This window comes from Carassius auratus, chromosome 25 (assembly GCF_003368295.1).
Source record: "Carassius auratus strain Wakin chromosome 25, ASM336829v1, whole genome shotgun sequence".
NCBI lineage: Eukaryota > Metazoa > Chordata > Actinopteri > Cypriniformes > Cyprinidae > Carassius > Carassius auratus.
Window position 1 is genome coordinate 9,155,341 of NC_039267.1, and position 213,462 is coordinate 9,368,802.

The window sequence follows — 213,462 nt, forward strand, 5'->3', positions numbered from 1 at the left end:
TGATGGAAAGACCTTCAGTGGCAACTGTGACTACATCCTCACTAAGGTCTGTTAGTACAGCAGATGATCGAGATGTTTTCTGTCAGGGCTAGATAAATGAAAGCCTTCACTTATATGTTTATTCACATGGTTTATATTACAATCAGAAAACTGTGGGTATTATAAATGTTCTTACCATCATTTTTTCGTTCTTTTAAAAAAAAATAAAGCACTCTAATGACAGTGACATTGCAGTTGTGGGAAATCTGGCAAAGTGTGATCCGGGCCCGAAAAGACACATGTCTAAATTTCAAATCACCCTTGTCATCTCAGGGACCACTGTAAGCACTGGGTTTGAATAATTTTATTCTTTTATAAATTTTATTAATAATAATACGCATGCTGGCTGCTACTACTACTACTACTAACTATGATAATTTATATTAATAGTAGTATCTTTTTGTTGATGTTTTACTCATTAAACAGATTACTTTTTCCTCTGGAGGATCTGTGACAGTGAATTAAAATCAGTCCACACATGCCTCCTTTCACAACAGGTTTGTTGTCAAATATAAGTAATTTACTTTTTTTTATAATTACTAAAAAATATTGAATTTCCTTTTTCAATAATTGTATTGTCCCAGGTCCTGTGAGCATCTTCCAGCCCCTCGTCCTCTTTCATCATTGCTGATATGAATAGTCTTCGTCTGGAGATCCAGTTGGCTCCAGTCATGCAGTTGTATATTGTAGCCAGCACTGAAGAGAAAGGAAAGATGAGTGGTGAGTTAAAAAAAAAATCTTGGAAAAGAAAGACTGCAGACTTTAAATGTTTGGAATATACATATATTTATTTGTAGAATATAGATATTCATTGTTAAAGTTAATTGTTATGGACTCAAATTCAGACAATTTTATGGGTATCAATTGAATCACTTTTTACCTTGTTTCTCTCAGGTCTGTGTGGGAACTATAACGACATCCAATCAGATGACTTTAAAACAACATCAGGCATCATAGAGGGCACACCAAACATCCTTTGTCAACTTTTGGAAACAAAATTGCCAAAGATCTTGAAATCACATTTGACAACCCCTGCAGCTTGAATATAGAAACAGGTGCTTAACATGCTCACAATATCCTTGTTGCAGTTGATCATTTTATTATTCTTGACAGCAGAAGAAAATTATTGCTGCACTAAACAAAGTAAGCAAGCAAATCTTCTCTGATGTTTTTCCTCATAGAGCAACTTGCCAAAAGACTGGTGTTCCCGTCTCACAAACCCAAATGGCAGCTTTGCTGCATGTCACTCAGAAATATGTCCTGAGATCTACTACCAAGTAAGTCTTTCTGCAGAAAACACTCAACTGAGCATGCAATCAGAATGAACAAATCCTTTTTTTTTTTTCTTTTTTTTTTTCCATGGTTCACGATGGCATAAAGCACTTTTGTCTAAATTATTCCATAAAGAACTGTTAACATCTGAAGAAACTTTCTGTTTCACAAAAGGTACTTTGTCATGAAAGGTAAGAAAGAGATTGTTCTTTAATGACCCTTTGACTAAATGGTTCTTTGTGGAACCAGTAATGGTTCTTTTATGGCATTGCTGTGAAGAAAACTTTTTAATCACCTTTATTTTTGAGATTGTATTGTATTGCATTATTGCATTATTTATTATAAAATAGTTATCAGTGCAAATCTTTTTTTATTATTTTTTTTTTTCATGTGTCCTGAAATCTTTAATAAAAGGTTAAGTTCACACTGTCAGTGTCTGAGATTGACAAACGTAATTACCTAAACTGGACACACACTAGAGGGTTTTAATCCTGATTTTAAGACAGATTTGCACCCCCGAATGATCAGGGTGTGTGGCCTGCTCAGGCGATTGAACTAAATATTGAGAATGAAAAGTCAATGAATATTGCAGAACAAATCACTTATTCAGAGACATTTTGCTCAAAGCACCAGCAATCTCTACAACGCTAACTATGTATTGACCTATATAAAAGGTATAAAGTAAATAGTCCTAAACTAAATATGTTTAACTTAAATATTTACATTAACAAAACCAAATAAAAAACTTTAATTTTTGTGACCGCGCTAAGTTCAAGAAAACTGAGAGGACTGAAAGCCCACCATATGTTTTCTTTATTTTACAAAATCACAATGTTTTGTTTCTATTGTGATTGTACACATATAAAAGTGACTCCTTTACATTTCCAAACATTGTGTTTTTTTGTTGTTGTTTTTTTATCTGGGTAGTTGATAAAAGCTGTAATTTACTGAAAATTGCTTAGGACAGTCACACCATAGGACAATTTTGAGATTTGGCTCAAAAAAAAAAAAAAAAAAAACACCACAGCTTTATAAAAACATGTCCATGTAAGACAGGGAAATCAAACTCGAGTTTTGTTCCAACCCTGCTTCAACACACATACCATATAGCTTTCAAATAAGCCTGACAGACTTAAATAATTGAATTAGGTGTGTTTAATCATGGTTGAATCTAAACTACAGTATGCAGGGCTCCAGCCCTCCAGGAATTGAATTTGACACCCCTGATGTAACAAATGGACTTAGGCAGAGGATATTCAGGATTTATTGAAACAGGGAAGAATAAACTGTGGGAGAGTAGCAGGTGGATGGAGGATGAGAGAACTTGCATCCCCTTAACACTGTAAATGGCTCCTTCTTCCAATATTAAAGGGAGAGGGGGTTCTTCTGTCCAGCCAGGCTCTGTGGAGACAAAAGGATGAAAAGGTTTTAGGAGTGAGATATGGAAGGTAGGGTGAATCTTGTATTTAGGTGGAAGTTGGAGTCTGTAAGTGACTGGGTTGACAGGTAGACAGCCAGACCTTCTGTCCCAGTTGATAGGTAGGAGTAGGCGTTTGGTGAAGGTCAGCTGCCATCTTCTGCCTGCGCACTGCCCATTGGAGGTGATGGTGAGCCTCGTCCCAGAATCTCTCGCTCTCCTGAAACCAGTAGTTGACCCCTGGAACATTGGAGGGGTCTCCTGACCAAGGGAAGAGAGGGGTCTGGTAACTGAGCACACACTGGAATGGAGTAAGACCTGTGGAAGGTTGGCGGAGAGAGTTTTGGGCGTACTCAGCTACTGGAACTCTCCTGGTGGCCATGGCAAAAGATCCGGAGGAAGTGACCTACTTCCTGTATCTTCCATTCTGTCTGACCATTGGATTGTGGATGATAACCTGAGGAGAGACTTACAGTCACACCTAGGAGTGAAAGGATTTCCAGACCCGGGATATGAATTGTGGTCCACAGTCCGAAACGATGTCCTCGGGGAGTCCAAATTGATGGAAGACCCAATTGAATAGAAGCTCTGTTTTTAGGGCAGTGGGAAGACCATGTAAGGGGATGAGCTGACAGAATTTAGAGAACCTATCCACAATGACTAGAATACAGGTATTACCACCTGAGGGAGGTAGATCTGTGATGAAGTATACTCCTAGGTGTGACCAGGGATGGTTTAGAATGGGTAATGGGTGGATCTTGCCAGCAGGAAGATGTCAGGGATTTTGAAGATGGCACATCCGGTACAACCCCGGACAAATCTTCTTACTTCTCCAGCCATATTGGGCCACCAGAAGCAATCTTTTAGCAGCGAGAGAGTTGCGTCAGCCCCTGGGTGGCCAGTGCCTAGGGAGGAATGAATGAGCAGAGTACGTTGTGCCGAGGGCCATATCTGATTCTGGGGGGGACAGCCCAGCAGAGCAGGAGGAGGGACTTCGGAGGCAACTAGCGAAGAAGTCCATTGAATAGGACTGGCTATGATTTGGGTCGGGATTATAGTCTCTGGTCGGTCTGTACCTTCTTCAGCTGCGTGAACTCGGGAAAGGGCATCAGCTTTCGTGTTGTGATGGCCGGGTATATAGGAGATTGTGAAATGGAATCTCGTGAATAATAAGGCCCATCAAGCTTGGTGAGGGTTAAGATGCTTTGCATCTCGGAGGTTGTGATAAAACGAGAACCACCACTCGCTTGGGGACGTTGTGAATGTCCGTAAAAGATGTTAAATGATGGCTCAGCCCGCAATAGCACTTATGTGCAAGTGCAATTTATTTACAGTGCCAAAAAATATACACAGTCCAACGGTGAAAAATATATATAGGTGAACAAAGTACCAAAGAAACAATAAACAGAAAAATAAAGAGGGAATAATCCAAATGAAAAAAGTCAATATACAGGTAAGTATCCACAATATACAGGCGTTACAAAAAGATCGCTTGAGGCACCACAGTTGCTCTCTCGTTCCGACTTGGTAAACAAGTGATAAGTTTTATTCTGGCCTGCCCTTATATAGGACAGACTCCACCCCCTTCAAATGGGACTTTTCAAACAGGTAATAACAGATGGTAAAAACCCCACTACTTCAGGCATTTCTACTTTTACACAATTAATTAATACTAAACACAAACTCAAAACACATAAACCAACAAATAAAACATTAAACACAAAAATACTACATTCAACTATTTAATTTATATACACGCAAAAAACAAGGTACCCCCTACTAATATAAAACAATGGTTTGGCTGGTTTCCGGTGCGCTGCGGCAGCGCGGCGCCGTCAGTGACGTCATAAGTGATCGCCGCTCTATCGCTCTGTTTGGCAGCGTCTCACACCGGAACACCGACCATCGCATGCCCAATTCAACATCACAAACACCGATTAGACAAGACGACATCAAACAACGTGCAGTGTGAGTGTGTGAAATGTCCGGGGTTATGAATATTGACGGATGTGGAGGGGAAGATGAAATAATGTCCAACACATATGTGCCATCGGGAGTGCGTGTGCACCCGCGCTGCCGACGGCGGAACACCAGGAGGGAAATGAGCGTGAGTTATTACAAAGGTAAGTATTTCTGCTTAAGTGTAGGTGTGTGCGTGTGTGTGCCAGTGTTGCCCAGCAGTGACAATTAGGTCAGCTTTGTCACATTACCTTCCCCCTCTCCAAGCGACGCACTGACTGGGAACCGGGACAGGTAGTCGGCGACCACATTTTGTTTGCCAGGTCGATGTCGTATCTTGAAGTTGTACGGTTGCAAGGACAGGTACCATCTTGTAACTCTGGCATTATGGTCTTTCATTGACTGGATCCAGGTCAATGCTCTGTGGTCAGTTTCCAGATCGAATTCTCGTCCAAGGAGGTAGTACTGTAAGCTGTCAAGGGCCCACTTGATGGCAAGACATTCCTTCTCTATCGTAGAGTATCGGGTTTCCCTGGGCAACAGCTTGCGACTAAGGTAAACAACTGGCTTTTCTTCTCCTGAACTTCCTTGTGCCAACACTGCACCAATTCCTGTAGCTGAAGCATCCACTTGTACAAGGAACCGTTTTGAGAAATTTGGACTCTGTAGGACTGGGCTGGAACACATCTTTTCTTTCAGAGTGTTAAATGCTGTCTCACAATCCTCAGACCAAGGAACTGGATTGCTCACTGACTTACTCAGTAAGTCCGTCAAGGGTACTGCAATTGAGGCAAAGTTTGGCACAAATCTTCTGTACCAGCCCACTAACCCTAGGAAAGACCTCACCTCCTTCTTTGTTCTGGGTCTTGGGCTCCGCCGAATTGCCTCCACCTTGTCCACCTGTGGTCGCAGCTGGCCATTGCCTAGGTGGTATCCAAGGTATCCAGCTTCTTGACGCGCCCACTCACATTTATTTACATTCAGTGTCAACCCAGCTGCTTGTATCTTCTCCAAGGTTTGTCGCACATGCTGAAGATGCTCAGGCCAGGAGTTACTGTGGATCACCACATCGTCCAAATAAGCAGCAGACCATTCCTCGCAGCCCTGGAGGACTCGATCCATTAACCTCTGGAATGTGGCAGGTGCCCCATGCAGGCCAAACGGAAGGACAGTAAACTGGTATAACCCCAGTGGGGTCCGGAACGCTGTATATGGTCTGGAGGCTGGATCGAGGGGCACCTGCCAGTAGCCCTTGCACAGATCCAAGGTGGTGATAAACTGAGCCTGTCCAATTTTCTCCAACAAATCATCCACTCGTGGCATTGGGTAGGCATCAAACTTTGATTGCGCATTCAGCCTGCGAAAGTCGATGCAGACACGCAGTGTCCCATCCTTCTTTGGTACGATGACCATGGGACTACTCCATTCACTCACCGAGGGCTCTATTACTCCTAGTTCCTTCATCATCTTGATCTCTTCCTTTAGAGGTTCCACCAACCTTTCAGGAACACGGTAAGGCCGCTGTCTTGAGGGTGCTGGGTCTGTCAGGTGTATGGTGTGTTGACACATTTCAGTCCGACCAGGTCTCTGGCGGAACAAAGCAGGAAATTGGTTCACCAGCTGCTTTAGCTCTTCCTTTTTCACGTCATCTAGGTGATCCAAGCTCACCACTGACGTCTGTCTCGGAGCTTCTGCCTCTGAACCTTCATCCTCCACATCCTCCACCTTCCGTACAAGAAGTGACGTCTCGGTTGCCTTACCAGTCGACTCTCTCCACTCCTTCAGCAGGTTTATGTGGTAAGTTTGTTTAGCTTTCCCTTTGTCAGGGTGGTGGATCTCATAGGTCACTGGCCCCATCTTGCGGACCACGGTATATGGCCCTTGCCACTTGGCCAACAGCTTATTCGATGATGTTGGCAATAGGAGTAGAACTTTCTGCCCCGGCTGGAACTGTCGAAGTCTTGCATGCTGGTCATACCATCGTTTTTGAGCTTTTTGTGCCTCTTGCAGGTTCTCTTTGGCCAGTTCCCTGTACCGCTCAAGTCGATCTCTCATCTCTAGAACATACTGCACTATGCCCTTCTCCTCCGTTCTGGATGCAGGGTCTTCCCACCCTCTTCTCAGTAGGTCCAATGGTCCCTGCACTTGCCATCCATAGAGCAGTTCGAATGGTGAGAACCCAGTTGAGGCTTGAGGTACTTCTCTGTAGGCAAAAAGCACAAAAGGCAGCCACTTCTCCCAATCCCGTCCTGTGTCGGCAACAAACTTACGTAACATGTTCTTAAGGGTTTGATTAAAACGCTCCACCAGACCATCTGTCTGAGGGTGGTATGGGGTCGTCTTGATGGCGTTGATACCCAGCTGCTGGTATAGTTGCCCCATTAACCGTGAGGTGAAGTTAGTTCCCTGGTCTGTTAGGATCTCCTCTGGAATGCCTACTCTGGAGAACATTTGGACGAGGGCATGGATGATTTTCGGCGTTGTGATGGATCGGAGTGGAAACGCTTCTGGATATCTTGTAGCATAGTCGCTGACCACCAGGATGTACCGATGTCCTGCACTACTTCGTTCAACTGGGCCTACGATGTCCATGGCGATGCGTCTGAAAGGAGAAGAGATCACAGGGAGAGGATGCAGGGGTGCTTTGCCCCGCTGGGAAACAACACTGGTCTTTTGACAGATGGCACATGTATTGCAATATGTCTGAACATCTGTGTATAGTGTAGGCCAGTGGAACCGTGAACTAATGCGTGCATATGTTTTCTGCTGTCCTAGGTGGCCAGCCCAGGGAACAGTGTGTGCTAAATGTAAGACAATATGGCGGCAACATGTTGGAACAACTAAACGTGTCACATCATTTGTCTGCAAATACAACACTCCATTTAACACAACATATTTTTCATTGCACAGATTAGCTGCATTTTCACACCCTGCCTTCTCAAAGAGTGATTTTAAAGACTCATCATCCCTTTGTAATTTCGCAATGTCCTCCGGAATCCTCCAGCCACTAACCTGAAGACCATCCACAGAGGTTTTAGAAACTGGGGTGCCCATGTACTTCTCTAGACGCCGCTGTCGGCGTGACTTCCTAGGGCCCTTTGTGCCGCCCTGCAACAGACTACTGTCCAAGTCCGGCAGTGGCTGCAGACCTGCCTTGGCTTGTGCCCGGGTGACAACAGGACATGACACTTCAACAGTGGCAGAGGGAGTAACAGTTTCAGAGTCTTTGGTGGTTTGTAACAGATCATTTAGTACTGGCAAGTCTTGACCCAAAATCATATCAGCTGGCAAGTTATCAACTATGGCAACATTTAACAAGTACAATTGATCATACACCTCAACAACAACTTCAGCTCTAGGGTACTGCTTTACATCTCCATGTACACATTGAACAGCGGTAGTGCTCACATAATTTACATTTGGCACAAAACATGGTTTTAACAGAGAGAGAGTGCTACCAGTGTCCAAAAGAGCTTGCAACGAATGTCCATTTACTGTCACCTTACACCTATTTTGACTCTCCTCTACAGAGTCTCTAGCATTGTCTTCCTCTCTGGGAACATAACAAAATCCAGTCAATTTTGCTTTTCGCACAGGACACACTGATGCTTTGTGTCCAGGCTGTTGGCAATAAAAACAAATTAGTCCCTTGCCCACAGATGATTTTTGTCCTTGTGCATGGTCTATACGATCAGCGTGACTTTTCTCAGCTTCAGCCCCAGAACGATCAGAAACAGAACGTACAGTACCTCTTGGTGGTTGAGTGCGCAGGCCTCCCCTGTGAGCATTCATGTACTGTTGAGCCAGCTTTGCTGCCGCCAGGCCTGTCATCGGCTCATGCTCCCGTACCCATGTGCGAGTATCATACGGAAGTACACGAAGAAGCTGCTCCAGGATAATAGCCTCACCAATCTCCTCTTTAGTATGCTCCTCAGGCCGTATCCATCGTCGATACAGATTCCTCAAGCGATGGTAAGTTTCTGTTGGTGACTCTCCCGCTGGAACAGAGGACACTCGGAAGCGCTGGCGGTAAGTTTCTGGTGAGATGTTAAATTTCTCCAGCAGTGCCTCCCTTAGATCAGCATACACTTCTGCCTTCATCCTCATCCATCGCTAAGTATGCCTCCAGTGCCTGCCCTGTCAGCAAGGGGACAAGTCGAAAGCTCCACTCCTGCTCAGGCCACCCCCAGGTCCTGGCCAACCGCTCGAACCGCCGAAGATAGTTTTCAATGTCTTCCCCCTGCTGGAAGGCTGGCATTTTTGGTTCAGACCGCTGCATTGGCTGACTTGGTGCTGGGACATTTGTGGAGTCTAGGACATGTGCTTGCCTGTCTCGTGTAGGTCCTCTCTGTGCTGCCGGAGTTGGTAGGTCCATCCGCAGACTATCTATGTCATACGAGGTCTCTGCAGGCCGTGCTGACTGTACGATGGACTCTCGTAGACCACGGAGCTCTCGCAGATATCTCTCTTCCCTCTCCTCTTGTGCATCCAGGAATTTGCGCATCAGAGACATCATTCCTTCACCAGACATTTCACCAGCTGTGAAGGGCTTGGTCTGTGGTGAACTGGACTTTGCTGATGCTTCAGGAAGCCTTGTAGCTGCCTCTTCATCCTCTGTAGATTCCATTGAATCCCAGGTAACATCCTTTCCAGCCACCACCTTCCCCTGGGACCGCAAACCCGTCCTGGGTTTTTCACCTTTTGGCGCTGTCTTGCGGGTTGCCATCCCACCGCTGCCACCATATGTGATAAAACGAGAACCACCACTCGCTTGGGGACGTTGTGAATGTCCGTAAAAGATGTTAAATGATGGCTCAGCCCGCAATAGCACTTATGTGCAAGTGCAATTTATTTACAGTGCCAAAAAATATACACAGTCCAACGGTGAAAAATATATATAGGTGAACAAAGTACCAAAGAAACAATAAACAGAAAAATAAAGAGGGAATAATCCAAATGAAAAAAGTCAATATACAGGTAAGTATCCACAATATACAGGCGTTACAAAAAGATCGCTTGAGGCACCACAGTTGCTCTCTCGTTCCGACTTGGTAAACAAGTGATAAGTTTTATTCTGGCCTGCCCTTATATAGGACAGACTCCACCCCCTTCAAATGGGACTTTTCAAACAGGTAATAACAGATGGTAAAAACCCCACTACTTCAGGCATTTCTACTTTTACACAATTAATTAATACTAAACACAAACTCAAAACACATAAACCAACAAATAAAACATTAAACACAAAAATACTACATTCAACTATTTAATTTATATACACGCAAAAAACAAGGTACCCCCTACTAATATAAAACAATGGTTTGGCTGGTTTCCGGTGCGCTGCGGCAGCGCGGCGCCGTCAGTGACGTCATAAGTGATCGCCGCTCTATCGCTCTGTTTGGCAGCGTCTCACACCGGAACACCGACCATCGCATGCCCAATTCAACATCACAAACACCGATTAGACAAGACGACATCAAACAACGTGCAGTGTGAGTGTGTGAAATGTCCGGGGTTATGAATATTGACGGATGTGGAGGGGAAGATGAAATAATGTCCAACACATATGTGCCATCGGGAGTGCGTGTGCACCCGCGCTGCCGTCGGCGGAACACCAGGAGGGAAATGAGCGTGAGTTATTACAAAGGTAAGTATTTCTGCTTAAGTGTAGGTGTGTGCGTGTGTGTGCCAGTGTTGCCCAGCAGTGACAATTAGGTCAGCTTTGTCACAGAGGTATAGTAAGTTCTTGTGGTCAGTAAACACTGTAAAGGGATGGACACCTCCCTTGAGCCAGTGTCTCCATTCCTCCAAAGCTAAAATGATCGCTAGTAGCTCCCGGTTTGTAATATCATAGTTCTTCTCTGCCGAGCTGAGCTTTTGGAAGAAAAAGGCGCATGGATGGATTCGGGGAGGATTCCCCTGCCACTGGGAAAGTACTGCTCCCACTCCAGTGATCGAGGCGTCCACCTCCACCTCGAAAGGGAGGTCTGGGTAAGGATAAGCGAGAACAAGGGCTCTGGTGAAGGCTTGTTTGAGTGTTGTAAAGGCTTCGGTGGAGACTGGGGTCCAAGACAGAGTTTTAGGTTTCTTTTTGAGAAGGTCAGTGATGGCACTGGTGATCAAACTGTAACTCTTAATGAAACGATGATAAAAGTTGGCAAAACCTAAGAAGAGTTGGAGTTTTTTTATTGTTGATGGGAGTGGCCAGGAGTTTATGGCTTCGATCTTCCTCTCGTCCATGTGGATACCTGAGCTATCGATGACATACCCCAGGAAAGGAACTGACGGTTGATGGAAGGTGCATTTTTCGGCCTTGAGCAATAGATGGAATTTTCGTAACCTGGTTAGGACTGCTTTAACATGCTGGCGGTGTTCGGCCAGGCTCCGGGAGTAGATGAGGATATCATAGATGTAAACTACGACAAAGTGGTTGATATACTCCTGGAGCACTTCATTCATAAAATCATGGAAGACTGAGGGGGCGTTGACTAGGCCATATGTCATCACCCTATACTCATAGTGGCCAGTAGGGGTAACAAATGCAGTCTTCCATTTGTCTCTCTCTCGGATGCGGATGAGATTATATGCACTTCGGAGATCCAATTTGGGGAAGATTGCTGCTCCTCGGAGTTGTTCAAGGGCTGCTGGGACGAGGGGAAGAGGATACCGGAATTTAACTGATTTGATTAAGAGCTCGGTAATCAATACAAGGCCATAAGCCTCCATCTTTTTTAGCCACAAAGAAAAAACTGGAAGTGGCAGGGGATGTAGAGGGAATCATATAACCTTGATTTAGAGCCTCTACAATGTACTCCTCCATGGACTTCCGTTCCGGGAGAGAGAGTGGGTAAATCTTTCCACGAGGCACTGGCGCACCTGGAACCAAATCTATGGCGCAATCCCAAGGGCAGTGAGTAGGAAGTTGTGAGGCTTTGCGTGGGCAGAAGACGTAACTGAATTCTTGGTAATCGGAGGGTATTACTACTGAACATTTATCAACAGGACTTTCAATGGATGTGGAATTAATGGGTAGGTTTTCTGAGGGTTTCACTTGTGGTGATGGTCTGCGAGTGAAGCAGGATGGAAAGCACTGGTCACCCCAACAGATGATTTCGCCTGTTGACCATGAGATTATGGGATTATGTTGAACCAGTCATGGGCAACCAAGTATAATGTCTGCCGTTGATACCTCTGGCACTAGAAGGTTGATGAGTTAGACATGTAGTAAGCCAACGGATATTTGTAATGGACCCACACTGCACCGTATATGCCGGTGGTTAAGGGGTTTCCCGGTGATAGTGATCACTTTGTAGGTGGATTCAGTTGAGGTGGGGGATACCTTAACTGGCTGAGGGTGGTAACTGAAAGTGTGACGATGTCAGCAGTAAGTTGTACAGTGGTGGTGAGTGGATTCATCTTAATAGGGAATAGTTTGATGTAACTCACTGCAGGAAGTGGTGGAAAGAGGGGTCAGGCCAGGATGTGGTGAGCCACTGAACCACAGTAGAGACAGAGTCCCTGGATCAGCCGCCTCTGCCACTTAGTTGGAGAGAGTCGATGGCTATCGATTTGCATAGGATTCTGGGGTTCAGTCCGGCAGTACCGTGTGGTTGGTCGGGCTGGTGAGCATTCTTGGAGGCATGAGTGAAGACGATTAGAGCATCGGGTAGCAAGCTGAATGAATCTTTCCAAACCACATGAATCATCATATGCACAAATATTTAATCAGCCAATCACATGGCAGTAGCTCGATGTATTTAGAAATGTACACATGGTCAAGACAAGCTTGTGAACCAAGCATCAGAACAGGGAAGAAATGTGATTTAAGTGAATGTGGCATGGTTATTGGTGCCAGACCAGCTATTCTGAGTATTTCAGAAACTCCTGGTCTGCTGGGATATTCGTGTACAACCATTTCTAGGGTTTGCCGAGAATGGTTAGAAAAAGAGAAAATATCCAGTGAGGGGCAGTTCTTAGTGGGGAAAAATGCCTTGTTAAATTCAGAGCTCAAATAAGAATCGCCAGACTGATTTGAATTGATCGAAAGACAACAGTAACTCAAATTGTTACAACCGAGATTTGAAGAAGAGCATCTCTAGAGCAAAACACGTCAAAACTTCAAGCATATGGGCTACAGCAGCAGAAAACCATACCAGTGCCACTCCTGTCATATAAAAACAAAACATCTACAATTTGCACAGGCTCACCAAAATTTGAATATAGTAGACTATATAGTAGACTGGAAAAAGGAAGTCTGGTCTGATGAATCTCGCTTTCTGCTTTAACATTTGGATGGTCAGAATTTGGTGTAAACTACATGAACGCATGGATCCATCCTGCTTTGTATCAATGGTTCAGACCCCTTAGTAGCAACTGAGCATCATTTAAATGCCTCAGCCTACCTGAGTATTGTTGCTAACATTGTCCATCCCTTTATGACCACAATTTACCCATCACATGATGACTACCTTCAGAAAGATAATGCACCACAGAGCTCAAATCATCTCAAACTAGTTTCTTGATAACGACAGTTAGTTCACTATACTCAAATGGCCTCCAGAGTCCCCAGATCTCAGTCCAATTGAGCACCTCGCATTATTGATGTGTATCTGAAAAATTGTAGTTACGGCATGATTTTATTGTATCAATATAGACCAATATAGAATATAGTTTAAATAGCATCTTGTTAAATCAATGTTATAAAGAATTAAGGCAGTTCTGAAGGCAAGAGGACCTCCAATCTGTTACTATCAAGGTGTTTCTATTAAAGTGGCCAGTAAGTGTATAGCTGTGAGTCTCGAAATGTCAATTTCATAAAGAAACAATTTCATGATAGAAGCTCAAATAGTCTCTGTATGAATGTGTAACTAAAGTAAAGCCTATATTCTATATGCGACTACTATTTGATATTATAAAACTTAATTAAAAGATGACAAATGTTATACAGCACAGTTGAGAATTTTGATTTGCGCAGAGAATTTTGATTTGCGCATAGACAACTGATATGAGGAGTACAGGTAGAGGACAGTGACTAGATCTAGAACTTCAGCTGATCCAGTCAGATCCTGATGGACAAAATCAAGTCCTTCCCTACATTTTCCTTGTTTGAATAGCCACTTCACTCAGACTTCCATCTGTTTTTCTCTGCAGTGGTGTGTCTACGATACCTGCAAATGTGCAGATATTAAGAAGTGTATGTGTGCAGCCGTGTCCAACTATGCTCATGCCTGTGCTGCCAGAGGAATCATTCTCCAGGGCTGGATGGATTCTGAACCCTGTGGTGAGAACTTTATAAAGTACACATACTAACAAATAGTTATACTGTATATGCACTCTGTTACAAATCTACTTCTGTCTATCTCTGGCTACACAGACATGATTTCGGAGTGTTCAGGGAACATGAAGTACTCCTACGGCGTGACCAGCTGTGGCAGCAACTGCCGCTCTCTCAGTGAAAAAGACAACACCTGCCAAGGGTCCTTCACACCTGTAGATGGTTGCACCTGTTCTGAGGGAACCTACCTCAATGAAGGCGGAAGCTGTGTACATGCTGATCAGTGTCCTTGTTACTATGGAAACCAGGTCATAGAACCATCAGCAGTGTTCTACAAAGATGGTGCTAAATGGTATAAAGTGCAGTTTACCACATGGGTAGTTGATACATAATGTATCCATTACCTTTTTTCTGAATCATTTTTTACATTTTTTTGTTTTCAATAGCCCTTCACTGCCAAATGGCAAATCATTTAACAATATAGACATGCATTGTTAACTATTAATGGTAGATTTAGCAATTATTTCCACTGTTTGCTCAAATTACAGCACCTGTGATCTTGGCAAACTGCACTGCTCCAGTCAAGAAGGTGATCTGCAATTAGCTCTTCTGCAATAATACCATTTAAATTCAAACTTGAATCACCGCTGGTATGATGTGTGCAAATTTTCTCCACCTCATCCATATGCCTTTTGGGTTTTTAGACTGTGTGGCTCCAATGACATTCTTCAAATGCTCAAATCATGGAGAAAAAGGAACGGAGTGTCAGAGGACATGTGAGAAGCAAGACCCAAACAACTGTGTGAGTTGGAAGAATGGAATACTTAAATAACTGAATTAATGAAAATATCTGTTACAGCATTTTTATGTATTTCATGAAATCCTGTTTGCTTACTCAATTTCAAATGTAGCATTTTCATGCCGGCTCTGAATGGCACACAAACCTGATATACAGTGTAGACGACATGCATAAGAAATCTTGTGATACTGTAGAAGTTTGCAGGAAAATAATAGCTTACCGATTTTGTCTTGGCAATAGGTGAGCATGGGGTGTATATCAGGGTGTATGTGTCCAGATGACCTTCTGGCTGATGGAAAAGGTGGGTGTGTGAAGAGAGACAAATGTCCATGTACCCATAATGGAGTCCTCTATTCACCTGGAGAGCAAGTTCAACAGGACTGTAACACCTGGTGAGCTAATCACAGTTGTTTAAAACCATGTTATCACAGTGCAAGGCTTGTATTAAAATTCTCCACAACAAGTCTAAAAGTTAGACACACTTGAGGCACATGTCTACAAGTATAGATGTGTATTTCCAATAATCTTATCTGGTTACATTTACAGTTATATTTGGTAATACTGAACATAGCAAGGATTTTCATGACAGGCCCATGGAGTGGTTACCTTCAGCAACAAGTAAAACATTTAAGGGTAGTGTTTTATTTTGTGAATTTATATTTCAGCACATGCACAAATGGGATGTGGACTTGTACTAAAAAGGCGTGCTATGGCACCTGTACCATCTATGGTGAAGGTCATTTCAGGACTTTTGATGGCAGAAGGTATTCCTTCCACGGAGACTGTGAACACACCATAGCCCAGGTATGTTTGACTGTCCTAACGGGAAAAGAAAAAAAAAGTCAATAATCACTAATATGTCTACAAATACACCAAACCCTTCAATAAAATAGGCTATAATATGAAATAATAATAATATGAAAAACATCAGATTTATATAAGTGTATTTAGAGGTTAAATATCTGGGGCATTATAACCTTGAATATCTCTGATGTGTGTAACCCCTTTAGGATTATTGTGACACAAACCCCAGTCCCTCCTTCCGTCTGGTTACAGAGAACATCCCTTGTGCAACCACCAGCTCCATTTGCTCCAAGTCCATCAATCTGTTCTTTGGGGTGAGGTTTTTTCATAGCTCAGAGTCAGAACAGCTTCATTAGTAAAGCATCCTAAAATGTGCAATATACAACATATGTTATAAGCCACTAACCTTTCATATCCCACAGAAATACGAGATGATTTTATCTGAGGAGGAAGATGTGAAAGTAATTGAAAGCATTGGCACGGAGTACAGATATCAAATCAGTTCTGCAGGCATATATGTTGTCATAGAGGTTGAAGGGCTTTTGAACTTAATCTGGGATAAAAAAACAAGTGTGATGATCCAACTCAATAACAAATTAAAGGTATTCATTACCTAAAGATACATGCATAAACAAATACTTTGTATCCTTTGTTCAACTACTCATCTAAATGTCCACTTGATCTCTATGGCAGGGCAAGGTGTGTGGACTGTGTGGAAACTTTGATGGTAATGCAAACAATGACTTTATGAAGCACAATGGAGAAGTTGTGACAGATCCAGACGATTTTGGGAATAGCTGGAAGGTGAAGCCCAGCTGCCCTGATGTAACAAACGTGATGCATCCTTGTGACGCAAATCCACATCGACGTGCCTGGGCTATCAAACAATGCAGAATCATCACAAGCGATGTCTTTGCAGACTGCCATTCGCTTGTAAGTAACATTAACATTTAACTTTTTTCCCCACAAATTCAGAACAAAAATATCAATCATCACTGAAATGAAATGAATGTGTGTTTAGAACTTTACAATTTAATGTATTATATCTAGTGCAGTTATCATGGTAACCCTTACAGTTCTGTGTCTGATTTTCTTCTCTCTAGGTGGATTCTGGCCCATACTATGATGCCTGTGAAAGGGACACCTGTGCATGTGACAGTGGGGGTGACTGTGATTGTCTCTGTACTGCAGTGGCAGCTTACGCTGCTGAATGCCGTAAAAGAGGAGCTTGTGTGACATGGCGAAAACCAAACTTTTGCCGTAAGTCCTAATATTTCTATTGTTTATTTCGCCTATAAATTTAAACCAATTAACTTGGGTCAGGAATGCACAGTTCACAATCACGTCTTGTCATCCACAATAAAAAAAAATATTTATTTTTTCACAATTGGGCATCTTTGACCCCTTCTAAAAAATGGCTGACTCTTTGGTTTTGCTAAGGTTAATTTCATAGCTGGCACTGTATCTAAATTCACAAATAAGTAATGATTTAATAATTTTGACAAATGTACACATTTTTTATTGAAAAAGAAAAAAGAAACGTAAGTGATATTTTACTTTTTTTTTATTTTTTTAAAACATGTTCTCTAATGACAAATTTAACTCCTTGGCAAGAGGGTCAAAATTGTTGGTCATTAAGAACCACTATAATTATGGATAATTAAATAATTATTAAATTATTTATAGTTATTTATAACATAGTTTTTAATTCATGATGGAATGAAATGTGTCTGGAACAAGGAAACAACAAAACCTATACATAGAACTACATGAATACAAGTAAATAAATATTAATTTAACAAAAAGAAAAAAAGTGCCCATAGCTGAAATAACTGTCAAATGTAACCTTTCAACTGACTCAAGTGATTGTCCTTGCAGCTTTATTTTGTGACTACTACAACAAACCTCCAGAAGAATGTGAGTGGCACTATAAACCCTGTGGATCCACCTGCATGAAAACATGCAAAAACCCATCAGGAACTTGCTCTGATCAAATTCCTCCCCTTGAGGGTAAGAAAAAAGATTTTTAGCAAAAAACTACTAAATACTTTAGAAACAAAAGAAACAAAAGTTTTTAATACCAGTAACACATTTCTTCAGTCTAATCTGACTATTTTATTTATACTTTTAGGATGTTTTCCTCAGTGCCCTTCAGAGAGGCCATATCTCAGGGAGGAGACTATGAAGTGTGTCACAGAGGAAGAATGTAAAGACTGTGTCTATAATGGGAAGGTAATTCCACGTGGATCAGAAATTTACAGTACCACAGATGGAAATGGTGTATGTTTCATTGCTCTGTGTGATTACAATGGGGAAATAAAAAGAATTATTACTGATTCCTGTGGAACTACAGCTTCAACACCTTTCACTTTCACAACTACACCTGAAACTACTATAACACCCACAATCACATTCACTCCTACTACACCAACTACTGGAACATCAACACTTACAACTGTTACAACTACACCTACAACAACAGAAACACCACCTACAATTAGTACAACTACTGCTACAACAACAACTCCCACATCAACACCTACATCAACAGAAACATCCATGACAACTGTTACAATAACACCTACATCAACAGGAACACCAACTTCTATTAGTACAACTACAGCTACAACAACGACTCCCACATCAACTCCTACGTCAACAGAAACATCCCTTACAACTGTTACAATAACACCTACATCAACAGGAACACCATCCACAATCACAGCCACTACTACGCCAACTACTGGAACATCGACACCTACGTCAACAGAAACATCACCTACATCAACAGAAACACCATCTACAATTAGTACAACTACTGCTACAACAACTCCCACATCAACACCAACGTCAACAGAAACGTCACCTTCAACTGTTACAATTACACCTACATCAACAGAAACACCATCTACAATTAGTACAACTAGTGCTACAACAACAACTCCCACATCAACATCTAGGTCAACAGAAACATCACCTTCAACTGTTACAATTACACCTACATCAACAGAAACACCATCTACAATAAGTACAACTACTGCTACAACAACGACTCCCACATCAACACCTTCGTCAACAGAAACATCCTCTACAACTGTTACAATAACACCTATATCAACAGAAACACCATCCACAATCACATCCACTACTACGCCAACTACTGGAACATCGACACCTACGTCAACAGAAACATCACCTACATCAACAGAAACACCATCTACAATTAGTACAACTACTGCTACAACAACTCCCACATCAACACCTACGTCAACAACTACCATCTGTCCTCTTACATGCGCATGGTCAGATTGGTTTGATGGCAACACACCCAGTACAGAGCCAGAAGGATTCGAAACTGAACCCATAGATGAATTGTGGAAATTAAATAAGATTACATGTCGGAGCCCTGAAGAAGTCAAATGCAGGGCAGTAAATTATCCCCAAAAGTCCCTGCAAGATTTGGGACAAACAGTTTATTGCAATACATCATTTGGACTGTCATGTTCAAATGAAGACAATGCAAATAGCTTTCCACCACTTTGTTATAATTATGAAATACGTGTAAAATGTTGCAAGCCAGTTGACTATTGTACTACTCCTACAACGTCTCCAAGTACACCAACATCCACTACATCAACAACTACTGTAACATCAACACCTACAACGATTACAATAACACCTACATCAACAGGAACACCATCCACAATCACATCCACTACTACACCAACTACTGGAACATTGACACCTACGTCAACAGTAACACCACCTACAATTAGTACAACTACTGCTACAACAACAATTCCCACATCAACACCTACATCAACAGAAACATCTCTGACAACTGTTACAATTACACCTACATCAACAGAAACACCAACTTCTATTAGTACAACTACAGCTACAACAACGACTCCCACATCAACTCCTACGTCAACAGAAACATCCCTTACAACTGTTACAATAACACCTACATCAACAGGAACACCATCCACAATCACAGCCACTACTACGCCAACTACTGGAACATCGACACCTACGTCAACAGAAACATCACCTACATCAACAGAAACACCATCTACAATTAGTACAACTACTGCTACAACAACTCCCACATCAACACCAACGTCAACAGAAACGTCACCTTCAACTGTTACAATTACACCTACATCAACAGAAACACCATCTACAATTAGTACAACTAGTGCTACAACAACAACTCCCACATCAACATCTAGGTCAACAGAAACATCACCTTCAACTGTTACAATTACACCTACATCAACAGAAACACCATCTACAATAAGTACAACTACTGCTACAACAACGACTCCCACATCAACACCTTCGTCAACAGAAACATCCTCTACAACTGTTACAATAACACCTATATCAACAGAAACACCATCCACAATCACATCCACTACTACGCCAACTACTGGAACATCGACACCTACGTCAACAGAAACATCACCTACATCAACAGAAACACCATCTACAATTAGTACAACAACTCCCACATCAACACCTACGTCAACAACTACCATCTGTCCTCTTACATGCGCATGGTCAGATTGGTTTGATGGCAACACACCCAGTACAGAGCCAGAAGGATTCGAAACTGAACCCATAGATGAATTGTGGAAATTAAATAAGATTACATGTCGGAGCCCTGAAGAAGTCAAATGCAGGGCAGTAAATTATCCCCAAAAGTCCCTGCAAGATTTGGGACAAACAGTTTATTGCAATACATCATTTGGACTGTCATGTTCAAATGAAGACAATGCAAATAGCTTTCCACCACTTTGTTATAATTATGAAATACGTGTAAAATGTTGCAAGCCAGTTGACTATTGTACTACTCCTACAACGTCTCCAAGTACACCAACATCCACTACATCAACAACTACTGTAACATCAACACCTACAACGGTTACAATAACACCTACATCAACAGGAACACCATCCACAATCACATCCACTACTACACCAACTACTGGAACATTGACACCTACGTCAACAGTAACACCACCTACAATTAGTACAACTACTGCTACAACAACAATTCCCACATCAACACCTACATCAACAGAAACATCTCTGACAACTGTTACAATTACACCTACATCAACAGAAACACCAACTTCTATTAGTACAACTACAGCTACAACAACGACTCCCACATCAACTCCTACGTCAACAGAAACATCCCTTACAACTGTTACAATAACACCTACATCAACAGGAACACCATCCACAATCACAGCCACTACTACGCCAACTACTGGAACATCGACACCTACGTCAACAGAAACATCACCTACATCAACAGAAACACCATCTACAATTAGTACAACTACTGCTACAACAACTCCCACATCAACACCAACGTCAACAGAAACGTCACCTTCAACTGTTACAATTACACCTACATCAACAGAAACACCATCTACAATTAGTACAACTAGTGCTACAACAACAACTCCCACATCAACATCTAGGTCAACAGAAACATCACCTTCAACTGTTACAATTACACCTACATCAACAGAAACACCATCTACAATAAGTACAACTACTGCTACAACAACGACTCCCACATCAACACCTTCGTCAACAGAAACATCCTCTACAACTGTTACAATAACACCTATATCAACAGAAACACCATCCACAATCACATCCACTACTACGCCAACTACTGGAACATCGACACCTACGTCAACAGAAACATCACCTACATCAACAGAAACACCATCTACAATTAGTACAACAACTCCCACATCAACACCTACGTCAACAACTACCATCTGTCCTCTTACATGCGCATGGTCAGATTGGTTTGATGGCAACACACCCAGTACAGAGCCAGAAGGATTCGAAACTGAACCCATAGATGAATTGTGGAAATTAAATAAGATTACATGTCGGAGCCCTGAAGAAGTCAAATGCAGGGCAGTAAATTATCCCCAAAAGTCCCTGCAAGATTTGGGACAAACAGTTTATTGCAATACATCATTTGGACTGTCATGTTCAAATGAAGACAATGCAAATAGCTTTCCACCACTTTGTTATAATTATGAAATACGTGTAAAATGTTGCAAGCCAGTTGACTATTGTACTACTCCTACAACGTCTCCAAGTACACCAACATCCACTACATCAACAACTACTGTAACATCAACACCTACAACGGTTACAATAACACCTACATCAACAGGAACACCATCCACAATCACATCCACTACTACACCAACTACTGGAACATTGACACCTACGTCAACAGTAACACCACCTACAATTAGTACAACTACTGCTACAACAACAATTCCCACATCAACACCTACATCAACAGAAACATCTCTGACAACTGTTACAATTACACCTACATCAACAGAAACACCAACTTCTATTAGTACAACTACAGCTACAACAACGACTCCCACATCAACTCCTACGTCAACAGAAACATCCCTTACAACTGTTACAATAACACCTACATCAACAGGAACACCATCCACAATCACAGCCACTACTACGCCAACTACTGGAACATCGACACCTACGTCAACAGAAACATCACCTACATCAACAGAAACACCATCTACAATTAGTACAACTACTGCTACAACAACTCCCACATCAACACCAACGTCAACAGAAACGTCACCTTCAACTGTTACAATTACACCTACATCAACAGAAACACCATCTACAATTAGTACAACTAGTGCTACAACAACAACTCCCACATCAACATCTAGGTCAACAGAAACATCACCTTCAACTGTTACAATTACACCTACATCAACAGAAACACCATCTACAATAAGTACAACTACTGCTACAACAACGACTCCCACATCAACACCTTCGTCAACAGAAACATCCTCTACAACTGTTACAATAACACCTATATCAACAGAAACACCATCCACAATCACATCCACTACTACGCCAACTACTGGAACATCGACACCTACGTCAACAGAAACATCACCTACATCAACAGAAACACCATCTACAATTAGTACAACTACTGCTACAACAGCTCCCACATCAACACCTACGTCAACAACTACCATCTGTCCTCTTACATGCGCATGGTCAGTTTGGTTTGATGGCAACACACCCAGTACAGAGCCAGAAGGATTCGAAACTGAACCCATAGATGAATTGTGGAAATTAAATAAGATTACATGTCGGAGCCCTGAAGAAGTCAAATGCAGGGCAGTAAATTATCCCCAAAAGTCCCTGCAAGATTTGGGACAAACAGTTTATTGCAATACATCATTTGGACTGTCATGTTCAAATGAAGACAATGCAAATAGCTTTCCACCACTTTGTTATAATTATGAAATACGTGTAAAATGTTGCAAGCCAGTTGACTATTGTACTACTCCTACAACGTCTCCAAGTACACCAACATCCACTACATCAACAACTACTGTAACATCAACACCTACAACGGTTACAATAACACCTACATCAACAGGAACACCATCCACAATCACATCCACTACTACACCAACTACTGGAACATTGACACCTACGTCAACAGTAACACCACCTACAATTAGTACAACTACTGCTACAACAACAATTCCCACACCAACACCTACATCAACAGAAACATCTCTGACAACTGTTACAATAACACCTACATCAACAGGAACACCATCCACAATCACATCCACTACTACACCAACTACTGGATCATCGACACCTACGTCAACAGAAACATCCCTTACAACTGTTACAATAACACCTACATCAACAGGAACACCATCCACAATCACATCCACTACTACATCAACTACTGGAACATCGACACCTACGTCAACAGAAACATCACCTACATCAACGGTAACACCACCTACAATTAGTACAACTACTGCTACAACAACAACTCCCACATCAACACCTACGTCAACAGAAACGTCACCTTCAACTGTTACAATTACACCTACACCTACATCAACAGAAACACCATCTACAATTAGCACAACTACAGCTACAACAACGACTCCCACATCAACACCTACGTCAACAGAAACATCCCTTACAACTGTTACATTAACACCTACATCAACAGGAACACTATCCACAATCACAGCCACTACTACGCCAACTACTGGAACATCGACACCTACGTCAACAGAAACATCACCTACATCAACAGAAACACCATCTACAATTAGTACAACTACTGCTACAACAACTCCCACATCAACACCAACGTCAACAGAAACGTCACCTTCAACTGTTACAATTACACCTACATCAACAGAAACACCATCTACAATTAGTACAACTACTGTTACAACAACTGCCACATCAACACCTACGTCAACAGAAACATCACCTTCAACTGTTACAATTACACGTACATCATCAGAAACACCATCTACAATTAGTACAACTACTGCTACAACAATAACTCCCACATCAACACCTACATCAACAGAAACATCTCTGACAACTGTTACAATGACACCTACATCAACAGGAACACCATCCACAATCACATCCACTACTACACCAACTACTGGAACATCGACACTTACATCAACAGAAACACCACCTACAATTAGTACAACTACTGCTACAACAACAATTCCCACATCAACACCATCGTCAACAGAAACGTCACCTTCAACTGTTACAATAACACCTACATCAACAGAAACATATTCTACAATTAGTACAACTACTGCTACAACAACTCCCACATCAACACCTACATCAACAGAAACATCCATGACAACTGTTACAATAGCACCTACATCAACAGGAACACCATCCACAATCTCATACACTACTACACCAACTACTGGATCATCGACACCTACGTCAACAGAATCATCACCTACATCAACAGTAACACCACCTACAATTAGTACAACTACTGTAACAAAAACAACTCCCACATCAACACCAACGTCAACAGAAACATCCCCGAAAACTGTAACAATAACACCTACATCAACAGAAACATCCTCCACACTCACATCCATTACTACACCAACTACTCGAACATCGACATCTACTTCAACAGAGACATCACCTTCAACTGTTACAACACCTACATCAACATACACAACCAATACTATCACACCATCTACTGTAACAATGACACCTTCGTCATCAGAAAAATCATCTACAACTAGTACAACTACTGGAACAACAACACACACATCAACAAAGACATCTACAAGAACCTTCACTAATACAACAAAGATGTCTGTGGTTACAGGAGTTATAACAACTCCCAATACCAACAGAAATAAGACATCACCCCAGTGTAAATGCCCATATTTAACGGCAGAATACTCACCAGGTGAGAGAGCTTTTTTTTTTTTAATCCGTGTACCTGTGTACATTATCTTGACCCTACATTACATTCAAGTTGCATTCATGTAAAAAATCTCTCCTATATTTACCTCCTTTGCACATCCTTTTATTGTAATTGTAGGGTCAATAATCTACAATAAAACAGATCAAGCAGGTTGGTGCTTCACTGCCAAATGCAACTCTTCCTGTGGTATAGATATAGTCTCTCAGCCATGCAAATTACCAAGAGACTGCAAAGAATTCAACAGAAAGGTAATTTAATAATTAGCTGTACATTTATGCTGTAACACGTGTGCAGTTTCCACATAAATTCTGCATGATTTTTCAAAATGAAGAATACAAAAATAGCTTCTAATGGTTATATGATATAATAATATATAATAATAAAAATAACACTAAATTAATTATGTATTGTATAACTACTAGATGCCTAGAGTATTAATTGTTGAGGGGGGAAAGATCTCTGAAACTAATGAATGCAATTCATTTTTTGATTAATCTGTTTATCAATCCAATTGTGCCATACAGCATATGGAATCCTGGATTGAAAACTGCAAAAACAACACATGCAAAAATGGCAGTGTCACATCAACACCTCTACAATGTGGCATATCTGATAATGTCATACCTAAATGTAGCAACGGAATTAAAGCTAAGAAGGTGCCTTATAACGATGGATGCTGTTCTAAGTATGAGTGTGAATGTGAGTGTAATTCATGTTCATGGACATTCCATTAATATGAAATATTTATATTTAAGTAAATTTCAATAATATTAAAAAGAAAACAACTGTCCTTGCCAGTACCTTATATTTACTTTAGATGTAAATTGTTTTTGCAGGTAAATGTAGTGGCTGGGGTGACCCACATTACCAAACTTTTGATGGAACTTACTATGCTTTCCAAGGAAACTGCACTTACGTTTTGTTCCAAGAAATCATCCCAAGATACAATATCAGTGTCCATGTTAAAAACTATTATTGTGATGTTAAAAATAATCTTGCTTGCCCTGAGTATGTGGTTGTGAACTACAAATCCTATAAAATAAAGCTGACAAGCAACACTAAAGAGGTCCAGGTAAGTCTTAGGACTACATCAAAAACATTTATTGGCTTCTAAAAAACAAGCAAAATTCAAATTAATTGTATACAAAAGTACTTCAAATTTCATATCAAATCACTCAACTTTGCAAAACAACACATCGTACTCTAGAGCATAATTGTCATAACACAGAAAGGCATTGTTTCCCTCAGGTCTACGTTAATGATGAAGTAAAACAACTAACTTATATGAATAATGATTTCTTCATCACCACCTCTGGCATGGCAGTAATTGTGAACATCACTGAAATCAAAGTTGACATTACTGTGAATCATCAAGGCTTTGAGATCAATCTCCCATTCTCCTACTTCCATGGTAATACGGAGGGACAGTGCGGTAAGTACAGATAAGAAAACTACATAGTACAATACTGTATAGTTTCATTTTAAATTTAACAGTCCAAAAAAAAAAAAAGGAAAAACAAGATTTATCTCTACCTAAACTTTACCTAAATGTTAATATAAAATGTTCTTGAATTGTCCCATTTCTTGCTCACTTAATTCGATGAACTATAATTAAAACTACATTTGTTTTAGGGTTTTGTGACAACAACCGTACAAATGACTGCAGACGTCCCGATGGACAAACTGATCCATCATGTGTGAACATGGCACAGCTTTGGATGGTCCCCCCAGGATGCAAAATACCTCCAACTCCAACTCCATCTCCACCTACACATTCAACTCCATCTCCACCTCCCTGCAATCCGACCATTTGTGATCTCATCAAGAGCGAGTAAGGAAATGAAAAAATTTTTAATCACTTCTGTTTGTAGCACTGATTATTACAAAGTGTTTCCCTTTTAAAGGTAAATGCAAGTAAACTGTCGCCATTTACTTACCCTCAAGTTGTTCCAAATGTGTTTGACTTTTTTATTCAGTGCAAAAATATAATAAACAAAGTAATGCAGGTTTGAAAGAATATCATAGTAAAAGATGTCAGAATTTTCATTTTTGGCTGTACTGTCTCTTTAAGATGCCTAAAATCAAAGTATATGTTTCTCCACAGTATGTTTATAAAATGCCGTGAGGTCATTCCTTATGAAGGTTATTATGAGGCATGCAAATATGATGTGTGCCACATGGGAAACAGCTCTATTGGTTGTACCAGTCTGGAGGCATACGCTCTGCTATGTGGCAAACAGGGTATCTGTGTGGAGTGGAGAACATCAAATGAACTCACCAAAAAGTGTGGTAAGCAAAATGAACATTACCTTTTGAGTGTTTTCGGGTGTTTTTAAAATATGTTGTACGTAAGATTACCCTGAAATGTAATTTTAATTGATTTCTATAACAGAATACAAGTGCCCCAGTCACAAAGTCTATAAGGGATGTGGTCCTAAAGTTGAAAAAACCTGCAGTACAAGGTAAGCTCACATCCCATAGCTACACAACAACAGTCCTTAGTAAGTGTTGCAACTGTAATACTTCATTATCTGATGTGCTTACTCAACTAGGTACAATGATATGTTTGTGGAGAAAGACTGTCAAAACAATAACTGTCTTCAAACATTCACGGAAGGCTGTTACTGTCCTGATGACAAATATCGAGTTAGTTCAACGATAGATGCCTGTACATCTTATTGTGGTAAGACATGCTGCTTTATTTACTTACTATTGTTCTTTATTTTCTCTGTTAAATGCACATTCACGTCTTATTTCCACTGATTTCTTTTTCATTCCCTCCATGTAGATTGCATCGGCCCTGATGGATTACCTAGACAGGTATGTATAGGCAAAACAAGATATAAAAAAAAAAGAAAATCAGATTCAAAACATTTCAATTACAATCTGCTATCACATAACAAATTCCTAACTATCATCTGCTTGTTTTACCTCCTGCAGCCTGGGGATACATGGACCATGGACTGTCATGAGTACACATGCTCCAATGAGACCTTTGGTATTAAAACTGTGCCTGTCGGGTGTCCGGCTGAAAAGTCCTGTGGACCAGAACAAAAGAAAATAATTGAAAACTGCTGCCTAACCTGCGGTGAGTCAAGACTAATTTGCTTGAAAATTACAAGCAAGATAATGAATCTGAAGCATATAAATGATTCACAGTTACTGCCACTATTGAACTATCCCTACATAAATGCATTCAAAAATTATTTATAAGAATCCCCATTTCTCAACCCATTCAGTGTGTGATCTCGAGCTGTGTCTTCAGAAGAAGTGTCCTGTGGGATATACGTTGGCAGCAAATAAATCTGAAGACAGTTGCTGTCCACCCTGTGGTAAGTCTCACATATCCTTCTGTAGATTTAAAAGTTAAACAATTAGCTGTCCTACAAAAAATAAATAAGTAAATAAATATTGTAAGTCATTCCTATCAGGCAGTACATTTTGAGTCCATGTTGAAATCCAATGTATTTATATAAAAATGAAATCTGTAGAAAATATGGAATATGAAATGTCTATTTTTAACATGGCAAAGATAGCAAGTGTAATTATTCAAAAGGCTAACTGATATGATTTCTATCTTTACACATTGTAAGTTTTATATTTTATCAGGATATGTGACAGACTAACTGCATTACACAGATGACACTTTTTCTTTAAATTGACTAAAGTAGCGTAAATTATTATTGAACTGGTTTTATGGCTCATAAAACTGATTTTTATGATTTTCAGTGCCCAAAGATGTATGTGTGTACAATAACACTGAGTACCAGGTAAGCTGCTGGGTTCATTTGTTTATACTATTAAAGTTAATTTGGGAAAATCCTGATGTTTAAAAGGGAACAAAAGATAAAACTGTTAAATAGTGTTAGTATTTGACACTTTTCTGATTAGATAATCTCTGTTTTCTTCTAGCCTGGAGTTCAAATCCCCACAGATCCCTGCATCGAATGTAACTGTCTAATGGATAAAGACCCAAAAACCCAACTACATGTCGTCACGTGCGCTTCTATCGCCTGTGAACCTTGCCCTGATGTAATAATTACTATTTATTCTTGTGAACCATTACATCAACTCATTCATACAACTCAATTCATAAACATCTAAAGTATTTAAACATCAAAATTATAAAATTGTTTTTTGTACTCCAAGGGATTTGTGCCTGTCCAAGAAGAAGGAGAATGCTGTCAAACATGCCAGCAAAATAGCTGTTTTTATACGGCGCCAGACAACACCACACATATTCTCAAGGTGCATGTTCTCAAACTTTTCTTCACACATTCAGTTCACCTTATCTGTTCAGCTATATCTTTTACTTATTTGTATTTTTTTGTAGACTGGAGACACGTACAACTACAAGTGTGAGACTGTGATCTGTCAACAAATGAATGACACATTCATGATAGAGAAGACCATAGCAACCTGTCCAGAGTTCAATCCAGATGAGTGTGTGCCTGTGAGTTTAACATCTTTAGCTCAAGTTCCAAATATGACGCACTTGTTCTGTTTGTTTCCGTCTTCCCACACTAAAATGTATATGCATGTAGGTTTTTTTTTTCTTTTTCCATCTGTAGTGTTTAAATAATTCAGCTTAAAAGGTTGTGTAACTTCTTTCAACATTTACACATCCTCGTGTTGTTCCAAACCTGCATGAATATTTAATCTGTTGCCTTTTTACAGACAAAACCATTTGAATAATATTTTGCTTTATCATAATTACACAGGTTTTGAACAACAGACATTTTGAGTGAACTATCCCTTTAATTTTTAATCTGATGTTTAAACAAAGCCCTATTTGTCTTTACAGGGAACACTGACACTTGATGCAGATGAATGTTGCAATACTTGTAAGAAATTGTTTCCTTGTTCAATAATTCCTGTTCAAAAAATTTTTTCTAAAAATATATATATATTTATATTATCTCCTATTACCTCTAATATCTCAGGTGAGCTCAGGAACTGTGTTCGTGTGAAGAACACCACAGATGTTACTTTAAATGACTGCAAGTCCATCCATCCCATAGAAGTGACTTCCTGCAGTGGCCACTGTGACACAGAATCAATGTGAGAGCACCCTGACATGATTTCTTGTGAAATATACTTCATACTTACATATACTCATATTGAATGATTGTTCATTCCAGCTGTAAACAGGGCTATATTACAACTTTAACACAGAATTGTATATAAGAAATGGTTTTTGTGCTTAACTGACTGGTGTTTTTCTTGGAAATCCACATAGGTATTCAATGGGAGCCAACATCATGATGCACAGCTGTTCTTGCTGTCGGGAGATGAAAACCAGCGTTAAAAAAGTGCAGCTGAAGTGTTCTGATGACCGTGTGATCGATCATGACTACATCTACATAGAGAGCTGCAAATGCACTCCAATAGCATGTGAAAACCAGAAGACTAGTGGATAAAAGATCCCATTCAGTGTGTATGCTATACTGCTACAATTCCAACTAAATTGCTAAATACTATGCATATATTGGTGAATGATGGGACCATTCAGCTTTCTGTTCTATAACTATTATCTCTCAGGGCATTTTCAGGGCATTTTGAACATTTTGTTTCTTCTTTAGCAATGAAAAATTTAATTCTTTACATTTCATCCTTCTGAAATAAGTGATGACTATAATAAAGCAAAAAAAAAGCACAAAAAAACAGCATAATTGACTTTTTTTTCTTTCTCCCAAAATGATTTTTCCCAGGAAATAGAAAACTGGCATCAGCATGCATTAGCTAAGATTAACTTAGTCACCTTTATTTATAACAAAAAAATATATATATATTGTGTCAAAGCAACTGAACAACATTAATTAGGAAAACAGTGTGTCAATAATGCAAAATGACAGTTCATCATTGAATTCAGTGATGTAATCATTTCAGTTTAGTTTAAATAGTATCTGTGCAATCATTTGCAATCAAGTAAACGCTATCGCTGTAAATTAAGTGTCCCCAACTAAGCAAACCATAGGTGAAAGCGACAAGGAACCAAAACTCCATCGGTGACAGAGTGGAGAAAAAAACCTTGGGAGAAACCAGGCTCAGTTTGAGACAAGGTCTTTATAGGGGATCTGTATCTGGGGCTCTAGAGAGATACAACCACGATCAGATGATAAGAGCAGGCCATTTGTAACTCTGAGGAGAGCAGTCTCAGTCCTATGATATGGTCTAAATCCTGACTGGAAATCCTCACAGATACCATTTAACTCTAAGAAGGAATATTATTGTGAGGATACTATCTTTTCTAGTATCTTGGACAGAAAAGGGAGATTCAAGCTCGGTCTATAATTAACTAACCCAATTCCAAGTTGGGACACTGTACAAATTGTGAATAAAAACAGAATGCAATGATGTGTAAGTTTCAAATTTCAAAATTTTATTCAGAGTACAATATAGATGACATATCAAATGTTTAAACTGATTTTTTTTTAAATCATTTTAAGGGAAAATAAGTTGATTTTAAATTTTATGGCATCAACATCTCAAAAAACACATCCCCTATTTTTTTTTTTATAAAAGTCTGCAAACGTCTGGGGACTAAGGAGACATGTTGCTCAAGTTTAGGAATAGGAATGTTGTGCCATTCTTGTCTAATACAGGCTTCTAGTTGCTCAACTGTATTAGGTCTTCTTTGTCGCATCTTCCTCTTTATGATACGCCAAATGTTTTCTATGGGGGAAAGATCTGGACTGCAGGCTGGCCATTTCAGTACCTGGATCCTTCTTCTACGCAGCCATGATGTTGTAATTTATGCAGAATGTGGTCTGGCATTGTCATGTTGGAAAATGCAAAGTCTTCCCTGAAAGAGATGACATCTGGATGGGAGCACATGTTGTTCTAGAACTTGGATATACAGCATTGATGGTACCTTTCCAGATGTAAGCTGCCCATGCCACACGCACTCATGCAACCCCATACCATCAGAGATACAGGCTTCTGAACGGAGCACTGATAACAACTTGGGTTGTCCTTGTCCTCTTTAGTCCAGAGGACATGGTGTCCTAGCCTGACTACGTCAGACTTCCTACTTCCGCTCAATTTCATTTCGCTTCTGTACTCAGTCTGATACAGCGTCAGAGCTTTCTGTTTGCCACCGGTCTGGAAACAGCCGGGCCAATCAACGAACAGAGGGCGGGCTGAGAGCCGTGACGTAGATGCTAAGCGCTGAGTTTTACATTGTAGGTTAGAGAAATCGAAAACCGAAACGACCGCGGAAATGGGAAACGAGACACGGGATGCAATTCGCTCTGTTATGGAGAACATTCAACTCTTTTTCAAACTGCAAAAGTCGTTTACAGCCATGTTCACTCTGGTATTTAGCTCGCATCATCATGTGTTAACAACAGGTTTACAGTGGAAGTTCAATCATAGATTTGAGTTCGATGCATGATGTCTGTGCTTCGATGCGGCTGTACAGGCGCATAACATACGTCATAACTAAACTTATCTGATTGGCTACGGGTAACCAATGATTTTAAACTTCAGACAAGTGCCCCCTAGCGAGAGAGAAAACACTTCTCTATTATGCCATTCCAGACTCTGTCTACGAAGCAAAGCGAAGTATTCCCAGGCTAATGGTGTCCCAGTTTTCCAAAAAAACTTCAAATTTGTATTTGTCTGACCAAAGAACAGTTTTCCGGCCTTGACCCTTAAACACAGAGATTGTTCCAGATTGTCTGAATCTTTGGATGATAGTTCAACATGTGATATGTTATCTATATTCTATTGTGAATACAATATATGTTTATGACATTTGTAAATTATTCCATTCCTTTTTTACTAACAGTTTGTACGGTGTCCCAACTTTTTGAAAAATCAGGTTTGTAGTTCTTTGGGGTCAACTTGTGTTTTTTTGGTGAGAGGCTTAATAACAATCAGTTTGAAGGTTTTGGGGAGGTATCCTAATGACAATGATAAATTAATAATAGTCAGAGAAGGATCTATGACTTCTGGAAGCACCTCTTTTAGGAGCTTAGATGGAATAGGGTCTAACATAAATGTTGTTGGTTTAGATGATTTAACAAGTTCTTCCTCTCCTGTAGTAGAGAATGAGTGGAACTGTTCCTCAGGGGAACTATAGTGCACTGTCTGATGTGATACTGTAGCTGACGGCTGAAATGAACAATTTTATCTTTAATAGTATCGATGTTAGAAGTAAAGTAGTTCATAAAATCATTACTGCTGTGATGTTGGGAAATTGTGTGCAAAAAGTAATTTTGACTATGCTTGGTTTTACTTGAGGTGAAGTTAAAGATTTCCTTCTTTTTATCATTTTAGTATTGCGTACTAAAAATTGTAATCTTCATCAGCAGTAGTGTCATCCTCTGCAGTACTTACATCTCACCATAAGAGAACACTGTCATCTACCTAATAAAGGGTCATTTTTGCACGTTCTGTTGACTCAATTATCCACACATTTTGAGTGTAGATTATTACAGAAAACTTGATTTTGATTAAGCAGTTAAATATTTGTGAATAATAATGACATTCTATGAAATGTGTGGTTTGTAATGCTACTTTCATGTCCAATAGCCAGTAATAAGGTAAATGATTTCCAAGTAAATCCATTTAAACTAAGCATTTCTGAAGCATTCTGATTTCTGAAATGAAAACCAGGGACAGTATGTCTTTGTGTTTTGTTTTATTTTATTTTATTGTTGTGGGTTACATACATTAATATCATAATTGGCAGTGGGATTTTGTTTTGTTTTTGTTAGTTTTTTTTTTTTACACGAAAAATCACACTGAAAAATAGTAACTATTGCAAAATGTCTGTGGTGTAAAAAAGTCCACTCCTTGGTAAGAACATCACCAAACATGATTTATAATTAATTTAACACACAAGGCTCATTTAAACACGTTTTGGAAATTTGTAGCATTTCATTTAAAAACGATGTCATCCCTACCAAAACATGAAGTGTATTTAAATTCTCGTCACTGATAGTATTTGCACTCAATCATTTTGTGTATTCAGCCACTATACTACAGCTATAACAACAATTATAAAAAAAAATGGACAAAATAAAATGTACCTGTTAAGTTATAACTGAAGCTGAAATGTGTGTGCTTGATGCGTGAAAACAAACTTCATTAGTTCTTGCACATCATAGGCACTTTGAGTTTCGGTTTACCATATTTAATATGCATGAGATAAAATACAAATGCACAAATGTATACAAAATGAAAGATTACTTCTTAAGTTGAAATAAAATTGCAAGGATTAAAAAGTACTGTTTTTTTCTTCTGAAATCTAATCAAGTAAAAGTGAAAGTTATCAGTTTACATTTTGCATGAACGAAGTACAAATACACCAAAAATAATACTTAATTACAATAATCCAGTAAAATTAATCCAGTATTTTACACCCCTGCAAATAACAAACATTTCAAAACAGTAGGCTGATATTATAACAAATGTATGGCTTTACAAAAACACATTAAAATAAAAAATAAAAATATGATCAAATATGCTAAATAAAACAACAAATGATCTTTTTTCTCCATAATCAGGGTTAATATTTTGCATTTTAGGCTCGTATAAACTACAAACTATGTGCTTTGTGCAAATGTAATTGTGCATGTGTAATAGATTAGTTTATTATTTTTATATCATTCATATCAGAGACTTCAGAGTTGTGATGGCAAAGTTTCAGGAATGTTTAATAGACCTATTGTGTGCAAAACAATCGCGCTATCAACATGTTTTGTTATACACTGCACACAAACAGTATTACTTTGTTTTAATATGATAACTGATGATAATAGAGCTCTGCTCTTGTACAAGATTTCCATGGCTACAGTAGCGGCTTGCGACCAAGTAATAAGATGGAAGCGTCCTCTGCTGGTGAAAATAATCACATTCATATGATAGCCATTAGCTTGTATTCGCAGGTTGTTTTGAATGTGCTGTAAATGGGGACATTTCCGAGGACAACTCTAGTCGGGGACAGGACAACAGAAACCAGAACTGTCCCCGGAAAATCCTTAAATTGTATATTACTTAATTAAATACTGGATTTTTTTCCTGGTAATATTTTTTTTAAATCTAGGCTATATACTAACATCAGAACTGTAATGTTTTGGTTCACTATTTAATACATAAAAACAGAACTTTCTTGACATTATGTAAGACTTACTTCAAAATCTCCATCTCTGGAGGCTTCTTCTAATAGCCTACTTGAAGAAGACTTGGTTTGTCCCAGAGGTCATACACTTTCCATCTTGAGGAGGTGAAGAATTCAGAAATGGAGAATCATAAAATGTGGTTGATTTCAACATCTATGTATTAATTGAGAATATAATGTAGCTCTTTGTAAATATTCATGTTTTGAACAAAGTAGAGCTAATCTGCTTGTATCCATATCTGGGACATTCAGACACCATCCATCCTCTAGAGCTATTGTGAGCGATCTGTGAGCACTTTCTCTTTTATAGTGTCTTTGAGGCAATGTAGTCTGATCAGAAGTTGAAACCATGCTTACACACTATTACTATCTATCAGTCTAATCAACACAATGTTCTGGGTGTTTGAGAATAAACAGGATTTACAGAAACCCTGAAGGGAAAAAAAACTTTCAGTTACGCACACCTATCACAGATATCATCTATAACTAAACAAGGATGTGAGTTCTGACAAAACCGTGACGAAGAAGATACACACTACGAAGTGACGCACTAAGCCAGAATTTACACTCTAAATGTGTACTTTGGTGGTATGGACAATGAGTCATTTTACCCAAACAATGAAAATTGTCTAATAAGTTTATGCCCCCTTTCCGAAACTGCTAAATTTTAATAATTTCACCAAAATAAGAGATATCATACAAAATGCATGTTATTGTTTATTTAGTACTGACCTGAATAAGATATTTCAAACAAAATATGTTTACATAAAAAGGAATCTATCTATCTATCTATCTATCTATCTATCTATCTATCTATCTATCTATCTATCTATATAGTAGCCTTTCTGTTTTACTTAACCTGTAAATCTCATATATTCTTAAAAATATCTTCCTTTGTGTTAACAGCTAACACACACAAATATATATATAACAAATATAACAAATATATATGTCTTCTGGGAAACATGTAACTATCTTCTGTATCCTCCGATGGGTAGTACTTAATGAAAAAAAAATGTATGCATTTCCATTCTGCTGTATATGCAATGCATACATACGTGTGTGTATGTACACGCACACACACAAATACATGTTCAGCTCAACCTGCTTGTCATTACGAAATTCATTACAATTCAGGATCTTCAGAACGCAACAGCGAACAAAGATTATCAAACAATTGTTTAAACATCTTTCTTAAATAAATGATTGAATTTCTATAACACATTTTTAAGGTTTTCATTTCCTGAAGGAAGTACTGTTCTTCTCGGAAGTGCAGAAAACATTTTTTTCACTATTGAGTCACTATTGACACATTCATAATTTCAGTCAGGTTTTGTATCATACATGAATTTTGTCTACTTCATGGCTTAAATAATAATTTTAAAAACCTTTTGCTTGAACATACAGTATAGGTGGGTCTACAATGTCTTTCAAATGTAATTTTAAATAGGCAAAGGTAAATAGATATATGCATTCAGTGAGTGTCAATATTTAACCCCCTTACATCTTAAAGTATAAGTAACACGCTGACAGAGAATCAAGAAGGCAGTGGAAAGGAAAGGTTTAAATATTTAAATGTCTCCGCTGGAGGCGATGACAAACAGAGATCATATCCTCAGTCAATCCTAATGGGTTTCAGAGAATTAGGTTTGTCAAACAGACCAAGACAAAGGTTTTAGTATACACACCTCTGCTGTGTTAGTGGATCAAATAATGATCCTATAAATGTTTGGGTTTAAGTTTATAAAAGTTTTTGTATATCTTATATTTTGAAGTGATTAAAGTCAGCAATTTGTGCACCACGTCAAATTTTAACATCAAAGATAACAACAACAAGAAAAGCTGGAAAAAATGTTTTCCCTGTTCACACTTCTAAGAACGCATTTATACAAATTTTATAAAGAAGAATAACATTTCGAGCGAGTGAGGTGATGTGAAACAGGAAGATTTCTCACGCTTAGACCATCCAAGACAACAACAACAATAATCCACAATAATCCAAACAACTCCAGTCCATCAATTTACATCCTGTAGATCAAAAAGCAGTGTGTTTGTAAAAATACATTTTTAACTTCAAAGTATCAACATTCTGCTTATTATAGGTGGTGTTCATTAACACACCCTTCTCCTTTTCTAAACCTATATATATATATATATATATATATATATATATATATATATATATATATATATATATATATATATATATATATATTATGGCAAGCCGTTCAGGAAATGATTATATTTATAATATGAAGTCTGAATATGTAGAATGAAAGTCTGAATATATGGAATGAAAGTCTGAATATATAGAATGAAAGTCTGAATATATAGAATGAAAGTCTGAATATATGGAATGACAGTCTGAATATATGGAATGCAAGTCTGAATATATGGAATGAAAGTCTGAATATATGGAATGAAAGTCTGAATATATTGAATGAAAGTCTGAATATATAGAATGAAAGTCTGAATATATAGAATGAAAGTCTGAATATATGGAATGAAAGTCTGAATATATGGAATGAATGTCTGAATATATGGAATGAAAGTCTGAATATATGGAATGAATGTCTGAATATATGGAATGAAAGTCTGAATATATGGAATGAAAGTCTGAATATATGGAATGAAAGTCTGAATATATAGAATGAAAGTCTGAATATATAGAATGAAAGTCTGAATATATAGAATGAAAGTCTGAATATATTGAATGAAAGTCTGAATATATGGAATGAAAGTCTGAATATATGGAATGAAAGTCTGAATATATGGAATGAAAGTTTGAATATATATAGAATGAAAGTCTGAACATATAGAATGAAAGTCTAAATATGGAATGAAAGTCTGAATATATGGAATGAAAGTCTGAATATATGGAATGAATGTCTGAATATATGGAATGAAAGTCTGAATATATAGAATGAAAGTCTGAATATATGGAATGAAAGTTTGAATATATATAGAATGAAAGTCTGAATATATAGAATGAAAGTCTAAATATGGAATGAAAGTCTGAATATATTGAATGAAAGTCTGAATATATGGAATGAAAGTCTGAATATATGGAATGAATGTCTGAATATATGGAATGAAAGTCTGAATATATAGAATGAAAGTCTGAATATATAGAATGAAAGTCTGAATATATTTCAGAATGTGTGTACGGGCCAAAATACTGCCAACCGTACTCAACATCGTTCTACAGATGAAGAAATTTATTCGCTATTTCACCGCGTAAGAGTGAATGCGGTGAACTTCACAGCCCAGGAAGTTCCTGCTTATCAAGCAAATATTACAGAAAGAAACATGCCTTCTACCTCACAGGGACCACCCACAGCTAACTACAATCTTCGCCCCTGAAATAGCGAATACATTTCTTCATCAGTAGAACGATGCTGAGTACGGTTGCCAGTATTTTGGCCTGTACACGCATTCGCCAGGGTGTTAATTAGATGATTGTTACTTAAAATTGCTACTACTAAATTTCGTGCGAACTTGCTCATTGCAAGTCCGAATATATATTGAATATTGAATATATATATATATATATATTCAGACTTTCATTCCATATATTCAGACTTTCATTTTATATATATTCAGACATTCATTCTATATGTATTCAGACTTTCAGATTTTCATTCTATATATTCAGACTTTCATTCCATATATATTCAGAAATTAATTTTATATATTCAGACTTTCATTCTATATATATTCAGACTTTCATTCAATATATATTCAGACATTCGTTTTAGATATTCAGACTTTAATTCTATATATTCAGACTTCATATTATAAGTACAATTATTTCCTGAACGGCTTGCCATAATATGTGTGTATGTATATATATATATATATATACAATATATACAATACAAGCAATGTTTTATAGGGGAACCTTCTGGAAGCGGGATTGGGCTAGTTTTGAGAAGCAACTGGGCAGGATTTGTTGTGAAAACCTGGCAACCCTGATCTGAACGCACATGCTGGAGATATACTTCTAATTACAGGAGCATCTTTACTGATGAGAGGTGCATGAAAATCGCATTAGATTTTTTGCACAGCCCTAGTATATATTGAAACTGTATATATTTGCTTAGCGGTTTTGGAAAATGACTAAGTTCCACTTTATGTCGTCTTTTTTTTTCTTTTTTTAAGTGCAGTTTGATGACAACATGGCATGTTGTTTACTTGATGTGCTTACGCGCCGATTGCTAAGTTAACAACACAGAGATATCTGAAGCAGTTTAACTCACCGCATGCGGTTCCAACACACGATCGTGACCCTTTTTTGTTGGGACTACATTATCCTTAAGAAATAAACGATTTGCAAATCTGGCGTCAAACTGGGCTTTGTTTGTAAAACAAGCATCTTCGAAATGCAGGGAACAAACACAAACACTTGCACAACTCCGTTGATGCTCTGTAAAAATAAACTCCATCCACTGGTCCTTTACTGCTGTTTTTTTTTTTTTTTGGTAATCTGTGTAGGGTTGCCTTGCCCTGGCAACCAAAAACACACTTCTTTTGTGACATTTCGGTCTCTCGCTCTGATCAGTGAATGTCTCTGCTTGCAGTGCTCTGCTATACGGGAGAGCGCGCTCTTCCGGGAGAAGTGCCCTTAGGACCCATATAAGGAAATTCCGCTCCATCTAACGTAACACAGACCCATACTCGAAAAATACTTTCCGAAACCTGTGACAAACCGGAAGAGGTTTTTTTGGAACAAAAATACTCCTTCAAACGTACAACTTAATTTTTGAAACTTTGTCCATGTTTATCATGGGAATCCAACTCTTTAACAGTGTAAAAGACTCAGTATGCATTAAATAGCATTTCACCCCCCCCCCCCCCCCCCCCCCAAACGAAAGTTGATACAACATTAAAGCCATTTGGTTTTAATTATATATTCATATATCCAATACTCCTATATTTATGATCAGCAGCCTGGAAAATGACCTGCACATTGCCATTAAAGTAAAATGTAAAATGACTCAACCTAAGAATAGGAGCTTGATAAAATCCTAATTTTAGATGAAAATTTCAGATGGCACTTAGAGGCTTTTGCATCTGAACTCTTCATATATATATTTTTAATAAATTTATTTATTTATTTATTTGATATACATTCATATTATAAACATTTAATATGTTGCTTGTAAAAAAAATTTTTTTCCAGCAGATAACTTTGTAACATCTCTCAAATTATTTAAATGTAAATGCAAAAAAAAAAAGAAAAAAAATCATCGTAGACATTTAGGGTGTGGATTTTACAGCGTGTCATGTAGTTTTTCTATGAATTGGTTTTAGGATTCAAGTTAAAATCAAATCAACCATCACATCCTTGTTTACCTTGAGATTATAACAGAGATAAACACTATGTTTTTTTTGGCCACCAATATTTGCATAAACTGTGTTTAATCTTCAAGCACATCTAGAATAAATGAAATAATTGCATGCCATAATAATGCATAAGCTTGGGATCCACCTTCAAAACACAGATTAGATGGTCCCAAAGCAAACTAAGACCTAGTACAGTATAAAAGAGCAAGCTTTGAGAGGTAGCTCACATTAGCTCTTGAAGATGGTCATCTCCGTGGGGACTGTGAGGATGTCCCAGATGTGGATGCTGAGATGGGTCATACTACTGGTTGGGCTGCAGTCACTGCAAGCAGGTTAGAAAAAAAAAAAAAAAAGGTTACTGCAAAAAAAAATAAAAACATAAAAAAACGCTCACAATATCAGCTACACAATTTGACTGTATCTCTTTTTCTATGTTTAAAGACTTTATGAAGGATTATGGAGAAATTGACGTTACTATGGACGTTATGTGGCCAACAACAACAGGTGAATATGTCATTGTGTTTATGGAATATACTTTATAGTTTCTTTGTGAATCAGTGTGATTAGGTCTCACGAAGTAACAGATTATTAATAGAAGTCAAGTAGAACTTTTAAATGGATCTAACATTAAACAGCCAAATCACTACAATGTAACAAATTAATATTTTTAAATTGGATTTACAAAGAGTATTATAGAATTATTGTAAGCTATCTGTAAATATGCACTTTCTCTCCATTTTAAAGTATGTGCAAAAATATCATCTTTTTCTGTTCTCAGCATTCTCCATGACAAAAGTACCGGTAACTACAGGTATAACATTTTTTCTTCTTCTTTTTTTAATGTTACAGTATCTGAAACCAATTTTGAAACAAAACAATTACACTTTAGGAGACTTAAAGGTGAAGGGTGTAAGGTTTTTTTTTTTTTTTTTTTTTTGAGACAACATAAAAAAGAATTCAAAACCCCCAAAAAGTATAAGCACTATGGTTTTGTGGTAGAATCGAAACATTGATTAGTATGTATGAGCAACATTAGCAAAACCAGATGATGTGTGTTTGAGGTGCAGAAATTATGTTCTTTACCTTCAGTTTCATATTTTTGCTCAAAGAAAGTATTTAGCACTTATCACATGTATAAACGTTCTTTCTTGGTTTAGTTGAACCGAATCCTGATCATCAGTCCACGGTCTGCAGCACATGGGGAAATTTCCACTTCAAGACCTTTGATGGTCAATTCTTTCAAGTGGCAGACACGTGCAACTATGTTCTGACAGTGATGTGTGACATCCCCATTTCTGATTTTAACATCCAAATGCAAAGAGAGACTGTGAATGGTTCAATCACTTTCAACACAGTCACAATAGAGCTGGAGGGGACAATCATCAAAATCACTAATGGCGACATCACCATGGGGAACGAAAAGTGAGTTTCTACACTACAACACTACAGCAAAACCACAATCCTTAAAAACAATAATCTTATTAATATTAGCATTTCATTATTAATATCTTAGCTAATTCATTTTTTCAACCAAATTTATTTTAGGTGTTTAAAAACATATTTACTGTACAACAAAACAAACAAGAACATTTTCTTTTTTCAATAATGTTGTCATTTAAAAAAAAAAAAAATTTATATAATAATTATCCATCAGGGTGTCTGTTCCGATCAATATGCATGGAATTCAAATCGAGGGAAGTTCAACAAGTCTCAAGATCTCGAACAAACATGGAGTGACTGTCTTCTGGGAAGAAGACAACTATCTAACGGTATGATTCTTTATCTCTCAGCTTGATCTCAGTCTTGGTCATAATTGACTGTATCAGTGCTGCACATTAAAAAAACAATCATCTAATATACCTAAATAACTAACAGTGAACAAACAGGTTTTGCAAATGAGCCTTTTCCTTTTTTTGATTCTTTGTTTGTATTGTCAGTTAAACAGACAGACAGACAGACAGAAAGATAGATAGATAGATAGATAGATAGATAGATAGATAGATAGATAGATAGATAGATAGATAGATAGATAGATAGATAGATCTAAAAATAAAGGTGAAAAGTAACTTAGATTAAAAAAAAGAGTTTTTGAAAAGAGACTATCTCTCCTCTGACATTATTTTATTATATAATGTTCCCCAGATTGAACTTCCTGAGAAGTACCAAGGTCTGACCTGCGGACTCTGTGGAAACTTTAATGGCAACAAGCATGACGATATCAGTGTTAGCGGTAAACATAATGTTTTTAACTCATTAGTGATTAGATTTAAGTTTTAAATACAGTAAGTTTTGTTACCGCAGACAGTTTAATGTTTAATGTGTTTATCTGACTCCTCCTCAGGTCCGGCCAAATGGAAGGTTTCCACACCTATGACTGAAACCTGTGAGGAAGTTACACTTCCACCCAGGGATCAGTGTGACCAGGTAAAATATGGGACAAAATCTATTTGTGGGTGCGCTTTTGAATTGCAAATTAAATTGTTTAACCTCTGACTGAAACATTGGTTTTAACGAAACAATCCTTCAAACAAATTATCAAATTTTTTATTATTTTTTTTCCCACTCTAGACAAGCGTTTGCCAGCAGTATCTCAGCAGTCCTGGGTTTGCTGACTGTTACAATGTGATGGACATGAGTTCATTTGAAAAAGTCTGTGAAGACGATCTGTGTCAGTGTTATGGAAATTACGACTGTCTCTGCAACACACTCACAGAGATTTCACGACAATGCACTCATGCTGGAGGAAAACCAGGAACATGGAGGACAGAACAGCTCTGTCGTGAGTATCAGTAATGATGGCAAGAAAAAATTAACTAACTTTTTCTAACTCCCTTGACATTGCAATATGCTGTACAGTTCTACAGTTTTTTTTAAGAATCACTACGCAGCTCTTGCCATACGTTCACCCATAAACTAAATGAAAATATAAAAACAACAATCACTTTCTATTTTAAAAGGACCACTGAGAAGAAAATACAATGCAACAGTATTGATACATTTGTGACATGCAATGTCTTGTTCTGTGGAGCAGCAAAGACGTGTCCTCTGAACTTGCAATACATGGAGTGTGGGAGTCCGTGCAAGAACACCTGCTCAGATCCGACCGCAAGTCTACTGTGTAAAGAACACTGTGTGGATGGCTGTTTCTGCCCTATTGGTAATTTTTACACAATATCCAAAGACAATTGCTTGTATATTTAAATGTGTTCAATTAAAGTCATTTTTTCTAAATTAAATGCTATCATCTTTTTGTAAAGGCACCGTGGAAGACAACATTGGTCAGAGCGGCTGTGTTAATGTGAACCAGTGCCCTTGTGAGCATAACGGCGCAGTATATCAATCAGGAGAGTCTTACAAACAAGCTTGCAAAAAATGGTAACTTTTTACAGATTTTGAAATCACATTTACATGAGCCTTCCCCATTCTAATACTGCTTCTGTACTGTGTCAGTGTGTGCGCCGCTGGACACTGGACTTGTACATACCTGGAATGTCCCGGAATCTGCTCTGTTGTTGGAGGGTCTCACGTCACCACTTATGATGGAAAGACCTTCACCTTCAGTGGCAACTGTGACTACATCCTCACTAAGGTCTGTTAGTACAGAAGATGATGTCAGAAATAAAAGCCTTCATTTATGTGTTTATTCACATGGTTTATATTACATTCAGAAAACTGTGCGAATTATAAAGGTTCTTATAATATTGTTTTCTTTTTCTTTCTTTTAAAAAAAAATTAAAGCACTCTAATGACAGTGACATTGCGGTTGTGGGAAATCTGGCAAAGTGTGATCCGGCCCGAAAAGACACATGTCTAAATTCAATCACCCTTGTCATCTCAGGGACCACTGTAAGCACTGGTTTTGAATAATTGTATTCTTTTATAATTTTTTACTACTAATAATAATAATACATATACTGGCTGCTACTACTGCTACTACTACTATGATAATCATATTAATAGTAATGTCATATTGTTGATGTTTTACTCATTAAACAGATTACCTTTTCCTCTGGAGGATCTGTGACAGTGAATAAAATCAGTCCACACATGCTTCCTTTCACCATAGGTTTGTTGTCAATGTTTTTATCATTACTAAAAAGAACATTGAATTTCCTTCTTTAATGATTTTATTGTCCCAGGTCCAGTGAGCATTTTCCAGCCCTCTTCCTCTTTCATCATTGCTGATATGAAGAGTCTTCGTCTGGAGATTCAGTTAGCTCCAGTCATGCAGTTGTATATTGTCGCCAGCACTGAAGAGAAAGGGAAGATGAGTGGTGAGTAAAAAAATAAAACAAAATAAAACCTTTTTGGAAAAGAAAGACATAATTGTTATGAATTCAGACAATTTTGGTGTTATGGGTATCAACTGAACCACTTTTTACCTTGTTTCTCTCAGGTCTGTGTGGGAACTATAACGACATCCAATCAGATGACTTTAAAACAACATCGGGCATCATAGAGGGCACACCAACATCCTTTGTCAACTTTTGGAAACAAAATTGCCAAGATCTTGAAATCACATTTGACAACCCCTGCAGCTTGAATATAGAAACAGGTGCTTAACATGCTCACAATTTGATCATTCTTGACATAGCAGAAGAAAATTATTGATGCGCTAAACAAAGTAAGCAAGCAAATCTTCTCTGATGTTATTCCTCATAGAGCAACTTGCAAAAGACTGGTGTTCCCGTCTCACAAACCCAAATGGCAGCTTTGCTGCATGTCACTCAGAAATATGTCCTGAGATGTACTACCAAGTAAGTCTTTCTGCAGAAACAGAATGAACAATTACTATTTTTTATTTTACTTTTTTTGACATGCACTCTTAAAAATAAAGGGGCTTCACAATGCCATAAAATAACATTTTTGTCTAAATCATTCCATAAAGAAGTGTTAACATCAGAAGAACCTTTCTGTTTCACAAAAGGTATTTTGACGTGAAAGGTAAGAAAGAGATTGTTCTTTAATGACCCTTTGACTAAATGGTTCTTTGTGGAACCAATAATATTTCTTTTATGGCATCGCTGTGAAGAAAACTTTTTAAGCACCTTTATTTTTAAGATTGTATTGTATTGCATTATTTATTATAAATTAGTTATCAGTGCAATTTTTTTTTTCATGTGTCCATGTAATCTTTAATCAAAGGTTGAGTTCACACTGTCAGTATCTGAGAATGATACCCACATTTACTTAAACTGACCACACGCTGATTTTAAAACTGATTTTAAGCCAGATTTGCACCACCTGAATGATCAGGCGATTGAACCAAATATTGAGAATGAAAAACATTAATTTTACTGATCAAGTCAATGAATATTGCAGTACAAATCAGGTATTCAGTGACATTTAGCTCAAAACACCAGCAGGTTGTTAGGTTATAATACAGGTTGTTATTGTTTTGGTGAATGTCTGTTTTTGAGGTCATAGAAAGTGTGCCCTCCCTATGAAAACAAAATTCCCCAAATTGAGAATTTTCTGCCAACGGCCCTGGGCCAGATTTGAGGCTGGTCGCAAATTATTATTATTATTTTTTTTTATATACTCTATTGTGTGGTGTCATAATGATTATTTAACTGCTCCCAATTGGGACGGAACATCCCTAAACTCAAATCGTGAATATAAAACATGTTAGATATTTACGACTCTTTAACAGGCTGGCTCTGACGTGATACCCACGATAGCCAATGAGAGCAAGCAAGTGTCACCTACAACACAGATTCTTTTGCATTTGTTTTCAATCTCTACTCATGTTTGATCTCAACAGTCACTGTGAAATCATTTCTACAATCATTAAGTGTGTGGCCTAGGTCTGGTAAATTGTCTAGTGTGAGCGTTCAGAGTATTATAGGCTAAAAATCAGTTGAAAATATCTTCATGTCTGGGGTCTCTCATGGTTTAAAAAATTTGTTAAGATTTGAAAATCGTCTATTGTGTGGTCAGCTTTACATTCAACAGACACTTTATTAGGTACACCTATTCAACTGGTTGTTAACAGTAGCTCAATGCATTTAGGAATGTACAAATGGTCAAGACAAGCTTACGAACTAAGCATCAGAATAGGGAAGAAATGTAATTTAAGTAAACGTGGCATGGTTATGGTGCCAGACCAGCAATTCTGAGTATTTCAGACTGTTGGTCTGCTGGGATTTTCATGTACAATAATTTCTAGGGTTTACAGAGAATGGTTAGAAAAGTTCTTTGGGGGGGGGATCCTTGTTAAATTCAGAGCTCATAGAAGATTGGCCAGACTGATTTGAATTGATCAAAAGACAACAGTAACTCAAATAACCACTTGTTACAACCAAGATTTGCAGAAGAGCATCTCTAAAGCAAAACTTGAAGCAGATGGGCTACAGCAGCAGAAAACCATTCTTCTGCAACAGTTGGATGGTCAGAATTAGGTGTAAACTACATGAATGCATGGATACAACCTGCTTTGTATCAATGGTTCAGGCCCCTTAGTAGCAACTGAGCATCATTTAAATGCCACAGCTTACCTGAGTACTGTTGCTAACATTGTCCATCCCTTTATGACAACAATAGAACTAGAACTTCATATGATCCAATCAGTTCGCAATGGACAAAATCAAGTCCTTCCCTACATTTGACCTTGTTTGAATAGCCACTTCACTCAAGACTTCAATCTGTTTTTCTCTGCAGTGGTGTGTCTATGATACCTGCAAATGTGCAGATATTAAGAAGTGTATGTGTGCGGCCGTGTCCAACTATGCCCATGCCTGTGCTGCCAGAGGAATCATTCTCCAGGGCTGGATGGATTCTGAACCCTGTGGTGAGAACTTTATAAAGTACACATACTAACAAATAGTTATACTATATGTGCACTCTGTTACAAATCTGCTTCTATCTATCTCTGGCTACACAGACATGATATCGGAGTGTTCAGGGAACATGAAGTACTCCTACGGCATGACCAGCTGTGGCAGCACCTGCCGCTCTCTAAGTGAACAAGACAACACCTGCCAAGGGTCCTTCACTCCTGTAGATGGTTGCACCTGTTCTGAGGGAACCTACCTCAATGAAGACGGAAGCTGTGTACATGCTGATCAGTGTCCTTGTTACTATGGCAACCAGGTCATAGCGCCATCAGCAGTGTTCTACAAAGATGGTGCTAAATGGTATAAAGTGCAGTTTAACAAATGGGTAGTTGATGCATAATGAATCCATTAACTTTTTTCTTTTTCTTGTTTTCAATAGCCCTTCACTGCCAAATGGCAAAGAATTTAACAATATTGACATGAATTGAATGATTAATGGTAGATTTAGTAATTATTTCCACTGTTTGCTCAAATTACAGCACCTGTGACCTTGGAAAACTGCACTGCTCCAGTCAAGAAGGTGATCTGCAATTAGATCTTCTGTAATACTACCATTTAAATTCAAACTTGAATCACCGCTGGTATGATGCGTGTTAATTTTCTCCACCTCATCCATATGCCTTTTGGGTTTTTAGACTGTGTGGCTCCAATGACATTCTTCAAATGCTCAAATCATGGAGAAAAAGGAACGGAGTGTCAGAGAACATGTGAGAAGCAAGACCCAAACAATTGTGTGAGTTAGAAGAATGGAATACATGAATAACTGAATTAATGAAAAGATCTGTTACAGCATTTTTATGCATTTCATGAAATCCTGTTTGCTTACTCATTTTCAAATTTAGCATTTTCATGCTGGCACTGAATGGCACACAAACCTGATATACAGTGTAGATAACATGCATTAGAAATCTTGTATTACTGTAGAAGTTTGCAGGAAAATAATAGCTTACCGATTTTGTCTTGGCAATAGGTGAGCATGGGGTGTATATCAGGGTGTATGTGTCCAGATGACCTTCTGGCTGATGGAAAAGGTGGGTGTGTGAACAGGGACGAATGTCCATGTACCCATAATGGAGTCCTCTATTCACCTGGAGAGCAAGTTCAACAGGACTGTAACACCTGGTGAGCTAATCACAGTTGTTATAAACCATGTTATCACAGTGCAATCCTTGTACTATCATTTTACATCTCCACTACAAGTCAGAAAAGTATACGCACTTGAGGCACATGTCTACAAGTATAGATGTGTATTTCCAATAATCTTATCTGGTTAAATGTTCAGTTATATTTGGTAATACTGAACATAGCAAGGTTTTTCATGACAGTTTAGGCCCATGGAGTGGTAACCTTCAGAAACAAGTAAAATATTTGAGGGTAGTGTTTTATTTTGTAATATATATTTCAGCACATGCACAAATGGGATGTGGACTTGTACTAAAAAGGCATGCTACGGCACCTGTACCATCTATGGTGAAGGTCATTTCAAGACTTTTGATGGCAGAAGGTATTCCTTCCACGGAGACTGTGAACACACCATAGCCCAGGTATGTTTGACTGTCCCAATGGGAAAGAAAAAGAAAAAAAAGAAGAAAAAAGAAGAAAAAAAGTCAATATACAAATATCTGACACATACCTGTCACTAATATGTTTACAAATGCACCAAACCCTTCAATAAAATAGGCTTAAAATAAAATAATATGAAAAACATCAGATTTATATAAGTGTATTTAGGGGTTAAATATCTGGGGCATTATAATCTGGAATATTTCTGATGTGTGTAACGCCTTTAGGATTATTGTGACACGAACCCCAGTCCCTCCTTCCGTCTGGTTACAGAGAACATCCCTTGCGCAACCACCAGCTCCATTTGCTCCAAGTCCATCAATCTGTTCTTTGGGGTGAGGTTTTTTCATAGCTCAGAGTCAGAACAGCTTCATTAGTAAAGCATCCTAAAATGTGCAATATACAACATATGTTATAAGCCACTAACCTTTCATATCCCACAGAAATACGAGATGATTTTATCGGAGGAGGAAGATGTGAAAGTAATTGAAAGCATTGGCACGGAGTACAGATATCAAATCAGTTCTGCAGGCATATATGTTGTCATAGAGGTCGAAGGGCTTTTGAACTTAATCTGGGATAAAAAAACAAGTGTGATGATCCAACTCAATAATGAATTAAAGGTATGCATTACTTAAAGATACATGCATGAACAAGGACTTTGTATCTTTTGTTCAACTACTCATCTAAACATCTACATGATCTCTATGGCAGAGCAAGGTGTGTGGACTGTGTGGAAACTTTGATGGTAATGCAAACAATGACTTTATGAAGCACAATGGAGAAGTTGTGACAGATCCAGACGATTTTGGGAATAGCTGGAAGGTGAAGCCCAGCTGCCCTGATGTAACAAATGTGATGCATCCTTGTGACGCAAATCCACATCGACGTGCCTGGGCTATCAAACAATGCAGAATTATCACAAGCTCTGTCTTTGAAGACTGCCATTCACTTGTAAGTAACATTAACATTAACAAGCTTTTTTCCCCACAAATTCAGAACAAAAATATGATTTTCTTATCTCTAGGTGGATTCTGGCCCATACTATGATGCCTGTGAAAGGGACACCTGTGCATGTGACAGTGGGGGTGACTGTGATTGTCTCTGTACTGCAGTGGCAGCTTACGCTGCTGAATGCCGTAAAAGAGGAGCTTGTGTGACATGGCGAAGACCAAACTTTTGCCGTAAGTCCAAATATTTCTATTGTTTATTTGGCCTAGAAAATTGCAACTATAAATGTTTTTCTTTGTTTTGTTTTTTCACAACTGGGAATCTTTGACCCTCAAAAAAATGGCAGACTCTTTGGTTTTACTAAGGCTCATTTCATAGCTGGCACTGTATCTAAATTCAGGGCTGCAGTGGCTCAATGGTTCATGTAGGTTGTCTACAAACCGGAAGGTTGGTGGTTCTATCCCCGGCTCCACCTGACCAAGTGTCGAGGTGTCCTTGAGCAAGACACCTAACCCCAGCTGCTCCCGATGAGCTGGATGGCGCCTTGAATGGCAGACACCGCAGTCGGTGTGTGAATGTGTGTGTGAATGGGGGAATGTGAGGCAAATTGTAAAGCGCTTTGGATGGCCATGTGTTCTGTTGAAAGCGCTATATAAATGCAGTCCATTTATAAGTAATAATTTAATAATTTTGACAAATATACAGATCTTTTTTTATTGAGAAAATAGAAATGTAAGTTATATTTACTTTTTTCAACATATCTTATACAGTATTTCATATAGGATATGTTCTTTGATGACAAATTTAACTCCTTGGCAACCAAGTACTTCAAGAAGGTCAAAATTGTTGGTTATTATGAACCAATGTGCTCATAGGATTCCACATTTTCAAACAATAAATATGGATAATTATTACATTATTTAAAGTTATTTATATCATAGTTTTTAATTCATGATGGATTTAGAAAAAAGAATTGTATCTGGAACAAGGAAATAACAAAATTTATACATAGAACTACATACATACAAGTAAATAAATATTAATTTAACAAAAAGAAGAAAAGTGCCCATAGCTGAAATAACTGTCAAATGTAACCATTGAAATGTAACCAAGTGATTGTCCTTGCAGCTTTATTCTGTGATTACTACAACAAACCTCCAGAAGAATGTGAGTGGCACTATAAACCCTGTGGATCCACCTGCATGAAAACCTGCAAAAACCCATCAGGAACTTGCTCTGATCAAATTCCTCCCCTTGAGGGTAAGAAAAAAGAATTTTAGCATAACCCTACTAAATACTTTAGAAACAAAAGAAATAAAAAAAAATCAATATCAGTTTTCAGTCTAATCTGACTATTTTATTTATACTTTTAGGATGTTTTCCTCAGTGCCCTTCAGAGAGGCCATATCTCAGGGAGGAGACTATGAAGTGTGTCACAGAGGAAGAATGTAAAGACTGTGTCTATAATGGGAAGGTATTTCCACGTGGATCAGAAATTTACAAAACTACAGATGGAAATGGTGTATGTTTCATTGCTCTGTGTGATTACAATGGGGAAATAAAAAGAATTATTACTGAATCCTGTGGAACTACAACTTCAACACCTTTCACTTTCACAACTACACCTGAAACTACTATAACACCCACAATCACATTCACTCCTACCACAACAACTACTGGGACATCGACACCTACGTCAATAGAAACATCACCTACAACTGTTACAATACCAACTACATCAACAGAAACACCATCCACAATCACATTCACTACTACACCAACTACTGGAACATCAACACCTACAACTGTTACAATTACACCAACATTAACAGAAACACCATCTACAGTTAGTACAACTACTGCTACAACAACAACTCCTACATCAACACCTACATCAACAGAAACATCCCCGACAACTGTTACAATAACACCTACATCAAGAGGAACACCATCCACAATCACATCCACTACTACACCAACTACTGGATCATCGACACCTACGTCAACAGAAAAATCAACTATATCAACAGTAACACCATCTACAATTAGCACAACTACTGCTACAACAACAACAACTCCCATCTGTACTCCTAAATGCACATGGTCAGATTGGACTGACGGCAACACACCCAGTACAGAGCCAGAAGGATTCGAAACTGAACCCATAGATGCATTGTGGAAATCAAAAAAGATCACCTGTCAGAGCCCTGAAGAAATTGAATGCAGGGCAGTAAATTATCCCCAAAAGTCCCTGCAAGATTTGGGACAAACAGTTTATTGTAATACATCATTTGGACTGTCATGCTCAAATGAAGACAATGCAAATAGCATTCCATCACTTTGTTATAATTATGAAATACGTGTAAAATGTTGTAAACCAGAAGACTACTGTACTCCTTCTACAACGTCTCCAAGTACACTAACATCAACACCTACAACTGTTACAATTACACCTACATCAACAGAAACACCATCTACAGTTAGTACAACTACTTCTACAACAACAACTCCCACATCAACAGAAACATCCCCGACAACTGTTACAATTACACCTACACCTACATCAACAGAAACACCATCCACAATTAGTACAACTACTGCTACAACAACAACTCCGACATCACCAGAAACATCCCCGACAACTGTTACAATTACACCTATATCAACAGAAACACCATCTACAATTAGTACAACTACTGCTACAACAACAACTCCCACATCAACACCTACATCAACAGAAACATCCCCCACAACTGTTACAATAACACCTACATCAACAGAAACACCATCCACAATCACATCCACTACTACACCAACTACTGGATCATCGACACCTACGTCAACAGAAACATCAACTATATCAACAGTAACACCATCTACAATTAGCACAACTACTGCTACAACAACAACAACTCCCATCTGTACTCCTAAATGCACATGGTCAGATTGGACTGACGGCAACACACCCAGTACAGAGCCAGAAGGATTCGAAACTGAACCCATAGATGCATTGTGGAAATCAAAAAAGATCGCCTGTCAGAGTCCTGAAGAAATTGAATGCAGGGCAGTAAATTATCCCCAAAAGTCCCTGCAAGATTTGGGACAAACAGTTTATTGTAATACATCATTTGGACTGTCATGTTCAAATGAAGACAATGCAAATAGCATTCCACCACTTTGTTATAATTATGAAATACGTGTAAAATGTTGTAAACCAGAAGACTATTGTACTCCTTCTACAACATCTCCAAGTACAATAACATCAACTACCTCAACAACTGCTGTTACTTCAACACCTACAACTGTTACAATTACACCTACATCAACAGAAACACCATCTACAATTAGTACAACGACTGTTACAACAACAACTCCTACATCAACACCTACATCAACAGAAACATCCCCGACAACTGTTACAATTACACCTACATCAACAGAAACACCATCCACAATCACATTCACTACTACACCAACTACTGGAACATCAACACCTACAACTGTTACAATTACACCAACATTAACAGAAACACCATCTACAGTTAGTACAACTACTGCTACAACAACAACTCCTACATCAACACCTACATCAACAGAAACATCCCCGACAACTGTTACAATAACACCTACATCAAGAGGAACACCATCCACAATCACATCCACTACTACACCAACTACTGGATCATCGACACCTACGTCAACAGAAACATCAACTATATCAACAGTAACACCATCTACAATTAGCACAACTACTGCTACAACAACAACAACTCCCATCTGTACTCCTAAATGCACATGGTCAGATTGGACTGACGGCAACACACCCAGTACAGAGCCAGAAGGATTCGAAACTGAACCCATAGATGCATTGTGGAAATCAAAAAAGATCACCTGTCAGAGCCCTGAAGAAATTGAATGCAGGGCAGTAAATTATCCCCAAAAGTCCCTGCAAGATTTGGGACAAACAGTTTATTGTAATACATCATTTGGACTGTCATGCTCAAATGAAGACAATGCAAATAGCATTCCACCACTTTGTTATAATTATGAAATACGTGTAAAATGTTGTAAACCAGAAGACTACTGTACTCCTTCTACAACGTCTCCAAGTACACTAACATCAACACCTACAACTGTTACAATTACACCTACATCAACAGAAACACCATCTACAGTTAGTACAACTACTTCTACAACAACAACTCCCACATCAACAGAAACATCCCCGACAACTGTTACAATTACACCTACACCTACATCAACAGAAACACCATCCACAATTAGTACAACTACTGCTACAACAACAACTCCGACATCACCAGAAACATCCCCGACAACTGTTACAATTACACCTACATCAACAGAAACACCATCTACAATTAGTACAACTACTGCTACAACAACAACTCCCACATCAACACCTACATCAACAGAAACATCCCCCACAACTGTTACAATAACACCTACATCAACAGGAACACCATCCACAATCACATTCACTACTACACCAACTACTGGATCATCGACACCTACGTCAACAGAAACATCAACTATATCAACAGTAACACCATCTACAATTAGCACAACTACTGCTACAACAACAACAACTCCCATCTGTACTCCTAAATGCACATGGTCAGATTGGACTGACGGCAACACACCCAGTACAGAGCCAGAAGGATTCGAAACTGAACCCATAGATGCATTGTGGAAATCAAAAAAGATCGCCTGTCAGAGTCCTGAAGAAATTGAATGCAGGGCAGTAAATTATCCCCAAAAGTCCCTGCAAGATTTGGGACAAACAGTTTATTGTAATACATCATTTGGACTGTCATGTTCAAATGAAGACAATGCAAATAGCATTCCACCACTTTGTTATAATTATGAAATACGTGTAAAATGTTGTAAACCAGAAGACTATTGTACTCCTTCTACAACATCTCCAAGTACAATAACATCAACTACCTCAACAACTGCTGTTACTTCAACACCTACAACTGTTACAATTACACCTACATCAACAGAAACACCATCTACAATTAGTACAACGACTGTTACAACAACAACTCCTACATCAACACCTACATCAACAGAAACATCCCCGACAACTGTTACAATTACACCTACAACAACAGAAACACCATCCACAATCACATTCACTACTACACCAACTACTGGAACATCAACACCTACAACTGTTACAATTACACCAACATTAACAGAAACACCATCTACAGTTAGTACGACTACTGCTACAACAACAACTCCTACATCAACACCTACATCAACAGAAACATCCCCGACAACTGTTACAATAACACCTACATCAAGAGGAACACCATCCACAATCACATCCACTACTACACCAACTACTGGATCATCGACACCTACGTCAACAGAAACATCAACTATATCAACAGTAACACCATCTACAATTAGCACAACTACTGCTACAACAACAACAACTCCCATCTGTACTCCTAAATGCACATGGTCAGATTGGACTGACGGCAACACACCCAGTACAGAGCCAGAAGGATTCGAAACTGAACCCATAGATGCATTGTGGAAATCAAAAAAGATCACCTGTCAGAGCCCTGAAGAAATTGAATGCAGGGCAGTAAATTATCCCCAAAAGTCCCTGCAAGATTTGGGACAAACAGTTTATTGTAATACATCATATGGACTGTCATGCTCAAATGAAGACAATGCAAATAGCATTCCACCACTTTGTTATAATTATGAAATGCGTGTAAAATGTTGTAAACCAGAAGACTACTGTACTCCTTCTACAACGTCTCCAAGTACACTAACATCAACACCTACAACTGTTACAATTACACCTACATCAACAGAAACACCATCTACAGTTAGTACAACTACTTCTACAACAACAACTCCCACATCAACAGAAACATCCCCGACAACTGTTACAATTACACCTACACCTACATCAACAGAAACACCATCCACAATTAGTACAACTACTGCTACAACAACAACTCCGACATCACCAGAAACATCCCCGACAACTGTTACAATTACACCTACATCAACAGAAACACCATCTACAATTAGTACAACTACTGCTACAACAACAACTCCCACATCAACACCTACATCAACAGAAACATCCCCCACAACTGTTACAATAACACCTACATCAACAGGAACACCGTCCACAATCACATTCACTACTACACCAACTACTGGATCATCGACACCTACGTCAACAGAAACATCAACTATATCAACAGTAACACCATCTACAATTAGCACAACTACTGCTAGAACAACAACAACTCCCATCTGTACTCCTAAATGCACATGGTCAGATTGGACTGACGGCAACACACCCAGTACAGAGCCAGAAGGATTCGAAACTGAACCCATAGATGCATTGTGGAAATCAAAAAAGATCGCCTGTCAGAGTCCTGAAGAAATTGAATGCAGGGCAGTAAATTATCCCCAAAAGTCCCTGCAAGATTTGGGACAAACAGTTTATTGTAATACATCATTTGGACTGTCATGTTCAAATGAAGACAATGCAAATAGCATTCCACCACTTTGTTATAATTATGAAATACGTGTAAAATGTTGTAAACCAGAAGACTATTGTACTCCTTCTACAACATCTCCAAGTACAATAACATCAACTACCTCAACAACTGCTGTTACTTCAACACCTACAACTGTTACAATTACACCTACATCAACAGAAACACCATCTACAATTAGTACAACGACTGTTACAACAACAACTCCTACATCAACACCTACATCAACAGAAACATCCCCGACAACTGTTACAATTACACCTATATCAACAGAAACACCATCCACAATCACATTCACTACTACACCAACTACTGGAACATCAACACCTACAACTGTTACAATTACACCAACATTAACAGAAACACCATCTACAGTTAGTACGACTACTGCTACAACAACAACTCCTACATCAACACCTACATCAACAGAAACATCCCCGACAACTGTTACAATAACACCTACATCAAGAGGAACACCATCCACAATCACATCCACTACTACACCAACTACTGGATCATCGACACCTACGTCAACAGAAACATCAACTATATCAACAGTAACACCATCTACAATTAGCACAACTACTGCTACAACAACAACAACTCCCATCTGTACTCCTAAATGCACATGGTCAGATTGGACTGACGGCAACACACCCAGTACAGAGCCAGAAGGATTCGAAACTGAACCCATAGATGCATTGTGGAAATCAAAAAAGATCACCTGTCAGAGCCCTGAAGAAATTGAATGCAGGGCAGTAAATTATCCCCAAAAGTCCCTGCAAGATTTGGGACAAACAGTTTATTGTAATACATCATTTGGACTGTCATGCTCAAATGAAGACAATGCAAATAGCATTCCACCACTTTGTTATAATTATGAAATACGTGTAAAATGTTGTAAACCAGAAGACTACTGTACTCCTTCTACAACGTCTCCAAGTACACTAACATCAACACCTACAACTGTTACAATTACACCTACATCAACAGAAACACCATCTACAGTTAGTACAACTACTTCTACAACAACAACTCCCACATCAACAGAAACATCCCCGACAACTGTTACAATTACACCTACACCTACATCAACAGAAACACCATCCACAATTAGTACAACTACTGCTACAACAACAACTCCGACATCACCAGAAACATCCCCGACAACTGTTACAATTACACCTACATCAACAGAAACACCATCTACAATTAGTACAACTACTGCTACAACAACAACTCCCACATCAACACCTACATCAACAGAAACATCCCCCACAACTGTTACAATAACACCTACATCAACAGGAACACCATCCACAATCACATCCACTACTACACCAACTACTGGATCATCGACACCTACGTCAACAGAAACATCAACTATATCAACAGTAACACCATCTACAATTAGCACAACTACTGCTACAACAACAACAACTCCCATCTGTACTCCTAAATGCACATGGTCAGATTGGACTGACGGCAACACACCCAGTACAGAGCCAGAAGGATTCGAAACTGAACCCATAGATGCATTGTGGAAATCAAAAAAGATCGCCTGTCAGAGTCCTGAAGAAATTGAATGCAGGGCAGTAAATTATCCCCAAAAGTCCCTGCAAGATTTGGGACAAACAGTTTATTGTAATACATCATTTGGACTGTCATGTTCAAATGAAGACAATGCAAATAGCATTCCACCACTTTGTTATAATTATGAAATACGTGTAAAATGTTGTAAACCAGAAGACTATTGTACTCCTTCTACAACATCTCCAAGTACAATAACATCAACTACCTCAACAACTGCTGTTACTTCAACACCTACAACTGTTACAATTACACCTACATCAACAGAAACACCATCTACAATTAGTACAACGACTGTTACAACAACAACTCCTACATCAACACCTACATCAACAGAAACATCCCCGACAACTGTTACAATTACACCTACATCAACAGAAACACCATCCACAATTAGTACAACTACTGCTACAACAACAACTCCCACATCAACAGAAACATCCCCAAAAACTGTTACAATAACACCTACATCAACAGGAACACCATCCACAATTAGTACAACTACTGCTACAACAACAACTCCCACATCAACACATACTTCAACAGAAACATCCCCGACAACTGTTACAATTACACCTACATCAACAGAAACACCATCCACAATTAGTACAACTACTGCTACAACAACAACTCCGACATCACCAGAAACATCCCCGACAACTGTTACAATTACACCTACATCAACAGAAACACCCTCTACAATTAGTACAACTACTGCTACAACAACAACTCCCACATCAACACCTACATCAACAGAAACATCCCCCACAACTGTTACAATAACACCTACATCAACAGGAACACCATCCACAATCACATCCACTACTACACCAACTACTGGATCATCGACATCTACGTCAACAGAAACATCAACTATATCAACAGTAACACCATCTACAATTAGCACAACTACTGCTACAACAACAACAACTCCCATCTGTACTCCTAAATGCACATGGTCAGATTGGACTGACGGCAACACACCCAGTACAGAGCCAGAAGGATTCGAAACTGAACCCATAGATGCACTGTGGAATTCAAAAAAGATCGCCTGTCAGAGCCCTGAAGAAATTGAATGCAGGGCAGTAAATTATCCCCAAAAGTCCCTGCAAGATTTGGGACAAACAGTTTATTGTAATACATCATTTGGACTGTCATGCTCAAATGAAGACAATGCAAATAGCATTCCACCACTTTGTTATAATTATGAAATACGTGTAAAATGTTGTAAACCAGAAGACTATTGTACTCCTTCTACAACGTCTCCAAGTACACTAACATCAACTACCTCAACAACTATTGAAACATCAACACCTACAACTGTTACAATTACACCTACATCAACAGAAACACCATCTACAGTTAGTACAACTACTTCTACAACAACAACTCCCACATCAACAGAAACATCCCCGACAACTGTTACAATAACACCTACATCAACAGGAACACCATCCACAATTAGTACAACTACTGCTACAACAACAACTCCCACATCAACGCATACATCAACAGAAACATCCCCAACAACTGTTACAATTACACCCACATCAACAGAAACACCATCTACAATTAGTAAAACTACTGCTACAACAACAACTCCCACATCAACACCTACATCAACAGAAACATCAGAGACAACTGTTACAATAACACCTACATCAACAGAAACACCATCTACAATTAGTACAACTACTGCTTCAACAACAACTCCCACATCAACACCTACATCAACAGAAACATCCCCGACAACTGTTACAATAACACCTACCTCAACAGGAACACCATCCACAATCACATCCACTATTACACCAACTACTGGAACATCGGCACCTACATCAATAGAAACATTACCTACATCAACAATAACACCATCTACAATTAGCACAACTACTGCTACAACAACAACAACTCCCGTCTGTACTCCTAAATGCATATGGTCAGATTGGACTGACGGCAACACACCCAGTACAGAGCCAGAAGGATTCGAAACTGAACCCATAGATGCATTGTGGAATTCAAAAAAGATTGCCTGTCAGAGCCCTGAAGAAATTGAATGCAGGGCAGTAAATTATCCCCAAAAGTCCCTGCAAGATTTGGGACAGACAGTTTATTGTAATACATCATTTGGACTGTCATGTTCAAATGAAGACAATGCAAATAGCATTCCACCACTTTGTTATAATTATGAAATACGTGTAAAATGTTGTAGACCAGAAGACTATTGTACTCCTACAACATCCCCAATTACACTAACATCAACTACCTCAACAACTACTGTAACATCAACACCTACAACTGTTACAATTACACCTACATCAACAGAAACACCATCTACAATCAGTACAACTACTGCTACAACAACAACTCCCACATCGACACCTACATCAACAGAAACACCATCTACAATTAGTACAACTACTGCTACAACTACAAATCCCACATCAACACCTACATCAACAGGAACACCATCCACAATCACATCCACTATTACACCAACTATTGGAACATCTGCACCTACGTCAACAGAAACATCACCTTCATCAACAATAACACCATCTACAATTAGTACAACTACTGCTACAACAACATCTCCCACATCAACAGAAACATCAGAGACAACTGTTACAATAACACCTACATCCACAGGAACACCATCCACAATAACATCCACTACTACACCAACTACTGGAACATCGACACCTACGTCAACAGAAACATCAACTATATCAACAGTAACACCATCTACAATTAGCTCAACTACTGCTACAACAAAAACAACTCCCATCTGTACTCCTAAATGCACATGGTCAGATTGGACTGACGGCAACACACCCAGTACAGAGCCAGAAGGATTCGAAACTGAACCCATAGATGCATTGTGGAATTCAAAAAAGATTGCCTGTCAGAGCCCTGAAGAAATTGAATGCAGGGCAGTAAATTATCCCCAAAAGTCCCTGCAAGATTTGGGACAAACAGTTTATTGTAATACATCATTTGGACTGTCATGTTCAAATGAAGACAATGCAAATAGCATTCCACCACTTTGTTATAATTATGAAATACGTGTAAAATGTTGTAGACCAGAAGACTATTGTACTCCTACAACATCCCCAAGTACACTAACATCAACTACCTCAACAACTACTGTAACATCAACACCTACAACTGTTACAATTACACCTACATCAACAGAAACACCATCTACAATTAGTACAACTACTGCTACAACAACAACTCCCACATCAACACCTACATCAACAGAAACACCATCTACAATTAGTACAACTACTGCTACAACTACAACTCCCACATCAACACCTACATCAACAGAAACACCCTCCACAATCACATCCACTACTACAACTATTGGAACTTCGACACCTACTTCAACAGAGACGTTACCTACAACTGTTACAACACCTACATCAACATACACAACCAATACTATCACACCATCTACTGTAACAATGACACCTACATCATCAGAAACATCATCTACAATTAGTACAACTACTGCTACAACAACATCTCCCACATCAACAGAAACATCAGAGACAACTGTTACAATAACACCTACATCCACAGGAACACCATCCACAATAACATCCACTACTACACCATCTACTGGAACATCGACACCTACGTCAACAGAAACATCAACTATATCAACAGTAACACCATCTACAATTAGCTCAACTACTGCTACAACAAAAACAACTCCCATCTGTACTCCTAAATGCACATGGTCAGATTGGACTGACGGCAACACACCCAGTACAGAGGCAGAAGGATTCGAAACTGAACCCATAGATGCATTGTGGAAGTCAAAAAAGATTATCTGTCAGAGCCCTGAAGAAATTGAATGCAGGGCAGTAAATTATCCCCAAAAGTCCCTGCAAGATTTGGGACAAACAGTTTATTGTAATACATCATTTGGACTGTCATGTTCAAACGAAGACAATGCAAATAGCATTCCACCACTTTGTTATAATTATGAAATACGTGTAAAATGTTGTAAACCAGAAGACTATTGCACTCCTACAACATCTCCAAGTACACTAACATCAACAACCTCAACAACTACTGTAACATCAACACCTACAACTGTTACAATTACACCTACATCAACAGAAACACCATCTACAATTAGTACAACTACCGCTACAACAACAACTCCCACATCAACAGAAACACCATCTACAATTAGTACAACTACTGCTACAACAACAACTCCAACATCAACACATACATCAACAGAAACATCCCCTACAACTGTTACAATAACACCTACATCAACAGGAACACCATCCACAATCACATCCACTTCTACACCAATTACTGGAACATTGACACCTACATCAACAGAAACACCATCTACAATTAGTACAACTACTGCTACAACAACAACTCCCACATCAACACCTACATCAACAGAAACATCCCCAACAACTGTTACAATAACACCTACATCAACAGGAACACCATCTACAATCACATCAACTTCTACACCAATTACTGGAACATTGACACCTACATCAACAGAAACACCATCTACAATTAGTACAACTACTGCTATAACAACAACTCCCACATCAACACCTACATCAACAGAAACACCCTCCACAATCACATCCACTACTACAACTATTGGAACTTCGACACCTACTTCAACAGAGACGTTACCTACAACTGTTACAACACCTACATCAACATACACAACCAATACTATCACACCATCTACTGTAACAATGACACCTACATCATCAGAAACATCATCTACAACTAGTACAACTACTGGCACAACAACACCCACATCAACAAAGACATCTACAAGAATCTTTACTACTACAACAGGGATACATGTGGTTACAGGAGTTACTCCCAATACCACCAGAAATAACACAGTACACCAGTGTCAATGCCCATATTTAACAGCAGTATACTCACCAGGTGAGAGTCACTTTAACAATAATTTCCCAAACCTTACAGTTTTCCAACTTTACAGTTTTTTAAATCATTGTACATGTATACATTTCCTTGACCCTACATTACATTCAAGTTGCATTCATGATAAAAATCTCTCTTGTTGTTTACCTCCTTTGCACATCCTTTTATTGTAATTGTAGGGTCAATAATCTACAATAAAACAGATCAAGCAGGTTGGTGCTTCACTGCCAAATGCAACTCCTCCTGTGGTATAGATATAGTTTCTCAGCCATGCAAATTACCAAGAGACTGCAAAGAATTCAACAGAAAGGTAATTTAATAATTAGCTGTACACTTATGCTGTAATGTTTTAAAAAATATTCTGCATGATTTTTTAAAATAAAAAATACAAAAATAGCTTTTAATGGTTATTTGATATAATGTGTAGTTAAATAACACTACATTCATTATGTATTGTATAACTACTAGATGTCTAGAGTATTAATTGTTAAGGGAAAAAAAGATATTTGAAACGAATGAATTTAATTCATTTCTTGATTGTTCTGCTTATCAATCCAATTGTGCCATACAGCATTTGGAATCCTGGATTGAAAACTGCAAAAACAACACATGCAAAAACGGCAGTGTCACATCAACACCTCTACAATGTGGCATATCTGATAATGTCATACCTAAATGTAGCAATGGAATTAAAGCTAAGAAGGTGCCCTACAACAATGGCTGCTGTTCTAAGTATGAGTGTGAATGTGAGTGTAATTCATGTTCATGGACATTCCATTAATATGAAATATTCATATTTAAGTAAATTTCAATAATATTAAAACGACAACAACTGTCCTTGCCAGTACCTTATATTTACTTTTTTTGTAAATTGTTTTTGCAGGTAAATGTAGTGGCTGGGGTGACCCACATTACCAAACTTTTGATGGAACCTACTATGCTTTCCAAGGAAACTGCACTTACGTTTTGTTCCAAGAAATCATCCCAAAATACAATATCAGTGTCCATGTTAAAAACTATTATTGTGATGTTAAAAATAATCTTGCTTGCCCTGAGTATGTGGTTGTAAACTACAAATCCTATAAAATAAAGCTGACAAGCAACACTAAAGAGGTCCAGGTAAGTAATAGGACTAAAGCAAAAACATTTATAGATTTCTGAAAAACAAGCAAAATTCTAATTAATTGTATACAAAAGTACTTCAAATTTCATTTCAAATCACGCAACTTTGCAAAACAACACATCGTACTTTAGAGCATAATTGTCATAACACAGAAAGACATTGTTTCCCTCAGGTCTACGTTAATGATGAATTAAAGCAACTAACTTATATGAATAATGACTTCTTCATCATCACCTCTGGCATGGCAGTAATTGTGAACATCACTGAAATCAAAGTTGACATTACTGTGAATCATCAAGGCTTTGAGATCAATCTCCCATTCTCATACTTCCATGGTAATACAGAGGGACAGTGCGGTGAGTACATATTGGAGAATATCCGTGAGAGTACTGTTTCATTTTACATTTACCAGTGAAAAAAAAAACTACCTCTACCTGATTGTTAATATAAAATTTACTTTGAATTGTCCATTTCTTGCTCACTTAATTCAGATGAACTACTGTATAATTAAACTACATTTTTTAGGGGTTTGTGACAACAACCGTACAAATGACTGCAGACGTCCCGATGGACAAATTGATCAATCATGTGTGAACATGGCAGAGCTTTGGATGGTCCCCCCAGGATGCAAAATACCTCCAACTCAATCTCCACCTACACATCCAACTCCATCTACATGCAATCCGACCATTTGTGATCTCATCAAGAGCGAGTAAGGAAAATAAAAATATGTTAATCACTTATGTTTGTAGCACTGATTATTACAAAGCGTTTTTCCCTTTTAAAGGTAAATGCAAGTAAACTGTCACCATTTACTTACCCTCAAGTTGTTCCAAATGTGTTTGACTTTCTTTATTTGGTACAAAAATAGAATAAACAAAGTCATACAGGTTTGAAAGAACATCATGGTGAAATTTTTGGCTGTACTGTCTATTTAGGATGCCTGAAATCAAAAGTCAGATTGAGTATATGTTTCTCCACAGTATGTTCATGGAATGCCATGGGGTCGTTCCTTATGAAAGTTATTATGAAGCATGCAAATATGATGTGTGCCACATGGGAAACAGCTCTATTGGTTGTACCAGTCTGGAGGCATACGCTCTGCTATGTGGCAAACAGGGTATCTGTGTGGAGTGGAGAACATCAAATGAACTCACCAAAAAGTGTGGTAAGCAAAATGAACATTACCTTTTGAGTGTTTTGGGGTGTTTTTAAAATACAGTATGTTGTACTCAAGAGGACCCTGATATGTAATTGTTATTGACTTCTTTAACAGAATACAAGTGCCCCAGTCACAAAGTCTATAAGGGATGTGGTCCTAAAGTTGAAAAAACCTGCAGTACAAGGTAAGCTTACATCTCATATCTACAAAACAACAGTCCTTAGTAAGTGTTGCAGCTAAAATACTTCATTATCTGATGTGCTTACTCAACTAGGTACAACGATATGTTTGTGGAGAAAGACTGTCAAAACAATAACTGTCATCAAACATTTACGGAAGGCTGTTACTGTCCTGATGACAAATATCGAGTTAGTTCAACGATAGATGCCTGTACATCTTATTGTGGTAAGACATGTTGCTTTATTTACTTACCATTCTTCCTTATTTTCTCTGTTAAATGCACACGTCTTATTTCCACTGATTTCTTTTTCATTCCCTCCATGTAGATTGCATTGGCCCTGATGGATTACCTAGACAGGTATGTATAGGCAAAAAAAATAGAAAAGATATTTAGTGTGATTCAAAATATTTCAATTAGCATCTGCTATTTACAATCATCACAAATTCCTAACCATCATCTACTTGTTTTTCTTCCTGCAGCCTGGGGATACATGGACCATGGACTGTCATGAGTACACATGCTCCAATGAGACCTTTGGTATTAAAACTGTGCCTGTCGGGTGTCCGGCTGAAAAGTCCTGTGGACCAGAACAAAAGAAAATAATTGAAAACTGCTGCCTAACCTGCGGTGAGTCAAGACTAAACTTGCTTGAACATTACAAGCAAAATAATGAATCTGAAGCAAATAAATGATTCACAGTTACTGCCACTATTGAACTATACCTACATAAATGCATTCAAAAATTATTTATAAGAATCCCCATTTCTCAACCCATTCAGTGTGTGATGTCGAGCTGTGTCTTCAGAAGAAGTGTGCTGTGGGATATACGTTGGCAGCAAATAAATCTGAAGACAGTTGCTGTCCACCCTGTGGTAAGTCTCACATATTATTCTGTAGATTTAATTGATAAACAATTAGCTGTCCTACAAAAAATAATAATAATATATATATATATATATATATATATATATATATATATATATATATATATATATTGTAAGTCCTATTCCTATCAGGCAGTACCTATTGAGTCCATGTTGAAATCTAATGTATTTATATAAAAATGAAATCTGAAGAAAATCTGGAATATGAAATTGTCTAATTTTTTACATGGCAAAGATAGCAAGTGTAATTATTCAAAAGGCTAACTGATATGATTTCTATCTTTACACATTGTAAGTTTTATATTTTATCAAGATATGTGACAGACATAAAAAATGAACTGCATTACACAAATTACACCTTTTCTTTAAATTGACTAAAGTAGCATAAATTATTATTGAACTGGCTTTATGGCTCATAAAACTGATTTTTATGATTTTCAGTGCCCAAAGATGTATGTGTGTACAATAACACTGAGTACCAGGTAAGCTACTGGGTTCATTTGTTTAAACTAATAAAGTTAATTTGGGCAAATCCTGATATTTAAAAGGGAACACAAGATAAAACTCTTAAATAGTGTTAGTATTTGACAATTTTCTGATTGGATAATCTATTTTTGCTTCTAGCCTGGAGTTCAAATCCCCACAGATCCCTGCATCGAATGTAACTGTCTAATGGATAAAGATCCAAATACCCAACTACATGTCGTCACGTGCGCTTCTATCGCCTGTGAACCTTGCCCTGATGTAATAATTACTATTTATTCTTGTGAACCATTACATCAATTCATTCATACAACTCAATTTATAAACATCTAAAGTATTTAAACATCAAAATTATAAAATTGTTGTTTTTTTTTGTACTCCAAGGGATTTGTGCCTGTCCAAGAAGAAGGAGAATGCTGTCAAACATGCCAGCAAAATAGCTGTTTTTATACGGCGCCAGACAACACCACACATATTCTCAAGGTGCATGTTCTCAAACTTTTCTTCACACATTCAGTTCACATTATCTGTTCAGCTATATATTTTACTTATTTGTATTTTTTTGTAGACTGGAGACACGTACAACTACAAGTGTGAGACTGTGATCTGTCAACAAATGAATGACACATTCATGATAGAGAAGACCATAGCAACCTGTCCAGAGTTCAATCCAGATGAGTGTGTGCCTGTGAGTTTAACATCTTTAGCTCAAGTTCCAAACATGACGCACTTGTTCTGTTTGTTTCTGTCTTCCCACACTAAAAGGTATATGCATGTAGGTTTTTTTTTCTTCTTCCATCTGTAGTGCCTAAATAATTCCACTTATAAGGTGGTGTAAGTTCTGTCAACATTTACTCATCCTCGTGTTGTTCCAAACCTGCATGAATATTTCATCTGTGGAACACAAAAGAAGATATTTCGATGTTGTTTTGAACCCTGTTGCCTTTTTACAGACAAAACCATTTGAATAATATTTTGCTTTATCATAATTACACAGGTTTTGAACAACAGACATTTTGAGTGAACTATCCCTTTAATTATGAATATGATATTTAAACAAAGCCCTATTTGTCTTTACAGGGAACACTGACACTTGATGCAGATGAATGTTGCAATACTTGTAAGAAATTGTTTCCTTGTTCAAAACTTCTTTATGGTCCTGCTTTTTATAAACTTGTCCCAGTATTTACAATTTTTAAAAATATATATATTTATATTATCTCCTATTACCTCTAATATCTCAGGTGAGCTCAGGAACTGTGTTCGTGTGAAGAACACCACAGATGTTACTTTAAATGACTGCAAGTCCATCCATCCCATAGAAGTGACTTCCTGCAGTGGCCACTGTGACACAGAATCAATGTGAGAGCACCCCGACATGATTTCTTGTGAAATATACTTCATACTTACATATACTCATATTGAATGATTGTTCATTCCAGCTGTAAACAGGGCTATATTACAACTTTAACACAGAATTGTATATAAGAAATTGTTTTTGTGCTTAACTGACTGGTGTTTTTCTTGGAAATCCACATAGGTATTCAATGGGAGCCAACATCATGATGCACAGCTGTTCTTGCTGTCGGGAGATGAAAACCAGCGTTAAAAAAGTGCAGCTGAAGTGTTCTGATGACCGTGTGATCGATCATGACTACGTCTACATAGAGAGCTGCAAATGCACTCCAATAGCATGTGAAAACCAGAAGACTAGTGGATAAAAGATCCCATTCAGTGTGTATGCTATACTGCTACAATTCCAGATAAATTGCTAAATACTATGCATATATTGGTGAATGATGGGACCATTCAGCTTTCTGTTCTATAACTATTATCTCTCAGGGCATTTTCAGGGTATTTTGTTTCTTCTTTAGCAATGCAAAATAAAATGATTTTCTTCTTGTGAAATGAGTGCTGACTATAATAAAGCAAAATAAATGGCAAAAAAAAAACAGTATAATGGACTTTTTTTTCTTTCTCCCAAAATGATTTTTCAAAGGAAATAGAAACTGACACCAGCACGCATTAGCTAAGATTACACATTACTTTGACGCCATCTTGGTTAATATTTTTTCCTACATAGGCTTATATGTTTATTTTTTGTTTTTTTTAATGTTTCATGTAATTTCAATTAAACTTCAAAGTTTATGAACAAACATAAAGAATGCACAATTGTTTATGAATTAAAATTAAAGGGATAGTTCATCCAAAATTGAAAATTATGTCATTAATGATTCACCCTCATGTCGTTCCAAACCAGTAAGACCTCCGTTTATCTTCGGAACACAGTTTAAGATATTTTAGATTTAGTCCGAGAGCTCTCAGTCCCTCCATTGAAGCTGTGTGTACGGTATACTGTCCATGTCCAGAAAGGTAAGAAAAACATCATGAAAGTAGTCCATGTGACATCAGAGGGTCAGTTAAAAATTTTTGAAGCATCGAAAATACATTTTGGTCCAAAAATAGCAAAAACTACGACTTTATTCAGCATTGTCTTCTCTTCCGGGTCTGTTGTGAGCGTGTTCAAGTGTAGGGATATTCGGTTCGCGAACGAATCATTTGATTTAACCAGTTCTTCTTGTTCCAGTTCACCAAATCGAACTGAATCGTTTGAAACGGTTTGTGTCTCCAATAAGCATTAATCCACAAATATTTATGATTTTTTAACTGTTTCATTTTGTTCAGTGTATAGAGGACTGATATATCATTTTGGCTTTCCGTTACTTTTTTTTTTTTTTTTTTTTGAAATCGCTCTTGTGATTTCAGAAATTATTTTAGAATTTTAGTTGGATATACTGTGACTGATTTCTAGATATTTTTATTTATTCATTCATTTATTTATTTATGTTATGGGGGCCAATTCTGACTGTGAACAAGACAAGTGTGACAATTTATTCTTTACTAATCATGCAATTTAAAAAAAAAAATGTTTTCACATGGCAAGTGCCACAAAAGTAAAGTAAATATTAATAGTAATAATAATCAGTCATATTACACTTTTGTCAAATGAATATTTGGGTTCTTCCAGATGCTGTTTTTTACAAGTGAGATCTTCCAGGAACCACTTTAATGCTAACAGATCTTACAATAACCCTTTTTTTTTTTTAAATGAGTACCTCCAGGAACCTCCAGAGCACTTTGAGGTCTCAATGTAATGAAAGAGTGACTCCAGAACATCAGAAACAAAGTGATTCGAGGATCCCATGGTTCCTCCAGGAACCGTATTAAGAGGTTCATACATTTTTAAGTTCCTAAAATATATAAAAGGATATCTGGGGCACCCTTTAGTTTGTACAGTGCAATAATTAGAAATAGCTAAATCCTTTTCTCAAATATTGCCAAATTGAAAGAGAGATACAAAGACAGAGAGAGATGGAAGTTGTGTGTAAGCGAGATTTTATGCTCTCGTTGCTGGAAAATATAATGTAGTGATTCAGTATTTAATCTGATATTAATATCATGGGACAGCATTGACCATTTTCTTTGCTCCTTGAGCTGTGAGCTGCACATTCTTCAATATGTGTGTTTGTCAGTAAGCAGCCTATTAATATAGAACAGGGAGGCTCTAAAGACACAAGCACACCAGTATAGGCGTATTAATTGTAGGAGCTGGATGACGTATGATGACGTGTAAGTAGCAGTATAGTAGCGGTGTGCCAATTCTTAAGGGAATATTTCACCCCTGGGGAATGGGGTATAAAATAGAACTGAGATTGGGCCCAAGTAAAGATCATGTTACATATATTATGTAAATTCCCTACCATAAATATATATAAAACTTCATTTTTAATAAGTAATATGCATTTCTAAGGACTTCATTTAGACAGCTGTAAAAGTGATTTTCTTAATATTTAGAATTTCTTTTTTTTTTTTTTTTTGCACCCTCAGATTCCAGATTTGAAATAGTTGTATCACAGCCAAATATTGTCCTGTCCTAACAAGCCACACATCAATGGAAAGCTTATTTATTTTATTTATATTTGGTTTTGTGGTCCATGGTCATGTATTATGGTAAATGCATATCAAATTCTTTTTCAGATATGTAATGCCAACACACACCAATTATTTTGACCAAAAAGCATAGTCTGTCATTTAAGGGACTTTTTGAATAATTTAATATTGCTATTAACGTACTTTAACACGATGTCAAATTCAACCTTCAGTACGAGGACTCTGATACTTCGCAAACAGTGAGAATAGAAAAGACAAAGTTTACACATTTAAATACTTACCATATGTTTGCTGTTGCATCCAGAAAGATCTACAGTCATAAAAGGTTTCAAAGAATTAACCCCTCAAACATGTCAAACTGGGCGAGATGAAGCTCTGAGTACACAACTCTGCTGAAAGGCTATTGAATCAAGTACTGCTCCTATTTGCCTTTGGATTATGTCATTGTATTGATTTAAGATGCAAGGGTTAGTTGACGGAACATGTTAAATCTAATTAATCACATTTTAACCTATGAAGTAAACAAAATGAATCAAAAAGAAACTAAACATGAAGGTGGTACTTCAAGCTTGAAAAATGTTTATCATGGAAGCACAGAACACCTGTTTTTGTCAAAGAGCACTGAATGATACTCAGTGTTCTATTGCTTGTCTGCCATTTTGATTTTTTCCATGCAACCTGCTGTGTTTTACTAACTTTTTGGTGAACTGAGACAAAACTTGGTACAGATAATCTAAATTGTGCATCAAACATAGACGAGAAGAATTGGCACAGTGCCACCTAGAAGTTACATGTACAAAAATACAAATGTATAATATTGTTGTGAGCCTGGGCTCTTTAGATTCTTTAGAATCATGGAGAGTCAATGAATTTGAAAATGTTTCTAGGCAATACTTCGGCATTTTGACATATTTGTCAAAGTAATTGACATTTGTAACAATGCCTTGATAATACTACATTAATTAAAAGTTGGTTAAAAGCTATAATTATAAACAACAATTATATGATGTTATAAGTAACTGAAGTTACAGATTTTAATCCTGCTAGATTAAAATAATTACCAGGGATGCTATATTTACCACATTAATACATTTATGGAGTTTGCGCATCTATTTTTTTTTAGTAATACATTCTCATTCTTTTTTTTTATAAACACCAAAATATAAACGTCTCATTAAACATGATTAACTGACATTTTAATTGAGAAAAATAGTAATGTCCAGTAGTGCTAAAACATTTTCAAAGACAATTTGACAATTACAAAAATGATATTGCTAAATGAAATATCCTTCACGTTGTGAATGAGTCAAGAACCACATCCTTGTACATCCCTGTAATTTAAACAAGAGAAAAATGAATCATTGTGTGAACGTACATCGTTCTCATCATTTAAATACAGCTTATTTAATATCACTAGCGAAGACATTAAATATTTGTTTGTATCAAGTGTCTACCAAGCCCAAGGCCAAATTCAAGCAATGGGTCCACCCTCTGGTTTGTATCAAGTATCTATCAAGCCCAAGGCCAAGCAAGGGGTCCACCCTCTGATTACAAACCACATTCCTCCAAAGCAAACTAATGGCTGTTATAAAAGGACAAGTGCTGAAAGACAGCTCACATTAGCTCTCAAGGATGGATGTTGTCTCCATGGGGACTGTGAGGATGTCCCAGGTGTGGATGCAGAGATGGGTCGTCTTGCTGATGGGTCTGCAGTTAGTACAAGCAGGTAAGCAGAATAAAATAAGTTAAATAAGTTAAAAAAAAAAAAAATCAAATCCTTAAAATGCCTTTCAAAATATCATTTAAAAACCTCTTTCTATCTTTAAGGCTTCATGGAGGATTATGGGGATTTTATGAAGGATCCAACAGACTTTACAACCTGGCCGCCAACATCAACAACAGGTGAATATTTAATTGTAGTTATGGATTATATGAGTATGTACTGACCAAGAACCATCAGATCCGTCAGAAGAAGTAAACCTAAACCTTTTGTATAAGTAATTTCAAATATATTTAATCAAAGTATTCCAGTTTAAATTTGTCATCCATCAAAAATAATATATAGACTGATAACAGTAAAGTTAAAACTCTACATTTTTGATTAAAATTTATATTTTATATCAAAAACTTGAATATGATAAAACATTTATATTAACCAACTTACAAGATTTGACATTTGACAACTGTAACACTAATAATGGAATAGAAAACTGAACTCATAATTTCAGTCTTTAATATATGTAACATTCTTTCAGTCAAAGTTTCTAATATTGAATAGAGTAAAAGTTTAAGTGGTATGCGCATTATAATTGCAAAACATAATTTAGGCCAAAAAAATTTTTTTCAGAAATATTTGTAAATATTAGATTTATAAGACATTTTGAGGTGCACTATTTTTTCAGTGGGTAAATATGACTTTTGTAACACTGTCACACTATATCCATCTACCTTATAACATTTTTATTTGGATAGTTTTCTCTTTTTTTTCAAACAAATGTGTTTCATTAAAAATGAAAACTGTTTTTCTTTTTGTCTGTTATATTTAGTGTTCCCAATGACGACTGTGATGGTAACAAAAGGTATTAAGCAGTTCTTACAATTCGGAGAACTAACTTGTGTAGTTTTGTTCACTGAAAGTACTTATCACAGATTAGAGATTTAAAAACTGTCTCTCTTGGTTTAGTTGAACCAAATCCTGATCATCAATCCACGATCTGCAGCACATGGGGAAATTTCCACTTCAAGACCTTTGATGGTCAATTCTTTCAAGTGCCAGACACGTGCAACTATGTTCTGACAGTGATGTGTGACACTGCCACATCTGATTTTAACATCCAAATGCAAAGAGAGACTGTGAATGGTTCGATCACTTTCAACACAGTCACAATAAAACTGCAGGGAACAGTCATCAAAATCACTAATGGCGACATCACCATGGATGATAATGTGTGAGTTGATTTTTATTTCATTTTTACCTGATTTATTCTAGCGTCAGTCTTCTTTACACTGTCAATTAAAATGTAAATTAATTTAGAAGCAACATAATATTAGTGCTTCTAAAATGTAAAATGGTGAAAATAGTACTTAAAATGATACTACAATTATAAACATTTTGCCTAGAATCTTAAAGATGAGCGTTTTTCAATTATATGACTGCATCTTAAAAATGCAAAAATGTTTGGTTAAAATTCGTAACACTTTCTTTTACAGGGTGTCGATTCCAATCAGTCAGAATGGAATTAAAATTGAAGGAACCCCAACAAGTATTAAAGTTTCCAAATATGGAATGACTGTCTTCTGGGAAGAAGACAACTCTATATTGGTATGATTTAATCAAATCGTCATGTTTAACTGTGGTTATTGTAATACTTGTAATGAATATGTGATACTACAAGCCAAATAAGAGTTCAAACTGATTTGATTAAATCTGATGATAGCAGTAAAAAAACAAAACAAAGCGAACCAAATAAAGTGCAGGAGAATTCCAGCACAGGTTCTTGTTTAGTATGTGCCATGATTAATCCATAACCCTATAATGAAATCAGACACACCCTTTAAGCAATCATATTTGTTTGCACACAATAACTAAGACTAGGAAAACTAAACATCAAACAGGATATCAGTTCTACTAATCACAAAGCAAATATGAATTGTCTAAATAAGCCATAGTGAACCAACAGGTTTTGCAGATGTTTCTGACAGCTCAGTGTTGATTTTAAGTGTGTTTGCATGCTCATATATTTTAGAAATAAATAAACATTTGGACAGACTCGCTTTTGAGAAAATAAATTGTATAAACAGTATCTTGTTATATGATGCTTCCTAGATTGAACTTGCAGAGAAGTACCAAGGTCAGACCTGTGGACTCTGTGGAAACTACAACGGCAACAAGAATGACGATATCCCTAAAAGCGGTAAACCTGATGTTTCAATTAAATGACATAATAAACTTTTGCTTTAGATCTTCTTTTGAATGCCAGACAAAATATCAAATAAATAAATCCTTCTCAGGCCTAGACACCTGGAAGGTTTCCACACCAACTGAATCCTGCGAGGACGTTACACTTCCTCCTGGGGATCAGTGCGACCAGGTATGTGACAAAGTTTTCGGAGCAATATATTTTACAATTAAAAAAAGTTGACAATTTCACTGAACTAAATTGACTGTTTTCTATTTATTCAACTGATTCACTCATTTGCCAATTAAATTCTTATTTAAATTTTTTATATAGCACATAAGTGTTTGCCAGCAGTATCTCAGCAGTCCAGGGTTTGCCGACTGTCAAAATGTGATGGACATGAGTTCATTTGAAAAAGCTTGTGTAGACGACCTGTGTCAGTGTTACGGAAATTACGACTGTCTCTGCCACACGCTCACAGAGATTTCACGACAATGCACTCATGCTGGAGGAAAACCAGGAACATGGAGGACAGAACAGCTCTGTCGTGAGTTTCATTTCTGGAAAACAATTTTTAAAAATCACTAGGAATAATATGATAATACCACCACAACACCTACAGCTCACTAGAACTTAATATTAGAACTTGCAGACTCTATGGGTATGATTCAAGTAAATATATAAATAACATTAAGCGAGTGAATTATGAATAATAATTCATTCATTTTTAAGGATCTGAAACAAGTTTTCAATATTACTGTAGTATAAAAGTTGTGATATAGTCGGATGTGTTTGATATACTAATTGTGTTATTCTGTGGAGCAGCAAAGACGTGTCCTCTGAACTTGCAATACATGGAGTGTGGGAGTCCGTGCAAGAACACCTGCTCAGATCCGACCGCAAGTCTACTGTGTAAAGAACACTGTGTGGATGGCTGTTTTTGCCCTGAAGGTAATTTCACACCATATCAAGAGTCAAACACTTGCATATTTAAAACTGTTATTTTAAAGCCACTTTTTCCTCTTAATAAATGGTATCATGATTCTTTTTGTAAAGGCACCGTGGAAGATGACATTGGTCAGAATGGCTGTGTTCCTGTGAACGAGTGCCCTTGTGATCATAACGGTGCACTATATCAGTCAGGAGAGTCTTACACACAAGCTTGCAAAAAATGGTAACAATTTTATAATTGAAATATTTTAAATTCCCTTTTAATACCACTTACATATTTCCCCATTCTAATACTGCTTCTGTACTGTGTCAGTGTGTGCGTCGCTGGACACTGGACTTGTACATACCTGGAATGTCCCGGAATCTGTTCTGTTGTTGGAGGGTCTCACGTCACCACTTATGATGGAAAGACCTTCACCTTCAGTGGCAACTGTGACTACATCCTCACTAAGGTCTGTTAGTACAGCAGATGATCCAGATGTTTTCTGTCAGGGCTAGATACATTAAAGCCTCCACTTACACATTTATTCATATGGTTTATATAACAACTTCATATATAAAAACTTCTGACATTATAAAGTTTTCCATTCTCCTGTATGTAATACACACTATATAACTTTGAGGTTCTTACAATCATTTCTTTCATTCCAGCACTCTAATGACAGTGATATTGCTGTTGTGGGAAACCTGGCCAAGTGTGATCCGGCCCGAACAGACACATGTCTAAATTCAGTTACCCTTGTAATTTCGGGGACCACTGTAAGGACTGAGTTCATATTTTTAATTTTTCTATTGTCTATGATCAGAATGATACACTTGCTTTCAGCATAGTGCAGAATACATAAAGCATTCTTCAGCACTATTTTTCTTACAAAATCCTGCAAGATGCAATTACAAAACATATTTTGTTTTAACAGATTAGTTTTGCCTCCAATGGTGTTGTGACACTGGATGGAAACAGTCCATATAAGCTTCCTGCCACCACAGGTGGGTTGACACCCTATTAAGTATATTACCATAACAATTGGCACCGATGACTAGATGTCCTGTTTTACCCACCTATTTAATTGTCCCAGGTCCTGTGAGCATCTTTCAGCCCACTTCCTCTTTCATCATTGCTGATATGAGGAGTCTTCGTCTAGAGATTCAGTTAGCTCCAGTCATGCAGTTGTATATTGTAGCCAGCACTGAAGAGAAAGGAAAGATGAGTGGTGAGTTTTGTCCATAAATAAATTTATTGACACACACACACACACACACACACACACACACACACAGATATATATATATTGCTAGGGAAGGAAGAAAGAGTAAAAATGTAAGATTTATAAAACTGTTACAGTATAATGATTTAAAATGTAAATGTATGACCCTTCAAAAATGCATTAGTGTATAGTGAATTAATTAAAGGCATTGTATTTTTAATTTTACACCTTTCTTCTTTCAGGTCTATGTGGAAACTATAATGATGTCCAATCAGATGATTTCAAAACAGAGTCTGGTATCATAGAGGGCACACCAATAACGTTTGTCAACTTTTGGAAGAAAAACCCATATGGTTGTCCAGATATTGAAAACACATTTGACAACCCCTGTAGCTTGAGTGTGGACACAGGTACACAATATTACAAACATTTAAAGAAATTCATAAATAAATATATAAAAGTCATTAATATATGTGATTATTCAACTTGCAAACATTACAGAACTCTCTTTACTCTTTCCATTCAGAAAAACCTGCTAAAGACTGGTGTTCCCGTCTTACAAACAGCAGCGGAGTCTTTTCTGCATGTCATTCAGAAATATGTCCTGAGATTTTCTACCAAGTGTGTATTTATGCACTGAACACTCGTCTATTTTGAAATTAACAATATATATCTATGAATTACATATAATTGAATATGGGTTTCATCCTATGCAGTGGTGTGTCTATGACACCTGCAAATGTGCAGATATTAGGAAGTGTATGTGTGCGGCTGTGTCCAACTATGCCCACGCCTGTGCTGCCAGAGGAATCATTCTCCAGGGATGGATGGATTCTGAACCCTGTGGTGAGAATACTTGCTTGTAGAGTTCAACAGAATTCATGCATTTGAATCACATTCCGCAGAATTTGAAAATAATGAAACAATGAGTCATAATACAAATGTATTTATCCGTGCACAGTATCTGAGTGTTCAGAAAACATGAAGCACTCCTACGGTGTGTCCAGCTGTGGCAACACCTGCCGCTCTCTCAATGAACCAAACAACACCTGCCCAGGGTCCTTCACCCCAGTAGACGGCTGCGTCTGTTCTGAGGGAACCTACCTTAATGAAGTTGGCAGTTGTGTGCCTGCCCACCAGTGTCCTTGTTACGAAGGCAACCAGGTCATAGAACCATCGGCAACATCCAACATAGATGGTGTTGTATGGTATGAATTCTTCATCCTATAAACAATGCATTCTTGTTAGACTACCAATTGATAACTCTTGTCTTGACAACCATCAGTAACTCCTGATTTGTCATATTATAGCACCTGTACGCTTGGAAAATTGCACTGCTCCAGTAAGGAAGGTAAGTTGGAATTTAATTCTGAAATAGCGCTTGTAAAATTCAAACTTGAGTCATCAGTGTTGAAGATTCCCACTTTTCATACATTTGACTGTTTTTAGACTGTGTGGCTCCAATGGTCTACTTCAAATGCTCAAATTATGAACCTGGAACAAAAGGGACAGAGTGTCAGAGGACCTGTCAGAACCAAGACCTAAGCAACTGCGTGAGTTTGGATGAGGAAAAGACAAAAACATTACTTAGCAATTAGCAGTTTCCAGTTTTCCAGTAGTAATTGTTTTTGTTGCCACAAAATAATTTTGTAAAAGCATAGCTAGGCTTACCAATGCTGGTCCTTCTTGGTTTGTTTTGTCTGTAGGTGAGTACTGGGTGTGTATCAGGGTGTATGTGTCCAGATCACCTTCTGGCTGATGGAAAAGGTGGGTGTGTGGAGAGGACAAACTGCACCTGTGTCCACAACGGACTCAGCTATTCACCTGGAGAGCAAGTTCAAGAGGACTGTAACACCTGGTGAGCTAGCACTGATAGAAGTAAAAAAATAAATTACAGCTACCATCACAACATATGCAACTTTTTCTCCATCCCCCAAAAAATAAGTAATTTTAAAAACATTGCAAGATTCCTACTCTGCAGTCTCACTGAGAAACATACAACATTAAAGGGTTAATCTGTGAATTGTTGTCTATATTTCAGCACATGCACAAATGGTATGTGGACATGTACAGATAATGAGTGTTATGGCACCTGTACTATCTATGGTGAAGGTCATTTCATGACTTTCGATGGCAAGAAATATTCTTTCCCTGGAGACTGTGAACACATCTTGGCCCATGTATGTTTTTCTTTGAATTATTTGGCTTCTTACCTAGTAAAAAAATAAATAAAATCTGGTCTGATACACAGTTCATGTGCAACCCCTTTAGGATAATTGCAATAATGAACAGAGTCCATATTCTCTACGCCTGGTCACAGAGAACATCCCCTGTGGCACCAGTGGCACCATTTGCTCCAAATCCATTAGTCTTTCCTTTGGGGTGAGTTTATTTCATAGTGCGAAATCAGCTTGAGCATACTTTAAACATATGTTAAAATCTGGAATATGATAATATATTTATGCAGACATTGTTTGCTTAAAGATAATTGCATGTCACTAACTATTTAAATCCTGCAGAGATACAAGATGATTTTATCAGAGGAGAATGGGATCAAAGTTGTTGAAAGCAATGGCACTGATTACCTGTATCAAATCCATACTGCTGGAATATACAATGTCATAGAGGTCAAAGGTCTTTTGAACTTAATCTGGGACAATAAAACGAGTCTGATGCTCCAACTCCATCCTAAATTTAAGGTAAGCATTACCTCTAAATGCACAAATCACAAAACCATCCTCTACACCTTTGTGTTCATCCATTTACCTTAATACCCACATGATCTCTGTGGCAGGGCAAGGTGTGTGGACTGTGTGGAAACTTTGACGGTAATGCGAACAATGACTTTGTGAAGCATGATGGAGAAGAGGTCACTGACGCAGTGGCATTTGGAAACAGCTGGAAGGTAAATCCCAGCTGTCCAGAAGTGAGCAACTTGATGAATCCATGTGAAAAAAATCCACATCGGCGTGCCTGGGCTATCAAACAATGCAGCATCATCACAAGCCCTGTTTTTACAGACTGCCATTCACGTGTAAGTAAAAAATTATAATTCTTGTGCATTTTGAAAATTCTTGGTCTTCTGAAATTTATATTTAAATGATTTCTTGTCTCTAGGTGGATTCTGGTCCGTACTATGATGCCTGCGTAAGAGACACCTGTGCATGTGACAGTGGGGGTGACTGTGATTGTTTCTGTACTGCAGTGGCAGCTTATGCTGCTCAATGTCGTAAAAAAGGAGCTTGTGTGGCATGGCGGAGCCCAAGCATATGTCGTAAGTCCAAGTATTGTAATAAAATTGTGTTCAATGCAGTCAGAATTCCCCATATGCAGATCTATATGAAATGTGGAACTCAGAATACAGATTTATGCAGAAAAAGTGTATTTTGTCATTATCCTCTATTATTTGACCTCTTATAAACATTGTCATACTGCTGACTGAAGTAATTGTTCTTGCAGCTTTATTCTGTGATTACTACAACAGTCCTCCAGATGAATGTGAATGGCATTATAGAACCTGTGGATCCACCTGCATGAAAACTTGCAGTAACCCGTCGGGAAATTGTTCTAATCAAATTCCTCTTCTAGAAGGTATGAAATAATCTTTTAATCATTTACAGGGTAAATATAGTCCAAACAACAGAGAACATTATGATGAGTGAATTGTTAATATATTAATAATGTTTCTTTAGATTCAACAAAACACTGAGTTAATTGAAATTTATTTTTTGTTTATTCCTTCTTGCCATTTATTATTATCTTAGGTTGTTTTCCTCGGTGCCCCTTAGAAAGGCCTTTTCTGAGGGAAGACACAAGGAAATGTGTTACGGAGGCAGAATGTCTTTCTCTGTGTACCTATGATGGGAAAGTATACACTACTGGACAAGTGGTGTACGATACCTCAGATGGGAATGGCACATGTTTTACAGCTGTGTGTGATTTTAATGGCATGATAATAAGAAATATTTACCCATGTGTGACAATAACCACGCCATTCACTTTCACATCTCCACCACAAACCACTAAAACAACAATTATAATAACAGTTACAAAGTCAGTTACAGGAGTTTCTACTACTGCTGTTACTCCTCCTACTCCATCTACAGAAACACAACCTCCCACAGGAACCAAAACACCCTCCACAGCTGCTACAACTGCTGGTACACCAACACCAACATCACCCAGAGTTTCTACTACTGCTGTTACTTCGCCAACACCATCTACAGAAACAAAAACCCCCAAAGCAACAGAAACACCATACACAGCTACCACAACTGCTGGTACACCAAAACCAACATCACCAGAAATTTCTACTACTGCTGTTACTGCTGGAACAACACTCACAGAAACACCACCTCCGACACGAACAGAAACGCCATCAACAGCAACAACAACCGCTGGTCGACCAACACCTACATCACCAGGAGTTTCTACTACTGCTGTTACTGTTCCAACACCATCTACAGAAACACAACCTCCAACAGGAACCAAAACACCATCCACAGTTGCTACAACTTCTGGCACACCAACATCAACCAGAGTTTCCACTACTGCTGAAACAGCACGCACAGAAACACCCCCTCCGCCACGAACAGAAACGCCATCAACATCAACAACAACCACTGGTCGACCAACACCTACATCACCAGGAGTTTCTACTACTGCTGTTACTGCTCCAACACCATCTACAGAAACACAACCTCCATCAGGAACCAAAACACCATCCACAGTTGCTACAACTGCTGGCACACCAACACCAACATCACAAATAATTTCTACTACTGCTGTTACTACTAAAACACCACTGACCGAAACGCCACCTCCGAAAAGAACAGAATCATCATCAACTACAACTGTTGGTCCAACGACACCTACATCACCAGGAGTTTCTACTACTGCTGAAACAGCACGCACAGAAACACCACCTCCGACACGAACAGAAACGCCATCAACATCAACAACAACCTCTGGTCGAACAACACCTACATCACCAAGAGTTTCTACTACTGCTGTTACTGCTCCAACACCATCTACAGAAACACAACCTTCAACAGGAACCAAAACACCATCCACAGCTACCACAAGTGCTGGTACACCAAAACCAACATCACCGGAAATTTCGACTACTGCTGTTACTGCTGGAACAACACTCACAGAAACACCACCTCCGACACGAACAGAAACACCATCAACAGCAACTACAACCGCTGGACGACCAACACCTACATCACCAGGAGTTTCTACTACTGCTGTTACTGCTCCAACACCATCTACAGAAACACAACCTCCAACAGGAACCAAAACACCCTCCACAGCTGCTACAACTGCTGGTACACCAACATCACCCAGAGTTTCTACTACTGCTGTTACTTCGCCAACACCATCTACAGAAACAAAAACCCCCAAAGCAACAGAAACACCATCCACAGCTACCACAACTGCTGGTACACCAAAACCAACATCACCAGAAATTTCTACTACTGCTGTTACTGCACCAACACCATCTACAGAAACAAAACCTCCAACAGGAACCAAAACACCATCCACAGTTGCTACAACTTCTGGCACACCAACATCAACCAGAGTTTCTACCACTGCTGAAACAGCACGCACAGAAACACCACCTCCGACACGAACAGAAACGCCATCAACATCAACAACAACCTCTGGTCGAACAACACCTACATCAACAAGAGTTTCTACTACTGCTGTTACTGCTCCAACACCATCTACAGAAACACAACCTTCAACAGGAACCAAAACACCATCCACAGCTACCACAAGTGCTGGTACACCAAAACCAACATCACCGGAAATTTCGACTACTGCTGTTACTGCTGGAACAACACTCACAGAAACACCACCTCCGACACGAACAGAAACACCATCAACAGCAACTACAACCGCTGGACGACCAACACCTACATCACCAGGAGTTTCTACTACTGCTGTTACTGCTCCAACACCATCTACAGAAACACAACCTCCAACAGGAACCAAAACACCATCCACAGTTGTTACAACTGCTGGCACACCAACATCAACCAGAGTTTCTACTACTGCTGAAACAGCACGCACAGAAACACCACCTCCAACACGAACAGAAACACCATCAACAGCAACAAGAACCACTGTTCGACCAACTCCTACATCACCAGGAGTTTCTACTACTGCTGTTATTACTCAAACGCCATCTACAGAAACACAACCTCCCATAGAAACCAAAACACCATCCACAGTTGCTACAACTGTTGGTACACCAACACCACAAATATTTTCTACTACTGCTGTTACTACTAAAACACCACTGACTGAAACTCCAACACCGAAAAGAACAGAATCGCCATCAACAGCAACTACAACTGTTGGTCCGCCGACACCTACATCACCAGGAGTTTCTACTACTGCGATTACTGCTTCTACTCCTTCTACAGAAACAAAATCTTCCAAAGGAACAGAAACACCATCCACAGCTACCACAACTGCTGGTACACAAACACCAACTCCAAAACGAACAGAAATGCCATCAACATCAACAACAACCTCTGGTCGAACAACACCTACATCACCAGGAGTTTCTACTACTGCTGTTACTGCTCCAACACCATCTACAGAGACACAACCTCCCACAGGAACCAAAACACCATTCACAGCTACCACAACTGCTGGTACACCAAAACCAACACCACCAGAAATTTCTACTACTGCTGTTACTGCTGGAACAACACTCACAGAAACACCACCTCCAACACGAACAGGAATGCCATCAACAGCAACAGCAACCACTGGTCGACCAACTCCTACATCACAAGGAGTTTCTACTACTGCTGTTACTACTCAAACGCCATCTACAGAAACACAACCTCCCATAGGAACCAAAACACCATCCACAGCTGCTACAACTGTTGGTACACCAACACCGACATCACAAATATTTTCTACTACTTCTGTTACTACTAAAACACCACTGACCGAAACTCCAACACCGAAAAGAACAGAATCGCCATCAACAGCAACTACAACTGTTGGTCCAGCGACACCTACATCACCAGGAGTTTCTACTACTGCTGTTACTGCTTCTACTCCTTCTACAGAAACAAAATCTACCAAAGGAACAGAAACACCATCCACAGCTACCACAACTGCTGGTACACCAAAACCAACATCACCAGAAATTTCTACTACTGCTGTTACTGCTGGAACAAAACTTACAGAATCACCAACTCCAAAACTAACAGAAATGCCATCAACATCAACAACAACCTCTGGTCGAACAACACCTACATCACCAGGAGTTTCTACTACTGCTGTTACTACTGAAAAACCAATCACAGAAACACCACCTACGACACAAACAGAACCATCAACGACAACAACAACTGCTGGTCCACAAACACCTACATCACCAGGAGTTGCTACTACTGCTGTTACTGCTCCTACTCCATCTACAGAAGTACCACCTCCAACAGGAACTGAAACACCTTCAACAGCAACTACAACTGCTGGTACACCAACACCAACATCACAAGAAATTTCTACTACTGCTGTTACTACTGAAACACCAATCACAGAAACATCCCCTCCGACACAAACAGAACCATCAACAACAACAACAACTGCTGGTCCACCAACACCTACATCACCAGGAGTTTCTACTACTGCTGTTACTGGTCCTACTCCATCTACAGAAGCACCACATCCCACAGGAACCGAAACTCCATCAACAGCAACTACAACTGCTGGTACACCAACACCAACATCACAAGAAATTTCTACTACTGCTGTTACTACTGAAACACCAGTCACAGAAACACCACCTCCGACACAAACAGAACCATCAACGACAACAACAACTGCTGGTCCACCAACACCTACATCACCAGAAGTTTCTACTACTGCTGTTACTGCTCCTACTCTATCTACAGAAGCACCACCTCCAACAGGAACTGAAACACCATCAACAGCAACTACAACTGCTGGTACACCAACACCAACATCACCAGAAATTTCTACTACAGCTGTTACTACTGAATCACCAATCACAGAAACACCACCTCTGACGCAAACAGAACCATCAACGACAACAACAACTGCTGGTCCACCAACACCTACATCACCAGGAGTTTCTACTACTGCTGTTACTGCTCCTACTCCATCTACAGAAGCACCACCTCCCACAGGAACTGAAACACCATCAACAGCAACTACAACTCTTGGAACACCAACATCACCAGAAATGTCTACTACTGCTGTTACTACAAAAACACCAATCACAGAAACACCCCCTCCGACACAAACAGCACCATCTACGACAACAACAACAGCTGGTCCACCAACACCTACATCACCAGGAGTTTCTACTAAGGCTGTTACTGCTCCTACTCCATCTTCAGAAGCACCACCTCCCACAGGAACTGAAACGCCATCAACAGCAACTACAACTGCTGGTACACCAACACCAACATCACAAGAAATTTCTACTACTGCTGTTACTACTGAAACACCAATCACAGAAACACCACCTCTGACACAAACAGAACCATCAACGACAACAACAACTGCTGGTCCACCAACACCTACATCACCAGGAGTTTCTACTACTGCTGTTACTGCTCCTACTCCATCTACAGAAGCACCACCTCCCACAGGAACTGAAACACCATCAACAGCAACTACAACTCTTGGAACACCAACATCACCAGAAATGTCTACTACTGCTGTTACTACAAAAACACCAATCACAGAAACACCCCCTCCGACACAAACAGCACCATCTACGACAACAACAACAGCTGGTCCACCAACACCTACATCACCAGGAGTTTCTACTAAGGCTGTTACTGCTCCTACTCCATCTTCAGAAGCACCACCTCCCACAGGAACTGAAACGCCATCAACAGCAACTACAACTGCTGGTACACCAACACCAACATCACAAGAAATTTCTACTACTGCTGTTACTACTGAAACACCAATCACAGAAACACCCCCTCCGACACAATCAGAAGTATCAACGACAACAACAACTGCAGGTCCACCAACACCTACATCACCAGGAGTTACTACTACTGCTGTTACTGCTCCTACACCATCTACAGAAGCACCACCTCCCACCGGGACTGAAACACCATCAACAGCAACTACAACTGCTGGTACACCAACACCAACATCACAAGAAATTTCTACTACTGCTGTTACTACTGAAACACCAATCACAGAAACATCCCCTCCGACACAAACAGAACCATCCACATCAACAACAACTGCTGGTCCACCAACACCTACATCACCAGGTGTTTCTACTACTGCTGTTACTGCTCCTACTCCATCTACAGAAGCACCACCTCCCACAGGAACTGAAACACCATCAACTGCTGTTACTGCTCCTACTCCATCTACAGAAGCACCACCTCCCACAGGAACTGAAACACCATCAACAGCAACTACAACTGCTGGTACACCAACACCAACATCACAAGAAATTTCTACTACTGCTGTTACTACTGAAACACTGATCACAGAAACACCACCTCCGACACAAACAGAACCATCAACAACAACAACAACTGCTGGTCCACCAACACCTACATCACCAGGAGTTTCTACTACTGCTGTTACTGCTCCTACTCCATCTACAGAAGCACCACCTCCCACAGGAACTGAAACACCATCAACAGCAACTACAACTGCTGGTACACCAACACCAACATCACAAGAAATTTCTACTACTGCTGTTACTACTGAAACACCAATCACAGAAACACCCCCTCCGACACAATCAGAAGTATCAACGACAACAACAACTGCAGGTCCACCAACACCTACATCACCAGGAGTTTCTACTACTGCTGTTACTGCTCCTACTCCATCTACAGAAGCACCACCTCCCACCGGGACTGAAACACCATCAACAGCAACTACAACTGCTGGTACACCAACACCAACATCACAAAAAATTTCTACTACTGCTGTTACTACTGAAAGACCAGTCACAGAAACACCACCTCCGACACAAACAGAAATATCAACGACAACAACAACTGCAGGTCCACCAACACCTACATCACCAGGAGTTACTACTATTGCTGTAACTGCTCCTACAACATCTACAGAAGCACCACCTCCCACAGGAACTGAAACACCATCAACAGCAACTACAACTGCTGGTACACCAACACCAACATCACAAGAAATTTCTACTACTGCTGCTACTACTGAAACACCAATCACAGAAACATCCCCTCCGACACAAACAGAACCATCAACAACAACAACAACTGCTGGTCCACCAACACCTACATCACCAGGTGTTTCTACTACTGCTGTTACTGCTCCTACTCCATCTACAGAAGCACCACCTCCCACAGGAACTGAAACACCATCAACTGCTGTTACTGCTCCTACTCCATCTACAGAAGCACCACCTCCCACAGGAACTGAAACACCATCAACAGCAACTACAACTGCTGGTACACCAACACCAACATCACAAGAAATTTCTACTACTGCTGTTACTACTGAAACACCAATCACAGAAACATCCCCTCCGACACAAACAGAACCATCAACTACAACAACAACTGCTGGTCCACCAACACCTACATCACCAGGTGTTTCTACTACTGCTGTTACTGCTATTACTCCATCTACAGAAGCACCACCTCCCACAGGAACTGAAACACCATCAACAGCAACTACAACTGCTGGTACACCAACACCAACATCACAAGAAATTTCTACTACTGCTGTTACTACTGAAACACCAATCACAGAAACACCACCTCCGACACAAACAGAACCATCAACAACAACAACAACTGCTGGCCCACCAACACCTACATCACCAGGAGTTTCTACTACTGCTGTTACTGCTCCTACTCCATCTACAGAAGCACCACCTCCCACAGGAACTGAAACACCATCAACAGCAACTACAACTGCTGGTACACCAACACCAACATCACAAGAAATTTCTACTACTGCTGTTACTACTGAAACACCAATCACAGAAACACCATCTCCGACACAAACAGAACCATCAACAACAACAAGAACTGCTGGTCCACCAACACCTACATCACCAGGAGTTTCTACTACTGCTGTTACTGCTCCTACTCCATCTACAGAAGCACCACCTCCCACAGGAACTGAAACACCATCAACAGCAACTACAACTGCTGGTACACCAACACCAACATCACAAGAAATTTCTACTACTGCTGTTTCTACAGAAACACCAATCACAGAAACACCACCTCCGACACAAACAGAACCATCAACAACAACAAGAACTGCTGGTCCACCGACACCTACATCTCCAGAAGTTTCTACTACTGCTGTTACTGCTCCTACTCCATCTACAGAAACACCACCTCCCACAGGAACTGAAACACCATCAACAGCAACTACAACTGCTGGTACACCAACACCAACATCACAAGAAATTTCTACTACTGCTGTTACTACTGAAACACCAGTCACAGAAACACCACCTCCGACACAAACAGAACCATCAACAACAACAAGAACTGCTGGTCCACCAACACCTACATCACCAGGAGTTTCTACTACTGCTGTTACTGCTCCTACTCCATCTACAGAAGCACCACCTCCCACAGGAACTGAAACACCATCAACAGCAACTACAACTGCTGGTACACCAACACCAACATCAAAAGAAATTTCTACTACTGCTGTTACTACTGAAACACCAATCACAGAAACACCATCTCCGACACAAACAGAACCATCAACAACAACAAGAACTGCTGGTCCACCAACACCTACATCACCAGGAGTTTCTACTACTGCTGTTACTGCTCCTACTCCATCTACAGAAGCACCACCTCCCACAGGAACTGAAACACCATCAACAGCAACTACAACTGCTGGTACACCAACACCAACATCACAAGAAAGTTCTACTACTGCTGTTACTACTGAAACACCAATCACAGAAACACCACCTCCGACACAAACAGAACCATCAACAACAACAAGAACTGCTGGTCCACCGACACCTACATCTCCAGAAGTTTCTACTACTGCTGTTACTGCTCCTACTCCATCTACAGAAACACCACCTCCCACAGGAACTGAAACACCATCAACAGCAACTACAACTGCTGGTACACCAACACCAACATCACAAGAAATTTCTACTACTGCTGTTACTACTGAAACACCAATCACAGAAACACCACCTCCGACACAAACAGAACCATCAACAACAACAACAACTGCTGGTCCACCGACACCTACATCTCCAGAAGTTTCTACTACTGCTGTTACTGCTCCTATTCCATCTACAGAAACACCACCTCCCACAGGAAGCAAAACACCATCCACAGCTACTACAACTCTTGGAACACCAACATCACCAGAAATGTCTACTACTGCTGTTACTACAAAAACACCAATCACAGAAACACCCCCTCCGACACAAACAGCACCATCTACGACAACAACAACAGCTGGTCCACCAACACCTACATCACCAGGAGTTTCTACTACTGCTGTTACTGCTCCTACTCCATCTACAGAAGCACCACCTCCCACAGGAACTGAAACACCATCAACAGCAACTACAACTGCTGGTACACCAACACCAACATCACAAGAAATTTCTACTACTGCTGTTACTACTGAAACACCAGTCACAGAAACACCACCTCCGACACAAACAGAACCATCAACAACAACAACAACTGCTGGTCCACCAACACCTACATCACCAGGAGTTTCTACTACTGCTGTTACTGCTCCTACTCCATCTACAGAAGCACCACCTCCCACCGGGACTGAAAAACCATCAACAGCAACTACAACTGCTGGTACACCAACACCAACATCACAAGAAATTTCTACTACTGCTGTTACTACTGAAACACCAGTCACAGGAACACCACCTCCGACACAAACAGAACCATCAACGACAACAACAACTGCTGGTCCACCAACACCTACATCACCAGGAGTTACTACTACTGCTGTTACTGCTCCTACACCATCTACAGAAGCACCACCTCCCACAGGAACTGAAACACCATCAACAGCAACTACAACTGCTGGTACACCAACATCACAAGAAATTTCTACTACTGCTGTAACTACTGAAACACCAATCACAGAAACATCCCTTCCGACACAAACAGAACCATCAACTACAACAACAACTGCTGGTCCACCAACACCTACATCACCAGGTGTTTCTACTACTGCTGTTACTGCTCCTACTCCATCTACAGAAGCACCACCTCCCACAGGAACTGAAACACCATCAACTGCTGTTACTGCTCCTACTCCATCTACAGAAGCACCACCTCCCACAGGAACTGAAACACCATCAACAGCAACTACAACTGCTGGTACACCAACACCAACATCACAAGAAATTTCTACTACTGCTGTTACTACTGAAACACTAATCACAGAAACACCACCTCCGACACAAACAGAACCATCAACAACAACAACAACAACAACTGCTGGTCCACCAACACCTACATCACCAGGAGTTTCTACTACTGCTGTTACTGCTCCTACTCCATCTACAGAAGTACCACCTCCTACAGGAACTGAAACACCATCAACAGCAACTACAACTGCTGGTACACCAACACCAACATCACAAGAAATTTCTACTACTGCTGTTACTACTGAAACACCAATCACAGAAACACCACCTCCGACACAAACAGAACCATCAACAACAACAACAACTGCTGGTCCACCAACACCTACATCACCAGGAGTTTCTACTACTGCTGTTACTGCTCCTACTCCATCTACAGAAGCACCACCTCCCACAGGAACTGAAACACCATCAACAGCAACTACAACTGCTGGTACACCAACACCAACATCACAAGAAATTTCTACTACTGCTGTTACTACTGAAACACCAATCACAGAAACACCACCTCCGACAGAAACAGAACCATCAACAACAACAAGAACTGCTGGTCCACCGACACCTACATCTCCAGAGGTTTCTACTACTGCTGTTACTGCTCCTACTCCATCTACAGAAACACCACCTCCCACAGGAACTGAAACACCATCAACAGCAACTACAACTGCTGGTACACCAACACCAACATCACAAGAAATTTCTACTACTGCTGTTACTACTGAAACACCAATCACAGAAACACCACCTCCGACACAAACAGAACCATCAACAACAACAAGAACTGCTGGTCCACCAACACCTACATCACCAGGAGTTTTTACTACTGCTGTTACTGCTCCTACTCCATCTACAGAAGCACCACCTCCCACAGGAACTGAAACACCATCAACAGCAACTACAACTGCTGGTACACCAACACCAACATCACAAGAAATTTCTACTACTGCTGTTACTACTGAAACACCAATCACAGAAACACCACCTCCGACACAAACAGAACCATCAACAACAACAACAACTGCTGGTCCACCAACACCTACATCACCAGGAGTTTCTACTACTGCTGTTACTGCTCCTACTCCATCTACAGAAGCACCACCTCCCACAGGAACTGAAACACCATCAACAGCAACTACAACTGCTGGTACACCAACACCAACATCACAAGAAATTTCTACTACTGCTGTTACTACTGAAACACCAATCACAGAAACACCATCTCCGACACAAACAGAACCATCAACAACAACAAGAACTGCTGGTCCACCAACACCTACATCACCAGGAGTTTCTACTACTGCTGTTACTGCTCCTACTCCATCTACAGAAGCACCACCTCCCACAGGAACTGAAACACCATCAACAGCAACTACAACTGCTGGTACACCAACACCAACATCACAAGAAATTTCTACTACTGCTGTTACTGCTGAAACACTAATCACAGAAACACCACCTCTGACAGAAACAGAACCATCAACAACAACAAGAACTGCTGGTCCACCGACACCTACATCTCCAGAAGTTTCTACTACTGCTGTTACTGTTCCTACTCCATCTACAGAAACACCACCTCCCACAGGAACTGAAACACCATCAACAGCAACTACAACTGCTGGTACACCAACACCAACATCACCAGAAATCTCTACTTCTGCTGTTACTACAAAAACACCAATCACAGAAACACCCCCTCCGACACAAACAGAACCATCAACGACAACAACAACTGCTGGTCCACCAACACCTACACCACCAGGAGTTTCTACTACTGCTGTTACTGCTCCTACTCCATCTACTGAAGCACCACCTCCCACAGGAACTGAAACACCATCAACAGCAACTACAACTGCTGGTACACAAACACCAACATCACAAGAAATTTCTACTACTGTTGTTACTACTGAAACACCAATCACAGAAACACCCCCTCTGACACAAACAGAACCATCAACGACAACAACAACTGCTGGTCCACCAACACCTACATCACTAGGAGTTTCTACTACTGGTGTTACTCCTCCTACTCCATCTACAGAAGCACCACCTCCTACAGGAACTGAAACACCATCAACAGCAACTACAACTGCTAGTATACCAACACCAACATCACAAGAAATTTCTACTACTGCTGTTACTACTGAAACACCAATCACAGAAACACCACCTCCGACACAAACAGAACCATCAACGACAACAAGAACTGCTGGTCCACCGACACCTACATCTCCAGAAGTTTCTACTACTGCTGTTACTGCTCCTACTCCATCTACAGAAACACCACCTCCCACAGGAACCGAAACACCATTAACAACTTCTACAACTGCTGGTACACCAACATCACAAGAAATTGCTACAACTGCTGTTACTACTGAAACACCAATAACAGAAACACCACCTCCAACACGAACAGAAACTCCATCAACAGCAACAACAACTGCTGGTCCACCAACACCTACATCACCAGGAGTTTCTACTACTGCTGTTACTGCTCCTACTCCATCTACAGAAACACCACCTCCAACAGGAACTAAAACACCACCCATATTTACTACTACTGCTGGTACACCAACATCACCAGAAGTTTCTACTACTGCTCTTACTGCTACAACATCATCTATAGAAACACTACCTCCCACAGGAACAGAAACACCTCTGACACTATCAGCAATTACTACAACCATTGTTAAATCAACAGTTTTGACAGTAACACCTAAAGTGACAGAAACGCCATCAACCGATTTCACTGTATATACAGAATCAACACCTAAAAGAACACATGGTACATCACCTCAAATTGTCATCACAACAATATGTCACTGTACATTTGCAAATCAAACTTTCCCACCTGGTACGTACTACATGCAATTTTTTACTTAGTTTTTTTATTTGAAAATTTGACAAAAGCATGAACAATTGACATTAATGATGCATGTTCTATTATTCTAACTATAGAGTCAATCATTTACAACAAAACTGATAAAGCAGGCTGGTGCTACTTCGCTTACTGCAACTCCAATTGTGTTAGTGAAATAACACAGAAACCGTGTCCTCAGACTACTACAGTTCCAATTTCAACTGTTCCAAATGACTGTACCAATGTCAACAGAAAGGTTAAAAAGGCACTTTCATGTACAAATTATATTTTCCAAAAAAAAATATAATTCTAAGTGAGAACTGAACTGCAATCTTATTTGAATCTTTAACAGAATGGAGAGACATGGAATGAGGAATGTACCACTAAAACCTGCATAAATGGGAATGTTACCACAAGCCCTGTACAGTGTCATCCAGCAGATTCTGTCATACCTACATGTGTCAACGGACTTAAGCCTGAGAAGGTTTATTATAACAATGGCTGCTGCGCTAAGTACGAGTGTCTATGTGAGTTTGATCCATGTGGCAGGAAATTGATAAGTAACACTATCCTTGTATTTTAATTTACCTTAGTTTATCTTGTTTTCTGAAAAACAGGTCGATGCAGTGGCTGGGGTGACCCTCATTACAATACGTTTGATGGAAAATATTATACTTTCCAAGGAAATTGCGACTATGTGTTGGTCCGAGAAATCATTCCAAGACACAATATCAGCGTCTATGTAAAAAATTATTATTGCGATGTTACAAATAATTTTGCTTGTCCAGAGTATGTGACTGTTAAGTACAAATCCTATGAAATCAAGCTAGCAAGTAACAGTAAAGAGATACAGGTAAGTCAGGACTATTTCAGACAAATTTGATCACAAATATTCACATTTTCTTGACACACTGTAATATCCAGAATTTAAAACATTTTCAATGCTAATATCACTTAATACTGCTAACTTGGCATACAGTATATACACTAAAACACTGCAAAAATTAAAAAAAAAAACCCTTGTTGTCTACAGGTTTACGTCAATGATGCTGTTAAAGTCCCAACTTTCTTTAATGAAGATTTCAGCATCACTACCTCTGGCATGGCAGTGATTTTGAACATTAATGAAATCAAAACTGAGATTTTAGTCAGTCATCAAGGCTTTGAGATCAATCTCCCGTTCTCCTACTTCCATGGTAATACAGAGGGACAGTGCGGTGAGTACAGTGTGGTGCCCTCGCTGCAATGACTATAACAATGATAAAGAGAATTTCTACTGTGAAACAATGCAACAACTTTCCCAGATTTACAACTTTATTGTAAGTCATTGTCAATTCAAATTTTTAAATTTTGTCAATATTTTTAGGTGTTTGTGACAATGATGCCACAAATGACTGCAGACGTCCCGATGGAACAACTGACCAATCATGTGAGCAAATGGCAGCATTGTGGGTGGACTCCCCAGAATGTGAAAACCCTCGACCACATCCAAGCGAACCTCTTCCTACCTGCACAGCACAAATCTGTGAGGTCATCAAGAGCGAGTAAGGCTAAGCCCAAAACTGTCACACAGTAATTTTGGGATTTCTCCTCCACTTACAGCACCAAATAGAATTGCAACAATATTTAAACACCTCCTCTATCTGCCACTATTCTGCATTTAGATAATTGCACCCATAACACCACTGGAGCCAGTTACTCTGTTCAGTCCACTTGGACTGTTCAAATAAACTGCAATTCCAATTAATACACTTTACCTATAAGTAATTAAAAAGAGATTTCAGAGATAGTTTTTATGACAATTACCTTTTTTGTTGAACGATGATATGCTTAAGTTTACGTTTTCTCCCTAAATTTTGCAGTTTGTTCAAGAGCTGTCATGACACCGTTCCCTATCAAAGCTACTATGAAGCATGTAAATATGATGTGTGCTACAAGAAAAATGACTCCATGGCCTGTGCCAGTGTAGAGGCCTATGCACAGCAATGTGGCCAGCAGTCTATATGTGTGGACTGGAGAGACTCAGCTGACCTTAACGGGCTATGTAGTAAGCATACAGATTTAACCTACCTTAACACAGTGATTCATCTTTTTCTGACTGTATCCTAAATCGCTTGATTTTCTTTGGTCAATAGCATACAAATGTGCTGATCACAAAGTCTTCAAGGCATGTGGGCCTAAAGTTGAAAGAACCTGCAGTACAAGGTAACCACTCTCTACATCAATTAATTTTCATAAGTGGAAATTTAATACAGTATTGTCCAAATTTCACTGCATTAATAACTTTAATGTCACATCTGTTTGACTCACAACCAGATACAATGAGATGTTTGTGGAAGACCAAAGCAAAACCGACCATAAAACATTCATGGAAGGTTGTTACTGTCCTGAAAACACATATCTAGTTAGTTCAACAACAGACCAGTGCACAGCTACTTGCGGTAAGCGATATTATTTAATTTACTCTATTTGTTATAAATAATGTTTCTTGAAGCCAAAATGTTATCTTTTCCATTCCCCACATATAGACTGCATTGGCCCAGATGGGTTACCAAGACAGGTATGTGTCTTTTAGCAATAGCAGCAAAACCATTCACATTACATTTTCCAGCAATGTGAACTCAACTCTAGTCCTACCCATACCCCCTTACACATGTGTAAAAACCAGAGCTTAACCATTACAGTACTGCAAAATAATTGCTGTATACAGATAATTTACTCATTCAGTCAAAGGAAAAACTGCATTTGAACACATTCTACCCCATATTAAACCCATATCTTTAACTTACTTCCTCTGCTATAGCCAGGAGAAAAATGGATTGTGAACTGTACAACATACAAATGCTCCACTGAGAGCTTTGGTGTTGTTCAAGAACCTATGAATTGTCCAACCATAGCGCCTTGTGGCCATGAATACAAAAGCATAATTGAAAACTGCTGTCCAACCTGCGGTGAGTAATCAAGTACAATGACAATCAGAGAGCTAAACAGACCAAATTAATTAAACATGATAACAAAACTGACCTCATTCACTGTCCTAGTATCTAGTGATCTAACTGTGCATGATGTATCAATTAAAGGTTCATTTTCATCCTTCAGATTACAAATACAACCTCCAAACTTAGAATTTCATCATCCAATTTTGGATGGGGGAAAAATCTAGTTGAATATCTGTAGGAAACTTTTTTATCTGAATGTTTAACCACAGATTGGAACCACAGTAAAATAATAAATACAACAATAAAAATGTTTCTGAATAATTACATAATGCATAATTTTGTCTACATAATAATTCCTCTGCCCATTCAGTGTGTGATACCAGCCAGTGTTCTATGAAGTGTGATGTGGGATATGAGTTAGCAGCAAAGATACCTGAGGGCAAATGCTGTCCACAATGTGGTAAGTTTCAAATTTCATACCCAGAAAACTACTATTAAACTTCAAATTACACATATTGTTAACAACTTTTTTTTTTCTACAAAAAAATTAATTATCATTTTATAAAGCTTTTGAAACATTTGGAATTTATACTGAATCAAATTTGATATACCTATATAATAGTTGCGAATTAATTACACTAGCTCAATTTCTGACTGTATTTTTTGTTTTATTTTTTTTCCATTCAGTGCCCAAAGATGTGTGTGTGCACAATAATACTGAATACCAGGTGAGCTGCTGGGTTCATATGCTCATGCTAACTGCTAACATTAATAAAAAAAGAAAATGTCATAAATATCCTATTTATATCACATTACTTTATATGTTTTTCACTGTTAAAAAAAAAGGAATCCAGATGAATGTGTAATATTTATCTAAATCCATAAACTTTTGTATAATGGTGGATTCACTTTCTTTTTAGCCTGGAGTTAAAATCCCTACAGAGCCTTGTTTGGAATGTTACTGCCAAATGGATAAAGACCCACAGACCCAACTACATTCTGTTGCATGTGTTAATAAAGTCTGTACACCTTGTGCTGAGGTAAGGATTACAATGTATGCTTATTATTATAATAGTAAACATCAGGATAGATTTCTATTATATACTCTAAAGTTATCTGAACTTATAGTTAAGCCCTTTTGGACTGGAAGGATGTTTTGAGTTCTGTTTTCATAGGATCCTACATCGAGTTTCTCTGAAGATTAAGTAAAATTTGATCCAATGTGATATGACCCCTTTAAATTAATTTACTAAAATCTAGTATATTCTTTTGGTTCCCCAAGGGCTTTGAGCGCGTAGAACAAGAAGGAGAGTGCTGCGGAACATGCAAGCAAACCAGCTGCATTTATACTGCACCGGGCAACACCACACATATTCTCCAGGTATATTTTAAAACATTTACACATTTTTCTCCATCTGTCAATTTTAACAGTCAAAAAACCTTTTCTGTATTTCAGTCCTCATGTAGCATGTTTCCCTTTTTCTTTTAGGATGGAGAAGTGAAAAATTACAGTTGTGAGAGTATAACCTGCAGTAAAATTAATGGCTTGTTTGTGACAGAGAAGATCACACCAAAATGCCCTTATTTCAATCCGGATGACTGTGAGCCTGTAAGTCAAATATATCTGGTATACTTTATTCACAGACTATTAATCATCATCAATAATTTATTTATAATAAGCTTCAACAACTTGACTGCTGTATAATTTGGTTTCTATCTACTGATGTTGAAATGTGTGACTGTTTATATATAGGGAACTGAGAGATATGATGCATCTGGATGTTGCAAGATCTGTAAGAAACCATTTAATTATTGTTCATTCACCCGAAATGATTGACCAATAACAAGCATATATATAAAATACATAAAACAATGCATCATATGTACAATTCTCAAATATCTTAGGTGAGCCCAAGATTTGCATTGTTTTGAAGAACATAACCGATGTGAATGTAAATGACTGCAAGTCCATCCAACCCATAGAAGTGACGTCCTGCAGTGGTCACTGTGGTACCCAATCAATGTAAGAGCACTTGCACATATGAAAATTTTTATATGAAAACTTTCATGTGAATAGCGGGTATGGTTACAGCCAATTTCATTTATTTTTAATAGTTTATCAGAAACCATTAATATTCAAAATTTAAAGATTCAAAAATCATCACACATCACATATCGGATAACTCATCATTCTAATAATACAGTGCTATTTTGCTTTACAAAAAATGCTAACAAGCCTGTTCATCTTCAGGTATTCAATGGAAGAGAAGAGCATGAAGCACATCTGTTCTTGTTGCCAAGAGGAGAAAATCAGCCATCGTCAGGTGACGCTGAAGTGTGCCGATGACAGCCAGCGCAATTATGACTATATTTACATTGAGAGCTGCACATGCACTCCTAAAAAGTGTATAGACTAGAAGCCCTGAAGACTTGATAAAAGATGCTGATATTAAAGCTTTTCATTTGGTTATTACTGATGTGAACTAAATTACTTAAGACAAGAGATATTTGAAATAAGGAGCATGGCAAGGAATACATGCTTTTATTCTAGGGCTAGGATTTTCACTTTAAATATGGTCTTAAATGTTTAAATTATCTGTAACAAAACTATTTCTTTTCTGTGGTATAATGAGAGTTCTGTATAATTGTGATGAAATAAGTGTATGTTCAACACAATAAAGAAGTAAATTTTCAACACAAAAAAAGTTAATTGCATTGCATTCATTTTTTTTTTTTTTTTTTAAACATTTGACAATTAAGTTGTTGTCTCAAACTCAACTCTACTTAGAAATGGGTTTTGTGTCCACCAGACAAAGAAAATCTAAGAGGAAAAATTTAAAAGCAAAGCAGCTGTAGTCCTCTACTGTAAATGTGCATTTCCAGATACTTTATGGGACACAAGATGTATGCATATCCCAAGATCGTGTGTCCAAGTCCAAGCCCAAGCCAAAAAAAGTAAACCATATGTACTTTATATAACATTATAGGCTGCTATATACACCATATAATACAACATCAATGGTTAAGTATCTAAAAAGTCATTTAATCAAATTAAATAAATATTGCAACAATACAATATTATAATATTGCCACATATATCACATAACTGCTCTCATGACTGACAATCAACGACAAAAATCCTATTTTCGATTCCTAGCTTGGCACGTGACAGTAGGAACCTATACCTACATCAAGCAGTGTCATATACAGACTATGAAAGATTAAATAATTTGTAAATGAATGGAGAGCTCCATTCCACAACTCACCTAAATGCCAAGAAAATCCACAATCCACTCCTTTACCGCAGAGAAAATTATAATAATCGCCCACATTTTAATAATCATTCACTATTTTGACTTCACCTGTTGACACCAAGAACCTCTAAATAGTTTCCTCTAGCATCATCAGGCAGAAACGCAAAAAAAAACACACACACGATTGTGATTGGTGCTCCTTAGCAAGCGCTTAGAAAAGTTACATGTACCACATACTAATGCAATCTAAGAACAGGCATGGCTGTGAATTTTAACCTAATTATTTATCTTAATAATAAAACAATAGAATAATAGGAGTAATAAACAAACAGTGAATAGTTAAAAATAAATAAAAAGAAAAAGACTGGCCCGCTAACCCCGCCCACACTGCCCAATCAAACGTACCAACGCGACATGACGCAGTAGGAAGCGTTTCATGGACACACTGGCGGGAGTTTCGGTTGTTATTCAACAAGCTAACGGGTTACCGACTACTAAAGACAAGAGATTTCACGCAACAGTTCTTCTGACAAGGAACATTTATAAACAAATCCTACATAAAATTCAATAAACAGGCAAGTGTTTGGTATTGTAAAGGCAGAGGACACGTTTAACGCTTTCATATTTCAATATGTCATGTTTTATGCTAATCTGAAAGTTGTTGCTACAATTTTTCTGGTTTGTTTATTTCAGTATGAATAGAATATTATGAGATCTTAATATTTAGCAAATAAGTCTGTTACGTATTTTAATATTTCACATTTAGTACTTACGTAAATAATGAAAATATATGCACATATGTTCTTTGAGACTGTTCACATTATAAATGGTTATTTAAAAAATTTTGTAAATTGGTTATAACATCCCTTAGCTGTCAAATATAGTATGCAGAAAATAAATATGAATGAAATTTCTGTCACCGTCATATTATTCTGCAATACAAAAATAAGAAATTTCTGAATAATGCTCGGAGAAATAATGCTTGGTATTTATAGTTAAATGCAGAAATACAGTGACAAATATTGTGACTATTACTGTCAAGCTCCAAAAAGAGCAAAAAAGCACTATGAAACAGAAATGACAAATTCTAAATTTTAGAGTTTTGTTATGTATATTCACAGGCCAGTGTACATCAATGTCTAATATGAAGGTTACGGTGGATAAAATCCTGTCATTATCGGAGAGTGATGGGGTAGATGAGCTACAAAAGCATCTCACTTTGCTGTCTGATGATCAGGTTTGTGTTTATTGTGTGTACTGATAGCTAATGAGGCTGCAGTTGATTCAAACAGTCTGAAATATTATGTACAAGGCAGTATTTTTTAAATGCCCTTTTTGTGTCTTTCTAAAGCTCACAACCATGCTTACTAATAGTGCTCTGAAAGGGAAGGACACGGGCATCCTGATCAAAGCCATATTTAAAGGTAACATGTTTTAATTATATTTAATTTGTGTGTGTTTAATCTGTACTAACTCTGTGCTGCTTCATCAAGCAGAGCTGAATATCAAAATCAAACTGTTTTTGTGTTCGGGATGTTAGGTTCACCAGTAAGTGTTTCGCATGGCGCTAACCGCAGACTGCTTGTGTACAAGCACTGTATTCCACTGTGTGAATCTGGAGACCTCCAGACAGAAGTAGCATCAGATATCATTGGGCTTCTGATGCTAGAGGTGAGTTACTTACCATACCGTACACAAATTAATAGCAATGCACTGGTTATCATCTTGGCTGGTAACCAGTAGTTTCGAATCCCACATGGGTTGATCTGGAGGACTGAACCTGTATTTAAAGTGTATTCAAAAATTTTTATTATTTGTAGAATATGAATCTTTGGTTTAAGTCCAAAAACCCGATTCGGAGGAGTTGAACTTGGTATTAATACCTTAACTTTCTAATATGCTTTTCTTCTGTGCCATAGACACACAGTCTACCTGGTCATGCATTAGCCACGTTAGCATCTCTATATGTAGATGCCATCAAAGTAGGTGAGATGAATAGTGGGAGATCGCTGGAACTTTTCCCTACAATTCTAACAGCTCTTGCCGCTACAGAAGTGTTGGCTTATGGAAAAGGTAAGTTGCTATTTGTTTAGCCCAAACTGTTCTGTTAAAAAGGAAATCATAAAACAGCAAAAATGTTATCTTTTCAAAGAGTAATGTTAACAGCGTGCTCGAACTAGGTATTGCAGTCCAAATTCAAAATATTGGAGAGGGTTTTTTTTTCTCCCGGCCCCTCCTCCTCAGACTTAATGCACAAACCAAAACAAAGACCGACATTCCGGCCCTAGAACACACATTTTGAAAGGAGAGTAACTGACTGTAGCTTTGTTTTTCAGATAAACAAGTTTGTTAACTTAGCATGTTTCTTAAATATCTGCAACCAAATTATGGAATTTGTATGCTTTAGTACAGTCAAAATCTTGCAAACAGCACTTTTAAATACTTCTGGAGTAGGGAGAAGAAACTTTTTTAAAGCCTTTTTGACTTGAATTTTGCAAATCACCATAGCAGAATGATTTCTGATTGAAGACTGGTTTGTTTGCTTGGTTTCTTAATGATTTTATTGAATTGTATTACATAGTAGCATATATACAAGTATACTTTTTTTTATTATTTCAGGTGAGCTAAGTGGAGATGAATACAAGAAACAGCTGATCAACAGTCTTTGCTCTAGCAGGTAAAATCTCAGTGCTTTAATACTGATTTTCAATTAATAATCAATAAAGACACAAATCAAGAAATGAGACAAGTCATACCAGTTCACAAAACACAAAAGGCAGTCAATCTTCTGCCTTGAACTAACATATCTCCGTTTCATGCAGATGGGATCCACAGTGTGTAATACACCTCACAACCATGTTCAGGTATGACATATTTACTGGCTAGTTATCCACTTTTGTCTTGAACACAAAGAAAACTGTACATTTTGTGTCAGGGATGTTCCGTTGTCTGCTGAGGAGCTTCAGTTTTTGATTGAGAAGATTCTACGGATGTTTCTCAAGTTGGACCTTCAGGAGATTCCACCTCTGGTCTACCAGCTGCTGCTGCTGTCTGCCAAGGTCAATTTATAACTCGTGCTTTAAATGTACTTTAAAAGTGCACAGTGTGTTAATATGGTCAGATTCTTGTTTTTTTCTTTTAACAACAGGGTTGTAAGAAGTTGGTTCTAGAGGGAATCATCAGTTACTTCAAGAAGCAAGATCAACTTCAGAAAGAGGAGCAGAGGAAAGGAGAGTGAGTAGGACACACACTCGATTAGTTTTTCCTGGTATGTAAAATAAAGAGACCTAGGTCATTTGTATATATATGTATCTGTATTAGGAGTGAAGATGTGGAGGTGCAGACCATACCACAGGATCAGCTGCGTCACGTAGAAGGAACCGTCATCCTCCACATCGTCTTTGCCATTCGTCTTGACCATGAGCTCGGCAGGGAATTTTTTAAAAACCTTAAGGTGAATGTCTGTCCTTTTTCACAGTCTGTTTTTATCTTTGAGGATTCTGTGTACTAGCTGCTGGTCTTCTTTTGTAGATGGCCTACAGTGATCCGTTGTGTCCCTTCAGTATTGCTCTGCTGCTCTCTGTGGCTCGCATACAACGATACGAAGAGCAGGTAAGTCTCCAATTCATTATTCCTCTTAAAACCTAGTAAGCTGTCTATCAGGATGGCATTTTTACGTACCATGTGTGCATTTAAACATTGAGTGTTTCAGAGTCTTTAAAATGTGCCCATGATGGCCTCAAACAGTGGTTTTACTGTCTCAAACCTTTGTGCAACTCATAAAATGATCCATAATGCTCAGGTATTTGAGTTCCTGAAGGGCGCCGTCACTAAGAACTTCAAGGATGATCAGATTCAGCACAGCTCTAAGTTTCTGCAGGAGCTGCTGCCTCAGTGTAACAGCATCTCCGACATGATATTAGACACCGTCAAAAACAGGTCTGGTTAAACTGCACTGATTCTGGGTCCCTTTAGTTATTGTGTAGATTTGTTCAATGTATTATATGTTTATTTGCAGCGTTTTTGGCTGGGATCATGTGACTCAAGGTCTGGTGCAACTGGGGTTTATACTTATGGATTCTTTTGGGCCTAAAGCTGGAGCTTTTGGAAAAGTCACAGAAGGAACGTCAAGCACGGTTAAAACGCCAAACCAGCTAGCTTGTCGACTTGGTGGACAAGTTCTCCTTGAGAGCTTCAAGGTATAATAAAGAAGTCAACCAGAGCTCTTCAAGTTGTATTATTTAAAGCATGCTCCAAATATGTGACATGAAGCCAACTCCTTGTGTTTTCTTTTTGTACAGATGCATGAACCAATCAGAGGGGAGATTCTAGAACAAGTCTTGAACCGGCTGGTGACTAAAACGGCCTCACCTGTCACCCACTTCATTGGTTAGAAGTCCTCTTTTTGCTGATATTTATTCAAGCTTATTCGTAGTTTCATTCATTTCTTCTAAACTACATCTCTTCCACAGACCTTCTTTCCAGCATTGTGATGTCTGCTCCCATGATCCTCTTGGAATCTTCCTCTAAGGTCACAGAAACATTTGATCAGCTTTCCTACTTGCCCCTCAGCACTGTTCAGGGTCTCCTCAAAGCTGTGCAGGTAACATCTCAACCCACATGATATTAAGAATGAGCTGCTGTCACATGATCAAGTGTGTGATATGTTTAATGTTTCCTCTGCTCAGCCTCTGCTCAAAGTGAGCATGTCCATGAAGGATGCCCTCATCCTGGTCCTCCGAAAGGCCATGTTCTCCAGGTAATACGAGAAATGGTCCACGCATCCGAATTTATTTCCCTCTGTTTCAAGTGATGACTAAGTTCCAATAAATCTTATCCTTTCTCTGAAGTAATTTAGATGGCAGGAAGTCCGCAGTGGCAGGCTTCCTGTTGCTATTGAAGAACTTTCGTATTCTGGGGAGTTTAGCTTCCAGCCAGGCCAGTCAGGCCATAACATCCAGCCAGGTGAACGTTTACTTTTATGCATTTAGCAAATGCGTTTATCCAAAGCAACTTGCTGTGCATTCAGGCTATACATTTAACCAGTATGTAAGCATCTGCAGACATGTGCTATGCAGTTTTCATTACATACTCTTGTGTTATCGTGATTATGACTGATTCTGACTCCTCCAGGTCCAGGCGGACGTCCACTCACGCTATAACACTGCCGCTAATGAAGCCTTCTGTCTGGAGATCCTGAGCAGTCTACGCCGGTGCCTGAACCAGCAGGCTGATGTGCGGCTCATGCTTTACGAGGTCTGACCCCTCTCACTTCCCCTACAGCAGTGAAATAATACAGCTGTTTCAGTGATCCATCTGCGCTGTACTGAGAATGTGATGCATTTGATTTTAAAGGGTTTCCATGACGTCCTTCGTCGTAACTCTCAGCTGACGAGTTCCATCATGCAGACCCTCCTGTCACAAGTGCGTGTATATCATCCTAAATTGAGCTCTCGTGCCTTCCTGCTTTGACTAACTGACGGTACTGATCCATTCATTGTTTACCAGTTGAAGCGATACTTTGAACCAGAGCAAGATCTGCTTCCGCCTCTGAAGCTGGAGTCGTGTATCAGTGCGCATGGAGATCAGGTCTTCATCCAGGAGCCTCTGGTACGGATGCGATGCCTCGATCACATTGATATGATGCACTTGATCACATAAGAGTTTTCAGCTAATGTAGGTTTCTCCAGGCTCACTTGCTGTGCTGCACGGTTCACTGCCTGCTGTGGAACCAGAACATACAGTCAGGTGGCAATGTGAGTGATGATGATGATGACGAAGACGAGGAGGGCGGAGTCCAAAGTGAACTGCACGCTATATTGGAAAGCATAACGAAGCGCATGATTAAAAGCGAACTGGAGGACTTTGAGTTGGTACGTTGTAATTTCCACCTTTGCTGGTTTTTCTTTTGATAAAAAATACTTAGGGCCAGATTTACTTACAGCTTGCGCCAGCGCAAAACCGTCTTTTGGCGTAAAAAAAAAAGTACTGTTAAGGATTATTAAAGATACGCAGTGAAGAACTAGCCCTGAAAAGGTGTGAACACAGTTGTTTGAATATGCTTTTGCAGGAGTTTCCCTTTCAGATGCAAAATTTATGGGAGGAGAATATTCGCACAAAGCGATTTACTAACATTTGCACTTGTCAGGTTACTGGTATTTGTGCTATTATTTAACACCCGGACAAAGCATGTCTTAAAACAGGCGGTAATTTGCGCTGATCATTATGAAAATCCTCTAGCTGCGTCTGTGTTCTTTAATGAGCGCAGATCAAATGCAGACCTTCCCATCTTCACTTTTATGGAATTATGCTTTAAAGCTGCGGTAGGGAACTTTTGACGCTCTAGCGGTTAATAAACAGAACTGCTTGCGTCTTGCGGAAGAACATCGTAGCCGGAACGACTTCTCTCTGTTTATGTCTATGAAGAATCACAAAGGTACTGGGTTACTCCGCCGCGGTACCCCCGAAGCAATCTAAAATAGTCCGAATATAAACACTTATTGTAGGTGCACCCTAGTGATTCAGGACAAGCTAAAAACACGGTTTGGAAAATGGATTCATGGTGTACTCGCTTATTATATACATTTTTCTATATTATATACATTTTTGGTCAAAGTGTGGATACTGTGACTAACAATACTAAATTGTTAATGTCTCGTTTAATGTGTGTTAGGATAAGTGTGCCGAGTTTTCAACAAGTTCCAGTGTTGGAGTGAAGAACAGTATCTATGCTGTGCTGGTGATGGGACTGAACGAGGTTCTCATGGAGTACAACTTCACCACTGCCAATTACAAGTGTGTGCTTGTGAAAGTGTTTCTGATTACTTGTACATCTTTAATGCTGTGCTTAACATATTCTGTGTTGCACATGTCGAGCAGTAAGAACCATTTTGAGGATGTTCTGGAGCTGTTCAAGCGCTATCATAAGGTGTCAGAGATCCTAAAGGAACGGGCAGGGAAAGGCCGTCCCATGTCCAGCAAAACCTCTCGCAGCCTGTTGTCTCTAGGCTTCATCTCCACACTGCTCACTGCTCTTTTCAGGTACAGTTTGAGTGTGTAACTATGTGAGCATATATACATGAACATATACACATAGACTCTTATGCTAGCCATGGCTGAATTTATTTGATAAAAACATAGTAAAAACTTTCATTTGTGAAATATTTGTTTTCTATTGTCTATTGTAGCATACTTTAAAATGCCTTGGAATTGAATACTATTCAGTAAAAAAAAAATATATATATATATATATATTAAATTAATTCAGAAGTGATAGTAAAGAGATTTTAAAATGTTACAATTTCTGCTTCAAATAAATGCTGTTCATTGAACTTCCTATTCATCAAAGAATCCACAAATATCACTATGAAAAATTATCTTTTTTATATAGAGACAGCACTCAGAGCCGTGAGGAGAGCCTGTCTGTGTTGCGTTCAAGCGGAGACTTCCTCCGCTACTCTGTGAGTGTGGCTCTGCAGAAGATCCAGCAGCTGGAGGAGACGGGACACACAGACGGGCCGGAGGGACAGAGCCCTGAGAAATCCTTCCGCCACCTCTGTGACATCACCAGGTCAAGGCTTATGTTACGGAGCAATGTATTTCATTACACACAGGGTTTCAGTGCATGAACGAAGCTGCAATTATTAACCACATGCATGCCTTTCTCTGCATGCAGTGTTCTAATGTGGCGCTACACTAACGTCCCGTCAACCGTGGAGGATGCTGGGAAGAAGGAGAAGGGTCAGAGTGTCTCCTTACTATGTCTGGAGGGTCTACTGCGAGTCTTCACCACTGTGCTACAACGATACCCGACACGCATGAACAACTTCCTGTCATCTCTCGGTGGGCCTCTTAATACTACTGTCTCTTCTACATAAAACTTATGTTTACGCTGTTTTAATTTGACAAAAAAAACGTTCTTTAAGATATTTCGGGGGAAGGAGAGGCCGAGGGTGAAGGGTCTGACCTGACAGAGCAAACCGCTTTCTACATCCGACAGTTTCAGGTACCAGCTTCATTTTCAGTCAGTTCATCTGTCTAAAACACACGGGCAAATATCGTAAATTATCTTTTCTGTACAGCGAGCACTGATGAACCAGCTCAGTGGAGGAGAGGAGGAGTTCAACAGTAAAGAAGCTCAGTTATTGGTCAGCATCCTCAGCGTACTCTCACGGCATCTCAATCCTTCCTCTCAGCAGGTAGATCTTCAAAACACCCATGATTTTTCAGTATTAGCTGTCAGGAATCTCAATGAGGCTTTTATTTATTTTTTTGCAGTTTGTGCAAATGATCACCTGGACTGTGAAAATTTGTAAGGAAACCAACTTCGGTAAGTGATTCATGTCCAGATACAAAGATGAAACATTTATTAGGGGCTGCCGAGTGGCTTTCAAACCTCTGAAATCTGCATTACAGCAATAGTGCAGTCTTCAGGAAATCAAAAACCATCTAAATATTCACAATGCTGATTCATTTGAACCTACTTTCACTGGTTTCTTATGAAGATATTCTCTCTTTCAGAGGACATCTCACTCACTAAGGGCTTGTTGTCACTGCTGTTTAACCTGCATGTCCTGTATAAAAGCCCAGTGTCTCTGCTCTGGGAGATGTGTCAGGACATACACAGCCAGCTGGGAGACATCGATCAGGTACTGGGACCTCTGATCTTCTCAACGCAGCAAATTGACCCTATTTTGAAAATTGAAAGTACTGGAGAACTTTACATTTGTTACCATGGACAAAAAAAACCAGTCATGAGGGCCAATGGCTATTGCTACAAATATATAGGTGCCACTTATTACTGGTTTTGTGGTTCAGGGTCACAGTTTGATTTAATGTTACTAGAATAATCTCTGTTTCTGAGCAGGACGTTGAGGTGGAGAAACAGTCTCATTTTGCCATCATCAGCATGAAAACCGCTGCATCCACCACGGTAAGAAGGGACAGTCTCCAGAAACAAGTTTTTAAATCTTCGTACCTGTTATTAGAGCACATCTGTCTTTCCAGCTTCTAGTCTTGTCTCAAGTTGGAAAGGTGTTGGATGAAGTCGACTGGTTAATCGCCAAGAAGAAGGGCCAGATAAGCTCAGACCGAACAATTTCAGGTAACACACCAAAGACCACTAACACACCCGTCTGGAAGTTTCTGATTAGCTGGCTCAAGTGTGTTTAATTAAGACTGTGGCCTTCCAGAACCAGGATTGGACATCGCAGATCTAGGAGAAAGAGCATTATAGCCATTTCCTTTGTGTGTTTTTGCATTAGGAAACACCCAGCAGCCACTGGGCCAGCAGGACCCGATTGAGAAGGCTGTCACGATTCAGTTAGGCACGCTGCTAACAGCTCTACACGAGCTGGTTCAGACCGCCCTGCCCACGGGACCCTGCACAGACACACTAATGAGAGAGCTCAGTCGAACCTACAGCATCCTGACTACACTTACCAAATACGTGAGCCTCCTTCTGATTTATGTGATCTATAAATCGCCAATTCAGAAATCTCAGTTTGCTCTGTCATGGTTTGGGGGATCTGTACACAAAATCGTCGTTAAAAGCACTTCTTTTTTTATTTTGCAGTATATTCAGCTGTGTGCGACCCAACCTGGCCAGCTACCTGCACGTTTGGAGAAACTGGTAAGATTTTTCGAAATATTTACAGTATAGAGAGGGGCAAGAAAAGAAATGATTTTTTTTTATGTTAAACTTTAACATGTGTGATAATGTGTCTATAAAGTCTGATCTTTCAGTGGATTATACTACTGAAACTAATTTCTACTGAGATAAAATAAAATGTTTCCTCTGCACTAAATCAGCATATCAGAATGATTTCTGAAGGATCATGTGACAATTCAGTTGTGTCAGTATTGTATTTTAAAATATATTTCAATAGAAAACAGCTCTTATTTCACAGTATTACAGTTTTTACAGTAGTTTTGATCAAATAAATGCATAAAAAAAGGCGGACATTTGACCAAAAACTTTTAAAAGGTAGCGTAGTGGTGTTGCAAGGATGTAAAATTTAATATACAACTCAACATTAATGGCTTTTATTTGTATATAAAAACAAAACTTTTAACTGTTTTCTAACTGAGGAACCAAACAGCCATTATTGCCAAATGGGGTTATATTTAACCTAAAACAGTAAAAACCTAGTTAAAAATATTCAAGGCTTGTTTTCTGTAGATCCACATTTAACTGAAATGCCACTAAAATAACTTCTCTCGTGTCCAGGTGAAGCTGTCAGGCTCTCATCTCACTCCTCAGTGTTACTGTTTCATCACGTATGTACAGGTGTGTACGTAAATGATCCTCTTTTTGATGTTTTTCAACCTTCACCACACTGTCTTTGACGCATTATCAAACCATATTCCTTTGTAGAGTGGAGAGCTGATGGCAGGAGGCCCGGAAAAGTTGAAGAAGAAGAAAAAAGAAGATGACGCAGTAGCGGCTGCTTCAGTAGGAACTATTACGATTCATTCCCTGAGACTAAAAAAATGCAAGTCTTGAAAATACTTTGTGCATCTGATGTGATATCTTTTCTAGGCTAAAGTCCTGCGTGAGACTAAAGCCATCCCAAATCTCATTTTCAACATTGAACAGTATGAGAAGTTTCTCATTCTTCTCTCCAAGAAATCCAAGGTATTTTCTCAGAGGATCCAAGTCTCCTATTCAACAACAAGTGTTACCAAAACCTCTGAAGAATGAAGGCACCTCTGAATGTTTTCAAACAGGTCAATCTGATGCAGTACATGAAACAGAGCACTTCCAGAGACTTCCGAATCAATGCGGCCACACTGGACGCTGCACTGCAGGAACAGGAACAGCAGCAGGATCAAAGCCAACAGGTGCGTCTTTGTTCAAACATGTTCATACTCAGACAGTGCTGTGGGTTTGGGCTTTTCATCTTCAGTGGTGTCTTTTATTTTCTTTCCTTTAGGCTGAAGAATCTCAAGTTTCAGAGGAAAATCAAGCACCAAAGAAAAAGAGGAGGAAACAGTGAAAAAAAGAGCTTCTTGTCCTCCTTTTGCACTTTTTACTACCCTGTTCATTCATTTCAACATTGCGTTCACACTAGGGGTGGTCATTTGTGTGCTGAGAGAGACTGCATCGCCCGTGTTGATTCTTTTCATGTCACATATATTATATCCTTGTAGCTTGCTGTTTTCCTTTGGCGAACGATGCTTTGGTGATCTCTATAATCTGATAAATGTCCAACGCCTCACCTGTTGATATATAAAAACAGGATCAAGTTGCTTTCTGATATAAAAAGAATCCAACTCCGGTTTAATTAATTCATTGTAGTCGTTCGTTTTATTTGAATTTATAGTGTGTTAATGAGTTTGTGTTCACAAAATGCTGCTATTATCTTAATAAAAAATGTCCACATATGATCTGGTGAATTTTATTCTTTTTTTTTTCTTTTCTTTTTTTTTTTTTATAAAAGAGTCTACCCATAAATTATTTGCTCACAATCTTCATCAGATCATCCAAGATGTAGGTGTTTCTTTCAGATTTGGAGAAATGTAGCATTCCATCACTTGCTCACCGATGGATGCCCTGCAGTGAATGGGTGCCGTCAGAACGAGAGTCCAAACAGCGGATAAAAACGCCACAATAATCCACAATTAATCAATGCTTGTGAAGCGAAAAGCTGCGTGTTTGTAAGAAACAAATCTATGAAGGCGTTTTAACTTTAAATGGTCTCACTTCTGAAGCAATATATGGAAAGTAAACTCGTATATTTTAGCCAGAAGAAATTATGTAAAAATAAACAATGATAGATTTGTTTCTTAAATACACCAAGCTTTGCAATGTACAAGACATTAATTGATGGACTGGAGTCGTGTGGATTACTATGTTTTTATCATGGACTCTCGTTCTGACGGCACCCATTCACTGCAGAGGATCCACTGGTGAGCAAGTGATGTAATGCTACATTTCTTCAAATCTGATTACGAAACAAAATCATCTACATCTTGACTAGCCAGGAGGTGAGTACATTTTCAGCTAATTTTCATTTTCAGGTAAATTATTCCTTTAATGTGACAATTAAGGCTTAGACTGACCTTGTCTTAACCCGTATCTCCGCTCCACTCCGGTGGGGTTGGATGGAGTCACGCAGTCCATAGTCACCTCTTTCCGTAAGCACTTATCGATGTCCACCGCACTGAAGAAAGCCACTGACTGGGGCAAGTCCATCATTCCCAGTTTATAGGCGAACATGCACCTGAGTACGGACAAAAATATTCAAGCAAGGACTTCACAGGGTAATGTCAAAAATAACGAATCAAAGTTTGGCCTTTCACCTGGTGAGCAGGTTGGCAATCTGCAGGGCCAGTGCAGCTCTGTAGCGATCTTCACTCGTCACCAGATAACGCACCTCATCGTGAATACTGATGCAGAAGCGCCCGTCGATGTCGTGTGCCTCAAACAGCCACCGCATGGCCACCAGCATTAGATGAAGATAGTCCACCGCTGAACTCTGAACCACCCAGTTTATTCTGCTGGTAATGAACTAAAGCATAATAGAAGTCTCATTAAATCATTTCAGCAAGTTATTTCATGCAGTTACAAACATCAGTTGCAGAGGTATACATGCTACAAGAAGATACAAGTTATTTCCAATACAAGTTATTTCAAGTGTTGTCTCACCTCGTCCTGAACAGCAGAAGGTTCCAGAGCTCTGGAGATCCTGCAGCCAAGCACTGGAGTCGCTGGTTCCTCAGAGTGGGCGATACTTTCCAGCTTATTGAACATCTCTGATTCTGTACCGCCTGCCCACACACGCCGCCCTGTGAGATTCCACTTCCTCTTTCTCCCTCTGGTGGTGCTTCAAGCATTAAACACAAGTTTGACACACAGATTTGTCAACACTTAGCATAAAACTGCTTGTGTTACACAGTAGTCAGCAGACCTTTGAGATGCCAGTTTGGAGATTTTACGCAGATCCTGGAGTGAGATGCTGTCATCCTCGGCTCTTTCCACCTCCACATTCAACTCCTTTACCAACCATTCCCCTTCCTCAGACAGCTGATATCTGCATATAATTATTTATTTAAAGAAACACAATAAATCATACATTTTATTATAAAATAATATTTTTCAAAAATTGCAATATATAATTTTATATTCATATTTTGATAAATGTTTATATTTTAATAATCGGTTTAAATATTTAATGTGTCTTATTCACTTTTTAAATACATTTTCATTGTATTAAATTATTCATTATTCATTAAATTATTCAACTTAATTACAATAACATAATTTTGTGTTATATTTTTTATACTTTTAACAATGTTTGTAATACTTTAATGTAATAAAACTATATATTTTTATTAGTGCTGTCAAACAAAGGTTTTTGTTTAAATAATATACATGTGTGTACTGTGTATAAATAAACATGCATGTATATATTTGTAAAACAATATGTTGTGTTTATATATTAAATATTTATACATAATATAAATAAGAATATACATATATACATGTAACTATTTTCAAAATATATAATGTATATGTGTGTATTTATATACACATAACAAATATGGACAGTACACACACATACATTATGTAAACAAAAACTTTTATTTTGGATGCGATTAATTGTTTGACAGCACAAATTTTTATACAATAATTTTATTAGAATACAATTACATTTCATAATTTTATATATATATATATATATATATATATATATACACACACACACACACACATTTAAAAAATTATTAAATAATTGAATTATTTTTTTACCTACCTACGCAGTCCTTTGGTAAGTGCGTACATCTGGCGAGCTTTACGAGCTGCTTCCTGTTGGCTTAGTCTGTGATTGAACTGCATTAGCAGTCGCTCAGCAAACGGCTGGCCAGCCCCATAAATCCTGCCATAGTTGAAGACCTTGGCGTGTTCACGGCTAATGCCCACAGCATCTGCGGTACGGCTGTGCAGATCCGTGCCCTGACTTTTCTTTCCCTGGAGCGTCATCCATCCAAACGCTGTGCATCCTGGAAATCAGAAATTAACAATGATCAAAGAGTGTAGTTTGCTCCTCATAAGAAATATGATCTGGCGTCCTCATTTGTAAATTGCTTTGGATAAAAGTGTCAGCTAAATGACTAAATGTAAATGCAAGTCAAAATTATTTTAGGAATTAGCATCTTTTAATCTAATGACTGGGAAAGTGCATCTGGAATACCATGCATTCCTGCAAACTGTGCTTCGCCCAGTATGGCAGCGATCCACAGCTCTTGAGAGTCCACATCTGCTCCCACCAGGTGATACCCAGGAGGCACCTGCACCATGGCCTTCAGCTCACTGCCTACACGATCTTTCTGCAAACACACACAAAACCCTCAGATTCAATTGCCACTTTCATGCCAGAATTATGGTAACCCAATTTTGCCACACAAGATAAAAAAAAAAAAAAAAAACATATTTCACGTTAAAAAGTTAGAATTGACTTTTCGTAGAGAGTTTGATTGACCAGCGATCTTGGTGGACTTGAACTTGAAATGGTAATGGTGTGTATTGATGGCTTTCTGCAGTTGAAACAAGATTCCTTCTGATGTTCATTTATGTTTATTTTGTACTACTAGTAAAGTGTACTAGTAAAATACTAGTAAAGTGGAATAGATGATCAGTTCACGAAATGCTACAGCAATCTGTACATATTAAAGAGTCACAACATGGTATTTATTTATTGTTTTAATTGAATAAAAAAATTAGCAAATTTGAAGGCTGAGACTTTGTTTCTTAGGTAAAGTAACCTGCTCTAAAATCTTGCCTGTTGTTCCTCTTTGCTCCAATATGTATTTTTCACTGCGTGAGAACATGATGTGTGGCGTGAGAGCAGCATGGCTTTTTTCACATGGTAACTGTAACTAAGGCGTAGGGTCAATTATGACAAAGTTTTAAAAAAGAAAGTGGAATGATATACGGTCATAATCATCACAAAATGTATCAATTATGAGATGCTACATCATAACGGACACAAACAGTCATGACAAATGAATTATGAGATACTACGTCACGAATATGACACAAAGAAGAGACTGGGATACTACTGCATGATAATTTTGACAAAAAGCCGAAATAAAGACACTTCATCATATTTATGCCATAAAATATTTTGTGATAATGGTTGAAAGTTTGACAAGTAGAAAGTATGAGATACTACATCATAATTATGATAAAAAAAAAATAAAAAAAAATGAGATAGTCAAGTGGAAAAAAAACTCAACTGTCATAATTTCTATTTAAGTCAAAACTTTGATATTCTGTCTCATAATGATACCCTGTACCTTATTATTTCTAGATGATTTACCATGTCAACTTTTTTCTTATGTGGCGGATATGTGCTTCCATAGGCGTGAATGATATAGAGTTAAATCAGTAATAACGATAAACTATATGAAATAAAAACCATAAAATATATTAAACAAAAATATCTAATAAATAGTAAATAATAAAATATACTAGATTTATACACACACACACACACAATGGCAGTAATGAATTAAGTCCAGTAATTATGAACTGCCATTCACAGTGTTTTACGAAAGGCACTGCACTCTGGAGTTGTCGTACCCGAGCATTGCTTGCAGTCAGCCATGTTGGTTCTACAGCTCTGCGAGTGACGGTTCCAGCTGTGATGACCTGTGGTAAGATGGCACCATACTGTCCTTCCTCATCAAAGTCATCATGTCTAATGAAGGAGCAAAGAGAAGGTCAGACCACTTCTGATGATTTCACTCAAATAAAGACACAATAGAGGACGTCATCAACAAACCGTCTGACAGTGCGCGGCAGTTCTGCCTTACGGAGCCATACCACCTTTTGAGAGCTGCAAAGACAGACAAAATAACAGATTTCGGATCAAATCAACATCTATACATTCAAAAGACTAGCATATCTAAAAACAGCTCTCAAACCTGATGCGTTTTTGGGCATTTCTCCAGAATGACATCATCTTGTTGATCTCAAGCGCTCGTGTGGCGTTGGTGCCCCGTCGTCCTGCCTGAAGCGTACCATCCTCCATTTTAGACAGGAAGTCTTTAGAGAATGGGCTTCCCACATTGTTCTCATTTCCATCCTGTGATTTGAAACCATTTGAGTCATGGATGTCTATAACTTAAATGAATGCACTGTACAATAAAGACAAATCTAATACCTTATGAGGCAGTTTGAAGAACCAGCATCCAGGGATGTTGACATCATCGTATGGTCCATTTCCATTGTGATACGGACACTCGCCGTTTCCATTTTCAGTGAATGAATTTTGTTTTTTCTAAAGAGAAAATATAGCTATTAGTACCAAAATATGTGTTTGCAATGCATTAAATTTAACGTCTTTTTTTAAAAATAATCGAAAACTGAATACGATTTAATTACTAATTATATTTCAAATAACTTTATTTTAAAAATAAAGTTAAAAAAAAAGTTTTAAAAGTGTAAATGAATTAAATCAATTTACTACCATTTAATTTATCCATTTAATAACAATACTTTTTTTACACTATTTAATTGCGGTTTAATACTTAGTATAGCACATAATAAGAATAATTGTATTTATAAATAGGACTTTTTTTTATAAATAAAGAAACATTAAACAACAGTAAAGAATACTGTTGAAAATATATAAATAACAGTTAAAAATTACCAAAAATCACAACCTAACCTTGATCCTCTTGGATGGGCCTGCTGTACTCAGTGCTTCATCATCAAACACTTCCAGTCGACTCACTTCTTCAACCTACACACATGCACAAAACACACAGACATGGATGAAAAAGACCACTTTGTAGGAACATACCCTAAAACCCTATTTAGAAATTAGCAAAGCTCTAACCGTCTGCCATACGGCACTGTCCGTCAACATGAAGTCATCAGAAGGTGGGCTGTCCGGATACTGGGGCTGTTCCTTTCCCTTGCGCTCACAATATTCCTTATAGATGCTCTCGATTGCCCTGGAAGACAAGTTTTTAGGAACGATGCTGTCAAGCTACTGTATTTTCTCTTTAAGAACACATCTTTGCTTTATTTTACCTGTATGGACATACAGGTCCTTCACCGTCCTCTGAGGTCTCCAGGTTATCTCTGCGGCCTGGTACCAGGTAACCCCAGCCGTGTTGTTCGGTGTAGTGCAGGGGATAGCCGTCCCATGTGAGGCCCATGAGCTTGGGCGTGACCCTCATCTGCAGACTGATGAGACTCGCTCCAGGAGACCAGTCCTCAGACATCTTCACACACAGCTTACGATACCAGCTGAGCATAAACAACATTTACAATGTGCGCTCATGCAGTGTGCCGTTTTATTCAAATGGGATAACAGGGGGCGCTACTGACCTGGGGTGGGCCGGTAAGTGCTGTCTCCTTTTTGGCAGGTAGCTGACGGTCTCTTTTAGTCTCTGTAAAAGCTCTCTGCTGGGGTGTAGACCAGCCTGCTCTTCTTCTGAAGGAGGACCTGGGTCTGAAACAGTGTTAGTAATCTTGTTATCCTTTAAAGCTGCGGTAGGTAACTTTTGACGCTCTAGCGGTTAATAAACAGAACTGCTTGCGTCTTGCGGAAGGACATTGTAGCCTGAACTACTTCTCTCTGTTTATGTCTATGAAGAATCACAAAGGTACTGGGTTACTCCGTCGCGGGCCCCCTAAAGCAATCTAAAATAGTCCGAATATAAACACTTATTATAGGTGCACCCTAGTGATTCAGGACAAGCTAAAAACACGGTTTGGAAAATGGATTCATGGTGTACTCGCTTATTATATACATTTTTCTACATTTTGAACACAAACAAAGTTACGGTCCGCAGCTCTGATTGGTTGTTTCTTAACGGGAGCGGTCCGTAACTGCAAATGGCAATAGGACCACTGGGAGGAGCCAGAGGAGCTTGATTTTTTCACAGATTATCTGTCTCATATTCTACTGTCAGGACATAATGACAGGTTTAACAAATATGTAAAAAATATATTTTAACAAAAGTTACATACTGCAGCTTTAATATACCTAAAAGAGAGAGTAATTCTCTTTAAATATTTTACATGATATTTGAATAATAATATTTCATATATTAACAATATTGACAAAATAATAATAATAAACATTTGATTACAGTATTTTTTGTTAAAATTACCGGATATTTAGGAATCCTGAAGATTTAAAAAAAAAAATTCACAGTAAAGACAAAGCTATAAAAAGTGTAAAATGTGTATTTATATTTAAAAAAAAAATTTCTTGAGCACCAAATCAATATATTCAAATGATTTCTGAAGGATCATGCGACACTAAAGACTAAAGTAAAGCCTGTTGATAATTCAGCTTTGCCATCACAGGAATAACTCACAATTTGAACTGTATTAGAAGAGAAACTTATTTTAAACTGTAAGAATACTACTATTTCGCTCTACTTTTGCAGTCTTGGTGAGACTTTTTTTATAAAATCCAAACGGTAGTGTACTTAAAGAATGTTAACTGTCTGAACGGTTTCAAACAAGATACTGTAACTCAACCATGAACCACCCTACTGAATAAAATAAAAAAACACCTACCCTCGTTCCAGTCTTCGGGGACATTTTCTTTTGCTGCTGCTGTTGCCTCAGCCTCTTGTTTGGCTTTCTTCTTGCTTACAGGTATTTTCTTTAGCTTGAAGTCCTGAACGTCCCAATCCAAGTCCCACAGCCATGGATCATCTTTGTACCTGCAGAGCAGAGCGTACCAATAATACCAAAATATTTTAACACCAGGCCAGTAACTGTATGCTCTTTAAAACTGGATACATGTCCTTCAGGGACTCCTTTCAGTTATTATGAATGAAACAAGCTTAGTGCATGTTTACCGCTCATCCTCCAGTAACTGACAGGCATCGTCAGCCAGAATCATCAATGATTTCTTCATCTCTCTCTGCAGCTCTTCATAAGTGGTCTGGGCATCTTCCAAGTACCGCTTCCAGTTCTGATTGACCGGCAGGTAGCATACGCCCATTTCTAGCATACCTGCAAGTGTCACTGGGTGAGGACACCTAGAAAAGTACAGACGACAGGTCATTTAACAAGAATATGCCATAGTGTAGCTGGTGGTGGGTTTATGTAAATTAAGTGGCATACCGTTCCATAAAAAGAGGCAACTGTTGAATGAACACCTCGTGTGTGGCCAAAACATCAAGAGCACAGTACTGCATCAGCTCCTGTTAGAGAAAACAAGTAACTTCAGAATACCCTAAAACACACTTCCTTTATTTGTACTTGCATCTATTTATAAAAAGGTACAGCATAGACATTTAAAGCAATAGTTGAATTATAAAAATGAAAGATGTAGATGTTTCTATATTCAGAACACTTTTGGAGAAATGTAGCATTCCATCACTTGCTCATCCATCGATGGATGCTCTGCAGTGAATGGGTGCCGTCAGAATAAGAGTCCAAACAGCTGATAAATACCGTTTTTTCGGACTATAAGTCGCACCTGTGTATAAGTCGCATCAGTCCAAAAATACGTCATGACGAGGAAAAAAACGTATATAAGTCGCACTGGACTATAAATCACATTTATTTAGAACCAAGAACCAAGAGAAAACATTACCATCTACTGCCACTAGAGGGCGCTCTATGTTTTCAGTGTAGACTACAGGAGCACTGAGCAGCATAGAGCGCCCTCTCATGGCTGGAGACGGTAATGTTTTCTCTTAGTTCATTTCTCTTGGTTCATGTCAAATTAATTTTGATAAGTCGCACCTGACTATAAGTCACAGGACCAGCCAAACTATGAAAAAAGTGCGACTAATAGTCTGGAAAATACGGTACATCAAAATAATCCACACCACTCATCTTATGAAGAGATGTAATGCTACATCTCTCCAAAACGAACTCATCTTCATCTCGGATGGCCTGAGGGCGAGTACATTTTCAAGAAAGAATTGCGTGAACTTTCTTTTAGATGTTTACCTGAAAATGTGTCCTAATGTCTGCCATGCTGCCCTTCACGAACAGGTCCCTAGGTTCTTTACTCAACGGTTCTCCTCCCACGTAGAGAGCATGAACATCAGCGAGGTTATTAATACTGCTAATATCAACCCATTCCCATGAGCCAATCTGCATGAGAAAATACACACAATTTGTTACAGGTTGGTCATATTGTGAACTATTAAGGCTGAGCTGACAGACGTTGTGAGGTTTGTATGAACCTTCGGGCCCTCAGATCTTCGGCCGAGGCGCTTCATGTGCTCCTTCACTTCCTGTAGCCCTCTTCTCTTGCCGTACTTGCTGGCCATCCAGAGTGAGCGCTGGAATCCCGTCAGACCTGAGATTGCCATGTGGAGACTCATTGTGTCCAGGAAGCGCATTTTGGAGCCCTGCACAGACCAACCAAAAAGCACATGCATGATATACAGGGTTTCATACTGGTATTTCATACTGTTTTTTTGCCCAATATTAGAGATTTCTATTTAACTGTAATTGTTTATTATCAGTTAATACTGGATTGTTTTTTTTAAACACACTAATATTTTAATAACACTATTTTACCCCAAGTAATCTTCAGCAAATCCCTTAATTTATTTAATAATATCACTATTTTAAATTAGCGTTTATTTTTATATTTTTTGTTTTGATTTAATTTTGGTTCATTTTTTGTAGTTTTGTTATGAGCTTTTATTGTTAGTTTTTTTTTTTTTTCAAACACTTCTATTTTATAAGTAGTTATTTCAGCACTTTAACTTGCACTAATTTTATTTCAGTTAATTTTTTAAGACAACAATTCTAAGTTTAAGATTTCCTTTCAATATTTTATTTTTTATTTTTTTATTTAAGATATTTTAATTAAATAAATACATTTTAACTAACACAGAAATGATTTTAATAGTTTCAATTTTCACTTTATTTTATTTCAGTTTTCGTTTTTCAGACTTGTTTTAATTTAGTCACTTGTCAAGACAACATTTTTAAGTTTACGGTAATAACACTGCAGGGTTTCCCAAACCTTTTTGTCAGTCCATTTAACAGAAAATATTTCCTGTAAAGTATCTCATGAGATATTAAGGCAATATTAAAAAATTACCCTTTTACAGTTTTCTGATGCTGGTTAAAGGTCATATAACATGCAGTTAACCAAATAAAATATTTCAAGTGTTTTATTTAGTTTTTATTTTAAAATTATTCTATATTTGATTAACTTAAAGGGACACTGAGTAGGAATTACTCCCATCTAGTGGTGAAATTGTATTTTGCATTCAAACTAATTTTGCTCTCCAGCGCCTCGCTTTTTCAAATGCGCATTGCATCTACGGTAGGCGATATGTACCAAAAAGCTTTGACAGGATGTATTCTAATAGCACTTCGTCGAGTTTTCCTTCAAGTGAACAGGTGTGTTATTTCAAACAAACTGCAACATGACAAATAACAAACGAATGTTACAGTATGAATTACTGACTGTGGAAAACATGAAATATTGTAATTAGTAGTTATGTCTAATTTATTCGTTATATTTTCTGAATTATATGCATTGTTAGATATAAAAAAAATATTATAATATAGACTGTAACACTGACTTACCTGTCGAGAAGAAAACTGGCCACTTCAGCGTCTCTTTTGAAATCTTTATCAAGCATTAGCTCTTTCCACCTAGAAAAAGCTTCCCCGACATTAACTCTTGTTTTCTGTAATCTACGGTCACGTTTCCTTTTACGTTCTATTTTTGACTGTTTTGGCGACGATGTTTTCTTCTCCTGTGGCGCGGCATATGTATGGTCCATAATAAGAATGCAATCCAGACTTTTAAACTTGCCGGTGCAGTTTCAAGCGCCTCTCACTGCTCTGCACCTGCGTTTCTGGCTCTGACCGAAAACGCGCTGTGGAAACGCGTTGGCTTAGTACTTTTTGTCCCTCTCAGCTATTATAGTTTTGCAAGATGGCGGAACTACATAGAAGCCTCCGTCGACCTACCCGTCCCATGTATATAAAGATAATACATTCTTCATTTACGAGGATTAGTTTAAACATTGGCATAGGTATTTGTACACCATTGAGGGCATATTTATGAATAAAAATATTGATTTTAGATAATAAAATACCTAAAAAGTTACTTATTGTCCCTTTAATCATTACCTTTTCAACTCATGAACCCCTTGCAGTTCCTTCATAAACCCCCATTTGGGAACGCCTGCTATAAATTATAATATTCTGACGCCAACATTTGCTTTTAGCTTTTAAAATGATTCGAATTTTAGATTTCTCTGTTTTAAGACCAAATAAATGTAGAATTTCAATATCGTTACGCCCTCAGAATCAACTAAAAAAAGCTATATTTGAAATCAATCTCAAAATAGTCTAAAATGAATCTCACTTTCAGTAAGTACTGTTCTTTAATGTGCGCCCGATCAAAGCTGACGTTGTGTCCCACCACGAGCCTCTCCTGCCATACAGCGCCCCGTGGCTGGCTGGAGTTCTCTGGGGTCTCCAGAGGGATGAGATCGGACAGCGTCAGATCACTAGACCAGGTGTATCGGTCCTCTATGAGCCTCTTACTGCACCACGAGTACCTGCAACACCAAATACACCAAGTTTGTCTAGAATCGCTGGTAAAATCCCTGGCGAATATATGATCAGTAAACCTCACCAGGCATTTGGGGAAACCGCCACGGCCAAAGTAGGACAGTGTCCTTCCTCCATGCAGACTTCCACGTCAAACACGATAGCTCTCTCCTCTGGGAAATTCACACTTTGGCGCTCCCCGCCCGGCCCGTACCGAGTCCAGCCCACTCCCCAAGCCCACTCCTTGGGCATCATGGGAAGTCTTGCTCTCTGAAGCTGACTGGCCGCATCTAGGTAAGGAAGGCTCTGCTTTTGGGCAAGTAATCGGAAGTGTTCGTCGATGTCCTTGCCGTACATTTGAGGTAGCTTGAGTTCTACGTCTGGTAACAGGTCTGCTTCTTTCCCCCAGAGTTTATGCTGCTGTAAGTGTCTTATACTGCGTTCAACATCCTCGTCTGTGTACTCCTGCGTCTGACCCCGAAATATCTGCTCCTGCAGGTTCCTGGAGAGCATCTGGATGTGGAGGGGGTTCAGGCGGGTTTGATCTGAGCCCTGCTGGGATTTGGGTTTCACAGAGGTAGAGCACCATCTTACCCAAACCCCAGTGCGTATGAAGGTCTGCCACCGGTGACATGATATCAGACGGAGCATCATATTAGAGCCTTGGATGAAACATAATCACACACTTAGAAAAACAAGGTAAAGGAAAAATAAACATAAGAGCCAGAGATGCATCTCAAAGACCACGTCTATTCATGTCAAGACTGGCAATGCACTTCATTCAAAATTGTATTTTTACAATACTCAATCACATTTTATGTATTCAAATGCAATTTAAATATTTATAATATAAATATACAGTATTTTGACATTTTATTATATATAAAACATTATTAAATAAAGTATTTACCATATAAAATAGAATATTTCATATATGGTTCCAGAGCTAAAAGTACATAGGTAGGGCTACAATGAGAAGTTCGCTTTTATTTAGTGATGGCATGCATATGAGAACAATCTTTTGATCAAGCATATTTCCAATATTATCAACTCTGAGAATTCATCAGCTCATATCTGTCACACAGTATTATGAATTGAGAAAAATAATGAAATATACCTGATTAACCACCGCTGCATACATATGACGCTGCCTTAGTGTAAATGCCTAGTGCAGTTACAAATCGATTTCGTTATATTACAGGCAACATTTTATTCTTAACTACAGCATTTGACCAAAAACAGACACATTCGGATACACTACACATGTATCCTAACTACAGCTCAGTCCGAAGAAATCCTGTTCTGAATATCAACTTGCCTCACAGCGACACCCAGTGTTTTGGTACCGCGTGATAACGCCGTCTATGTGAAATTTCCATCAATGGCGTAGAATAGTTTGCAGTGCACCTAAATAATTTTAGATAGTTGCTGAATTGAAAAATATTTGATAAATTGTTTAAATAAAGTAATACAAATCCGCGAATTCCTCCGCTCATCCTCGCTATGTTGTTCAGCTCTAGCTTGGTAGTAACGTTAGATGTAACGTTAACGTTAAGTGGTTCATCGTCAGCATTACTTATTTAATATTCATGAGTGGTAATTACAGTTTCGCTTCTCTACATACTTTTTATGTACTCAGAGGATTTTCCTTTATTTACAGATAAAGCATAATCTTTCTTACAGTCGCAGGTCTGAGTAAACATGATGTCTTTGTTGGTGATTTTGTAAAGATATGACGGCATATTTTCTATATTTGCCAGCGGCGGCCTCGTGGCCTAATGGATAAGGCGTCTGACTTCGGATCAGAAGATTGCAGGTTCGAGTCCTGCCGGGGTCGTTATTTTCCATTTGTGTAACGTTTTCTTGTTAATATGGTTAAAAGACGTAGGTTACACTCATAACTTACAAATAACATTTTACTGCACGAAAACAGCCTCCTAATACCAATGAATCATATTGCGATTACAGATCTAATGTTACTTCTGGACTTCGATATAGCATATTATTTATTTAAATGTAATGCACTAAATCTAATCTAAATGTAATCTCACTAAAAAGAGAAACATGACAGTATATGAAAATATCCTTACTAAATGACCTTACCCAGACTCTCTGACAATGTTTGTCGATGAACTTTTGTCGAAGTCAAGTGTCCAACACGTCTTCTTAATATTGTCACATGAGGGCGCTATCGTCATAGAAAATAAACATCTTACAGAAAGAGACTACACTTATTTCTTAATTATTTGTAACTTAACTTTTTTATAATGTAACATAATATAACATAGTAACTGAATAAATGATGTAATTTTATCATCAAACAACAGAAGCTGAACCTATTGCGGTTTATAAACCTAAACTGAAATTTAAAATGAAACTCATTGTTCCTATTTATGTAAGATTGATTTAGCTATTGTATTTGTTTTTAACAATAAAAACATTAGCATATGTGTTTATAATATTCATTGGAACGAAGCAACAAGGAACAGAGATGAGGTAAAAATGGCAATAAATATAATAAATTCCGGACAACACGGTAAAGCATCTCTTTATATTTGTTGATAATGAACAAATCTATTTAATATACGTCATTAACATGATTCTCTCACATCTTCTCCAGTGATTTAATGTGTAGATTATTATGGGTTCAGTTCCGGACAAGTACTGTAGATGTTCTTTCTTTTCTTTGCCAGCATTGTCCTACAGAAGCCAGTTGAACAGAAACTGCTTTTCTCAGCAGATGAAAGAGCCCTTGTTAGATCAGACCCTTAATTTTGCCAAGTGTGGAGCCTGAATAACAGGAGGGGAGGGACGTTTGCCTGTGTGTAACTGAGAGAGAGCGTTAGATGGGGAGGCATGTCTTCAGAGGGGGTTTGTTTCTTAAACAAACTTCTGTTAGTCCCTGCAAAAGCTACCCGGGGGGCTGAGGATACATTAAATCATCATGTTTAAGAGCTTAGGCACGACTCAGGCCGGCTGAAAAGCCTGTCCAGGCCTTGAGTGATGCTATTCATGTTCGGGGGGAGAGGTCAAAGGGTCAGGGGGGTTCACAGGCTCCGGCTCTATTGGTATGCTAACGTGCAATATACATATATCCTCATGAAGAGACAGAAATCCTGCCAAATGAAAGAAAATCTGTCTATCTAACTAGAACACTGGTTTTCGTAAAGTGATTTAAAAAAAATAGTAAAAGTTCAAAAGAAAGAAAAAAAAGAGAAAGAAACATTGTCTTAAATCAAATGTCTGTAGTGTTGAGAACTGAGAATTAAATCATTTTAAATTAAGTAAAATTAATTTATTAATTCTCATATTTTCTCAGCCGTTAGCTCTTAGTGTTTATGAATGGTCATGTGTTCATTACTGTGCTGAGGTTTTAGGGACCTCGGTGTCATCCGCTCTCAGTGGTCACTAGGGAGAAAAAGGAAATCACCTCTCAATTAGCAGTTCTTGACCTGTCATTCTGAACTCTGACCTCTGTCATTTTTGTCCAGTTTATTATCCCCGAGGGAGCGAGCCAGTCCCTGTCCATCTGATATTCATTCATCTGGACTCCATCAAGTGTCCATTTATTGGTCTGCTCTAAAAGAGTCAAGGTCATTACCGGTAAAGAACCAAAATGCACCTTTTGTGGGTGTTTCTGTATATATATATATATATATATATATATATATATATATATATATATATATATATATATATATATATATATATATATATATGTTATATTTTGAGGGGTTTCATATATAAAATTGCAGGTAAAATTACAACATATCAAATTAAATGCTTAAAAAAATTGAATTTCCAAATTCATTATACAACCGCTATTAGTAAAATATTTATTTATTTAAAGGTATAAATTGTAATTTTATACCTATTATATTTCATAATAATAGGATTCTTTTAACCATTTCCCATTTGTCTATGGTTGAAAATCATCTTAAATGTTTGAAAAGTGTGATAGTTCTTATTTTAACAAACGATTTCTCCCAGTGTAGATCTAATAGAATCGATAATCTTCAAATCTTTAATAATCTGAAATATTGTTAGTCAATGTGAATCTACTTTATGTTTTGTCTAGTTTGAGGCACAATTCAATCACAAGCTGTTTTCTTTTAAATAATTAGTAAAATATTGTATAGGCGTTTGTGCTCCTTGTATGTAAAGGCACCTAATTATGTTTCCTTATGCTGATTTTTCTTCTCCGTTTCCACAGTTGTACACATATGCACAGCTTACTTTATAGTGTCTGTTACGAAAACCCTTTCCTTGACGAGAATTTGCGAATCTTACTATGTCGAAACCTTTTTCCTTGAATATTAAGTGACCATCTGACGTGTCTTGGTGCAACTTCCAATGGTGAAAGCTTACGTCTTGAATATTTATATGATCTCGCTGACGTTGATTTGGAACCTTCCAATGGGGAACGTTTGTGTTTTGAATATTAAGTAGGTCATGCTGACGTAGCTCGATATACGTCCAATGGCGAAGGCTTAGTTTATGAATATTAATCGGATATCCTTCGCCATAGTAGGATTAGTGAATTCGCGTGAGGGATTCCTGGCACGTTTTAGCGTCTGGTTGTCATATCTCCTATATTCATTGACTAATTAACACTTAATTCTAGCTGGCACAGAGGTCACTGATAGAGAAATTCTCACAGTCATTTGCATAAATGCAGGAGGAATAAGAGAAACTGATACAGCCTTGAACGAGTGGAAAATTATACACACACTAGCCTAGTATATGTGGGTATGAAATTTGATTTCATGATAAAAAAAAATTATAATAAATTAAATTAAATAACACAGCTATCTAATTACAATTATTATGGCGGCGTTTTCACGACAAATTACATGAACATTTTTGCAGGGTTTGTTTTTCTATTTCTAAACAATGTAGCCTATAACGTTACCTAATTATTTTAATTTTTGGATTAGACATAAATCGTGCTAAACTAATTTATTATATGTTAAGGGTTCTTATTAAAATATTTTACTCAAAACTTTGTTACTAAACCACAGACCTTTTCATAACTCTCGCTGCCCGTTGAAATCTGATTTTCATAGTTCTCAACAATATACAAGTGTTTATGTAGCCTACAAATGAAGTAAATTAACTCACAGTAATTAACTCTTCAATCGTTTGACAGGTGTGACGCAATCTGACGTCAAGAAAATGCAAATGCAAAGCTGCTTCATATCATTCATTTTTGTATCACATTTTTTATTCATCCATACAATACACTATAGCCTACAGTAGAAATATTTTATTTTTAAATTAAATTAAGTGACATTATAATATCAGGAAATAAACAAAGGAAATAGGCCCATAGTCTGCCTGTAAAAATACAAAACAATATATATATGTAAATGCACATTATATTTTTCATTTTTAACAGTTATCAGGGAAGCAAAAAAATATATATATTTATAAAAAAAGAAAAAAAATGACAGGTTTAGAAAGATTTGAATACCTTTAAGTGTAAAGAAATGTATTAAAATGATACTAATGACTAATGAAAATACTGTATAATACAGTACAGTGCAATTATTTTCTGGCTCTCATACATACACACATCATCATCATCATTATTATGATTTTATGTTCCTCTTAATATTCCAGGTGCTTGAGGCTCCCATTGTTCTCTCTGGATGCATAGTCAGTCAAATCCACCGAGTTCAGTCCACATCTGTAAAAGAGAAACAGATCAATGCTTACCAAAGGTGCATTAACTTACAATCTAAAAAGACCTGCTTCCTAAAACAGTGATTTTTTAATTGCACAGACACTGTGTGGGCAAACGATCAGAATAAAACGTGCCGTTGTACCTGCCGCTCGAAACCCAAATCACAATACAGCTTCACACAGAGGCCGCAGAGCCACGATGATACGATTTTAATATTTTCCCATGTTCCACGCTCATCAAAAGCAAAATAAACGATCCGTAATCAATCTCTTTCTCTCTTCCTCAATAGGCCTTTGTAAACAGTGTAAGCGCTCTGTCACAGTGTTCAAATATTATGCATTGAGGTTCCTGATGCCTTTCATTACCACAGGGGAGCAGCTTCAAGTCTTTCTCTGTTCATTTCCACCCTCTCCCCTATAGCCCTCGCTTTCTCTCCCTGGCCGCACAACGTAGGATTTGTCCTTTTTTTCATTCTTCTTGTTTTCCTCCGAACACCCTCTTCGGGCTCCATGCAGCTTATGCAAATGACTCCTTTTATTATACCCTCCTGCTGCCTGACAACACACACACACACACACACACACATTCTTACATACTGTAATTCTCTTTCCGACTCCAAACACACCACACACCTTCAGCATCGCCAACCAATTACAAGACGACAGTCCTGGCAGATCTCCGTTTATATTTACTGAACAGTGCATAAAAACACACATGCATTACTGCAATCACAACCAAACCTTTGCACCTCTGTATTGTGCATCATATGTGCATTAGATTTGAACTTGAGACCGGCCGTGTGCAGATGGTGGGGTGAGGGGACGGCTAGACTGGGTCTCAATGGGGGGTGGACCAGGTCTTATCCTGAAGATTCCCAGGCTCCGGGACCGTGCCCAGCTGCGGAGAGAGGCGGGGAAAGGGGGGACGTCACTAGACAGCCCTGACAGCACGGCCTTTTCACGGGAACATTACTGAACCCTCTCGCTGCCCTTCCATAGCAACTTACGCATGGGTCAAAGGGCAAACAGACCCCCCGTGTGAAGAAAGTATGGAACGAGACGGTCTAGACACATGTGAACTTGAACTTGACTTCAATGACTGTTTGTTCCACCGGTCATAAAATCAGAAGTGGGTGAAATTAGGTGAATACTTCCCCAGTTAATTCATGACGGTGTGCTATAACATTTTGTATTAGCCTACTGGTTTTCTGAAATGCAAATGAGGCAGTATGTAATTATAAAATAAAAAAAAATCTGTTGATACCTGTTTCCAACATATAGGATACAATAAATAAATAAATAAAGTAATTGTAAAGTGACTTTTAATCTCATAATTCTTTCAATTCTTTGCAATTCTAAGAAAAAAAAAAACAGAATTGAGAGATATAATGAGAATGAGAATTCTGACTTTTTCTAGCAATTTCAAGTTTTTGAAAAGAATTGTCAGAAGAAAAGTCAGAATTGTGAAGTATAATCTCAAAATTGCAAGAAAAAATATTAATTGTGAGTTTAAAAAAAAAGGTCACAGTTGCTTTTTTAATTTTAGAATTGTTTTAGAAACTGGCTTCTGAACACAGGTTCAAAATTCTTCGCTTATTTTGTTTACGTAGTAAAGGTTTTGGATTTTTTTATTTTAATCACTCGTCAACTGTCAACAGCCAGTACCGTTTTTAGATTTCACATAAATCAGATGAATAATAAAAAAAAAATATATATATATATATTAAAAAAGAAAGATTAAGTGCTACTATTTCTGGCAAATAGATAAATAAAAAAATACTTGTTTTCTTTCCACTATTCGGAAATAAAATTTTATGGAAGCAAAATAGCCCAAAATTAATAAATAAAATAAAAAAAATGTTTTGCCTTATAATGAATTTTTATTTTATTTTACTTTCTCATTTTGTCCACAAAATAAGATATTCAAAAAAAAAAAATTTAAAATAAAAAAAAAAGTTGTTTTTGTGCTTCTTGCCTTTCATAAGTCAAAAACAGATTGTATTTTGTGTTCCACAGAGTAAAAAAATAATAAAGTCAGGTTTGGAACGACATGGAGATGAGCAAATGGTGACAGGGAGAATGAAGGATTTTTGGGAGAACTATCATTTCAAGTCCTACATAAACTCATGTTTGAGGAGCGTCTGCTTTTCTCTTCCTCAGTTCTTTCCTGCGTCTCACCACAGAGGCTCAGATAAACTCACGGGCCTCGAGGGTTACAGGCGCTTTGCATCAGCTAATGAGCAGCCCTAATAAATAAACTATAAACATCCTTTTCAGCACTCGGCTAATTTAATCGGCTCGTGCAGTAATGCATATTTCCAGCCATTAAATCATAAACAAACCAACAGACTTCTGAAAATGATGCTTTGACTTTGTCCCAAGAAGAAATCAGACAACGGAACCAAGTCCGACTCCAAAATCAGGTCAAGTGTTTCTGTCCCGATGCTCGTCTACAGGGTTTCCCCTCTAAAAAAGAGATCCGGGCTTCTTGATAGATTAGTTCTTGGCCTTGACCTACATTTACTGTCATTTAGGATGACAGATGATGGATATTGTTTACTCCTAGATGATTAGTAACTTTAGCACTTATAGTTTCTGGTTTTAGGAGTTTAACAGCATGTCTTGTTACTGTTTAGGAGCAGATACTTGATAGAGTGCGACTCGCACACAGTCAAAGATATATAAAGACAGCAGATTGCTCATGGCTGTTGACCTATATACACAGCCGACATGATCTTGATTTAATCTCACTGGATTTAATCATCCAGCACACAATCAAAAAGCATGCATGATTTCCTACAGTCAACCAGTCATTTTCTGATGGAATATCACAGACTGAATACAAGCAAAACTCTGTTCAAAGACAAAGTTTTCGTGAATTCCAGATTGACATAAAAAAAAAATTTAAAATCTAAAATTATTTTGATTAGAAAAAAACATATATATATATATATATATATATATTTTTTTTTTTTTTTTTTTTTTTTTTATGAAATTGGACACAGGACAGATATATCAAACAGTCCACTGTACCACAGCTTTAAAAGCATTTTGCTATTTACTGATATCCGTATAAACCATATTTTTACATATCTCATATTCCTTTTCACATACTATGACACACTGTGCTTAAACAAGGGTTAACGCTTTAATAATATCTTCCTGCTGGGTTTTAATTAGGTCAGAAGAACTTATTATACCAATCATTACTAGTATTATAATTATTGCTATTTTAAGTTGAACCTGACCATTCGAATCAATCTCAGGAGAAGACTGTTCATTAGAAATGCTCGACTTTTTCAACTGCATCTAAAGCAGCGTAGGATCGTATCAGAATGATTTCTGAAGGATCATGTGATAATGCTGCTGAAAATTCAGCTTTATATCACTGAAAATGTCATTTTGAGATTGAAACTATTCATTTCAATTGTAATTTATTTCACAATATTACGATTCCCAATGTAAATGTTAAACATAGTATCAGTAGTTTCAGTAGAGTACAGTGCTATCAACACCTAATATGTCTGAGATGTCTTCCGCAAATGCAGTTCTGATATATTTTAATTTTTGTAATTAGCACAGAGGAAGTGACTGTGCCCCGTGAGCCATCAGAGGAACTAAAACATGTCTCCTCATCACGTGTCCACACTCCTTCCCTCCATCTCTGAATCTATCAATCTCGTCTGAATCTATCAGTCTTCCCTGTTTTCCTTCCTTTCTGTTTTATTTTCAAGTCTTTATCGCTGTAACGGCATATTATCAGCATGATGATTTTCTCTCTGTGTATCTGATGGTGGGGTTGTTGTTTGATGGTTTCTGTTCTCTGCGGAGCTCACAGTGCCTCTGATGTCATATGACCTTCATCACAGCGCGATGCAAATCACCAAGCCATGCAGCCTTGTACGTGACCCAGAGGTCTATTCATTTCATCAAGAGTCGTTCTGTACTGTATCTGAAACAGTAGACACCTCAGGACATTTCTCAATTGATTTCAACAGCAATAAGTAAATGAAGTACATTACTGCAGATGCACTGGCTCTGTAAATCACTTATGTTGTCTGGTCCCTGTTTAATATGATATTTAGCGGCCCCGAAAAGTATTTGGACACCTTTGCACTTCAAAATATATGAATTTCATTGCAATTGGTCATTTTATCATATACGTGCTTGAAAAAAGTGTATTTGTGTAGTTTCTTTCAAATAAATAATGTCACTTCGTTTGACATTTTGCTATAATGATTTTCATATATTTTAAATCTGGTTAAAAAAAAAACATTTTAAAGCAATATATGCATTTTATATTATTTTATATTAAATTTTTATAGAGTTCAAATATTTACATTATATTATATTATATTATATTATATTATATTATATTATATTATATTATATTATATTATAATATACAGTTCAAAATGTTACATTATATTATATTATATTATACAGTTCAAAATTTTACATTATATATTATATTATATTATATTATATTATATTATATTATATTATATTATATTATACAGTTCAAAATTATATTTTATATTATATTATACAGTTTAAAGGTTTTTTTAATATATGTCTATTATGCTCACCGTGAAGTATTCATTTTATAAAAAATACCACAAAACCAGTAATATTATAAAATATTTATTTAAATGTAACTGTTTTCTGCTTTCTATTTCTATTTCATTCTATTATACCCTGTTTTCTATTTTTCTATTTTAGAATGTAATTTTTTTTTAAACATTTCTTTTTAATATCGCAGTTTAAAATGTTCAAGTTTAGTTACATTATAAATGTCTTTACTGTCACTTTTGATCAGTTTAATGCATCCTTGCTGAAAAACAAAATTGTACTGATATTATATATATACATATAATAAAAATATTTTTATTTAACAGCTAAATTTGTGCATTTGTTCTCAAGAAACAATAGAGAACAAAATAGCCTTCAATTCTGGAACACACTCGGCCCATTTACATCTGCATCCCACTCAGACTGAGACTCGTATTAACTACATGCAAACTAATTAAGATGATCAGGTGGCGAACACCCTCCGTCTGTAAACATACACACCCCTGTACACACACACACACACACACACACACACAAAGGCTCTGCGATCTGCATAACCGTCTCGTGTCTTTGGCATCTGCTGGTGTCTGGTCTGCATCGGTGTTTCCCACCCTGCCCCCTCTCCAGTCGTGCCGCAGGAGCAGCGGTCCTGACAATGGTGGGAAAGCGGAGCTCTTTATAAAGGAGGGGGCCTCCACTGAGAGCGAGGGACCAGCCGCGAGCTGGGCAGAATATTAATGGCTGACACCACGTTCTGTTCATTAAAGGCACGCATGCTGCAGCTGCCGGCCCTCATACCAGCTTCACCCTCGCCAGGGGCATCAGGGGCCGCTTCTGCCAGGGCCCAACACTGGGGGAGGCACGGGGGTGACCCATGCTGTGTCTGTGTGAAGGCCAAAGAGCAAGATCCAGACACTGTGACTTCCACAATTAGCCAAAAAGCTCTTTTCAAATTAATATTTAAGGAAAATTATGAATATTTTTGTCATTTTACATTTATCAGACTATTCTAAGTGTTCTTATGTATATATCTAAAATATTACATATTCACTAATGGTTTTATGGATATATAAGGAAAATTATGTATATAGTAATTTAAGCTTTTTTTGGGGTTCAAATTCATATCAATATATTAGGAAAACTATGTGTATGTATAAAAAATAAATTAATTTTAGAAAGAATTATCAGACAACTGTAACTCAAACATCTCACTTATATCGCATGTCATTCACTAATGTTCATTTACAAATGAAATGTTATTATTTTTAATCTTCTTTTCTGTGATAGATACATTTTTCGAGCATTTCTTATGCGTTCTGAACAATAAAAAAATCGAACTAATTCGAAACTGCATGCAATTAACAAAATGTGATATGTATTATCTAAATTCACATTAGCTGCAGTTCTCAAAGGTTTACATATTAATGCATTCATATATTAATTCATTCATGCATTCACAAATTCAATCGTTTCTTCATTCTTTAAGCAATTAACCAACAATTCTCAAAGGGGTTCAAATTACGCCAACTTTGAAATGACACACCGTATTGACTTCATATTGTAATATTATCCTAATATTGGAATCCTTATAGCGCACGTTGAACTGAATTCATGCATTTATGTAGCCCCCAATTCGAAAACTTTCAATTATGTAAAGATCGAAACAAATCCCGCCGAATGCAACAGGAATCATCGGCCACGAGAATGCTGGGATGCTGTCTGTCTCTTTGAACACGCTCCCGTTCACTGCATCTGTGTCAAGAGGCTCTTAGCTTAGCATCACTCATTAGCAGCCCTAGTTTCCTGATTTTCTTCTTTTATCCTCCCACCCCTCGTTATCCGTCTCCAATTTGCTTTAAGGGAAAGATTAGAATTGTAAATAAGCCTGCTATAGAAGTACATTTCGCTTTTTGTTGGGAATGTAAAAAAACAAAACAAGAGCGTAACATCATTTTTCACTTCAGTATGTACTGTACATCATATGGATTTAATATACATATATTTTATATAGATTTCAATGCATATTTTTTAGAAACATACATACACACACACACACACACACACATACATACGCACTGCAAAGTCATAAAAAAATCTAAATTCTATTAAATTCAAAGATATTTTTTTTTTGGGAAATGATAAAACATACATATAAATGTATTCACTAATGTGCTGCTATCTTAAATGAGACAAACCTAATTTTAGGGTTCATTTTTTGGCGATAAATCTGAATTTAGGCCTTAACGAACACTAGATCTCTGTTAATATATTAGCAGCTTTAACAAAGGAAGATGGCAGTCGCTGCTCCAGTCATTTCTCTTCCTCCTCGCCAAGCCCCCGCCAGAACCCTCTCGCTAATTACTGTAGTAAGATCAGATAGACTAGAAGCAAGGGGGGCAAATGAAGGGGGCTATAATATCCCCAATAAACACACACACGCGCGCGCACGCACAAAAAAGACCATGATGCAACTGACCTCATGTGCCAGCCCAGCCATCTTAGCTTCTCGTGTAAGATCTCCGTCAAGATGGCCTCCCTTCCTCCCCGTGACGCTGACGAGGGTTTTGTCGCCGCTGGCACTGGCACGGACTCTCCCGCACCCCACAGGGGTACAGATGGCACTGGGGCTTTCTGGGTAGGTGGAGAAGGGAGGATGGAGCAAATGGAGACTGCCATGATCCTCCAAGCATCTCTCTCTCTTTCTCTTGCTCTCTGATGGCTGTGCCCTTGTTGTTGTTACTTTATTGTGCCATATTGTGGATGGAAATAAGACTCTGTATGAAAGGCGAGAGGAAGGAGTGAGTACAAGACAATGAGAGAGAGAAAAAGAAACGGAAGGTACCAAGACGACTGAAACAACATGAAAAAGAAGCATTAAAAACTCTCTGTTATTATTGGCAAGCTGATGCCATGGCAACGGTCTTGTTTGTTTCAAGCTGGTTACAGAGATCTTTTTTCGATATACAACATATCATTTCAGTTATTTCTTATTTTTTAAGTGTTAATAAATTATATATATATATATATATATATATATATATATATATATATATATATATATATATATATATATATATATATATATACAAATATTATTCAATCAAAAAATGAATATAAAAATTGATTGTGAATTTATTCTTTATTTATAAAGCATTCATAATATATATATATATATATATATATATATATATATATATATATATATATATATATATATATAGTTAGTATAATTTTGTTTGTTTCATTAAATATATCATTATTTTATTAAATACTATAAAATTATCTATATATAATAATTAAGCTTTAATAAAAAAAACTTTAACTTTAACTCCATTTTAATATACCTATATAAAATGTATACACAATGCAATTCTATTATTTTTTTCATTAAATTTGTATGCACTCATCATTTCAATTTTGTCTAAAAAATGACAACACTATATCAAATACAGGTATACTGATTTTTATTTATTCAAATAAATGAAATTGTTACAAATATATATATATATATATATATATATATACATAATATGTTCAATTTATATAATGACATATTTTATATTTGAATTATTATTATTAAAATATAATTATATTATATTTATTTTACTAAATTAAAAAATATATATCTGAAATGTATTACTGATTAAAAATTATACATTTTATTTATTTAAAAAAATATATATGCACACATATGATTTTACATATTTTTATGAAATAAATACTAACTTGCATTTTTAAATGCATGCTTTTGAAGATGAAAGGGTGTCAGAGCACAGAGTGAATAGTCTCCATTTAAGGGAAACATCTTAAGTGTCCAATCCAGAAACTGCAGCAATGCATGGGAACATCCTCGGTTCCTTTTAAAGCTACAAATGCACTCCACTGAGTCTAACCAATTAGCCATCACCGTGTATCATTACCTACCGCAAGGGATGCCTGTTCTAACAAGAGCTTTTTCCTAAAGAATTAAATGCAGCCTCGTCTAAGAAGCCACTGAATGCAATGATAGGTTGCTTTCTCAGTGTGTGTATATACAGCCAATGAATAAGTGTTTGTACTGCTGCCATTGTTTCTGCCTTTCACACGGGCAAATCCAGCACAGAGAGTCTAAATAGGACTACAGGACAATCCTAGGCTTCCCTTTAGGCTACAGACCGCAACAAATAGCCCTCAAGTACCTCTTTTGACTGCTGAACTAGTGAGGATCGCAGCAGCCAGAAACCAGTGTCACCTGACAATCTCATCCAAATGAGCACAGAGCTGAAAATATACTAAATGAGAATCTCTCGAAATGCCCTGCACGGTTTTCAACCTAATTGATCTTTTAAAATGATTGTCAAGAGAAAAGAACAAAGATATTCTTATTAAAAATGTAGATTATGCTAAACAAATTATACAGACAATGTATTCCCATTGTACTGTAACTGGTTTAGATTGACAGGATGTTGACTGGTTACTAATGGTAACTTCTATCACGAGTTTGAACACGAATTACAATCTGGACAACGATTCTGGCTGGATTTCTTTCAAACTAAGACATACCTGGGGGTAAAAGTGGATGCTCTCTTGCTTTCAGGCTTGTTTTCAACAGATTTTGAGAATTATTTCTACTTTCGGTTATCTAGCTTTATGAACAGTGTTAAAACTCATACAGCTAGATAACCAAAGAGAGAAACCAACCCTCAGGAAGAGGTTTGAGGAACGAGAGCTGGTACACTGATGGTCTGGAGGTCAGGACCGCAGAAACACATCTACAAAGAAATTGCAAGTATTTCGTTAAAAACAAATCAACAGCAAAATGCCTCATGGATGAATCAATGAATTACACTAAATAAAATAGAAAATCAATTTAAACAATTCAAAATATTTGAGAAAATAATCAACAAAATGGCTATAATAATAATAATAATAATAATGTGCATATTTGTATTATATATATCTTCAAATTATAAATAAACTATTTTTGTTCTTAATTTTTGTTTCTAAGGGGCTGATATTTGAGTATATTTTATATATTTCTAATTAAATCTAAAATCAAATTTATCTGAAGGTAATTTCTGTAATTCAAAATTAATCTTCCTTCAACAATTCGTTGCATGCTTTCAAAAGGATCGGTTCCTTTCTTGATATAATTTTTTTTTATTATATCATAAAGGGCAAAAACATCACACTCTATTTCACACATTCAATAAACTTACATACTATTTCTTCTGAAAGGTCAGCTCACCCTTACATCTTAAATGCTGTATTGTCCATCATATTTAATGTGATTGTTATATAACATACCACAATTGAGTCATAAGTATTGTTTTTCTATCCCAAACATACATTAAGGGGGCAAGTGTTCCAGTGTTAGGCGACATAATTATATAATATACACTATAGACCTCTAGCTAACTTTATTTACTAATTATGACTTTCATACTCTAAAAACACTAGCAAATTAAATCTTATTTAGAATAAAGCACAAGACGTGTATCTCATTGGCTCAACGGTCAAGGATGAACGACACCCAGTGGTTTTCTGCTCTTTTTTTTGTGATCAAATATTAAATTGAAAGCGGATTTATAAAGAACCGACTTTAATTCTAAACAAATAAATTGATTTAGAGCCAATAAGTCACATATAGTGCAAGATAAATCTATCCATAACGTGAGTATAATATTCACTGAAAACAAAAGCGATTTGTGCAGCTTACCTCATGAATCCCTCCTTGCAAATGGCATCATCATCCCCATCCTCATTCAACTGAACACGGAACACACGAAACATGCCTGTCTGTAATCCACAATGTCTCCTCTGCTCTCTAAATGTGCCTCTCAAGCTCACCAAACAATGGATTTCTTCCTAAAACAAGTCGCTTTGGACGCGTGCTGACACTGAAACGTTTACAACAGGTGGCAAACTCTCCAAAGCAGCATTGATTATATTGATTGTGATGATGCCGATGATGAGGGGCGCGCGGCTGTGGTACCAGTCCTCAACATCCAGCCCAGTATGTTCTCTCCTGCAGTGACGTCAGCGGCGGACCGGCCAATCACAGCATCCGCCGAGCGCCATGCTGCGAACTGACCAATCAGAACGCGACGACGCAAGTCGCTTCTGTGCGCCGAGTGTGAGATGACGCTATCGACGCTCGGCGCGAGCTTCAGGTCAACGCTTAGATGCGCTTGTTTATTAATTTACTGAGAATAAGCTATGCTTTAAAAAAATTAAAATATATAAACACAGTTTGTAGGATAAAAAATATTACGCGACAGGAGTCAAAGTGTTCTGAAAAAAACTCAAGACAATTTTACTAAAAATATCGTATCAATTCGATTAAAAAAGTAAATAGCCTACCTACTTTGTGATTTTTGTTATTTAAAACAAATTATTCAGCAGCTTTCTTCAAAGTAACAGCAAGGGCTTTATTTAAAACAACAAAACACTGAATACAAACATGGGATGATTTCAAACAACTGTGTAGCCTATAGCCTAAATAATATTTTACTAAGCTAGACATAAAACAATCTACAAATTTGTCTACAATAAATGTTTTCCAAAACGATAAAGAATGCTTGTTTGAAATTGTGAGGGTGCTATTTTATCGGAATTAATTGTTAAACGTTTAATCTCCATTCAACAAATCCAAAAAAAACCATGTCTACTTTTATATTAAATGTAATAGCTAGAACTCCACAATGACTAACTCAACGAGTATTATCATTTTTACATTTTGTGTGTAAAATTATTTATCTTTCCCTGAACGTTGTTAGTAGCCTTTGCTTTAATCATTATTATATTATATTATATTATATTATATTATATTATATTATATTATATTATATTATATTATATTATATTATATTATATTATATTATATTATATTATATTACGCTAAATGTCCTTACTCGTAGAATTATTTCAGCAGGTGTCTTTTTTCTTTTCTTCACTTCAGCTTTAGATTTAAGAATTTTTAAATTGTACGAAAAAGTGCAGCTGTTCTGAAAACAGAACTTTTTCGTTTTTCTTCGTTGAGCAAATGATTAAACCTGAAGTATTATGGAAGCCTAATGCATTTAGGAATCGAAAAAAAAGGTCAGATGTCAAACCTTTCGCAAAATATATAGGCTATAGCTGATCATGGTTTTAGCTAAAACACAAAAATTATTTTCCCAACTCATTATTCCTGACCAGCTTAATGGTAAAAGGATAGAAACGGAAAATAATTAAAAAATTATTATTAATGAAAGGACACCATTTTTAAAAAGCGCGCGGATTTAATCCTTCGCTATAAAGTGAACCGGGGTTAGTTGTCACACTTTTAGTATTTCTCAGGGTGGGTTTATATCTGAATCTTCTGCATAGACACAGGTCTTACCTAAAATAAGCTGGTGGAGACTTGTACCGTTGTTGCCCTTGAATGAAAACACTCGTTGGTCCAGGCTATCAAAATATTATCAACGAAATAGCAATCATAAAACATGAAAAGAAACATGTTAACCCATTGTTCTGGTCAACATATATTGCATCTGATTTTTATTTATTTTTTATTAACAACATTAAAAAACTAGCCCCAGCCTTAACGTTTATGAAAAATATCTGCTACTTCATTTACTGTATAAAAAATATCTGCAGTTTCATATCAGTTTAAAATCTTTAAAAAAGAGAATATGCTTATAATGAATACACGCAAATGATAAGAGGGTTTTAAATATAAAATACACATTTGTGTAATAGGTTTTTCATTAAGTAATGGAAACACCTCTTGACTTCTTCCTTGTGTGACAAATTGTCTGAAATCAAGCACAATGCAGAATCTGCCTTCACATTTTTTTTTCTGGTTTGAAAGTCTTCAAAGTAAACCAAATAAACAAAAAAATTACATTTTTATAACTTGTATTTATTTATTTCAATTAGAAGTTCATGTGAATGTACCATTCCTCTGCTCTCTGAGACTGGTTTAGACTTTCTCTAAACTTTCTATCAGACAAATTGAGAGACATTGGACTTGAACTTCACCTCAGGGACATCTGTCCCTTTACAGAGAAGAAATCTGCATTCAAACCTCTTTAAAACCATCAAATTAATACATCAAATATTTCAGATTATGTGACATTTAAAATGCATTTACGCAACACACTTCATAAAAAAGTTATTTACATTAATCATAAAAACGCTACATTTGTTGTACTGAACTAACTAAAATGTTACTTTATGATCAACTTCTGTGCAGTTTTAATACATGCATAAATGGTGCATATAAATTAAATAACAATAACTGTTGCATTATTGGCTTTCTCTATAGGACGTCCTGAGGAATGCACGTCTGCATTCCTCCATCCCTTAATCAGGAGTATAATGCAACACTGATTCGGAGGATGGGGTGAAGTGACAGCTGGTCTTGACCTCTGACCCCTGCTGTCTGGAGCGCTGTGTTGCCAAGAGGGGGTCATGCTTCTCTCAGCCCCTGCAGGGAGGGCGGCTGTCTGGGAAAAGCCATCCAGACAGTCCCAGAACACGTCTCAGTAGGGAGGAGAGAGAGAGGAGACAGGTTCGGGACAATGTGGTACCCATATATCCTAAAGTCTGAGTGAGACGCCCCACCTCAGGGCCCTGACTGGGGCGCGGGGCCAGACAGGACGAGTGTGATCAGCATACACAAACACACACACACACACACACACACACACACAAACACTAACAATATGGGAAATGAGCTACATTTAATCATGGCACTTCAGTAATATTCTAAGTAATCATAATAGTATTTGTCTTAGAATTTTAATATGTTAAAAACACGTTAAAAGACTCTTTTGCATATGCTCTCTAAAATGACAGAAAGTCACAAAATAATACGGCTTTTAATAAACGTTTCAATTATCAAATTTGATTGATTATTATTTTGCCCGGTATTTTTTTTATGTATATTTTTATATGAAATTTTTCATTTTAAATGTTTGAATATTTAAAAATGATGTAATATTACATATTGCCTAATATTTGTAAATTGTGTTGCATTTAAATTTTACATAATTCAAATATATGCTAAAAAAAATTATAATTAAATGGTCTGGTTTTTGTGAAGTTATAATGTAAGACAGATGATAAATTCTAAAAATAAAAGAATATAAAATATTTCAAGTGCTAAATACAAACTTATCTTATTTTGTATTTTTATATCTTATTTTGATATTATTATACATTTAAATACATTTTAACGTTATTTTTAAATAAATGTTTATACATTATTATTATATTTGTGTGTTTTGATATTACAATACTTTAAAAACATTTGAATTATTTTTAAATTTGTATATTATTCTATTGAAATATTAGTAGAGTTTTGATATTAATAAATCATGAAAAAAATTGTTTTAATATTATTTCTTAAATATTATCATTATTACATTTAAGTTTTGATATTAAGATAATTTTAAACAATGTAACTGAAACTAAAGATTATTTATGAATTATTATAATTGTGTTTTGATATTACGATGCTTTTTAAAAAAAAACATAATTTTAAAATAAGTACTTATTATAATTATTTTGTAATGATCTGAGTTTTGATATCAATAAATGTAGGGAAAAAAAGCCTTTTAACATTATTTCTTAAACAAAAATTACTATTATTACTATTGCATTTAAGTGTTTAGATATTTAAATCATTTGTATGTGTACTTTTAAATTACAATTTTTGTCTTATTACCTTATTCTGTTTCAACATTACAATTTTAATAAAGAATGTAACATGGTTTTTAAATAAATATTTATCAAATATTATTATTGCCTTATTTTTATCTTCCCTATAACTTGTTCAGAACTACCATAATACCATTTGCCTTCAGCTTGGTTGATCATCCATTAAAAATCCACTAAAAGCTTTATAAAACAAGTAAATATTAAATGCAATACTGAACACACAAGCGTGCATTGCAAATACAATATATGGTAAAGCTCCTCTATTAATGTAATATACTGAAACAAAGTGGCTCCTTCTAAACCATTAAGACTTTGCTTTGCTTTCAGAAAAGCCTCGGTTCAGCAGAGGAGGAGACTTCCCATATATTACAGACGCAATGCCCAGGCTGATGCCCTCAGATGGATGTCTGTGTAATACAGTCTCACAAAGCATGATGGGAAATGTGGCATCCACACCATCTTCAGGTCAGACAATGCAACACGCTCTCAGACAGGTGCGTCTGGTCTGGATGGGACAGGACGGGACGGGACGAGCCGAGCGTGCAGCCACGTCAATCAAACTCTAACAGAGACGTCTCACACATTTACAGTGGCATCCTCCCTCCTCATTCATTCAGCTCCGTCCTGTGAAAGAAGCCCTTTGTCACAGAGCACCATTCAAACGCCAAACAGGTCTAAAGAGAGGCCAGGGATTCCAGCGCTGACCTGAAAGCCACAGCTCCTCCTCCAGCGTGAAGGAACAGCTCGAGTAACGCAGGAGAAGGATGCAGTGGATTGGATTAGTGCTAATCTCTTGTTCCTCACCGCGGTGCGCTGACAGGGGCACTTACCGACCCTTTGAGTCACCGGATACCTGGAGTGTGCGAGGCGCACAGCCGGCGACGGGGAGTGTCAGGAACAGGATCAGGAGGAGGACGCTGAACAAATTAAGAAAGAAATCACCTCCAGCTTATGGAATCAGAGGCATCCAACACCTTCATGATTAATAATGAACAATCCAGCTTCTTAAGGAACGTCAAAACAAAAAAACTTTCAGCTTACACATGCATGGGGTCAATAGGATTGTTATTTCTTTGTTTTATGGAAGATATTACTACTTTTATTCAGCAAGGATGCATTAAATGATTTAAAATATAATAGCTATTTCAAATAAATGCTGTTCTTTTGAACTTCATATTCATCAAAGAAACCTGTAAACGTGTCATATTAAGCAGCACTGTGGTTGATGATAAGAAATGCTTCTTGTGCACCAAATAAGCATATTAGAATGATCTCTGAAGCATGAGATCTAATAAAATAAAAAAATGTTTTAAATTATTTTAAAATATGACTGTATGATTAAGCAAATAAATGCCGTCCTGGGGTCTATTCGAAATATGAAGTAAAACTATAACAGTATCTATGACACTTAAAAAACAAACAAAACAAAAAAAAACCTTCAAAAATAAATAAATAAATAAATAAATCATAATGACCCTAAATTTTGAATCGTACACTTAAAAGAAAAAAAAAGATTAATTAAATTAAGTGGTAACAGTCTTTTTTTTTTTTTTTTAGCTACATTTAAATAAACAAATTTAGTTAACTAACTTTTAATTTTTTTTTATTATTAAATGTAGCTAAAATAAATTGTTTGCTACCACTTACCTTAAAAAATGTTTTCAGTGTAATCTATAAAATGTAAAGTATATAAAAACTAAATAATAGTGAATAATATGGGTTAAATAGAGAAGAGACATAAACAGAGCGGTTTTGGCTTGTATAATACTAAATACAGCTCATAAAACAACTCCTGCACAATTTACTTCAAATTAACTTGAATATATGAAAAATTAAAGTACATTATTTCTTGACAAGCCTGTCGGTAACACAAGAGGAAACTGAGAAATTCGATATGGCTATTAACTGATCTCAAGTGTTTTCAATCATTGCTCTCTTTCAGCTCCCTGACCTTGTGTATAAAAGCTTTGTCCTCCTCCCAAAGGTTCTAGTTTCTTCACTTTAGGTTTTCTGTTAGGAACCTTTGTAAAACAATCAAAAAGAGTAAACATTTACTTTAAATTTGCATTTTATAAACTGTTGTTTATGTCTAAATTGAAAAAGCTGACGCATACTGTACATGAATATAGAAATGAAAACTGCTCAAATTAAATGAACACTCCTTATAATACAAACGAAGCAAAAAGCATTTAACTGAATTTGATGTTACAGGAGGTAATGCTGGTTGTGTTGACTGGATGAATGGGCAGTTTTCAATATTGAGCACTTAATCAAGATGGTACATATACCGATCTATTACTATCAGAAATATAGAAAACAAATCCTCAAAGCAAATTCTAATAGGATCTCTTCAGCAGAATCAACACTAAAGAGTTTCCTAACCCGGATCACGCTCAGAGAGCAGTTAAAGCTTTTACTGCTGCTTTTCCTGAATGAGATTTAGACCGACATCCCATAATACTAACAGCTTCCTCAATGAAACTAGAATACAAACGAAGAGCTCAGACTGAGGACAGTGTAAGCCCAGTTTGGCGCCTTTGTAAACCCCTTTATAGAGCTCAGGCTGGATTTACAGACTGGCTCATGAGTGTAGAGCACAAAAACACTCACAACCTCACAACCTGAGGAGTGTTATATTAGACCAACAGAGACACATTAAAAAAACATTTTCATTTTAATATTAAAGCTCTAAATGCACTTAATCACTTATGTCATCATATCTTTTGATCACGGTTAATCACCAGATCCTCCTATCAACCCTACTGGCAAAGGGCATCTCAGGAACCACACTTCAATGGTTTGAGTCTTACCTGTTCGATAGGTCCTTTAAAGTATCTTGGAGAGGTGAGGTGTCCAAGTCACAACATCTAACTACTGGGGTGCCTTAGGGCTCAGTTCTTGGACCACTTCTCTTCTCTGTCTACATGGCATCATTAGGTTCTGTCATTCGGAAACATGGCTTTTCATACCACTGCTATGCTGATGACACTCAACTCTACCTCTCATTCCATCCTGATGATCCGACGGTAGCTATTCGTATCTCAGCTTGTCTAACAGATATTTCTTCCTGGATGATGGACCATCACCTTCAACTCAGCCTTTCCAAGACAGAACTGCATGTGATACCAGCAAACCCATCGTTTCATCACAATTTTACCATCAAGTTAGGCACATCAACCATAACTCCTTCAAAAACAGCTAGAAGCGTTGGAGTTATGATTGATTATCAGCTGAATTTCTCAGACCACATTTTTTACAACTGTCCGATCCTGCAGATTTGCTTTATTCAACATCAAGAAGATCAAGCCCTTTCATTCAGAACATACTGCACAACTCCTTGTTCAGGCTCTTGTTCTGTCCAGGCTGGACTATTGCAATGCTCTCTTGTCAGGTCTTCCAGCCAATTCTATCAAACCTTTACAATTAATTCAGAACGCGGCAGCAAGATTAATTTTTAATGAGCCAAAAAGAATACGTCACATCTCTGTTTATCAATTTGCACTGGCTTCCAATAGATGCTCGCATAAAATTCAAGGCATTGATGTTTGCCTACAAAACTACCTCTGGCTCTGCACCCATTTACCTAAATTCGTTACTTCAGACTTCTGTGCCCTCTAGAAGCTTGCGTTCTGCAAGTGAACGTCGCTTGATTGTGCCATCCCAAAGAAGCACAAAGTCACTTTTACGGACTTTTAAATGAAATGTTCCCTCCTGGTGGAATGACCTCCCCAACTCCTTAGACATCTTCAAGAATCAGCTTAAAACACATCTCTTCCATTTTTGATTGACCCTCTAACTTTATCACTCAATATTCTACACATTTTTATGTATAATGTGTACGTGATATGCGCTTCCTCTCTTTGTATCTTGCCATTTTATTTAATTTGATTCCTGTAATGGCGAACAATAAATAAATACAAAATAATTCATACAAAATTCTAAAATCACACACAATCAAAAACATTTAAACAAATATATATTATAAGTTTAAAACACACACACACACACACATATACATATACACATATATGTATATGTATATAGTAATTGGTTAGAGACTCTTGTCTAGTTTGAGTGTCTGAAGCATTATGGATCCGCTGCACATAATGCACACATTTAATTCCACATTATCCTTTCTAATCTGGGTAAAACATTTATTTGTAGTATTCAGCGTGCCACCGAGCGCCTGTGACGGTCACAGCTAATTAGCGGCGTGGAGCGTCTCACCAAAGCCTCTCTTCTCACACACAATGTCCTAACCTTCATTTCTCACAGCTCAACATCAACCCCACCCAGAACTTTCCCACCCTTCAGCTCCACACGGGACGTCAATCAAAAGATGGGCGATCAGTCATGAGCCGTGAAAAGACCTCGTCCCGCTATCCCTTCATTCCCTCCTCTTACACTCCTTTCTTCCATTATCCCAGCGGCTCTGAATGGACGGGACATATTTTAATCTCCAGCACGCCTCTTCAAAATTCCCGCCGCGGCCGCCATTGGTCGGCTTAATCACCGCCGAGGCAGACAGTGCTGTCTTTTTCAGAGGGCTATAGGATCAAACCCACCCCTCCCTCGCTCTGCGTCTTCAGGGTCACGGCCCCCCTCGGACCGGGGCCCTTTGAGTCCTGCGAAAAGGATCATGTCATGAATGGAGCTTGATTTAGTTTTAACAGGGTGCAGTGTCCGTCCTCTAAGTGGTAAATGAATAAACATTAGCCGCGAAAGGCCTGCGGGGAAAGAGAATGGAGAACGGGGCCTGTGAATGCTGAGGAGGAGGAGAAGGGGTGTGTGAGTGCTTCTAGAAAGGAGGGGGTTTCCCGCTTCCCTCCGCAGGAACCCAAAGCAGTTAATTGGAAGGTTTGTTTGTTCCTCACGTCCTTTGACGGGATGGGAGCGGAGATCTAAGTATGTCACATGCTGGTTTCCCAGAGAGGGGACGTTAAAGGCTTGCGTTCACCCATATGGACTGTTTGTTGTGGCACTCTTCTGACTAAATATTTGACTGTTTTTGAAACCGTGATATAATAAAACACAAATTCGAAGAACAGGAATGAGGTGCAGTGTTGAAGAATTCCTTCAATAGCTTGTCCATTTAATCTAATAAACAAAAACAACAACAAACAGTTTATGCTTTATAAATATATACACTCATATATATATGCAGTCAAATGATTTATCGTGATTAATCGTGATTAGCATCCAAAATAAAACTTTTCGTTTACATAATATTTGTGTGTACATTTGTTTTGTATATATAAATGCATGCATGTATACATTTAAGAAACATATGTTATGCATGTAAGCATATATACATTTAAGAAAAATATGTTATGCATGCATGCATGTATACATTTAAGAAAAATATGTTATGCATGGAAGCACGTATACATTTAAGAAAAATATGTTATGCATGCATGTATACATTTAAGAAAAATATGTTATGCATGCATGCATGTATACATTTAAGAAAAATATGTTATGCATGTAAGCATGTATACATTTAAGAAAAATGAAATAATTTATATGAATATAAATATATACATGTAAATATTTTCTAAATATATGTGGCATTTGTGTATATTTTGTAATATTATAAATGCCTTTATTGTCACGTTTGATCGATTTAATGTATCATTGCTGAATAAAAGCATGACTTTTTTTAACTGTCCTGCATTCACCTGTGGCCTTCATCTAGCCTTTGACCTCCAACATCCAGTTATCTGTTTGGTGTTGTGTTTAATGGGACACACCTCTGACATCAACCAATCGACCTCAGACAAGCAAATGTCACGACCTTTCACCCCTGCGTCAGTCTTCAAGCCATATAAAGATGGTCACTGGCCAAAAACAACTGGAATCCTCAAGAGGGTCCAAAAGAGAAGTTTACACAGCACTCGGGTGGAAGAAAAACTGAACATCCTATCTGTAGCACACAATGGATGCAAACTGCAACTTCCTTCTCAAATTAACATTTACAAACCAGCCTTAAAGAGCACATCAGGAGGAAGAAAAAAAAAAAGGAATTGTTTTAAGAGCATTTGTGCACATATTTGTGAGCGATTTGTGCTATATTGCTTTTTATCCCAAGCTGAATGTATTTATATAAATCAGCGTGGAACTGTGCATAGAAGAAATGAGCAAATGGAGCTAATGTAGGAATCACTTCAATAATTTAATCTGGAATTAGACAGAAGTCAAAGGTTTAATAGTACTTACTTTTCTTTTGAACATTCTTACAGTAAAGATAAAATATTAAACATGTACGGTACATTATCAGACAAAGGAAACACATACAGATTTTTGCTAGTTTTGAACAAATTTGTGCATGCATTAAGAAAATGACAAATGTTTGATTTAGATATGTTATGCACGCATGCCAATTGACACTGACATGTGAAATATCATGAAAAATCTATAAATAAAAGATTATAGAATTTTGCTTTAAAAAAAAATGTAGATACAATTCCTGGATCCTGCCTACAAAATTAAGAAACTATTTCTAATATTATAAAACTAAATAATTACATTACAAAGATCAAAGAATGTCTGGATAACAAATGTTTAAATTAACACATGTGAAATTGGTTTCATTAAAAAGGTTCAGAGGTTTTTTTTGGTCACTTTTTTATGAACACATTCACAGGGAAAGTCACTTAAAAAAAAAAAAAAGTGAGATATTCAAGATTTTCGGATCTCAACCTGTGTGAAATAAATGTATTCTCTGTATAATTAAAATATTGTGGATATGTGCTTCATGGAAAGCAAAACGTTCAGTGAGAGCAGCAGGAAAGCAGAGCGGACTCCGTGAGTTAACTCTGCTCCACGAAGTGTGTCTCTCTCCTGTATGAGAGAAACCATGCATTACTTTCAGCTTTCAGTTCGAGTGTGCTGCTCCTAAACTCACATCAAGAGCGGTCATCAAGAGACACCTTCTGGTGGACAGAAGAAATCCCTCCTAATGTCAAACCATTATAAATCTACATAGCTTTTTATTGCTACTATTGCTCTTCAGTTATATGCTGACAGATTTTTAAGCAGCTTTTTTTTTTTTCAATTTTCTTTTTTAAACTTCTTTTTTTATCAAAATAACTCCTCTAATAATAATAACAGCACTATTTTAAATAAAAACTCACTTTGCATTATTGTTCACTGTGCATGTTCAGTTCTGTGGCTTTTATGCATGTCTAGTATTTTCACAATTGTTGCTTCTAAATGATTACACATTTTAGTGTACAAATGTCTTCAAGGACAAAAACGATGTGAGTCTCACGCGCCCCCTGGTGGAAATTTTTCACATCACAGAAGATGCTCATTGTATATGACAGTATATATAATTTTTATTAGACACAAAAATTTCTATAATTCACATAAACAAGCCAGTAACTGAGGAAAGTTATTTGAAAAGCTGGGGTCAGTGTTTTATCCCAGTACTCACCTGTCTGAGTTTTTGTTGGGGATCATGTGGTTGTTGTAGACCAGGATGGGAGGAACACTCTCTTCATCTTCAGGAACCTGCGATGGTTAAAATAACATGACATTATAGTGTATTTTAAATTCAAATTTCCTGGAAATGTTGAAAGAGAAAGGAAACTGGCTGACCTCCCAGTAGATCACGTCATCGAAGCAGTTTTCGTCTGCAGGATCGCCCCAGATGGGCAGCTTCAGAACCAGGCCTGTTGGTGTAACGATACAGTTATGTCAACATGATAAATGTGACATTTCCATTACAAACTGAAAGCCAATACGCCTTGAAATCCAACACGCCTGGCCATTCACTCCAGGTGAAGATCAGCTGTATTTATGAAGACTGACTATCTGATGTCATCCTACACTGACCACACAACACACCTGTGCCAATACATGGCGAACAATCACAACAAAGTGCTTCAGATCCACAAGCTTTTCTGAAGAATTGTATTGTACATAAACCGGATTAATATCAAAAGACTCTTACCAACAAATATGCCACCTCCAATTCCAAAACACAAGGCCACACACAGTCCTGCAGCTTGGTATGCGCCCTGGATATTGGGTGCACGTTTGGCGAAAGACCCCGTAAAGTCAAAGGTATTTGCCAACCTGAAATGGACAATGGTAATTATTAGAGTAAGCTAAATATTATTAATACCATTTCTGAACAGTACAACCAAAAATGGCCATCCAATACATAGGTGAGTTTGTTTCTTTAGCAGAACATGCTTGTAGGAAAGTAGCTCACCAGTGGATCCTCTGAAGTGAATGGGTGCCGTCAGAATGAACAGCTGATAAAAACATCACAATACACCACCCCATTCCATCAATTAACAGCTTGTGAAGGGAAAATTATTAAAATACTAGGTGTCCTCTATTTAGAAAAATTGGTGTCTCTGGTAAAAAAAAAATAATAATTGAAATATGCAAAGATCAAGCACCATTTTGGATTATGGACTGGTATTTTGACCAGAGGTGATAGTTTCAAGTAAAAAAAAAACAACTTGATGGATTTGTGTCTAACAGAGATGTGGCTTTTCACTTCACAAGACATTGGAATTTGTGGACTGTGTATTAATTGTGTTGTTTTATATCAGCTGTTTGGACTCTCATTCTGACGGCACCCATTCACTGCAGAAGACCATTGGTGAGCAGGTAATGAAGTAAAGTTTCTCCAAATCTGTTCTGATGAAGAAACAAACTCATCTACATCTTGAATGGCTTGAAGGTGAATACATTTTCATTTTTGGATTAACTATTCCTTTAAACTTGTTTTATGTGAAACAAAATGTAATTTTTTCTGGTTTACAAACCCTAGGTCTCCATAAACAGTGGTGGTGGCAGCAGCGGCGGTGACGGCACCCACAATTCCTCCAATGACACCTGGCATAGCGTGCAGGTTATGGATGCCACAAGTGTCCTGAATCTTCAGTTTCTCCTCCAAAAATGGCTGAGAAGCAGAGACAAAAAATTTTTTTTACTGTGACTGTGTCCTTGATCAAATGAATGTAGTTAAATCAACAATTAAAGAAACACAGATGACATAAAAGGTCAGTCTGGATGGAGAAACATCTGGAATAACTCCTCTTTCACAGGCTAGACTCACCGTGAGATGAATATAGCCTATTGTGGATATGATGCCACAGATGAAGCCCACGATCAAAGCACCGTATGGCGACAGCATAAATTCAGCTGCTGTTCCTACAGCAACTCCCCCAGCCAGCGTGGAATTCTGGATGTGAACCTGGACGGGAAAAAACAAACACACACACAATTCAATGTTCATTCCATTTAAATGAAAGAGTCTAAATCTAGTTCAAAATCACATATGCATTTCCAACAGATTAAATGAGAAAGTGAAACGGCTGAGCAATTCATTTCTGTGACTTGCCCAGTGATAGCATTTGCTGGATAAAAGTGATAACAACAGCAACACGAATAATATGAATAATACAAAAATACAAATAATAACAATATACTAATATACGAATATAATTAAATATATATATTTGCATGACATGAACATCACAAATTATTTTATTCGATTAATTTTTGCACATTTTCCAGGCTTGGGAATCGCATTTTTGAAATAAACTCATATTTTCAGTAATGTTTTTTTGCAAATGAAATATTTTTCTTTTTCTTTTTTTGTTATCTGATAGAATCTTGCAATTTGGTGAAACTGTGCTGATTAAAAAAAGAATAATAAATAAATAAATAAAAAGGCAGATGCTTACCATGTCTAGTTTCCCTGTCTTCTGAAACAGGCTGGAGATGGCGACTGTAGTGAGGACGCTGGAGGCCAAGGAGAGGTAAGTGTTGATGGCAGCTCTGTGCTGACCGTCTCCATGATCAGCAATGGCAGAGTTGAAACTTGGCCAGAACATCCACAGGAAGAGGGTGCCTGCACGGGACGCCAGGGTGTAAAATGCAAACAAAATCTGAGCCTCCAATTCATTTTTGCATCAGTGTCCATCTGTGTATTTGCTAAGAAAGCTTTTGCACAGCATGTCCAGCAATGGTCCAATACCAAAATATATTGCAAGCTAATTGTCCAACATTTGTAACGAGATTAACGGACTTACCAATCATGGCGAACACATCCGAGTGGTAGACAGAGCCGTTTAAATGTTTGCTCTTATTCAAATTAGGCCGATACAAAACCCATGAAATGGACAGACCATAATAAGCTCCAAAAGTGTGGATCACCATGGATCCGCCGGCATCTTTGGCCTAACAGGGATTGAATCATTGAACAAAGATTAGGATAAAGCTATCTGATGGCATTCATTGAACTATTGGTCAGGAAAAAATGACTAACCTCAAATGTTAACTATGACAGATCTAAAAAATAGAAAGCATAACAGTGATGGGACCCACATGGAGGATGTTCAGGATGATGTACTCCTCGACTGCGTACAGCGTGATACCAAACAGCGTCATCACCAGCAGCTGAACAGGACTGACCTTCCCCAGAACGGCTCCGTAGGCGATCAGACACCCCGCCACACAGAAATCTGCATTGATCAAGCTGAACACAGAGGAAATGTTGAAACATCTGCACCATTCGATTCAGCCCTGAATGTGTGTTCCATTTAATTCACTCTCATTTTCTTGTATCATTTTTTCACTTGGTTTTGACTAAAACTGTGGCCCGTTTTTTTGGCAGCTGTAATATCTCACAAATAAGAAATAACATACTTTTCTATACCGATCTTGATCTTTCCGTCGGAGTAGTCCAGAGAATTGAACCAGCCTTGCATCAGAAGAGCCCACTGGATGCCGAAAGCCGCAATCAGGAAGTTGAATCCCACGGCACCAAAGCTGTAGCGCTTCAGGAAGGTCATGAGGAAGCCAAAGCCCACGAAGATCATTACATGAACATCCTGAAAACCTGCAGAAAGATGAAGAAAATATATATACAGTCAATTAAAACCATAGTGAGGATTATAAAAAATGAGTAGAAAGATGTGGTGTCAAGGATGTAAACAAACAAATATTGAAAAATTGGCTTTACGATGCAAAGAACCCCCAAAATATGATGATTCCCCTCTTACTGTAAATCATAGAGGCAGCTATATACATACACATATATATATATATATATTCTTATGCTCACCAGGGGCTGATCCAAAATACAATATAAAGTACATGAACCAATTTCCAATTTGAATATATTTTTAAATGTATTTCTGTCCTCACTCCAGTCTTCAGTGTCATGATCTTTCAAAAACCATTCCAGTGTGCTGATTTGCCTATTATCAATTTTATTGATACATTTTATTTCTTTATTTATTATACAATGACAACTTTCAGGATTTTTCAGTATTATAAGTATTATAAAAACAGTATTTATATTATATATTTATTTCAGTATTATAAAATAAAATATATCTTCGAAATTGCAATCTTCTCCAACATCACCACTAGGCCTCCAAAACCACACAGCATGTGATAAGTGCCATATTCAGACAAAAAAACACAGGCAACAGAACAACAGACATCAGAATGTAGTTATTAGAGATTAAGGTCGTCTACGTAGGAGATCTATGCAATGAAAATAATGTTAAACAGTCAGTATTAAAGCCTGTACAGCTGACGTGCACGAGCTGATAAAGTGGATTGAGCGCGCAGCGACGGAGATGCCCAAGCTTGTCGACAGAATATACATTTCATCACTGGAAAGTTTGTTGTTAGGGAGGGAGGGAGGGAGAGAGAGAGAGCACTACTGTTATGTGATCTTTGATGTGCACGCATTTGGATTAAAACTAAATCGAAAAAAAGACCATTTATAGGGGCATTCACTATAAATGTCATTTATTTTCAACCTTAGGCAAACATGACTGGCGAAAGTAATTCTAGCAGCCTGTGTGTAATCCGCTAGGCAGTGCGTTACTGTCCCTCTCATTCTACAACAGGACAAATACATGCACGGGTTGCGCGTGTTTTGCCTGCTTGAGTGTTTTCTGCATTATATGAGTGGCTATGGGATGTAAATCGCAGCACATTTCAAAAAAAAAAAAAAAAAAACTTTTATTTGTAAAAAATATCCCAGGATATTTATAACGAGTGGTACCCTGTTATTATAGCAAAGCGCGAGATTATAGTACAAAAGAGCAGCTTTAATGCTATTAAATTACAGATGATGAACCATAAAGCAAAAAAATTTACAAAGGAAGAAAAAAAAGTTGTACATTATAATGGGCATAATTAATTGTGAAAATAACCGAAGGGTATACAGTTTAACAAATAAAAAATATTCAGATATAATTTTTTATATTTTTTTGGGGTGCAGGACACTATAGTTCATTTACGTAAGTGAGGATAGCAAAATAAAGTAAACTTTGACAAATTATACCCAAAAAATTCTTCAAACAGTGGACTACCAGTAAAAATGATACAAATTTGGGGCCAAAAATTATTCAGACCAAGTCTGGGGAAAAAACTAACGTTCAGGTTTGCATGAACATGGATGACAGCATGCCCAGGAGACTACAGACAGTCATTAGGGCTAAGGGTTGCCCGATTAAGTATTGATTGTAATCCATTACATATTTTTCTATCAAAGTCATCTAACATTATCAAGATGAATTTGTTCTGACACAGTTTAACTCTGAGTTCTTGTCATATTATATTACCATCTTCTAAACTATAGAGAACAAACTGTGATAATGTGAGGAAGGTTGAAGGTGTCTGAATACATTTTGGTTTGACTGTATCTGTTTAATAAATTAAGTTAACCAGCTAACATTATACATACTCTTTAGGTTTCTGTACCCAATATTAAAAAAATGTACAAATGCTATAAAAATATCGGTATCAGTACTCGGTATCGGCCAGTACCAAAAATAAAAGTATTGGTATCGGTCGAGTACTGGAAAAGTGGTATCGGTGCATCCCTAATCACAACTGTCTTTACAGCAAGTTGCGAGAAATTTTACGTGCCTTTTCTGCCAAAAAAAAAAAAAAACTGACTCCAAACTGAATATTAGATCTGAATAGCACTTCACATCCATTTTTAGAAAGCAGATGAAATATTAACCAAATTTGGTGAACATAATTTTTACTTTTTTTTGTAAATGTGACTTACGGCCTGCATGGCTCAGTTTGGGTTTCCACTGCAGTTTAGTTTAGTGCCGCTTTAGAGTGGGCGGGATTATTCACATGCCATCGTTGTGCCACATGCTGTGACTCGTGAAAAACTACTTCTTTCCGCGTCACCCTTATCAATGAGAGGAATGTATGCACTTCCTCAACAGACAGCGAAACAGACATTTTTTGGTTGTGAAAAAAATTTGGTGAAATCCTTCACTGGCTGTGCTGATTTAAATCTAGCGGTTCTGTGTCACAAGTTCAGTGACGCACAAGGCGACAATTCTCTCCGGCCAATCTGTGATCAGCAGAGTATACACATCACGTTTTGGTAACGGTACGTACGGTTCACTTGGAACATCAACTGATGTGGTACTCAAAATGTACTAGGGACCAGGTACTGTACCCAGTGGAAAAAAAAAACTAAAGTGAACCATACAGAACCATACTTTACTATGCAGTGGAAAAGCACCATTACATATTTTATTAATATATTACGTGCATGACCCCATTTTTTAAACTGATGCCTTAAACAATAGGATGACAATAAAATCTGAAATAAAAGAATGACTAAATGTACTTAAATGCACACTTACAACCAATATCCAGTTGAATCACCATGACTAAGGACAAAAGTGTGTTTTACCTATAGTCACAAATGCAATCTGAGGCTTTTTGTTGCATAACTGAGGACAAACGAGAAGTGAATTTGAAAAAAAAAAAAAAAAAAACTGTAGCAGAGCTTAAAAGTAACCACACATCAGTTTCCCAGAACAGGACAGGGTTGGGCTGGTTATTGTGAAGATGTTCTAGGTTTTCTTCCATTGTAGAACTGCACGACACCAACACAAAGACATCTAGGTGCTGATGGCAACACAAAACTTCTGACATCAGACAGAGCTGTGCTTTTTGAACAAGCCCTTCTTTGCACAGAGAAACAGAACCGACTGGCCCTTTTGAGTAGGAAAGCTCTTCCAGAAACTGACTGCACTTTGTCATCCGTTTGATCCGGTCTGGCATGATGCTTCACCTTAAAATGCTTCTCAACCAAAGATGCAGCAGCTACAAAACTCGTGGTCAGAAAACAATGAAATCTCGCACTGTAACAACTTTCTGAATCAGTTACAAGTCTTACTACATTGCCTGGACTGTAATTTGGAAATAGCAGGTGCAACATATCTGTTTTCAGGCACATTAATGATTCATTACATTTATATAGTGCTTTTCTAGGCACTCAAAGTGCTTTACATTGTGTGTGGGGGGGGGGGGTCTAAAGGTTTTAAAGTGTCACATCACATCTCACATAGCAAACAAACACTGCTTTTGACTTATAAAAAGCATATCATCCCTTACTCAAGCAATCCACCCTGTCCTTGCACTATCAGGGAATATTTTTATAATTGACACCTTGAGTCTGGTCTACAAGTGAACTGCAAGAAGATGAACTCCTCCAGGAGACGTCTGCAGCCACGGTCCCACCTCAGCCAATACAAAATGCATTCAGTGACATCTGATCTGGACAAAACAATAGTTTGTGTCCGTGTTCATACACCATGTGTCTCGGTAGTTGCATAACAGCGGATCGTCTGAGCAGAAGACTGGAGATCTACAGTATACACGACTGAAGAATTAAACCACACCTTCGAAGATTCAAAAGATGACATGATAATGATCTTTACACAAGTAAAGAGAAAATAAACCCCCTACCTCCCCCGGTGCCACCTGTCACGAAAGAACATTTGTGGTAAAATGACCATGTCCCATGTGCATAAGAAGGTATGCAGGTTCTCAAGTGTACGAGAGCAGGAGAAAAGCTCACAGATGTAACAAAGTGATAAACCTCAAAACCACAGCCAGATTTTTATGTATGTTACTAGTGCTGTTAAATGATTAATTGCCGCCAAAATAAAAGTTTTTGTTCACGTAATATATGTGTGTATGTACTGTGCATATTATATATATATATTATATATATATATATATATATATATATATACACACACACACACATGCATGTATTTAAGAAAACTATGTTAAGTTTATAGATTAAAAAATATCGATATACAATATCAGTTATGCTATATGGATATAAATATATGCATGGAAATATTTTCCAAATATATACTGTATGTGTATTTCTATATATAAATATACACACTATACACACATATATTATGTAAACAAAAACTTTTATTTTGGATGCGTTTAATCACTTGACAGCACTTTTATGTATAAGGAATAATTGACTAAGGGCTTGGGCATCACGAGGTGGTGATGCGGCCACGACATTTACACCTTGGGTGCGCATTATACACACACACACACACGCACACACACACACACACACACACACACACACACACACATAATTGTAAGTTATTGTAAATAACTGTATAACATTTTATATATTATACACACATATACTAATAATATTTTATATTTCTATAATATAATATATATATATTTTTGCATATTTTATATACAATATAAAAAATAATAGGCCTATTTAAGTCATAAAATATTTTAAAATCAATGTAAATAATTACTGGTGTAATTTATATGAATATTAATTTAAAACTTAATACTTTAATTAAAATAATAATTACTTATGAAAAAAAAATGTTTAATCGAAAATGTAAAAATTAATAAAATCTGTATTAATTTAAATAAAAAATAATCATAAATATTAATAATAAATGTAACAGACACTTTATACACACACACACACACAAACACACACAGATATATATATAATAATAATAAAAATGTCTACATGAATACAACATTTAATAGACACTTAATAGACAATTAAAATAAGAAAACAGAATTATGCACCTACTTGGATATCTGAAGTAGAAGTCATTCTCGATATCGCTCGTTATATTGTTCTTATTTTTGTAGTGAACCCAGTGAGTATCTGCCTCCTCATTATACCGCACAAATACCCCAAAAAGAATGATCATAGACAGCTGCCAGATGAAGCACACCGCAGGTAACCTCCACCTGACGTTAGTATTCTTCGGCCGGTCGCAGAGGTCCCGGATGCACATGCAGTTGCCCATCTCCGCAGGCTCATAGAGCAGTCTGTGATGCTGCTGTTGAGAGATGTCTCACTTTTAAACGCAGCGGGGGCGCGGACGGAGGTGTGTCCGTGTCGGTGTAAGTATGCTTTCTCAGAAAAGAGAAAACATTTGCGAGAAAAGTCTGAGGATGACTGACTGCTATAAGTTACGCCACATGTTGCTAATTTGATGGCGCTGGTTTTAAAGCACCCGTGTGTTGTTGTCGAAATATTCGGATATTCTAATATGAGTATTCAGGCATTTCAGGTTAAAGTTTTTCATTTAGCGTAAATTTGTTAAGTCAAAATTGCGTTTTTCAGCCATTGCAATTTGGATCATGCCATTTGCGCCAAGATGTCATAATTTACGCGGGAAATTGTTTGGCTGTGTTCTAAATATGATTTATTATATTCAGTACTTAAATATAGACTTTATATTATATTGAAAAGACATAAATCCTCTGTTTTTGTTTTATTTTGTGTGTTTTAAAGTGCCTCGTTTTTAAGGTTGCTAATAACTTGGGCGGACATTATAAAAATCTGTTACTTCGTGATATAGAGCCATAATAGAATAAGAATAAAATTCATGACGATTGGTTTAGGCAATTGCGAGCCGACTCTTTTTTTCCATTTTTTTTTTTTTTTTTTTTTTTTTGACAGACAATAACTTTATTATTGTAACCAATAATAACTTTATTAACGGGCGCTGTGTTTAAACTGTGGCGCATTGGTTTCGGCAAAAGGCAAAAACTCCAAATGTGTGACGAAACATCATAAAATGTTACTTTTATTACTTGTATTACTGGGAAATATAAATCACTTTCAAAGAGGTTCAAACTTCTGCGTGTTACTTTATTTAGTTTTTATTGACTCCATTTTAAGGCTGTAACTCCAGTAATAACTTTCACAGCTGAACTCATGGACTGGATGGGCTGGATTTGACCAGCCTTGGGAGGAGCTGGTTTATTTGATAAATTAATTATAGCTAATGTGGAACATTTACCTGTAACGTTTACCTGTTTCATCACTGGCACATAATACACTCATTGTACAATGTGCATGTTATGCTTATTAACCTTTCTCCTTCTCCAGGCACTGACTCGGTGAACATGTTGGACGTCAGTGGGCTGAACTGGTTACTCATTGATCTGAATATGCGCTTGTATTCTTGAATGAGACCATTAACTTTCACTGTTTCCCCTTGTAATTAATTGTGAAGATTGAGATCTTTGACATGGTCAAGGTGTAATTCCTGAGGCTCAGATTATTTTTAGACAAGGGACACATCCCATCCTGATTCTCTATTGACTATTTGACATTGACCATAATAGCATGCTTAATGTGTTCTTGTGGGCTTCCCTTTGTTGTCAAATGTTTGTTCATCAAAGTATGGACCTGTAGGAGCATGAAAAAGGCTATGACAGAGGTTATAGCTCAAATCTGCTGGTCTGTATAAGATGTAAGATCTGCTCCAGGGAATTGCTGCAACCCAAACCTGCTTAGAGATTGACACAAATGTCCCCTGTTAGATCCAGACAGTTTATTTTGAAGCTGGAGGGTTTAAACCTCCACCAGTTTTGTGTACAGTATCTGGTACGTGGTGTATTGTGTGAATTTTGACATGGTGAACACTGAACTCCCGTGGGTCACTACATTGTGAGGAGAGGGGCTTGTTCTGCTGAAGGAAACTCTTTGCTGTCTCCGTTGAGATTTTGTATGAATGTTAAGTGATACTTAGCAATGTGTATGTCTCTCGTATAATAATATAATAACCTTCTCTACATATAATACATCATTTTCAAGTTGGTCAAGATTTTAAAATGTAATTATTTTTAAATAAATAAAGTGTTTAGATAAATAATGATGTAACAACATAATTAATGGTTAAATAAATTGATTATATATATATATATATTTTTTCAATTTAAAACATTTTAACACCCTGATGATATATGCTTTAAAAAAAAAAAAAAAAAAAATGTTTCAGTTATATGATGCATTGTTCCATTTTACATTGTACACACACACACACAAAAAAAGAGAGTATAAATAACCTTACGGAAATTAACCATGATTTTACTATGAAAAAAAACAAAACATGGTTAAACCATGGTAATCACAAATTAATAATGGTCTTGCTACTCTAACCGAGGTTTAACCATGGCATTTGTAGCAAAACTGTGGTTATACATCTTGTCAGCAGTATGCCACAAACATGTCTGCTGCACTTTTATAATGGTTATCCTCTGGGTAGTTTTAACTCAACCATTACTTAAAAATGACTATATTTCTTGCTTAAAATTTTCAACATTAATTAATAAGTTGAATAAACAATACATTAATAATACAGTTTTTAAATGGATTGTTAATAAATGTTTCCCTTTTGATTATCATTGATGTCTCTAGTTATTATTTGTCTGATTTTACCGTTTTATACCCTATTTTGGGTTCATTTTAAACCAGCCACGCAGAAATTTTTGCAGTTTGTCCATATTTGAATGTTTGGCCATCACTGCCCAAAGGTTTGGTCAAGTCTAGCCTCAAAGCAACCAGCAGAATCGGTTCACGATAAAAGACAAATGTATCATCCAGACGCCCTCAGGAGTGTTTGTGAATGCCAGATAAAAGCGTCCACACACCAGATACACACACAGCAGGACTCATGTTGTGGTGGGAAACAGATGACACAGGTCTCCTCAGACCGGTTTAGTGTTAGTTACTGCGAGCATCACCAGGAATTAATAGGTGTTACAGGCCACAGAGAGCGATTAAACGACGCCAGGATGGTTTTACGTTGTCTGGGTTGGATCTTCTCAGGCGTGCGGTTTCGATTCGACACATGGGAGGGATTTCTGAGCTGTAAACAAACATGACAGTCACGGTACAAAAGAACACTCAGAAAACTGCGTTTGGGGATAAATTCCTGTCGAAGAACTATAATGAGACTCAAGAGAGGATTAGTTTCTTTCAGCATTAAACTACCTTATTTTCAGAATTATTTTGTAGGGAGTAAACGCACCCCGCAGGCCTATATCAGAAGTTGCTTTGTTCATCACAATACGATTAAGAACTAAATAGTGTCCACTTACCTGGCGTCTCTATGAAATGCTGCAAATATACACAGACGCCGGATGTTTGTGTGGGATGGAAGATTCTGTAATGGAAGCTTGATGTCATCAGAAATCATGTTGATAGCTTATTAGTCCTGAGAAACAGCATATGGATTCATTTAGACGTACTTTTACAATTAAATCAATTACGCAGACTAATGAGTAATACATGTTTGTTATTGCATATTTTATACCAAAAATCTAATATTTTTCCCCACTAGAGGGAGCTATAGAGAAGTACTCAAAAGCATACACCTTTCACTACTGCTATGATCAAATATAGAATCAAACCATAAACTGTATAAAAGCTGTATCCAACACATTCTTTTAGACTCTTTATTTGTATCTGACTGTCAAATCTCAATAAATTATTTACACAATAATGGACTAAAAAGCAAACATAAATAATTAAATCGTTTTATTGCCATAAAACCAAATGTCAGTGAATTAAACAGGAAAAGAGAGAAGGTGGTATGACAGCACAACAGTTTGAAGTAATTCAATTCTATTTTTTGTTATTGTTAATTTGACGTTAATGTTATTTTTACACCACATGGCACATAAATAAAATAAATTAAATTGATGCATTTAGCAGACACTTTTATACAAAGCGACTCACAAGTGCATTCAGGCTAACAGCTTTTACCTATAATAATATACAAATGAATAAAATATTCTGCACCACACACATGAAATAAAAACGGTTATAACATTTTATTTACATGATACACTGTATGTAATACAGTATGAATGGTTGATCTAAGCAGCACTTCATTTCTAACACATCAACATTCATTAGGTATTCTGAAACCCTTGTTTTCAGACAGGATATTTTGATCTGTGCCCAAAAGTGTCAATTATAAACATTTCATGACATGCTTTTGCAATGCCCTGAACTCTTCTTGGGGCAGCAGATATTTCCGGACGATTTCTTGTACTCCTTCTTCAGTGACTGTCTCATAGTCTTCTCTGTTTTTGAAAGGAAGATGTCCGGCGAGCTCACACAGGGCAACGTTGAAGGCCGCCTCTTCTTTGGCCCCAAAACAGGACAGCCGAGGCCATACGATAACCCTCACCCCATTCCGGGACACAGACGGGTCACGCTCCCTCCGTGGGGGGCAACCTCGGGTGATGAAGAGGTTGTGTGCGATGTTCCTATCAACCATAATATCAGTGAGACTACAAACTGCATTGACTGTCAAATCCAGGTCTGGACCCTGAGTATAGAACAGAAAACCTCCTGGGAAGTCCAGAAGGCCATACAAGTTTTTCTTCGGCAGGATCGGTTCAGCCGGGGAGGTTTCCACCCTCAGCTGGTGATTTAGGTAGTAGCAGTGAAGATGAAGATGGTTGACTGAAGCAAAACCACCCAGGCTGTTGAAACCAACTCTGAATCCCGGATCAGCGCTCAGGAGGACCGCTTCTATCCCCATCTGGACCGCCAGAGGGGTCAGGATCTGTGGGAGACACCTGTCCGGTTCTGGCACGAGCAGACAGTGACCGAATTCCAACGGACTTACGTTTATAATGACTTTGCACTTCCTTTTTGAACTATTTTGATGGCATCCAGCGTCACACGGGCTTTCACACTCTTTCTGTAGCTCGAACAGCAGCTCTTTGGGGTTGATCTTGTTGAAATTGAACTGGCGGGGGTCAAAGTTCTGCCGGACGCTCAGGATCTCCTGAGGTTTTCGTCTCTCGATGCCCCTCATGATGTTCAGCTGAGCGATGTAGGCACTCGGACCGGGGAGGGTCCGGGTCTCCAGCTCGTCAAGATGATACCGGAACAGACCGGCGTTTCTCTTCTCTGTCCATCCGCACCGCAGCGCCACGTCAAACCTCGACATGCTCTGCTGTCCGCAACAAACATCGCTTATAAAGTCCTCGTTAGTGTAGGTGAAAACGGTACAGTCAGCCATAGCTGTATTACATTGTAAACACTATTTTCACAGTGTGTACTAAAATAATACACTACAGCCGCTCGCTCGTGCATGTGCTCGCACGCCTTAAAAGGCTAGACTGGACATGCGCACATCAATGTAGCGTATTTTATCTCACACTGTTTGTTCTCTATTTTTGTATTATTGTAAGGGGTATTTGTAGACGTTAATAAAAATAAAAAAAATCTAATAGGTAGAACATTTAATTTATTGTGAGCTCCCGGTTTTTGCTGTATCCATTGACCGTGTCCTATTGGTCACGGGGAGCCACGTGACAGCGGTTGATTGTATGGAAAGTGAGAGGGCACATGCCGTTTGTGTCGACGAGATTTGTAGTTTTATGTCTGTTTCGCTTCATCCATAATCTTTAATATACAGTACCATTCAAAGGTTTTGGGTCAGTAAAAAAAAAAAAAAACGTTTAAATAAGCACACATTAAACTGATCAAGCAAGAGTGAGAGTAAAGACGTACTATTAGAGGTTTCATTTTCAAATAAATACTGTTCTTTTAAAACCTGTTCTTCAGAATCCTGGAAAAAAAAATACATATAAGCGTACATAACAAAATATTGTTATGTACGCTGATGATACAGTATTATATACCCATGGGAGAAGTGCAACAGACGTAGCCAAAAAATTATCAAGTGTCATGAGCAAGGTTAGCCACTGGTTACATGACTCATGTCTTACATTAAATGTGGAAAAAACTGTAACTATGTCTTTTACAAACCGGTTTATACTTAAAACCTATCCGGAAATTTTAGTAAACGGCCAACTTATAAGGCATGTAGATAAATTTAAATATTTGGGGGTAACTCTAGATTCCACACTTAGTTTTAAAGGTCATGTTAAGAACTTGTGTAACAAATTGAAATTTAATTTAGTAAATTTTAGATATATAAGAAACTCCCTCACCACTGAAGCATCCAGTACTTATTTAAATGCAATGATCATCCCCCACTTTTTGTACTGCATTACATCCTGGTCTCAGGCATGTAAAACAGTCATACAACCTTTAGAATCTTTGTATAAAAACTGTCTCAAGATCCATGATAAAAAAACACGTTCTTATCATCACTGTCAAATACTCATCAAATATGATATACTTAGCTTTGATAATCTAATAAAACACTCAAACTTGACTTTGCTACATAAAATCATATATAGTGCTACTGCTCCCCCTCTGAAAAAGTTTGTGACACTCTGCTCCGAAAAAACAGTGCGAACAACTAGAAGTGTCACAAGGGGGGAGTGTAGCATCCCACAATGTAAAACACAATTTGGGAGCTCCTCCTTCTCATGTGTGGCAATGAGGCAGTGGAATACTCTTCCCACGGAACATATTTTGTGCACAGATTCTCACACTTTCTCATGCCTGACAAAGAGTTGGTTGCTAAGTAAGCAAGTTTGCACTCATCTTTGAGATAGTATACCTGTGTGTGTGTGTGTGTGTGTGTGTGTTTATGGGGTTGGTGTGTGGGTGTGTGCTTAAGATGCTACTGAACTGTTTAAGTGTGTTTGTTGGAGAGAGAGGAGATAGAGAGTAAATGGGTTGATGGCCTCCCTGGTTCTGTTATTTACAAACTTGTTTGTCTGTAATCTCAATGGACTTCATTTTATCCATAATTCTGTGAAATTTTATAATTGTTATTTTTTTTTAATTTGTCATACCTGCCCAGGGACTACAGGTGGAAATTAGCAATTGTTGCTATAACCTGGCCCAAGACATATTTTCTTGTTTTACAAGTTTAATGTTTATTTGTGCATTGTCCCTGTTTCAAATAAAATAATTTCCATTCCATTTCCATGCAGAACAACTTGTTTTACCACTGAAAATAATAAGAAAGAACACTGGAGTAATGGCTCATGAAAACACACACACACACACACACACAGGTGTTTTTTTTTTCATGAGCCATCATGAGCCAAGTCTTTTATTTACCATGAAAAAAGGTGAACTCCAGACTTTTATCATTTTTGTTAAATATGCACATATTAGCATAATAAATCAAAAGTGAGCCCACTGAAAATAGCAGATTTGTTTTTCCTAATAAGCAGCAGTTCATGTTTTTTTACACCATCAAATATTTAATAAAATGCAAACTCATGTAAATTCATGTTTTTGTCCTTTTAAATATAAAAAGAAAAAAAAAGAAACCCATCTTGTATATAAACATTAACAAAAAAAAAAAAAGAAAAAAAAAAAGGATTTTACTTATAAAGCATAAAATAGTAGGTGTACTATATCATTAGCAAAATGTCACCAAATTTTCATGTCAGAGACAAAGGTTCCACTTGTTATTTATTTAGATATTTTTTAATGACTGGTAGTTGCAGAAAAGTATGGAAAGTCAACCAAATCTACTGTTAAACTGTTAAAACAAACTAGTGTTTATATAAAACCAGAATACATAATTTCACATTCAACAGTTAAGACCTGAATATACATGATATCCAACAAATGTGCCAAGGCATAAATATGATCAATACTTTCGATGAGTGCTCATCACACACATATGGGGAATGAATAAAAGTATATTTTGGAATGTGCATGTAAAATTAACTAAGTGCAAGTAACGGATTGGAAGTGAATTAACTTAATATTTGGTCTCTGTAGACAGTATGAAATGTGTGATACATTTTTACCCATAGCGGACAAAAATACACCCCCCCCCCCACCCTTATATTGCATCACATGGTTTTACCATTGACTCCACCCTCATTGCTCTGAATGAGGCCGTACTCAATGGCCAGATCCAGGCAGCGCTGGGCAGCTCTCTGAACAGAGGCCTGTTTGGGATCGTCTCCTTTAGCCAGGACAGAGAGGATCTCCAGAGCCTCGCTCTCTATCAGTTTCTCCGCCAGACTTTTGTCGGCCTGCATGAGGTTCATTACGATGACCACGCCACGATGCCGCAGGTCCTGACTTTCACTGAGCAGCAGAGCCTGGAAGATCTCCAGCCAGTGGCTCGTCTATAGAAGAGTAAGTGAATTGAGATGAAGAATGTGAGGACTTAATCAAGTAAGACTCAAATCCTTTCTTACCGTGTCAGGAATACGTGTGCACAGCTCGGGCATCTCTCCGGTCAGCATGGCTAGCGTGCCTGACGCAGCCTTCCTCAGCCGCTCATCATCTTCACCGCTGTAGAGCACCAGAAGCTTGAGACGGTCACTGTCTGTGGCCAAGTAACACTTCTGCACCTGATGCATCAAAGAAAACTACAAAATCAGTCTTTTCTAGAAGGATTTAGATCCAAAAAAACCATAAGGTCATGTGACGTACCTCAGTGCTTAAGGCCAGATTGCACATACACTCCGTCGCAGCAGCGCGGACCAAGTCGTGCTCCTCAAACATGTAGCCCTCTATTTTAGGCACAGCTTTCTCCTTGATGATCTTCTGTCTGTGGGATTGAAATGTGGCTTTGATGCTTGGGTTGTTTCTTAGGCTTAATGGAATAGTTAGTAGAAATGTTCATCTATTCTTCTTTAGAACACATTTGGAGAAAATACCAATTGTATTATATCACTTGCTCACCAATGGACCCTCTGCAGTGAATGGGTGCCGTCAGAATCCGAACAGAAACATCACAACAATCCACACAACTGGAGTTCATGAATGAACATCTTGTAAAGATAATACAGTTGTTTATACTTATGCGAAGACAAAAGAAGAAGCTGCTATCAAACTTACTGCTGCACTGAACAGAGTCTCAGATTGACATTCTTGCCTTACTCTTAATGTGAGTAAATCTGGAGTAAAGTTTTTTCGATCAGGAAATTGATGAGCGTTGTCCAGATATTTTAGTTAAAGGCAAGGTAATAAATATTGTTGAGCATTTTAAATATTTAGGCATGATTATGGATTCTAACTTAAACTTTCAAAAACATAAATTAGTTGAAGTACTAAAGCAAGTTTGATGATCTTCAGGAATATTATATATATTAATTCCCTGTGGCCACTGCTTTATGTTAGAGTGTACAACATTTAGTATTTTTTAAAATGGCTTAAGAAAAATCAAATAGGTGATCACTGACTTTTTTAAATTTAATGGAGTATGTTGTGATATTGTATGTGTTGTTGTGTGTATTGTATTATTTGTGACTGAATATTGTAATTCTGTAACAACATATTGCCCACAGACTGCAGATGCAAATTAGCTTTATAGCTAACTCTGGCACAACACTTTTGTTGTGGGTTGCCCCTGTACAAATAAATGAAAATAAAATAAAGCCAAAAGTTGCGTGTTTGTAATTAACAAATCCATCGTTAAGGCAGTTTCAATTAGAATGTTTAATTTCACAGGAGAAAGCAATAATTTGGAGTTGTATTTTAGCCAGAAGCAACAGTTTAAGTGTAAAACCGCTTAATAATAAAATAGTTATTTAAAGACACACCGTTTTTCACTTCACAAGGCATTAATTAAGGAGTCGTGTGGATTACTGGTGATGTTTTTATCAGCTCATTCTGACGGCACCCATTCACTGCAGAGGATCATATGGTTGAGCAGGTGATGTAATGCTGTTCAGATGATACAACAAACTCATCTACATCTTGGATTACCTGAGGCTTAAATTTTTTTTTTAGCAAACTGTCATTTTAAATGTAAAATTTTCGATTAATTTTGTTTTAGCTGGTGATCACTAACCTGAGTCGCTCACTGATGCCAGCCAGGTTGGTGAGGGCCATCAGAGCCTCAAAGTTCTGCAGCATCGTGCAGTCAAGCGCCAGGAGACTGACCAGGGGTCTAACCACCTCATAGACCTACACAAACTCACAAATCATGAAATTAGACTTTCAGTTCCTGATTGCAATCAGAGAGAAGCGTGAAATAAGGTCTTGCTGTACCCTCTCGCCCGGAAATGCAATCTCAGGGTTGGATGTGATGGTGATCTTGGCTAGAGCTTGTGCTGCTTTGATCTTTCCCCGATCTGTGCTCTCAGAAACTAGCGGTAGTAAGGCCTGCATCAAGCAAACAAGAAAACAGTAACCATTTTCAAAATTCAGTAAGATTTTTGCTTTTGAAAGAAATTTAGAATTTTAGAAAGGATGCATTAAATTAATCAAAAGTGACAGTAAAGACGTCTAAAGTTACAAAATATTTCCATTTCTATGTTTATATATTAAAATAGAAAGTTATATTAAATTGTAATATATTTTTCATTATTACTGTTTTTACTGTATTTTTAAACAAATAAGTGCAGCTTTGGACAAGCATAATTTAATTCTTTCAAAAATATTTTATAATTAGTGCTGTCAAACGATTCATTGCAAATAATCGCATCCAAAGTTTTTGTTTACATTATATATGTATATGTACTGTGTATATTTATTTTGTATATATATATATATATATATATATATATATATATATATATATATATATATATATATATATATATACACAGACACAGTATATATTTAAAAAATATTTACATTTATACATTTATATATATTTATATTCTCATGTTATATATTATTTATAAATATAACATGTTTCACGTTTAAATATATACATGCACGTGTTTGTTTTCATATGTACATAATAATTAGTGCTGTCAAATGATTAATCACTTCTAAAATAAGTTTTTGTTTACATAATATATGTGTTTTCTGTGTATATTTATTATGTATACATAAATACACACACATGCATGTATACATTTAATACAAAATATGTGTTATGTTTATATTTATATATAAACTATAAGAATATGAATATATAAATGTAAAAACTTCAATATTTTCAAAATATATAAATGCATGTGTGTGTATTTATATAGACACATAATAAATATGCACAGTATACACACACATATATAAACAATAACATTTCATTTGGATGTGATTAATAGTTTGACAGCACAATTTATAATCTTACCAATCACAAACATTTGAACGGTAATGTACATTACATCAATGGTGTGGATTGAAATGTTCTCCTTCTGAAACTCATCAGGTGAGATGAAGAATATACTTACTTTTCCTCCTCCTTGTGCCACAACTAACCCTCTGTCCTCCTGTCTCTCCACCAGAGCCAATATCACCCTGTCAGGGAGAGGAAGAGAGACTTGATTTAATCTGATAAACGGGCCATTTCCTTGGACGGAGAATAACCATTTTGCACACTGAAATCCAATTTCACACACTCTCCCCTGATGGAACAAATCAATCCAAGGCTTAATCTGAATTTGGGACGGTAGTTGTGCCAGCAGTGGGACAGGGCCAAATCTGGAGTGCAAATAAATGTATTTTCCCGTGGCAGCCTTTGAATCTGGCCAGAATGTTTCAGACTGATTGTGCTTCAGAATATTTCTAGACATGATCAAGCTGAAAGCAGACCTGGCGATACACTCTCTGCAGGCCTCTGTGAGGGCGGGACTCTCTTGTTTCACCATACAGACCAGCGCTGACACCACCCCGGCCTCCAACAGCTTCACCACTCTCTCCTTTACAAACGACTGGGCGTCCTGCATGAAAACACGATGAGACATCACTGTAGTCACAATTCATTATCCACCCTCATGCTGTTTCAAACCCCTGAGACTTTCTTTCTGAGTATTTGTCTTCTATTCTTGCCTTTGGATGCTCCTCAGGTACGTGCTGTTTAGCATATTTAGCTAGTTCCACCATCTGAGGGTCTGGCTTCTCAACATCATAACTGTTGGTGCAGTTAACCAGCGTCGATCCGACTGCGTATAACACCGTTTTGTCTTCAGACTGCAAAGAAAATGAGAAGATGAGGGAGCTGCGTAGACGACAACGATTAGCATTAAGGGAAAACAGAAAGAAACTGAGAGGAAGGCGATACCTTAGCCAGCTCAAACATGGCCTGAAGGGCTTTCTTATCCTCCACCAGGTCTTCTTTCACATCGGCGTCCAGCGTGAGGTAGGCCAGACCCTCGATAGCCCATCTCCGGGATGTTGGGGGAAGAGCTTCGTTGCAGAGCCACCTGGGAAAGAAAGACAGATGAAGGCCACCTGTATGTACACCTTTGCAATTTTAGGTCATTCTGCTTCTCTAAAGGGGTCTGCTTTATATAGACACACACATATAAAATGCGCTTTTGATGCAGCTGCAAAATTAAAAGGGTAAAACGAAGACATCTGCATAGGTTTAAATGCTGCTGGTAGTGCATATGAATAACAGCTGGACATGAGCAGAGACTTTGATTAATAAAAACTACCCAAATATGATGAACCCCTTGTGACAGAACTCTTTCTTAAAATAGAAGGCAAAAAAAATCTTAAAACATAGGTGTATATAATGTATAATGTTTCAAGTCTACAAGACATTTTATATTTATATTTTTCTTATATTTTCAATGTAATAATGTAATACCAACATAAATATATAAAATAATATACATTAAAATAATTATATAAATATAACTAAATAATAATAATTATTAATAATTGATATAAATCAATACATTAAATTATGTATTAAATATTCAAATAAAATATAGATGTGTAAATAATGTTTAATGTCTATAAGACATTTTATTATGACAAAGATGTATAATAAATCAATAGATATTGCATATTCTTATATTTTAAGTTGAATATTTTTTCTTTTATATTTTCAATGTAATAATTTAATATCAACATATAAAAAATTATGTCATATATTTAAGAATGTAATGTTATTAATAACTAAATGACAATCATACATTAACAATATATAAATACATTAAAATATTTATTGTTTTATCTTTTAAACTAATTGTGCAAAATTAATAAATATAATATATAAAATTAACAACATTTTAATAATGACCTTAAGTAATATATAAATTAATAAATCAAATAATTCATTTTAACCAATAATACCATTTTACATTAATAAATAAAATAATTTATTATATAATATTCACAAAATAATAAATAATACATATTTACATTTTTATTATAAAAAAAAAAACTTAAATATTTGAAGTTAATATGTTAATTTTGAGATCTCCTAAAAATCATTCCCTTAGCTTCCTAACATTTGCTAACATATTTTTTGAACCTTTGAGGGAAAATGAGTGCACTGACCACTACAGATCAATTTGGAGTAGATGTCAAGGTTACATCAGGTGGCAGAAAAACACTGCTAACAAGTGGAGGGAAATGGTTAAATCCGTGGAATAAGAGAAATAAACTATTTTTGTGCTTTTGGATGTCAGAATCGGAATGCAAATCATTTTTGATAGAATACTGTTGTCAAAGAAGCCATTTGAAACTAAAGACAGACATTTAAATGAATAGACTGTCTATGGATGAAATGCTATGAATCCCCTTCTTTTAAAAGCATAAATTTAGTTAAAAAAATATGTCTATATAATATTCACATAAGCGGTTCATAGGGAGCATATTGTATTAGCCCTACAGTTACAGCATGAAACAATTTTTAAACCTATTGCTACTAACATTTTACATAACATTTATGAGTTGAGAATTGAGAATAAAGTCAGAATTTTGAAAAATAGCTCAAACTTTTTATTCTTTTATTCCATGGCTCCCATAGAGCGCTGCTTGAAAACGGTCATTTCTGCCACCAGATAGTTGTCTATTAGCAAAGCTTACAAACTTTACAAACTTACTTCCTGCACTGCTTGGCGAGTTTAAGTGTCGAACCTTCTGCAAACTGCTTCATGCTGAAATCAGTGCCTCCAGCGGAGCCAAGCTTGCACAAGCCCTACAAAACACACCCCAAACGTACGGAATTGAGGGGAAAAAATAGAGCTAAATCTCTCCTAAAGTGGATGTCTTTGAGTCTGAACACTCACCACCAGCGCTCGCACACGGATCCGGTCATTCTCGCTCTTCTTGTACAGCTCCTTCAGCAGAGCCACGCCGTTGGCCGTGATGAAGGATGCCCTCTTGGCTTTCCCGGCGGCGTGAATGAGCGCCTCCACTGCAACCTGCTGGTGAGTGATGTTTTCGGACGCACAGAGGGAAATGACAGCATCCATGATACCGCTCAGCTCCAGAGTCAGATTTCCCACATCACTGGGACCCTGCAGCAGGACAGAGACCGTCTGTATCGCTCGTAGTTTTCTCTCTATATCGGAGCAGCCAAAGTGATACCTGTATGGGAAAGTGACAAGAAAATATAAATAACTATAGAAGGTGATTGTGACTTTTTATCTTGCAATTCTGCATCTATATAACTTACTGGACATATTCCTCACAGAGCTTGTTGAAGTTTTCCCTCTCTTTATCACTCTTCAGGTCATCATAAAGCTTATTAAGTAGAACGGAGCAGCTCATAGGAGTGTTGTCGGTGAGCGGCGGCCCACCCTCGACCTCGGGGACAGTCCCTGCTACTTCTAGAATCTTCTTAAGCCCTAAAGAAACGTTAAAGAGGCATCAAATGACCTGTTTAGGTGTCAAGGGATGTGTAATATCAGTGATGTCTGCACGTGTCTGCTGAGATGAGAGCAGATCAAACGCACCCTGGTCGATGACCCACAGGGTGAGAGAGTTGTCTGGGTTTTTCAAGGATTTTCGTGGCACCTGTTTGACCAGCAGGTTGATGGCGCTGTCACGTCCGGCTCCAGACACGCTGGGTGCAGGGAGCATGTCAATTAGATGACGCAACATGGAACGCAACTCACGAGAGGGTTCTGCAATACATACAGAGCATTTTCAATGTCATATTTATGACCCAAGAAGACACCAGAAATGTCTAGAAGTACTACTATAATGACAGCGGATGTCTCACATGTTTTATTACAGCAATTTCCTACAATAATACTTGTATAAATCGCAAACTCTTTGAAGTTTGGCATTCTGGAATACTAGATTCTAATTGGTTAATCTGCAGTAAAATCTTTTTATATCATTTTTCAGTTTTGTTTTACCAAGGAAACCAATTGCGTATCTATCAGAGTATGTGAGCGGAGTGGAGTGGCAACAATTTCCCCTCCGCGCTCAGAGCATTTAATAATCACTCCGCTCCAGCTCCGCTCCGGGTTCACAATTTCCCGCTCCTGCTCCACTCCGCGCTCAGTGATACCAGAAACACCGCTCCACCTTCGCTCCGTGGCTAAAGTATTTCAGTATGTTTTAAATGTTATGTTCATAACGTAGCCTATATTAAAATAAAAAAATAAAATAACAGGAGAGTTTCAAAGTGGTTTAGGCTATTGTGTGCAAACTTTTTTTTCCTACCACATGCCAAACTAATAACATGGATGTCAGCATTAATATAATTACTGTATTCTGGTGTGCGAATTTTGTTTGTGATGACGCTCCGCTCACATACTCTGGTATCTATGCAAGATTCTGATATTGTTATTTTTCATATCACCATTTCTTCTTATAAAAAGATCATATCAATATTTCTTCTCACATTAAAGAAAAAAATAATTATGCATTTTCTTAATGCATTTATGCATGTTTTTATTTAAGTAGACATGTAATAAGTGGGATAATGTGCTGTAAGCCAGTCATTTTCATAAAATAAACCCCAAGGTGACACAAAATCTCTCTGATTCATGTCGGGGTCCTGATCCAACAATTTGGGTGTATTTTGCGATAACAGTCAATCACTGTTTTTTTTTTTTTTTTACTTTATCATTGAGATATTATTATAGCTTTTAAGATTTTGAATTAGTTTTTATTTTTATATTTTCCATTTTAATATTACTCTAAATGTTTCTAGTTTTATAATTTTTTTTGTCATTCATATATATATATATATATATATATATATATATATATATATATATATATATATATATATATATATATATATATATATATATATATATATATATATATATATATACACACACACACACACACACATATATACATATGTAGTTTTTATTAATTTTAATTTAGTAAAAGTTAAGTTATGCCTTGGCAACCAGCTGAAATAAAAAAAGGCTTTTATGTTTTATTACATTTCAAATGTATTTACTAATTTAATTGATTGTTTATATTTATTTCAAGTAAGCAGTTTTGGTTAACTATAATAAGCCTGCGGCCACAAAGACTTATTTTAGTCTTTAAACTGACATAACCCAGTCTTAAAGAAGTAGAACAGAAATTCTCTGCTGGAAATGATTTCTGGGCTTAAAGTAGGTCAGTGAAACGAGCTCTGGAAGTGAACTGTGGCGTCTCACCTGGCAGTATGGCCTCATCTTTCCCTCTGATCTCTTTCTTCATGCCCTCCGTAAGAGCCTCGAACATCACCTGGATCAGATGGCATGCTGAAAGAGACACGGTGGAAGCAGCAGAACCCATGACGCCGCACAGGCGGTCCATGCCCACCTCGTTCACAATGGCCATGGTCTACAAACACAACAATATGCATAACTTAACACGATCTTTGGGTTAAAATAATAATCTTGATTGTGAGGGGACGTTACTCACCCTTGACTGGTGTCCGGTGCACAGGCCAACCAGGGTTCTGAGAGCAGAGAGGATCAGATCCTCCTGCTGGGAGTCGAGAAGACTCTGGAGGAGTTTGACTCCATCGTTTCTGAAGATCTGCTCAGCGCCTGCGTCCTCCCGTGAAAGCACCACCAGATTCTGAGCAGCCTGGTTAAAACGCATCAGAGAACATCTCAAAGACTGTATGTCATGAATTTGAATACATTTAGAGGCATACTTTCCCACCTTCTGTCTGTCTGAAACTGCTGCTGAACTGTCCAGGAGGAGTTTGAACATCTGTTGAACTCGTGAGTCTGTGGAGGAGAGCTGTGCTGCCTGCGTATAAACACAAATATGGCTTCAGGTCATGAACAGTAATAGCGATGCTTTCCTTCACAGGCAGAACTCATAACCCACCTTCTGCTGGATCTGTGCTCCTAGCTGTCTAAGCAGGTCCTGGAACGCTTTGTTCTTGGGTTCCAGCTGTGCACATTTCTGAGCGTCCATAAACGCTTGATCTAACCGTCCGAGCTTCTGCAGAGCCTGCGCTCGACGGAATCGCGCCTTGACGTCGCCTTGATCCACGTCCAATGCTTGAGAATTAAAAACATGGTTCGGTTAGAGTGATGGTCATGAGGATGGTCATGAAGGTGAAACCCTTGATGTCATTTTACCTTTGGTGGCATCTGCCTCTGCTTTGGTATGGTCTTCTAGTTTGAGATAGCATGCGGCTCGGTTGCGGTACAGAACTGCACTCTCGGACTGACAGTCGCTGATCTTTAGAGCTCTGGTGTAGCAGCTGAGAGCTTGTTGCACATCCCCGGCTTTAAAATGGTTGTTTCCTTCCTCCCTCAGCGTAGAGGTGTCCTGGGACATCTACATATGAATAAAAAAAAAATCATTAAATTTGGAAACAGAATAGAACTTAACTATATAGAATATATATTTTAATTGCCCCAGTCATTGGCACTGCAGTATGCAAAACCACTTTATTTTAAAGTGTTCTTGTTACAAATGTAATTACTATTCTAATAACAATTAGTTATGCATGATTACATGCAAGTATCCCTAAACCAAACCCTAACCATATAACGTTAGTAGTGCACATGTAGTTCATTCATATTTCTCAGTACTTAAATGCACTGTAACAAGGACACTTTAAAATCAAGTGCAAGCCACTACACACACACACACACACACACACACACACACACACACACACACACACAAATGTGTTCGCAAATCATACATATTGCATTATGCCTAGCATCATAACATCTGTGTCTGAGTAACTATGGTGAAGTTGCATAGTAAACATACATAAAACTCACCTTTCACTGCGTCGTTTCCGTTTTTCAGAAAAGAAAAAAAAAAAGTTTGGGGCTTTAATACAATCTAAGATGTTTCTATTTGTTTTAAACGCCGTGAAATGTTCACACTGCTCTCAAACAGCAGTTTTTCTGTTCTTTCTGTTCTCGACTGTTCTGCCTGTGCTCTTCCTGATTTTGATACGCGATGATGACGCCGCAGAATCCTACTGGTCGAGCGTCTTGTTGCGTCATTAATATTCATGACACAGCCTTGAGTACTTGACTACTGTGGGATTTCTAAGCTCCGCCTCATTTCCTCGTCTTGACCATATAAGTCCAGGAATCTATTAATTTGAATTCCGTTGTACTGACAGAGGCAATAAACCAAGACATTCATATCTGCCTTTCCCTCTGCTGAAGGACTGTTTTCTTTTTCTAAAATAACTTATTTACATTGAATGTATATTGAAAAAAATATTATCTATCTATCTATCTATCTATCTATCTATCTATCTATCTATCTATCTATCTATCTATCTATCTATCTATCTATCTATCTATCTATCTATCTATCTATCTATCTATCTATCTATCTATCTATTTTGAAATAAAAGCAAACTGAGAAGTATTCACTAAACGCGTGACAACTTGCCCCTGATTGATGAAAATGTTACGTTCCCACCCCCACAGTAATCTAACCAACCAGAAGCCAGTGCGCCTCAGCCCTCAGAAAACTCCACTTCCCACAGTGCTCTGCTCCATTCTCAAGCTCTCGCATAGGATCACAGACGTCTTTCAGGAGGAAATAACGGGTAAATATTTGATGTCCCGTAACTGTTTTCTTGTTTAAAATCCATGTCACTAACAGATCAGTCGTCCAAAAAACGCTAGAAGTGCTGTATAATGATTTTAAACGTTAGAAAGGTGTTTTCTGTAGCTTGGTCGCGCGCTTGTATTGAAGAATAGAGCAAAGCAAAATGTATTTACATGCTGCACGCGCATAGTACGCGATCGTACCTGCGGATCTAGCGGATAAACTCTTATATGTGTCTGATCTCGAGCGGGAATGCCAGTTAGAGGTGGATAGATCGGATAAATGTGCAGATATAGGCTAGGGCTGTCTGTGGATATCAGTGGGGATGTCTATGGCGACAAGCGGGTTTAATGATAAACTATGTGCTTAAAGGATCTGATATCACTGCTGACAATTACCTTCACACACAAGACGAGGCCATTAATTCAGGCATATCTCTGGATAGCCATGCTGAGGTCTTTGGGACATTCAGGGCAAAGATCGGGCTTCTGTAGTTTTACATGTCACTTTCCTCGCTTGTAAACTACTTGCATTTTTATATTGTGATGTATCTGTATTTTTTTACTTTTTATTTTTCAAACAGACAGTGGTTGCTGTCATTCTTTCAGTCTCAAGAGATTGAATTAATATTTTCATAAAATTTTTGATTTAATTTTCTTTTAATTATGAGCTGATATCATAAATCTAGTCTTTTGTCTGTTCAATTTGTGTTGGACCAGTATGGGATTTTTAATTGCTGATGCCAAAACTGATGGTGTTGGATGACCGATATAAAAGAATATAAAGGCAAATGAGCTGTACAGCATTACTGAGATCATGTCATCTAATGAATATTCATTCTCTGAATAATCTACTGAAATAATCTGCTAAACAGACTTAATTACTAAATATAAAAGAGCAGTTAATTCGTAAACTTGGCTGATATATCAGTCTATCATCATTAACAATGAACTTCCACTAAATAATTTTTCATGCTAAAATTAATTATGATGTATAAAAATGGAAAATTATTTATGCCCCGTGGTTAAATATGTTTTTCATTGTCAAAATCTCAGTGGATCATAGTAATAACAATTAAGCATGTTTTTCAGGCATAGTATATTGCTTCAATTGAAAATAAATAAATACATTAAATTATTAATAATAAGAAAATAAATGTAATTTTTTATTATAATATATGCTTCCAAAATCCACGGATTCAGACTTATATTAAAAAAAAAAAAATACCGTCTATAGTTGACAAAATTCCCTGCCATGCTTTTGCATTGGGGATAATGTGTTTTTAATTGATTTATTGATTGGCTTCCATTGTCTTGATTTATGTTCGGTTGATGCATGTGTTTGGTGTGTCTGCATCTGTAGTGTTTGGGAGAACCGTTCAGAGATTGTCTGTTTTCACAGGTGCTCGTCTCTGTTTCTGAGGCCTGCTGTGGAAATCTGAGCTTCAAAATGGGAAACATGGAATAAGATCTCCAAACCAACTCCAGTCATTAGTTTTCTAAAACTAGGTTTACTATCTTCCGTCAAGAGCTGTTCCAATTTGTAGCCTCCTCAGTTTTATGTAGCCGTTCCTGGAAGCTCTTCATTTTGGACGTGGGAACGGTTGAGCTGTTTACCAGCGCTGGAGGAAAGGCCTAATCCCAAATCCTTCTGGAGAGTGCCAAGACACTGGCTGACTCGAAACTGACGGGATTAACTTCATATTAGATCTGGGAGACAAGGGAAAGAGAACACCTGCTTGTTTTTACAGGCACATCCAGGCCACGCTGCTCTGGATCTTGTATGCGAAACGCCACCTTCCATTGTCAAGTTTGGCACAATTTGTGCACTTCCCAGAATTGCCTCCTGCTGTAGGACGTGATAATCCAGAATCATTCAGAATCAAGGTCAGACGTCCTTGACTGCAGAGAAGGGACGGTGCTCGCCTTCAGCCCCAAAATATTAAGACTTGAGACTTTGTTGGTTACATTATGACATTAAAAGCGTAGAGCACAAGCAGATCTGCATCGTCTGTGTCCGAGAAGACCCATCAGCCAAGCTGGAAAGAAAAACACGGCTTCAGAAAGAGGGGGCGTACTGAACCAGGTTGTTCTTATTCTGCTCCAGTCATTTCTCTGCTCTTCGTTGTGATGGAGTGACCACTGCCCTGTGAAGGACTACACCCAACCCAGTAAGTCAGAAAACACACTTACACATTGTTTTAAAAACAAAGACATTGTGGCATCATATTAGTTCAATAAAATATATATATTTTTAATATTCAAGTATTTGCGCACTTTTAAGTCTAAACTGACAAAACAGTACAATTAGAAATGTCCGAGCATCATTTAAACCAGGGGTGCTTGAGTACGTAAAATGGGAAGGGTCACAAATTACTATTTGCATCATCAGACTTTAAGACAATATTTGCAGATTTACTGCTTTAGAAATACAGTTCATTACTTCTCTAAGTCTTGCTTGTCCTCGTCCTGTTTAAAATAACACTGATCGTGCAAACGTATATTTTATTCAAGGTTAAAAGTTTGTTTTGCTATGTTGATGCACACAGAGTATTGAACAAACTCAAAATACTAAAACTCGAAACATTCACGAGCAAATATAGTTTACAGATTTCTTTAGGAAAAGTATAATTTTTTTCATATTTATATATTGTATTAATATATATATATATTTTTAAATAGATGTCACTGTTCTTCCACCGGGATTCTGAAAGAAAAGACAACTAAACAAAATAACATGTCATTTACTAGAGTTTCTAGTAAAAATCACTGCAGTCTATTTATAAAATACAATATTCAACGAATTGATGAAAAAAAAAATAAGTTCAACAAATGATACAATGACTCGCTCATAAAGACTTCACTTGTTTCATTCCTGAATGATTCGACGTTTTCTCAACGTCTTTTTTTTTAAGTCACTCGTCTCCACCTGCTGGCATTATGTTGTAATTGATGAAATTTTTATTTGAAGAGTGGTCACTTTAAAAAAGTTCATTAATTCTATTTTGATCGCTTCTGTAGACAGCAGTGATTATATCCGAACTTTACATTTTTATTCCAGTACAAAAGCACTTTGAATGTAAACTTTAAATGTATTTTATATCACAGTTTATGGTTGTCATCTGATATTTCTATTTTATTATAGCTTTATTTCAGTGAATGAAAATTCTGTTTAATAATTGTAGTTTTCAATTATTTATAAAAAAATTTTTTATACAAAACTGTATATTATATATAACAATTATATTATGTTTATTAATATTTATTAAATCAATTATATATTGTACTATAATAATAATAATAATAATAATACATATTTCTAGTGTTAATAACAGTTTTTGGCTTTATTTATACACTGTTATAATTTGTAATAATATTTTGAAAAAAAAGTGTATATATATATATATATATATATATATATATATATTAAACATTACTTCCATCTGCTTCATTTCATGTTTTTGGGTTTTAATTGGCCCCTGATATAACATTTTATTGCTATTTTATTTAACCAGAATTGGCAGTGTACATCACTTGATGTATTTCATGATTTATTTGAATTTTGCTTTATATTTTTCTGTATGTCGATCCACAGAAATGCTAGATTGGAGCGTGCGTCTGAGCTGAGCAGGAGAACATTAACTAGTAACAAAGTGAGAACTCTAGCTCAAGAACTGGAGATGCTGTATTAGGTCCATCCCTGTCGGAAGCTGTTTGAGAAAGTGCTGGGGACATGTCCTCACCATAATGACATATATATGCGCACACACACACACACACACACACACACACACTTAGAGCAGCTTTGCCGGAGGGACATTAGACTCCCTGTCTGGGCTCCCGCTGTTCAGAACCTGTGTTGCTCTTTCTTCCCCTTCTCTTCTTCGGTTTGAATGGCTGAGGACAAGAGGCGCTTTGAAGGAGGCTGGAATTGGCCGTGGTTCGGTCACAGTTGACAGACTGCCGCTCGGTTCCCGCTGATCGTCGTCCCCCGTGTATATTTAACCACTTCTCCCCTGTCCCACAAGCCCCTGCTTTAGAATTTGGAGCTCTGTGGGAGAGCAGAGGTGGGCAAATCCTTTCCCAGCACTGTTTTGACACAGCTTCATCAGAACTCCCTCTCTCTTCTTTTGTCTCCGCTCCTCTTGACCTGGACATTAGCATCCGTCAGATAAGCCGAGGAGGATGAAACTGAAGAAGCAGGTGACCGTTTGCGGCGGGGCCATCTTCTGCGTGGCCGTCTTCTCTCTCTACCTGATGTTGGACCGCGTCCAGCACGATCCCGCCAGGAGACACAGCGCCGGGAACTTTCCTAGGGTAAGTGGGCGGTCAGCTCTTTATGAATTCCCTTTGTCCTGGATTACATTTTTTTGCTGGGTTGGTCTGTTTGAATGGCTCCATTAATCAAAGTCTTCGCATGGGTTTTTTTCAGGCCAGCAAGTGTTAAAGCTAGTGATGTGACCAATTCGTTTCTGGCTCTGACTCGAGCTAATTAACTACTAAATTAGCTGGTGACTAACTCTCCCTGAGTGCTGGCTTTTTTCTGCTACTAAACCAAAGGCTTTTTAAAAGCAAAAAGCCTAATTATTAGGAAAATGTGTTGGTGTTGGTGGACAAATGTATTAACATGTTTTATGTGCTTCATATCATAAGCCTCAGAAAATAAAAAGAAAATAAATCATTTTTCAGTTTGATTGTCATTGAGCTTTGCACCGGCGAACACTTAAAGCTTCTGTGACACTTGATATTAGTAATATTTAATATTTAGTAATAAGGCAAGGGATTTGAAGAAAGTCCCAATCCTAAGTAGTACGTTTTTACATGTAACTCATCCCTCACCCTTTGTACTACGGATCTGAATATTGCCTCAAATCATGCGGCGTGTTGGGGAGAGGTGTGCTATTACCTTTCTAAGCCATCAGCCTTGTGATCCGCCTGGGGGATGATAAAATAGCAGAATAAAAAAGACATAAATCCTGTGAATTTACTTTAAAGAAAGGATCTGACACGTTTCTAAGGACTATTAGATAGGTCTTTTGAAAACCTATTTCCTATTAAACCTATTATATATATATATAAATATAATTTTTTTTTTTTTTTTTTTTTTTTTTTACTTGTTTTATGTGTATTACTTGTATATAATGTACATACTTGTATATAAGGAATATGTGAATAGCAATTCTGAGTAGAAATGTAGGCTACCAATATAAACTTTATTTCCGAAAATTGATAACTGGATGATTTTATACTATTTTGTCTTAATAATAATAAAAAATCACATATTAAAATTAACCATTTACATTTTTGCAAGTAATTGTAAGCAACCTAACATTATAACATACAGTATGAAAAAATAGATATTCATTTTTACGAGATTAAGATATTGTACAATGAGCATTACAGAATGTATTTATTTACACTTAATTAAAATTTTTAAATAATTTTATATGTTGTGATGGCTAAATTCACTCGCAAAATTTAAAATTGTTCATTTCAATATGCAATTTATTTTTGGGGTGTATTTAAACTAAGGCTGTGCGATATGGACAAAAAAAAAAACTCGCGATTTCTTTGATCAATTTTGCGATTTCGATTTCAATCAAGATTTTGACACTCATAGACATGCTTTACAGTCATAAATGCATTCAGTATAAATTTGAAACATATTTCCAAAAAAACAATGAGTGCTTTATCAAAACTAGACATATGGCAAAAAAATTAATAAATCCCCTGTCCAGGGATGTTTTATTTCCTTCTTTTTTGCCATGCGATGGTCATAGAGTTCATTGTAGGTCTCAAAATAACACACGCTCAAATCGCGATTTTTATGACGATTTCGATTAATTGCACCACCCTAATTTAAAAAAAATAGTAGAAGATCATCCATTTGTTCGTTTCTGGCCATAACCATAAACATAATATTGGTACATCCCCACTCAGATTTGCTACTTAATGAAGTAAAAATCCAGTTTGTTAGTGAGACTGTGTCGCAGTTCAGCCAATGCCAGTCCTGTGTGCCTCGGTGTGTCGCCCCACCCTCTCTAGAGCGCTCAGGTCAGTCATGTGATGTTGTAGATAGTTTACACCTCCATCCCCCTGGTTTTTTCAGAGCCAGATTTCGGTGTTGCAGAACCGCATTGAGCAGCTGGAGCAGCTCCTGGAGGAGAACCATCAGATCATCAGCCACATCAAAGACTCTGTGCTGGAGCTCACCGACACGGGGGCCATCTCTCCCAGCGGTCACCTCCCTTTCCGTAGCGCCAATGGCTCCTGGGTGCTGCCCTTTGATGGCAGGCCCACCTTCCTCTCCATCAAGCCACTGGATTGCCAGTTCGCACTGGGCCACAGGAGCCAAACAGACCTGCAGGTGAGAATCAAAACGGCATCTCAGTGGGCTGAAGTGTGTGGAATGACTTGAGCAGGGTTTGTACAAGGTGTTGAAGTACTTGACTTTGACTTTTTGAAATTGAAGTCCTCGAAAACCTTTAAAAGCAGCCATATTTATGAAAAAGTACTTCAAAAGTACTTGAATGTTTAAAAAGGGAGTATGTACAAAATTAGTGTTCATTTAAGTTTTCGATAAAAACAGTCTCTTGTTTTTTTGCGAAATTAACGATGCAGTGCGTCTGATATAAATACAGAGCCGTTTCTCCTGGCTTTAAGCAGCACACGAGATCTCGCGTTATTACTCCTTGAGGTGAAAAGTGGTCTCGCGATATCAGTAAAAAGTTGATTTTGTGGTGAAACTTTTGATAGTGCTTGCATTATATTGTTCGCCCTTTTAATGCAAGTGCTGTCTGTTTGAGTTTCATTTGGGAACACAAATAAAGTCTAAGGCGCTTTGTGTTGCACTGTTATCATTTTCAAGCTTGGAGCGCGTCTCCATATCAGCAGCTTGGTCCACAAACTTTTCCTTTGCATTTGCTTTTTGTGATTAAAAGACAAATAGTTTGTCATTGAAAATTTCCTAAAAATAGTATTAAAATATTGTCTCATTCTAGTTTACCAAGCATCTGGATTTTGTCTCATTTCGTGAGCTAAGTGTATTGTCACACCCCTAGTGTCTACAAGCATGATATAGCATGATATAATTTTCCTATTGTATGATGAAGTTTTACTCTTTATGTCAATCATATATTCATAAAAAAATCACTTTGAATAAGGAAAGCGATAACTTTGCCATAGTATCTTTTCAAGTTGCCACAGCCATTGTATGCTTTGCATGTTTTGCACTTTATTTGTACAGTTTTTTTTTTGTTTATTAATTTATTAGAATTTAAAAGTTAACAATATTGTGACCTCTGATTTTAGTCCTTGAAAACAAAAAAAAAGTAGTGCTTGAAAAGACCTTGAAAGTCCTGGAATTTAATTTCGCAGTTTCTGTACAAACCCTGCTTGAGTTTAATGCCGTGTTCTCTGGGAGAGGATTGCAGTGTGGCTTTGGGATTCACTAGTTGTGGTTACAGCTGCGGTGCTCTGTTTGTGTTTCGTGGCTATCCTTGCCAAGAATTCCATCAATAATCACACAGTTTTTCCAGAGTCTCCAACTTTTACAGTTACTTTTTTTAATGTAACTTTTTTTAGTGTTCCTGTGGCTCAACTGGTGACGCATTGTGTTAGCAAGCAAGCTAGCGCAAGGTTGGGGGTTCGATTCCCCGGGGACACATGATAGGAAAAAATTGATAGCCTGAATGCACCGTAAGTCGCTTTGGATAAAAGTGTCTGCTAAATGCATAAATTAAATTTTAGTTTAATTTTTAATTTTAATGTCAACACATTCAGAGGTCGCTGGCTCGAATATATGATTATATCAGTATCTGTTTTGAAGAAAGATAAACATGTATAGTGATGAAAACCAAAATATTAAATGTCCCACTAATCCAATAATCCACTATTTTGTAGAGGGGGATCAAATTGAACATTTTCACCTGAGTTTAACCAGAGAGTAAAAATGACTTCAGAAAGATGACCGCATCATTGTTATTTTGGTCTGTTAGTAAAATTGTTAACTTTAGCAGTCTTTGTTTACATTACATGCCAATGGTGAGCATTCAATAATGGGAAAAGGCACTTTTCCAGTTTTTTCTTCCAAGTTTGGATGTCTGTAACTCAAGAAGTATCAAAGATATCATAATGCCCTTTAAGAGACTGGGTCTTAAGAAACTTTCCTTTTGGCATCTTCATATTTAAGGCCCTGTATGGTTCAGTTCCAGATATACTGGGATGTAAATTTGGCTCCAGGAGTAAATGGTTAAATTGTACACATTTTCAGTGGTCAAAAACCAAAGTAATATCAGCGGTTATTAGTTGTTTAATTGTTTCTTCCTATTTTAGATTAGATTTAAATTCAGATTACATTTGCCATCACCATTTACGTAATTTTCTCCTAGTAATGCACGTTATTTATCAGCATTTTTACAATTACTTTATCTTTAATCTTATTTTAATTGGTTATTCTTAAATTGGAATTGGCCATTATGGATTTCAGCTGCTGAAATTTGATGTTTAATTGTTTTTGCCTATTTTTAGATCAGATTGAAATGACATTTGCCATCATCTACGACTCACTTGTAATGTAACATCTTTATCACATTTTTGTGTCCCCAAGTGGAGGTTTTTGTAAAGATTTTTGGGAATTGTGAAGCGGATCAAGACTGATCCAGATGAGCTCATGCAATAACATTCGAGACCATCTCTGAATTGTTTTCTTGGCCACAGATGCTGGATGTATACTCCTTGCTGAGCTTCGATAATGTGGATGGAGGTGTTTGGAAGCAAGGCTTTGAGATCACCTACGAGCCCAACGAGTGGGACGACGAGCCCCTGCAAGTGTTTGTGGTCCCTCATTCGCACAACGATCCAGGTAAGCATTGAAACCGAAGCCCTGGCCTGAGTTTACTCTTTCAGTGTTGGGAATGATTCACTTTAACCCAGATTAGTTTGAAAGAGTAATAAACACAAAAGCTGTGCTTATACTGTATGTCAAGTAGTTGTTCTGCTATCAGATTTCATGCTACATGCATAATACATTAAATCTGCAGTCTCGAGTGTAAGTTGTGTTTTGTGTTTTCAATTAGTCATGTAACTGGAACTGACAAAACACAAAACCACCATAAAAGGATCATAAAATATTCACTAATTCACTAATAATGTTTAAATCTGCCCTAGATCTCCGGTTATCAGCCCAATGAAGTTGATTTTCATTGAATAAACAAATTCATGACTTCAGAAGTACACAAGTTGTTCGGATCCGTTTAAAGCGATGCTCCGATCACTAATCACTAAAGAGAATGAGCCCATAATCACTTCCTGTAGGTGACCTTTCGACTTGTTATTTTGATAATGCAAACCTACTTTCAGAGGTAGAGAATGAGAGGTTTGAAGACTTATTTTTGATCTTAGCCAACAGCTGAGGTGGATGTGGGTAAATATTAATAATAATGCTGGTTACAAAAAGAGGAATATAATTCAGAAATCTTTATTAAAAAACACATTCAGTCTCTTCCTCACAAGAGCATTCCCTTCAATATAGCTCCAATAGGAACTAATATTATCAACATCAGAATGTTATTAGAAATAGACATAGACTTGTTGATATTTATAATAAATTGGTAAATAAAATGTAAAAATCTTTTTTTTATTTAAAATTCAATAAGATGTAGTATATTAAATGTATTATTACTACTATTAATTATACTATTAATCAAAATAATAGTATTATTTAATAATACACAAATTTGTCACATTAATTTAAACTACTCCTATGATTTGTATTTAATATTAATTTGATATTAATCATATTTTCAAGGCTGCATTTATTTGATTAGTGTTCCTGTGGCTCAGTGGTAGAGCATTACATTAGCAGCATAAAAGGTTGTGGGTTCGATTCCCAGGGAACACGTGTTAGATAAAAAATGTAAGCATTAATGCACTGTAGGTCGCTACATGACTACATGAAATTTGATAGTTACATGAAAGTTGAAATATGTAATGCCATAATTATAAAGGTTTGACAATTTACACATGTAATTGTTGCATAAGACTATGAATTAATAAGCGTTTATTGATAAGAAATATTCAATGTCTTGTCATTTACAGTAGCATGAACCACGAGTTTTTAAAATAAAAATCAACTAGAAGAAATCAGTAGTCGTATAACCCCTAGTGTCACATGATCACTTAAGAATGAATTCTAATATGCTCATTTGTAGCTCAAGAAACATTTCTTCTTATTATCAATGTTGAACACAGTTGTGCTGCTTAATATTTTTGAGGAAATCATGATTTCCTCAGGATTCCTTGATGAATAGAATAAATAAACCAAAGCATTTATTTGAAATAGAAATCATTTTTAGCATAACATGTCTTTACTGTCACTTTTGATCAATATAATGTGTTTTATCATAAATAAAAGTAAAAAAAAAAAAAAATTATATTCTGTAAATATTCTAATTGGAGCATTGGCTGCTTTTGATATTTTTATGGTCCTGTTCATCTTTTTGAACACATTTCACATCAAGCATTTAAAAATCGTATAAAGTTTCAATCTCTACTAGAATGTTTTCACCCTCCGTCTTTAAGTGGATGTATTGATTTTTGAAATGATTTTTCATTTTTGATTGTTGAAGCAGCATCCTCAGTCTAGCACCTAGCAATGCGTATCCAAAAGAGTGGTGCAGGTAAAGTGGGTCAGTTACTGGGCTTGCATTTTGCAGCGTTGGCACAATTTGTGAAGCACCTTAAGAGAAACACAATGAGTTTCAGCATCACCCACACGACAGATACGTTTCCAAATCTGCTCGTGAACCCCTGAAGTTGCCATTTATTACAGCGTTATAAAAAAGAATGAAGAATCTAATTCTTTAAGGTCAGTGAACCGATTCTCTGTTGTTTTATTGGGGTCAGTACTGTGTCACTGGTCTTTGTGGTGCTGCGCATTTAATGCAGATTGTGTAATACTGAACATGTTCCCTATATGTTTCAGTCAGTCTACTGCGACTCAAAATGTCTTTCTGTCATTCTGAGGGTCAGCGCTGGAGCAACAGCTTGACAGAAAGACATTTGAACAGTCCAGACTCTGAATAATGAACAGACAGTGTTATTTTGAACAGGTTGATCTTCAAGGAACCAATTGCGGCCAAATGGCTGTGCTTCTAAGAAACAGTTCAGTGTTTTATTAAAAGAGCATTTGTTTTTAGCACACACTTCCTTCTGTGCTGGCAGAACTAGATCTGATCCGTTTGCTGTCCTCGGATGGTTTTAACTGTGACTTTGTACCTTCAATTTTCTTTTTGTGACAGGATGGATCAAAACATTTGACAAGTACTACAATGACCAAACCCAGCATATCTTCAACAACATGGTGGTGAAACTGGCCGAAGATCCTCGCAGGAAATTCATTTGGTCGGAAATCTCGTTCTTCGCCAAGTGGTGGGAAACCACAGATGTCCATAAACAAGAGGCAATGCGCAAGTGAGTAACGTTTTGTGCTAAAGGGATAGTTCACCCAAAAATAAAAATTCTGTCATTAATTACTCCCACTCATGTCATTCCAAACCCTTCTATTCATCTTCAGAACACAAATTAAGATGTTTTTTATGAAATCCTAGAGCTTCTGACCCTCCATAGACAGCAGTGCAACTAATACATTTAAGGCCCAGAAAGGAAGTCCGAACTATGTTAGTGTAGTCTATGTGACATCAGTGCTTCAGCTGTAATGTTATGTGAACGTGCATCGAAGACTGACATGGAAGGAAATAAATGTAATTAAGTTATTTTAGTTTTTCTGTTGTAGCTTCAGAAAATTAAGGCTGAACCACTGATGTCACATGGACTATTTTATCAATGTCCTTACTATGTTTGCTGTCTATGCAGGGTCTGAGAGCTCTTGGGTTTTATAAAAAATATCTGTTTTCTGAAGATGAATGAAGGTCTAATGGGTTTGGTATGATATGAGGATGATATGAGGATGAGGAATTTTTGGGTGAACTATCCCTTTGAATAAAATGTGAAGTTTAAAAATAGTATGATCTTAAAATAGTATATTTAAACTAATTCAAAAATCAAACTTTATTAGTTTCTCTTCATAATCTTATGAATAATAAGTTTCATAATCTTCATAATCAAAGCTGGCTCTGCCCTTGAAAGAAAATTTCACTTTAAAATAACTTAATATTTTTATTCAGCAAGGTTGCATTAAATTAAGAGTTACACTATTACACGTTTATAATGACATAAAGTTTCATATTTCAAATAAATGCTTTTCTTTTGAATTTATAAATCAAAGAATATTGAAAACCAAAATGTATCACAGTTTCCATAAATATATTGAACTGTTTAAAATATTGAAAATAACAAGAAATGTTTCTTGAGCAGCAAATCAGCATATTAGAAGGATTTCTGATGAAACATGTTAAGTAATGATGCTGAAAATTCAGCTTTGCATCACAGGAATAAATTACATTTTTCAAATATATTAAAATAGTAAAGAGATATTTTAAATGTAATCATATCCCATCCAGTTCACAATCCAGGCAATTCCTGACTGAGCCGCTGTGGAAATCACTTGGAAAATGTTCCCTTCGGGTCTCTGTAATGTTGGCGGTTCTGTGCCCTCATTCTGTCTCTTGTGTTTGGATTCAGTCCCTCATGCCCACTCTTGATCGGTTCATCTTAACTCAGTAATCCGCTGAAGGTTAATTAGTCTAGACGCTCCTCATAAACCCTGATCTAATGTCGTGGATTTAACCTCATCTTGTGATCAGTGCTTTTAATTTGAAGAATCCTTTCTAAATCCAATTTTCTTCCAGGCTGATCCTTAGCGGACAGCTTGAGATGGTGACGGGAGGCTGGGTCATGACGGATGAGGCCAACGCTCACTATTTCGCCATGATCGATCAGCTGATTGAAGGCCATCAGTGGCTAGAGAAAAATCTGGGTAAGATTGTTTTATGGATGGTGTGGATTGCTTATCTTTTAGCGCATTTGTTCTAGATGTAGGCGATGTGGGTTTAATTTTTAAAGTGGTTTGTAAGTTTAATGGGTGTGTTACTGCAGGTGTGATTCCTCGCTCAGGCTGGGCCGTTGATCCGTTCGGGCACAGCGCCACGATGCCTTACCTACTGAAACAGGCGAACATAAGCAGCATGCTGATCCAGAGGGTCCATTACTCCATCAAGAAGCACTTTGCTGCCACACGGAGCCTTGAGTTCATGTGGAGGCAGGCCTGGGGTGAATGACTACAAAAAAACAAAAACAAGCATTTAAATAAATATATTTGTTAATTTAAAATCATCTTTATTACAATTGTATTTTTTGTGTGTGTCATTTTTATTTTTTTCTATTTCTATTCAGCTTAATTTATATTTTATTTTTAGTACTTTACTTCAAAATCATATTAAGTTAACCATTATTTTTGTTTGTTATTTAAGGTTAACTTTTTATTTAATGTTTTAAATGTATTTTTGTTTTAGGTTTAATAATTTTAGTATTTAAATGTATTTTAAGTAAGTTGCCAAAGCAACATTTGATCTTTTTTGTTGTAAATTAAGGTTATATTTTTGGCCTGATATTTTAGAATTATTTTAATTCCAGTTTTAGTAATTTTAGTAGTTTAATCTAATATTTGTATTTTACTTTACTTCAATTTTATTTCAATTAATGTAAATTATTTTTTAATGATCTTAGTACAAGTTATTTAATAATAACAACGCGTGTGTGTACATATTTATTATTTATTTAATTAATTTTATTTTATTTTTTTGATTGCAATAACAAAACCAATTGTTTAATAGTTTTAGTTTTGGTTAACAATTGCAGTATTGCTTATTAGTGGTGCTTGATCATCTGGCACTTTTATGTTTTAGATATGAATGATTTGTCAAACTGAGGGTTTTGTTACGTTTCTTAGTGATAAAACTTATGATTTTCTCTCGGTCGGCAATGATAAGATCCCTTAAGAGTCTCACTGAACCATGTAATGAAGGGCATGTTTACTTTTGACTTCTACATATAACATATACATATAACATATATACATATAACTGCATATTAACACTCTAAAACTGTACAAACAACTTCTGAAACACATTAGGAAGCACTCTCGCAACTAGTCAAAAATAAACAACAATAACCTAGCATCATGACAAAACATTGTTTTATTAAATAACTATAATAGACCAGAATATAGTGTTTATAATTATTCTTTACATGTTGGAAAGGCTTTAAATGAAGGTTTCGAAAAGCACAAACCCTTGGCAAAAGTTTTTTAAAGCTTTGCCAAGGAGGCTTGCCAAGCATTCTTGGAGACTTACACATAAAAGTTTAATTTCTTTATTTCCAGATATTGAATCGGGCACAGACATGTTCTGTCACATGATGCCATTTTACAGCTACGACGTGCCTCACACGTGCGGCCCAGACCCCAAGATCTGCTGCCAGTTTGATTTCAAGAGACTGCCGGGCAGTCGAGTCAACTGCCCGTGGAAGGTGCCGCCCCGAGCCATCACAGATGCCAACATATCTGAGAGGTGAGGCCCGAGGACTGATTGTTTTCTGAAACCTGGGAAATAATTGGATTCCAGGGAGTTTAGCCAAAGAATGAATGTAGGTTAATTTCCTGTGTTAGCCAACAAAATTCATTTGTCCATCACCCAGCTGGCACCAGCTGTATTTATACGAGTCGCGTCTGAACTGGGCTCGAACCCAAATCCAATGCTCTCTTGATCTGCAGAAGAAAACCTGGATATTACAAGCTTGTAGCAATTAGTTTGCATCTGTCATTAGGCTCCAGAGGTCTTTCAGGTTTACTTGAATAATGAGTCATTTCCTTCAAAATGTTCAAACGTGTTTTCTTACTTTCCTATGAGTAGAGATTGATCTGCTCGGATGAAACCTTGAGCATTTAAGTATCATTTAAGATATGAATTAAAAAAAAAAAAAAAAAAGTAATTTATTTACAATTAAAATAACAAAAAAAATATATTGTTAATACATTTAAAAAAAAAAAAAAGTGCTAATTGTAAAATCTTATTTTATATAATTGTATTAATTATATAAAATTATTACAGGAATGATTAAAACCTGCTGTATTGTGAAATATTATTAAAAAATAACTTCTATTTTTTTTTTTTTTTAAGTGAATCTTTCAGATCTTTGATGAATAGAAAGTTCAAAACTACAGTATTTTTTTACATCAATAAATGTCTGTTTTGATCAGTCTGTGTGTCCTTGCACAGTAAAATTCCTTTTAAGTAAAAGAAACAGGTAGTGTGTATATGCACCACTTTTTGTCTATTCATTGCTTAAAAACTTGTTTTTAATCGATTGCCAGACTTAATAAAAACCAATCCAGGGATTTACTTCACATTTGACATTTTCTATTTCAGGGCTGGCGTTCTGCTTGATCAGTACCGTAAAAAATCCAAGCTGTTTCGTAGCAAAGTGTTGCTGGTTCCTCTTGGGGATGACTTCCGCTACGACAAAGCTTTAGAGTGGGACCAGCAGTACTTCAACTACCAGAAACTGTTCGATTACATGAACTCTCACCCAGAAATGCATGTAAAGGTATGCCTTCTGAAAAACATAGAGGCTCTAACCTGTAAATAAATAGAAAACTACAATAATTGTCTGTAGGTTTGTCAGGAAGAGGTTTAATAGATCTAAATCTATTTTTGCAATGTCAGAAATCTTGTTTTTTTTTTAAACAAACACAGCTCCTTCAGCTCAGCTTCTGATGTACAACTAGGAATAATTTGAATGAATAATTTAACTTGTTTGTGAGGGAAGAAAAGAGCACGGATGTTTTGGATTTCGGAAAAAATGTGAAATGAATTTGAATTGCCCTGAAAGTAGATCTCTGTGTTCTCAGGCCCAGTTTGCGACGCTTACAGATTACTTTAATGCAGTGTACAAGGCTAAAGGGGTCCCTCCGGGGACGAGACCCCCCGATTACCCTGTGCTGAGCGGGGACTTCTTCGCTTATGCGGATAGAGAGGACCATTACTGGAGTGGATACTACACCTCACGTCCCTTCTACAAAAACCTGGACCGTGTGTTAGAATCTCACCTACGGTTAGTCAGAGGCTGGGTCTCCATGCAAAGTTGCAAATTTAACTTGTGCGCATAATTGGAATGTTGCATAAAACATTAACAAATAAGCACCATCACTTTCTAAATAAGCATCGTCACTTCCTGGTAAACTGGCATTAATATCAAGAAGAAAAAAAAAGTGGGAGAAGTCACTGAATATAATTACTTTCATATATTATAAATGACTTGTGCCTCATGCTACGTTTACACAACGATGTAATCAAAAACTGAAACGTTTTTCCCTTGCATTTTTTTTTAAATTTCACACATACACGCCTAAGTTTTCAAAACGATTTGTGTTTACACATGTATGCGAAAACGCCCCAAAACGCTGTGTCACGTATTCCAGGCCAGTAGTTGGCGCTGTCACCTTGTTAGTAAACAGCACCTGCTGCCGTGTGTATATGATGTGTCTCTGCTGTTGGTTGTAATATTGGTGAAGTAAATCCACACTTTGCTGAAGAAGTGTTTACAAACTCTTAACCGTAACAACCATTCCATGTTTGTTCACACTTAACCTTTAGAATCAACATGTGCTGTGCATGTCTACATACTTAACACTTACCAAGCATCGCGTCACGGTTTTCATAGATTCCCTTTTTGGGTGTTAACTAAAACGAAAATGGCATTTTCTAAAACTTGCAAATATGCTTGTTCAGTCACCAAAATGCCATTGTCATGAAATTAACAGGCACATCGCATAAAAAGTTTTCAGTTTTTGCCTGAAAACGTCGTTGTGTAAACGGCCCCTAAGAGCGATCAGACAAAACACAATGAAAATGGTCACTGTTTCCGTGGATGCGTTCTGTTCGGGAAGGCAGTCGTGTAACGATTCTGGGAGGCAATAATACAGAAATACTCTGACGACTTTGCTCAGGCCTTTCAGAATTACTATAACATTTCAGATGCTGTGCAACAAATCGGTCCGCTGGTTAGACAGATTATGTCGTCGCGTAAAGTCACATGATGTTTTTGATGTGCATGGAGGACTTTATCCTGAAAATACATTTTCATCTCCCATTATTCACATTAACCATTTGTCGCTCAAGACAAAAACCACCTCAAGCAAGGGTTAAAAACTTTTTTTGCGAATTCGAAATTTGGCATTTCCTTGACTTGTTTCAGATGCGATACTTCTAAATGTGTATTAAAACGGTAATGGAAACGTAGGTAGTGAAACATCCAATGAATGCCTAATAATATCTCGAACTGTTAAGATGCACCTTGCATCAGTACCATTATAGTTTGTAGCTGATTTTTATTCTTTAATATCTGTTGATATTTAATTATTTATGCTCATTTACATATTTTTACATGACCAATTAATATTCATTTGTCATTACTGTACATTTCAATGCCATGATGCCTAAATTAAATATTTTTTGTATCATTTAAATTTAAATTTAAATTTTTTATGTTTTATTTTTTAATAATGTAATTATAAAATATTAATTTTAATTACATTCATGTTTATTTATAAAATAATACATTTTATATACCAGCCATTTATTGCTATAACTTGAAATATGTATCACTATAAATATTTATCATTATAAATTACAAAAAGCTATAAATTATTTATCATTATTGGCCAGCATTTCATTAAAATGTGATTTTAATTTGAGTCCGTGAATAAAGTGTTTGCACTTTTCACCAAAATCAACTACAGATTGTTCATTTATAAACATCTCTGCAAATTAAGCTGGGATGGAAGAGTATATTTACATAAAGCTGTTATTTAACACATTGTTAACAATTCAACAAGTAGCTTTCAGTCAGTAGTATGCTAACAAGGTTTTGTGGAAGCTTTTTCAGTTTTAATTGCCAACACGTTTGAATTTACACTGACAAACTGCCGTCGAGGTATCTGAATTTAATCCATTATCTTAGCAACTTTGGAAAGTGTCGGGCTTTATTTGCCAGAGATTCAATTATGCTTTAAATAAAGGCCTGTTCTCTGCGGCATTAATTAATGGGGAAAAATTAAAATAGTTATTCTCCACGTGGGTGACAAGTTTATCTCCTGAATTAAGCACGAGGCATTGCGTAATTACTGTCATTACTTAGTCTTTAATTCTATTATCATTCGTTTCTCGCTGTTCGTTCGGCATCATGAACGGTTTGATTTAAGACTCTATGGTTTTGTGTTTGCTGTAGAGGGGCAGAGATTCTGTACAGCCTGGCGGTGGCTCACGCCCGGCGTGCGGGACTGGAAGGACGTTATCCCGTCTCAGATTACTCCCTCCTCACCGATGCCAGGCGCAACATAGGGCTGTTCCAGCACCACGATGCCATCACGGGCACCGCCAAAGAGGCTGTGGTCATCGACTACGGAAACAGGTCTCTGAATCAGAGCTTGCAGATTTGATCCGCATGAACTGATCTGGAGATCCAAGGAAGTCTCTCAGGGTGTTATTACTGAAATATCATCTTTAATGGACCATTTTTAGCATTTTTAGAGTTTCGATTTGTAAGCGGTTCTTGATTCGTTTCTCCCCCCCCCCCAGGCTATTACGTTCTCTGGCCGGTCTGAAACGAGTGATCATTAATGCTGCACACTTCCTGGTAATAAAGAATAAAGACATTTATCGCTTCTTCCAGACGGAGCCTTTCTTAGAGACGGTGAGGAACAGCTTGTGTTTAACCCTTGTGCTGAGCTGAAAATCATTGACCTTATTTGGCGTTCCCAGTCAAAAACATTTGGGAACGTCGTTTTGGGTGAACTATCCCTTTACAAATTGCTTGCAAATCTCTCATTATGTGAAATAATGACCAAATCTTGAATCTTTGGTCTTTTTGTCAACATAATTAAAATTATTACAGGTTTTGTATCTCTCTTAGGAACTGATTCATAATAATTCTCAATAATTTGGGCAATTACAGGTGCATAAGCGTAGATAAATGAGGCCTGTGATTAATCGGATTCAATACAAAACCTGTTCATTAAAACAAGAAGCTGACAAAAATATTGAAACCAATATTTGATAATAATAATGTGTGACCCTGGACCACAAAACCAGTCATGTAGGAGATTATATCATCTGAAAACTGAATTAATAAGCATTCCATTTGGCTGAGATGCTACTATTTGATTTGGAATCTGAGGATGCAAAAAAACAAACAAATCTAAATATTGAGAATATTGACCTTTAAGTTGTGCAAATTAAGTTCTTGCATTGTAAAAAATCAAAAGTTGAGAAAACGTTAAAGTTTAAGGCAGCCAACTTCAGCAGATTTTTTAGTTTTCTCATCTACAAAAAAAAACAAAAACTTTCATTTTTTACAATGTAGCAATGCATATTACTAATAAAAAATTATGTTTTTATATATTTACGGTAGGAAATTTACAAGATATCTTTAAGAAACAGTCCTTACCTTACCTAAATCGATCATTTTGACCCATACAATGTATTGTTGGCTATGGCTTGTGCTGCTTATGACTGGTTTTGTATAACAATGAGCAATGCATATGAGATTTTGTAAGGCTGGCCAGTTTTGACCATGCGAGCAAAGTCAGTAGGTTATAATCCAATGTGACCAACATTATCTAAGATTTTGGTGAAAAAGAGTCTGACCTTTGATCTCTGTTCATGTGACTGCAGGACGACAGACGCGCCACACAAGACTCTCTCCCGCAGCGTACTCTTATCGAGCTGGAATCTTCTCCCAGGTAAGATGTGTCTTCTGTAGATCTTGAACACATTTGATTCAGTGTGCAGTTCTGATCTTCCTCCTCTTCTTCAGGTATCTGGTGCTGTTTAACCCCGTGGAGCAGGAGCGTCTGTGTGTGGTGACAGTGCTGGTGAATTCGGTGAGAGTTCGGGTGCTCACTGAAGACGGGCAGACTTTACCGGTTCAGCTGAGCGCGCAGTGGGTGTCTGCCGTTGAGATGAGTGGAGAGGTCTACCAGGTGTGTTTAATTGTGTCCATTCGCTTCTGGATCTTAAAGAAAGTTAGTTTCAATACCTACACTCTTTCTTGTTTTTTTTTGTTTTTTTTCGTTCAGGCCTCTTTCATGGCACGCCTCCCCGCTCTGGGATTGGCCGTCTTCCACCTGTATGACTCTGCTGACTCCCCCATGACCCTGCGCTCTGATACGCTGCTCAGGATCCCGGGACGGGGTCAGAGCATACGGGGTTTGGACCCTCTGCCCGTGCGATCGCAGACGGTGGACGCCCAGCCGTTCTACATCCAGAGCCAGTCTCTCACCCTGGGCTTCTCTGGAACCACAGGCCTGCTGGAGGTCAGATGATTTTGAGTTAGGAAGTGAAGTGAGAAAATAACCATGGCTTGAGGGGAGGGTGCCACTAAAGTGACTGAAATGCCCCAGGAAGAGGAGTTAATTCCCTTGCTTGTTTTTATTTCGTTTACACCATACACTGTTATCTCATTTGGATAAATCCTAAAGTAAATCCACTGCTAAGACAAACCAGAGAGCATTAGCAAATGATTCAGTCAACGGCGCAATTCATTCTTGGTGAACTTCCTGCTTGTTCTTATGAATACACAATATAAAGATGTGCAATGAGTATGCATATATCTGCAAATATTAGGAATTTCTATTGGTCAGTCTATATTGTATGTGTACATATCGGCTGATATTTATTTATGCATGCTCTTTTCCTCAATTTTTTACAATTTTGATTACCTTTGCCGTCATGCAAAGCGCACTTAATCTTTAAAGTAGTAAAAATGTAATAACACTGTTAAATGTCATTTTTGAATACTGTATTATACTGTTTTATAGTAGCATTTAGAATTATTCATTATAGTTTATCATTTTTTAAATATATTTTTATGTTTTATTATTTTGGGTAAAATAATATAGAATTTTAATATCAGTTATAAGCCAATATTCAATTGAAATATATGAAAAATGTTTTGGCATTATTCTATATTGTATATAAGCTATTATATATTGTATACATTCACTTTTTGTCATCTAAAGAAAAAATTTAATATTTTTTATATAGGTTAATATAAGTTTGAATATTTGTGCACCACTAGAAAAAATTGCCCTCATAGAAGAAAAAAAAAATGCTGAAAATCAGCTCCACCGAGCAAATATTTCATGGTAATAAAAAATGAAGTTTCCCAGCTATGACATCAGCAGTCTATTTTTATGTTCAGTCATCTGGACAAGTGTTTTTTTTTTTCTTATTGTTGCCAAAAGAAATGAAACGTATCCCTGTCCTATTTTTGTAGTACATATGCTGTTGAGTCGTCTTTTTAGAGTCTGAGTCAGCAGAGAAGTCTACAGTGATTAATTCTCTTTTCTCCATCAGAGTGTTCGACGTAAAGACGATCCTCAGGAGGTTAGGGTACAGATTCAGTTCCTCACATACGGGACTCGACCCTCCAAGGACAAGAGCGGGGCCTATCTCTTCCTGCCGGACGGAAATGCCAAGGTAGTGTCTGTTAGTCTTGACTGGGGCGAAAAGCAATTTACCAAACAATTAACCCCTCCCTCTCTGCTCGCTCTCAGCCGTATTCGCAGAGAGAAGCCCCTGTAGTGCGTGTGGTGGAAGGGCCTCTCTTCGCCGAGGTTGTGGCACATTATCAACACTTCCAGCAGATGGTCCGCATTCATAATGTTCCAGGTACTCTCTCCATCCATCTGTCTCGCTCGTGTGAGGACATCTCTGCCCTGACTGATCAGTTCTTCCTGACATATGACTTCAGGAGTCGATGGTCTTTCTCTGGACATCACCACCATGGTGGACATCAGAGATCAGAATAACAAGGAGCTGGCCATGCGGCTGGTCACCGACATTCAGAGCGGAGATACTTTCTACACCGACCTCAACGGCTTCCAGGTGAAGTACACACGTCCACACACTGTTCATCGGAGTCTTAAAATAATCTTGGTTTTATTGAAGCAGTCAGCCACTGTTCGTCCTAGACTCAGATTGCTCTCTGGCCAGATAATCAAGCTCATGCTCTGTGTTCTCCCTGCTCGTCAGATCCAGCCTCGCCGGTACTTCCAGAAACTTCCACTGCAGGCTAATTTCTACCCGATGCCTGCCATGGCATATATTCAGGACAGCCAATACAGGCTCACGCTCCACACGGCCCAGGCACTGGGCGTCAGCAGCCTGGCCAGCGGTGAGTAGGCTTCGCAAACGCAGATATTGCAACGGTGACACAAATCTTTTCACAAATTTATTTATAGTTTCTTTGTTTAGTTTTTTGGTGCAAAAACTAAAATGGAATTAAACACTGGTTTTACTCGGATGTTATTTACATAAACTTAAAAATAACATCAAATAATAATAATTAAAAAAAACTCTTAATAATGAAATATTAATGACAACTATATTGTATGTACTATAACTACAGTACCGACCAAAAGTTTGGACACACCTTCTCATTCAAAGAGTTTTCTTTATTTTCATGACTATGAAAATTGTAGATTCACACTGAAGGCATCAAAACTATGAATTAACACATGTGGAATTATATATGGAATCATATACATAACAAAAAAGTGTGAAACAACTTAAAATATGTCATAGTCCACCTTTAGCTTTGATTACTGCTTTGCACACTCTTGTCATTCTCTTGATGAGCTTCAAGAGGTAGTCACCTGAAATGGTCTTCCAACAGTCTTGAAGGAGTTCCTCGAGAGATGCTTAGCACTTGTTGGCCCTTTTGCCTTCAGTCTGCGGTCCAGCTCACCCCTAAACCATCTGGATTGGGTTCAGGTCCGGTGACTGCGGAGGCCAGGTCATCTGCAGCACCCCATCACTCTCCTTCTTGGTCAAATAGCCTTTGATGCCTTCAGTGTGACTCTACTATTTTCATAGTCATGAAAATAAAGAAAACTCTTTGAATGAGAAGGTGTGTCCAAACTTTTGGTCTGTACTGTGCATATATATATATATATATATATATATATATATATATATATATATATATATATATATATATATATATATATATATATTTATATATATATGTAGTACAGTACAGACTAAAAGTTTGGAAACATTACTATTTTAATGTTTTTCAAAGAAGTTTCTTCTGTTCATCAAGCCTGCATTTATTTGATCAAAAATACAGAAAAAAACAGTAATATTGTGAAATATTATTACAACTTAAAATAATAGTTTTCTATTTGAATATACTTAAAAAAAAAATTATTCCTGTGATGCAAAGCTGAATTTTCAGCATCATTACTCCAGCCTTCAGTGTCACATGTAACATCCCATAATCACATGATCATTTAGAAATCATTCTGATATTCTGATTTATTATGAGTGTTGGAAACAGTTCTGCTGTCTAATATATTTGATGAATAAAAGGTTAAAAAGAACTGCATTTATAAAAAAAAAAAAATAATAATTATAATAAGATATATTCTAATAATATATTTTCTTTACTATCACTTTTTATCAATTTAACACATCCTTGCTGAATAAAAGAATTGATTTTATTTAAAAAAAAAAGAAGAATTGCTGACCCCAAATTACTGACCAGTAGTGTATATTGTTATTACAAAAAATTTATATTTGAAAAACATAGCTTCTTTTTTTTTTCTTTTTTTTTTCTTTTTATTCATCAAAGTATCCTAAAAAAGTATCACATGTTCTGAAACAATATTAAGCAGCAGAACTGTTTCCAACTTTGATAATGAATCAGCATATTAGAATGATTTCTAAAGGATCATGTGACAACGATCCTAAAAATTAATAATAATTAATAATAATATATCACAATATTACATTTTTTTCCTGTATTTTTGATCAAATAGATGCAGGCTTGATGAGCAGAAGAAACTTCTTTCAAAAACATTAAAAATAGTAATGTTTCCAAACCTTTGTTCTGTACTGTATATAAAATTAATTGAAAAAGAAATACTTTGCATTTGTAACTTTAATATTTTAAAAACTTAATTAAGTGTTATCAGTCAGTAATATATATTCTAAGTTAACTAACAAATCAGTCAGTTTTAACCTTCAACATTATTCATGAGAGTCAGTTGGTACTACATTACTATACTTTACATCATCAGTTGATTAGATTTTTTTTAAATCAATATTGAATCGAATCAAATAGGTAATCGAATCGAATCACAAGCTTGTGAATGAGAATCGAATCAAATTGTGAAATCCAGCCCTAGTAAACACACTACTTTATTATTTACATAAATTTGAACTGCATTGACTAATCGGCTTATTAATATTCTGTTATGTGGCTAGATGCTTCAAGAAGGTTACAAAGAAACAAAAGCATGTCCTAATTAATATTCACGAGCTGAGCTTTTACCATAGAAGGAATCAAACTTTTTTCACCCATGTACCAAATTGAGCTGACAATACAGAGAAAAACTCTCCTCGCTATGCTGTTTTCAATTCCGTATCGACTCGATTCCAAAACACTGGTACTTTGAGGTCTATAGCAGTGAGTTTCTTAGCAGGATGAAACATGAATCAGGGACTGAGACGGTCGGGAGGAGGAAAACACTCACAGTGGGACACTGTGCTCTGCTTCTGTATTGATTTGATGCAATGTATCCCATAATGAAGATGAAGAGAGTGTACTGTCTAATGCTTTGCCTCGCTCTATGCTATTACCGTCCTCTCTCTCTTCATCCTTTCTCTCGTACGCTCTTTCCATTCCCTGCAGGTCAGCTGGAGGTGATCCTGGACCGCAGACTGATGCAAGACGATAACAGGGGTCTGGGGCAGGGTCTGAAGGACAACAAACGAACGGCCAATCGCTTCCGTCTTCTGCTGGAGAGGAGGAGCGGCGCTGGAAAGGTGAGCTCTGATTGGATACGAGGATACAGATGAACCAAACCGAAGTCAGACTCAGACTCTGGATTAGAAATTTGCTTCTTCTGACTACTTAGATGAGAAGAGACAGACAAACACATAAATTAAACAAATCATGCAAATTAAATAACCCCTCCCCCCCTCATAATAATAATAAAAACTATTCCCTTAAAGCAGAACATAGCTGTAGTTTACATGCTAGTGGATGCCTCAAGCACATGTGAAGTATTAGATGAGAACAACCACGACTGGATTTTTCTCCGAAGTACAGCCGGCTACATTTTTAATACGGTTTTATTTCCTGGCTGACTGATAAGACCCCGCGCACCCCGACTGGCGAGAATCCTAGCAGTTGATTAATCTGATTGGAGCATGCAATTTCAGCTTCACATCAGAGATCTGGTCATGCATACCAGAATATAGGTGTCCCGTACCAGTGCAAGGGGTATGTAAATGCTCATTCCACCCAGTGTCCTGTAGGGGGCACACTATTGTTACTCATGAGAGCTGTGTGAAGGCTCTGGGGACAGTATCTTCACTTCTCACTCCAAGTGTGTAATAATAGATAAAGGGCTTTACACACAGACTCCGACTGATTTAAATAATATATATTTTTATTTTAATCATGCTGTCTCCTGACAGTTTATAAATAATACAGTGTCCTATATTGAACACTATATATTATGTATTGCAAATGTATTTTTAAGTATATATTAATAATAAAATAATTTTAAAATAAAAATATATAAAGCAAGGACTTATATATATATATTAGGGGTTAACAAAGCACCGCCTTGTGTTTCTTTCCATTCCATTCCCTCATAACCTCTTTTTGTGTTTTGTTTCTGTCTGTCTATCACTTATCATCCTGTCTTTCTCTCCTCATGCATGCAGCCTGCTGGCTCCTATGCCAGAGTCACCAGCATCATAAACAAAATCATTGCTGGTATTTTAGGACAAGGCCAGGAGGAGGTAACGTTAGCGGCGTAGCAGTTTTATGGAGCCCTAGTTCAGCTTGTTACTTTAGCATTAAGAATTAAGAGGCTAAAGGTCGTTTCCTGTCCACTATCTCTGCCTGTGCTGCCGTGCCCGCAGAGCTTTTACATTATAACAGGCTGTAGATCAGTAGTGTGTAGAGCTAGATCCTGTACTGAGCTCATCTCGTACCATGACCCTAGGAAGTTACCTGATGCATGTCTGTATTTTGCAGCCGGTGGACAGCAGAACTGTCAGCTTCCCGTCGCTGCTCAGTCACATGACCTCCACCATCCTGAACCATGAGGTGCTGGCACTGCCCGTGTTGTCCTGGAAACACGGCGTGCCGCCCATTCGTACCTTCGCTCCATTGGCTGGCACCCTGCCCTGCGACTTCCACCTGCTGAACCTCAGGAGCATCCAAAGCCTGGTAAATGAGAGCCCTGGGAGAGAAATGTGTGTTAGTATCGATTTCGCCTGCTGTGAAACTGATGAGGACTTTGAGGTTTTAAATGGGGGAAAAAAAAAACTTTCACATTTCAAGGGTTTGAGATTTTGTGGTCTGGTGGTTTTATTGGGGGATTTATTTTCACTGGCATTTATTTGGTATCATTTCATTTTTTTCAGCAGGACGCTCACGCTCCGTCTCCTTACACGGCTCTGCTCCTCCATCGACTGGGTCTGGATTGTGGTCTGGAGGCCCAGAACCCTGGTTTCAACTGTACCACCACACAAGGCCAGGTCAGTGTCTTGACTTGAGAAAAATAAAAAGTAAACCACTTACACTAATAAGACTTAAAGGGATACTCCTCCCCAAAATGAACATTTTGTCATTAATCACTTACCCCCTTGTCGTTCCAAACTGTAAAAGCGCCGTTCATCTTTGGAACACAATTTAGGATATTTTGGATGAAAACCGAGAGGCTTGTGACTAGGGGTGGTACGGTTCAACTTTTTCACGGTTCGGTTTGTTTCGCGGTTTTAGAGTCACGGTTTCGGTGCAGTTCGGTATGTGCTATGTTAATGGAAAAACTATACTTTCTAATAAAAGAAGAAGAATAGTTTATCCAACTACAAGCAACAGCACAAATAATTACAATAGAGTAAAGATACAAATAATAAACAGTGATTTTCAGTTTTTTTTGTTTTGTTTTGTTTTTTTAGGTAGGTCTAGCATAAGTTTTTAGGTACAGAAATTGAATAATAAAGTAATAAAGTAATCAAATGTAAAACAGCATTGCATATTGGACTGTATAAATTAAAGATAACTCTTTATTTAAGTTATAAAAGCTTTTTAATCAAGAACAGTGAGTGATTTCTTTGTTGTTGCTGTTCGATTAATATAAAGACTGTCACTTTAAGAGAATGCACTGATACAGTGGCCTGCATTCAGCCGGCTCTGTCTGCTATAGGATACTTACCAAAACAGGCATTTTGACATACTCTTTGTCAGAATTTGTCCATTTAAACACAATACTAAAAAGAGAGCTTAATTTTTACACGCGTTCTGAGGCGCGGGTTTGCGTGCTTCGGATGAGCGCACGCACAAATCTTCTAACTGCGCATCCTCTGGCTCTTAAATGTTTAAACTGACAAAGCTTAAATGAGTTTAGTTTAAACACATATTAACGTCTGCTGTTCAGATCTCATTTTTTTATACGTACATTTTTGCTTTGATTAGAAAGAAAACCACGCAACTCTGTGGCGCGGCTGACTCAGAAGAACATACACTGCCTGCGTTCAGCTCATAATCTCCAAAATGGTGATATGGTGATGTGTAGAGAAACAGAGGAAAGGAATTGTTGAAGTCATTATTTTTGTTTTCTTTTTGTACAAACAGTATTCTCTTTGCTTCATAATGTTACGGTTGAATCACTGATGGAAGATTAATTATTCTGACGACGTCTTTCATACTTTTCTGGACCTTGACAGTGTTAATTTACTTGGCAGTCTATGGGACAGTCACAAGCCTCCCAGTTTTCATCCAAAATATCTTAAATTGTGTTTAGAAGATGAACAAAGCTTTTACAGGTTTGGAACGACATGGAGGTATGTGATTAATGACAACATTTTCATTTTGGGGATGAGTAACCCTTTAAAAGGTGTCAAATGTGTTGAGGGGGAGCATATCATAAACATATTCATTTTTTAATTTGTGAATGAGTGTGTTTTGTGTGTGTGTATATATATATTTAATTATTAATTTCTAAAATATTTCTACTGTTAAAATGTCAGTTGTTTTAGTGTTATTTATATGTACTATTATCATTTGTATTAATATTTTGAATTAGCTTTTATTTTTGTATATTTTCAGTTTTCATTTTAATTTAATGTTAGTAATTTTTAAGGCTGTCAGTCAATTAAATTTAATCTAATTAATTGCATGATATTTCGATTAATTAATCTGATTAATCGCAAAATAATTTTTACTTTGAAAATATCCACCAAAGATTATTTGAAGATATTTTTTGTGTGTGTTAATGAGAAAGTATCAAGAAGACATTACAAATTGTAGTTTTAGAAATGTAATTAATTAATTAATTAATTCCTATATATATATATATATATATAGTTCAGCTACATATATATATATATATATATATATATATATATATATATATATATATATATATATATATATATATATATATATATATATATATATATATATATATAACAGTTCAGCTACAATGGACTTGCATTAAATATGGAACATAGCAGATAATTTGAGAAACATCTCAGAATTGTTTGTTTATACAGTGAAAGTCAAGGATAACCACAACAGCTTTATTATGTTCCACAAAGTAAGGTTTAATGACAAGAGGGACATGAGAGTAAATGATGACTAAATGGAACTATCCATTTAATGTTTTTATTATTGTTAGTATTTTTATTAATTAAACAATACTCTAAATAAGAAATTAAGTCTGCCAGCAGTTTAATTTTTTCTTTTTTTTTCTTCATTGTTAGTTATTTTTTTCGATTTAGTAATTTTAGTTGTTCAACACACACACACACACACACATATTTGTATACAATATATGAGTACATACAATTCATTTAGATATCTGAATGTTTTGTTCACATTAATAAAAAAAAATCCCCATACTATTATTTTATATTCCTATGTTCCTATTTGAAACTTTTACGTTATAGTCATGTTTGACTACATTTGAACAGGTCTAACTGTGTGGATGCATGTAGGTCTATTTTTAGTCCCTCTGAATCTGAGTCTCTGATCTGTCTTCCCAGCTCTCCATTTCGGGGCTGTTTCGTGGGCTAGATCTTCATCTCCTGCAGCCCATGTCTCTGTCTCTGATGCACTCTCAGCCTCCGCTCTCCAACGACTCCTCCATCAATCTGGAGCCAATGGAGATCTCCGCCTACAAGCTCAAGCTGTGCTAGAACACGGTTGCACCAGAACCGGGCTCTCCGTGTGGACCCTTGGAACCTGCGCTAAAAGCAGACAACCACAGCTGGATGAGCAGAGAACTCTTTTGGAGATTGTTTATCCAGACTTAATGCATCTGAATCAACGCAAAGGCGCTGACTAAACCCTCGCAAAATGGAAAATAAACACTCGAGGATGAGAACGTTCCAGCCAAAGTCAGATTTGGTAGCCGGCCCGGGTGCTGAGATAAGAATGTCCGTGTGTGTTTTTACATCTCTTGTCTTTTCAGAAAGATTTTATCAGACGAGCACTAATCGGTGAACATCTTTTTATTCCAGCAGTGCTGAGCGTTGTTGTTTTTTTAGCTCTGTTTTTCTTCCCTTTTTGTCTTTGCCTGGAACTGCTGACAGTTTCTCATTTATTGCTTCTTTCATCGCTGGAGTTCGTACTGTATGTAAATAACCCAAAACTACATACACAACTGGCTCTATACAAAATTGTGGGACTCGGTGCAATATGTGAAGCTTGGTTTCTCCATTTAATTTGTTTTCTATTCCTAAGGCCTTGGCAGCTACGCTTGAATCTGCGTCATTGTCGTTCTTTTATTTCTTTATCTCTGCTGTGGACGGTTCTGCCTACGCTCGGCGGCCGCATGTTTTTTCTTTCTATGAATGTCAGTCACCCAGCTTGGCCTGCGAAGGCTGTCAGTGCTGTAACAGATGCGGCATTTACAGATCTTTCTTTCAGAATGGCTCCCGACCGTTCGCTGACAGAAGAAGACGTCTGTGATCCAACATCGGTCGGGGTCTTCGGATAGCGCTTTCATTGGTTGGCCTCAAATCGCGCGTCGTGAGCTGACGTTTACAATCTTTATCCACCGTATCTTCTGTTAATAAATAAAGCTGCTTCTTAATAAGCTAGCTATGGATTATCCACAACACATTTTTGTTATTTGTACCGTTTTGCTCGCGTCTGGCATAGTAACAAGCCGCAGAATGTGCATTTATACTTTGTCATTTTATATGCAGGTTTGAGCCGTATTTAAATGCAGTTCGGGAACAGATATGCAGAGATCGTCTTATTTCAAGACTTAGATCAGTTTAGTCGTCGACCTGTTTGCTTTGATATACCTTCTCACAGTATTTTCAGGTAAACAGAAGTCATATCCGATTGTAGGGCGGGTAGGGACGGGTTCCTGTGCTCAGATTTAGCCCATTTCCCACACAAACTGCATTTAGGGCTTATCTCGCTGTAGGAAACCCATCTGTAATGTGTAGCAGAGCCATCTCAGTCCTCCCTTTTGGCTTTTGTGACCTCGGTTTGTTTGAATCTGACAATTCTGAACATGGGAATGCTGTCTGTGTCTCGCCTCTCCCAGCCGGTCCGTCTGTCTCCCCTGGGAAAATCTGAAATTACAGAACAATGTTCTCACTTATACCGACTTCTCTCTGTAGTGCGCCCACGTCCATTTACATCAGTCAGGCCATCAGCCGGCTTCTCAAGCTAATCAAGTTCCGGAGTAGCGTCCTATCAGGAAGATAATTCCCTGCAGGGGGAACTATGAGCATGGAGTGCCAAACGTCTCTCTGATTGCTTTGGAACACATTCTGGCTCCCAAAGTAGCTCGCATTTGCTCCTGTAATCCGGTCTGATTCATTTCCATACTTGTTTTTACTGTGCATATGTGTTTCATACTGGCAGATCTCTTTGTTAGATGTCCTTTATTTGTAGTGTGTTCTGAGATGGATTTTTTTTTTTAAAGAAATGGCAGTGAAATGAGAAGTTAATTTATTCTTTTGTTGTCGTTTCTTTTATTTTTTTTCTTGGTTTGACATTGAGAGTGTGTTCATAAAAAATGACTGGTAAAAGCAAATGCAAAGACATTAAAGCGGATGTTTAATAAAGATCCCACATGATGAGTGATTCACATCTTGAAGTGAGATTTTGCATTAGAATCGGCTTTCCATTGTTGTCAGATGTCTTGAAGCTTTGTTGTCGTGCTATGAAGCGCAGACAGGGGGCAGGATGGAGTTGTCTGCATTTAATGCATGGGGTGTGAAATGTTGAGTTCAGTTAACAAAAGCTCACAATAGATGCTTTTTATATCTAAACATCCTCTGTGAGAGCCGGGATATCGGAGGAACTGATTTACTAGACAGCCTTTGGAGAGAACTGGAAAAAACCGCTGTCCTCTCACAGTGCTGACAGGTCTACTGAAGTCAGACTGCCCTTTTTTGTTTGTATGGTGGTTGTTATTTTTTTTTTCAATGCCCTTTCCGCTCAGCTGAGACCAGATTCGGTTTCCTCCACAGCAGACGGGTTTGTGTACTAAAAGAGCAGCTTGCTCCCTGAGCCCAGGCGTTTGAGAAAGAGGCAATTCTTCTTAATAAATCTGAGATGGAAATAAAACTCAATCTCACCACTGAGGACTTTAATAAAATGACAGAGGCACTGATAGAGCTGGAGACGTTTTTGAGGGATTGGTTGAGACCGGAATGAAAATGCTGTCATTTATACTCGCCCTCATGTTGACCAAAAGACTTTCTTTGCCAGGTGGAGCACGAAATGAGAAGCTCTGAAGAATGTCCTAGCTGCACTTTTCCCACACAATGCCCATGGGCTGTGGAAAAGCTCCAGGAAGTAGTTTCATATTACTCTTGCTGTATTCTGAAGCAGTCTTTGAGAAATGCAAGACATTATAATGACAGAAAATTGTCCTCTGCCTTAGTTCTGGAATTGATTTTACATATTCAAAAATGACACCAAGAATGTTAACTGTATAGCATATGTAAAAACACACAGTAACGGTCTGCTTATTATAAAAGCACGCTGCAGTTTTGTCATCTGCCACTTTAAATGCTTGGAGCTCTTCAAAGCTGGTGGATTCTGATTGGCTGTCAGTGTTTTTGTTATTCAAAAGTCGTTATTCGTTATTTATTTTTTTATGCACAAACAATATTCTTGTAGTTCATGAAATAACAGTTGAACACAGACAATTTGAACAATTTAACAATGAAACTACCTTTCTGGCAGTTGCGTTGCTGTCTCAGGGTAAGAAAGCTCTCGGATTTCATCAAAAATATCTTAATTTGATTTTTTGAAGATGAAACACGTCTTACAGGTTTGGAACGACACGAGGGGAGGAAATTAATGATAGAATTTCTTGGGTGAATTATCCCTTTAAGGCACTTATAATAATCAGTTACCATCCATTGGTGTCAAATGCTATAAAGTTGTTGCAAGTAATTCACGTCAGAAATATTTTTTGGGTGAACTAATAACCCTCTACTGAGTATATTTGTCATCTTTGGTGTGAACGACCCTTTGAAATTCCCTTTTGTCTCTTGCACTAATATATCATATGGTTTCAGAATACAGCACACGAATTACATGAAGCCAGTTTTGCTACACTTTATTTTTGGAGATTGAGTGTATTCATTTTATAGCAAAGAGAATTGTGAAGATCGTTCACTACATCTGATGTGCTCTAGAAGATTTAAAAACCGGTTTGGAACAGACTTTTCACTGAAATAAGATCAAAGCATATTTGTGAGTGAATAAACAATATGCTTATTGCAAAATTAAGCCGAACTCAATAGCAACTCATCTGATATGCTCATTGAAGTGTTGAATAAACATCCTTACACCAGCTCTGGAAATTCCTTCTATTTTGCTTCGGATGCACGTCGAGCTTCAGTTCAAACAATCTGGCACCACCTACTCGTTCTGAATGTCTGCACAACTTTTTCTTTTCCACCTCCAAAGAGCACATTGAACCTTTCCTCAAAAAAAAACAAGACAAACACAATACATCGCGCTAAATTCAGCCTAATAGAATCATTTCAACATAACAGAAAAAGTGCCCTCGTCTCGCAGGAACAGAAGATCTGTGCCTCTCCATCGGACCATTAACGAGTCTGATAAAACCTATTTAAACCATTGCGGAACATCTAAGGAGGATAATAAGGTGCGCTCTGCAGATATTCCACAGCACTTGAAGTAAAATACAACCCAGTCGACAGCACTGATTCTTGTACTATTAGTCATATTTTATTTTTTAGATTTTACAACCTTTGGGTTATGAGTCCGACCCTCTCTCTCTCTCTCTCTCTCTATATATATATATATATATAGATATATTATATATCTATATATACATATATAGCAGCAAATTAGCAGTTTATTGAGGCAAAAGTCGTAGTTAATGGTTTGTTAATAGAGAGAACTAGACCTAAAATAAAGAGTGACCAAAAATAAAATTCTGATTTGGGTGTCTTAAAAATGCCTTAGACACAAACAGTTGGGAAACAAAGATGCGTGATAAACTATGTGACAAATAACATTGTTTAATATTACATTTTCAAGTCTCATCCAAGAACATCCAGGATGCTTCAGAACAGACTTTCTGTATCAAACACAAGAAATGCCTCCATTCTTACCTTTTTGTTTTTGACATTTAATTCCTCCTGTAAGTCCCAATCAAGATGCATGCATTTGCAATCAGCATCTTGAGTGCGCAGGTAATTAAGTACTGGCGACACAGCAGTGAAATGGATGTTTTTGTTTTTTTTTGGTCTGCGCGTGTGTAATTATCTCCCCTCGGTCGACAGAGACCTGAATGAAATAAGGTATAATTACAAGCAAATGGTAAAGTGTCACTTCTTTTTTCTTAATGTTTTTTTATAGAAACGCATTTAAGAAATGGACCTTCATATTTCATATTCTCAGAAAGAAACGATATGGATAGTCAAATGGTCATTATTCGCATTGATTTATCTCGTTACTCAAAACTATGATTCTCTCCAGAGCTCTTGCACCATCGCTGTGTGCCACACACATTTGTGTCACATTTCCAGTGACTGTTGTCTGTCCACACTGAAAACAAAATCACGGCCAATAAGAACATATTTGATGTTTAGAGCGCAACCACCTCCTTTTTTAATGTTGTTTTTTTTTTACATTCGATTTCTTCATATTTAAGAATGAAGAGAGGTAAGGTCATGGATCAAACCAGCTCTGAGAGGAACCATGACACTATGAACTAGATAAAAGACTGAGCGAGATAAACTTTTAGGGGGCGATATAACAGTGTCGCCATATTTTCCTCAGCACATATCTTACAATACGGTTTTATCCTGAAGTTAGAAAGTATTTCCATTTTGCATAAAGGCATGTCCAGACCGCAAGTGAGCATTCATTCGATTTCACAGACTTCATTGAAAAAAGCGGGCTGCACTATAATCTATGTTTTGCTAAAAGAAAATTGCATCCAAAAGTGGAAGAACTTCAAACCACTACCCTATAAAGATACCAAGCAAAGTGTATTGCAGCTGTTTGTGGTGTAACTCTCCATATGAAGCAAAGTGAGTCTAAAAAATCATGACGCTCTTTAACATGGGTTATATGCTTAATTGCTTTCAACAGCATTTTTACTGATATCATAATTTTCATGGAAAGCCTTCACATTGAGTTGCTGGGTGGCCATGGTCCCATTGGGCTTTAATGAGTGCACTTCAGCACGGGTGCTGAGGTAAGAGCACTTGAGTTCAGCGGTGGAGAGATCTCATTGTTATTAATGACACAGGAAGCATTTCAGCTTCATCCATTCCAACTGATCCGTCTGTCGTTTTTCCCTAACAGTGCAATCTCATGTGATTAGAAGCAATATCGACATAAGTGAGATCACTCATATCTCCTATATCACGACAGACATGCATGTATTGCTCTCTGCAAACACTTGCCTCCCACACACAGGGACATACAGAAGTGCTAATGTATTATACTCTTTTAGATTGATCTCCAAAGTCATTCAACAGACTATTCAAGCAGACATTAGGAATAGAATAGTGCATCTTACAAGACACAAACCAAGCACTCCACTAACCCCGCTCGAAATAGCATCATTTTTTTCCCTTCATGCAGCGTCTCCCCAAACACGATTGGCAGGGTGATTGAACTGTGTAATTAGCTGTAATTAACAGTCATCAGGGGTGTTAAAGGTCCCCCCCCCGTCAGGCCTCAGACACAGGTGTGGGGTTTCGCCATGATTTATTGCCTCCAAAACAGCTTTTGTAACCCTTGTCATATATTACAGTTTATCCATGATATAAACCAAGCTTGCTAAGAGACTGTCACGGTTACGTATAGGCTACTACAAAACCCTAACTGTAAAAGTGAGGTCACATTAGCAAAATAATTGCTAAATTTCACAGTCGAAAAGACCATTTTCCTATTGCTACAGCTCATGCATAAGTCACTTTCGAACCAAGCAGAATTTAGTAAGACAACGTTAAACTTGAAGCACGGAAATGTGAAATCTGAAAGGGGAAATCTTTTCGCCCCTCACGTGAAACTCATCACTCCACATATATTCCTGTTGAAATGAATGGCTACTGGTGGAAATTCACTGAAACAAAAAACTGTAAATATAAACACCCAATAATTCTAACGAAACATATCAGAAACTGTGTGGTTTGCGAAGGTAAGTGAATTTTAATAGAATTTTCACTTTTTTGGTGAATCGAATCACATCCTGACACAAATCTGTTAAATTATGTTTAAAAAAAAGGTTATATTGTATATACAATACAAATAATAGCAATGTTATTAATGGAAGCTTATAATTTAACACAATCAAATCTATCAATCAATCAATTGATCAATTACAGTTTATGAAATAACTAATATTAATTTAAATTCATTCACAACTATCCATTATCCAAATTGCTTGTTCTTTGCATGGTTGCATGGATATTAATACATTTATATTAATTTAAATATTTAATCATATAATGTTTTTTTTATATATACATAGTGTATTACAATTGCCATTTAATATTCATAATACCTTTTGTAAATTGTTTGCCTGCCACAGCAGTGTGTGAGACGTCTAAAGTAAACACTTTGACAAACGTTTTACATAATGTTCTCTAAATAGACAGCTTTTCCATTTAACATATTTCCTCTCAGGTCACACATATTATTAAGTGCCAAGTCTAACCAAAGCTAACAAGTACTCCCAAACAGCAGGGATGGCTGTTTGTGGCTCAGTGGTAGAGCATCTGCATTAGCAGCACAAACGTTTGTGGGTTTCAATTTCCAGGGAACACACATTCTGGTAAAAAAAAAAAAAAAAAAGTGTAGCCTGAATGCACTGTAAGTCGCTTTGGATAAAAATTGCTGTTAAATGCATAAATGTAAATGGACGGACAAACCACAAATCACCTTGTTCTTCATTTTCTTGAACAGAAGCAGCGGTCTGTCTTTAGCTGGATGTAATGAGCGTGCTGGCATTCGGTTCTGCTGTTGCTAATGGAGCAACAGTGCAGGGTCCCCCAAACGCAGCGAGATATTGAACTCCCACTGGCAATCTAATGAGTCTGCTTTGATATCCGAAGCACAGAGACATGTATGGGAGGCAGGCGTATTTACCTCCCTTCATGAGGAAGCACTGAGGTACAATAAAGTATACTAAGAAAGTAGCGTGAGAAAATCAGGTGCTGAGTGACAATACAACCTCGATGGGAAGGATCAGGAAGCTCAAAGGTTTGCTTGTGTAGATGAGGTGGAGTAAAGACTTTATGAGCAGAGTCAGACTAAAGAGCAGCAATAGAGAGCAGCAGCTCATTAGCGATGTGAACTTTATACCCTGAACTAAACACACAAACTTCTTAAGTGTCACAGTTTGCTCAGCTATAATCCCCTGATGATTTCCAGCATCCTGTTCATTTATATACATACTGCAAAGGAACATTTTGTACTGTGTTTTATTGCAATGTACAAAGCATGGCAACATTATTTATTTCACAAATAACCAACTGGACGTAACAAGTCAGATTTCAGAATTGGACATTCAACAGTCTGCTGGATCTACCTGTCGCTTTTGACACTGTGAATCATCAGATCCTCCTGTCCACCCTCTCATCACTGGGCATCACTTTGCTGGTTTGAAATGC

At 37.5% G+C, this 213,462-nt stretch overlaps 11 protein-coding genes, 3 long non-coding RNA genes and 1 other non-coding gene across 24 annotated transcripts; 8 read left to right on the plus strand and 7 right to left on the minus strand.

Annotated features, from left to right (window-relative positions):
• The first annotated feature begins 14,486 nt into the window (after positions 1-14,486).
• Positions 14,487-15,920, plus strand: LOC113042832 (mucin-2-like). Its single transcript, XM_026201827.1, has 5 exons — positions 14,487-14,550; positions 14,666-14,763; positions 15,001-15,152; positions 15,426-15,564; positions 15,771-15,920. The coding sequence occupies exons 2-5, from the start codon at positions 14,680-14,682 to the stop codon at positions 15,918-15,920; spliced, it is 525 nt and encodes a 174-aa protein (XP_026057612.1). The 5' UTR covers positions 14,487-14,550; positions 14,666-14,679.
• Positions 15,744-16,847, plus strand: LOC113043736 (mucin-2). The gene is made up of 4 exons (XM_026203305.1): positions 15,744-15,878; positions 15,987-16,166; positions 16,258-16,497; positions 16,668-16,847. Exons 2-4 carry the CDS (start codon positions 15,996-15,998, stop codon positions 16,833-16,835), a joined length of 579 nt encoding a protein of 192 aa, XP_026059090.1. The 5' UTR covers positions 15,744-15,878; positions 15,987-15,995; the 3' UTR covers positions 16,836-16,847.
• A 7,954-nt stretch (positions 16,848-24,801) lies between these two features.
• Positions 24,802-30,572, plus strand: LOC113042833 (intestinal mucin-like protein). Its single transcript, XM_026201828.1, has 19 exons — positions 24,802-24,901; positions 25,037-25,167; positions 25,444-25,618; positions 25,756-25,991; positions 26,168-26,351; positions 26,552-26,750; positions 27,024-27,208; positions 27,312-27,381; positions 27,472-27,602; positions 27,708-27,739; positions 27,860-28,007; positions 28,159-28,251; positions 28,649-28,689; positions 28,832-28,951; positions 29,069-29,167; positions 29,253-29,372; positions 29,724-29,763; positions 29,863-29,980; positions 30,159-30,572. The coding sequence occupies exons 1-19, from the start codon at positions 24,802-24,804 to the stop codon at positions 30,337-30,339; spliced, it is 2,403 nt and encodes an 800-aa protein (XP_026057613.1). The 3' UTR covers positions 30,340-30,572.
• A 9,926-nt stretch (positions 30,573-40,498) lies between these two features.
• Positions 40,499-68,626, plus strand: LOC113042834 (mucin-2-like). Its single transcript, XM_026201829.1, has 47 exons — positions 40,499-40,726; positions 40,836-40,898; positions 41,173-41,205; positions 41,552-41,816; positions 42,049-42,163; positions 42,537-42,624; positions 42,736-42,818; positions 42,963-43,173; positions 43,426-43,551; positions 43,652-43,769; positions 43,845-43,983; positions 44,133-44,240; positions 44,391-44,460; positions 44,534-44,668; positions 44,791-44,949; positions 45,057-45,151; positions 47,055-47,184; positions 47,278-47,530; positions 47,710-47,750; positions 47,866-47,963; positions 48,201-48,352; positions 48,636-48,774; positions 49,021-49,128; positions 49,237-49,416; positions 49,508-49,747; positions 49,821-49,977; positions 50,873-51,004; positions 51,118-59,398; positions 60,491-62,844; positions 63,021-63,151; positions 63,413-63,587; positions 63,725-63,960; positions 64,137-64,320; positions 64,490-64,676; positions 64,948-65,132; positions 65,241-65,310; positions 65,401-65,531; positions 65,633-65,664; positions 65,787-65,934; positions 66,087-66,179; positions 66,633-66,673; positions 66,816-66,935; positions 67,059-67,157; positions 67,243-67,362; positions 67,755-67,794; positions 67,919-68,036; positions 68,215-68,626. The coding sequence occupies exons 1-47, from the start codon at positions 40,636-40,638 to the stop codon at positions 68,393-68,395; spliced, it is 16,455 nt and encodes a 5,484-aa protein (XP_026057614.1). The 5' UTR covers positions 40,499-40,635; the 3' UTR covers positions 68,396-68,626.
• Positions 68,627-72,257: 3,631 nt separating this feature from the next.
• muc5.2 (mucin 5.2) lies at positions 72,258-98,589 on the plus strand. Of its 3 annotated transcripts, none has more exons than XM_026203201.1 (48): positions 72,258-72,351; positions 72,453-72,527; positions 73,172-73,204; positions 73,309-73,573; positions 73,836-73,947; positions 74,452-74,539; positions 74,637-74,716; positions 74,858-75,071; positions 75,350-75,475; positions 75,581-75,698; positions 75,789-75,927; positions 76,127-76,234; positions 76,393-76,462; positions 76,552-76,686; positions 76,923-77,090; positions 77,207-77,301; positions 77,397-77,526; positions 77,642-77,888; positions 77,991-78,031; positions 78,130-78,233; positions 78,387-78,538; positions 78,722-78,860; positions 78,952-79,062; positions 79,200-79,379; positions 79,475-79,714; positions 79,798-79,954; positions 80,140-80,271; positions 80,445-86,336; positions 87,114-89,055; positions 91,729-92,945; positions 93,050-93,207; positions 93,304-93,478; positions 93,569-93,804; positions 93,985-94,168; positions 94,318-94,495; positions 94,814-94,998; positions 95,087-95,156; positions 95,268-95,392; positions 95,480-95,511; positions 95,755-95,902; positions 96,261-96,350; positions 96,578-96,618; positions 96,811-96,930; positions 97,173-97,271; positions 97,380-97,499; positions 97,644-97,683; positions 97,796-97,913; positions 98,142-98,589. In XM_026203201.1, exons 1-48 carry the CDS (start codon positions 72,258-72,260, stop codon positions 98,305-98,307), a joined length of 14,889 nt encoding a protein of 4,962 aa, XP_026058986.1. In that variant the 3' UTR covers positions 98,308-98,589. The 3 variants fall into 3 exon arrangements, with proteins under 3 accessions (XP_026058986.1, XP_026058984.1, XP_026058983.1); XM_026203199.1 differs by having other exon boundaries at positions 87,114-87,587; positions 90,012-92,945; XM_026203198.1 differs by having other exon boundaries at positions 87,114-92,945.
• Positions 76,541-78,081, minus strand: LOC113043753 (uncharacterized). The gene is made up of 3 exons (XR_003275784.1): positions 77,994-78,081; positions 77,785-77,904; positions 76,541-76,662 (listed from the first exon to the last, which is right to left on the minus strand). It is a non-coding gene; the product is annotated as an uncharacterized LOC113043753 (long non-coding RNA).
• LOC113043752 (uncharacterized) lies at positions 78,083-99,193 on the minus strand. The gene is made up of 3 exons (XR_003275783.1): positions 99,157-99,193; positions 78,352-78,504; positions 78,083-78,174 (listed from the first exon to the last, which is right to left on the minus strand). It is a non-coding gene; the product is annotated as an uncharacterized LOC113043752 (long non-coding RNA).
• Positions 99,194-99,585: 392 nt separating this feature from the next.
• fanci (FA complementation group I) lies at positions 99,586-110,529 on the plus strand. 2 transcript variants are annotated; one of them, XM_026203208.1, is made up of 38 exons: positions 99,586-99,719; positions 100,266-100,381; positions 100,496-100,568; positions 100,685-100,815; positions 101,064-101,217; positions 101,764-101,821; positions 101,967-102,008; positions 102,080-102,203; positions 102,293-102,378; positions 102,466-102,598; positions 102,676-102,756; positions 102,947-103,083; positions 103,163-103,343; positions 103,446-103,533; positions 103,617-103,747; positions 103,833-103,903; positions 103,995-104,109; positions 104,278-104,400; positions 104,500-104,568; positions 104,653-104,754; positions 104,835-105,017; positions 105,818-105,939; positions 106,024-106,185; positions 106,535-106,714; positions 106,820-106,986; positions 107,070-107,149; positions 107,226-107,342; positions 107,422-107,473; positions 107,665-107,792; positions 108,011-108,076; positions 108,151-108,247; positions 108,408-108,592; positions 108,719-108,775; positions 109,373-109,432; positions 109,520-109,597; positions 109,685-109,780; positions 109,873-109,986; positions 110,079-110,220. In XM_026203208.1, exons 2-38 carry the CDS (start codon positions 100,280-100,282, stop codon positions 110,139-110,141), a joined length of 4,008 nt encoding a protein of 1,335 aa, XP_026058993.1. In that variant the 5' UTR covers positions 99,586-99,719; positions 100,266-100,279; the 3' UTR covers positions 110,142-110,220. The 2 variants fall into 2 exon arrangements, with proteins under 2 accessions (XP_026058993.1, XP_026058992.1); XM_026203207.1 differs by having other exon boundaries at positions 109,873-110,529.
• polg (polymerase (DNA directed), gamma) lies at positions 110,228-123,797 on the minus strand. 3 transcript variants are annotated; one of them, XM_026203215.1, is made up of 23 exons: positions 123,770-123,797; positions 121,752-122,328; positions 121,479-121,674; positions 119,323-119,490; positions 119,084-119,230; positions 118,247-118,326; positions 117,979-118,161; positions 117,692-117,840; positions 116,489-116,612; positions 116,189-116,407; positions 115,992-116,109; positions 115,821-115,895; positions 115,314-115,430; positions 115,075-115,235; positions 114,933-114,986; positions 114,731-114,848; positions 113,340-113,475; positions 112,902-113,148; positions 112,056-112,178; positions 111,794-111,971; positions 111,448-111,656; positions 111,208-111,368; positions 110,228-110,364 (listed from the first exon to the last, which is right to left on the minus strand). In XM_026203215.1, the coding sequence occupies exons 2-23, from the start codon at positions 122,318-122,320 to the stop codon at positions 110,282-110,284; spliced, it is 3,615 nt and encodes a 1,204-aa protein (XP_026059000.1). In that variant the 5' UTR covers positions 122,321-122,328; positions 123,770-123,797; the 3' UTR covers positions 110,228-110,281. The 3 variants fall into 3 exon arrangements, with proteins under 3 accessions (XP_026059000.1, XP_026058999.1, XP_026059001.1); XM_026203214.1 differs by lacking the exon at positions 123,770-123,797 and adding an exon at positions 122,784-122,979; XM_026203216.1 differs by lacking the exons at positions 110,228-110,364; positions 123,770-123,797 and adding an exon at positions 122,784-122,979 and having other exon boundaries at positions 111,214-111,368; positions 111,522-111,656.
• trnar-ucg (transfer RNA arginine (anticodon UCG)) lies at positions 123,431-123,503 on the plus strand. The gene has a single exon. It is a non-coding gene; the product is annotated as a tRNA-Arg (tRNA).
• A 3,302-nt stretch (positions 123,798-127,099) lies between the features above and the next one.
• On the minus strand, positions 127,100-137,897 carry LOC113043747 (uncharacterized). The gene is made up of 4 exons (XR_003275777.1): positions 137,622-137,897; positions 136,466-136,674; positions 134,400-134,697; positions 127,100-127,355 (listed from the first exon to the last, which is right to left on the minus strand). It is a non-coding gene; the product is annotated as an uncharacterized LOC113043747 (long non-coding RNA).
• A 9,854-nt stretch (positions 137,898-147,751) lies between these two features.
• Positions 147,752-158,076, minus strand: rhcgb (Rh family, C glycoprotein b). Its single transcript, XM_026203266.1, has 11 exons — positions 157,512-158,076; positions 152,282-152,474; positions 151,961-152,111; positions 151,666-151,813; positions 151,318-151,484; positions 150,687-150,824; positions 150,394-150,530; positions 149,565-149,689; positions 149,210-149,283; positions 149,046-149,122; positions 147,752-148,450 (listed from the first exon to the last, which is right to left on the minus strand). The coding sequence occupies exons 1-11, from the start codon at positions 157,732-157,734 to the stop codon at positions 148,420-148,422; spliced, it is 1,464 nt and encodes a 487-aa protein (XP_026059051.1). The 5' UTR covers positions 157,735-158,076; the 3' UTR covers positions 147,752-148,419.
• A 3,091-nt stretch (positions 158,077-161,167) lies between these two features.
• gdpgp1 (GDP-D-glucose phosphorylase 1) lies at positions 161,168-163,170 on the minus strand. The gene has a single exon (XM_026203287.1). It carries the CDS (start codon positions 162,760-162,762, stop codon positions 161,701-161,703), a length of 1,062 nt encoding a protein of 353 aa, XP_026059072.1. The 5' UTR covers positions 162,763-163,170; the 3' UTR covers positions 161,168-161,700.
• A 1,882-nt stretch (positions 163,171-165,052) lies between these two features.
• Positions 165,053-175,670, minus strand: unc45a (unc-45 myosin chaperone A). The gene is made up of 19 exons (XM_026203235.1): positions 175,484-175,670; positions 174,827-175,028; positions 174,570-174,745; positions 174,399-174,488; positions 174,153-174,320; positions 173,903-174,071; positions 172,226-172,396; positions 171,946-172,117; positions 171,557-171,857; positions 171,371-171,465; positions 169,594-169,735; positions 169,362-169,502; positions 169,125-169,252; positions 168,764-168,830; positions 167,631-167,744; positions 167,431-167,546; positions 166,068-166,185; positions 165,830-165,985; positions 165,053-165,757 (listed from the first exon to the last, which is right to left on the minus strand). Exons 2-19 carry the CDS (start codon positions 175,026-175,028, stop codon positions 165,476-165,478), a joined length of 2,808 nt encoding a protein of 935 aa, XP_026059020.1. The 5' UTR covers positions 175,484-175,670; the 3' UTR covers positions 165,053-165,475.
• Positions 175,671-176,191: 521 nt separating this feature from the next.
• Positions 176,192-205,571, plus strand: LOC113043692 (alpha-mannosidase 2x-like). Of its 5 annotated transcripts, XM_026203220.1 has the most exons (25): positions 176,192-176,274; positions 177,678-178,446; positions 179,871-180,342; positions 180,437-180,592; positions 182,385-182,642; positions 184,994-185,138; positions 187,576-187,747; positions 189,085-189,212; positions 189,332-189,505; positions 190,617-190,803; positions 191,662-191,839; positions 192,144-192,346; positions 194,522-194,704; positions 194,872-194,986; positions 195,967-196,034; positions 196,109-196,274; positions 196,371-196,607; positions 197,650-197,772; positions 197,850-197,964; positions 198,047-198,180; positions 198,328-198,469; positions 200,993-201,126; positions 202,352-202,546; positions 202,744-202,857; positions 205,369-205,571. In XM_026203220.1, exons 4-25 carry the CDS (start codon positions 180,461-180,463, stop codon positions 205,519-205,521), a joined length of 3,456 nt encoding a protein of 1,151 aa, XP_026059005.1. In that variant the 5' UTR covers positions 176,192-176,274; positions 177,678-178,446; positions 179,871-180,342; positions 180,437-180,460; the 3' UTR covers positions 205,522-205,571. The 5 variants fall into 5 exon arrangements, with proteins under 5 accessions (XP_026059005.1, XP_026059004.1, XP_026059003.1 ...); XM_026203219.1 differs by having other exon boundaries at positions 179,871-180,592; XM_026203218.1 differs by lacking the exon at positions 179,871-180,342.
• The last annotated feature ends 7,891 nt before the right edge of the window (positions 205,572-213,462 follow it).

Bases quoted from the DNA above. Each gene is read 5' to 3' on its own strand.
- gdpgp1 (XM_026203287.1), bottom strand. From the start codon at position 162,762: ATGGCTGACTGTACCGTTTTCACCTACACTAACGAGGACTTTATAAGC.
- muc5.2 (XM_026203198.1), top strand. From the start codon at position 72,258: ATGGATGTTGTCTCCATGGGGACTGTGAGGATGTCCCAGGTGTGGATG. The intron at 86,337-87,113 runs GAACTGAAACAC...CACCTCCCACAG, and splicing joins AGAAGCACCACCTCCCACAG to GAACTGAAACACCATCAACA. The intron at 94,999-95,086 runs GTAAGCATACAG...TTTGGTCAATAG, and splicing joins TGACCTTAACGGGCTATGTA to CATACAAATGTGCTGATCAC.
- LOC113042833 (XM_026201828.1), top strand. From the start codon at position 24,802: ATGTCTGTGGTTACAGGAGTTATAACAACTCCCAATACCAACAGAAAT. The intron at 26,352-26,551 runs GTAAGTACAGAT...CATTTGTTTTAG, and splicing joins TAATACGGAGGGACAGTGCG to GGTTTTGTGACAACAACCGT. The intron at 28,252-28,648 runs GTAAGTCTCACA...TATGATTTTCAG, and splicing joins CAGTTGCTGTCCACCCTGTG to TGCCCAAAGATGTATGTGTG.
- polg (XM_026203215.1), bottom strand. From the start codon at position 122,320: ATGATGCTCCGTCTGATATCATGTCACCGGTGGCAGACCTTCATACGC. The intron at 118,162-118,246 runs GTATGCCACTTA...GTACTTTTCTAG, and splicing joins TTGCCTCTTTTTATGGAACG to GTGTCCTCACCCAGTGACAC. The intron at 115,431-115,820 runs GTTAGGTTGTGA...TTTTCTCTTTAG, and splicing joins GCCCATCCAAGAGGATCAAG to AAAAAACAAAATTCATTCAC.
- LOC113042832 (XM_026201827.1), top strand. From the start codon at position 14,680: ATGACATTCTTCAAATGCTCAAATCATGGAGAAAAAGGAACGGAGTGT. The intron at 14,764-15,000 runs GTGAGTTGGAAG...TCTTGGCAATAG, and splicing joins AGCAAGACCCAAACAACTGT to GTGAGCATGGGGTGTATATC. The intron at 15,565-15,770 runs GTATGTTTGACT...TAACCCCTTTAG, and splicing joins GTGAACACACCATAGCCCAG to GATTATTGTGACACAAACCC.
- rhcgb (XM_026203266.1), bottom strand. From the start codon at position 157,734: ATGGGCAACTGCATGTGCATCCGGGACCTCTGCGACCGGCCGAAGAAT. The intron at 152,112-152,281 runs GTATGTTATTTC...CTCTGTGTTCAG, and splicing joins ATCAAGATCGGTATAGAAAA to CTTGATCAATGCAGATTTCT. The intron at 148,451-149,045 runs GTGAGTACTGGG...TCTCTCATACAG, and splicing joins CCCAACAAAAACTCAGACAG to GAGAGAGACACACTTCGTGG.
- LOC113043692 (XM_026203219.1), top strand. From the start codon at position 180,461: ATGAAACTGAAGAAGCAGGTGACCGTTTGCGGCGGGGCCATCTTCTGC. The intron at 187,748-189,084 runs GTGAGTAACGTT...ATTTTCTTCCAG, and splicing joins AAACAAGAGGCAATGCGCAA to GCTGATCCTTAGCGGACAGC. The intron at 194,705-194,871 runs GTCTCTGAATCA...CCCCCCCCCCAG, and splicing joins GTCATCGACTACGGAAACAG to GCTATTACGTTCTCTGGCCG.
- LOC113042834 (XM_026201829.1), top strand. From the start codon at position 40,636: ATGGTCATCTCCGTGGGGACTGTGAGGATGTCCCAGATGTGGATGCTG. The intron at 45,152-47,054 runs GTAAGTCTTTCT...TTTTCTCTGCAG, and splicing joins GTCCTGAGATGTACTACCAA to TGGTGTGTCTATGATACCTG. The intron at 63,588-63,724 runs GTGAGTGTAATT...TTGTTTTTGCAG, and splicing joins TTCTAAGTATGAGTGTGAAT to GTAAATGTAGTGGCTGGGGT.
- unc45a (XM_026203235.1), bottom strand. From the start codon at position 175,028: ATGTCCCAGGACACCTCTACGCTGAGGGAGGAAGGAAACAACCATTTT. The intron at 169,736-171,370 runs GTAAGTTTGTAA...TTTCTTTCCCAG, and splicing joins CTCGCCAAGCAGTGCAGGAA to GTGGCTCTGCAACGAAGCTC. The intron at 165,986-166,067 runs GTACGTCACATG...TTGATGCATCAG, and splicing joins ATCTGGCCTTAAGCACTGAG to GTGCAGAAGTGTTACTTGGC.
- fanci (XM_026203207.1), top strand. From the start codon at position 100,280: ATGTCTAATATGAAGGTTACGGTGGATAAAATCCTGTCATTATCGGAG. The intron at 107,343-107,421 runs GTAGATCTTCAA...ATTTTTTTGCAG, and splicing joins TCAATCCTTCCTCTCAGCAG to TTTGTGCAAATGATCACCTG. The intron at 107,793-108,010 runs GTACTGGGACCT...GTTTCTGAGCAG, and splicing joins AGCTGGGAGACATCGATCAG to GACGTTGAGGTGGAGAAACA.
- LOC113043736 (XM_026203305.1), top strand. From the start codon at position 15,996: ATGATTTTATCTGAGGAGGAAGATGTGAAAGTAATTGAAAGCATTGGC. The intron at 16,167-16,257 runs GTATTCATTACC...TCTCTATGGCAG, and splicing joins AACTCAATAACAAATTAAAG to GGCAAGGTGTGTGGACTGTG. The intron at 16,498-16,667 runs GTAAGTAACATT...TCTTCTCTCTAG, and splicing joins TTGCAGACTGCCATTCGCTT to GTGGATTCTGGCCCATACTA.